This window comes from Scheffersomyces amazonensis, assembly GCF_036850825.1.
Source record: "Scheffersomyces amazonensis strain UFMG-HMD-26.3 chromosome Unknown RJT21scaffold_3, whole genome shotgun sequence".
In the NCBI taxonomy this organism is placed as follows: domain Eukaryota; kingdom Fungi; phylum Ascomycota; class Pichiomycetes; order Serinales; family Debaryomycetaceae; genus Scheffersomyces; species Scheffersomyces amazonensis.
Window position 1 is genome coordinate 560,246 of NW_027042743.1, and position 284,886 is coordinate 845,131.

General features: G+C 31.9%; 104 protein-coding genes and 2 non-coding genes across 106 annotated transcripts in view; 53 read left to right on the forward strand and 53 right to left on the reverse strand. All coding sequences in view use genetic code 12, as the record gives it.

The window, feature by feature from the left end:
• The first annotated feature begins 504 nt into the window (after positions 1-504).
• Positions 505-3,509, forward strand: RJT21DRAFT_120086 (putative ATP-dependent RNA helicase). Its single transcript, XM_064881631.1, has one exon. It carries the CDS (start codon positions 670-672, stop codon positions 3,487-3,489), a length of 2,820 nt encoding a protein of 939 aa, XP_064738365.1. The 5' UTR covers positions 505-669; the 3' UTR covers positions 3,490-3,509.
• On the reverse strand, positions 3,325-5,277 carry RJT21DRAFT_31672 (uncharacterized protein). The gene has a single exon (XM_064884139.1). The coding sequence runs from the start codon at positions 5,039-5,041 to the stop codon at positions 3,578-3,580; it is 1,464 nt and encodes a 487-aa protein (XP_064738366.1). The 5' UTR covers positions 5,042-5,277; the 3' UTR covers positions 3,325-3,577.
• Positions 5,278-5,821: 544 nt separating this feature from the next.
• RJT21DRAFT_31670 (tRNA (guanine-N2-)-methyltransferase) lies at positions 5,822-7,549 on the forward strand. Its single transcript, XM_064884138.1, has one exon. The coding sequence runs from the start codon at positions 5,929-5,931 to the stop codon at positions 7,240-7,242; it is 1,314 nt and encodes a 437-aa protein (XP_064738367.1). The 5' UTR covers positions 5,822-5,928; the 3' UTR covers positions 7,243-7,549.
• On the forward strand, positions 7,550-8,928 carry THI4 (thiamine thiazole synthase). The gene has a single exon (XM_064884136.1). It carries the CDS (start codon positions 7,857-7,859, stop codon positions 8,907-8,909), a length of 1,053 nt encoding a protein of 350 aa, XP_064738368.1. The 5' UTR covers positions 7,550-7,856; the 3' UTR covers positions 8,910-8,928.
• Positions 8,929-9,094: 166 nt separating this feature from the next.
• On the forward strand, positions 9,095-9,763 carry RJT21DRAFT_1070 (tubulin-binding prefolding complex subunit; the record flags this gene model as incomplete). The annotated part of the gene is made up of 2 exons (XM_064879844.1): positions 9,095-9,111; positions 9,184-9,763. 2 exons carry the CDS (start codon positions 9,095-9,097, stop codon positions 9,761-9,763), a joined length of 597 nt encoding a protein of 198 aa, XP_064738369.1.
• Positions 9,764-9,790: 27 nt separating this feature from the next.
• RJT21DRAFT_31705 (uncharacterized protein) lies at positions 9,791-10,985 on the reverse strand. The gene has a single exon (XM_064884140.1). The coding sequence runs from the start codon at positions 10,853-10,855 to the stop codon at positions 9,818-9,820; it is 1,038 nt and encodes a 345-aa protein (XP_064738370.1). The 5' UTR covers positions 10,856-10,985; the 3' UTR covers positions 9,791-9,817.
• A 274-nt stretch (positions 10,986-11,259) lies between these two features.
• Positions 11,260-12,415, forward strand: RPL18 (60S ribosomal protein eL18; the record flags this gene model as incomplete). Its single annotated transcript, XM_064885434.1, has 2 exons — positions 11,260-11,371; positions 11,967-12,415. The coding sequence occupies 2 exons, from the start codon at positions 11,260-11,262 to the stop codon at positions 12,413-12,415; spliced, it is 561 nt and encodes a 186-aa protein (XP_064738371.1).
• Positions 12,416-12,511: 96 nt separating this feature from the next.
• On the forward strand, positions 12,512-14,685 carry RJT21DRAFT_31723 (uncharacterized protein). Its single transcript, XM_064884141.1, has one exon. It carries the CDS (start codon positions 12,804-12,806, stop codon positions 14,577-14,579), a length of 1,776 nt encoding a protein of 591 aa, XP_064738372.1. The 5' UTR covers positions 12,512-12,803; the 3' UTR covers positions 14,580-14,685.
• Positions 14,686-14,760: 75 nt separating this feature from the next.
• RPS19A (40S ribosomal protein eS19) lies at positions 14,761-15,906 on the forward strand. Its single transcript, XM_064881632.1, has 2 exons — positions 14,761-14,909; positions 15,310-15,906. The coding sequence occupies exons 1-2, from the start codon at positions 14,890-14,892 to the stop codon at positions 15,722-15,724; spliced, it is 435 nt and encodes a 144-aa protein (XP_064738373.1). The 5' UTR covers positions 14,761-14,889; the 3' UTR covers positions 15,725-15,906.
• DYN1 (dynein heavy chain) lies at positions 15,900-28,685 on the reverse strand (the record flags this gene model as incomplete). The annotated part of the gene is made up of 1 exon (XM_064883158.1): positions 15,900-28,685. The coding sequence occupies exon 1, from the start codon at positions 28,332-28,334 to the stop codon at positions 15,900-15,902; it is 12,435 nt and encodes a 4,144-aa protein (XP_064738374.1). The 5' UTR covers positions 28,335-28,685.
• A 1,453-nt stretch (positions 28,686-30,138) lies between these two features.
• On the forward strand, positions 30,139-35,172 carry RJT21DRAFT_120101 (pleiotropic drug resistance family ABC transporter). Its single transcript, XM_064881633.1, has one exon. The coding sequence runs from the start codon at positions 30,243-30,245 to the stop codon at positions 34,830-34,832; it is 4,590 nt and encodes a 1,529-aa protein (XP_064738375.1). The 5' UTR covers positions 30,139-30,242; the 3' UTR covers positions 34,833-35,172.
• Positions 35,173-35,320: 148 nt separating this feature from the next.
• Positions 35,321-36,292, forward strand: HEM13 (coproporphyrinogen oxidase; the record flags this gene model as incomplete). The annotated part of the gene is made up of 1 exon (XM_064880198.1): positions 35,321-36,292. One exon carries the CDS (start codon positions 35,321-35,323, stop codon positions 36,290-36,292), a length of 972 nt encoding a protein of 323 aa, XP_064738376.1.
• Positions 36,293-36,387: 95 nt separating this feature from the next.
• On the reverse strand, positions 36,388-38,913 carry RJT21DRAFT_31824 (uncharacterized protein). Its single transcript, XM_064884143.1, has one exon. The coding sequence runs from the start codon at positions 38,812-38,814 to the stop codon at positions 36,535-36,537; it is 2,280 nt and encodes a 759-aa protein (XP_064738377.1). The 5' UTR covers positions 38,815-38,913; the 3' UTR covers positions 36,388-36,534.
• Position 38,914: 1 nt separating this feature from the next.
• PEX8 (Pex8p) lies at positions 38,915-41,476 on the forward strand. The gene has a single exon (XM_064884142.1). The coding sequence runs from the start codon at positions 39,102-39,104 to the stop codon at positions 41,376-41,378; it is 2,277 nt and encodes a 758-aa protein (XP_064738378.1). The 5' UTR covers positions 38,915-39,101; the 3' UTR covers positions 41,379-41,476.
• Positions 41,477-41,932: 456 nt separating this feature from the next.
• Positions 41,933-43,699, forward strand: RJT21DRAFT_31835 (uncharacterized protein). The gene has a single exon (XM_064884144.1). It carries the CDS (start codon positions 41,961-41,963, stop codon positions 43,674-43,676), a length of 1,716 nt encoding a protein of 571 aa, XP_064738379.1. The 5' UTR covers positions 41,933-41,960; the 3' UTR covers positions 43,677-43,699.
• RJT21DRAFT_31851 (uncharacterized protein) lies at positions 43,558-45,678 on the reverse strand. The gene has a single exon (XM_064884145.1). It carries the CDS (start codon positions 45,414-45,416, stop codon positions 43,722-43,724), a length of 1,695 nt encoding a protein of 564 aa, XP_064738380.1. The 5' UTR covers positions 45,417-45,678; the 3' UTR covers positions 43,558-43,721.
• Positions 45,679-45,742: 64 nt separating this feature from the next.
• Positions 45,743-48,061, forward strand: RJT21DRAFT_113770 (uncharacterized protein; the record flags this gene model as incomplete). The annotated part of the gene is made up of 1 exon (XM_064880199.1): positions 45,743-48,061. One exon carries the CDS (start codon positions 45,743-45,745, stop codon positions 48,059-48,061), a length of 2,319 nt encoding a protein of 772 aa, XP_064738381.1.
• A 1,254-nt stretch (positions 48,062-49,315) lies between these two features.
• Positions 49,316-50,949, forward strand: RJT21DRAFT_126313 (major facilitator superfamily domain-containing protein). The gene has a single exon (XM_064882856.1). The coding sequence runs from the start codon at positions 49,394-49,396 to the stop codon at positions 50,888-50,890; it is 1,497 nt and encodes a 498-aa protein (XP_064738382.1). The 5' UTR covers positions 49,316-49,393; the 3' UTR covers positions 50,891-50,949.
• Positions 50,934-53,657, reverse strand: RJT21DRAFT_120107 (magnesium transporter CorA family protein). The gene has a single exon (XM_064881634.1). The coding sequence runs from the start codon at positions 53,252-53,254 to the stop codon at positions 51,026-51,028; it is 2,229 nt and encodes a 742-aa protein (XP_064738383.1). The 5' UTR covers positions 53,255-53,657; the 3' UTR covers positions 50,934-51,025.
• Positions 53,658-53,971: 314 nt separating this feature from the next.
• On the reverse strand, positions 53,972-55,920 carry RJT21DRAFT_31868 (magnesium transporter CorA family protein). The gene has a single exon (XM_064884146.1). It carries the CDS (start codon positions 55,434-55,436, stop codon positions 54,042-54,044), a length of 1,395 nt encoding a protein of 464 aa, XP_064738384.1. The 5' UTR covers positions 55,437-55,920; the 3' UTR covers positions 53,972-54,041.
• Positions 55,921-56,213: 293 nt separating this feature from the next.
• Positions 56,214-58,847, reverse strand: RJT21DRAFT_84571 (magnesium transporter CorA family protein; the record flags this gene model as incomplete). The annotated part of the gene is made up of 3 exons (XM_064885402.1): positions 56,214-57,664; positions 57,761-58,357; positions 58,505-58,847. The coding sequence occupies 3 exons, from the start codon at positions 58,845-58,847 to the stop codon at positions 56,214-56,216; spliced, it is 2,391 nt and encodes a 796-aa protein (XP_064738385.1).
• Positions 58,848-59,960: 1,113 nt separating this feature from the next.
• On the forward strand, positions 59,961-62,882 carry RJT21DRAFT_120114 (uncharacterized protein). The gene has a single exon (XM_064881635.1). It carries the CDS (start codon positions 60,231-60,233, stop codon positions 62,658-62,660), a length of 2,430 nt encoding a protein of 809 aa, XP_064738386.1. The 5' UTR covers positions 59,961-60,230; the 3' UTR covers positions 62,661-62,882.
• An 858-nt stretch (positions 62,883-63,740) lies between these two features.
• On the forward strand, positions 63,741-65,841 carry RJT21DRAFT_132847 (uncharacterized protein; the record flags this gene model as incomplete). Its single annotated transcript, XM_064883159.1, has 1 exon — positions 63,741-65,841. The coding sequence occupies one exon, from the start codon at positions 63,741-63,743 to the stop codon at positions 65,430-65,432; it is 1,692 nt and encodes a 563-aa protein (XP_064738387.1). The 3' UTR covers positions 65,433-65,841.
• Positions 65,842-65,873: 32 nt separating this feature from the next.
• RJT21DRAFT_120117 (ubiquitin-protein ligase) lies at positions 65,874-67,446 on the forward strand. The gene is made up of 2 exons (XM_064881636.1): positions 65,874-66,127; positions 66,208-67,446. The coding sequence occupies exons 1-2, from the start codon at positions 66,095-66,097 to the stop codon at positions 67,330-67,332; spliced, it is 1,158 nt and encodes a 385-aa protein (XP_064738388.1). The 5' UTR covers positions 65,874-66,094; the 3' UTR covers positions 67,333-67,446.
• A 125-nt stretch (positions 67,447-67,571) lies between these two features.
• Positions 67,572-68,003, forward strand: COX7 (cytochrome c oxidase subunit VII; the record flags this gene model as incomplete). The annotated part of the gene is made up of 2 exons (XM_064882857.1): positions 67,572-67,791; positions 67,959-68,003. Exons 1-2 carry the CDS (start codon positions 67,636-67,638, stop codon positions 68,001-68,003), a joined length of 201 nt encoding a protein of 66 aa, XP_064738389.1. The 5' UTR covers positions 67,572-67,635.
• RJT21DRAFT_31911 (uncharacterized protein) lies at positions 67,982-70,418 on the reverse strand. Its single transcript, XM_064884149.1, has one exon. The coding sequence runs from the start codon at positions 70,359-70,361 to the stop codon at positions 68,145-68,147; it is 2,217 nt and encodes a 738-aa protein (XP_064738390.1). The 5' UTR covers positions 70,362-70,418; the 3' UTR covers positions 67,982-68,144.
• Positions 70,419-70,428: 10 nt separating this feature from the next.
• Positions 70,429-73,072, forward strand: APL2 (Apl2p). Its single transcript, XM_064881637.1, has one exon. It carries the CDS (start codon positions 70,616-70,618, stop codon positions 72,884-72,886), a length of 2,271 nt encoding a protein of 756 aa, XP_064738391.1. The 5' UTR covers positions 70,429-70,615; the 3' UTR covers positions 72,887-73,072.
• On the reverse strand, positions 72,893-73,985 carry MED7 (mediator complex subunit). Its single transcript, XM_064881638.1, has one exon. The coding sequence runs from the start codon at positions 73,766-73,768 to the stop codon at positions 72,983-72,985; it is 786 nt and encodes a 261-aa protein (XP_064738392.1). The 5' UTR covers positions 73,769-73,985; the 3' UTR covers positions 72,893-72,982.
• On the forward strand, positions 73,905-74,759 carry HRT1 (SCF ubiquitin ligase complex subunit). The gene is made up of 3 exons (XM_064884150.1): positions 73,905-74,088; positions 74,217-74,336; positions 74,430-74,759. Exons 1-3 carry the CDS (start codon positions 74,040-74,042, stop codon positions 74,648-74,650), a joined length of 390 nt encoding a protein of 129 aa, XP_064738393.1. The 5' UTR covers positions 73,905-74,039; the 3' UTR covers positions 74,651-74,759.
• On the reverse strand, positions 74,719-75,920 carry PHA2 (prephenate dehydratase). The gene is made up of 2 exons (XM_064884151.1): positions 75,800-75,920; positions 74,719-75,732 (listed from the first exon to the last, which is right to left on the reverse strand). The coding sequence occupies exons 1-2, from the start codon at positions 75,848-75,850 to the stop codon at positions 74,869-74,871; spliced, it is 915 nt and encodes a 304-aa protein (XP_064738394.1). The 5' UTR covers positions 75,851-75,920; the 3' UTR covers positions 74,719-74,868.
• Positions 75,921-76,035: 115 nt separating this feature from the next.
• Positions 76,036-77,167, reverse strand: RPL9B (60S ribosomal protein uL6). Its single transcript, XM_064881639.1, has one exon. The coding sequence runs from the start codon at positions 77,054-77,056 to the stop codon at positions 76,481-76,483; it is 576 nt and encodes a 191-aa protein (XP_064738395.1). The 5' UTR covers positions 77,057-77,167; the 3' UTR covers positions 76,036-76,480.
• Positions 77,168-77,224: 57 nt separating this feature from the next.
• On the reverse strand, positions 77,225-78,666 carry CCP1 (cytochrome-c peroxidase). The gene has a single exon (XM_064884153.1). The coding sequence runs from the start codon at positions 78,501-78,503 to the stop codon at positions 77,412-77,414; it is 1,092 nt and encodes a 363-aa protein (XP_064738396.1). The 5' UTR covers positions 78,504-78,666; the 3' UTR covers positions 77,225-77,411.
• A 706-nt stretch (positions 78,667-79,372) lies between these two features.
• On the reverse strand, positions 79,373-81,955 carry RJT21DRAFT_120129 (RSC chromatin remodeling complex ATPase subunit; the record flags this gene model as incomplete). The annotated part of the gene is made up of 1 exon (XM_064881640.1): positions 79,373-81,955. A coding segment is annotated over one exon (2,370 nt), but the record flags the coding sequence as incomplete, so codon positions are not given.
• Positions 81,956-84,589: 2,634 nt separating this feature from the next.
• Positions 84,590-85,876, forward strand: PAM17 (Pam17p). The gene has a single exon (XM_064884152.1). The coding sequence runs from the start codon at positions 85,038-85,040 to the stop codon at positions 85,596-85,598; it is 561 nt and encodes a 186-aa protein (XP_064738398.1). The 5' UTR covers positions 84,590-85,037; the 3' UTR covers positions 85,599-85,876.
• Positions 85,877-87,216: 1,340 nt separating this feature from the next.
• KGD1 (alpha-ketoglutarate dehydrogenase) lies at positions 87,217-90,240 on the forward strand (the record flags this gene model as incomplete). Its single annotated transcript, XM_064879908.1, has 1 exon — positions 87,217-90,240. The coding sequence occupies one exon, from the start codon at positions 87,217-87,219 to the stop codon at positions 90,238-90,240; it is 3,024 nt and encodes a 1,007-aa protein (XP_064738399.1).
• Positions 90,241-90,945: 705 nt separating this feature from the next.
• Positions 90,946-92,603, forward strand: RJT21DRAFT_105533 (salicylate hydroxylase; the record flags this gene model as incomplete). The annotated part of the gene is made up of 1 exon (XM_064879804.1): positions 90,946-92,603. Exon 1 carries the CDS (start codon positions 91,206-91,208, stop codon positions 92,601-92,603), a length of 1,398 nt encoding a protein of 465 aa, XP_064738400.1. The 5' UTR covers positions 90,946-91,205.
• A 38-nt stretch (positions 92,604-92,641) lies between these two features.
• RJT21DRAFT_120133 (Gfo/Idh/MocA family protein) lies at positions 92,642-94,383 on the reverse strand. Its single transcript, XM_064881641.1, has one exon. The coding sequence runs from the start codon at positions 94,319-94,321 to the stop codon at positions 92,864-92,866; it is 1,458 nt and encodes a 485-aa protein (XP_064738401.1). The 5' UTR covers positions 94,322-94,383; the 3' UTR covers positions 92,642-92,863.
• An 886-nt stretch (positions 94,384-95,269) lies between these two features.
• On the reverse strand, positions 95,270-97,231 carry RJT21DRAFT_120135 (uncharacterized protein). The gene has a single exon (XM_064881642.1). The coding sequence runs from the start codon at positions 97,095-97,097 to the stop codon at positions 95,352-95,354; it is 1,746 nt and encodes a 581-aa protein (XP_064738402.1). The 5' UTR covers positions 97,098-97,231; the 3' UTR covers positions 95,270-95,351.
• A 1,265-nt stretch (positions 97,232-98,496) lies between these two features.
• Positions 98,497-101,103, forward strand: RJT21DRAFT_130410 (uncharacterized protein; the record flags this gene model as incomplete). Its single annotated transcript, XM_064883002.1, has 1 exon — positions 98,497-101,103. The coding sequence occupies one exon, from the start codon at positions 98,497-98,499 to the stop codon at positions 101,101-101,103; it is 2,607 nt and encodes an 868-aa protein (XP_064738403.1).
• AYR1 (acylglycerone-phosphate reductase) lies at positions 101,047-101,838 on the reverse strand (the record flags this gene model as incomplete). The annotated part of the gene is made up of 1 exon (XM_064881643.1): positions 101,047-101,838. A coding segment is annotated over one exon (698 nt), but the record flags the coding sequence as incomplete, so codon positions are not given.
• A 955-nt stretch (positions 101,839-102,793) lies between these two features.
• Positions 102,794-103,670, reverse strand: RJT21DRAFT_32028 (uncharacterized protein). Its single transcript, XM_064884154.1, has one exon. The coding sequence runs from the start codon at positions 103,483-103,485 to the stop codon at positions 103,132-103,134; it is 354 nt and encodes a 117-aa protein (XP_064738405.1). The 5' UTR covers positions 103,486-103,670; the 3' UTR covers positions 102,794-103,131.
• RJT21DRAFT_t91 lies at positions 103,593-103,666 on the reverse strand. The gene has a single exon. It is a non-coding gene; the product is annotated as a tRNA-Val (tRNA).
• Positions 103,671-106,067: 2,397 nt separating the features above from the next.
• Positions 106,068-107,472, forward strand: RJT21DRAFT_32035 (acetate uptake transporter family protein). The gene has a single exon (XM_064884155.1). The coding sequence runs from the start codon at positions 106,309-106,311 to the stop codon at positions 107,101-107,103; it is 795 nt and encodes a 264-aa protein (XP_064738406.1). The 5' UTR covers positions 106,068-106,308; the 3' UTR covers positions 107,104-107,472.
• Positions 107,473-114,911: 7,439 nt separating this feature from the next.
• On the reverse strand, positions 114,912-117,650 carry RJT21DRAFT_1106 (uncharacterized protein; the record flags this gene model as incomplete). The annotated part of the gene is made up of 1 exon (XM_064879922.1): positions 114,912-117,650. One exon carries the CDS (start codon positions 117,648-117,650, stop codon positions 114,912-114,914), a length of 2,739 nt encoding a protein of 912 aa, XP_064738407.1.
• A 1,234-nt stretch (positions 117,651-118,884) lies between these two features.
• RJT21DRAFT_32055 (uncharacterized protein) lies at positions 118,885-120,105 on the forward strand. The gene has a single exon (XM_064884156.1). The coding sequence runs from the start codon at positions 118,935-118,937 to the stop codon at positions 120,093-120,095; it is 1,161 nt and encodes a 386-aa protein (XP_064738408.1). The 5' UTR covers positions 118,885-118,934; the 3' UTR covers positions 120,096-120,105.
• On the reverse strand, positions 120,106-121,438 carry RJT21DRAFT_32056 (uncharacterized protein). Its single transcript, XM_064884157.1, has one exon. It carries the CDS (start codon positions 121,030-121,032, stop codon positions 120,115-120,117), a length of 918 nt encoding a protein of 305 aa, XP_064738409.1. The 5' UTR covers positions 121,033-121,438; the 3' UTR covers positions 120,106-120,114.
• Positions 121,439-122,077: 639 nt separating this feature from the next.
• RJT21DRAFT_113796 (monocarboxylate transporter) lies at positions 122,078-123,490 on the forward strand (the record flags this gene model as incomplete). The annotated part of the gene is made up of 1 exon (XM_064880200.1): positions 122,078-123,490. One exon carries the CDS (start codon positions 122,078-122,080, stop codon positions 123,488-123,490), a length of 1,413 nt encoding a protein of 470 aa, XP_064738410.1.
• An 851-nt stretch (positions 123,491-124,341) lies between these two features.
• On the forward strand, positions 124,342-126,501 carry MSS4 (1-phosphatidylinositol-4-phosphate 5-kinase; the record flags this gene model as incomplete). The annotated part of the gene is made up of 1 exon (XM_064879951.1): positions 124,342-126,501. One exon carries the CDS (start codon positions 124,342-124,344, stop codon positions 126,499-126,501), a length of 2,160 nt encoding a protein of 719 aa, XP_064738411.1.
• A 385-nt stretch (positions 126,502-126,886) lies between these two features.
• Positions 126,887-127,008, reverse strand: RJT21DRAFT_t90. Its single transcript has one exon. It is a non-coding gene; the product is annotated as a tRNA-Ile (tRNA).
• A 499-nt stretch (positions 127,009-127,507) lies between these two features.
• RJT21DRAFT_120148 (uncharacterized protein) lies at positions 127,508-129,144 on the forward strand. The gene has a single exon (XM_064881644.1). It carries the CDS (start codon positions 127,615-127,617, stop codon positions 128,887-128,889), a length of 1,275 nt encoding a protein of 424 aa, XP_064738412.1. The 5' UTR covers positions 127,508-127,614; the 3' UTR covers positions 128,890-129,144.
• Positions 129,145-129,453: 309 nt separating this feature from the next.
• RJT21DRAFT_113799 (uncharacterized protein) lies at positions 129,454-129,984 on the reverse strand (the record flags this gene model as incomplete). Its single annotated transcript, XM_064880201.1, has 1 exon — positions 129,454-129,984. The coding sequence occupies one exon, from the start codon at positions 129,982-129,984 to the stop codon at positions 129,454-129,456; it is 531 nt and encodes a 176-aa protein (XP_064738413.1).
• Positions 129,985-131,403: 1,419 nt separating this feature from the next.
• Positions 131,404-132,222, forward strand: RJT21DRAFT_120149 (uncharacterized protein; the record flags this gene model as incomplete). Its single annotated transcript, XM_064881645.1, has 1 exon — positions 131,404-132,222. A coding segment is annotated over one exon (819 nt), but the record flags the coding sequence as incomplete, so codon positions are not given.
• Positions 132,223-133,914: 1,692 nt separating this feature from the next.
• RJT21DRAFT_113801 (uncharacterized protein) lies at positions 133,915-135,171 on the forward strand (the record flags this gene model as incomplete). The annotated part of the gene is made up of 1 exon (XM_064880202.1): positions 133,915-135,171. One exon carries the CDS (start codon positions 133,915-133,917, stop codon positions 135,169-135,171), a length of 1,257 nt encoding a protein of 418 aa, XP_064738415.1.
• Positions 135,172-135,320: 149 nt separating this feature from the next.
• On the forward strand, positions 135,321-136,500 carry RJT21DRAFT_32069 (carbon-nitrogen hydrolase family protein). Its single transcript, XM_064884159.1, has one exon. The coding sequence runs from the start codon at positions 135,471-135,473 to the stop codon at positions 136,464-136,466; it is 996 nt and encodes a 331-aa protein (XP_064738416.1). The 5' UTR covers positions 135,321-135,470; the 3' UTR covers positions 136,467-136,500.
• Positions 136,501-137,893, reverse strand: RJT21DRAFT_32068 (uncharacterized protein). The gene has a single exon (XM_064884158.1). It carries the CDS (start codon positions 137,856-137,858, stop codon positions 136,536-136,538), a length of 1,323 nt encoding a protein of 440 aa, XP_064738417.1. The 5' UTR covers positions 137,859-137,893; the 3' UTR covers positions 136,501-136,535.
• A 510-nt stretch (positions 137,894-138,403) lies between these two features.
• Positions 138,404-139,660, reverse strand: RJT21DRAFT_113804 (uncharacterized protein; the record flags this gene model as incomplete). Its single annotated transcript, XM_064880203.1, has 1 exon — positions 138,404-139,660. One exon carries the CDS (start codon positions 139,658-139,660, stop codon positions 138,404-138,406), a length of 1,257 nt encoding a protein of 418 aa, XP_064738418.1.
• Positions 139,661-140,598: 938 nt separating this feature from the next.
• UTP20 (Utp20p) lies at positions 140,599-148,470 on the forward strand. Its single transcript, XM_064883245.1, has 2 exons — positions 140,599-147,861; positions 147,925-148,470. The coding sequence occupies exons 1-2, from the start codon at positions 140,754-140,756 to the stop codon at positions 148,416-148,418; spliced, it is 7,602 nt and encodes a 2,533-aa protein (XP_064738419.1). The 5' UTR covers positions 140,599-140,753; the 3' UTR covers positions 148,419-148,470.
• Positions 148,471-149,615, reverse strand: RJT21DRAFT_139637 (uncharacterized protein). Its single transcript, XM_064883350.1, has 2 exons — positions 149,463-149,615; positions 148,471-149,404 (listed from the first exon to the last, which is right to left on the reverse strand). The coding sequence occupies exons 1-2, from the start codon at positions 149,500-149,502 to the stop codon at positions 148,485-148,487; spliced, it is 960 nt and encodes a 319-aa protein (XP_064738420.1). The 5' UTR covers positions 149,503-149,615; the 3' UTR covers positions 148,471-148,484.
• A 3,005-nt stretch (positions 149,616-152,620) lies between these two features.
• Positions 152,621-152,903, reverse strand: RJT21DRAFT_1118 (uncharacterized protein; the record flags this gene model as incomplete). The annotated part of the gene is made up of 2 exons (XM_064880028.1): positions 152,621-152,771; positions 152,887-152,903. The coding sequence occupies 2 exons, from the start codon at positions 152,901-152,903 to the stop codon at positions 152,621-152,623; spliced, it is 168 nt and encodes a 55-aa protein (XP_064738421.1).
• Positions 152,904-160,329: 7,426 nt separating this feature from the next.
• RJT21DRAFT_1119 (uncharacterized protein) lies at positions 160,330-160,612 on the forward strand (the record flags this gene model as incomplete). Its single annotated transcript, XM_064880042.1, has 2 exons — positions 160,330-160,346; positions 160,462-160,612. 2 exons carry the CDS (start codon positions 160,330-160,332, stop codon positions 160,610-160,612), a joined length of 168 nt encoding a protein of 55 aa, XP_064738422.1.
• Positions 160,613-173,127: 12,515 nt separating this feature from the next.
• Positions 173,128-173,340, reverse strand: RJT21DRAFT_120199 (uncharacterized protein; the record flags this gene model as incomplete). Its single annotated transcript, XM_064881648.1, has 1 exon — positions 173,128-173,340. The coding sequence occupies one exon, from the start codon at positions 173,338-173,340 to the stop codon at positions 173,128-173,130; it is 213 nt and encodes a 70-aa protein (XP_064738423.1).
• Positions 173,341-188,119: 14,779 nt separating this feature from the next.
• Positions 188,120-189,229, reverse strand: RJT21DRAFT_120218 (SDR family oxidoreductase). The gene has a single exon (XM_064881649.1). It carries the CDS (start codon positions 189,221-189,223, stop codon positions 188,219-188,221), a length of 1,005 nt encoding a protein of 334 aa, XP_064738424.1. The 5' UTR covers positions 189,224-189,229; the 3' UTR covers positions 188,120-188,218.
• A 1,447-nt stretch (positions 189,230-190,676) lies between these two features.
• RJT21DRAFT_105568 (uncharacterized protein) lies at positions 190,677-193,447 on the reverse strand (the record flags this gene model as incomplete). Its single annotated transcript, XM_064879805.1, has 3 exons — positions 190,677-192,101; positions 192,201-192,444; positions 192,565-193,447. The coding sequence occupies 3 exons, from the start codon at positions 193,445-193,447 to the stop codon at positions 190,937-190,939; spliced, it is 2,292 nt and encodes a 763-aa protein (XP_064738425.1). The 3' UTR covers positions 190,677-190,936.
• A 446-nt stretch (positions 193,448-193,893) lies between these two features.
• RJT21DRAFT_33096 (uncharacterized protein) lies at positions 193,894-194,912 on the reverse strand. Its single transcript, XM_064884173.1, has 2 exons — positions 194,305-194,912; positions 193,894-194,246 (listed from the first exon to the last, which is right to left on the reverse strand). The coding sequence occupies exons 1-2, from the start codon at positions 194,686-194,688 to the stop codon at positions 194,085-194,087; spliced, it is 546 nt and encodes a 181-aa protein (XP_064738426.1). The 5' UTR covers positions 194,689-194,912; the 3' UTR covers positions 193,894-194,084.
• Positions 194,913-195,842, reverse strand: HTA1 (Hta1p). Its single transcript, XM_064884170.1, has one exon. The coding sequence runs from the start codon at positions 195,530-195,532 to the stop codon at positions 195,137-195,139; it is 396 nt and encodes a 131-aa protein (XP_064738427.1). The 5' UTR covers positions 195,533-195,842; the 3' UTR covers positions 194,913-195,136.
• A 97-nt stretch (positions 195,843-195,939) lies between these two features.
• Positions 195,940-196,673, forward strand: HTB1 (histone H2B). Its single transcript, XM_064881650.1, has one exon. The coding sequence runs from the start codon at positions 196,116-196,118 to the stop codon at positions 196,506-196,508; it is 393 nt and encodes a 130-aa protein (XP_064738428.1). The 5' UTR covers positions 195,940-196,115; the 3' UTR covers positions 196,509-196,673.
• A 3,519-nt stretch (positions 196,674-200,192) lies between these two features.
• On the forward strand, positions 200,193-201,935 carry SGA1 (glucan 1,4-alpha-glucosidase; the record flags this gene model as incomplete). Its single annotated transcript, XM_064883003.1, has 2 exons — positions 200,193-200,426; positions 200,466-201,935. 2 exons carry the CDS (start codon positions 200,193-200,195, stop codon positions 201,933-201,935), a joined length of 1,704 nt encoding a protein of 567 aa, XP_064738429.1.
• A 453-nt stretch (positions 201,936-202,388) lies between these two features.
• Positions 202,389-205,035, reverse strand: RJT21DRAFT_120225 (putative ATPase). Its single transcript, XM_064881651.1, has one exon. The coding sequence runs from the start codon at positions 204,999-205,001 to the stop codon at positions 202,452-202,454; it is 2,550 nt and encodes an 849-aa protein (XP_064738430.1). The 5' UTR covers positions 205,002-205,035; the 3' UTR covers positions 202,389-202,451.
• A 207-nt stretch (positions 205,036-205,242) lies between these two features.
• On the forward strand, positions 205,243-206,544 carry RJT21DRAFT_120226 (uncharacterized protein). The gene has a single exon (XM_064881652.1). It carries the CDS (start codon positions 205,378-205,380, stop codon positions 206,065-206,067), a length of 690 nt encoding a protein of 229 aa, XP_064738431.1. The 5' UTR covers positions 205,243-205,377; the 3' UTR covers positions 206,068-206,544.
• Positions 206,545-207,069: 525 nt separating this feature from the next.
• NCE103 (carbonate dehydratase) lies at positions 207,070-207,885 on the forward strand (the record flags this gene model as incomplete). The annotated part of the gene is made up of 1 exon (XM_064880204.1): positions 207,070-207,885. One exon carries the CDS (start codon positions 207,070-207,072, stop codon positions 207,883-207,885), a length of 816 nt encoding a protein of 271 aa, XP_064738432.1.
• A 506-nt stretch (positions 207,886-208,391) lies between these two features.
• On the reverse strand, positions 208,392-209,555 carry RJT21DRAFT_120228 (uncharacterized protein). The gene has a single exon (XM_064881653.1). It carries the CDS (start codon positions 209,352-209,354, stop codon positions 208,674-208,676), a length of 681 nt encoding a protein of 226 aa, XP_064738433.1. The 5' UTR covers positions 209,355-209,555; the 3' UTR covers positions 208,392-208,673.
• Positions 209,556-210,352: 797 nt separating this feature from the next.
• On the forward strand, positions 210,353-211,257 carry RJT21DRAFT_33348 (uncharacterized protein). Its single transcript, XM_064884175.1, has one exon. It carries the CDS (start codon positions 210,582-210,584, stop codon positions 211,191-211,193), a length of 612 nt encoding a protein of 203 aa, XP_064738434.1. The 5' UTR covers positions 210,353-210,581; the 3' UTR covers positions 211,194-211,257.
• Positions 211,258-211,322: 65 nt separating this feature from the next.
• On the reverse strand, positions 211,323-215,510 carry CSC25 (Ras family guanine nucleotide exchange factor; the record flags this gene model as incomplete). Its single annotated transcript, XM_064885428.1, has 2 exons — positions 211,323-213,297; positions 213,373-215,510. 2 exons carry the CDS (start codon positions 215,508-215,510, stop codon positions 211,323-211,325), a joined length of 4,113 nt encoding a protein of 1,370 aa, XP_064738435.1.
• Positions 215,511-217,152: 1,642 nt separating this feature from the next.
• On the reverse strand, positions 217,153-217,449 carry RJT21DRAFT_33353 (uncharacterized protein). The gene has a single exon (XM_064884177.1). The coding sequence runs from the start codon at positions 217,413-217,415 to the stop codon at positions 217,239-217,241; it is 177 nt and encodes a 58-aa protein (XP_064738436.1). The 5' UTR covers positions 217,416-217,449; the 3' UTR covers positions 217,153-217,238.
• Positions 217,450-218,135: 686 nt separating this feature from the next.
• On the forward strand, positions 218,136-219,374 carry RJT21DRAFT_120235 (type I glyceraldehyde-3-phosphate dehydrogenase). The gene has a single exon (XM_064881654.1). It carries the CDS (start codon positions 218,234-218,236, stop codon positions 219,230-219,232), a length of 999 nt encoding a protein of 332 aa, XP_064738437.1. The 5' UTR covers positions 218,136-218,233; the 3' UTR covers positions 219,233-219,374.
• Positions 219,288-220,943, forward strand: PEP8 (retromer subunit). The gene has a single exon (XM_064881655.1). The coding sequence runs from the start codon at positions 219,604-219,606 to the stop codon at positions 220,612-220,614; it is 1,011 nt and encodes a 336-aa protein (XP_064738438.1). The 5' UTR covers positions 219,288-219,603; the 3' UTR covers positions 220,615-220,943.
• A 127-nt stretch (positions 220,944-221,070) lies between these two features.
• Positions 221,071-222,273, forward strand: RJT21DRAFT_130428 (uncharacterized protein; the record flags this gene model as incomplete). The annotated part of the gene is made up of 1 exon (XM_064883004.1): positions 221,071-222,273. The coding sequence occupies one exon, from the start codon at positions 221,071-221,073 to the stop codon at positions 222,271-222,273; it is 1,203 nt and encodes a 400-aa protein (XP_064738439.1).
• URA3 (orotidine-5'-phosphate decarboxylase) lies at positions 222,175-223,177 on the reverse strand. Its single transcript, XM_064881656.1, has one exon. The coding sequence runs from the start codon at positions 223,163-223,165 to the stop codon at positions 222,362-222,364; it is 804 nt and encodes a 267-aa protein (XP_064738440.1). The 5' UTR covers positions 223,166-223,177; the 3' UTR covers positions 222,175-222,361.
• Positions 223,178-224,034: 857 nt separating this feature from the next.
• Positions 224,035-228,576, reverse strand: GEA2 (Arf family guanine nucleotide exchange factor; the record flags this gene model as incomplete). The annotated part of the gene is made up of 4 exons (XM_064885403.1): positions 224,035-227,537; positions 227,685-227,718; positions 227,758-228,392; positions 228,435-228,576. The coding sequence occupies 4 exons, from the start codon at positions 228,574-228,576 to the stop codon at positions 224,035-224,037; spliced, it is 4,314 nt and encodes a 1,437-aa protein (XP_064738441.1).
• A 524-nt stretch (positions 228,577-229,100) lies between these two features.
• RJT21DRAFT_120240 (uncharacterized protein) lies at positions 229,101-230,376 on the reverse strand. The gene has a single exon (XM_064881657.1). It carries the CDS (start codon positions 230,360-230,362, stop codon positions 229,202-229,204), a length of 1,161 nt encoding a protein of 386 aa, XP_064738442.1. The 5' UTR covers positions 230,363-230,376; the 3' UTR covers positions 229,101-229,201.
• A 549-nt stretch (positions 230,377-230,925) lies between these two features.
• Positions 230,926-232,195, forward strand: RJT21DRAFT_120241 (peptidylprolyl isomerase). Its single transcript, XM_064881658.1, has one exon. It carries the CDS (start codon positions 230,948-230,950, stop codon positions 232,130-232,132), a length of 1,185 nt encoding a protein of 394 aa, XP_064738443.1. The 5' UTR covers positions 230,926-230,947; the 3' UTR covers positions 232,133-232,195.
• On the reverse strand, positions 232,196-234,353 carry RJT21DRAFT_120242 (ubiquitin-protein ligase). Its single transcript, XM_064881659.1, has one exon. It carries the CDS (start codon positions 233,893-233,895, stop codon positions 232,222-232,224), a length of 1,674 nt encoding a protein of 557 aa, XP_064738444.1. The 5' UTR covers positions 233,896-234,353; the 3' UTR covers positions 232,196-232,221.
• Positions 234,315-236,939, reverse strand: RJT21DRAFT_120244 (pepsin-like aspartic protease). Its single transcript, XM_064881660.1, has one exon. The coding sequence runs from the start codon at positions 236,644-236,646 to the stop codon at positions 234,688-234,690; it is 1,959 nt and encodes a 652-aa protein (XP_064738445.1). The 5' UTR covers positions 236,647-236,939; the 3' UTR covers positions 234,315-234,687.
• Positions 236,940-236,947: 8 nt separating this feature from the next.
• On the reverse strand, positions 236,948-239,192 carry RJT21DRAFT_33541 (pepsin-like aspartic protease). The gene has a single exon (XM_064884179.1). The coding sequence runs from the start codon at positions 239,021-239,023 to the stop codon at positions 237,410-237,412; it is 1,614 nt and encodes a 537-aa protein (XP_064738446.1). The 5' UTR covers positions 239,024-239,192; the 3' UTR covers positions 236,948-237,409.
• A 760-nt stretch (positions 239,193-239,952) lies between these two features.
• RJT21DRAFT_33543 (uncharacterized protein) lies at positions 239,953-242,652 on the forward strand. Its single transcript, XM_064884180.1, has one exon. The coding sequence runs from the start codon at positions 240,276-240,278 to the stop codon at positions 242,502-242,504; it is 2,229 nt and encodes a 742-aa protein (XP_064738447.1). The 5' UTR covers positions 239,953-240,275; the 3' UTR covers positions 242,505-242,652.
• RJT21DRAFT_33544 (uncharacterized protein) lies at positions 242,651-244,233 on the forward strand. Its single transcript, XM_064884181.1, has one exon. The coding sequence runs from the start codon at positions 242,759-242,761 to the stop codon at positions 244,049-244,051; it is 1,293 nt and encodes a 430-aa protein (XP_064738448.1). The 5' UTR covers positions 242,651-242,758; the 3' UTR covers positions 244,052-244,233.
• Positions 244,234-245,670, forward strand: RJT21DRAFT_33545 (uncharacterized protein). The gene has a single exon (XM_064884182.1). It carries the CDS (start codon positions 244,416-244,418, stop codon positions 245,592-245,594), a length of 1,179 nt encoding a protein of 392 aa, XP_064738449.1. The 5' UTR covers positions 244,234-244,415; the 3' UTR covers positions 245,595-245,670.
• Positions 245,671-245,858: 188 nt separating this feature from the next.
• Positions 245,859-248,359, forward strand: YPS7 (putative aspartic endopeptidase). Its single transcript, XM_064884183.1, has 2 exons — positions 245,859-246,301; positions 246,590-248,359. The coding sequence occupies exons 1-2, from the start codon at positions 246,142-246,144 to the stop codon at positions 248,317-248,319; spliced, it is 1,890 nt and encodes a 629-aa protein (XP_064738450.1). The 5' UTR covers positions 245,859-246,141; the 3' UTR covers positions 248,320-248,359.
• Positions 248,360-248,398: 39 nt separating this feature from the next.
• RJT21DRAFT_84613 (uncharacterized protein) lies at positions 248,399-249,733 on the reverse strand (the record flags this gene model as incomplete). The annotated part of the gene is made up of 1 exon (XM_064885405.1): positions 248,399-249,733. The coding sequence occupies one exon, from the start codon at positions 249,731-249,733 to the stop codon at positions 248,399-248,401; it is 1,335 nt and encodes a 444-aa protein (XP_064738451.1).
• Positions 249,734-250,155: 422 nt separating this feature from the next.
• Positions 250,156-252,829, forward strand: SEC1 (Sec1p). Its single transcript, XM_064881661.1, has one exon. The coding sequence runs from the start codon at positions 250,426-250,428 to the stop codon at positions 252,637-252,639; it is 2,214 nt and encodes a 737-aa protein (XP_064738452.1). The 5' UTR covers positions 250,156-250,425; the 3' UTR covers positions 252,640-252,829.
• Positions 252,830-253,421: 592 nt separating this feature from the next.
• Positions 253,422-258,274, reverse strand: YCF1 (ATP-binding cassette glutathione S-conjugate transporter; the record flags this gene model as incomplete). Its single annotated transcript, XM_064885705.1, has 2 exons — positions 253,422-255,559; positions 255,599-258,274. The coding sequence occupies 2 exons, from the start codon at positions 258,272-258,274 to the stop codon at positions 253,568-253,570; spliced, it is 4,668 nt and encodes a 1,555-aa protein (XP_064738453.1). The 3' UTR covers positions 253,422-253,567.
• A 993-nt stretch (positions 258,275-259,267) lies between these two features.
• RJT21DRAFT_95274 (U6 snRNA complex subunit) lies at positions 259,268-260,338 on the forward strand. Its single transcript, XM_064885706.1, has 2 exons — positions 259,268-259,311; positions 259,384-260,338. Exons 1-2 carry the CDS (start codon positions 259,309-259,311, stop codon positions 259,888-259,890), a joined length of 510 nt encoding a protein of 169 aa, XP_064738454.1. The 5' UTR covers positions 259,268-259,308; the 3' UTR covers positions 259,891-260,338.
• Positions 260,339-260,354: 16 nt separating this feature from the next.
• Positions 260,355-261,572, forward strand: RJT21DRAFT_1153 (uncharacterized protein; the record flags this gene model as incomplete). Its single annotated transcript, XM_064880332.1, has 1 exon — positions 260,355-261,572. The coding sequence occupies one exon, from the start codon at positions 260,355-260,357 to the stop codon at positions 261,570-261,572; it is 1,218 nt and encodes a 405-aa protein (XP_064738455.1).
• Positions 261,267-263,589, reverse strand: RJT21DRAFT_33588 (uncharacterized protein). Its single transcript, XM_064884187.1, has one exon. The coding sequence runs from the start codon at positions 263,135-263,137 to the stop codon at positions 261,590-261,592; it is 1,548 nt and encodes a 515-aa protein (XP_064738456.1). The 5' UTR covers positions 263,138-263,589; the 3' UTR covers positions 261,267-261,589.
• A 120-nt stretch (positions 263,590-263,709) lies between these two features.
• RJT21DRAFT_120254 (uncharacterized protein) lies at positions 263,710-265,081 on the forward strand (the record flags this gene model as incomplete). The annotated part of the gene is made up of 1 exon (XM_064881662.1): positions 263,710-265,081. A coding segment is annotated over exon 1 (1,040 nt), but the record flags the coding sequence as incomplete, so codon positions are not given.
• A 182-nt stretch (positions 265,082-265,263) lies between these two features.
• Positions 265,264-266,435, reverse strand: RJT21DRAFT_95277 (iron-sulfur cluster assembly protein). The gene has a single exon (XM_064885707.1). The coding sequence runs from the start codon at positions 266,411-266,413 to the stop codon at positions 265,760-265,762; it is 654 nt and encodes a 217-aa protein (XP_064738458.1). The 5' UTR covers positions 266,414-266,435; the 3' UTR covers positions 265,264-265,759.
• Positions 266,436-266,526: 91 nt separating this feature from the next.
• RJT21DRAFT_33591 (uncharacterized protein) lies at positions 266,527-270,343 on the forward strand. The gene has a single exon (XM_064884188.1). It carries the CDS (start codon positions 266,639-266,641, stop codon positions 270,308-270,310), a length of 3,672 nt encoding a protein of 1,223 aa, XP_064738459.1. The 5' UTR covers positions 266,527-266,638; the 3' UTR covers positions 270,311-270,343.
• Positions 270,343-271,166, reverse strand: RBP1 (peptidylprolyl isomerase). The gene has a single exon (XM_064884190.1). It carries the CDS (start codon positions 270,793-270,795, stop codon positions 270,376-270,378), a length of 420 nt encoding a protein of 139 aa, XP_064738460.1. The 5' UTR covers positions 270,796-271,166; the 3' UTR covers positions 270,343-270,375.
• RJT21DRAFT_33583 (uncharacterized protein) lies at positions 271,167-273,781 on the forward strand. Its single transcript, XM_064884184.1, has one exon. It carries the CDS (start codon positions 271,538-271,540, stop codon positions 273,497-273,499), a length of 1,962 nt encoding a protein of 653 aa, XP_064738461.1. The 5' UTR covers positions 271,167-271,537; the 3' UTR covers positions 273,500-273,781.
• Positions 273,782-274,886, forward strand: RJT21DRAFT_33584 (uncharacterized protein). Its single transcript, XM_064884185.1, has one exon. It carries the CDS (start codon positions 274,064-274,066, stop codon positions 274,856-274,858), a length of 795 nt encoding a protein of 264 aa, XP_064738462.1. The 5' UTR covers positions 273,782-274,063; the 3' UTR covers positions 274,859-274,886.
• Positions 274,886-276,169, reverse strand: TEP1 (putative phosphatidylinositol-3,4,5-trisphosphate 3-phosphatase). The gene has a single exon (XM_064884189.1). It carries the CDS (start codon positions 275,949-275,951, stop codon positions 274,914-274,916), a length of 1,038 nt encoding a protein of 345 aa, XP_064738463.1. The 5' UTR covers positions 275,952-276,169; the 3' UTR covers positions 274,886-274,913.
• Position 276,170: 1 nt separating this feature from the next.
• TOM70 (protein channel) lies at positions 276,171-278,338 on the reverse strand. The gene has a single exon (XM_064884186.1). The coding sequence runs from the start codon at positions 278,237-278,239 to the stop codon at positions 276,389-276,391; it is 1,851 nt and encodes a 616-aa protein (XP_064738464.1). The 5' UTR covers positions 278,240-278,338; the 3' UTR covers positions 276,171-276,388.
• A 966-nt stretch (positions 278,339-279,304) lies between these two features.
• HSP90 (Hsp90 family chaperone) lies at positions 279,305-281,868 on the reverse strand. Its single transcript, XM_064879806.1, has one exon. The coding sequence runs from the start codon at positions 281,752-281,754 to the stop codon at positions 279,634-279,636; it is 2,121 nt and encodes a 706-aa protein (XP_064738465.1). The 5' UTR covers positions 281,755-281,868; the 3' UTR covers positions 279,305-279,633.
• Positions 281,869-281,968: 100 nt separating this feature from the next.
• On the reverse strand, positions 281,969-283,438 carry RAD14 (Rad14p). Its single transcript, XM_064885708.1, has 2 exons — positions 283,314-283,438; positions 281,969-283,247 (listed from the first exon to the last, which is right to left on the reverse strand). Exons 1-2 carry the CDS (start codon positions 283,359-283,361, stop codon positions 282,051-282,053), a joined length of 1,245 nt encoding a protein of 414 aa, XP_064738466.1. The 5' UTR covers positions 283,362-283,438; the 3' UTR covers positions 281,969-282,050.
• Positions 283,225-284,110, reverse strand: RJT21DRAFT_33647 (uncharacterized protein). The gene has a single exon (XM_064884191.1). It carries the CDS (start codon positions 284,043-284,045, stop codon positions 283,581-283,583), a length of 465 nt encoding a protein of 154 aa, XP_064738467.1. The 5' UTR covers positions 284,046-284,110; the 3' UTR covers positions 283,225-283,580.
• A 127-nt stretch (positions 284,111-284,237) lies between these two features.
• The window catches only part of RJT21DRAFT_85356 (uncharacterized protein), a gene marked incomplete at both ends in the record, with an annotated part of 2,961 nt that continues 2,312 nt past the window's right edge, over positions 284,238-284,886 (reverse strand). Inside the window, one exon of the mRNA XM_064885437.1 lies at positions 284,238-284,886. This exon is cut by the window's right edge and continues 2,312 nt beyond it. Coding sequence (XP_064738468.1) covers positions 284,238-284,886 — 649 coding nt within the window.

Here is a 284,886-nt window from a genome sequence, read left to right on the forward strand (position 1 = left end):
AGTGTATTGTTTAGGGATCGCTGGATCTTCAACCGATCTCTATTTCAGTGTAACAATTTCAAAACGGGAGATTTCTAAAACAAGCAATGCAACAGTATATAGTATACCAAGCAGACAGTTTATTATTAAACCATACTTATTTTTATTTTTATTGTTATTATTATTATTCTTAAGATTAAGTTTATTATTTCTTAACACAATGTAGGGAGATTTCGTGCTATGATTATCTTTCTCCATGTAGAACTATTAAAGCGCCTACATAACAATGATTATGTTCGATTCCTTTTCTTTCGGATATATACTTGCACGTTCATGTGATATGTTCAACTAAATTATAGCTATAGAAACTTGCTGGAAGGTAGATGAGAAATTGCATACACAATTCATTTTCTTTTGCTTGAACTCCATAATAAAACTCCATTTATACATTTCCATATTTCCATATTTCCATCAGTCCTTTAATCCCCCCAATTTGGTAAACTGGGATGTTGTATCAATTAAACTTATTAATGTACTGAACTTTTTGCAGCTTAGACCCTCCTGCACACAACCTAGATTATGTGCCGGAATATCTCTACCCATGATGAGCATCGTATAAAAAAATTTATTGTATGGGAATACAGGTAATTTGCAAGGGCATTATAAGATAAATATCACCCAAAATTAGAGATGTCGGATAATGAAGAAGAGTATGATATTGCTGGGGCCTTGGTAAATGCTGAAGACTCAGATTCAGACTCTGGTTCAGACTTTTCTCTGGACGAAGGCGGTGAAGATGTCCAAGATATAATAAGTTCAGATGATGAAGAAGAAGAGCAGCAACCAAAGCAAAAGAAACAAAAAGTGCAGAAGGAAACCACTGCATTTCCTTCATTGGAGTTGTCGGACAATGAAGATGAGTCTTCTCAGAATAAAGAATACGATGATACCAAAGATATTTCTTCATACTTTATAGCTAATAATCCTCAAGTTAAAAAAGCCAAAGCAGGATCATTTCAATCGTTTGGGTTCTCTAAATTCTTAATGAGTAATATTATTAAGAAAGGTTATAGACAACCTACTCCTATCCAAAGAAAAACCATTCCTTTAATTATGGAAGGAAGAGATGTAGTTGGTATGGCTAGAACTGGTAGTGGTAAGACTGCAGCTTTTACCTTACCAGTCATTGAAAAGTTAAAAACTCATAGTGCAAGAGTTGGTGCTAGAGCAGTTATTTTGTCACCATCAAGAGAGTTGGCCTTACAAACTCATAAACAAGTAAGAGAATTCACAAAGACTACTGATTTGAAATCCATTGTATTAATTGGAGGAGATTCATTAGAAGATCAATTCACTTCAGTATTATCTAATCCAGATATTATAGTTGCTACTCCTGGTAGATTTTTGCATTTAAAAGTTGAAATGGATTTGGATTTAAAATCAATTGAATACATCATTTTTGATGAAGCTGATAGATTATTTGAAATGGGGTTTGCCGAACAATTGAATGAATTATTAGCTAGTTTACCATCTTCCAGACAATCACTTTTATTCTCAGCCACATTACCTCGTTCTTTAGTAGATTTTGCCAAGGCTGGTTTAACTAATCCAGTATTGGTTAGATTAGATGCTGATTCCAAGATAAGTGATAATTTACAAATGGGATTCTTCACCACCAAGAGATCAGAAAGAGAAGCAAATTTATTATATGTATTACAAGAAGTTATTAAATTACCTTTAGGAACCCCTGAACAAATTAAGAAATTGAAAGATATGAATCAAAGATCTAATGATAGTGCCGAAGAGGATGAAGAAGAAGAATCACGGAAGAATAAAAAGAGAAAATTCAAAAAGGAAAGATTACCACCAGCCAACCAATTACCATCTGAACATTCCACCATTGTATTCGTACCTACCAAACATCATGTAGAATATATTTCACAACTTTTGAAGGATGCTGGTTATTTAGTATCATACATTTATGGTACATTGGATCAACATGCTAGAAAGAACCAATTATATCAATTCAGAATTGGGTTAACCAACATTTTGGTAGTTACTGATGTTGCAGCTAGAGGTATTGATATTCCTGTATTGGCCAATGTAGTAAATTTTACATTCCCTGCTTCTTCAAAAATTTTCATTCATAGAGTTGGTAGAACTGCAAGAGCTGGTAATAAGGGATGGGCATATTCTATTATTAGTGAGAAGGAATTACCATATTTATTGGATTTAGAATTATTCTTAGGAAAGAAGATTTTATTGACTAATATGTATGAAGAAAGAGCCAAAATTCTTGGAACTAATCCTCCAATATCTTATACTGATAGATTAGTTCTTGGAGCTATACCCAGATTATCAATGGAAACTTTTCAAGAATTATATGATAACTTATTAAAGAATAATTATGATTTACAAACCATCAGAGATGTGACTATTAAAGCAGAAAAGTTATACTATAGAACAAGACAAGCTGCATCTTCTGAATCAATTAAAAGATCTAAAGAAATTCTTGAAACAGATAATTTTGATGATCAACATTTACTCTTTGGACCAGATTTGGAAAAGGAAAAGCAAGATTTTTTAAATAAATTATTAAATAGAAATGTCAAAGAAACTGTATTTGAATTCAGTAAGAAAAATAATGCTAAAGGAGGATCTAAAGTAGTAGATGATGATAATAATTTGGTTGATTTTATGAATAAGAGAAGAAGACAACTTGCACCTATACAAAGAAAAGCACAAGAAAGAAGAGATTTATTACAGAAAGAAAGAATAGCTGGTTTGAGTCATGGATTAGAAGAAGAAGTGTTAAAAACTGAAGGAGAAAATGGTTATAATGTCAATGAAGATGAACTTAAATCTGCTTTTGAAGATGCTGATGAAATCTTGGAAGAGAGAAGAAAGGAAAAGAAGAAATCCTATAAAGATCCTAATTTCTATATGAGTCATTATGCTCCAACCTCATTAATTCAAGATCAACAATTACAATTATCTTCATCTTTTGCAAATGATGCTGCCAAGGCAACATTTGATCTTAACAATGATGATACTGATAATAAAAAGAATCAGCAGGTGATGAAATGGGATAGAAAGAAAGGTAAATATATTAATTCTACTTCAGTTGAAGGTAAGAAATACATTATTGGAGAGAGTGGTCAAAAGATTCCTGCCTCCTATAGATCAGGAAGATTCGATGATTGGAAGAAACAAAGAAACTTACAACCTGCTAGAGTGGGAAGTCTTGAATCGTCTGGTCCAAACAGTAATGATAAGAGATTCAAACATAAGAAAACAGCTGCTCCTAAGTTACCAGATAAATTCAGAGACGATTACCATAAACAAAAGAAGAAGGTTGAAAAGGCTATTGAATCTGGTATTTCAGTTAAGGGTTATAATAAAGCAGGTCAACAACAAGAGATAAAGACTACTGAACAAATTAGAAAGGCTAGACAATTGAAAGATCAAAAGAGAGCCAAGAATGCTCGTCCTAGTAGAAAGCGTAAATAGAATCATAAATAACTTTTATTAATGGTTAATATATATAAAGTAAAATATCATTATAGTATGTTTAATAGCATGTTTTCTATTTTATCTTTTATCTTCTACCTCCTCGGTATGGATGATAACCTCTACTTCTCTTCTGGAAACCTCCACGACCTCTACTTCCACCTGATCCACCTCTACCTCCTGATGGTCCAGTAGGTGGAGCTCTCTTTGGACCCTTTGGTAAATTAAGTCTTCTTTGATCTCTATGAGGATTTTCATTATAACCTTCACCACTACTACTTCTTCTTTCACTTTCATAATTAGACTCGGTTTCAGCTTCAGCTTCAGGTTCATCACTTTGGGCTTGAGGGTTTAAAGGTTGAGATGGTTGACCATCAGAAGGAGTTTGTGAACCTTCAGATCCTGGAACAGCCGGAGGTTGACCAGCAAATGGTTGACCGGCAGCTTGAGCGGCAGCGGCTTGTTGTTGGTACATATACCATTGTTGCATTCTTTGATAATATTGAACCATTTCTGGAGTCATTTGAGCAGCTCCAGGATATTGTTGACCATATTGTCCTGAACCATAGGCGTAATTATATTGTTGCTGTTGCTGTTGTTGTTGTTGAGCAGCAAGTTGGTTTTGTTGATGTTGACCTCTTGGTTCGGCTCTCTTAACTTCCATTGCTTTACCCTTTAAAGTTAAATATTTATTAACAGTAACTCTATCTACTGCGTCGGGTGAATCATAAGTAATAAATCCAAACCCTCTAGATCTACCAGTATCTTTATCAATCATTAATTGAGCATCGATAATACTACCGAATTGAGAGAAGAAATCATTAAATTCCTTTTCATTAACCATAGGATCAATACCTCCTACGAAAATTTTACCAACTTTATCTTGTTCTTCTCTAGCTATAGCACGCTTAGGATCGATTAATTTCCCATCTAAAATATGGTCAGTTTTTATAACTTCATCTACTGAGGATGGTTCCTTAAATGTTAAGAATCCAAACCCTCTTGATCTACCAGTATTACTATCTTTCATTATAGTATAATCTATAACTTCACCATATTTAGAGAAATACTCAACTAACCCTTCTTCAGTAGTATCCCAGTTAAGACCACCAATAAACATCTTACCACTTTCTTTACCGACATTTGATGGTTGATGTTGAGGAATAGTTGGTGGTAAAGGTGGTGGAGGTAATGGTTGACCCGTAGAAGGATCAAACTGTGGAACTGGAGGGAAACCAGGAATACTTTGAGGAGGTGGTACAGGCAATTGAGAAGGATCAAAAGCAGGAGTTGATTGACTACTACCTACTGAAGGTTGAGCTTGCGGAACAGGTGGTTGAGGAGGTAATTGAAATTGACCTCCTACTGCCTGTTGTTCTGCAGGAGCATCATTTACAGATGGAGTAGTTTCAGGAACTGAAGAATAGCTAGCAGAAGTAGCATCTACTTGTGCTTCTTCTTTAGGCTTTTCTTCAGTTGGCTTTTGTTCGGTGGTATCATCTTCACCATAAATGTCTTCGAAAAGAGCTTCGTCGTCTTCGTAAGTGGACATATTTAAATTTATATGGTTGGAACGATGGATTTATGGACTCTAAACTAAGATAACTATATTATTATACGTAATACGTTGATGATATAATCTTTTGCTAGAACTAATTTTTTAGTTTATTATTGAACTATACGTCGAGATTGCTAAACAAAAAAAGCTATGTATGTATGAAATACTAACTCTAAAACAATATGTAACGATATAGACTAACTTAACTGATACTTAAGTTCTTTTTACGATTTTTTTATCAATTTTTTTCAATTTTTTTTAAATCTTTAAACCTTTTTTTTAAATCGATTTACTTATTATCTGAATTCTTTAACTATACTATAACTAACCTTCACTGGAATGGACTATTACACGAACTGAACAATTGCTTAAACAAAGTAATAAATCAACTCGTATACTAATCGCGGCACGTGAGATTCAAAGCAGATATTCGGATGAATTCTGGTCTATACAAATGAGCTGATGCTTAAAAGGACAAATGGATAATGGGAGAAAGGGGCCACTTCATAAAGGGCTGGTTCGTCAGTTTTATAGCATTTTTTTCCATGCCATTGATGATCCTGAATGCTGGTCCGGGCACGACCATTCCCCATTGGGAAGGACCCATTTGATCAGGGCTATAAGAATTGAATGTATAGGCAATGTGTAAGCAATATCTATGTATCATATTGTGTCTTATTGCATTGCACTATAATAATATCATGTAGTATGATAAAACACTTTTATATATTGTATCTAATAATGACTAGTAATAATTATAAGTCTCGAATAGGAAGTGAAAAATATGAGCCGCATCATAATGAAAAATCTCAATTTTATATAGAGATGAGTTAGAACTCTATCTGTTTTACCACTAAGAACAAGAAATAAAGTAGTACCTAATGAAGGAATATTTGATATATTTTGCTCAGGCATATCCAAACTTTAGACGAGCTGAGCTTGAGTCATTAGCGGATTTGTACAACATACCGTTGGATTTACAACATCACGATGAGACATCTCCATTTCTTATAGTCAAGTTAGAAAACGATGAACAAGCTCGTAACATTATGCAAAGATCGGTTTTAAGTAAGGGAATTTATGAATTATGGGGCCACGGAAAGAGTGTAGAAGAATTACATGCTGATATAAAAGCTAGAAGTACAGACAAATTTGAAATATTTAAAGAAAGATCATTCCGATTTAATTTCATAGGTTATAAAGGTAGTAGAAGTAATAGACAAAGAGTAAAATTAATAGAATCCTTTTCATATATGGCATTCACAGGTCGAGTTAGTATGGATAATCCTCAAGAAATTTATACTGTGTTAGAAGAATACGAAGTCACAGGTATGGCAAAGGCAACTACTCCAATTAACTTATGGTTAGGAAGACAAATCCAATTAAGTGCAAGATCAGAAAACATATTGGATAAATATGACTTAAGAACAAGAAAGTATATTGGGACTACTTCATTTGATGCAGAATTATCATTAGTATCTTGTAACATAGCACAAGTTGCACCTGGAAAGATTACTTATGATCCATTTACTGGTACAGGATCCTTTTTGGTCGCGGCTGCCAATTATGGTGGATTACCAATAGGTTCTGACATTGACGTAAGAATGCTTAAAGGTAAGGGGGATGATTGCAATATACAGTCCAACTTCAAACAATACAATACTTCATTATATTTCCTAGACACTATGACAATGGATTTTACCAATAATGCTTTGAGAACAGATTTTGTCATAGACACTATCGTTTGTGATCCACCTTATGGAGTGAGAGAAGGCTTAAGGGTATGTGGGGCTAAGAATCCTGAAAAGGCAGCTGGAAGAGAGAATGTAGTTATTGATGGAGAAAAGGCTCATCTTAGAAGAGACTTTATCCCTCCTAAAAAGCCCTACGAGTTATCAAATTTGCTTGATGATCTCTTAACTTTTGCTGCCAACAGATTACCTGTCCATGGTAGACTAGCATTCTGGATGCCCACCGCCAATGATGACTTTGAAATAAATCAAATTCCTCAACATGAAAATTTGGAATTACTTTACAACTTAGAACAAGAATTTAATAAATGGTCTAGAAGGTTGCTTGTATATGTCAAGCGTGATGACAAATATAAAGGGGAAACTACTAATGGTTTGAAGAGTCAAAATATTAAGAATTTTAGAGATAGATATTTCAACGGTTTCAATGAAAAGAGCAGATGAATACGGCCCAAATTGTCCCGGTCTTGTATATATAATTTAGGCATACTTTAGTTTATAGTCCCAATTCAATAAATGCTCTTAATTGCTGTGGGGTTATAAAATTATTCGCATATGGGTCTTAAAGTTGAGTTGTATTTCTAATTCATTGATACGCCCTAGAATATTATGCACTTACAGTTCTAGTCGCTGCGATAATTTTGCAGCCGAGCAACACAAGATATGCGCATAGTGGGAATTTTTCTCCTGGATCCAATACTAAGATCAATATATTTTAATACTACCTACAGCTTACAGTCTCCTATAATTGACCAATTTAGTGGGTCCATTGTTAGAAAGATACGTTGCAGGGCTTTAAAGTTTTAGAATGGCCTGTTTAATTGCTGGAGATATCAATTGGGTGGTATTGATCCGATATCCCCTATTCTCATATACTATGCCATTAAGTATTGTCCAACAAAATAAGGTAAAATCGGAATTTTAATTCCTAGGGTGGTTAAGAATTTTTGTTGCCAGATTATCCTTATTGGCAAATATTATATAAAGGTAGAAAGTTTTGCTTGTGAAATTTATTTAATAATAGTTCTATAATTTAATTCAAAAATACATATTATAAAATGGTTCCTCCAACTATGATCCAAACTGCTCCTGTAAGTACTTCTTTCTCACCAATTGTTACTAAAGATGTTCAAATTAAATTGAAATCTGATGCCAAAAATGGTGATGTTAAGTTTGCTGACTGGGATAATTTCAAGTTTGCTCCAATAAGAGAATCAACTGTTTCTAGAGCTATGACTAAACGTTATTTTGCTGACTTAGACAAATATACTGAATCAGATGTTGTTATTGTTGGTGCCGGTTCTGCAGGTTTATCAGCTGCTTATATCTTAGGTAAAAATAGACCAGACTTGAAGATTGCTATCATTGAAGCTTCAGTTAGTCCAGGAGGTGGATGTTGGTTAGGTGGTCAATTATTTTCCGCTATGGTATTAAGAAAGCCAGCTGATGTTTTCTTAAATGAAATAGGAATTGAATACGATGATGAAGGTGATTATGTTGTTGTTAAACATGCTGCTTTATTCATGTCAACCTTACTTTCCAAAGTTTTGCAATTTCCAAATATTAAATTATTCAATGCTACTGCAGTTGAAGATTTGATTACTCGTCGTGATGAATCCACTGGTGAATTGAGAATTGCCGGTGTTGTCACTAATTGGACTTTGGTTGCTTTAAACCATGATACTCAATCATGTATGGATCCTAACACTATCAATTGTAATGTTGTTTTATCAACTACTGGTCATGATGGTCCTTTCGGTGCTTTCTCTGCTAAAAGATTAGAGAAGTTGGGTAAAGCTCCAAAAGATATTACTCAAGGTTTCAAGCCTCAAGCCGAACAGCAACAACAACCATCTGCCGCCAGTGCCGATGGATTCCAATTAGGTGGTATGAGAGGTTTAGATATGAACAAAGCTGAAGATGCTATTGTTAAAGGTACTAGAGAAGTTGTTCCTGGTTTAGTTATTGCTGGTATGGAATTATCAGAAGTTGATGGTAGTAACAGAATGGGACCAACTTTTGGTGCCATGGCTTTATCAGGAGTTAAGGCAGCCGAAGCAGTCCTTAATGCCTTTGAAGTCAGAAAGAAGCAAAATGAAAATGGTTATTAGGTACTTGTATAACACCACCTCTTTATATAGTTAGAGTTTATCAAAATAAATTTGCAATATAACGACATTTGAAGATGTCTCATAGTGGAGGAAAGCGCGACATGCTGAAATTTTGACCGAAATTAAATTGAGTTGATCTTTGGAAACACCACAGAAATTCACCAGTCTTAACTACTACAGCAGCCATGGCAGACATATTGAAGTAAGTAAACTCATACATAGTATGCCAATTCTTCAGACATTTTTACTAACATTTTTGCTTGCAATTTTATAGGCCTAAAAACACAAATCCACGAGGAATTCCCGAAGCACCATTCATAGATAAAGTCGAAAATGTCATAAAGAATCCCGACAAGGACTTTGAATCGGTTATGCAAATGTTTCAAGAAAGATTACAACAGTACAAGTATATGGAATTATCCAAGCAACAACAATTGAAAGATTTGAACATAAAAATACCAGACATTGAAAAGAACTTAGATATCATAAACTATATCAAAGAAAAGAAGGAAGAAGAAGAAGAAGACGATGAAGATGAAGATGAAGAAGGAGACGGTAAAGTTATAGAGACTAATTATGAATTGAACGATACATTATATACAAAGGCCAGCATAGATGTTGAGAACTTGAATTCTGTATATTTATGGTTGGGAGCTGAAGTGATGTTAGAATATCCTTTAGATGAAGCAGTTGAATTATTAAATGAGAGATTGGTTAAGAACAATGAGCAATTAACAATTATAAAGGAAGACTTGGAATTCTTAAAGGAAAACATCACTACTATGGAGGTTAACACTGCCAGATTATACAATTGGGATGTTGAGAGAAGAAAGAAACTTAGACCTACATCATAAATTTACCTAAACTAATGATTCTGTACATAAGTATTTAATATATTAATTTTGAGTTCATGACCTGAAAGTATCTAGGAATTGACTACCTAAAGGTCTGACCGGTGTTTCCGCTCTTATTTCATGAGCTTCGTTTCTATTTTCATCCAATACCTCTTCTGCATCATCAATTTGTTCTGTTGAATTTGGTGATAATGTATCATTCTCTAATGGCAAATTCTCGTTAGATCCAAGGGATATGTAGCCATTATTTCCAAATCTCCTGTAGATGGAATCAATGATATGATTAATTGATTTATTAGGACTTATAAAGAATCGGAATATGATATTAGATAATAACCAATTCTTACTTCCAGGTAGCAATTCATATATATATATTTTACCTATGAATAAACCAACTAAACAAGGAATTATGGATCTAGTTCCATTATTTAATATGAGTAATGTGTAGATAATATGAATTGGGAAATGATTTGTTAAAGTCAACTCCTTGCTTGAAGTGGTTGACTCAGATGACGGAGTAACTACATCATCATTAGTAGTGTTATCACTTTCTGGTGTTGGATTTGATAACAAGACTTTGAAATGGTAAGAAACAGGAACGTATGTTCCATAACATATATATAATGATGATAGTATACCCAATGGACCTGGTATAATTTCATTAAATATGAGTGATTGATATTGATCGTCCTTTGGAGGAATATTAAATATGATTGATTTTACTATATATACAATATAATACAAACTTAATTGACCCAAACTCATAAAGATGAAACAAAATGCAGCATTATATAATGCAAATAACGTTATTATTGAAAAGTATTTCCTGGATCCATAGAATCTCTCCAAATTTTTGAAATGAAACCAAAGTAAAATCACTAATAGATAATCTGATTCATTAATAACTGAGATTTGATATGTAAGGATTCTCCAATATTGTAAATATTCAATTACATAAGGATCTATGGCTAATTTTATATATGGTTTTAATTGTAGTATTGATAATGTTAATGCCAATATAGTTGTTATTATACAGATTGCCTTTGTTACAGGAGTATTGGTAAACCCTCTGATCGGAGATATCTGTCCCATAACTGTTTCACTAGTTAATAAGTTTGTTATATATAAATCAAGCCTATATAATTAACTTTATTCCTACCTATTAGTACTGATGGCAACTCTTATAACTCCACACTGTTACCTGTTATCGGATTATAGTTACAATTACACTAAAAAAATCTGGCACGTGTACAGTCATGTGCAATTGTTCACGAGAAAACACATTTAGGGCTCTATCCCGCACTCTGAAAGAGTTTCTCGTGATCTCCACAACTCTCTAAAACTTTTTCCTCACTACGCAATTTTCCCTTTTGGGCACTCGGCTCAGAAGAGCTAACAAAAATTTTTTCAAAGTGAAATATCTACAAATTTAGTTTTAAGAGCTTTTCATTTAGTTCGTTTCTTTTCTTACTAGTTCAGATTCAAATCAAGTCAAGATGGGTAAAGATCACACTACCAAGCAACACGCTAGATCTGGTCACAGAGAAGCTCCAAAGTCAGACAACGTCTACTTGAAATTATTAGTTAAGTTATACTCCTTCTTAGCTCGTATGTAATAATTCCCACCCAGAAAATGTCCCAAGAAGATGTCATAGTTATTCATTAGAATATTTCAACATTGAGTGAATCATCGTAATAATAATATAATACTACTACCTCCATAATGTGGTCAGTCAATACTGGATTTAGGTTCTTGAGTAAAATGTTTGAGGTTAGTAATTGGATAGAGAAACTTGTCGAGTAGAATAAACCTTCTAGTAACACTTGAATTTCGTTTTAATATAGACTCCTTACCAGTTGGTAGAAAGATCAACGAAAAGCTTAAGGATTGTCTGAAGTTCAAGAGGCATTGGCATAATGTCTAGGTGAAAAATTGTTTTCTTACTCGATGACTGGACTCTGTCTACTAATTGATAATATTTATTCTCAGAACTCATGAACATTCCTTTCTTGAAGTCGGTGATTCGACATTCAAAAGCAAGGGTTCTATTTGTAAATCTCAGTTATTTCTGCGAGTGCTTCACCTTTTAATTCATTTGTATATTAATTTATATTGGATGATTAAATAACTGGTGTTTAACGTGCGTCTTCTGAGCAGAAATGTATTCGAAACCATTTTTGATACTAACCAATTTATTTATAGGTCGTACTGATGCTCCATTCAACAAGGTTATCTTAAAATCTTTATTCTTATCTAAGATTAACAGACCACCTGTTTCTGTCTCTAGAATTGCTAGAGCCTTAAACCAAAAGGGTGCTGCTGATAAGACCATTGTTGTTGTTGGTACCGTTACTGATGACAACAGATTATTAGAATTCCCAAAGGCCACTGTTGCCGCTTTAAGATTCACTGCTGGTGCTAAAGCCACCATCTTAAAGGCTGGTGGTGAAGTCATCACTTTAGATCAATTAGCCTTAAGAGCTCCAAAGGGTCAAAACACTTTAATCGTCAGAGGTCCAAGAAACGCCAGAGAAGCCGTCAGACACTTTGGTTTCGGTCCTCACAAGAACAAGGCTCCAAGAATCTTATCTAAGGGTAGAAAATTCGAAAGAGCTAGAGGTAGAAGAAGATCAAGAGGTTTCAAGGTCTAAGTTAGATAATTATAATTATAATTATTATTACAACTTTTACTTTGTCTCCCTCATTGTTTATTTCATTCATAGTTTATACGATCTCTTTAATTTGTATCTAATGTATAATATATAATATAGGTTAAAAAGACGGTTTCCCTATCAATTAGTTAGTACTATAGTTTGATATTTGTAGCAATAAAAAATGTAAAATGATTCATAGTCATCATTTATATTGTTGGGTACTGCACACAGTCTCCCAAGCCAAGTCATTATTCCTTATCTAACATACTGATTAGTTGCTCCACATTTAGTAAGTTATGATTAACTAATTAGATGGAGTTAGTTATATCATTAAGTATTAGTTAAGTAGTGTGGGTAGTAATACTTTAGTAAGTTGTAATATACCATGGAGTTTGAAGGGCTATTCCCAACATCCAGATGTCGAATTACCGAATTCGGACATACTGTGGAGATGCTGTTAGCAGACTTTCCTATTGAGATCCTTCAATTAATTATTGGTTGGTTAACTCAGGGGAATGTTGATATATATAATAAAGAAGGTGTAGTATATAGGGATGGATTATATCCCCTATTTGTTTATAATTTAAATCAGATTCGTTGTGTAGGTCACTATCAAGATTTAATATCCTTATCATCAACTTGCACAAAATTTAGAAGGTTATTAGGACCATTTATATTTAAAAATTTTAGTTTAATTAGATTAAATAATGTTGATGTAATATTAGGAAGTCATTGGGGTCAAAGTGAACTCTTTTCTGATAAGAAGAAGTATAATCGGGAATTTATGAAAGAATTATTAGCTATCAATAGCGAAAATTGCTTAATATCAGATTTAGCAAGAACAAGTTTTAAACAAGGGATAATCGGAGATCTGAGCCAACAAAGTAGATATAACCGAGAATTTAGTATCAATAACTTTATAACTTATCTTGAAGTTGATTCTACGATGCTTGTGGGATCTAATTTACTGCAATTTCATAATCTAACTTCATTGAAGATACTTGATACGGCATACTTTGACTTTTATACATATACACTTCCTCCACTTGAAAATTTAACTGAATTATCTATACGAGGTGATATCTTAAGTACATTACAATACATTCCTCCCTCATTGAAGCGATTGGATGTGATGTTGGTGTTATTACAGAAAGAATGTTTAGATGCAATTGAGACATTACACGATACTTTCGAAACCAAATTACTTAATTTGGTCGAGTTGAATATGTTTTTCGATACAAGGGAAGCATTAAATTATGATGAGATTCTAAACTTATTGGAAATAGTGGCAGATAATTGCTTGAAATTAGAGAATATAAACTTTAGGAAACTTAGAAGAAACGTTAATATTGATTCAGAATTCTCAAATCTGATATATAATAGTTTGAATTTTTATAAGATTGTAAAGAAATTTGAAAATATCCGACATATTGGTATTGATGTGAAGATTTTAAATACTATAATGGATGATACATTATTTGTTGATCGATTAAAATTAACAAATAGGGCCAACTTACCATTAGCAAATATGGGACTTCAAAGGAGTATGACGGTGTTTGATTATTCTACCACAAGTCCGATATTGACTACCAATGCCATTAAATTATTAAGTGATATTATACGATGTATTGGTATTACTGAATTTAATTTTCAATTTAATGAGTCTCATAATCGAAGTAGAGATAATGCCATTAATTTAGTACTTAGTGTTGTATCATTTCAAACACAAATTTATTCCAAGCAACTTGAGAAAGTGTCTATCATGCCTTGCTGGTCATTAACTGATGGACATCTTAAAAGAAGTTTTTATAGAGATTGTATTATTAAGAATAATGAACTTCCTAATAAAGTATGGCAACAATCATTAGCATCAGCATTAATTGGAGATAAGATATCATGTACCAACTCATCTAAATTTAAAGATAAAGAAATATTTGATGTTATTTATTTGGAGCATATTCTTGATGGATATTTAGGGTTTCCACCTTCTCCTGTAATATTTCAAGCTAAATTGCAACCATGTGAAGATAATGAGGAAAATAATCTAAATCAAAATCAATATAGCACTAGTCGAAGTTTCTGGAGTGTCGAAACATCTTTATCGGAAATGGAGCATTATTCAGCAGTAGTTAAGAGGCCACCAACACCACCCTATAATTGATTAATAAGAGGTATAAAGAGGTATAAAGAGGTATAATAGAGTAATGTATGTAAGTATAATATATAATATATATTAAGTGCATTATAATATATTTTGCAACCAAAAAAAGACACACGTGACCTCAGTGACTGTTTTTCCGTGAGCCTCACATTCCCCAAATAGGAACACTACCCATCATAAAAAAAATCTACTGTTTTCCTGCACACACTCCCTCTCACCTCCCACTACAACAAAAAAAATTTCAGTAATATTTCACTACACGAACACCTTTTACAACTCTACCTTTAATAACTAATAAAGCAAAGACAATATGCCAGGTGTTTCCGTCAGGTAAGTGATAGATAGCACATGGGATGTAGTGAAGAGTGGAAAGAAAACTGTCGTGGTGGATAGAGAGAGTTGTACAATGGGATTGTTACTCTTAGATCAAACTAGTGGAGTAGAGGAGAGACTGTGTGCTTATACTAGTTTACTAGTGTGCTTCTACAAGTATATTAGTGTGCTAGTGTAGTGTACTAGTGTGCTAGTGTAGTATACTAGTGTGCTTCTGTATACTAGTATGCTTCTGTATACTAGTGTGCTTCTGTTCAGACTACAACTTGTCATAACATTGTTATTCAAGGGGTAAGTACTATCCATTACCATCAGTTTTCAACCAAATCTCAATATTTCATAGTCATCCACCCCTAATAATTACAAGAACCATTATACTAACAAATATTTCTTATAGAGACGTTCCAGCTCAAGAATTTATTAACGCTTACGCTCAATTCTTACAAAGACAAGGTAAATTGGAAGTTCCAGGTTACGTTGATCTTGTTAAGACTTCTGCCGGTAATGAATTACCACCTCAAGAAGCTGAAACTTGGTTCTACAAGAGAGCTGCTTCTGTTGCTAGACACATTTACTTGAGAAAACAAGTTGGTGTTGGTGCCTTAAACAAATTATACGGTGGTGCCATTAACAGAGGTTTCAGACCTCACAAGCATGTTGATGCTTCTGGTTCTATTAACAGAAAAGTTGTTCAAGCTTTACAAAAGATTGGTGTTTTAGAAATCTCTCCAAAAGGTGGTAGAAGAATCTCTGAAAATGGTCAAAGAGATTTAGATCGTATTGCTGCTCAAACTTTAGAAGATGACGAATAAATTATTTAGCTTCAATCCATCCATTATTGTTGTAAATTATTATTCTATACGTGCATGTATAAATCCAACCCTAATACATATATTTAGCTGACATGTAATATAAATTGTAATTATAACTGACTGAACTATATAGTATTAATTAGTATTAATTAGTATTAATTAGTATTAATTAGTATTAATTATTCACTAGTTGCAAGTACTTAGCAGCTACATTCTGTCCCTGCTTGTTTCTATATAAAACATCAACTTCTTCTTCAAGATCCACCCATGTTAAGGATGCTTGATCAGGTAAACTATCGATCCATTGTTGATAATTACCAGTAGGTATCTGTAGTGTTTGGCTCATGTGCTCATGTCTAATGAGATTGAATGATTTATTGGTGGATTCCACCAGGAATAAATACTGTGAACATTGTCTAATATAATTACAATCTTCCTCTATATCAATCTTACCTCCATAGATAATATCTCCTATAAGATAACTAAGATTCTTCCAAGCAATATCCTTAACTGAGATATCTTGTAGAACACTTAGTGCTGATCGGAAGTCACTATCATTTATATCATATTGCTTCTTAAATGACATTGGCACATAGTTTAATCGTATCAGTACGACACTATGGAACCAACAAAGGAGAAAGTAAATATGACAGAACTCTCTGCTTTCATTCTCAATGTTATATGAATTGAATGTTTCCAGTAATACAGATTTAAAGCTGGGTTGAATCTCAAACGATAAGATCTTACATTTGGCTATTAATCCTGCCGGTATAGATGAGTTAAAGTTGGCAGTTAAGAAAAGCATAAAGTCTTCATGACATTTATCCATACTATCCAACTTTTTCTCTAATCGACTGAGCCATTCAACAGACATCTGAACATTCTGAATAGTTATCCATGTTCCATCTTTAGCAGCTTGAGTTATAGCCACATCTGCTAAATCGTGACTCTCTTTGGATCCCATCGATACAATGACCAACTGCTTATTCAACTCACTTGCCAAATCCTGAACTTTGAACGAAGCATCATAACCTTCTGGTGATAGAAATAAGATAGGATACTTATTGTTAGTATTGTTGCCGACCCATTGTTTCAAATCATAGTAAGAACTGAAAGGTCCATGGCCACTGAATAACGATGTAGCACATGTAGATATACCTTCAATAAACCCTACACCCTTATTAGGACACTGTAAGCTAGAGATTAATGGCTCCACTTTATCCATAGCATTATCCAATTCCAATTCCAATTCCAATTCCACCACCTTCTCTTGTACTTCTCCCATCACTCTCTGAGCAATAGTCACTATAGTCTTCTCGTACGTTTCACCAATATCCAACCTATAGAATGTCAGCATTAGTCCCAACGCAAAGGCCATCTTATCATTGGCTTTCAACGATACAGACACTGCAGCAAATACCTCTCTATACACGGCCTCAATAAACTGATTGGGTTCAAAACTAGTCCCCTTAGATTGGAGTAGATTAACAAATGTGGCCATGAAATCTTCAAGAGAAAACTTATAAAGTTTATGTAAATGAACCAATCTTTCGACTAATCCATATAAGTACGCCGCATGGGTTCCTAACTGAGCATATTCTATTCGACTAGTCTCTACCAATTGAACTACTTTAGCTGCTTCACTAAGTTTAACATCGATTTCATGAGCCTCTTCTTTAATAGATTCTAATTTATCCACTACATCTCCATTATCCAATAAATTCCCTTGAGCACTATTCAATGACACAAGTAAATCTTCTTCTAAGGAATGAAGTTTACTTTGATAATCTCCTTGAAGTTTCATAATGTCTATACGTTTTTGAGCTATCTCCGGTTTAATGGCTTGTAAAGTAAGATTCAATACGGCATTCTCTAATGATCCACTGGTAACGGTAAAGTTTACCATGGTGGTTCGAGAAGCTACAAATGGTAATACTCTAATCAGTGAATCCTTCGTATGTAAGTAAAGTTTGAATTTATTAGAATAGTCAATCAATTGATCTCTCAATCGTATAACCATTCGACTACCACTCCGTTGAATCTCATGTTTTAAGATACTGTCGATAGCAGGATCATAATATTCGGCATCCTGAACTATTACTTGACCTCCGAATCGTAACCCATTCTCAATTTGTTTCAAATAGTCGGCATTTAAGAAACTAGTAATGATAATCTTAGGATGACTTAGACGTACTAATTCTAATGATTTCATCGTGGGATCTATGATGAGAGGTACGCCACTAGACTGTAAGATACGCATATTCTCTTGATGAGTTTCATCAGTACTCACACTCAAACTATTCATATTATTAATACTAACATCCTCACCAAGAAAGGCCCACGCTGAAAAACCTTCATCATACACTATCCCGGCGTCTGTCAATCGAAGTTTCCATAACTTCATAAGTTGTTGACGTCCCTTCTCATCATAAACTCCTGCGTACACTACAAAGGCCGCCGCCAAGACTGAATCTCCTACAAGTCGATGTCTAATCTCCACAAACTTTTGTATACTACTCTTCCATCTCTCTCTCTCTCCGGTTAAACTTCCCACCAACTTAAGACTTCGTTCAATCTTCTTCTCGACTATTCTCATCTCTTGTTTAATATTCTCCAGTTCTCGAATAAGCGTACTATAATCTTCTTTATACTTTTCAATTCCAGCCTGTAATTCTTGAATCATTTGTTCAATGGCTATCAATTGCACTTTAGTCTGTTTGGTTTGAGCTTCTAGTTGTTCAACTTCTTCTCGTAAGGGTCCTACCTTGACAAGAATCTCCGAATAAGCCAATTGAGCAACCACCCATTGTAATAATGGTCCACAAGCTTTACTGGCACGATACAGGGCTTCATAAGTATAATCTTTACGATTAAGATATGTCTTATTCATATGAGCTCTTAATTGATCAGTCATATGACGTTCACAATTGAAATTCACAATGTTGGGAATGAAATCTTCTCGTCTAATCACCAATAAAACATCTCTCCAACTACTTACTTGATATCCCAATAATACACATACTGATTCCATCGTGAGCTTGACTGCATCGGGTGGACTAGACATACTTCTAATCTCAGTAAGATGTTGTTTCTTAATGTTTTGAACTCCTCGTTGAGCTTCAAGAACTGCCGGTTCAGCTCTTTCCAAATCTCCCATTACCACTGTCTTCCGCTTTTGAATTTCCAATTCTTGTTTGGCCAATTCCTCTTGAGTCACAATGGAAAATTCATGCTTTCTCTCAGCTTCATTCTGTTCAGTAAGCATCTTATTCAAGACTATTTTAGCCTGTTTATCCTTAGCCACAAGAAATGCTTTCTTCTCAGAAAGAGCTGCCTTCAAATTATTCACTACAAGCACTGTCTCCTTTAATTTATCTAATCCACAAGTGGTATGACCCTGCAGTTCTTCAAGCGTATGCAGTTTATGATCAAATAATCGAATGAATTGACTTACCATCTCCATGAAATCATGAGGAGATTGATGGATATGAACTGACACTTGATAATCCAAATGAAGTCGATGCATATATACTAAAGTATCCACAAGAACATCTCTAAAAGTAGATTCTTGTCCATCGACAAATGGAACAAACAGTACAGGTACCGTATACTCGGCTACATCCAAAGGCACTTCGGCTATAAGCTTAGTTCCCACAGTAATCAATGTCTCATTAGACCAATCTCCCATCCAACTCAATACACATCGATTGAATAAAGCCGGTGATGATATAATGGCAGGACTGAATCCATCCAGAGTATCACTAACATTAAATACCACATGAAGATTACGAGATATTTGACTTACAAACCAACTATACAATTCATCCTTAGAATCTAACAGTAATCCTTGTTGATGAGATTGTTCTACACACACATTCATCAAAGTATCATACTCTTCACCTTCGTATAATCCCGGAATCTCGGCATTAGCCAATAAAGTATTCATTCTCTCCACAAACGCAGTCTCAAGGATATTGGATTCATCAATCATGAAACAGATTCGATCTCCTTGCGCACACTTCAAGAGGATCCGACGAAGTGTACTGTCAAAGTCTTGAAGCAGATACTGACGATGGACATTCAACAGAATATACTCAAGACCATTCATCCATGCCATGAATCGTGTCAATGTAGACTTACCACTACTACTGGGTCCGACAAGAATCATATGCCCCTGAGGTTGACGAAGAACTCTGTCGATTCTCAAACAGTGATCAAGAAGATCCTGATGAAGAACCAACTCCACTTCACACACCTCTTCTTTGAATATGTGAAGCTTATCCACCACAAAGGTTCGTAACTCCAGCTCATCCACTGGCTCATAGATACCTGTGAGCCAATGAGAGAACAACACAGGTGTATGGTGATTATTAGTATGATCAAATGATGGAAAGTGATTGGTACTGACCTCTTCAAAGAGTTTCATGGTCCAGGATCTTTCCCATGTCCCTACCAATCTATCGTAGAATAAGCGTAAACCTTCATGATACCATAGATACACCAAATCATTCACATCATCATACAGTCGTTGTTTGAGTCCCTCTAACATTCCTCTTGTCCATCGAGTCAATTCTCGAGGTGAGTAGATGTAATGACTATGAAGTTGACATGTCAAAGTCTTCTTGGATTGAGTATACACTTCAATCATGGCTTCAGTAATGGCTCCAGCATATCCTCGAAGATTAGGAGCAAACTTCAAGATAGCTCGAGTGAATGTATGATAGATCTGATACAATGAAGTAGATCCAGGATAGTCTACCATAAGTAGAGTTGAATGACGTAAGAATCGATCACTCAAGACATTCCGACCTGGATCCTGTGGAGAGTTACAAGCTCCAACAAATTGTATATTCTCAAGAGTAATCCATTGATTATCATTACATCTCCAGAATCCCTGTTGTTCCATAAGTTGTCTTATGAATGAAATCACCGCTTGAGTATCATATTTATCCTTAGCTGGTAAGTTAATCTCATCACAGAATACAACTAACCATTTCCCAGTAAGTTTAGGACAAAGGACAGGTCCAGTAGATGTTTGTCTATAAGTACAAGCTTGTTCTAATGATTGTAATAATGCCTTAGGAGTCATATCCTTCGAGAAGTTAAGGGAAAGTAGATCGAGTTGTGGTGATTTCCGTAAGGCTTCAAGTAATGACATGGTCTTACCCGATCCTGGAGGTCCACATAATAAGAGAGATCGATGTTCATTGATGATGGAATAGATGAGACTCTCATGTTTGACTGTATCATCAGTAGGAATAATGGTCGATGGGTTTATGACATGATGAGGTTCTAAATCAACCACTGCTACTTGAGAGTTCCACAAGATCCAATCTCCATCAGGAAGTTGGATATCCACATCAAAGTAAGTTCCTTTTGTTAGTCGATAGTCATTGAAACAGGCCATGGAATTAGTCACTTCCGAAAGAACTCGTCTATCATCACTAGAGCAATCTCCAGCCAATGCCCAATTGACACTAACCAATACTGCTCGATGGAGATAGACCAGTTTCTGTTGGGAAGTAAGTGACTCATGCTGCTCTGTATACCTCACCAATCGACGACAGTATGACTTGAGCAACGACGTCAATGACTCAACCGCTCGATGAACGGTAAAGTTCATAATATGATTGAGTTTCTGAGCTGCCTCTACTAAGTTAGATACTAATTCTGGACTAAGTATACTATGCAAGCCATTAGCAAATTCCGTTTGAACTTCAACCACAAGTGTCTCATCTCCATCCGCCACGGCATCTCCATCAATGGCTATATGCTCTAAATCAAATAAGAACTTACTAACTATGCCAGCTACCGATACAAGAGTTGGTTCAAAGTAGACTATCCCACATCGAGAGACGGTGGCTAGTGTGGCATGTCTTATGGAATCCACTTCAAATAAGATCCGAACATTGGCTGGAAGTCCTAACCGTTCACCATTAGAAAGAGTAAGGACTCGATTATCATCAAGTACACTATTGAGGTTCTCGGCCCATTCCGGATCAACGTCTCCATCAAAGACAATCCATACCATCTTCAGTAATTCTCCCTTGAGATTATCAATGATCTTTCGAAGAATCTGTGTGAATAGACCATCGGTCCATTCGCGAGTTACTGGATCTAACCATCCATAGAGCTGATCTTTAGTCAATACTTTACTATCTATTACATATGATAAGTAATCCATATGTTCATACTGAGCTACTGAATCCAAGACCAGTCGCCAAGTAACCGATTTACCTGATCCTGATTGGCCTACCAACATGATTCCATGATGGGCTTGTTGGATTTGATAGAGTTGGAGAGTCTTGGCTTTCCATTTATTATCATATACTAATCCATGACTAGTATAGTACTGATCAACTCGAGTCAAGAATGCCATAGATTCCGACTCATCATAGTGAATATTCTTAAAGTACTTATTCTGTAACTCATGAAAGATGGGCATATCCTGCTCCACCAATTTAGGAGCTATAGTCTCATTGATACTCTGAAGAACTAATCGATGTTCCTCATGTTCTGAACTATTAATCTGTCCAAGAATCCGTTTCAAGGCTCCACATCGTACAAGAGCCGTCTTGATGGATCTTAATCCAAAATCATAATGTTGTTGATCAGTCGTGAGTTGTTGTAACTGTAAGAAGAAGGGTACTAGAACTTTAGCAATCGATGCTGCATGGGCAAATGTTTGAGCAGTAAGTAACACTTCTACAATGACTTCTCGATCAGGTTCATTCATGGCAATGGTTCTAAATTGTTTCTTAAGGTTTTCAGGTAATTCAGACCGACCTTCATAGCCTGGATTCATGGTAACAAAGAGTCCTACTTCACTATGAACAGTAATAGATTTACCTGATATTGATACAGACTGTCCATTCAGTCCGAGTCCTGTTTCAACGGCCTTGATTTGAGATGAAATAGAACTAAGTACCCCTTCATCCAATCGATTAAACTCATCGAAACATCCCCAACATCCAATTCCACAGAGTCCCAAAAGGAGTCTTCCCATGGCAGTAAAATCAAATGTTTCATCACAACAAAACACGATAACCATCTTACCTAAATTATGACCTAATGCCTTAATAGATTCTGTCTTACCTGTACCGGCCGGTCCATAAGGTGACCCACCTAATTTCTGATTAAGAGCTTGAGTCATAGTTAAATAACACTTTTCAACTAATGGAGTATACGCAAGCTTTTCTGGTATACCCAAGTATTCAAACCCATAAGTAAATGATGCTCCTGCTTGAGTAATGGTAATGGATTTAGTTACATCTGATGAAGTATGATGATGGAAGAGTTGTTGAGTGCCTGTGATGAACCGCACATCTTCTGGTGTCTTACAGGCCATGAGTCGACTAAAGATATCTCGATGATGAAGGAGTTCTATGAGGATATACTCCACCTGATGACGGAGGAGTTCTGCAGTAGAATCTCTAGTCATGAGAGTAGTCAAGTGACTAATGATATTGGTGAATAATGTATGATGGTGTTGGTACTTGTGAGTACTGAGATACTTACTGAATACCACTTGTGCTGCTACCGTCACTACTTGTGCAGGATACCGTACCATGAGCTGTTCAAGTGCTTCGGTACTGACCGCTTCATATACAGTCTGTACTTCAGTAATGGCATCCTTAACCAATAGGGCGAGCGAGTGTTTGATCTCTGTATCCAACTCAGAAAGCCATTCGTGAAGGGTCTTGAGTTTGACGGAAACAGGCCGGTTCAATTCAAGATACTCATGTTGAGGACTGTATACTCCGACCACAGAAGAACTATCTTCATCCACCTTAAGTTGAGCAACTCCAGTAAACATCTTAGCCACATGCCGATTGATACGGGCCATATCGGCCGATCCTCCAATGAGATCTAAGAGATCTTCATTCCCAATAAAGTAGAATCGAGGAAAGAGTTCTCGTTGTTTCTCAAGGTAGTCTGCTAAGGATTTCCGAAGCTTGGTAAGACTATGAAGAAAGTTGGAGAAGGTCAGTTCCATATCCTTAAGTCCCACTACATCCATTACTAATGAATGTTTATGAATGCGTTTCAATACATTGAAGAACTCATAGGTGAAATTAACAAATCGATTCAGTTCAATAGGCAATAAACTAGCAATATCGGCCTTATCATTACCAAACACTCCATCGAGATAAAGCCATTGCCGTTGCACTTCCATCCACTTCTCCCATACCACCAAAAGTCCAATTAATTTATCTTCTAATCGGGTAATTTCTGCTTCAAAACTACTGTAATAAGCAGAATTCTTCATACTGGCTAAGGAACTTATATCACTATTGGCTTGTTCAAACACTCGATCCCAATGTCGAACAAGTTTGACTTTATTATCATAATGGAACCATTCCAAATGAATATCATTCCACTCTTTGGTAATACTCTCAAGTTTACTTTCAATGATTTCTTCTTCACTGGCTTGATCAAGTACGGCTTTAACAATGGCTCTATTTAAGTTCAAGTTAAACCCCCATACATCACCCAAGGTTAATCTATCTGGATCAAGTTGAATCTTATTCAATTGTCCAAGTAAACTAGTCCAATGACGTGGTTTCATACTACTACTCTGTAACTCTTGGACGGTCACAAACGTATTCAAATATTGTTTAATGACATTATGAATCTCATCAAATGATGCATATTGTCGAACACGACCAGGAAGGGATCGAGCATTATTGAGAAGATCATCCAATTGCCTTTGAACTTGTCCAACATCCATTTGTTTCCATACCGTCAGCTTGATTTGATCAAGATCTTCCCATAATGCATTAAGAGCAATCCATACCGACCGAAGATCGGTGATTTCATGGGATATGGATTCAAGAGATTGTGGAGGGATGGTGGCAATATTTAACAGTCTTGAGATATTGGCCACTGCATCTGAATTCTTGGCTAAGATCCCACATAAATGTTGAAAGTTATTGATCTCCACTATGGCCAACGATGGAACTAAATGTCCAGCAATTGGTTTCTTTAATTCCCAATCTGATACTAATGATACTACTGATGCATTGATTCGAACTGCTTCTGATTGAATCTTAGGGGCCAATATATCGAAATTATCTTCTAATGTCTTCTCCTTGGCCGTTAATAATGATCGAATAATAGCCATATCATTATCTAATTGCTCGGTATATATCCAATCAGAGGCAAACCTAAACCGATGCTTGAAAAGGAAGGTCTGGCCGGCCTTGAATGAGGTTAAAGTATCATTATATCTATCCATATCCTGCTTGATGGTTAAGTAGTTGTTGATATTGGTGATTAACTCTGCTACAGCTGCTGCCACATTAAGTTTAGCTTCAAGTCGATTGATTGAGTCAGTCAATTCTCGACTAAATTGATTAAACTCTTGACTGTATCGTGAAGCAAATTTACTAATCAATTCTCCTTGGAACGTATCAAATTTGAGGGTCACTCGTGATTGAACTCCAATACTATTAATGGCCATAAGATTTTGGAATATCACCGTACTATCAGGGTTATCAAACAAGCTTCTGATCCTGAGAATCGTATCCAAATGAGTGATTAATTGCGGGAATGAAAGATCAGATGGAAGGGCCTGTTGAAGATCTTCATCGACATTTAAATCCAATTCCCATATCCGTTGAAGTGAATGCCATTGCTCTAAATATGACTGTGCTTCATCTATCACTGAATCTATCAATCCATAGGTGGTTGAAAGTGGTTGATGAAGTTGGATATTGATGGAAAATGTCTGTTTGGTTTCATAATCAGCATATATCTGTGGTTGTCCTTCAATAATGGCAATGAGTTCATTAACAAGTTCAAACATATGAGTTTTGGTCACACTTAACAGGGGAGATAACGTGAACAGTTGATCGGAAAATACAAGATCATGATGGATAGGTTGACTCACCAATGGATCTTCAAGTCGATCAAGACATTTCTCAGTAAGTACGCCTTGAACTTGATCATTTATCAACTGACATAATCGATCCACTTGTTGTTCCAGAATGTTTAATGATACTTGATTTACTTTCTGCTGTACTGCAACTAAGATCTCTTCAATGGCCTTACTGGTATACAGACATACCTTCAAATTATACACTTGAGTTTGAAGAAACTCTACGAATTGGTTGAGTTCTTCCACGGCTACTACTGCCTCCTTAACCACATTTTGGAATCGGCTAAGACTTCGAAGTGATCTTATCTCCGACAAGTTGTCATTATCGAAATCGAAATCAAAATCAAAATCAATCTCGTAGTCGATGGAACTCAATTCCAATGCTTGTACAATATCATGCCATTGCACTTTCAACATGTCCTTGACTGCTATACCAATAGCCTGTTTATGATGATCAAGCATGAATCCCCATTGGGTAATAATGTCCTGATTAAATATGCTCTTGATACTCGTAATGGTTTGAGATACATCGATCATAAATGGATAGAGTTTCATAACTTTCTTAAATGTCATCTGTAAGTCTACGGGTATTTTAAAGTAAGTAGATGATTTGGTTTGGGAAAGATAAGTATAATCCACACATAACTCCAACACTCTCATGTCGATGTTAATGTGAATATCTTCTTCAATCATCTGAATGACCGGCAGATTGACCGCGGGGAAGGGGTCTAGTGTTGTACTAGCACCAGAAATCCATAAGTCCATGAGGGAATTTATAGTGGATTTCTCTAATAAATTGGTAATATTGGCATGAATCTTAGTCCCCAAGGAGTACTGATTCCAATTGGAGCCCAATACCCTTTCGAGCTTATGTAAATAAAAGTGAAATTTAGTTAGTAGACTGAGATTCCACATGATTTCTCCTACTAATGGAGATGGACTAACTACTGATCGTTTACTATATAAGTCTTGGAATGTACTAATGTAGTATGATTTGGAATGAAGATTCAATAACATTAATTGTTCGACTTCATCATTGACTATACCCAATAATTTAAGTTTATACTCATCATTAATTAACGTACAAATCTCATGGCCAAACTTATCTATAACCGTTAGAAAATCATGAAAGCATATACAATGACTGAAATATGCATTGATATGAAGGGAGATTTGCGTATATAAATCATGATAAATGGTAAGATAATTCTTTTCATTAATCGACCAGATCAATTGTCCCTGTTTAGATAAATCAAACGGTTTGGCGGGGATTATGTAGCGTGAATAAGTATCAACAAGTTGAGTTTGTAAGTGGGGTTGAATCACCAGTAAGAGACTCAATAAATTACTATGATTTAATCGGAATGCCTTGAGGGATTCAAATCTTTCTTTAAACATTGTATAGGATATCAGTTCAAGTTTAATCATCATGAATTTATCTTGTCTTTTCCGTAAGAGTTCTCTTATAAGATTAATCAAATACTTTAGATTATGATCTATAACTGATATTATTGAATTGGTTTGAGTATAAGTATCTAAATATTTCGATAATTCTATAGATAATACATTAATTTCTATAATAATAGTCATTAATTTATGAGTAATATCATTAAGGATTAATTCAATATATTCAATTAATCGCAGTAATGCAAAGGATCCATTTAAATTCCGAACTTTACCCTTTAAATAATTGAATAAATCGACTATTACCAGTTCAAATTTAGATAAATCATGCGATGAAGATATCACATCTTCAATAGGTAATTCTTTAAGTAAAGAATTATATAATTTGGCAGTAGAAAGTTTATCATTAATGCCTGTATCCTTTTGGAAACTAATTGTAATTTGAAATCGTTTATTACTATTTAAAATTTCAATAGTTTTAGTGATTGCTGGAGTATTGGAAATTTGATTAACAATGGAAATAAGGGCGGATTCCATTGATTCCCAAAACGCCTTTTCATCTACAATGAATTCATCATCACTAGGTTCATGATTCAAATTAGTCACCATCTGGATTTGTTTAGTCCAATTATTAACTATAGTAGTTAATTCATTTAATAATCCACTATCTACTGTAACTTCTGAATCATCATTAGCCAATAATTCATAGATTTGTGGATGAATAGATTGGGTAAGATCAGGAATTTGTATTTGTCGTTGAATGTTTTGTAAAGAAAGACTCAATTCATTGAATTTCCTCTTGGTTCTAGTAAATTTATCGGAATCTTCAGTACCTATAACAAGATCAAAGTATGGAGTTAACCCTAAATTGACTACTGATCTCAATTTATCAAACATAGCATTACGACTAGTATCTGAAGAAATATTGATAATGTTAAGTTGATGAGATAACGGTATACCATTAATCAATCTACCTTTAGATTTAATGAATGCCAATACTAATACTGCTTGACTACTCTTCCATTCATTAGCATTAGAATTGTTACTGAGTTCTCCATACACATGGAAATCTCCACTTCCATACGGCACCACCACATACAATGTATCTTCATTATAGTTATTTACAAATGCTTTGTATGTATCGTGATTGAGATCGTGATCTGGTTTTGGTTCTGGTACTGGTACTGGTTCTGGTTCTTCTCGTTCAACATCGTCTTCTGTCTGCGTAAGTGTCGCCACATACTGGTGCACAAATGCTGCAAATCGGCTCGGCTCAAGCTGGATGCTTTCATCCGCGGCTCCGATGCTGTGACTGGATACATCCATAGTGTTAGTGATGGAATTGTAGTATTACTGGATGCTAATGGTGTAGATTGTCAGTTGTAACTGATTTGGTAAACAAACACGCGTTTGTATGCAGGAGAGTACCCACAAGGAACGCTACTGCCAGCCAGTACATAGTTGTATTACTGTAAGTTTGAGCTTATGTACCTGAAAAAGAATAGTGGCAAGTAATTGATCGCTGTGAGTTACTGGTTTAAGTTAATAGGTATTGATACTGAGTCGGTGTGAGTTCATGGCTGATTAATGAGAGCTCTTAATGTTCAATGGATATATGTATTCCATGTTCAGTATCATATACAATGGTTTACTCATGTACTTCTATACCAATTCAGCTTATCCAGCATATATTGTACGTACTTAATTTTATTCTATAGTTTCTACAATTTACGATAAATTTGTCAGTGAATCTTCATAAATTCAGCCCAGACTCGCATAACCGAACATAACTCCGTTTACTCGGAAAAAGCAGCATTATTGCCACCAATTAATTCATTACGCCTTACATAGTCTATTTTAAAGACTCAATACATTAACCCAAGACAATTCTAGAAATTTCCTAGATAAACCGTTACCTTAGGGGACAGTTACGGATTACTTATATTGAACAAAGCCTCGTTTATTAATGGGTACTAACGGAATCGGATCAACTTGTCTCTGACACATTGCAACAAACCTTCCTTATTCAGCACCGAATACGATTAATCACCGAAAGAAAAAGCCGCTCCTGCACATGGTGCTCGACACAGGGCTTTATTATTATTATTTTGTTCGGCACGGAAAAAGGATGTTTGACACTTTTGTTGCCAAAAGATGCCGAAAAACATTAACAATAGAGCATTACAAAGCATAATTGAAAATGGTAGGGCTTAACCTTGCTCAACTAGGCAGTATTCAAGGCTGTGCTATACGAAATCCATTAATAGCTAATTTTGATTTAATAACTAACTACTTTATGAATTTACCATACTTGATAGTACGCTTCGGGACGGAACAACATTCGCAGCATGTCATATAACCATAGAATCATTGAGCCCATTGAGTCACTAACCTAGGTGCTTCACTGGAGTCACCAGCTCAATGGGATAGTCGATACGCATAACATAACACTACATAGAGAACATTCGGTGTTAACGATATAGTTATATAGTTATTAGAGTTATCAAGTACGTCAGCACCGAGTTTCGGAAAGATCAATATTGTAGGAATTTTATGTTTTCCGAGTAAAAGTTCCTGAATATAAGCCCAGAATTAATTCCGTATGCTATCTATGACCATCTAAAAGTTAAAGGTAGAGGAGGGGGTTATAGAGGATGAGGTAATGCCATTGGCGTGACATGGTTGGAACGGTTACAGAAGTAGAGCATAATATGTAACAATAAAGTTAATAGTAACTATTAATAAAGTGGAGATAGAAGGGGGTCATCGCATCAGTTGAAGAAGATCTACAGCCCTGCGAACAACGATAATAAACTGTAGTAGTAGTAGTAGTAGTAGTAGTAGTAGAAACTATACTAGTGCAATATAAGTAGAGTTATCACCATTACTGTAAACTGTATATCTATACTATAACTGTAGATTCCACATACACTTGGCAATGATAATTGTAAGCAACCAAAGCCAACACGGATAGAATCTAAACTTGAAAGTATCCTTTCCGGGTTAATTCCGTATATTATTCCACTTTTTTTCTTTTTTTTCTTAATTTCTTATTTATTTCTTAGTATTATTGTTTATTTATTTTTTATTTTTATTATTATTTTTTTCAATTTCGGCCTTGTGCCAATGAAGAAACTCATCAGTATATATATCCTGGAAAATATGCATTACTTAGTAGATCACTTTGTATATAATTTATAGATAAAGTATATAGAAAACTATTCTGAATTAAGCATGTCTTCATATAATTCATTGGGGAAAAATTCCCATGATGAAGAAGAAGAAGATGCTACTAATAATAATAATTTTGTAGATAATGATGAAGTTGATCAAAGTTCTTCAACAAATTCAGTTAATGAATATCAAGGATTTAATGATGAAGCTGCAAGAAATGTTCAAGAATTAGCAAGAACCATTACTCATGATTCTATACTTTCAAATGGTGGAGATTTTAATGATGATAAATCTTCAGTAGCTTTAATTAAATATTTATCTCATATGTCTCAAGTACCAGGTATATCTCCATATAATGTTGATGAAGAAACTAATCCAAAATTAGATCCTGATAGTGATAATTTTGATGCTAAACATTGGGTTAAAAATTTAAGAAAATTATATGATTCTGATCCTGAATATTATAAACCATCAAAATTAGGAATTGCTTATCGTGATTTAAGAGCATTTGGAGTGGCTCAAGATTCTGATTATCAAGCAACTGTTACTAATGCAATTTGGAAAATTGCCGTTGAAACTTTAAGATCAACTCGTAAAATGGATGAATCTCGTTATTTTGATATTTTAAAACCTATGGATGGTATAATGAAACCTGGTGAAGTTACAGTTGTATTGGGTCGTCCTGGTTCTGGTTGTTCAACTTTATTAAAAACTATTGCTTGTAATACTTATGGTTTCCATGTTGGTAAAGAATCGAGAATTACTTATGATGGTTTAAGTCCAGAAGATATTCATAAACATCATCGTGGTGATGTTGTATATTCAGCAGAAACTGATGTTCATTTCCCTCATTTAACAGTAGGTGATACATTAGAATTTGCTTCAAGATTAAGAACTCCTCAAAATAGAGGTTTAGGTGTAGATAGAGAAACTTATGCTAAACATATGGCATCAGTTTATATGGCAACTTATGGATTATCTCATACAAGAAATACAAATGTTGGTAATGATTTTGTAAGAGGTGTATCTGGTGGTGAACGTAAAAGAGTTTCAATTGCTGAAGTATCACTTTGTGGAGCTAATTTACAATGTTGGGATAATGCAACAAGAGGTTTAGATGCTGCTACTGCTTTAGAATTTATTAGAGCTTTAAAAACTTCGGCTTCTATTTTAGAAGCTACTCCATTAATTGCTATTTATCAATGTTCTCAAGATGCTTATGATTTATTTGATAATGTCATTGTTTTATATGAAGGTTATCAAATTTTTTTTGGTAAAGCTGATGCTGCTAGAGATTATTTTGTTAATATGGGTTGGGAATGTCCTCAAAGACAAACTACTGCTGATTTCTTAACTTCATTAACTAATCCAAGTGAAAGAATTGCTAGACCAGGTTATGAATCCATTGTTCCAAGAACTGCAGCTCAATTTGAAGAATATTGGAAGAAATCTCCCGAATATAAACAATTAATAACTGAAATTGATCAACATTTTATTGATGTGGAAAAAAATAATACTAAAGAAAGTTATCAATTGGCTCATAATGCTAGACAAGCTAAACATGTTAATCCAAGATCATCTTATACTGTTAGTTTTGGTATGCAAGTAAGATATATTATGGGTAGAAATATTCTTCGAGTTCGAGGTGATCCATCTATTTCACTTATGTCTATTTTTGGGAATTTTATTATGGGATTAATTTTATCATCAGTATTTTATAATTTATCTCAAACTACTTCTTCCTTTTATTATAGAGGTGCTTCAATGTTTTTTGCAGTGTTGTTTAATGCTTTTTCTTCATTATTAGAAATTATGGCTCTTTTTGAAGCCAGACCTATTGTGGAAAAGCATAAGAAATATGCCCTTTATCGACCTTCTGCTGATGCTTTAGCAGGTATTATTACTGAACTTCCAACTAAATTACTTACATCTGTTTCTTTTAATCTTGTATTTTATTTTATGGTTAATTTTAGACGTGAACCAGGAAGATTTTTCTTTTACTTTTTAATGTGTTTCAGTGCAACTTTAGTTATGTCTCATCTTTTTAGATCTATTGGATCAGTATCAACTTCATTACCTGGAGCTATGACTCCTGCAACGGTTTTATTATTAGCTATGGTTATTTATACTGGGTTTGTAATTCCAACTCCAAAAATGTTGGGTTGGTCAAGATGGATTAATTATATTAATCCCGTGGGTTATGTTTTTGAATCTTTAATGGTTAATGAATTCCATAATCGAGAATTTGAATGTTCTACATTTGTTCCAACTGGTCCAGGTTATGAAAATATTGCTCTGAACGAAAGAGTTTGTAATACTGTTGGATCTGTAGCTGGTTCAACTATTGTTCAAGGTACAACTTATTTAGCTGAAAGTTATCAATATTATAATTCTCATAAATGGAGAAATTGGGGGATTGTTATTGCTTATGCCGTATTTTTCCTTTTCATTTATGTATTTTTAACTGAATTTAATAAAGGTGCTATGCAAAAGGGTGAAATTGTTTTATTCCTTAGAGGTGCTTTAAAGAAACATAAAAAGGTTTCTCAAGAAAGAAAAATTAATCAAGAAGATGAAGAAAATAAATTACCATCTTCAACTTCAGAAAAGATTCCAATTAAAGATGAATTTGAAGCCATTAAAAATGGATCTGAATCAGAAACTACAAATAAAATTAATGATAATAGTTTACCTTCATCTAAAGATATTTTCCATTGGAGAGATTTAACTTATCAAGTTAAAATTAAATCAGAAGATCGAGTTATTTTAAATCAAGTTGATGGTTGGGTTAAACCAGGTCAAATTACGGCTTTAATGGGTGCATCTGGAGCTGGTAAAACAACTTTATTAAATTGTTTATCAGAAAGAGTTACATCGGGTGTTATTACTGATGGAGTTCGTATGGTTAATGGTCATTCATTAGATTCTTCATTTCAAAGATCTATTGGTTATGTTCAACAACAAGATTTACATTTATCAACTTCAACTGTTCGAGAAGCTTTAAGATTTTCTGCTTATCTTAGACAACCAGATTCTGTTCCAAAGAAGGAAAAGGATGATTATGTTGAATATATTATTGATTTATTAGAAATGAGTGATTATGCTGATGCCTTAGTTGGTGTTGCAGGTGAAGGTTTAAATGTTGAACAAAGAAAAAGATTAACTATTGGAGTTGAATTAGTTTCAAAACCAAAATTATTATTATTCTTGGATGAACCAACTTCGGGTTTAGATTCTCAAACTGCTTGGTCTATTTGTAAATTGATGAGAAAATTGGCTGATCATGGTCAAGCTATTTTATGTACTATTCATCAACCTTCAGCTTTATTATTAAAGGAATTTGATAGATTATTATTTTTACAAAAGGGTGGGAAAACAGTTTATTTTGGACCTTTAGGTAATGAATGTAAATCTTTAATTAATTATTTTGAAAAATATGGTGCTGATCCTTGTCCTCCTGCTGCTAATCCTGCTGAATGGATGTTGGAAGTTGTTGGTGCTGCTCCTGGTTCTCATGCAAAACAAGATTATTTTGAAGTTTGGAGAAATTCTGATGAATATAGAGAAGTTCAAGGAGAATTAAATAATATGGAACAAGAATTAGTACTTTTAGAAAGAGATACATCTCCTGAAGCTCATTTAAAATATGCTGCTCCTATTTGGAAACAATACCTTATTGTTACTTGGAGAGTTCTTCAACAAAATTGGAGATCTCCTGGTTATATCTATTCTAAATTATTCTTGGTTGTATCGGCTGCTTTATTTAATGGATTTTCATTCTTTAAGGCCAATAATTCTATGCAAGGTTTACAAAATCAAATGTTTGCTATCTTTATGTATTTCATTGTATTCAATACTTTAGTTCAACAAATGTTACCATACTTTGTTAAACAAAGAGATCTTTATGAAGTTAGAGAAGCTCCTTCTAGAACATATAGTTGGATGGCATTTATTCTTGGACAAATTACTGCAGAAATTCCATTCCAAATTGCTGTCGGTACTATTTCTTTCTTTTGTTGGTATTATCCAGTTGGTTTATATAGAAATGCTGTACCAACCGATGCTGTTAATCAACGTGGGGTTTTAATGTGGTTATTATTAACCGCTTTCTTTGTTTATACTTCTACTATGGGTCAATTATGTATGTCATTCAATGAATTGGCTGATAATGCTGCTAATTTGGCTACTTTATTATTCACTATGTGTTTGAATTTCTGTGGTGTTTTAGCAGGTCCTGACGTTTTACCAAGATTCTGGATTTTCATGTACAGATGTAATCCATTCACTTATTTAATTCAAGCAATTTTATCTACTGGTTTAGCTAATACTAATGTTATTTGTGCGCCTGAAGAATATTTAGTATTTGATGCTCCAAGTGGTCAAACTTGTGGTACATTTATGCAAAGCTATATGTCAATGGCAGGAGGTTATTTGACTGATGCAAATGCTACTTCTGGATGTAGATATTGTCAAATGGCTTCTACTAATGCTTTCTTAAGCAGTGTTAATGCTATTTATTCTGAAAGATGGAGAAATTATGGTATTTTCATTGCTTTTATTTTCTTCAACATTATCTTGACAGTTATATTCTTCTATTTAGCCAGAGTTCCAAAGGGTAATAGAGAAAAGAAGAAGGCTGCTAAGAATTAGATATCCCAAACACTTTTATTTAATATTATTTATACTAGACTAATACACACTATGCGTTATTAATTTTATTATTGTAGTTAATGATTAAGAATTCTAGTTTAGTTTATTCGCATAAGTAACCAACTGATAACAAGCAAGTAATTAAACGATTTAAGTATTGCAACCATTCGTATTACATCGTACATCGTTTAGAACCCAACTAAAAGATTTAAACCCCAAACCATCACCAAATCTAGTAAAATCATCCCACCCATGGATGGTGCCTCAAATAGGTAATGAGCCGTATAGCTCTGTGCAGTCCCACGCATATAAAAAAAAAAGTGGTACGGTGAAAAGTTTGGCTCTCAAAATCGGATCACAAACGACGACTGATTCAGAATAAAACTTAACTGCAATTGGGGTATATAAAGTAGTAAATTTCGAGGTTATAATTCTTATTTGAAGTTTTAAATTTATATATTAAGAAACAACTATAAATTATAACAACAATGGTTACTGCCGAACAAATTCATGATAAATCATTTCCGATAAGAGAACGGATAGAAGCTCTTATCAGATTAAAGCAAGCTGAAATTACTAAAGGATTGGCTGCTTTAGATACTGTACAATTTCTCACTGATAAATGGGAAAGAGGTAATGATGGAGGTGGTGGTGAATCTATGGTAATACAAAATGGTACTACTTTTGAAAAAGGTGGTGTTAATATCTCCATTGTTCATGGAAAATTACCACCTCAAGCTGTTCAAAGAATGAGAGCAGATCATGCTAATTTAAAGGGTTCATCTGATGGTAGTGTAAATTTCTTTGCTTGTGGATTATCTATGGTTATTCATCCTATAAATCCTCATGCACCAACTACACATGCTAATTACAGATATTTCGAAACTACAGATCCTGAAACAAATGAAGTTCAAGCTTGGTGGTTTGGTGGTGGAGCAGATTTAACTCCATCTTACCTTTACGAAGAAGATGCCATTTTATTTCATCAACAACACAAGGATGCCTTAGATAAGCACGATAAAGAATTATATCCAAAATATAAGAAATGGTGTGATGAATATTTCTATATTAAACATAGAAATGAATCAAGAGGTATTGGTGGTATTTTCTTTGATGATTTTGATTCTAAACCGGCTGATGATATCTTGTATATAATTGAAGACTGCTTTGATGCCTTTTTACCATCATATGTACCAACTATTTTGAAAAGAAAAGATACGCCATATACGAAAGAGCAAAAGGAATGGCAACAATTAAGAAGAGGAAGGTACGTAGAATTTAATTTGGTATTAGATAGAGGTACTCAATTTGGCTTACAAACTCCTGGTTCAAGAGTAGAGAGTATTTTAATGTCTTTGCCAAAGACAGCTTCTTGGTATTACGATCATCACCCTGTCCTGGGATCTGAAGAAGACCGCTTGCTCCAAGTATTACAAAATCCAAGAGAATGGGCCGTTTAGTATAGCCTATAAATAGTTATAAACAAAAGTTGTATATAAAGTATGAATACATTGTCTTAAGTTGATTCACAAGGTAAAGCTTTAGCAGTTTTAGATTAAGCTATGAATAAATACTAGTAATGTTCGATTTAGAGCTTAATAGTTCAAATTCTTTTTGTACGATAACTTTCACGATCTACAACTATTTATTCACTAAACACAGTAAAACATATACAATCAAACCAAGAGAGGGCCCAACAGATCTACTCTTCAAACTCATCTTCAAACTCATCTTCAAACTCATCTGCAGAATCATCTGCAGACTCATATTCAGACTCAACGTCATCACTCCACAACATTAGAGCATTCTTCCGTCTGCTTTCCCTTAAAAATGTACTAATGTCTGAACGGAAACATTGTACGACAGTTCGATTATCAATTCGCTGTCTGTACTCAATTGTAGCATCACGAGGTAGATGTCTTCTACTATTGATTCTCCCTGTTTCTTTAAAAGTCTCCTTCCTTTGCTTAGACATAAACAGAAAACCAAAGTCTGTAATAAATACTGATCTCGAATTCACGTTGACTAGTATATTATGAGGTGTTAGGTCTAAATGGGCCAATCCCTGTTGATGCATATAATCAACAGCATCTAATGTTTTAGACTTGAATCTTAACCTTTGTCGATGTGTTAATGTAGACAATGGAACAGCATCAATGTATTTATAAATGAAAAATAATCCACTGACTGAGTTGTCATATACTGCAAGCTCATGGTTGTAAGTTGCAGTATTGCTTCTGATGAAGCCTATTGTATTGATTTTTGGAAAAGCATCATTATCCAAAATACTTAGGCAAGCCACTTCTAGACAGAAGGATCTGAAAAGATCAAGAAAACTTTTTATGCCGTCTCCATTAGTAGCACTAAGTTGTGCGGACCTAATGGGATCGTACACTTTGACAGTCTGGAATTCCCCATCCATAGTTTCACATCTATAGAGAATTCCATTTGTCGAGCCGAATGTGGAACCCGATATGATTTCAACGAAGTCCATTCTTCCTCTTAGTTCTTCCATTGTTACTTCTTGGAAATCAAAAAGCTTCATTAATTTACGCATAATAGCGACATCACTAGATTTGATATTCAATTCGTGATTTGATAATGCTACTGAGTCTTGCTCAAAGTTTGTATACAGCAGAAGCATTGGCAGACTTGTCACATCATCATATACAGGTGGACGCAAATCATATTGATGGTTATCAGCTCTTAATCTATTGATGAACCTTACCATATATTCTTGGCAACTTGTATTTAAGCTTCTTACAATCAATTCCCTTTTAGATCCTTCAATGTTTAAATCGGGGAAGTTATCAAATGGAGTTTTGAAAGTATTGTATAATATCATGCAAAACTTACAAACTCTATTGAAGTTCGTGTCCGAGTTTATGATCAATGGGTTGCTACTGATCTGTCTTAATATTTTACAACGATTCAATCCAGCATATTCTTCGGAAACTCCAGCATTCTGTAAGTCAAAAACTATGAAGTCTTTATAATTGCTTAAGATAGATATTGGAGAACGACATGTCCTAGAATAACGAATACATTGAGAGTAGTATTCCACAAATATTTTACTGTCTTCACTTTCAGGTCTGGTGATATCAAAATTTGACATCGCTAATGATATATCGAATCTTTTGACCTCAATAGGGATTCTTATATTGTATGCACCGCAAGATAAAATGATATCTGGATAAGCTGTTGCACCTTCATTCCTAGGTCCTTCGTTGATTGGCTGTTGAGGTACCATCTGAATGTCGACATTTAATAAGATACTTAATACTTCAATACAATTCTCAATCAAATTACGTTCTAACAACTTTTGAACTGGCATCTCGTGTGTGTTTGGGATAATGAGATTATAATTGTATCTGAATGAAGGGATGCGAGGAATTAATTCTGATCTCACAGTCCAAGAAATAAAGTCATCTAATTGATAATCGATTGGAGGCATGGAAGGGTAAAAGTTTCCGATCAATTTCTTTATCGTATGGTTACGTGGTTCATATCTTGGACGCATCAAAACACCATCATCTGGAATATTTGGTAAATCTAAGCGAAGAAAGCAGGATAATCGAAAGTACCCAGAGAAGTGGTCAGATAAAGGCTTCAAAAGTTTCGAGTTTGAACAGAATGTAAAAAGTAACAGTCCAACTTTTAACAGCACCAATGAAAGGAGATTCAGATTTGGATACCTGATTGGACACAAGACATGGAAGTTGAATAAATCCAACATTAAATGAAGTAAGTCTCCTTGATTCTCCGAAGTAATCTCAACTCCCCATGGCAACAACTCAGATAAAAACTCTTTAATTTCATTTTGATTAGGGTTCTTCAAATATTCATCTAATTTTTCTACTAAAGTGTTGTAGGATTTTAAACCTCTTGAATGAATCTTAAAGATATCGAACTCAACGGATTTGAGAGCTGCAACCAATCTATTGGTACTATTTGTAAAGTTTATTATATCTTGTAAGGACATGACTGTATTGATCTTAGTAGAAGTAATCAATTGGATTAGTATATAGTTCTATACAAGGGAAATATATTATGCACATTAGATTACTCGAATAAGCGTTAGAAAATAATGTGATGTGTAACCTAAAGCTTTTGGCAGCCCATTACATAAGCCAAGGGGAGGCACACACAATATAGCGCGTGCCTGCATATAACAATATAATGTCGGCCTCGGTAAAAGCTTGCCCCGCCATTTAAATCATAAATTTACAAGCTGGAGAATATATCGCCAAGTCTACTACTAGCTATTCAATGTCAGATCTTGCAAGAAGACTAGGGCCGCAAGGTCGACAACTCTTGTATAGCCAGCAAGGGTTTACCGGGGTGGGTCCACAAGAGCTCGATTTTGTTGTTCATGAACTAAGAAATCCCCGTCCAGATACGAATGTTAGAAAGGTGTTGGGATATATGTACAACTACTTGCCATATGTTAAACACGAACATAACTTGAGGGTATTAGTTGCTAGTTTTCTTAATAATCCTGTATGTTTTGGATCGAATACAGTCCCGTTTGAATCAAATTATCTTATAATTGAAGTGTTTAAATTAATTACTGATAAAAAGTTGAAGATTAGTATTCCTACTTTATCATTGAAGAGTTTTTATTCAGTAATTTTAACGGAATTGACCAATTTTGCTGCGTTTAATCCCGTAGTAAATAGTTGGAAAGTGTTACCAATAATAACTGGTTTATTATTATCGAATACTTTAAGAGATGAATTATACGTATTTCCTAATGTAATTGAGTATAGATGGTTCTTCCTGGATTGGGATACGAAAATTTTGGAACTTTTCTACAATAGTCTTAACTATAGTGTTTCTGCAGCTCAACCAGATGATGTGGTGAATTTAAGTCTTGTGAGTTATGCTTTAATATTCAAAAAGGATCAAGATATCAAAACCAAAGTGTCATCAAGTTTCATAATTCAAAAGCTTGCTTATTTATTATTTTCTCATCCTGATAGTTCAACCCTAAGTTATCGAAGGTTGTTCGAGTTGGATCCAAACTCCCAAGATAGCGAGCAAATAATTCAGGAGCATATATTACAAAAGCCTACTATTAAACACCTCAACAAAATTTCATTCCTTTTACAAGCTTATTTCAAAGTCCTTCCATTGGGTACACAGTCCTATAATGTAATAAACAACGTAGTTGATACTATTGTTTATTTCAATCGTCAATTGAATCATACTAGTTCCTCTTCAGAATTTAATAATGCCAAAAGCTCAATCAGTACCAATCATTTACATCAACAATACTGGTTCATAATGAAGAACATATTATTTTCTCAAACTATTATTATCCAAGGAATTTTAACTAGATGCTTAATAAATACTTCACAATCTGGCTATACTTTCAGTCTATTTGGAAGAAGAAACCAAGTTAATAAGATAGAACATGAATATCATCAAATTTCATTAAAGATATTATCAATTCTCTATTACGCCAATTTCATATTACTTTCTATCGGTCAGGGAGGGTTTGACAATTATAATTTTGTTTACTATTTAACACTAGAATTATCAATATCATCAAATGGTACTGATTTTGAAAATTTGACTAAATATTTGATATCGAATTATCAGGAAATCAATTTTTTTCCTCAAGAATTGAATAATAACTATATAATGAGATCAAAAGTTTTATTTGTCCTTGGGTTATGGGAAAATTACTTACAAAAAGCAAGTACAAATTTAGAAAAGAATGAAAGATTTATTGACAATTCCATTTTTCAACTTAGTTTTGATCTTGTAGATGATACAAAATACATCGAGGATGACTTAATAGAAGCATCTCATTCGGTGCTATTGTTTTGTTTCTCATCCCTTAATTCAAACTCAGATTTATCCAGATTCATAAACTATGGAAAATTATTATTCAACCAGTTTCCTAGACGGATTTCATCTCAACAATTGAATATTGCTGTTGAAACTATTGGTAAGAAGGTATTATCTAATCCATTTGGAGATGGACTTGCAGTAGAAAACTTTTTAAATTTTGTTTCTGATGAGTGTGCAATCATAAGACCAGGTATAAAGATCCCATCAGTTGGAACTAATGGGAATGCTAATAATTTTGGATTTGCATCTGCACAACCCATACAAGAAATTGCCGCCGAATCAGTGTTGGCCAATTTAGATGAGAAGGATGGTGATGTGATTGCAGGAAATAGAGTCAAACCTCCTAAGGACGTATCATTATTCCCTGATATTACGAAGAATCCACTAATGAAAGATTATGAATTTGAGAATCGTCTAGTTCCTGAAACATCTCGAGAAGCTGCCATAGTATCGTTCATTACATTACTACCTTATTTACCCTTATCAATATTTCTAAAATGGACTGATAGAATTTGGTCTCTTATTACTTCAAGTAATCCCAAGGAAAGAATATTTTTGATAAATATGTTATGGAAACTGTTGAGTGAAAATTTGGATCTTAACAGAGTAGAGCTTGCTATCAGATGGTGGTATAATATTAAGAGATTACCAGAAATTGCTATAGTGAACCATCAGTCTAGATTGTGATTATTATATATTATATATTATATTACTTATATTACTTAGGACACCCGCTAACCAAGTATGGTATATGCAGTCACCAAAATATAGAAAAAGTTTTGCAACCTCTCACATAGAAATGTATTCAGTAGAGAATCACACAACTATAAAAATATACCCCTTATCTCATTTGTAGGAAGCTATTATGGTAGTCTGTATAGAAATATCTTTATATACCCTCTTGTCAATTTGCTTATTGATTTCAGTATAGTATGGCCTAAAGAGTATAGTTAATAACCAAAAGAATAATAGTTAATACCCAAAAGTAGTATATGAAGGATGTAATCAACGGAATCCAAAGAATCTTTTCTCTATCAATTAAACGACTCTAGAATACTAACTTACCTAGTTGTAATCCCTAGCTATGAATATCAATTACACTATGAATAGTATAAGCTACATAATGTATATTTAGGGTCCCAGACGCTATCAGATTGATTATATGCAGACAGGCGCACAAAACCTGATAGGCCCATCTCAAAAATTTTAAAGATCTAGAGAGTAAGACGAAGATTAAGAATAAAGAATAAAGTATAAAGATTCAACACAATGGCTAGAAAGAAGTCGGCCGCCAAGAAGGCAAGAGAGGAAGCTGCCAAACTTGCAGTTTCATCAGAAACCAAAGTCGAAAATGCAACTGAACCCACTCAGACAATCGATGAATCAGACGAACACGAAGAATCGGAAGAAGAATCAGAAGAAAGTGAAGATGAGTTCGGAGATTTATTGACTGAAGATGTTGAAAAAGGGATTAACGAAGTTTTAGAAATTATTAAGAAAGATCCAAAGAAGTTGTTAGATCCAAATACCAAGTTTTTTGAAGATCCTGATAAAGTTGTATATGATACTAATAATGATAATAAAGAAAAACCAATGTATTTGCAAGAATTTCAAAGAAAGAATTTATTAGCTGGAAGTTATAAAGATGAAGACAATGAATATGGAACTGTAGATGGTGAAAAACCATTTATTGTTCAAGAAAGAGAAGAAAGAGATCAAATTCTTGAAGATATTAAGAATGCATTTGATGAAGATGTTGATGAAGAAGAAGATGATGAAGATGATGGATTCCTTAAGAAGAAAGAACCCAACACTCAAAGAAGGATAGAAGTAGATACAAACGTCTTACCAGATCCAGAAAAGAATGAAGAAGAGTTTTTGAAAGCGTTTTTAGATAATAAGGCATGGATTCCTAAAAAGGAAGATAAAACTTTAAATTTAGATAAAATTGAAAGAGAAGCCGAGGGAGAATTTGAGGAGGCAGTTGAACAGTTTGAGCATGTATATAATTTCAGATATGAAGATCCAACAGCTGCAGAAATTGTCTCCTATGCCCGTAATCAAGCAACTCTAAGAAGATCAGCTACCAATGCTCGTCAAAGACAAAGAGAGAGAAAGAAAGAAGAGAAATTGAAAGAACAAAAGGAAAAGGAAGATCTTTTGAAGAAAAAGAAAACTTCTAAAGTTAATAAAGTCATGGATAGATTGGAAAAGATCAAGCAAGCTGTAGGAGAAGAAGTTAGTGATGATGTCATACAAAAGGTATTTGGTAACTCCTTACTTCAAGATGACTTTGATGATGCCGATTGGGATAATAAGATGGCGGAAATATTTAACCAGCAATATGGCGATGAAGGTGATGATAGTTTAAAGAAACCAGAATGGGATGAAGATGATGATATAATGGGTGACTTCTACGCTGAAAAGAAGAACGGAAAACATGAGGATGAAGATGTCGAAGTGAACGAAGATGAAGATGAAGATGAAGATGAAGAAGACGAAGAAGAGGAGGATGATGAAGAGGATAAAAAGGTCTCTAAGAAAGACAAACTCAAGAAAAAGAAGTCTGCTAAGAAAGAAAAGCAGTCATTAAGAGAAAAGGCTCAACAGATTGTTGACTCAAAGACATATCTTCTTCTTGACGAAATTGACGAAGAGAGGGGCAACAATAATGATAAAGAAGATGTACAATTCAAGTATAGAGAAGTTTCACCTGAAAGTTTTGGTTTAACTACTCGTGACATATTAATAGCCGACGACAAACAATTGAATACATTCATTGGAATGAAGAAATTGGCTCCATATATACCCAAAGAAGATGCCATCAAAGATAAAAGAAAGTATGGTAAGAAAAAGAGATTACAACAATGGAGAAGAGAAGTGTTTAATGACAAAAATGGGCCAACAACTCCTCAAGATGATAGATATGATATTTGGATACCAGCAGAGGAACCAAAACATAAGAAGAGAAAAATCAAAAGTTAATCATGTATAATGTGTAAATTAGAATGTATAGAAATAAATTAATATCTAATTATCTACAATTGTTCTATAAACAAGTTCATTATCTTCACCTTCAAGCTTTTCTTTTTCGAAAAAGTCACTTCCAAATTCAATTAAACCAGTTTCAGCTGCATATACTGCCCAATGATCAACAAGGGAAGATAATACTTTAGGTTCAATTTTAGCTAAATCTCTAGTTTCTCCAGGATCCTTTTTTATATTGAACAATTGCCATTTTTCAGGTCCAAAAGGAGCAGGAATGTAAATTGCTTTATACTCTCCTTGTCTAATAGCTTGTTGACCAAATAATTCCCAACCAGTAACAGTAGTTTCCGAGTGAATTTCATCAGATTCACCACCCAAATATAATTTCCAAGATTTACCTCTTGGGATGGCAACTTTTCGACCTTTCCATTCAGATCCTGGATGTTCTAATCCTGCTAAATCTAAGATTGTTGGTAAAATATCCATTACAGTTGCAAAACCATCTAAAATTTTACCTTGTCTGGACTCATTAATAACAGGAGGGTAATGAACAATTAATGGACATACAATTGCTCCTTCAGTAGACCACATCTTATACATTGAATGAGGAGAAGTAGCAGCTTGAGCCCATTGATCTCCATAAAATACAAATGAATCTCCTTTACCAATATTCTCTAAAGAATTATTATAGTACTTTTCAATAAAAGTATTAAATCTTAAGTTAGTTAAAGGAAGAGCTTCCATTAACATTCCTTCAGCACCATTATCCGACATAAATACAATAAATGTATTTTCTAATTCTCCAGATTCTTCAAGAGCATCAAGAACTCTGCCGATGTTGTAATCTAATATTTCAACCATAGCAGCATATGTCTCCATAATTCTAGATTCAATTTCCTTTTCATGATCAGTTAATTCATCCCATGTTTTTCTGACGGTCTTGATAGGATGAGGTGTTATGCCTTCAGGAATAATCCCTTGCCTTACAGCAGCAGCTAATCTTTGCTTCCTTAATTCTTGTGGACCACCATTATATTTTCCCTTATATTTAGCAATAATTTCTGGTGGAGCTTGGTATGGCCAATGGGGAGCAGTGTACGTTAAAAGGCCCAAAAATGGTCTATCATCTCTTTGTGGATGATTAATGAATTCTAATGCTTTATCAGTAAAATAGTTGGTTGAATAAAAGTCTTGAGGTAATTCCTTTTCTGCATCAACTGATTGACCATCTTTTTCATAAATATTTGGTAAGAACTTAATTTCTTCACCATTTTCATCTTTGATGATTCTTTTATAGTGATTCCCAGCACCAGGTAAAAGAGTGAATGATTTTTCAAAACCTCTTTTAATTGGCCAATAATCAGGCAAAAGACCAAGATGCCATTTCCCAGAAATAAAAGTATAATAATCACCTTTTTCTTTAACTATTTCTGCCAAACTTACAACATTATCATTAAGATATCCTTCATATCCCTTTTTCCCACCAAATTTTTCAGGATGTCTAGCAGCAAATTCTGCCATTTGACCTAAACCAGCAATATGGTTATCAGTACCAGATAAGAGCATAGATCTAGTAGGTGAACATGCTGAAGCTGTATGAAAATCAGTTAATCTAACACCTCTTTTAGCTAATTTATCCAAATTTGGGGTATGAATCTCTCCCCCAAAAGGACTAGTATCAGTAAATCCTAAATCATCAGCAACAATGATAAGAAAATTAGGCTTTTTACCAGTCATATTTGCTTTAATGATTCCTGTTAACTAGTTTTGATTTCTTTAGTATAATTCTTCATTATATTTATAGAGATAGCAAATTTCTTGGAGGTTATATCATTTTGCAATAAAATTATCAATTACAAAACGCCACACTTGAAGCATTGTGTAACTTATTTTGTTGCTGTGCGGCTCACATTGACACTAACTTTTAGCTTATGTAATGTGCTGCCAAATTTTTATGTGTAGTCCAGTATATTATTATGCTTATTCGAGTCATCTTATGTACATAATATATTAAAATTCTAATTGTAGTTAGCAATATTTAATAGAGCATTATACTGACCCCAATGACTACATCCAGAACTGTCATGTCCTTACAAGATATAATAAACTTTACAAATAGTACCAATAGATTGGTTGCAGCTCTCAAATCCGTTGAGTTCGATATCTTTAAGATTCATTCAAGAGGTTTAAAATCCTACAACACTTTAGTAGAAAAATTAGATGAATATTTGAAGAACCCTAATCAAAATGAAATTAAAGAGTTTTTATCTAGGTTGTTGCCATGGGAAGTTGAGATTACTTTGGAGAATCAAGGAGACTTACTTCATTTAATGTTGGATTTATTCAACTTCCATGTATTGTGTCCGATCAGGCATCCAAATCTGAATCTTCTTTCATCCGTACAATCAAGGATGGAAAGAAAACTAGATGCCTTTTGTACAAATTCAAAACTTTTGGACCCATTATTGGAACACTTCATTGGCTACTTTCGATTATCCTGCTTTCTTAGGTTAGATTTACCAAATATTCCAGATGATAGTGTTTTGATGCGTCCAAAATATGAACCACGTAACCATACGATGAAGAAATTGATCGGAAACTTTTATCCTTCAATGCCTCCAATCGATTATCAATTAGATGACTTTATTTCTTGGACTGTGAGATCAGAATTAATTCCTCACATCCCTTCATTAAGCTACGATTATCATCTCATTATCCCAAACACACACGATATGCCAGTGCAAAATTTGTTAGAACGTAATTTGATTGAAAACTGTACTAAAGTATTAAGTATCTTATTAAATGTCGACATTCACATGGAGCCTCAACAGCCACTCATCCAAAGGTCAAAGTATAGAGATACAACAGCTTATCCAGGTATCATTTTAACCTCCTCAGGTGCAAACAGTATAAGAATCCCTATTGAGGTCAAAAGATTCGATATATCATTAGCGATGTCAAAATTTGATAGAACCAGACCTGAAAGTGAAGACAGTAAAATATTTGTGGAATACTACTCTCAATGTATTCGTTATTCTAGGACATGTGGTTCTCCAATATCTATCTTAAGCAATTATAAAGACTTCATAGTTTTTGACTTACAGAATGCTGCAGTTTCCCAAGAATATGCTGGATTGAATCGTTGTAAAATATTAAGACAGATCAGTACTAACCCATTGATCATAAACTCGGACACGAACTTCAATAGAGTTTGTAAGTTTTGCATGATATTATACAATACTTTCAAAACTCCATTTGATAACTTCCCCGATTTAAACATTGAAGGATCTAAAAGGGAATTGATTGTAAGAAGCTTAAATACAAGTTGCCAAGAATATATGGTAAGTTTCATCAATAGATTAAGAGCTGATAACGATCAATATGATTTGCGTCCACCTGTATATGATGATGTGACAAGTCTGCCAATTCTTCAGCAGAATAGAATCTTTGAGCAAGACTCAGTAGCATTATCAAATCACGAATTGAATATCAAATCTAGTGATGTCGCTATTATGCGTAAATTAATGAAGCTTTTTTATTTCCAAGAAGTAACAATGGAAGAACTAAGAGGAAGAATGGACTTCGTTGAAATCATATCGGGTTCCACATTCGGCTCGACAAATGGAATTCTCTATAGATGTGAAACTATGGATGGGGAATTCCAGACTGTCAAAGTGTACGATCCCATTAGGTCCGCACAACTTAGTGCTACTAATGGAGACGGCATAAAAAGTTTTCTTGATCTTTTCAGATCCTTCTGTCTAGAAGTGGCTTGCCTAAGTATTTTGGATAATGATTCATTCCCCAAAATAACAGAAATTGGCTTCCTCAGAAGCAATACTGCAACTTACAACCATGAGCTTGCAGTATATGACAACTCAGTCAGTGGATTATTTTTCATTTATAAATACATTGATGCTATTCCATTGTCTACATTAACACATCGAGAAAGGTTAAGATTCAAGTCTAAAACATTAGATGCTGTTGATTATATGCATCAACAGGGATTGGCCCATTTAGACCTAACACCTCATAATATACTAGTCAACGTGAATTCGAGATCAGTATTTATTACAGACTTTGGATTTCTGTTTATGTCTAAGCAAAGGAAGGAGACTTTTAAAGAAACAGGAAGAATCAATAGAAAAAGACATCTACGTCGTGATGCTACAATTGAGCACCTACAGCGAATTGATAATCGAACCGTAGAAAAATGTTTCCGTTCAGACATTAGTCCATTTTTAAGGGAAAGCAGACGGAAGAATACCATAATGTCATGGATGCATGGAATTGAGCTGAAAGACGAGTCTATGTCAGAGCTGCAAGATGAATCTCCGTCAGAGCTGGAAGATGAGTCTCTGTCAGACCCATGCTCGGATTGATTGCATGTGCTTTACTCTATTTTCTGTTCGGGGAAAAAATAGTTGCAAATCGTAAATATTTTAGCACAAAAGGAACAGTTAAGGGTTCAAATCAAACATTATAAATAGTTCAACTTTGAGCAGAATGAATTTTGCTTATTCAATTAGATTTGAACCAGTGCCTAAACGTGCTAATATAATTCGGTTAATAATATTCTTTGTATACACAATTTAAATATCAGCTATGTTTTTTAGAGGCTATACTAAACGGACCATTTCCAGGGAATTGTAAAAACTTGTTTCTTCAGATCCCAGGATAGGGAGGTGAAAGAAATACTAAGAAGCTATCTCTATCTTTGGCAAATATATTAACATATTCTCCACCCTTTAATCAAGAGTTTGCAACTCAAACTGAGTACCTCTAAATTTCCGGGGTTATTTTTGGTGATCACAATTCAGAAGTTAATTATGTTAGATCAATCAAATACCATTGAAGCCGGGTCATACCGCGTAATTTCCTGCCCCACATTCGGAATATTGGGCCGTTGAAGATGGTTATAACCACTTTAGCCACATAAATGCCTCTTTGACGTGAATTATATCGTAAGAAGGATACCGAAGTGGTGGAGAATTGTGGGGTAGTTTCGATAGATCCGAGCCCTATTATGAGTAAGCATCATCTATATAAAATTTATTTTATAGATTGATCTAATTTAGATTGTATTTTTAATATTTTTTGTGCTTGTATTACATATTATTATGTAATTGTGTTGATATCGGACTGTTTTACAGTAACTTGAAATTATTTTGAATATAAATGTCGAAAAACGACATTGTTTTGAAAAGTTATGCTGGAACCTCCCCCACTCTCACTGGAAATAAGTTTTTCCTGATCTCCATAATTAACTCGTTAATTTTAAAAGGAGGCTTTTCTGTTTGTAAATTTTTTCAACAATGTCTTACATGCACTGAATTTGCAGTACATTATTGATTGAGGATCAAATGTGGGGCAGGCAAATTGTATTAGAGCGACCCCAACATTGTATTTGTCAAAAACATTTTCTGACACTTCAAAATCTCATTTAATCTTTGGGGATTGCTTTTATTATTAACCGGCCATACAATATACTGATAAAAATACTAGTTCTATAAAACTACTCTTGATTAGCTCGCTAGAAATGCAGGTGTAGATATTGCAGTATGTGAACATTTTTGCAATAATCAACTGCAAAATAACACTTATAAATAGAATACCAAGTGTTCAAAAAGTATTTGTGCTTAATAAAAATTGAATATAGGTCAAGTATTAATCATACTATTTCGCCTTATATATTATAATCAGACTTTAGTAATATGTCGTTTGTCACCGATATCGAAAAAGCATCTCATGAGCACAGAGAGCTTCCAGAGGGGTCGAGTGCTTCCTTAGATGAAACTGTGAAATTAGAACCTCAACATTATGATTATCTCATAAAGAGACATGGAACAATCGTGTTAGATCCTCTTCCTTCAGATGACCCCTTGCAGCCAATCAATTGGCCAGATAAGAAAAAGAATTTTGAGATTCTTTTAATAGCATTCCAAACTTTCAGTTCAACATTTATGGCAGGTGGTCTTACCCCAGCCTTTGAACCAATGGCTATAGCTTATGGAATTTCGACACCTACCGCTGCATATTTAACATCTGCTCAAATTGCTGTCTTGGGTGGTATGCCTTTATTCTGGCTTCCTTTAATGAATGCTTATGGTAGAAATGGTTTCTTATGTCTTGCCTCTTTATTATGTGGAGCTTTAAATGTTGGTGGTGCTTATTGTAAAACTTACGGTCAACAAATGGCTACTAGAGTTTTAGTAGCCTTTTTCATTTCTACTGGATATTCTGCAGGTAGTCCTATAGTTGCAGATCTAGCATTTGCACACGAAAGAGGTAAAAAGAATGGATGGTGGTCAGTAGGTATGGTACTTGGAACAACAGCAGGTCCTTTCTTCTGTGGGTTTATCCAACAGCATGCTGGTACAAAATGGATATACTTAGTATTTGCAATAATGAATTTCGTTCAATTTTTTCTTTGGATAATAGTTGATGAGACTGTCTATATAAAAGGTCAGTCAACATCCACCAAGAATATTTTCAAAAGAATCTTTAGATTCAAGAGAAATCCAAATCAAGAATTGTCATTCAGAGTATTGGTTAGTCCTTTCTTAATATCTAAAAACTTTAATATAATGATGGCTGTTATTTCTATGTCAATTATTTTTGCCTATGCAAATATTGTTTTGATTGTTGAACTCCCTCAAGCAATGGGTATCTTATTCCAATTAGATGCTCAACAAATTTCTTATCAATTTATAGCACTTATTATTGGTTCGACTATTGGTGAATTCTTAGCGGGACCTCTTTCAGATTGGTGGATGAAAAAGAGTATTGCAAGAAGGGGTGGTAAAAGAGTTATTGTCGATAGAATTTGGGTTTCATATAATGGATTCATTTGTGTTATAGTAGGGTTGATTGTCTGGGGTGTGTATCTTAGTAGGGCTACACCTGGACATTGGATTATAGCTCCTATCATTGGAGCTGCTATTGCTGCTGCTGGTAATAATATCTGTATGACGGTTTTGGTAACATTTGCTCTTGATAATGATCCAGTTCATGCTACTGAAATTGGATTATTTTTGACATTTGTAAGACAAATGTTTGCCTTTATTGGACCATTCTACTTCCCCTATATGTTTGATAATTTAAATTTTGGAGGTTCAGCTGGATTAATGTGTGCGTTGGTAGCAGCATTTGGTGCGGGCCCTATGGTGCTTACGCACATATTGGGCTTAAGAAACTTAAACCAAACATAAATAAGCTCATTTTTTCGCAGCCAATAATTTCGATTTTGTTTAGCTTAGCTTAGACAGTAATGCTATATTTGAGTTTAAATAATACAAATATAAATATGTAAATAATTAAAGAGAAAAAAAGGCAAGAATTCTAATCTATTCGTATCTATTGGGGAAACTGATAATTGACTTTGCTCCAGCATTTCTTCTCAAGCCAAAACTCTTGATAGACCTGACTGTACCTTGAACTGGTACTCTTCTTTCATCTACCAAAACTCTATTAACCCAGGCTCTACCTAAAAAGTAACAACAACTGGCTACAATAACCATGAAACCAACTATACCGAAAAACCAACCAAGTTTTCCAGTTTGCTCGCCAGGAACAGTTACATTCATCCCAAATAAACCTGTTATAATATTCAAAGGGATCAAAACAGTACCAATTAATGAAACTCTTGATAACATATCAGTAATCCGATTATTTGATTTAACGGATTCAACTTGTAATTGAGCTAAATAGTTTGCATGACTTCTAGAGAAAATCTTTTCATATGCTGCTAAATTTTGGAACATGGTAACCACATGATCTTGAATATCACCTAAATATAATGCGATATCAGCCCTTGGTTGTGTTCTATTACCTTGGGTTTGGAATTGCCATTGATTAACTGGTTCCAACACAGCAGCAGATGCTCCAGGTGCGGGTCCAAAACTAACACCACCTGATGTAGGAGATGGTGACTCGTTAGTCATCCCTTGATCTTTTCTAATTCCTGTTAATTCTCCAATATCCATGCTTTCGCTATGATTAACAAAAGATGATGCTTCGTCTTGACATCTCTTAGCGAACATCTTAATGACATCTGCTTTACCAGATAATAATCTCATAAGTGTCATGACTTTTCTTCTAGATTCTCCAATTCTGGATAACATTATTTCGAAGTCTGCTTCTCTGGCAAGAAAAACCGAGTCCTCTATAGCGTCAGCTTCATACTCAATACCCGTGATGACTGGTGCGAAGGAATCGGTAATGTCATCGATTAAGGCATAACATAACCAATCAGCTGTGACTTCAACATAGTCTCTCAATTGACGAACTCTTCTTCTAACATTGGCTGGATGTGTGATTGGAGAGAAATGAAATGTTAAGATCCCTTCTCTAAATACAACCATATAAACATTGATTGGTTCTAAGTAATCTTCAGATTCCTTGTCTGCTTCAAAAGTATGGAAACAAACAAAATAATAGTTTCTGAATAGTTCGACCTTTTCACGAGCTTCTTGCATTCTAATATCTTCAGCTGTCAAAGGATGGATTCCAAACGCCTTAGCCAACACTTTCATTTCAACATCTGTTGGACAAGTACAATCTAACCACCAAGTTGGTTCTCCATTTCTAAACAACTCTCTAACTGTTTGACCCCGTTTCACTAAAGAAGGAATATCTGCAACATGGACTGTTTCGTCAGAATCGGATGTGAAGAATGAAAATCTGTCAATATTAACATGCGCATCAACTGCTCCTTCGATTTTGACACCATCAGAAACTTCAGCAAACTCGTGTTCGATTCTTCCTTTATGGTGATCATCCACCTTATAATGGAACTTTTCTAATTCAATAGGAGAATCATTTCCAGAATGAAGAGATTGTAAAGAACTGATTTCCTCATTATCAACACCAGTTAATCTTGACTTTAACTTAGTCAAAGCTGTATTTGTATTCTTCAAAATATTCTTGGGTGTGTATTTCAACGCAGAAGAACTTGGTTTGTTTATGCTTGTGCCAGTAGATCTAGCATCAGAACTCGAACCTTGATCGTTTAAATACTGTTGATCTCTCAATAAATTCTGTTGATCTCTTTCTTCTTTAATGAATTCTTCAATTTCATCAAAATCAATACCATTAATTCTGATATGTTCTCTTGACATTGGGAAACAAACATCTTCTTCAGTTTCCTGAGAAGATCTAGATGCATGAGAATCTGCTTCACTATCGATAGATACTCTAGACATTGTTCTATCCTTTTTAAAAGCATCTGAACCTACACTATCATTGGTACTAATATTTGAAATAGAATTGCTCCTCGGCTTTCTTTTAGGAATAGCATTAATTGGTACAGAAGAATCTAAGCCAATGGTAGATCCAGACCCGGATCTTGATCTTGAATTCGAACTAGCTTTTCTTGAAGATTTACCAATGGTAACTGGATTATTTTCAACGGTAACATCATCAACATCGTGAGAAGTAGGAGCTGCAGGTTTTACAAGTTCATGATTAGGATTCAACTGACCTCTATGATCGTACAAATTTTTAGGTTGACTTTCTTCATCCTGATTAGCTCCATTAATGAGACCAGTTTGATAGTAACTTTCTGAATCTGACATATTATTATAATCTAAATATTATTTAATAGGGTCTTCATTTGCAATTGCTGATGCTTTGGCTTAATTATAATTCAATAATTACCAATCACTCATCAGGGAATATAATATTATATTCAATAGATCTCTTTTTGTTGATATAATTCTGAGCTATTTAATAATTTAAATGAATCATATCATTAGTTCAAATGTATGTCAGTAGTGGAAGCTATTTGAACTTTTATATTTTCAAATTAAATAGAGCTAGTGAAAAGTTATTCTTACTACAAGAGATGAGGTCTCTATAAATAACCTTCCAAGTTACAATTAAGAAATTTCCTTTTTGTTTGTGTTCTAAACCATTTTATTAAAAGGCGTTTATCGACTCATATGTGGGCCAAGATTCTCACTAGGTAAGGAATTCGATATTCACCGGAAATAATGCGCCTACGCCAAGAAAACGGCGTTCAAAGTCTCATAACCAGCCGCTCTTAAGAATGGACTAGAGGTTAGTGATACTACCTATTATTAACAGTTATTCTGCTTTTACATAGAGATATATTTAGTATATTATTGTAGTAGCAGTAAAATGTAACTTGAAATAAAATGCCTCATTATAGAGCATATGGATTATACGGCCAAGAATAAGGATAATTTTAGACCAATTCAAACTTTTGCTTAGTTGCTTACAGAGAGGCTTTGCAATCCCGAGCCCCCGCAAAATAAATTATTACCGCATAGTTAAGAAAAATTGGTGTATATTAAACTAAACAAAAAAAATAAAAATAATAATAATTTTTAGGGTGCAAATTCACTTACTTTTGAGATCTGTATCTTTAACTTTATCGATCAAAATCTTACCTAAGTAGTAACATGCTACAGTAGCAACAATCATGATTGCAAAAATAGTGAAGAACCAGATTAAATCACCAGTATGTTCACCGGGGACAGTAACATTCATGGCAAACAACCCGGTAACAATATTTGTAGTGACCATAACTGTACCAATCAATGAAACTCTTGATATCATATCTGTAATTCGATTGTTGGATTTTATTGATTGTAATTGTAATTGAGCTAAATAATTAGCATGACTTCTTGAGAAAATCTTTTCATATCCTTTTAAATTTTGGAACATAGTAACCACATGATCTTGAATATCACTTAAATATAATGCAATATCGGCTCCTGGATGAACTATATTGTCATTTTCATTTTCAATAGGAATTTCTTTAGATGCAGTAGAAGACTGACATCTATTCCCAAACATTTTAATTACATCTGCCTTGGCTGATAATAATCTCATAAGCTTCATTACCTTTCTTCTTGACATACCGACCTTCAAGAGCATATTTCCATAATCTAAAGGACTCACAAAGACAGAGTGCTCAATATTGTCAGCTTCTTTCTCGACAGATGATATGGCTGGAGCAAACGAATCGGTAATGTCATCGATTAACGCATAACATAACCAATCAGCTGTGACTTCAACATAGTCTCTCAATTGACGAACTCTTCTTCTAACATTGGCTGGATGTGTGATTGGAGAGAAATGAAATGTTAAGATCCCTTCTCTAAACACAACCATATAAACATTGATTGGTTCTAAGTAATCTTCAGATTCTTTGTCTGCTTCAAAAGTATGGAAACAAACAAAATAGTAGTTTCTGAATAGTTCGACCTTTTCACGAGCTTCTTGCATTCTAATATCTTCAGCTGTCAAAGGATGGATTCCAAACGCCTTAGCCAACACTTTCATTTCAACATCTGTTGGGCAACTACAATCTAACCACCAAGTTGGGTTTTTAAATAGTTTTGAAATACTTTGTTCAGAATCAACCAAACCAGAAAGGGATGGGGAATGGATTATTTCGTTAGAATCGGTGGTGAAAAATGAAAATCTCTGAGACACATTTTGCAGCGATTTGGTGAGCTTTTTCATTAATAAAGTACTTTCAGGAATATACTTTGAGTTGAAGTCTGTTCTTCTTCCTTCCTTATTTGATGAACTGTTGATTTTATCTTGTTTCTCCTTTTCTACGAACTCTTCAAGGAACCCTAAGTTAACTTCATCAACTGGATTAATTGAACTCTGACAATAAGGATTTTGTTCAACAAAGGAATATCTCCTACTGGTATTAATTTCTTTTGATCTAATTTTAACCATTGGAGAAATCAAATCACTTTCAAGATTATAGGAAATCATTATTGAAAATTTGCTTTTAACTTTGTTATTTATGAATGTGTTTTAATCATCAGAAACACCAAATCGTCTAAATGTCTCTTAATATATTTACCATGAGTTTCAGATACTTATTTAATATTGAATATAAATTTTATCTCAAAGTAAACGAAGATTTTAATAAAGTCTTCTTAGCCATAATCTAGGATTGATTGGTTGCAAAATCATTCGGGTCTAAAATTCAATTATTTATTGATATTTATACAACCAACTAAACTAAGTTTTATAAAACTTTTCGCCAAGAGATGAGAAAATAATATATAACAATTGTGAGGTATGATATTAAGCTCATTGTTAATAGGAGTAAAATAATGGCTCACTTCTTGGAATCCTAATTATAGAATAGGTAGAGTTTTGCGAAAGAAAAATAGTCCCATACATATACGGGAACTTTTCGCCAAGGTTAACTAAGTAAAGCACATTATCAGGAAGCGCTTTCAAAAATACCAATTAAGGAAATTATGTCAAAGAAATAATTTCAAATAGAACTACAAATCGAATGCATTCGCCAAGGAGGATCTTGATCGAACATTCATAGCAGAGAGAACCAAAGTTAGCCGAAGTTACTTCCAAAATGAGATTTGAAATTTTCTAGTTTATGATCAATCTTAACTTATTACCGAATTAAAATGTATTAAAAATGACTAATCTAACAATAATCTACAATAGAAACTAAAAATAAATGAAATAAATAAACTTAAATAAACAATTAAGACAAACCTCAGAGAATGCCGTCTTCTATTATTCATATTTATTTGGGAAACTAATTATTGATTTTGCTCCATTATTTCTTCTTAATCCCAAACTTTTAATGGATCTTCTTGAGCTATTTGCTGTTGGTCTAGTCTCTTCAACCAAGATTCTATCTAACCAAATCTTACCTAAATAGAAACAAACAATCACAACGGCAAACATAACCCCAACAATACCGAAAAACCAACCAAGCTTTCCAGTTTGCTCACCAGGAACAGTTACATTCATCCCAAATAAACCTGTTATAACATTTAAAGGAACCAACATAGTACCAATCAAGGTCACTTTAGACAACATATCAGTAACCCTGTTGTTAGAATTAACAGACTCAACTTGTAATTGAGCTAAATAGTTTGCATGACTTCTTGAGAAAATCTTTTCATATGCTGCTAAATTTTGGAACATGGTAACCACATGATCTTGAATATCACCTAAATATAATGCGATATCAGCCCTTGGTTGTGTTCTGTTACCTTGTGTTTGGAATTGCCATTGATTTATAGGCTCTAAATTGGCAGCCGAGGCACCAGGAGCAGGTCCAAAACTTACACCAGGTGTGTTAGAATTAGGAGGAGTGGGACTATTTAATCCATGTAAATTATTATGAGATTGGCGTATTCCAGTAATTCCACCTTCGTTAATTTGATGATGATTAACAAATGCAGCTTCATCTTGACATCTCTTAGCGAACATCTTAATGACATCTGCTTTGCCAGATAATAATCTCATAAGTGTCATGACTTTTCTTCTAGATTCTCCAATCCTTAATAACATACCACCAAAGTCCATTTCTCTGGCCACGAATACTGAGTCTTCTATAGCGTCAGCTTCATACTCAATGCCTGTGATGACTGGTGCGAAGGAATCGGTAATGTCATCGATTAACGCATAACATAACCAATCAGCTGTGACTTCAACATAGTCTCTCAATTGACGAACTCTTCTTCTAACATTGGCTGGATGTGTGATTGGAGAGAAATGAAATGTTAAGATCCCTTCTCTAAACACAACCATATAAACATTGATTGGTTCTAAGTAATCTTCAGATTCTTTGTCTGCTTCAAAAGTATGGAAACAAACAAAATAGTAGTTTCTGAATAGTTCGACCTTTTCACGAGCTTCTTGCATTCTAATATCTTCAGCTGTCAAAGGATGGATTCCAAACGCCTTAGCCAACACTTTCATTTCAACATCTGTTGGGCAACTACAATCTAACCACCAAGTTGGTTCTCCATTTCTAAACAATTTACGGACAGTCTGATCTGGTCCTACTAATGATGGAATATCGGGGGCATGAATAGTTTCATCTGATTCAGAAGAGAAATAAGCAAATCTGTCAATATTAACGGCTGATCCATCAGTGATTCTTGTACCTCCAAACTTTACTTGTTCTGATGCGCTATCAGTATCAGTATTCTGAGCATAACGAGATTGGGAATCTTCAGGATTAGAACTGGAAGCATTATTTTTATAGTTATCATCACTTGAAGAATCAGAAGGAAATTTTTCCTTTTCCAAGTTGAGGGGAGATCCACCAGAATGGAGTGACTGTAATGAGTCCATTTCATCAATTTCATCATTATTTCCAGCTATTCTTGTTCTGAATTTAGTTAATACAGTATTTGTTTTCTTTAAAATATTTTTAGGAGTATATTTCAATGCAGCTGAACTTGGTTTGGTAATACTTGTACCAGTTGATCTGGCATTTGATAATCTTGTGGCAGTTCTTTGAGCATGTAATAATTGTTGATTTCTAATTATATTTTGTTGATCTCTTTCTTCTTTAATAAATTCTTCAATTTCATCAAAATCAATACCATTAATTCTGATATGTTCTCTTGACATTGGGAAACAAACATCTTCTTCAGTTTCCTGAGAAGATCTAGATGCATGAGAATCTGCTTCACTATCAATAGATGATCTTGACATTCTTCTATCAAAAGTGCTGTCATTTGTTTTGATCTTTATCATAGGAGATACTAAGTCACTTTCAAGGTTATCAGCCATAGTAGAATTCTTTCTTCCCTTTGCTTTCTTTTTAGAACTTGAATTAATATTGGAACTAGTGTTTCCCTTCAATAAAATACCTTGTTGTAAAGGAGCAGAAGATGATGATGGAGAAGGCAATTCATCTTTATTAATATTGACAAAATGTTTAATTTGATCAGTGAATGATCTAGATCTGGATCTTGACCTAGAGTTTGAACTTGATGTTGAAGAACTTCTGGAATGACCTCTTCCACCACTAATTGCTGTTGGTACTTGAAGTTTGAAACCACTATCATCATTTTCATCATCTGATTTTAAATAATAATCCTTTCTTAATCCACCCATTACACCACTGGTAGCAGATTTTGATGCACCACGAGGAGAACTTGAAGCTTTTGAGTATTTTCTTGAACCTTCAGTATATTCGGTTTGAATAATAGGATGAGTAGTATCTTCAGAATCAGACACTGCAGATTCTTCAGTAGTAATATATCTATTACCAGATTGAAAAGTAGTCAATTGATTTCTATGATCATGCAAGTTTTGATCATGATTTTCATCATCTTGATTAGTTCTGGTAGTAGCTGCACTACTAGCAGCACCAGTTTGATAATAACTTTCAGTATCAGACATAGTGAGATTGAAAGTTTTGATACGCCAACTTTTTTAATTATTATACTATTAATATAATATTACTTAATTTATGGAAATTAAATTCAATCTAAATAGGAAGAGCTCTAAATGATCGATTAACTGCTTTCTAAACTTTATATCCAGAAAGCACTCATCAGGAATAATCAAAGGTTTGTATTGTGAATACTAACTTTTTAATATAGTTGAAAACTTTTCTATTTCAACTCACGTCTTGTTACGCTAATTCGTGTTGTAGTAGTACTTTCCTCAAGACAAATTTTGTAAATGTGCGATGAGAAATTTTGAACTTTTAATTTTTTTTTGACCAGGTGCGTAGATAGAGGTCTAGAGATAATTCTATACCAAAGGGGATAATTAATGAACAGAATTATCGGATGAATATGAATCTAATGATAGAAATTAATACGTAAGTAGTCCTCTCTCATATTCTATATATAAGAAAGAGCAAAATTTGATTCTCATATATATATATATATATATATATGATGATCCCACATGGAGAAAAATTTCTTTTTTTACTATGGTTCGGTGTATTACTTAATTTGGCAATAGGCATGGGGCTCACCATTATTGGCCATAAATGATTGCTGTGTGATGGATAAAGATCTTACAGCACAGCTCGGTTATTCTATCAGCTCATACTTGACACAGGTCATTAGATCAGTATCTGTGGATTGTCTAGTACATTATTTTCTATATCCTCCGTATTCTCAATGGAATTATCCATAGTTAAATATATAAGAGTTTAATAGCTGTTTATCAACTAATGCTATAAACTGATCATATCTAAAACCGCCTTAAATTTCATGGCGAATTACAGCATACAAATGAGATGGTTATTCACAACCAATTTGTAATAACAAACCTAACAATAAAAATGGAATTAAAGTCAGTTTGACATATTAATTGGGTTAAATGCTTGGCATTATTACTAGCGAGAGGCATGTGACTAGATACACATGATGCGGCACGAGACTACTTTCGTCACGACATTATTCTGTTTCCATTAAATGTCACCAGCCAAATGTCGTATCGAATCATACCATACACTTCCAACATCTGGAAAATCTTTAGACTGCTAAAAGATCTCCATAAAAATTATAATTAGTACATCTTATATAGAGTCTTAAAGTGTGTCTTGTTTTTAATTAATATTAGTATAGCAATACCTTTTTACGGCCCACAACTCGAACCATAATTCGCCCACTTGTATATAATTTTGCATTACTTTGTAAATAATATTTATACCCAAACGATATACATATGAATTCGAATTCACAATCACTGCAACTTAAAAAGTAAGAAATAGTATTTCACATATAAATAGCGAACCAATAACATTACAAACATCAACTATTCACTATGATACGACGATTTCCGTTTGTTAAGACATGTCAAAATGTCTACTTAAATCTTAAGAACTATAAACCATCGACTCAGAGACCTCTGTTTCATGCCACTAATCATGCATTTGTATCCAATATTCAATTGTTGGACCAGAATTACTTTAATTGGTTAAGATCTACATCAAAGGAATTACCTAGTCATATAATGCTGCTGTTACGGAAACTGCCAGGATCGAGAAATCTGATTGAACAACTTGATTTCAAGTATCTTAAAAAGGCTGCTCCTTCAAGTGTTGTATTCAAAGTTTCTTCCGCTACTAATCCTATTATTTCATCTAATGTTACATCCATTTCAACTACTATACAAGAAGATGAAGATGAAGAAGTTAATCATCAAGATTATTTACTTTCACTCTGTCAATCCACACTTGGGTTAGAAAATCTTGTTCAACAATTACCTTTACTTCAAATAGGTACAGACATGATAAATCAACTCATAGATAAAATACTTCTAAGTTTACCTACTCGTTCTATCTTTGTAAGTGACTGTTTAATTGAAGAAGCTAAATATTTTGGTGAAACTAATTTAGAATGCTTAGCTGCTGAATATTATCGTCAATTATATGAGAAATTACCTTATATACAACAAATATGTCAAATTCATAAAGCATCAATAAATTATGATAGTCTAAATCATCAATTTCAAGAACATTTAATATGGTTAGGATACCATTACAATGATTTAAAAACTTTAGAACTACTTATTCATCCATATATAACACTGAATCAACCAATGAATAGTAAGATTCTTTCATATTTCTTTGCTTCATTTATTAAAAATTATGAAATAGAATATGCCAGAGATATGTTAGATAAAGTTGTTCGAAGTTCCCATAAACTTGAAACCATTCTCATTGAAACAATAGTTCAAAAATTGATTAGCATTGATATCCTATTTGATAAACTAATTTTTATATTCTCAATATGGTTGAATAATAATGGTAATATTTCAGCCAAATTAATATCAATTCTTCTTGATCAATATTACGAATATGGAGAAGTACAAGAAATTACAAACTTTTTAAAAGTAGTTAATCTGTTCAAAATATCTAATTACATGATTGATTTCATCAACTTGAAATACAAGATTATTAATCGTGAACCTACTAAATTTAAAAAGCTCATTGTTGAAACAGATTTAAAAGCTATTGAAACCATAAAGCAGTCCATAACTACTGAAGAAGAATTATATGATTTTTATTATCAGATTTTGAAATTCCTTGTAAATTATTCTAATATGAATTATGTGAATCTTATTCTTATGAGTTTAAAGAATGATAACTTGATAGTATATCCTGAATTCTTTACCATAATTGCCAATTATTATCTGAAAAATCAACAATTCCTTCAATTATTCAGATTCTTAGAAAGTATCCATCCCAAGACTAAATTTAATAGTAAATTTATTGATAGTATATTTAAAGGGTTTATAAATACTTATCCTCATATGGCTATTGAATTCTATACTCAATTTCTAACTTGGTTAGCTTCATGTTCCTTACCAGAATCATTAAAACAAACTTTAAGAAATTCATTAAAAATAGTTAAATTAGAATCTCAATTAACACCTTACAATAATAAGAAAATTATTAATAATAAATTGAAATCTATTGGTTGGAAACCAATTTATTGGAGAAGACCAGGTAAAGTCGAACAAATTCAATTTCGTTTATCATCAGGTGGATTTCAACAACTTGTTGAGAGTGATAATATTCGTCCTGATTTTGATTTAATTAAATCTACATTCAGAGGTACATCCTCTTCCAATCATGCCAATATTATATATATTATGAAGAAAAGTAGATTATTAACTAATCTGAATAAGATACAAATGGAATTATATTCATTTCAAATGTATAATAGTGATAAACAAGAATTACTTTCTTTCTATAATGATGATGAATGGCGAGAAGAATTGAATAATCATCAAAAGATTTTCTTTGCCAGAATTTTAATGAATAAAAAATTAAATTATCAATCGCTTGAATTATTGGATTCAATTAAAGATATTAATACTGAATTAAATCCTCAATCCAAACAATTATGGATCAATTGGAAATTAAGAAACCTTATAAAATTAAATAGATTTGAAGATATTATTGAAGAAATTGACAAGTTCCCTATAAATGAGACTATATTTAGTCAATATTTAATAGATCAATGTGGATTCTTAGAGAAACAAATGCTTAAGAAAATAGATTACTTTAACAGAAAAAATGATACTTTAAGAATACAACAATGTACTAATACTTTAGAGAAGCTTCAAGGTTTAATAGGTGATATCTCCATAAGAATAGAACAAGATGAGCAAGATTTAAGAGTTATTCTTAATAAGACATTTATATTACTTAACGATTGGATAGATCGTGATTATAATTTACCATAATGACCTGTACATACTTACATACATATTAATATACACATCACAATTAGTATTCTTGTCACAGTGTAGAAATATGTTCATGTTAGAATCCCAAACCGTTTCAGAATCCCACTAGGAAAGGTATATATAAGAAACTACAATCCCCAACTAATTTTGTGTAGAACTTTTATTATCAAGAATAAAGTATATCAGTTCTTAAACTGTGCAGCAGATAATATTCGTTAGTTTTTGTGCGCAAAAAGTTGCAAATAAATCTCTTTTGCTGCAAAAATGATTTTATGTTTCAGACCTTAAAATTAACAAACCTCTATCTAACTCTGAATTTTCTAAAAATCTACCAATTCTTTACATTTAAAACATTATTATCGTTACATCAATTAGAAACTTGGAAAACAGTTCTCAAGAAATGGAAAACGACCCAGTAGAGCCACCTGAACAAGTCCTACAAGGAAGATGGAAACGCATCATTATTGGTCTCTTTACGAATGATGCTACTAATATATTGCTTGAAACAGTCCACTTTTTAGATAGAAGCAAAGGAATTATTAGATCTAACAACCCAAAACTGATAAACCGTTTGAAACGTTTGCTAAAAAGACGAACTGAGTCATTGTTAGACCAAAATATTCTCATATCTCTAACATTATATATACTAAATACTGCATTTGTCCACCACCATTTATGCAAGTAGAAAGAGTATTCAGTAATATCATTAACCACATATTTGCTAATACTCTCTAATTTATTTTGCTATGAGCTAGTCTACCTGTACTTTTATGCGGCAATATGCAGCCATACGTAGGAATTCAAAATTTCTAGTCATATTACTTTTCATCGCTGTTCCACCATTTACATCCACAGAACGACTTCATCATGATGATTCCTTGGCCCGAAGAACTTGAGATCAATCAAAATTTCATTAAAAAGTAGGTTGAATCCTTGATTATATATTACAACGACCCTACGTTTTTACTTTTAGACGAAAGACGAGACTATGAGGAAATTAAAAATTGGAAGGAAGAACTTGAAGAGCTAAAGAGAGAATTATATGCTTGCACATATGATGAGGTGTATAAAAAAAGAATGAAATTAGTATTCTTACTTTCTTGTTTCCCTTTCATAAGTTTGAAGAATAGGGAATTAACTTTAGATCGTTTGTATACTTCGTCGCCTCAATTTGCTGAAGATCTAAGAACTCTCAAGCTTAAAATTTTAGATCACTTATATCTTTATCGTCAACCAGAATCTTCTTCATTTATTATAAATATATTATTATTGTCAAGTTTTTTCAAATTTCCATTTCCCTCTCAACAGGTTGTTCCTTACTCAAAATACTTAGAATTCCCTGAACATTTTGGTATTACTGAAAGAGATAAAATCCATAATGAAGCATATTGTCCATCTACAGAATTCACAACTAGTTTTGATGAATTTTATCCTAAACTTCATATTCAAGCAGAAAAACTTGAAGTTTCTGATCTAAAACTGATGATTAAGGACCTTAAACTTGATGTGCGTGCAATAGTACGAACTGAAATATTGCTGGACATTGGAGTTGATGGGAGAGACATTACTTGGAATTACTATGTACCATTTAAATATTTAATTTTCGAGCCCATCGAAAAGCTCTTAGTCAATTACTATCCAACTTTTGAATATAAGGAAACTCACGGAATAGAATTATTTCCTACAGTTCGACCACCTACCTTCATTTTCACAGCCAATAACCATATTGTGCCTGTAATTGTGAGATACACAGGATTACATAAAAATTTCAATAAAGCTAAAAAGCATGAAGATGCATTTTCAGTGTCTGAAGATGTTAGACGACTTGTCAATGAACTTTTATATCTGATGATATACAGCCGGTCATTAATGGGATTTGCGCTCGATGTGGATTCCGTATTAGTGATAAGAATATTATCATCCAAAGTAGTTGATACCGTGGTGAACCCTAATGATGGAACTATTAGCAAGGAATTAGATTTCGAAATCTTTTTATTAGATCACAGCCTCCATTATCCAATGGTTGGTCTTATATTAAGTTCGTTCCTCGATAATTATTTCAAGACTGCTGCTCCCAACTCGGTTGAAATCACAAGACAGATTAGAAGAAATTTAAAAACTGAGTCTGAAGAACTTGAAGCTTCTAGACAAAGCAAAATAGAATTTGTTAAAAGGCAGTATCTACAACGGTTTGATGACTATGATACTGCAATTGGAGGAGGATATATCAATATAGAGTTCCCAGGCTTGTTTATTGAAGAAGAGTGCTATGACAAGGTATGGGCTCTTCGATTGATAAAGACTTTTACTTCTTCAGAATTTCAAATAATGGAACGTCTGTACTTGTCCAATAGAGAGGATATTGTACATGAATTCAAAGGAAAATTAGATGGTAGAAGTGGTACTTTATTTGTTTACAAAATATCGTATACCAATGGTGAAAATGAAGACTTTTACAAGTTGGTTTCAATATCTCTTAATCGCTTTTTAGGGCATATGGTGGAATGTATTTCCAAATTTGGGAAGTATAAGACAGATGCATATAACACTTTGAACTTGGATACTGTCAATGATAATTTCCAATGTGCTTATTATGAGAGAGAGGATATCAGTGGCTTTTCATTGCTATTATTTGACGATGCGCAGGAACTTGATGAAGCAGATAAAGTTGAGGAATATGAAGGTGACCCTCCAGTTTTATATGACTTCTATGGCAATCGGATCAAAAATGAAAAAAAAACGTCGAAGGCTCAAGTGAAGGTTTTGTAAGGGTTAATATTTAGTTTTGCTATGTATGTGCTGTCTTACTCCCTTAGGGAGTATAATAAGTAATACTTAGTAGTCATGTAATAGTTTTCATTCGTCCCCTCTATTACTAGGATTATACTTGCACAATGTAATCTATAACTCTAATGTATGGTTATTATTATCGTATGGAAATGCTCTGCCTTTTTGTATATTCAAATTTACCAGTATATGGAAAATAAGAAACTGTCATATAACAATGGTACGATACGATGTTAAGTTTATTGTTTAAAGGGAGTGAACTAACGATTCATTATTAGGAATCCTTAGTATAGACTAGCCAGAGTTTAAATAATCCGCCCATACTATTTCAATTTGCTAAAATTCAGACACACATAATAATCGCTCCCACCGAAAGGTTTTGGAAGGCATTAATAATAGCTACGTTATTGAAACTTGATACTACCACTTTAGAATTTTCAAGATAACGATATCTCTCTTGAATAACGTATCAAGTTTATATCCTGATAGGTCATGTGACATTCATTTTGGGAGTGCACATAGATACAAGATGGGGCCCGGAAACAATGCCTAATCGAATTGGAAGTCAGTCGTAAATAGAACAAACACCGTTATAAGTTCTTTAGTCATTGATATATTAAAAAAGCGTGTGTATATCTAACATAATGGAGGAGGAGCATCGGATATGGCATGATATTGTAAGTATAATTCAAAGTGGTGATGGAGAGGTATACCTAAATATTGAGAATGTTCGAAGACTAACGCATATGATTTATAGGATCATGAATTAACTTCTAATCTTCTATCGAAGATAAGTTTAAGTACAGAATGTTCAATATGTTCTGATACTATGAATATTCCATATACTTTGGAATGTGGGCATACATTTTGTTATGAATGTTTAAAGAATTGGTTTAAGAATAAATTGAATTGTCCTAGTTGTAGATTTGATATTATGCATAAACCAGTTTTAAATATATCATTAAAAGAAATTATAAAAAACATTCAAGATTTAAAATTAGACGTTCTAGTAAGTATTGATAATCCTAAAGTAATTGAAGAAAGAGCTCGAATATTACATCATCGAGAAGATCAATTAAAGAATTATGAATTAGATAAAGAACTGCAATCATTATTTGATAGCTTGTTTACCAATTCTTCAGTTACATTAATAGATAATTCAGATGGAGTACCGAGATGTGGTAATTGTCATTGGGAAGCTCATGGACCAATTTGTAATCATTGTGGATTTCGAATTAGAGGTAATAGAAATAATAGAGAATTATATTATGATTCAATGGAAGGGGAAGATTTTGATTTCGATGGTGATGATGATGGTGATAGAGATCTTGAAGATGATGATAGTATAGTACTTGATCATAATAATGAAGATTATGATAGTGATGATAGTTTTGTAGATACTAGACCTATAAGTGAAGTGATGCAAGATCAAAGATCTGATGATGGATTACTTTCAACGGATGATAGTAGTGATAATGATGAAGATACTGTACATACTGCCATGCTTCAAGATCATTCTCATCATCATCAAAATTCAGAAGATGATGATTGGCAAGGATTTGAGAGTCCTACAACCTCAGATGCAGATGTCGATCATGAACATCGGCATGTTGATCATGAGCATGAAGATGTTCATGAACATTCTATGCATAATACCCATGATGAACCAATTGAACTTAGTGACGATAATGATGATGTGCAACTGCGAGAATATTACGATAGTGAAGATTTACGAGATGCTCTTGATCAATTTCACGAGAGTGACTTACATACCATCAGTAGTGATGATGATGAGCCACGAATCGTTATACGAAGAACAAGAGCTAATCCTCGCGGGGTTCAACGGCCTCGTAGACGTGAAATAACATCTGATGATGATTAACAGTACATAGAATAATAGTATAGTACAGTATAGTACAGTATAGTATTATAGTACAGTATAATAGTATAGTACAGTAAAGTATAATAGTATAGTACTACATATATAGAGTAACCCATAGTTAAGCAATAAGTTACACAAACTCCCCCACCAATGAACACCGCCAAAAAAAAAATGAACTGATTATACACACACACTACAGAAAAAAAATCTCTTCACATATATACAGCTCTATACGCTTCAACTGTTTTAACATACAACTTAGCCAATTGAAGCTATAACTTATATACTACACAACACAACATAATGGATCCTCAAAGAATTATTGAATTACAAAGAAGATATCAAGCTTCTAATCAACCATTATGGTTAAGAGGTAAACAATCTAAACTTTTAGTATACCCATTCTATGCTTTATTCACTGTTGCTACAGTTGTCCCATTATTCTATGCTGGTAGAGCCGTTGCAGGTATTAAGGAGAGAGAATAGATAAGTTATTAAGTTAGTATAGTTACTATACTATACTATACTATACTATACTATACTATACTATACTATCATATCATATCATATCATATCATGCCATGCCATTTATTCATTCACCAACTCCTTTTTATTTCTCATCTGAGTTAATCCATCCTCAATTCCAATGCATATCAATTGACACTCAATAATGTGTAATGTGATTTTTTAATGATATTCAGCTTTCAAATAGTTCAACTACAATATACGTATTCAGTTTTTTTATTAATATACTTGTTCATGTAATCATTATAAACTATTACCTATACTATACTAGACCTATTTTTTTATTACTATGTTAATCTATCTAATTCTTCCGTGAGATAATCTATCTTGTGGATGATTCCCTCATTGGTTATACTCATTTTGAACTGTTTTAATCCAGATTGCAATTCGGAAATGCTTATTCCTAATTGCTTATGATAATGTTTCAACTGTAGATAACTTATGAACATACAATTGTATCCCATTAAATGAATGTATAACTCTTTCTTATTGTTATTACTGTTTGATACAGTTTTATTTAAATTAGTAAAATACTTAATATTATCGATAATATTTGAAGTTATCTCCACCGGGATTGAAGTTTCTATAAGATTTATTAAATATCCCCATATAAATAATACTAGATTTAAACAGGTATCAGTATCTTTCTCAAATAATTTGGGTATAGAACTTATTAGCAATGTTATATATTGTGATTGATATATATTTTGCAATTCAATTTCATGCTCATCATATGAATAATTAGTAGTTAAAATCACTAATACTTTAATAGTTTGTACATCAATTTCATTAATAACTTGACTATTATAAATATTCCGTATACTTTTAGTAAAGAGTTTAGATAGACTTGATAAATCAGTTATTTCACCACCATTGTCAAAATATGCTTCATAATAATTAAGCACATTCTTACTTTCTAATTCATACTTACAAATTAAATTAAATATTTCAACAGTTTGAAATTCAACACAATTGGTTAATAATCCTATAAGTTCTTCACCCATATCTTGACCATTCATATTTATTTGTAGAATTCTTTTACGATTGAATCCATTTAAATTATCGGTATTTATAGGTATTGAATTCAATAAATTATTAAGTAATATTGGTAATATATTATTAAAATAAGGGATAATTAATTCAGTCCCTCCTAAAATAATATACTGAATCAATATTTTACTAATTAAATTTATTATAATTTGTTTACCATTAGATAATGGTAAGGATTTTAATTGCTTAACTATGGTGGATAACTTTGGTATAACCAAATTAAAGTTATCCACTACAAATTCTTCACATCTTTTAGTTAATTGATCATATACTTGACTATATAAATCAAGTAAAGTAGATATAAGGAATGAATTAGCCGATTCCAATTTTATCTGAGATCCAGTCTTCAGTTGTAAGTATAATCCTTCAAGTAAATAATCCACACTATCTTTTACTTCATTAACTTTTCCTAATCTTCGTAAATCATTAATATTAATTGCACCTTTATTTTTATTATTATTATTATTATTATTATTATTATTAGTCTGATCTTCATCATCTCCATTATCATCAAGATAATCGTCTTGATAATCATGTTTATCACTTATCAATTTCGTGTATTCCTTGCTGGTAGATTCAAGATCTTTTTCAACATATAAATAAGTTCGTTCGTTACTATAGGTTTTCACACGTGTATAACTCTTAGGTTTAGAGACAGGTCGGTGATCTTCATTGAGTTGTTTGTCATTCTCATTCACATTCCCATTATCAAAGGAATTATAGATCTGTTGTAAATCAATAAGGCTCGACTCTAATTCGACCAGATTATGGATAAGATCAGAATCTGATTCCGACTCTGATTCAGACTCAGACTCAGACTCTGCCTCTGCCTCTGATTTGGGACTATCACTCAGTCTATGATTATGGGGTTGTCTAATTGACAGTGGTACTTGTATACTACTGCTGTTGTTGTCTATATTTTCAAATAAATCATCCCATGCATCTCTTTCCTTTGGAGTTACTTGAGGTGATACAGTTACCCCTTTAGGCTTGGATCGAGATATGGGTGTAGTAGTAATCAGTTTCAGTATCGGTTCCAGTTTAAGCTCAAGTAATTGAGATATCAACCTCTTTTGTGGTTTTGATACAACTGGACTTACAGATGTAGAATCAGCTCTTCTAGTAGGTGAGCTTTGAATTACATTAATTACTTTAGTATATTTAGTAGGAGATTTAGTTAATTCATCGACTATATCACTAGTGTCAGTATATGGAGTAGATCTCCTTTTATTAACTAATCTAACCGACGGTAATAATTCATCATTCATCAATTGAGTTCGAGAAGTATCATTAGTAGTTTTAGTTATGGCTATCATTAATTTTTCACTACTCGTAGTGATAGGATTTGTATCAGAATCAGGAAATTGTTCCTCATCACTAGAGAATATCAGTACCAGCGACAGTCTGAACCGTTTCCTTCGGTTCACTGGTCTACCACTCCCATATACTGCCATATAACTATGATATTCTTAGTATTACCCACTATATGATAAGAATTACCGTATAATTTTATTTACTGTAGCCTACAATTATTATGCTAGACTACCGCACTTACTCACTAAACAATCACAAACCCACCCGCGTTGGCCTGGCCAAAACAAAAGCTTGGGGGAAAAACAAAAATATAGCCTGGCAAAATTACCGTAGATAATTAGTGAGACTACCACCACGACTACCACCACGACTACCACAACTACCAAACTTTACTATGTCGAAGTTGTCTATGTCACTGGCCCTCGAGAAGAGAATCCGAGCATTTCTTCAAGGACCTCGGAAAGGTGAAACTTATGAATTAAGAAGTGGATTAGTATCTCAATATAAGCATGAAAGAAAAGATGCTATTCAACGAGTAATTCAAGCCATGACAATTGGTAAGGATGTTTCATCATTATTTCCTGATGTTTTAAAGAATATTGCTACTTATGATTTAGAACAAAAGAAATTGGTTTATTTATATCTTATGAATTATGCTAAAACTCATCCTGAATTATGTATTTTAGCCGTTAATACATTTGTTCAAGATACTGAAGATCCAAATCCTTTAATTAGAGCTTTAGCAATTAGAACTATGGGATGTATTAGAGTGGCAAGAATGGTAGATTATATTGAAATTCCATTACTGAGAACTTTAAAAGATGATAATCCTTATGTTCGTAAAACTGCTGCTATTTGTGTAGCTAAATTATTTGATCTTAATCCTGAAATTTGTATTGAATTAGGATTTTTAGATGAATTAAAATCTCTTATAAAAGATTCAAATCCAATGGTGGTTGCAAATGCTCTTAATGCTTTATATGAAATTAAAGATATGAATGATGATAATAATTTACAAATTTTTATTATAAATGAAGAAATTATTAAAAATTTATTATTATGTTTAAATGAATGTACTGAATGGGGTAGAATTACAATTTTAACTACATTAAATGATTATTCAACAAATGATATTGAAGAAGCTAATCATATTATTGAAAGAGTTATTCCTCAATTACAACATGCAAATCCATCAGTTGTATTAAGTTCAATTAAAGTTATTTTACATCATTTATCAATTATTCAAAATAATGATATTAAACAATCTATATTAAGAAAATTATCTGCACCATTAGTTTCATTAGTTAGTTCATCAATTCCTGAAGCTCAATATGTTGGATTAAAAAATATTAGAATTTTACTTGAAAAGTATCCTCAAATTTTATCAAAAGAATTAAGAGTTTTCTTTATAAAATATAGTGATCCATTATATTTAAAATTAGAAAAATTAGAAATTATGATTCGATTAGCTAATGATAATAATAGTGCATTATTATTAGGAGAATTAAAAGAATATGCTATGGAAATTGAACCTGTATTAGTTTCAAAAGCAATTAATTGTATTGGATCTGTAGCAATAACTTTAGCTGGTAGTGTTATAAAATCAATTAATTTATTAATTAATTTAATTGATGAAAGAGGTGGAGATTTAATAATAAATGAATCTATTATTGTATTAACTAATATATTAAGAAGATATCCTGGTAAAAATGATTTAATAACTTTAGTTATTCCTGTTATTGCTAATCATATTAATGAATTAAATTCAAATGATTCATTATCAGCTTATGTTTATTTATTAGGTGAATATCCAAAATATTTTTCTCATTTATCGGATAAATTAAAAATTCTTATTGATGGATTTTTAGAATTTGATTCTTCTTTACAATTATTAATTTTAACTACGATTGTTAAAATTAATTTAGTACTTTCAGATTCTCAATCTCAATATTCAAATTATTTACAAACTGTATTAGAATTAGCTACAAAAGATTGTGAAAATGCTGATGTTAGAGATAAAGCTTATATATATTGGAGATTATTATCTTCATCATCTTCATCAGATACTAAACATCAAATAATATTAAGTAAATTACCTCCTATTAAAACAACAATTTCTTCATTTAATCCTGTTGTTTTAGAAGCTTTGGTTAGTGAACTTTCAACATTATCTTCAGTATATCATAAACCATCATTTACATTTATTGATCCTCATGCTTATACTTCATTACAATCTGAATCATCAGATGGTGGTAAAAAACGGGTAAAAGCTAATAAATCTAATATTGAAGATTTAACTAAATTAGCTAAAGCAGAAATTATAAATAATTCTAAAAATGAGAATTTACTTGATTTTGATGATGATGATAATGGAATTTCTGATAATGGTAATGGAACTGGTTCTGCAAGTTTATTAGATGAATTAAATGATTTATTTAGTGCTCCACCTACTTCAACAAGTTCAATTCCATCATCAGCTGATTCAAATACTATTACTACTAATACAAATGGTGGTGAAGGTAGTATTAATGATATTTTAAATTTATTTAATACTTCTCAACCATCAGTAACTCAAGATTTTAATAATTTAAATCTTTCAAATTCTACTTCTTCATCGACTACAAAATCAACTAAACCATCACAAGATTTATTAGATCTATTTTGAATAAGAATCATACATTACACTTTTCTAAAACCTAGTAATTTTACATACATATATAATACATTATTATTAATATTATTAATATTATTATTATTATTATTAAACCTCAGCTAGTAGTTTCCTTATTATATCGTCTTTTAATTGAGTTTTCTTATCGGTATCTCCCTTTGTTATATTATGTTTGAATTGATCAAATTCAATGGCTTGTCGATCTTTTAATTCATCAAGTTGAACTAAATTTAATATTTTTGATTTAATTTCATTTGTTACTGTAGTTAATTGATTAATTTCCTTTTGTTTAACATCAATTTGTTTCTTTAATAACATAATTAAACTCTCTCGTGATTGATGAGGACGATAAGTATTTAATAAATGATTAATATTAATTAATATAAGTGAAATATCTTTAATTTTATTTTGATATTGTTGAGGATCTATACTGGCAATTCCAATTAATTCATAAAAATTTAATAATAAAGAATCCATTAATTTATGTAATTCTTTAATTTTTAATTCGGATGTTATGGTTTCATCATCATGACTATATAATTGTTCCCAATTTGCTTCTTTTAAACTAGGTAATTTATCTTCAAATGACCATAAATTTCCATACCCTCTATAATGAGTACCAGAAGGTGGTTTGGGAGGTATAAGAAATCTTAATTCACCAGGTGGTACTTGTTCATCTTCATCTTCATTTCCAGCTTTATTATCAACTTCCTTTTCATTTTCATTATCATTATCTTCATCATTCACATTCTCCTTCTCATGACTATGCTTCGTCGTCTTCCATTCCTCAAGTTGATTCAAATTCTCATCACTGAAAAATTTGACATAAGGAGGAGGTGGTGGATAAAGTGACGATATTAATTCCTCTTTAGACATCGTTACAAATTCAATCTTTCCATAGTTAGTGGTGTTTAACTATTCACAGTCACCCTCAGACTGTGTCTCTCTCTAGTAAAATTGTTACTAGCGATATTTGAGTTGGTTATCGCACGCGCTTTTCTTTGAGTTTGTTTGTTCTTTCCAGCGGTATGGATGTGGGCATTCGCAAGTCGGGTTAAATATCTTTTCGTTCTTTCCATATTGGGATCCATAACCATTTAGACTGAGTTGATTCACGTTAAAAGTTAATAAACTGTCTAATATCACAATGGCAGAAGAAACCGACCGTATGGACGTGGATAGTGGTATGTACCATAGTATGGATAAGAGTAGTACTATAAAGAATTAAAGATTAGAGTGCCAGTAAAACTTTGAAGCATTTATAGTACGAATGCGAAAAATACCATATACCCAATTGATTACTAACTAATTAATTAATATTTAGAAGCTGATGTTGTGGTAGCACCACCTGTAACATCCAATACTGATGATACAGTAAGGAGTAAGAGTTCCAAACCGAGATTTGAAGTTAAGAAATGGACCGCCGTTGGGTTCTGGTCTTGGGGTATGTATATTGATTAAATAAATACTATTGATAAAATTGATTTATATTTTAATTCAAAAAGAAATAATTATACTAACATTATAAATCTTATAGATATTCAAATTGAAAATTGTGCTATTTGCAGAAATCATTTGATGGAGCCATGTATTGAATGTCAACCAAATGCACCTGGTTCTGGTCAAGATGAATGTATCGCTGCTTGGGGTACTTGTAATCATGCTTTTCATATGCATTGTATTAAAAGATGGCTACAGACGAGAAATGCTTGTCCGTTAGATAATACTCCTTGGGAATATCAAAAATTTGGTAAATGAGTATTATTTATAATTGTTGCTATTCTTACTTTTCAATTCTTATGTTCGTGATGATATAATTATTTATATTGATTATCGATTATATCAAATATATCAAATATATATTTGTTTGATAATCATTCTTTTCTCATTGCATGATTTTCTTTTTACGATTAGGGTTTTTATTATATATATATAATATAATATATAAATGCATGTCTCTTATTTACAGTTTAAGTTTATGAGAAATATCTCCAACTTCTCTCAAATGTACCTAATACTACTAATGTTTGACAACTTTTACTAAGTTCTTCAAGTGATTGTTTTAAATTGGTATTAGTATTCAAATCTCCTGTTATTTCTAGAAAGAATACATAATGCCATTGTTTTAAATGTGAAGGTCTCGAATTAATCGATGATAAATTGATCTTATTATCTTTAAATTTTACTAATACATCACAAAGTGCACCAGGATCATCATGATTTAATGTAAATATAATTGATGTTATAAATTGATTAGGTTTTGTTGAAGGTTGTTCTGGTAATGGTGGAGGATTTTTATAACCTAATACTAAGAATCTAGTAGTATTCTTTGAATTATCTTCAATATTTGGATATACTATAGGTAATCTATATAATTCAGAACTCATATTGGATGCTATACATGCAGTAGTATTGGTTTTATCTTCATATACAAGTTCTGCAGCTTTTGAAGTAGATGTAGCATCTATTTTAGCTATTGATGAAAAATCTAATTTATTTGATTTAAAGAATTCTGTTACTTGAGTCCATACTTGTGGATGAGAATATATAGTCTTTATTTGTTTTAAATCTTTGGTTTTAGTCATAAAATTATGATGAATTGCAACGAATTGTTCAGCCACAATCTTAAACTTTGGTGCTGATGTATTTTGATTCGGTACAAGGTACCAATCTCTTAATAAATCATATGTAAAGACAACTTGTCCATTAGTAGAATTCTCAACTGGAACTACAGCATAATCTACTTCTTCTGCATCAATAGCATTAAAGCAATCACCTATAAGTTTCTTAGGATATATTTCAATTTCATTAGGATTATTTCCAAATTGTTGTAAAACAGCCTTGAAATTTACATCTGTTAGTATGAAAATTAAAAGTAAACTAAACTTAACATAAACTATTACATACCTGATGTGTATAGGTACCTTCTGGACCTAAGAATGCTACTTTAACTACCATTATTACTACTGTTTGTATGCCAAGTAGTTAATTACTCTGTAGTGTCTCAGCTGAAAAATCGTGTCTGAAAATATCTCCAACCTCAAAATGCGGACTACCTGTGCGTTACCGGGGCACCAAACCCAAATCTTAGTTAATATTAGTTAGTAATTGAATTGATTTCTTTAGTTAAAACCATTCAATTAAAGATATCAAACTCAATTACAACTTAAAATTTTAAATAGCTTAATAACAATGCAATAGTTCAAAAAGGTTCAACAATTTCTATAGCAAATACAAAATCTACTATTGAAATTATTGACAAATTAGAGTAAAATATTCTACGAATGGATCGTTGGTGGCTCTGCATTGTAATGAGCTCTATAACAAATCCAAAAATTCCAAAGTAATCAAAGTGGGTGTAACCAAAAGTGACTGTGAATCACAGCACAAAAAGATTCAACTATATAGAAGTAAAGAAAACAATTAAGAATAAAAAAACCCAAATTATGAAAACTCAAGACATAAATGAAATATAAAGAGTAAAATGTATTAATATTAAAAAGTCAATACATAAAAAAACTTTTTGATATGGTAGGTTGGTTGATGATATGAAACAAAATGATGCAAAAAGTGAATAATCTAATTAATTTAAAGATCTTCAACAATTAAACCTCTTTCGGAAACATAGATACCATCTAAGAACTTACGGATATCCTTGTTTCTGACACGACAGATTTGTTGGATATCAGCAGCATTTTGAGAAACAGCTTCTAAAGAGTTACCAGATAAGACTAATTCATCCTTTTGGTTGGTAGATTGTTCAACGGTAACACCATCGAAAATCTTAACTTCTCTGACTCTCTTTTCACCTAAGAAATTTCTAATTTCAACATATTTTTGACCATCCTTTTCAATCATGTTAACATTGATTGGGAAATGCGCATAAACATATCTCATCTTGTATTTGTAACCCTTGGTAACACCGGTGATCAAGTTAGCAATCAAAGACTTGACGGTTCTTAAAGCAGCAACATGCTTTCTGTCACCATTGTGAACAGTAATCTTGATAGCCCTTTCGTTAACCTTGGTGAAGGTAACATCAATATGTTTCAAGTCCTTGTTTAAAACACCTCTTGGACCAGTGACCTTGACACTTCTGGCTTTGATTTCAACGGTAACACCTTCTGGGATATCTAAAATTTGATCAGTTTGAATGTACTTCATTTTGAATTATGCTGTTGATGATGAAAAAGAAAAGAAAAAGAAGAAGAAGAATATGAAAATTAAAAGTGAAGAGTGAAAAATTTTATAATTTAATTTAAGTGTACTGAAAAATTTTTGAAAATGCGAAAGGTCGTGTGTTCTGATCAAGTTTTACTAAAATTTTTTATATGAGGGTGTGACTGTGACCGAAATTTCAGACCTAGTCTCATATTTACAATGCGTTGCGGTCGGGTAACTCCCATTGCCATCCTTAATTTGGAATTAGGTATGTACATGTCCCAATTAGGCAATAGATTAGTAGATTTTTCAGATAAAGTGATTTATTATTTATTTTTACATACACTAAACTAATAGTCTATTCTTCTTGTTCATCAACAGTTTTAAAAATAAATGGTTTAGAACCTCTTGGATAACTAATACCTAATTCCAATAAAGTACTATAAGCCTTTGAAAAATCTTTAAAGAATAAATCTTGATCTTTAGCATATTCTTTAACATATTTAATAAAATAAGATTCTTCCTTTAAGGCCATATCAGTTGGTAACATCATAAATGAATTTGTTTCATCATCTTCATATTGTTTCTTACCATCCCATTTTTTAACATGCCATCCACCTAATAATCTAACATAAAAATCATTAGTAAACATATTAAATGATGGACCCCATGGACCATCATAACCAGAATTATAAGTATGACATTTACCTAAACAATGAGCACCAATTAATGCGACAGTTTCTCTATCATTAAATCCCATTCTTTTAAATAAATCACGAACATATTTACCATCTTTTGAAGCATCAGGTAATTTACCAGGTTCTGGAACAGTTGCTCTATCATAAATATCTTTACGACCAGGTCTCCAAGGAATTTTTGGACCACCAGATTCTTGAACGGCAACAACACCACCTAAAGTCCATAAATCACCTCTTGAAATCCAAGGATATTTATCTTTAAATTCAATTAAAAAATCTCTACCAACAGCTAAACCAGCATTTTCACCATCAAATGATTCAGGTGAATAAATCATAGTACCACCATAAGAACCTCCAGTATTGTCTGATTTAGTGTAAGTACCAGATGTATGCCAAGATAATCTAACTAATTGACCGTAGTAACCTGCACCACCATCGAAATCAAGATTATCTTCAATTTTAGCTGCAATATCATTATAAACATTTTGATAATCTTCAAAACCTTTACCTTCTGGTACTTGAGCAATCTTAATAACTGCAGCAGCTCCTAATAAAGGCTTTACAAGATTATTTTTGTTATTGTTATTAGAATTATTATTATTATAATTGTTCTTATAATATAAATATGAAGCCAAAGCTCCTGAACCAACTAAGCCTGAAAATAAGTAAGCTGAAGATCTGGAACCAGAAGATTTTGCCCCACTTGATTTGGCGATTCTTAAAAAGGAAGATTTTAAAGCAATTGAAGACATATTAAAATATAATAAATATATAAATATATAGCAATATACTGCAATTGAACAGAGTAATAAAGAAATTAAAAGAAATTAAAAAAAAGATAGATTAAAACAATTGAAAATTACAAAAGTGGAGATATACCAAATTATATATCAATTGAGTTTTAATTGAATTGATATCCATCCATCCATCCCATAAGCGGGAGGGAGACACATTTTCATATTTCAGAATATTTCAGAAGTACAGTATAATAATGTACAAAACTAACTATAAATGCATGCATAACCACAAAAATATCCAGCGAAGCATAATTAGAAATCTCCCCTAAAGGTCTAGGAGATGAGATTGTGCCTAGCTAAAATTTGTTTTTTTCCCTTTCTACCAGCCTTCTCCCCAGCCAATGGAAGCTGGGGAAAATATAATACTGTAAGACACGACACGACACGACACGACACAGCACACCACACACAACAATACAATAGAATACCGTACAATACAATACAAAACTAAACTAAACAGTGCAACACACTTCCCCACTTACCCTTTAGTATATTAAGACATTGCCTTTGGCTTTTGATTTTGCTTTTGTTTAAGCTTCTGTAGAATGGCGTGATAGACTAACGTTAATAATCAATTGATGATTCATTGATTTGATTTGATTTGATTTAATTTAATTTGATTTGCTTGATTGTTAAGCAATGGGTGTGTCTAGCCAGTGCAATTAGTTGTACAGATATGTAAATAGTCTAAGTTTAATCGATTACAAATTACACTGAAGGTCGCGACTCTTTTCGGTAAGCGCATACTTTATCACAGATTAATTACGTAGTGCATGCGATAGCTGCTAAACCTCACCATTTCCATTTCCATTTCCATTTCCATCCATGGAAGTGGTCAGATTGGAGAATGTTCTCTGGGCTTAACTTGTATCTCCCCTCCTTGTCCTTTTGTGCCCAACCCCCCAGTTCCTATGCGATATATCCATATCCATATCCATATTCGGATTTAAGACATATTACTATTACTGTACAATAAATTACATATTACATATTACATATTATATATTATATATATAGGCTTTACTTTACTTTACTCGTTATAACTTTGTATCAAGTAATTTCTCAATGGTAACTGCATCACTATAAACAAAAGAATCTTCTTCATTGTAAGTTTTACCATTAAGACACATATGTCTTAATTCAGCAATGAATGATTCAAAATCTTCAAATTTCTCTTGTTGAACTTGTTTCTTAATTTGATTAATTGAAACAGGACGTTTAATAATTTTATAATAATCAGGAAAGATTTTTCTTGATGGTAATTTAAGAAAGATTTCTGCAACTGAATGTCCATCTTCAGCTACTAATTGTTCTATTTCTGCTAATACTGAATTACATTTTTGAGTTAATTCATCATCTCCATTAACCATATCTTCATCTTCTTCTACTTCATCATCTTCTAATTCTGGTTGTGGAGTACGTGAACGACTTTTACGTTGTCTTTTTCTACTGGCAGCTCTTCCTCCATAATCTTCATCTTCTTCTTCTTCACCAACTTCATCATCTTCTTCACCAACTTCATCATCACCAATTTCATCAATTAATAATCCTTCTCTAATAGCTTTATTTCTCTTTCTTTTAGCTATCCGAGATTCTTTACGTTTTATGGCATCTTCAATAGTATCATTATCATCATCCATAGCCATTAACCATTGTTCTTCAGTTAATCCATCATCATATTTAACCTTCTTTTTATCTCTCATTCTACCTAATTCTTTAACTTCACGTTCAAAATGTTTAGAAACATCTTCAGTAAACACTGGTGGTAATTCAGCTTGTTCAATTAATCTAGTTTTAAATAATTTTTTATCATGAATCTTTCTTTCATCATCAATTTGATTAAATAATTCAACTTCTGCATCACTTCTAGCTAAAATTTCATTTAATTCTTCATCATCTAATGAATCATTTTCTTCATTATCACCTTCACGTCCATCAGCTTCTAATAATCTCTTTAAAAATTCTTCTTGTTCTTCAGCGGTTGATTTATTATCAAATTTACCAGCTTGAATAACTTTACCATCAATATCTAATTTTTGTAAAGCTCTTTCTAAAATAACTTCTTCAACTGAATCATTAGTAATTAATCTTAAAATACGTACTTCATTCTTTTGACCAATTCTATGAGCTCTATCTTGAGCTTGTAAATCTTGATGAGGATTCCAATCAGTATCAAAAATAATAACTGTATCAGCAGTTTGTAAATTTAATCCTAAACCACCAGCTCTTGTTGATAAAAGGAAACAAAAATATTCAGAATTTGGTGCATTAAAAGCTTTTAACATATCTTGTCTATCTTCAGCTTTAGTTGAACCATCTAATCTTAAATATTTCATATCACACCATCTAAGAAAATCTTCCATAATATCCATAACTTGAGTCATTTGGAAAAACATTAATACACGATGTCCACTTGCTTTAAATTTAGGTAATATTCTATCAAGTAATTCGAATTTTCCTGATGTTCTCCAAATTAAATCATTTGTTAATCTTGAACTATTTAAAATTGATTCAACTTCTTCAAATACAAATGGATGATTACAAATTTTTCTTAATTGCATAATTTTATTATTTAAACCTTTAATACCGGATTTTGCTCCCGCAACATCAGCTCCAACAAATAATGCATTATGTTTTAACATTTGTTGATATAATACATATTGTAAACCTGATAAATTACATTTTAAAACTTTTTCAACTTTATCAGGTAAATCCTTTTCAACATCTTTCTTTAATCTTCTTAATAAGAAAGGTCTTAAAACTTTATGTAATCTTCGAATAATTAATAAAGATTCTTCTTCAGTTAATTCAATTTTTTCTTGAGTACCAGTATTTGAAAATGGTGTATTAAACCATTCATCAAATGATTTAACTGAATTAAAAATTCTTGGTAAAACAAAATTTAATAAAGCCCATAATTCTGGTAAATTATTTTGTAATGGAGTACCAGTTAAAATTAATCTATTTTTAGTTTTATAATATTGTTTTAAAGTAATTGATAATTTAGAACTAGCATTTTTCATTCTATGACCTTCATCAATAATCATATGAGAATAATGAAATTTACATAATAAAGGTCTTTCACGAATAATATATTCATAAGTTGTAAGCATAACTTGGAAATTTCCTAATCTTACTTCATGTTGTAAAGATCTTCTTTGTTGTGGAGATCCTTTATAAACAATAACTCGAACACTTGGTGCCCATTTTTCAAATTCCATTGTCCAATTTGTTATAGTTGATAATGGTACAATAACTAAAAATTTATCTTCATGTTTCCTTTCAATAAGATAAGTAATTAATGAAATAGATTGAATAGTTTTACCTAAACCCATTTCATCAGCTAAAATCCCATTTAATTTATTATTATATAATGAAACCATCCATTGTAAACCTTTCATTTGATATTCTTTTAATGTACCACCAACTAAAATTTTTGGTTGTTCAGTAACTTCTTCTTTAATACGATGAGCAACTTGATAATAATCAATTTTTTCACGTAAATCTTCAACAGTATCTTCCTTTTCAACAACTTCAGGAATTATTTCATCTTTAGTTTCAAATATAAAATCTTGTTCTGCTTGTTGAGCTTTAACTTGATTTGCTAAAGTATCTAAAAATTGATTAGTTTGTCTTAAAAGATGAGTAATTCTATGATCTTTTGTTTCATCTAATAATTTCATATAAGCTTCTTCATCATTAGCTTTTAAAGCTTGTAATCTTTGTTTTGCAGTCTTTTCTAATTTTTTAGATTCTTCCTTTTCAGTTGATTGATGAAATCCAATAATTTGTTTAACTAAAGTATTAGTTCTATAATTAATTTTATGAGATTTTTCATTAGCAAATTCAACAGAACTTTCTAAAACTTGATTAATTTTACTTATATGTAATTGACGTTTTAATTCTCGAGCTTCTTGCTTTTTAAGTTCTTCTAATTGAATAGCTAAATATTGAGGATTTGGTTGTTCAATTTTTGGTCTTAAATTAAATGATCTCTTTTCTTGTAAACATAATGGATGATTCATTAATGTTGGCAAATTATATTTAGCTTGATTTGCTTCATGAACAATAATACTACGTTTTAATTGTTTTTGTTTAGATAATAATCTTAAAGATTTTAATTCAATTAATGATTTGATTTTTAATTCATCAATTGAATTATCATGTTTAAGTTTAAAATCAAAAGTTCCTAAATTACCGGGTAAATTTTCAAGTTCTTTTAATCTATTGGCAATTTTATTAGAAATAATCTTTTCAGTATAAAATGATCCAACTGGTGAAGATACTGGATCTAGAGCTCCTAAAGTTGGAGGGATTTTAATTCCTAATAATTTAGCTCTTTCAATAAAATTAGCTGATTCAAATGATGATAATTTATTAATAATTTCTTCTGCTGTTATATTTGGTACTGTTGATGATGAATCTTTATTTACTTCTTGATTTTCTTCTTCATTATCTATATGTTTAATTAATGTAGTTTGAATCTTTTCTGGTAAATCATAATCTTTAGATAATAATTGTAAACCAGTAATTTGTTTACTAAAAAGATCAAAATCAAATGATTCTTCATCTTTAATCAGTACTTCTTCTTTTAATAATTCATTATAAAACTCTTCTTCTTGTTTTATAAATTCATCTTGAATTGAAGATACTTTATATAATATATGTTCAATTCTTAATCTTTCCTTTTCATTTGGATCTATGAATTGAGGATAATCAATAGAAGAATTTGGAGTTGAAATTGATTCCGCATTAGAATTAGAATTAGAATTAGAATGATGTTTAATTGGTGATGAGGAAGATAATTCATCACTACCAGAATCTCCAGCACTAAATGAATCTCCATTACCATTTACATGATCATGATGATTAATTCCATTAGATGATGGAGGAGGAGGAGTTGAATGAATACCTTCACCAATCTCATGAGATTCCCTTAAGGAATCTATTTTTGATTCATAATCCTTTTTATATTGTTGAGATGATTTTAATAATTTATAATATCTACCTAATAATTCATTTAATTCATCTTTATTCTTTGGAAATTCAATGGCTGGTGCCGAAATTGTTGATACTGGTGGATAATTTAATATACCATTAGTAACAACAATCCCGCCATTTCCATTGGCTAAAGTTGTTGTTCCTCCGTTCATAACTTCTTAGTTAGTATAGTACACGTGATTGTTTTCGAATGGTTAATATATAAATCAATATGATTGATTGATTAATTATTTATTTATTTGTTTGATTGTTTGCTTGATTGGCTGCCTTTTTGGGTCAGGGGTTATTTATGAAATGTGTGTGTAGAATAGTATACCTGAGTCTGGAAAAGTAGTTACAGTATTATAAACTTTGTATACACTTCACAAGACGTTGTTTATGTCTTATCGAAAGTATTGCGGTACAGTTGTTTACGATAATGAAATTGAAAGTTTTGATGCTTTATAGTGTTGTAGTATTTGGTACCGAAATTCTCTGTCAGTTTTTTTCTGTTGGTGGATGGAAGTAATGTGTAAAAATTTGTCGCGTTGTAACCTGTAAATGGAGTCTGTGCGCTTATTTTGCAGTAGTATACTTTGCAGTAGTATAGACATTTATTGGTTATGTATAAGACTTATGTACATGACTTATGTATATCATTTATATTATGAGTCAGTGTCATTACTTGTTTCTTGTCATTGCCTGTTTTATAGGACTTTGTAATTGTACATGTTATGTACTTGTTTGTCATCATTGGCTCTGTTGTAATGTGTAAGTAATTACTGTATAGTGTGAGTTTTACTTATCAGAGTTAAGTTACTATATATAGAACAACTACTACGAATTTACCAGCTACCTAATCCAACTGGTTAGTCTACTGGTTAGTCGCTTACATGTTCACTCCAATACTATTTCCCATATGACCAATACATCACCTGCACGCGCGTTGATATTTATTTATATAATCACCGCTTTGGGTATTTTGCAACACTTGTCACTGTGATAACCTACAAACACTATATGGGGATTGAAAATCAAATCTCAACCTCACTCTAATATCATCATCTCTCCTGAACGTATTATCTATATATTAACGAAATAGGTGTGTGTAGTAAATCAAGTAACAGTAAATCAGTATAACCTTACCTACCCTTAAGGTAGTATAGTAATGAACTGTTATGAAAGTAAAATTATAGGAGTTATAAGAGCACATGGTTATCTCCCGATTACATACGATGGTTAGTCTGTCTGATTATTTACTATGACAAGTCAATAATTACAACACCACCTGACTATCCTTCCTAATGTGAGAGACCAGCCAACCGGTTATATACAGTCACATACAAAACTTTTTAATATGGTAAAATTTTTCGTTGGAGAGCAATTCCATAATCATAAGATTTACACTTGTTCAACGGGTAGTCTTCAAATAAATCTATAATACTAATACCGTAATTTCATTAATAACTTCGACTTTTATATTTGTCATTTATATAATCTAATTTAATCATGTTAACCAATAATATAGGTATATTCTCTCGAGTCATAACCAAGAGATCATCTAATTACTTAAGAAGTAATATAATTCATAGATTTAATTCATCTAGTGCTAGTAAACCTCAGTTAAGTTGGCAAGAATATTTTAAATTAAAGAAACAAAGAAATACTATCAATCTTGGAGCATCAGTATTAACTGGACTTGGAGGTGCTGCTATTACTTTAGTATCAATTTCTAATATTGAATTCGATGAAAAACCAATATTTGGTTTTGATCCTGTTATTGTTTTAAGTTCATTTGTTATCTTAGGTGGTGGTGTTGGTTATTTAGTAGGTCCAGCCATTGGATCATCATTATTTAAACTTAGTAATAAAAAGGCTTTACAACAATTCACATTCAGAGATCAACAATTCTTATCAAAAATTAAAGTTAAAAGAGTAGATCCATCTTCTCAATCTTTTTCTAATCCTGTTCCTGATTACTATGGTGAAAAAATTTACTCCTTAAAGGATTATAAACAATGGTTAAGAGACTGTAATGCCTTCAGAAGAAAATCAAAGGAATTCCTTTGATTTCAATTATAATAAAGTTTAATTTGAATCATTAATCAAATTATGTATAATGCGAATTATGCAAAATACATTAAAATCTACCGGTAAGTCTCGTTAATTTGCTATCAGATAAATAGATAAATGTTCTGTTATCATAATTTACTGGTTCATTCTGTATATATTTATTCATTCACCTGCACTGCTTGGTTGTGCTTTAATATAAGTCATCGGATTGTATTTGATATCGATTTAAAATTAATTTGTAAACGGTAAAACTATAGTAAATATATATATATATATATATATGTTTAATTTGCTGCGCTACCATATATATAATAATCAGCGGCACGTGACTGACTTTCCTATAATCTCCGAGTTTATTAGATTACAGTCAATTTTTAAAGAGTTAGTCATTTATTTAACTTACTTGATCATTGTTTTAATCACTATTATATTCCAGACATTTATACTATACCTTAATAGAAATAAAAGTTAGTAAGTTAATATGTGGAGGCACTGGAGTTCCTTCAGCCAATAGAAGCACTGGAAATATCGTACATGACATTTTTCGGCCGGCCCCCGGGGCTAATCTGTTTCGCGCGTACAAAGAAACGATGGGACTGAAAAATTCATGGGGTAAAGTTTGTAGAGCAGAGTATGTTTCGAACCAGAGAGGATCCTTAATCGATATTTTAACCAATCAAAATAGATGTACTCGGACCTAACAGTAAGATCTGGTATGTTTTTGATTAAGTATTATCTGAAGAGTTAAGTTATAGGATTAACAAAGAACACGTAAACGGAAATGCTTTCGTCGGACTTTTAAATAGACTTTGCCGTATCCTGTACATTAGCCCCCGATGAGGTCTCACTAATTTTCCTCCTTCCCATGCCGGGCAGGCATAATTTTTCAGCCTAGAAATGGCCGCAAGGCGTTCCGACAGACAAATCAGACACACAGACATAATGATGTAGTCAGACTTAAAAACACGTTGTAAAGAATGTATCTCGACTTGTCAACCTTGTCGCTAACCATTGCAACAAAATTTGTTCCATTGATCTTTTTTAAGTTTAGAATCCAAATACTGTTACTTTCTAATTGCCGCAATATCCTGTTGGTCGTGCAACATACCGACTTACTGACTCCACTACACTATAGTGGTTGTAGTTGTAGTTATGTTTCCTCTATTTATTCTATATCATTCAGTATTAAATATTCAGTACGTACGAATAGTAGTCATACATTCTAGAAGTAACTGTCTGCTTTATCTAAATCAATGTAAACCGTAACTTCCATATATTTGTACTACCCTCCCCCCGGAACTCCCTACCATTGAGTCTATTTTTTTTTTGTCTGTCGGACAAACCGACTCTAAAAATTCGCTGTCCGGCGAGCGTCGCTTCTCCTCCAACCAGAGCCAACATCAAAATTTGTGAAAATACTGAAAAGCAATGTTTGATTTAATTCTCTTTTTTTTAGTTCTAAAGCTATCATTGACTTAGGATTACATGGTAATCTCTATTGCTAGTGACTAATTCAAACCTCCCCCAATTCCCCCCTCTCCAAAATTTATACAATTCATTCATCATCAACGATACCCATTTCCATTATTAAATTGTATAACCATTTTAAATCATCATGCTTAGAGCTTTAAGAAGTGCAACCCCTCGCACTCAATTATTAAGAAAAGTTCAATTAAATGTACAACCAAATCTTTTAAGACAATGTCGTCGTAGTTTAGCAACTGGATCAGACACTTTTTTACAAGGTAATAATTCAAATTATGTTGATGAAATGTATGAAGCTTGGAGACAAGATCCTTCAAGTGTTCATGTTTCATGGAATGCATATTTTAAAAATATTGAATCTAATAATATTCCACCATCTCAAGCTTTTCAAGCTCCTCCAACCATTGTACCAACAGTTACTGGAGGTACTGCTGGATTTTTCAGTCCTGGTCAAAGTTCTAATATTTCTGAAGATGTTGTAACTCATTTAAAAGTTCAATTATTAGTTAGAGCTTATCAAGTTAGAGGTCATCAAAAGGCAAAAATTGATCCTTTAGGAATTTCATTTGGTGAAAATATTGATATTCCAAAAGAATTAACTTTAGATCATTATGGATTTACTGAAGCTGATTTAAATAAACAAATTACTTTAGGTCCAGGAATTTTACCAAGATTTGCTGATAGTGGTAAAAAGACTTTATCATTAAAAGAAATTGTTGAAAATTGTGAAAAATTATATTGTCAATCTTATGGTATAGAATATGTTCATATTCCTTCAAAAGAACAATGTGATTGGTTAAGAGAAAGAATTGAAATTCCTCAACCATTTAAATATTCAACTGATCAAAAGAGACAAATTTTAGATAGATTAATTTGGTCATGTTCTTTTGAATCATTTTTAGCTACTAAATTTCCAAATGATAAAAGATTTGGTTTAGAAGGTGCTGAAGCTGTTGTTCCAGGTATGAAAGCTTTAATTGATACATCAGTTGAATATGGTGTTGAAGATATTGTTATTGGTATGCCACATAGAGGTAGATTAAATATGTTATCAAATGTGGTTAGAAAACCCAATGAATCAATTTTTTCTGAATTTACTGGTTCAAAAGAATTTGATGAAGGTTCAGGAGATGTTAAATATCATTTAGGTATGAATTATGCTAGACCAACTACTTCTGGTAAACATGTTAATTTATCTATTGTTGCTAATCCATCCCATTTAGAAGCTGAAGATGGAGTTGTTTTAGGTAAAACAAGAGCTATTCAACAATATAAACAAGATGTTGGAGAATATAAAAAGGCTATGCCAATTTTATTACATGGTGATGCAGCATTTGCTGGTCAAGGTGTAGTTTATGAAACTATGGGATTTGCTAATTTACCAGCTTATTCAACTGGTGGTACTATTCATATTATTGTTAATAATCAAATTGGTTTTACAACTGATCCAAGATTTGCTAGATCAACTTTATATCCATCTGATATAGCTAAAGCATCAAATTCTCCAATTTTCCATGTTAATGCTGATGATGTTGAAGCATGTATTTTTGTATTTAATTTAGCTGCCGAATGGAGATCAACTTTCCATTCTGATGTTATTATTGATGTTGTTGGTTATAGAAAGCATGGTCATAATGAAACTGATCAACCAGCTTTTACTCAACCTTTAATGTATAAAAAAATTGCTGAAAAGAAATCAGTATTAGAATATTATACTCATCAATTAGAACAAGAAGGTACTTTTACAAAGGAAGATATTGATGAACATAAAAAATGGGTGTGGAATACTTTAGAAGAATCATTTTCTAAATCAAAAGATTATCAATCAACTTCAAGAGAATGGTTAACAACTCCTTGGGAAGATTTTAAATCTCCAAAAGAATTAGCTACTGAAGTTTTACCTCATTTACCAACTGCTGTTGATGAAGAAATTTTAAAGAAGATTGGTTCTGCAATTTCTGAAGCTCCAAAAGGATTTGAAATTCATAGAAATTTAAAGAGAATTTTAAATACTAGAAAGAAAACTGTTGAAACTGGTGAAGGAATTGATTGGGCTACTGGTGAAGCTTTAGCCTTTGGATCTTTAGCATTAGAAGGTTATCATGTTAGAATTTCTGGTCAAGATGTTGAAAGAGGTACATTTTCTCAACGTCATGCTGTTTTACATGATCAAACTTCTGAACAAACTTATACTCCATTAAAACATTTATCAGAAAATCAAGGAATTTTTGATATTTCTAATTCTTCATTATCTGAATATGGTGTTTTAGGTTTTGAATATGGTTATTCTTTAACATCTCCTGATGCTTTAGTTCAATGGGAAGCTCAATTTGGTGATTTTGCTAATACTGGTCAAGTTGTTATTGATCAATTTATTGCTGGTGCTGAATCTAAATGGAAACAAAGATCTGGTTTAGTATTATCTTTACCTCATGGTTATGATGGTCAAGGTCCAGAACATTCATCGGGTAGAATTGAAAGATATTTACAAATGTGTAATGAAGATCAAAGATATTTCCCAGCTCCTGAAAAATTAGAAAGACAACATCAAGATGCCAATATGCAAATTGCTTATCCAACAACTCCATCTAATATTTTCCATTTATTGAGAAGACAAATGCATAGACAATTTAGAAAACCTTTAGTATTATTCTTTTCTAAATCTTTATTAAGACATCCATTAGCTAGATCAAGTTTAAGTGAATTTACTGGAGAATCACATTTCCAATGGATTATTGATGATGTTGAATTAGGTAAATCAATTCATGGTAAAGAAGGAATTAAAAGATTAGTATTTTCAACTGGTCAAGTTTATGCTGCTTTACATAAAAAGAGAGCTACAATTGAAGATAAAGATACTGCATTAATTAGAGTTGAACAATTACATCCATTCCCATTTGCTCAATTAAGAGATTTAATTGATTCTTATCCAAATGTTGAAGATTTAGTTTGGTGTCAAGAAGAACCATTAAATATGGGTGCTTATTCTTTTGTTGCTCCAAGATTTGCTACTACTTTGAAAGAAACTACTACTCAAACTAATTCTTCTATTAGATATGCTGGTAGAGATCCTTCTGCTTCTGTTGCTGCTGGTTCTAAGGCTATGCATATTGCTGAAGAAGACTCTTTCTTGAATGAAGTCTATCAAATTTAATTGATTTAATTACTTATACATACTATCTACTTTTCATCCATCCATCCAACCAACCAAAACAAAAGTGCATGACTTGCTCATTCTTGCTTGATTTCTATTTAAATCGTTTGTTTCTTTTTTGTCTATTATAAAATTTAGAGCTTCTATATGTCAATATCGTTTTTCAATTATTCTATTGATATTTCCATTTCTCTAACCCCCATTGTTATATTAATATTATGAGTAAATCTATTCTATATTCGTATTAGCATCGATAATATATTGTTATTATTTATTAGTATTATTTATTAGTATTATTATTATTGTTATTATTGTTATTATTATTATTTATAATTGTTACTCATTAAGGAGGTGGGTGTGGAGTTTGACTTATTCCGAAGTGGAACTCGGAACGGAAGGCCGAATTTTGTCAGAGACAAAAATAAAGCCCAGTTCAACGGATTTGGTCGTCTACTTCCATCAGTAACCTCGTGTAAATGGCCATTGGAGGAATCCGTTGATGACTAATTGGTCTTGATACATCATAGGCATAGAAGCTTAATCCTCACTATCCTTTCAATTGCATGACTACTATACTTATTAGAGCTATTCTATCGGTAACTTATATAGTATTAAAGTTCATCTATTAAGTTCCCCACATGACAAAATTATTTTTTTTTTCTTTTTTTCCTCCTTCTCACTTTTTGCAACCTCAAGCTGGGTCCGGTAATACATTTATGCGCCAGAATGTTTATCCGATACTCGAGCTTTAAACTTGTTCGGACCTGGGTAAATGAACTAATTCTGAGCTTATTACTAAGTGATAAGGCATTATTGGTTTTACATCATGACAGGAGTCGCTACTGATTTAAAGTAGTCTGTTCGGAAAAGGTTATATCAGTTAGTGTATATATATATTTACATACATCCATTTGAATCTTCATTAAAATATAATACTTTTTATCTTAAGTTTATATTCTACAATCATGTCTCCCTCAAAGACCAATACCAATACTACAATTTATTCCGAAACTGATACATCATACTCTATCATTGAGAAAGCTCCAATATCACTAGATGTTATAATAGTAGGAGCAGGTTTAGGTGGATTGACCGCAGCCATTGGATTAACTATGGCTGGTCATAATGTTACCGTTTTAGAACAAGCTCCTCAATTAGGTGAAGTAGGAGCTGGAATTCAAATCCCTCCTCCATCTCTGAAAATCTTAAATTCAGTTGGATGTCTTGATAAAGTATTATCCAAATCCATTTTACCTCATGACTTTAAGATTTTTGGTTGGAAAGATGGTAAATGTCTTTCTCAACAGAATTTAATTCCTTTTGTAATGGATGAATATCATGGTCAATATATTCATATTCATAGAGCTGATTATCATCGTTCATTAGTTGAACGTGCTCAAGAATTAAATATTGATATTATATTAAGTGCTAAAGTTAATCATATTGATTTTAAAACTAATACTGTTGGTACAACCAATGGTAATACATATAAGGGAGATCTTGTTGTTGGATATGATGGAATTAAATCTCAACTTCGATCCTTTATTCTTGGATATGAAGATTTACCTTATAATACTGGAGATTTAGCATATAGAGCATTAATTGATGTTGAAGAAATGAAAAAATATCCAGAATTATTATCTTTTCTTTATGAAACTCCTAATATAAACTTTTGGTGGGGTCCAAAATGTCATATTGCTGTATACTTCTTACAAGGAGGGAAAACATGTAATGTTGTTGTATTAAGTCCTGATACTATGCAAGAAGGTGTCTTTGTAGAAGAAGCTACCAAGGATGAATTAATTGAATTATTTGAAGGATGGGATCCAAGACTCCTTAAATTATTTGAATTAATTCATCATACTTCTAAATGGAAATTACAAAACCTGAGAGAATTGGCAACTTGGACTCATCCTGAAAGTAATTGTATTATATTAGGTGATGCTCTGCATGCTACATTACCATATTTAGCTAGTGGGGCATCTTCAGCTTTAGAAGATGCGGCAGTATTATCAGGATTATTTAGTCATATTGAATCTAAACTGCAAATTCATGATTTATTAGAATTAACTGAATCATTAAGGAAATGGAGATCAACTCAAATTGTTCAAGGGTCAACACAATGTCAAAGAATATATCATTTACAAGATGGTGAAGATCAATTAAAGAGAGATTCTAAATTAGCAGATTTACCACCAAAGATTGGATACCCCAATAGATGGGCAGATCCAGTATTTCAAAAATTTCTTTGGGGTTATGAAGCATTTAATGAAGCAGAAAGAGGTTGGAAGGAATATAAATCTAGGGGTAATAAAGCTGTTAAGTATTTTGTTGATAATTTATATGATGATGCTCATTTATAAATTATTCATTTCATTTAATTTATTTATATAATTTTATCCATATATTTAGTTAAATAATATATAATATAATATGATGAACTAAACATAAAAAGCCGATATCCTGTAGCACAATAGTAAAAGTAATAGTAGAAATAATAATAGTAATAATAAGAAGAAGAAGAACATTAACAACAATTAATAAATAAAATAGTTGCAAAATATTTTGCATTTTTTTTAGCCATTTTTTGGAATTTTAGGAATTAAACAGTTTTAGAGATTTTTCAATTTTTATATTCATTCAATAATTCATTATTGGGTTGGACTTGATCAATATTCTTGACAAATTGTGGTAAACCAGATTGGATTGATTTCATAACTGCTTCAATACAAAGTAAAGCTTGTAATGCATCTTCACCGGTACATTTAACATAGGATTCTTTACCTGTGATAATGTTTACAAAATGATCAAGTTGTAAGTCAAATGGTTTGGGTTTTTCCTTTGTTTTGGTGGTGGTTGATGATGATTCAGTAGGACGAGTCGAATTATGTATTGGACTATACTCTTTATAATTTGGTGATGGAGATGGAGTTGGTAATAATGTATTTTCCATATCAATATCAAGTTCATTATCTTCATCTTCTTCTTCATGATCCATTTTTAATTGTTCAGTAACAATGGGCTTCAACCAAGATCTGGCATCATCAAAATTATTACTCATTGAATTATTAATCAATTCATAATCATCTTCAAATTCATTATCCTTTTGATGATATAATTTCATATCAGGTACTGATATTGTACCATGAGATCCAAATATTCTATAAAATCCATGAACTTCTTCATTAAATGGTACAGTTGGATTTTCACCTGTTCCAACTTCAAAAGAAAATGGTGAAGTTACATTATCTGAACAAATAAAAGTTCCACAACATCCATTAGCAAATTTTAAAGTTAATGCTGCACCTTCATCAACAAGATTAGAATTTTCAATTGAATTAGGTGAAATATTATTATTATGATTATCAAATCTATCAATTCTTTGTTTAGATAATAATTCAGCATATACTTTTTCAATGGGACCTAATAAATATTGTAATAAATCTAAATCATGAATAAGATTAATTAATAATGTACCACCACCTAATTCAAGTGAAGATCTCCAAGGTTTTTCAAGAAAATATGAAGGAGGTTTACATAATGTCCAAGTACCTTGAATAGCAACCAAATGACCTAATTTCTTTAAATTCTTTTTAGTAGTAATAATATAAGGATTAAATCTTCTATGATGACCAATTAAAAGATGAATATTTTTGGAATGACAATAATCAACAAGAGTTTTACAATCTTCAGCAGTTGGTGCTAAAGGTTTTTCAACTAATAAATGAATACCTTTTGAAGCCAATTGTAATCCTAAATCAACATGAGTATGATTTGGAGTTGCAATAATGGCTGCATCAGGATAAGTTACACCTTCATTATTAAATTCACAAAATTCAAATAATTCAGTTAAATTTTTAAATAGACGAGTATTAAATTGTTTAGATACTAATGGACCCTTTGCTGAATGATCTACAATAGCTAGTAATTGACAATCAGGTCTTGATACTATATGATCCGCATGTCTTGGACCAATTAAACCAGCTCCAATTACAATAAATTGAAGTTTCTTATTACCACCATTATTATTTGAATTGTTAGAATTGTATGTCACATCATTAAAAGAAGGGATTGAGCCCATAGTACGATATTATTTAGATAGTTAAATGAATGAATAATACTAATAAGATCAAAAAAAAAAAATGGAAAACATATATAGAAGTATAAACAAGAGGATACACAAATCTATTTATAATTACAAAAGAAAATACTACTAATGTAGCCGATAAAATTTCAACGCATGTTACCAACCCTACTGAATTCCAACAAGTGATCAGTTACTTTTAGTTAACAGTGAATTTGCCCCTAACTAGTTAAAATTTTGGTGAGATTTATTTATGAATGTGGCTTTGTGTAACTAGCTTATCTATGGTTATTTATTTTCAAAAACCTTATGGACCGGCAATTCAGTACAGGACCATTGTATGAGCAGATGTCTCGTGTGGTGATCATTACTAATTTCTGGGTACCACGCTAGTGACGAAGTTAGTTACGGGGGGGTAAGGAAAGGAGTGGGTGTGTTATGCCAATTGATCCCTAATTAGACTTATTCGTATACTAACTTACAGATTCTAGATTATATAGTAAACCGACTGTTATTTCTTAATTATTCTATACGAGCAGAGATTGGAGCCATAAGGAATCACCTATCAATGTTACCCTAATTGATTATGGAACGTATATGTACATAACGTCTGCTCCCTCCATTGTTTTCTCCAATTGTACCTCTTACTCCTTCCTTAACATTCTCTTTGCTTTAGCTGTGTCAACCATGTTACACAAACTACATTGTATACTTAAGGTTGAAATCCGCACTTTTTGTGAGCCCCTTTTGTTCATCTTATCTATATCTCCAGCTAATTCCTTATCGCCATCGCCGTTTTTGTTGTTCTCGGCCGGAAGTACGAATGCGAACAATTACGTCATGGTTTTCTCGTACTGTAAACTATTATCCTTTACGAACTAACTACGATTGATGCCGTAGATGTTTACGGATCGTCAAATTGCAAAACATACAGGTTTATTACTGGCGGCTTATGACTTTTGCATCCAATTCTTAATAATCATACATTTATTTTGAATATATATTACAGTAATCATTTCTATGTAATTTACATCTTAGCTTTAACAACTTCATTATCTTGTGGTTTATCATGAAGCTTTCCATGACCATTCTGCAGTAACCGATCACTCATAAATAAATTCTCACAAACGTGATCAATAACTCCCCACCCATATCCATTAGCAAATCTTCTTCTAACAATTATGTTATTGTGTGCATCTGGTGGCAAGTGAACTAAAATCTTTCTCCAATTTAATTCTCCCGTATGATATTTTCTGGCAATCCTAACTTGTTTCTTTAGTTTCCAATCATGTTTTAAAGTCCAAGTAAACAAAAATTTATGCTCTTCATCTTTTTCATTCTCAGGTTTGGGTAAGTTCTCAAATTTATAATATTTATCATGAAATATAACTGCATTTCGACTTTCTGGATTCATGATAAAATTAGTTGAAGGTACTGGACATATTATAGCATTAAGAGCTGATTCAACAACATTTGCTCTTGGAGGAATATTAAGTGCTGGTTCAGTATTAGTGGTAGTAGATGCAGTACCATCAGATACAATTGTAGTATTTCCTATATCATCCTCTTCGTAATCATCATCATTTTCATATTGTCTAATACTATCAGAATCGATCCCTTTCGCTGATATTCTTAAGAATTTTCTTTCTCTACTTGTTAACTTACGTGAAGCTGTTGATGAATGACTTGGTTTCCAACCCAAATTTAAATTTAATATATCACCAATAGCTCTAATCTTATTAACCAGTTGATTCTTTAGCTTTTTACCTTCACCTTCACCATTAGTATCATCATCTTCTGGAACTTCAGTTATTGTATTTGTAGATGTATTTGTTTGAATTGATGCATTCAGCGAAGAAGAATGCGTATTAACTGGATGATGTTTCTTAATTTCATTTACATCACCCAAGGCCTCATAATCAAGATATAATAATGCTGCAGTTCTCAATGGAACAATTCCATCATTCACAGCATTAGCATAAATCGTTAATTTTTTAAATTTACCTAGAAATTCTTGTAATGGTGAATCAGGAAGGATTTCTAAAATTGGTTTCAAAGACATATCATCACTTGTCTCTCGTTTACTCTTTAATGATAAAAATCTTTTTGAAAGTGTTAAATCACGACCGGTCTTACCTAATGTTCCAAGATCTAAAAACCATGATAAAAAGAAACTTATTTCATTCAATATACCAAGTAATGGACTTGCTAAAAATATAAGATTTTGAGGTTGAATCTTATGATCATTAAACCATGTTATACCTTTAGTTAATAAGATATATCGTATTGCATATAATTGAACTAATCCACCTAAAGAATGTCCCAAAAATGAAATTTTCTCAATCTTATAAGGACATTCATGTTCAATATATTCAATTAAATATTTACCCATATTCTTTCCTAATTTTTTAACACCTCTTTCTGTTTTACCTGCGTTACCGGCATAACCTCTAATTAATACATTCTCAGAACTATTATTCATTAAAGTATCTCGAACATAAAGTAAATCAGCCGTCAAATTTGAAAATATCCCATGAGTCACTATAATTAAATGGATTGGATGAGTTGGATCTCGTGGTGGTTCATTCCATATTTCATCGGTAGATTTCTTCTCAACGACAAGTTGTGGATTTATTGAATGATTTAATTCTCTCTCTTTAAGTTTATCAATTTCAATAGCACTTGCTCCACCAGTTGATAAACTTGTTAAGGTATATTGAAGACTATTCATATGACTTAATTTTTTTAATTTTTGCATATCATCACCAATCATAAAATCATAATTAATTTCACCTTTTCTATTAATGACTATTTGACTTATTATATCAATTTCCCATTCAAAACTTTCTGGTTCTGATTCTGTTTCTGTTTCTGTTTCTGACTCTGTTCCATTTTGTTCATCTGTCACTCTTGAATTCTCATTGAGATTCAATATCACTTTGAAGGACTCACCTGGCTTGATATCATTATTGAATCTAACTTCCTTATTGAATTCGAGATTATCTGGGTGAAACTTTTTCCTCGCATTATAATTTCTCGGAATAACATGACAATATAATATAAATGGACCATTTATTAAATGTATAGCACGAATTGGAGGTCTTTCAATATTTTTCAATCGGAAGTATATTTGATTTATACTTGAGTCTAACCTTGTATATCTCACACGATATCGATTTACTTGGCCTATCTTTAGTACATCCTTGTCACGATACCAAAGATATGGTGCGGCCGTTGGCATTCTATTTAATTACAGTTATTATATATACGTCTATATGAATTATATGTGAAATAGTAGAGATTTTTAACTATTTAGTATACTGTACTAGCCATCATCACTATGGGAAGACGCGGGGCAGAGATTGAAAAATCACGTGCTAGTTTAGCCTAGCCTAGCCTAGCCTTTGAGTTTATATTGTTTATGTTATTACAATATATACCGTATACCTCACCAGTAACTATTCCATAGTTAATTGATCAATAAGTAGGTGATTGATATTGAGTATTCGAAGTAATGTAATGCTTCATAGATATTAACTATTTGGTTTTACTGGGTGTGTTGTGGCTCAGTTAGTTTAGATGAGCCTGCATTATCAGGATCAATGTTTACTAGCGCTAATAGTTTCATATATATTAATAATATAGTAACCTTATAATTAGCTTTCGGTAATATATAATTTATAAACCTCTTTAAATACATAATTATTAAAACTACGAAACATCTAATCGCACTTAACTTCGATATCGGATAAATACTATTCCTGGGATAGGCAAAATAAACCTCCATATACCTAATTTGGAATTAGTGAGTGAGTGGCCGCTAAATCTTTTTTCATCTCACTATGGGGTAGCAAAAAATTCTAACGAACCGGTAAGATTTACTGTTATGAACTAAATTAACTAAACAATTACAACTAATTATGAAGTTTTGATGAATTTATTTCTAAGGTTTGTAACTTGTACTTTTTTCCGTTGATCTAGCTTAAGTCATTTGTATTATTTTTCATTATCTTGTATCTTTTATGAGATATTCACAATCATTAGATCAAATGGATAAGCAAACCCCAGTTATAATCACATCTACTCAACCTTCTATTAGTACTAGTAGTTTACATCGAAGAGTTTCTTCTGGTTTCAATGATTTGATTCCATCAAATCCTATTGTAGGATCAATGACAGAGAATTCCATCTCATCCACAACTAATACTAATACTAATACTAATAATACATCAACAAAAGTTAATCAAGGTAATCGTTCAAGAGAAGTATCGGTCACTTCATTACTGGATAGTGCATCATATGATTCTGAACCTCATTCTTTTTCAAGTGTCACCTCAATCGTATTGATAGGTTTACGAGGAGTTGGGAAACTGACATTATCATTAATGGCACTGGCTGCTTTAAAATTTAAACATATCGATGTAGAAAATTGTGTTCTGGAATATACAGGTATACCTGAAGCTATATTCATTAATAGAGTAACACTTGAAGAATATCGAGATATTCAATATAAATTAATAAGTCAATCTTTGAAAGAAAATGAACATGATAATTGTATTTTTGTATTACCTTCATCATCAATTGATAATTTTAAAGTCATTGAATATTTGAAAAAAAATTCGAAAATTTATTGTATTGTAAATATTGAATGTGAAGAATTAAGAATTCTTAATTATTTAGATTATTCAAATGATATTGAAAAGGGAATTCAAATCATTCAATCAAAAGTTTTGAAATATAGATCAGTTTCTGATTTCAATTTCTTTAATCTTCATTCTGATTCAGATTTAAATATAATTAAAAGAAATATGATATCTATAGGAGGATCTAATGGTTCTGTTTCTCAATATAAATCTGAATCTGATTATGATCATAATTATTTACTTTTAAAACCATTAGAAAAGGAATTTGTACAATTCTTAACTTTTATTATAAAAGGTTCAAATTCAGCTTCTACTATATCTGGAGATTTACATTTAAAACTTTCATTAAATAAAAAGTTTTCTCTGTGTCTCCAAATTATTTATCCGGAAATATTAAATTTAAAATTATGGGATAATATAGATGAATTTATTTATGGAGTTGATGCTATTGAAATTAAAATTGATATCCTTGAATTAAAAAGAAAATCAGTGAGTCCTTATTCTATTGTTAATTTTGAAGAATTTATAGCTCAATTAAAGAGATATACTAATTGTTCATTACCATTATTATTAAGTATTAATAATCCAATTATTGAAATCAATAGATTTATGAATTCAAGTAATAATTCCGATATAAGAGCCGAAATTTATAATTCATATTTCAATACTCTTTATTCAATTGCAAAAGTTGCTGTGGATTATATACTGGTAGATCTTAGTATTTTCTTGTATGATGATTCTATAAGTAATCAAGATTCTTCATTAATAATTGATCATTTAAATCAAATTAGAGGAAATACTCAAATTATAGGTTCATTTGTTTCTCAAGATCTGGAATTTTGGGATCTTGATAATAATCATTTAAAAGGTATTACTACTGGTCTTGATATAGTTAAATTATGTGAAAAATTAAAAATTAATCATTTAAGATTAACATCAATTGCTACAACAGTTTCTGATAATTTTAAAGTATTTGAATTTACAGAATATTTAAGAATTAAATTTCCAAATTTAAAAGTTTCTGCTTTTAATGATAATGCTTTAGGTAAAGTTTCTAAAGTTTTTAATAATTTCTTAACTCCTGTTGATATTCCTATTAATAATCCATCATTAACTGCATTTCAAATTCATGAAGCCTTATATTCATCATTTTTATTACCTGATTTAAATTTTTATATAATGGGAAGTGATGTATCACAATCATTATCACCTGCCATTCATAATGCTGCTTATAAAGCATTAGGTTTACCTCATACTTATAGTGTATTTGAATGTTCTACATTAATGCCATATCTTGCACAATTAGTTAAATCTCCAAATTTTGGAGGTACAGCAATTATTATGCCATTTAAATTAGAAGCTTTAAAATATGTTGATACAATGTCAAATCATGTTAAAATTATTGGAGCTTTAAATTCAATTGTTGCTGAAAGAAGTCTTGAAAATCCAAATGAAATTATAGGTATAAGAGGTGAAAATACTGATTGGTTAGGAGTAAGATTATCATTAATGGATAATATATCTCCAATTAATGCTGTTAGTAAAAATAAAACTGCTTTAGTTATAGGAGCTGGAGGTATGAGTAGATCTGCTATGTATGCATTAATTCAATTAGGTTATCAAAAGATTTTATTATATAATCGAACATATACAAAAGCTCAAGATTTAGCAAATTATTTTAATTCATTATCACCTATAAGACCTTCATCTTCTTTATCAACTGGAGAATATGATTCTAAAATAGATGATTTAAAATATTTTGAAATAATTTTATTAAATGATGATGAATTTAATGGAGGAATAATTCCTAATAATTTTAATTATCCAACAATTATTATAAGTTGTGTACCAAGTTCAGATAGAATTACTGGGAAACCAACTAATATTCAATTATCAATTAATTGGTTTAAAAGTCCTTCTGGAGGAGTTGTTCTTGAAACTGGTTATGATCCTTTAATGACTCCAATTTTAGAAAGAGCAACTGAATTTAAAGATAAAGGTTGGGTAGCAGTTAATGGTTTAAATTATCTTTATGCTCAAGCATTAGCTCAATTTGAAATGTTTACAAATAAACCAGCACCTCGAGCATTAATGAAATCCATTGTTATTGAACACTATAAAAGAAATTATAATTAGTTTATTTAGTTAGTTAGTTAAATGTACATTTATTTAATTAATCAATCTTTTCCTTTGAATATTTGGCCCTTAAAACTTTGTATACAGCAGTCATCTTAAATTTCTTAAGTAAAATATTTTCAAGAATAAATCTTGGACACCAATATAAAATATAACCTAATAAACTTGCCATTGTTCCACGATAATAGTTTAAAGTACCTTGTACTTTAGATCTTTCAAAATCATTAGCAACTCTTCTAGCATATTCTTCTGCTGACATTGGATTATTTCTAGCAGCCATTTCTTGTCTTTCCTTAAGAGCTCCAACCATTTCAGGAATATTATAAATTGAATTTGGTGGTAAAGATCTTTTATCTGCAATATCAGTTTTAACACCTCCAGTAATAAAATTAAGTACTCTAACATCGAATCCTAACATTTCAATTCTTAAAGTTGCAGCATATTGATGAATAGCAGCTTTAGTTGCTGAATAAGTACAACTAAATGGGAATGGAACAACTCCACTTACAGAACCAGTAAATCCAATAGCTCCTTTGGCATTAATAACTAATGAACCCAATTCTCTAACTATTCTCATTGGTCCATAAACATTGACTTCAAAACATTGTTTAATATATTCATCACTAACATCTAATGCAGCAAATGTACAAGATTGTCCTGCATTATTAAAAAGAATATCTAAATATTTATCACCTGTTTCTTCAATAATAAATTTTTTGGCATTTTTAACACTTTCTAAATCAGTTACATCCAATTTAAAGATTATAATTCCATGATCCTTTAATGATTCCATTGGTTCTAATCTTCTAGCTCCAGCAAAGACTTTATAACCTCTTTTGGCAAACTCAATTGAGATTGCATATCCAATTCCTGATGATGCTCCAGTAATTAAGGCAACTTTTTGACGTTTTTCAGACATATTGTGATCTCTGGTCAATTCTGCTTCTAAGTCAATTACTATTATTTTCAAGTTATCTATTTCAAGTATCTGAACTTCTTTTTTTTTTTGTAGCGAGATCGTGGGGTGTTGATAAACCTAAATACCGAGGAGGAGTAAGAATCGAATGGTAAGCTTTGTTGTATAGTTTTTCTTAAAATCTTCAGAGTTTAATTTAAGTTTCACCCTATTCTGAATGCTACCTATTGGATAGTAGTACTATAATGAGTATCTCAACTAAATTTGTTAGTACTATCAGTATAAAATGTATAACAAATGTCCTCTTGGCTGTGAAAATCCGCATTTCACTCTTCCCCTCTGGATATAGGATAACAATTGGTGCGCAGATGTAGGTGGCGTAATATCGAGAGTTTGAAGAAATATATGACGTCTGAAAATGATCTAAAAATAGCATACTGATATCGGAAACGGTTTAAGGTGAAATAAATCGAGTATGCGGGAAATCAAATTCAAGAGAATATTGCTGCAAATAATGATTTTAGTTGAGTTATCACTAATAAGACTAAATAGTACTCCATAGTATTAATGGATTATAGAGCTATACATCAGCATTAAGTTCTAGTGACATATCAATCACATGAGTTTAACCAGGACAATAGTTTAAATAAATAGAATAAGCTCGTATAACCCGAATCCCGTAGTGAAACAGCCATTTTATTAGAATCTCAGTGATTGTAAGGGAAAAATAAGAGAGTAGTCAAACTCAGGTACTTAGAAAACTTAGCTTATGATAAAATGAAGAAAGTTTTTAGAAAGATTTCCCCTATCACATATTGAAAGAAAAGTGTTGGATTCACCAACAAGTGAATAAATAGGAAATTCAAAAAGTTAGAGATATTTTGAAAGATCAAAACTATTGAGTCTTATGAAAGTATTAGAAATTGAATAGTGAAACTTCCATGTTTGCAGTATCAAAGTCATTTGATCCAAATGCTTGGAGAATTAATGAAAAGTATCCATATATGATGATTTCTTACCACTGACATTTATGTGTTTAATCTGATTGTAAGTAGGAAATGATATATATTTACAAATGAATATAGTCTTAATATTTACAGGGGCTAATAGGTCTATTTGTTAAGTTCGTCTAATAATTTATCCTCATAAAAATAATGCATAAATTTTACTGGCTTCTTTTCATTGGGTCTAGTGATATGCAAAACAGGTACGTCATAACAATAAGCATCAAACCACTTCTGATTCTCTGGTTTCATGATATCAACAATCTCCAAATTGATTTCTTTGTATTTCAATGAATCATTCTCTAAAGTTCTTCTTAAAATCTCATGAGCATTGGTACATAACATACAAGTTTTCTTCGTGAAAAATGTTATTGATGGCTCTATATTTAAAGCAGTTGCAGTACTATTCAATCGTCTTATAACCAACGTATTACTTGGATGTATTTTCAATCGCGATATCATTATGTAGTCTGAATAAGCTTCAAATGTAATAGAAGTAAATTTAGGTATTAATCAGAAATTATGAGAAAAAAAATTTGGTTAATTAAATTCTGGCAAAAAAAAAGAAATGATTCTGCCCAGGATCGAACTGGGGACGTTCTGCGTGTTAAGCAGATGCCATAACCAACTAGACCACAGAACCTTTTCTTGTTTAAATTATTCTCACTTCTCGCTCTTGACATTTTAATTGTGATCACGTGATTTTCATACTTAACATAGTCGGATTTAGCCTCGAATATTTACTTCCGGTTACCGGTTTTCATCTTTCTTAGTTATAAAATTCACAATCTCTATAGTTTCAAATTGGTCCTATCTCCTCAACCCAAGTTATACAGTACTCTTGAGCAAAATTGAAGATTATACTCCAATGGATTAAATAATTTTAATATTTAATGGAATTAGTACAAATACTTTGCAGCTTTTTATGTGATTGAAAGCTTGTCAAGTGAATAAATGATTGCAAAAACTTGAGAGAAAGTTGTAACAAGCAGAAACTCCCATTTCATCAAAATTATTAGATGTAAAATGTAGAGATTAAGTTGGATTGTTTATGTAGATGAAGAATCGAGTGCATTGCCTCTGTAGACTGTACAACTGGTTTATGATGTATAGGTATCGATTAGCAAGAGAAGCTGGGTAAATATTAAGTGGGCAATTGTAGTAGTCCACAATTGAAAGAGGGAAATAAAGAGCTTCTGCCATATAACTCAACTAATTGAGGAATGTAGATAAAGGTGGTCGTGGCAGTCCACATATTCAGCCAGGGTGGTTGGTGCTGGGGGATGGGGCGCAATGGCGGCCATGTCCTAGCTGGTCCCAGTGCAATTCTTCCAAACGGTATGAGTGCTGCAGTTTTGCAGTGGATAGAACATGTAAAGGAGAGTAATCTAGACCGACCAAGTATTAGGATTGACTATTTCTGATTCCTAATGGGCTCGACTCCGACTTTTGAATGAGTGGTTGTCGACTAGAAGCATAAACTGTTGCCAATCTCTCCACCTCCTGAGGGTGGTATATTGATTATAGTAGTGATCTGACTCAGGTTGAGTGATGCTAACTAGAGAGGCACTATGGCTTGGCTGATGTAATTTCAAACCAAGCTTGAAAACGTAGGTGCTCCCTCTGTTGAGACCTCATCATGTTGAAGCTGGACTTTGATATGAAGAAGAGTCCCATTTGGAAATCATGTCAATACTTGATACCAAGGCACCGTTCCCAGAAGGGAGACGGTCCTCGTCTTGTCTGTAATGAATTTTTGGAAACGATCTCGACTGAAAGTGGTATTCATCTATAAGTAAATTGGGAATAGCTTTAGCCCACCGTCTTTTTAGCTGCCTTTCTAGGTCTGTCAAACCATAACCACTATGTTAGCTGGAGAATGAAAAGTTGAATTGTGAATGTATTTGAAGTGTGGCTTCACCAATGCATTACCCTTTCAATATCTCTTGGTTGCATCGGGGTATGATGTTCTCCAAAATTTATCTCACAGAATATATACAGATTCTAACCTTTAGCTTTAAGGTGATGCGGTAATTGAGTTAACATGTCATGACTTAACAGCTGTGTAAGTGTCACAATATATGTAGTTAAGGTTGTGGAGCAGTAGTCCTACGTAGATAATATCTTCTTCCATAGCATGTTTGTCTGGAAAACCAAAGGTTGGAACTCTTGGATCATTGAAATAATATAATTTAGATTATCTGTATTAAATGGGAGATGGAAGCTACTTCTAACTTCCTTATTTCCTCTTGTAAAATGTTGTTATCTTTCTTTTCATTAAGGAGTACACTAAGATCACCGGCAAAAGCTAAGCAGCATTGATGAGCTTTGTCGAGTCCCTCGCTGCAATGAATAGGGAGTAGATCAAGTATCATTTATGAAGATTTGAGTTTTCTTGGTGACTTTTTAAAACTTGGACTTTTCTAACCAATGAACTTTTCAATTATAACTTAAACCATCTTATAGTGGTGAATAGAGAAACTCTATTCATTCTATCAAAACTGAAAGAAGTTATTATTCCGGAGTTATAGTGCCGAAATTTGAAAAAAATATTAATATTTGTTAAAAAATAAACAAAATCCTAGTAGTAAATACATGTGTTTCTTTGAGTTATATTTAAACAAGCAACAAAATAAGGTCCAAATATAATGCACCGTTGCATATAAAGTGTCAAACTTCTATAATAATTTCTGTAGTAAAAAAAGAGGGGGTGGAGAAAAAAGAGACTCCGAAGTCGGAAATCTTTGAAGATATGTGTGCTGCAAACTTAACGGGTACAGCTCTAATGATCGATTTATTTTAGTTAATTTCATACTTTGTCAAGAATATTAAGAACAGAGCTATGATTTGGGTCGTCCAAGTATGTCAAAGTTATCTATACTAAATAGATCTTGGATACTGAAGAACCTCTTATTTGAATAGTCATTTTAAATATGATCATTTTCGGCTTGCCATAATCCGTTGCAGACTCCAAGAGAAATCACTCGTGATAAGTATGTATACTTACTTATTATAGAAGCTAAAGCATAAGGATCTGCACCTTATATTTTATTTTAAATTTTGTGTCTTCATTTTACTGCAACCTTTTTGGATCTGATGGAACAAGCATCAATGTTACATTCCAAAATAACGGCCAACATGGAAACACTAAATATCTGACTTAATCATGCCCAGTTATTATGATGCATGCATAATTATTTGATCTCATTATGTAAAGAAATTTATATAAATGAACGAAAAGCCATCTGTTGACTTAGCTCTTAGATAGGCATACTCAAAGAAAACATGCCTCTAATTTTAGAAAATGCTTCAATTTCTTCGGTGTCTTCCTCTTCAACTAATATCCAGGACCCAATATTAACTAGAATAAAATATTCTGGAGAATCAGGAGAATATGTGATAATTGGAGATAATAAATATCACAGGCATGAATTAATGCTTGCTCTAACACAAGTTCCTCAAATCAAATCTAGAAGTGATTCAAGGAAGATTCATTACAATGCAGTCCCTCTTGGTCTCTTTGCCCTTTCAACAACTATATTTGTTCTCTCTTTATTCAACTCCAATGCAATGGGAATTACTATTCCAAATGTTTTCATATCTTTAGCCTGTTTTTATGGAGGTGTAGTTCAATTCTTTGCTGGAATTTGGTCATTAATAGAAGGAGATACATTTTCTGGCACGGCTATGATCTCATATGGGGCATTTTTTGCAAGCTATGCTGTGATATTTATCGATTCTTTTGGAATTATTCAAGCATATTCAAACAGCAACCAGTTACACAATGCAATTGGTTTTATCTTCGTTGGATGGTCCATTTTTACATTTTTATTATTTATGTCCACCTTGAAATCATCATGGGAATTGACTTCTTTTTTTCTCCTATTGTTAGTCACTTTCATTCTCCTAGCCATCAGTCAATTTTTGGGTGAAGCTGTTGGCTTAACCAAAGCTTCTGGTATAGTGGGAGTCGTGACTTCAATTTCGGGATGGTACAATGCCTTTTTTGGAATGTCTACCAGTCAAATTTCTTATATTCTGCTTAAGAATAATCGAATGCCATCATTTTCTTTTTGGTAAGGTGGTATAGCACTGTGACGCGGCTGCAAAAAATTTCAAGCAACACAACTTCAAGATATATGTAAAAAATAGACAACCTTTATTGGTCGATGCAGGTAAGTTTAGCGAATGTCAGAATCATGTCAAGTTCTTCTGCTTTTGAAAACGTCTGATCCACAAACCAAATCAGCCTTATAGATTTAGAATTCTTCATATCTCGTTTTAATGCACGTTTCGAATACATCTAAGAAGGAAACAACTATCACGACAAGACTAGTAGTCCTCTATATCTCCAAACTTTAGGATATAACTAGTATTTTAAAGAATGGACATTGGTTCTGGTGGAAATAGCAATTCGGAAGATTTCTGCAATACCGGGTTTTTTCTAACATCATAAATTCTTGCCATTATTTAGATAAAACATCTCTGTTATAATTATGTCTCTCTTGGGACTTATTAAACAATTTCTAATCAATTATCCTGAATCAATATTTATCTACCCAATAGCCTGCAGAGACTATACAGTAGGTATTGACTGGTATGGTCATCCGGTGTCTTAACTTATGGGATCTTGAAATACAACTACAACTCTTATCAGCTGTCATACAGTCTCTTTACTAGTGGATAATTTGTCTAAATGGCTGATATTCGTTTGGTCCTAATTCAACAATATCAGGTAAATTGAAGTAACAGTAACAAGGAAATTTCTTGAGGATAGACTGGCTGTAATTATCTTGTGGTCTCAAGAAGTAAAGGTTCTTAACTGAAGTAAGTAACTATTTCAGGAACGAAGATAATAACTGGGCAAATAGTCACTGAATTATTCTATAAGCAACATACAATTTAGAATTGTCTAAATCACGAACAAATATAACTCTTACTCTCTTTTTCAATATGTTATATTTGAAGTATTTCTGTAGCTATTTTGGCCATGCAGCTTAGTAACAAGCAAGATTTCTACTGTCCAGGAATAGTTGGTCATAAGAAAATGATTCCCAATATCATTTCTTCTTCTCCCTTAAACATTTTTTAACATTTCAGATTTCCTATGCTACCTTTTTTGCTTTCATGCATCATAGGAGACTAATTAACAATACCTTTTTTTGTCAATCATCTTTTTCCAAGTGCATTCAGCCACTTACCCTTATTTTCTTAGGAATAAGTAGCTATGAATAGGAGTCTGAAAAAAAGGGTTAGTAAATTGATCAAAGCTCAGCCAGCACAGCATACTTCTGGCTCCAACTAATACTACCTACCTAAATTGTGATAAGTGATACTAACAGAGAAATGGATCTTACTTATAATCATAGCAGGATCAAAAAAGCTTTGTTTTTGAAATATAATCTGATTGGCCAAATTTGGTTCTTAAATTTTGACCAAACTATTGTTCTAAGCTATTTGGTTTTTCTTCAATCCAAGTTGCATATTTTGGAGATGATTTTGCACCCATTGTTCCTTTTTTCATTGACCTTCCTGGTCCAACCTCCAACAACAGTTCAACATTAACACCGTTATCTTATAAACATAAGGGCTAGCTCTCTCAACTAGCAATTGATTTTAGTTAAATAACCAAGGATATCTGTTGGTAAGAAAAAGTATGCCATTGGCTGAATTCATTTTTCCAGCATGATTATCATGTACTAAAATTTGATCAATTTAATGACGATATAGAAATTGTTCCAATAAATCAAAGTCAGCATGAAATCTTTTACCTTTTTGAATCTCTTCATTAATTTTAATTAAATAATTCTAATAAAGCATTAGAACAATACTATGAACAATCCTTAGGTATTTAGATAATAAAATATTTTCTTTATGACTTTTTCGCAAAGTATCGTGCTATACCATATTGGTCCATTCAAAAATCCATCAGTGCCTCTTCCATTGAGTAATCTATATCTTTGTTTTTTTTTGAATGATATTTATTTGGGATCGTGGGCATACTTCCTAATGAAGAAATATAATCTAGGGATATAATATTTCTTATCAGTCTTTTAACCATATTTTGAATATGAAATGGGCCCCGAATTAGATTATTAATTTCTGGTCCCAGTAGATTCAAGTTGAAAAGAAAACAATTCCTTATTTATATCAAGTGATAGAGTTTCCCTTTGATTCAGCTGCATCTATTAAGGAAAGGGTCCAGGCTTAACATTTGTTCACATGTTGAGCTTGACCCGGATTATCATACTTGCCTCACAAGTAACCAAGATATATATAGGGACTTATCACATAAGGTAGACTCCTTTCAATCATAATAAAGTGAAATAATAATTTTGTAATTTACCTTCCAAATCCTAGAAATTTTGAGCTATGGAAAATCAATGTACCAAAAGAAGGAGAGAAAAGTCAATAGAATAATTCTATCAAGCTTTTAGATAATAACTTTTCATCACACCTCCCTATTATTATCAGATAGATACCGTCTCCTTAGAATTATTACTTATAATCACAAATGCTCAGAATAAATCAGTCATCTAGATGTTTTTAATTAGGTAATGAATGTAGCCTAAGAAGGCACGAGTTAAATAATAAAATAGTTACTTTAAAATGACTTATGTCTAATAACTTATGATTTAATGATTTTAGGAACATTTGATGGAATATTTGATACCAATCAATGACCTCCAAGGAGTGTAAATACAACAAATTCAAATATCAACACATTCAAATCTTAATAATCAAATTTCAATGGTTTTCTTCTACTTTAACTTGAAGTAAACAGGCAGCAATTTTAAGTTGATTATATGTAGCAACGATTTTGTCAATCTCATAATTCAATCATATTGAACTATTATAGCCACTATAGGAGCCCCTCCAACTTATTGCCCCTCAAAAGAAACTTATTCCATATCTCATTTAAATTTAATGTCTAATAACTTTTATCCTTAGTGTAAACACAGTAGTTCAACAGTAGTATAACTAAAGATCATTTCAATTCTCTTGGATTTTTATGTCAGATCTTTTATATAGAAGACTAGTACCTTTATGTCCGTACCTGAATATAATGAAGCACTCATATCTTTGAAAACTCATGATTAGTAGCGTTGATTCTAAATTGATTTCCGTGGAAAGGGATTAAGCTATACCGAATTGAAGATTGGCATATGACTCTTATACACAACCTGAATACAATATTTTGTTTTTGATAATAAATCCAACTGAAGTATTGATATACTTGGTCAATGCCTTATTATTAGTTTCCACATCTTAATTATATAAATTATAGTGTTAAACAACTTCCTATTTTTATTTGAGGATTCCTTGCAAGGCTATCGTATCATCAATGTTCTTTTTTAATATTAGAATTATCATGATCATAAGAAAAGGCTTGATCAATACTTCTTGTGATCTTATTCTGAATTATAACCTCTTTCAGCATAATATACTCTTTGGCTAGTGGAGCCAAACTTCCAATCAACCATCTGTGGTAATCTCACACGACTACCTACTCTCCTATGAAATATTAATAATGGCAGCCTATTTGTACATAGGCAATATGAGCATTATTAATGATCATTAAATCCTTTGAGGATTAATACTTATTTTTAGATAGGAACATTCAATGCCTTGAATGCACTATTGTAACGGGTCCTATTTAAGCCAAACATCTTATTTAATTGATCTCATTTTAAATCTTAATCCATGACCTATCATTATACAATTCCCTAATTCATACAAGCTTATTCTCTGTTTGATTGTGACTGATATTTGCTGAACTTTAAATGATTTGGCAAATAATCATTTTGAGTCCAGAACAACAAAGTGAATGTAGCCAAGGAACCTTCACTTGTGAAAGTGACAAAACAACACCCGAATCAATAACAACAAAATAAGAATGAAGATGGTAGAAGTGGTATACCTCCAGATGAGGCCAATACTGAAACATAACGATTCCCGACATCTCCATATTATTCGAGAAGTAATACTCTCAATCTACTGTAACAAACAATCTAATAAAGAAATATCAACTTTGGAGGATGCAGTTGAGGGGATTTATCCTTAAAAGATGAAACTGCAATCAAAGAAGCAGTTTGAAAATATGAACTATGACACATTATATATAAAAATAACCATTCCATTCATGGCATTTAGATTATTTTGTTTAATAAAATGACCAAGTCTTAATACCACGGATTATAAATAAATGTCTCGAAGGAAATTGAAAGGTTATTATTTGTAGTTGATATTATGCCTCTCTCTAATTTTGTCAACTAGAAAGCTAATCTCGTTCAAATTTCAAGTGAAGAATCCACTAGAACTCGTAAACCAAGAAAGACTAGTGCTTGACTCTTCAGAATCTTCCGATAAAATCCCTCGTGGTAATTGTTCTCCAATCCACTAACCGCCATTTTCATTTCATTAGCAGTGATATATATAGCTTAGCCCATTGAATTTTAAACAATGCAAGCATATTGCACTAACTTTCAAGTTCATCTACACATGACAAAATGTATGTGAAATATATGATGATCTTCAATCTTGCGATATCTGGCTCTTGATATGCATTGAATAAATGTAAGACGAAAACGTCAATCAAACAGACTCAAAAAGAATTAACAAACATTTCTAGTAGCTTTATCCAAAAAGCTTATACTTTTCTGATATGGTAAATAAGAGTCATTAATAGCAAATAAACCTTTCATAATACAACACAGTTTGATTTCACCTTTTATAGTTCGACTAAATGATTGAAAATCAAGTATAGGAGACTCTAATAAAACTTCAGCTCACTTAAAAATATATGATTCGAATCTTCCCCAATTTTTCAAAATTTCTTAAGAAATTGAAATCATTAGTAAACCATAAAATTAATGTCTAAATCTTGGAGTTACCAATTTTTGAAGCTACTGTAGCTAAATTTTACTACATTATCTATAATCTAAGCAGCTTCTAACCTTTCAAAAAATACGGTGGATCCACAATAAAACTATATCAATACCGCTTTAAATGTCAATGCGTAATAAATAAACTACCAAGATAATAATTTTTCACCCTCTTACAGGTTCTTGAGCCTTATAACATTCTCTCTCACCAACAAATGAATTGACTTCCAATTTATTTAATTTAAACCACCAAAGTGACTTTTCACTTTCTTGACTTTTCACTTTCTTAACATCTTCCGAAACCAAAATAAATGAATATAACTATTTGAAATATGTACAAAAATCCCATTACCTCAGCAACCATATATAACTTGAATTCCAAAAGATTGTATAATTGTTTCCCACAGCTAAAGATATATCTTTTAAATCTAACTAACCCCACATTATTAAATACAACTTTCTCTAGATTTAGCCAACATCTTATTAGCAACTATTATTATTCTTAAATTCTAATTCCTTCAGGAAAGTTTGATTGAATATATTTTGATTAAAAAAACAATGAACCGCCCCCGCTCTTTCCATCACATTGAAATTAAATTTAAACCACTTTTTTGAGATTGATAACTTGAAGTAAAAACTTTTGAATAAATAAAAGATGAAATCCCTCCCCCCCCTTCCTCAGCTAAATATTTTAATCCTCCTCCTCCCTCTCTCTCTCTCTCCCTCTACTTCTCATTGATAACACTTTTGAAATATTCAACCATCTTGAAATCTAAATGATCCTTTTTCTAATTCTAATATTTTAATCAACTAAATGTAACAAAACAATAATGAAATCTAATTAAACTCCTTCAGAAGTTCACTATAATGTATTCAGTTAATGATTAAATAATGAATTGAAAGGTATATAATTACATTCAGAATAATGATCACAATAGATATTCACTTTCACAAATATTCTTCCAACTTCACAAGTCCAATTGTTATTGCCAGTATCATCTTAATTGAATTGGCAAGCCAGAGAAACCCTTCCCATTTCTAGTACTAAGTCGAGTGGTGTAGCCATCTCCTTAGAGGTTAGATGCTGGTAAACCCCAACAATCTAAACACCACCAGGGTGCCCAATAAACACTCAGAAGTATGAATATATTCTTATTTTATGTCGGACCAACAGACAATGAATAGCCTCCCCGCTAAACATGCCTAAATCAATCAAGGAGGACACTTAGGCTTCCCAGGGCTTCAGCAGTCCTTAATCCAAGAATAATCGGTTAAATCGACGGTCATACAACTTCGTGAATGGCCTCTAAATGACTACCCCTCGCCTTTCCTAGAATCTAGGTTAGATATTCTTCAACACTTACCGCATGAACTTCAGTATGATATTTAGACTAAGCGCCAACATAGGGCTGATCTATTATGGAATATTGTTGGGTAAATTGTCTATGGTATAGAAGAAGAATATGTTATATAATTTGTTTTTGAGGACGCTCATTTAGGCGCTCTTAATTGCTGCGAACTATCAACAAAGGGGTTTTTACACAAAACTCAAAACTGATATGTGACAATAATTGTGACATTCTTGTGATAGCCACTTAGTTTATATATGTATATACATATGTTTATTAATAAAAAGAATTTTTACCATATAAGATCTATTCAGATTAGTGAGCCGAGGATTGGGTATTAGTATAAGCTGGTAAACTTGACATTAAAAAATCACGAGAGCATGTCTCTAATTGGAAAAATACCAGTATACAAAAAACCCACTTAGTAATCGCAAATATTTCCTACTTGGTTAGAGATACGACAATTCAAGAGAAATATTAGTAGTACTACATTAATTATATTATAATAAAATATTGTATGGTGTTAAAAGAACTATAAACTAGCCTAAGAAACAGCAGTTAGAAGAGGACTTTTAAACTATACTAACAAAATGTTAGTAATAAGATACGTCGTAAACTTCAAATTCTGGAATCAATTTTTCAAAGTCATTTGTTTCAAAGGCCAAGACTCTCATCTATTTCCTGTGAATTGATTTGGGGAGAAATCAATCTACTTTCCACGTCAGACAAATCTTGGAACTAGAATTTTTACTTTGGGGGAATTTCAAAATTCTTGTATCTTCCATTTAAAAACAAAATCATCTTCAAAACGTCATACAGATTTTTCCATAAACTCAGTATCGCCAGTACTTTTTTTCTTTCTTTTTCTTTTTCTATTTTAACCTGGCTCTATAACTTAGTACCTCTTCTTCCCTTTGTCCCTTACACATCGTAGCAAAAAAATAAACTATTTCCATAAATAACTTTGCCTTGTAATCACAGGTAAATAATTTTGTGATTATAAATGAGAATGATTCCCTTGACCATAGCAAAATGTAGTATTAAAGGGTATCAAAAGACAAGTGGTAGCAGCTTTAATGAAATTACAAACTAATGTTATGTTATATGTTTGTTTCTTTCAATTACATTATTCACAATTAAAGCAAAGAGTTTTGAAATGGAATATCTCTTGCTTTTAAAAATTTAGATGTGAATAAAACCGCTATCAGTTATTTATGTGAAAATAGTTGCCAGTGAAGCAATGAACTATTGACTTTGAAGCAATGAACTATTGACTTTGAAGAAATCAAATTCATTCTTTTGCAAGATCCAGGGCCCTGGAAGAATCTTACTATTAAATTTAAAGAAATGAAATGTCAACCTTAAAGAATACTTCAACAACATAGCCTATAAAACTGTAGTACTATCAATAGTTACAACTGGACTTAAAATAACACCAAACAATGTTACCATCTAAGAGACTGCACTTAGATGTTTGCTATCTAACAAGGAATTTTGAACCAACTAGAGGATGGAAATACACTATATTGAAAACATTTGATTATTTTCAAATATCTGATTTAATATATCAGATAACAGTGAATGAGAAGATATACCATCGTAGTTGCAGAATGCTTTCAACTTGTTAAATAGCCATTAGAATACTATGAAAAATCTATTTCAGCTTAAAAAAGCCTCTGAATCCAGATTTGAGATTATTCATGATTCTATTACTGGAAGTTTTGGGAATTTCACCCTTGACAATATTAGAAACCTGAGGATTCTTATCAACATTTAATTGATCAAGTGAATCATTACCATTCATGGATGAACACTCCAAGAAATCATCAACATTGAATGAAGGAACTTCTACTTCAGATTCAAATTGATCTGATGGACTCTTTAACATGCCTGGAAGGTCCCCTCTTGAAGTATTTAATAAATCAACAAAATTAAATGGTAAAGTTTCAGAATCCTCGTAATCATCATAATAATTATCACTACCACTGGAACAATCAGAATAAATTGAATTATCAGGAGTAACTGGATCTTCTCCTTTCTTCTTAAATAAATTCAAAAATTTATTATTGTACCTGTTACCAGTGTGCTTTCTAAAGAAAGACTTAACTCTCTCGGTTTTAGATTCAGGAATTTCAACCAAGGATTTTTTGACTGGCTTTACTTTTAGAGGAAGTCTCCTAACTGCTGATGTACGGGCAGTATCAGCCATAATATTTATATGAGCAAAAGTATCATAAAGAGAAGAGAATGACTCCAGTTGTAATTCTTCATAAATATACTTCTCCAGCTCAATAACAGCATTAGCCTTTTTTGAATTTCCTTTAGTATTTTTGGAAGAAGAAAATCTATGGCTCTGCATCCAGATATAAACCAGTAATGGAACAAATTCACCAGCAAAATCTTTTAATTTATTTCTAAATCTATGGTCCCTGATAGCTTTTCTCCTCATAAAGGATTTGAAATTTCCTTTCTTAATAACTTTTTGAAAGCTCTTTCTATGTGACTTAGACGTACGAGCTTTTGAGGAGGACTTGGACTTATGAGAAATAGTTTTATTCTTTGAATTTGGATCCAATTTCTCAGAAGAATCTAAAGCTGCGGTAACAATGTTCTTCTGTGGTGACAGTACTTGACATTTCTTAAACCTCTGATCAGCTTGTGCAAATTCGGCTGCAAATTTCCTAACATTATATCTAAACCCATGACTTTTAATATTAACTCCATCACCAGTCTTTCTATTAAAAAAAGTTTTAAATTTTCCTTTTCTGTTAATAGCTTTGGGGGGTTCTAAGTCTTTAGGAGGGTCTAAGTCTTTAGGCAACTTCGGTTGTTCTACCTTTGGAGTGGCTTTAGAATCAGAGTCATCACCAGTGATGCACGACACATCACAAACAAAACCTTTAGAATGAATATTATTGTTATTATCATAAAAACTAGATAATTTTGATTGTTCTAGTTTTGGAGTGGTTTTAGAATCGGAGTCGACACTGATGGTTTGAGAACATGAAACATCACAAACAAAACCTTTAGAATGAATATTATTGTTATTTTCATAAAAACTAGATAATTTTGATTGTTCTAGTTTTGGAGTGGTTTTAGAATTAGAGTCGACATTTTTTGCTTGAGAATACGAAATCTCACCAACAAAATCTTTAGGTGGAATAAGATTAAGGTTATCGTAAAAACTAGCATCACCTTTACTGGATGACAAAGGTAACAATTGAGATTTCTCCAAAGAACCATTTTCTTTAGATAATGTTGAAAACTTACTTATTTGTTCATCCTTCAAATTATTCTTTCGTCTAAGAGGTATTCTTTTCTTAGATTGACCAATATAATTGGACTTTGTAAAGTCTCTTTCAGGAGAACCAGCAGATAATATTTTAGCTGGAGTTCTTCCAATTGAATCATCGAGAGCATAATTTTCTTGTGACAGTTGTTTCAAATTAATACTAGTGGAATTTATCTTACGAATACTCTTTGCCTTCTGTAACAGATTGATGGCTCTAATTCCTCTAAGTGAATCATCAAGAGAATAATCTTCTCGTGACAGTTGTTTCAAATTAATACTAGTGGAATTTATCTTACGAATACTCTTTGCCTTCTGTAACAGATTGATGGCTCTAATTCCTCTAAGTGAATCATCAAGAGAATAATCTTCTCGTGACAGTTGTTTCAAATTAATACTAGTGGAATTTATCTTACGAATACTCTTTGCCTTCTGTAACAGATTGATGGCTCTAATTCCTCTAAGTGAATCATCAAGAGAATAATCTTCTTGTGACAGTTGTTTCAAATTAATACCAATAGAAGTTATCTTACCTATACTCTTAACCTTTTGTAACAGAGGTGTTTTAACTGTAATTCCTCTAAGTGAATCGTCAAGAGTATACTCTTCTTCTAAAAGTTGTTCATATGATTCTAACTCAATTTCAGGTGAAGACGTATTGTTCACATCCTGTCCCATTTGGCACTGAGTTAATTTTTCAAGTAACTTCAATGATTTGTTGCTACTTGTAATGGCATTCTGCTTCAATAAATTATAAGAAGGTAAAGTAGTAACTTGGGAAATATCCTTCAAATGAGCGTTATTTATGACTTTGTGGTAACGCTTTGCAGACGACAAACTACCAGAACTTTCTTCAGAATAAAAAGAGGAACCAGATACTAAAGATGAGCCAGCTTCTAAATTAGACCCAAACAGGCCAGAACCAACAAATCTTGGTGATTTCATGCTCTCTAACTTAAGTAATCTTTCAGTTGCATCATACTTTGACGCTAAGGATTTGTGAGCGCCAGCGTCTGATCTATCAGGATTGAAGAAAGGGGAAACTGACGAAATTGACTTTGAACGAGTCAAGGCATTAATTTTAGTTGAATTTAACTTATACATCGTGACGTGAGAATTAATATATCAAATAATATCGTGACAACGTATGATTTGGGGTGTAATCTTATAAAAAGTAGGATAACCGCAAAAACATTATTGCAACTTTGGATCCAAATTTTTTTTATAGGATCTTTCGCAGTCAAAATTATGATCCAAAAAAAAAAAAGAAATATAATTTGTTTTTGAGTAACAAAAATTAGATATTATAGTACCTAACTTTATTAGGCGAATCCTTTCATTTTTAAGCCAATACGACAATTGATCCGTGTCATCTCACTATACTCTTACTTTATCAGCATAATAAGTAGTAGTATTCAATTATAGTGATCTTCAAAATTCGAATATACATTTTAACCTTATGTTGTAACAAAGTGGAGAATGATTGATCAACCAATCAATCAATCAATTAATCAATCATATAATTATTCTTCTCCCTTGGATAATAGCGACATCGACTTAAATACTAGTTGAACTTCAGCATAATTTGGAAGTAATATGTTATAGTAGTTTGTTCAAAACATAGCATCAAATAATGGTTGAATAATAAATCTTATTTAGATGAAGTTTAAATTCATTAGCTTTAGTTAGTTTGAAGTACTTAGCGACTTATCTTTAAACTGTTCGATTTACAGCGTTAGCTAGGAATACCATTATATATGAGCCTAACCGATATGATGGAACTTTTACCCCTTAAGCAGGATCAGTTATTATGTATATTCAGAACCATTATTCCACAACCATTTGATAGATTGATTCTGATTTCTTGAGTCTTGATATGTCGACGCTATGCCCTAAAAGAAAAAGATTATAATCAATTTACTAAAAATTTTTCAGTTTTCTTTATATAATTTCCCGCTATCTTAAAATATAAATAAAGCAATTTTTGACAAACCCCATTGTTTACATTATTAATTTTTTACACAAGAACTGATTAGATTTGTATGGTATTTCTTTAATCGGAAGTTTATTAGTATATAGGCTAATAATGTCGGTTTGAAAAATTACTTATTTAAGACTTTCCCTTAATAATTTCTAGGAAGATCTTAGTCAAACGAGTAGAGACTGTATAACACACTTGATAAAGGAGATAACTCTATTGCTTAAAACCGAAATAAATGATTAGTCAAAGTAAGGACGTAAATGTAATATGAGCGGACTTTGTGCGGGTCCGCTTTTAACAGAAAAAAAATCGGAGGCATGGCAAAATATATTTTATTGCTTATAAATCTATACTATTAACTACTTAGTACTTACTATTAGTATTCCATTCAACAGTATAGTGTTTAAATGAAGTGGTCATTAATATCGGGTCTAGTACTATCTGCTCTCATTGTAGTGGTAGATTGTTATAGTACCAGTTCCAATCTTATACAAGTTGATGATAAGACATTCAAATCGATCGTTATTGATTCTGGTAAATATGTATTCGTTGATTTCTATGCTGATTGGTGTAGACATTGTGCAAAATTAATGCCTACTATTGAAGAATTGGCTGATTTGTTTGAGCCATATCCAGAAATTCAAATTGTTAAAATCAATGGAGATAAAGATGGTAAGAAAATGGCTAAGAAACATGTAGATGTAGGATTTCCTACATTAAAATTGTTTCATGGAAGTGATCAACCAATTGAATTTGAAGGTAGTCGTGATTTAGTATCTTTAAGTAATTTTATTCAATTAGCTTCTGGAATAAGAATTGAACAGCATCAGGATATTAAGGATCAAAAACAACAAATTTTAAATAATTTGGAAAATGAAGAATCAGTAGACAATATAGTTAAGTTAAATGATTTTAATTTTGATGAAAAAGTGATCGAATCCAATATTCCTCACCATATTGTTGTTTATTCAGCTACATGGTGTAAATATTGTCAAGAAGTCAAACCAATTATAGAGGCTTTTGCCAATCGAGTTTTTGCCAATGATAAGGATATAGTTCAGTTTGGCATAATTGAGAAAGATATTGAACCAGCTGAAAAATTAGGTGATGATCTTAATATTGACTTGATGCCTACTATAATGCATTTTACTAAAGGTAATAGAACTCCAACATATATTAAAAGTAGAGATTATAATGGTTTATTGAAGACAGTCAATGAGTTGACTGGTATTTATAGAAATGATGATGGAAAATTATTGGAAAATGCTGGAAAGATTGAAGAATTAGATGAATTAATCCAAAAAAGGTTAGAAGGAGTCAAATATAAGACCACAGAAGCAGTTAATCTTTTGAGTGAATTAAAGAATTATCAAGATTTTAGTACGATAGATTACTATAAAAAATTGCTTAATAAAATAATTAATGGAGAAGAAGAATTCTTTAAGTTAGAGCTTTCAAGATTAAACAATATTTTAGAAAAAGACATAAGCAAGTTAAAAGGATCGACAATCGATTCTATGCAAAGAAGATCTAATATTTTAAAACAATTTATTAATAAAATTATTTAGGTATATATGAATTTAAGTATTACCAATCAATAGGATCAAGCTTTTGGAGTAATCTAATATTATTTGGCCAAACTTTCCCATCATTAACAATACATTCGTCTATAATTGGTACAACATTATTTGGTTTACATCTAGCTAACCATATAATTTTTCCCAGGCTTCTTAAATAAATAATAACATTGGCAGCGTATTTATGTCCACCAATATGATTTATGAATGCTACTCTAACTCCATTAGGTGTATTATCTCCAACATCTCTATAAAGGCCCAAATCTCTCAAATGGAGATCCATTTCCTTTTTCATGATAGGAGCAGTCACACCACATCTTTTATCTCTTGTTCTATGAGAGCAAAGGAATACATAAGATTTGGAAGTATCTATTTCAAATCTAACGGATGGAAATGATGTTGAATAAGTAGTTGGAATTTGTAAATCAGTTACTTTTTCATTTCTAAATTTTATTAAATCTGGTATCAAACTAGATAATACGGAACTGGTTTCTTTAATAGTAACACCTTTAACCCATACAAAGAAGGGTAAAATTAAAATATCACCTTTCTGTTCCTTTATATAATCATCATCAGTCAAGAATTCATCAGATGATAAAGATGAAGTCGATACTTTAATATTCCCTATTTGAGAATACTTTTGCGAATGGTCACTACCCCATTTTGCCACTGCATTCGATAAAGTATTAGATTCACCTGTTGCATCATGCGGCCAATCTGATTTTCCAGTAGATACCAAAAGATGTAAGCCAAATGGTTTGGTGGAATCCCATAACTCAGCCTCTTCATCAAATTTCAAAGAAGCAGGAAATTTTGATGTACAGCTGTCACATTCGAAAGAACACTCTGAGATTTCAAACCCTTTTGATTTAATTTCTTCTTCGTGGTTGCCACTAGAGTGGTGAAAAAATTTCCCAAGTAAGCCCATGCTAAACTAATTAATGAAAGGATGAACTGATAGTGAATAAATAAATGAATGAATGAACGAATAAAAAATAATAAACTTCCCGATCTTATAGATTTGACTTTAACAGTGAATGTAATGGTTTAAAACAAGTCTAGTTATGAGTGAAAATATAAGATTATTGAGTACTTATATAAATTAGTAATAATTAGTATTTAGGAATTTAGGAATTTAGGAATTATAGTCTATAAAAATAATTTTCCAACACGGCAAACTGTGGTTAAATTTTCACCTTCAAGCCAATCTAATGCGCCCTTCAGATATAACTTTTATCTAAAAGATCCTGGCGTAGGAAATAAGACGGAATCGGTTACAAGCTTCGCTAGTGCTTAATCTATGGCTGCATTATAAATTTTTTTTATCGGTCCGAAATCGCCATCTTCGCATCGAATATTACGTAAGGATGTAACAAAAAAAGTGGTTTAAAGAGCTGAAAATGGCTTGAGAATAAGGCTCTAACGAACTTTGCAATCTGGTATGATGATCAAATTGCAATAGTGCTGTTTAAATCTATATAAGTCCATTGTCTTCTAAGATATTTGTACGCTAATTGACCCTGATAATAATGTCTATACCACGGAATAATAATTTTCTTTCTATACTGCATTGGTTAAGTTAATGCCCTTTGGAAAGATTCTGATAGTCTCTCGTTTGCCGTAATTGTCACCATAGGCTTTTGAATTAAATTTTCCGAACAATTAGCCCTGCTTTGAGTTTTAAGCGTCTGTGTGTTCGCCTTTGTTGGAAAACTTTTGATCCCCTCAAAACTTCTTTGGTATTAATAAGCAAACGACATCTAACTCATGATTTTTTGCATGCGTGTTTGCGTTATACAGTTATAATTCTAAGCCTTACGCGGCTACCAATAGTACTGGATCTGTGTCCAACTTTCTTTATCTAATTATTAACTTCGAGTCATTGTAGTTCTAGTTGTAGATGAATGAAAAGGAGTTCTAAAGGAATAATGAAGGATAACAAAGAGGGCTCAGCGCCGACCTATTGTAATAAAATGGAGCTCGAAAAAGAGCTGCAAGCATTTGTAGAACCTGAATTTGATTCTGATATTAACGGTGGTTATGCTTGGATAATTCTAGTATGTACCTTCACTCTAGCGGTCTGTTCTTGGGGGAATAATTCAGGTTTTGCTGTATATTTTGCTTATTATAGTGAAAATAATTTGTATAGAGGAGCCACTGCAATTGATTATGCTGCAATTGGAGGTATTACTTTTGGGGTTGGAATAGGTACTGGTCCACTAATAAATTATTCAACCAGAACTCTTGGAACTAGAGGAACTTTAATTCTTGGTAATATTTGTCAATTTGTTTCCTTATTTTTAACAAGTTTCTCTTCTCATAATCAAATATGGCAACTTTATTTAACTCAAGGATTATTACAATCCTTTGGATTGGCATTTTTAGGAATGCCTGCTTTTATAATTTTGCCTCATTGGTTTAAAAATACTGGAGAAAAGGAGAATTATAATATTAGGAACAGAATGTTAACACTTTCTCAAGGGATAACAACCGCAGGAACTGGAGTTGGTGGTATATTATTTAATTTAGGAATGCAGAAATTATTAGAAACTCATGGAATTAGATGGGCATTAAGAGTTGAATCTTTTATTTCTGTATTTCTTGCTTCAATTGCGATTGCTTTTATAAGAGAAAAGAAATCAAGTATTCAAGATAAGAATGAATTCAAAGCCTATGATATATTAATATTATCATTTCCACCATTTTGGTTAATAATTTTATTCATCGTATTCTCTATGTTTGCTTATGTAGTCATCTTATATACACTTGCAGACTGGACTATTTCAATAGGATATTCACCATATCAAGGATCTATTGTTGCTGCAATGGTATCATTAGGAATTACAATAGGTAGACCAATTATGGGCATTCTAGCTGATAAATATGGAGCACTTACAGTCAGTGCTACTCTGCTTAGCATTAGTGGAATTTTATCTTTAGCAATGTGGATACCATCTAGAAACTATGCAAGTGCGCTTACCTTAGCATTGCTTATGGGTATATTTAGTGGAGCTATGTTTGTATGCATAGCTAGTATTAATTTAACAGTTTTGGGATATAGAATTCATAGATTAAGTACATTATTTGGAATGTTATGGGTGTTTTTAGGTACATCATCAATAATATCACCTATTATAGGTACAGCATTACAAATGAGAGGTCCAAAAAATAATCAATACTTGTATTGTTCTATATTTGTTGGATGTTCATTTTTGATACTGGCTATAATTATTATTATATTAAGAGGGTATATGTTATCAGTTCGACAAATTGAATCAGAAGCTGCAAATGCTGATTTAACGGATGAGCAATATTTTGCTATACGTCCTCGTTGGACTTTCGTGGTTAAGAATGCCTTTAATTATACTACAGATTATTGGTTATAGCACCTACATAGACAATAGAATAAACGGACATAGACTTAGATAAATAAAAAGTAGAGAAGAAAAAAAAATGTGCGCTACCATTCACATTCCATTACAGTATCATGCAATTTTTGTATGATTGTACACGACCTCTGACATATTTCCCTTTTGCCTGTTACGTGCGCAGCTAAGCAGCCATATTTTCAATTTCACCATGCAGAGGTAATTGACGACGTTTACTCATTTCGATCAATAACTTGACGAAGTATTCATTGATAAATAATAAGGTGCGAAATTTGGAACAAGGCACCTCATCACGAGATCTAAGATCACATTCACTATCAGTTTGAAACTCTATACATTTACGAGTTACTGTTCCCTTTCACCATCTCAGCCCCCTGTTATCTTACCAGAAAAAAAGAAAGAAAGGGTCAGGAACTAAGCTCATCTATCAGTTCTAATAGAATTGTAATACAGTTGTATTATACTTCAGTTCACTAATATCTATTCACGTGCCTCCCTAATTCGAATTTATTAGGTAAAATATTCACAATCACTTTGTCTTTGTTTCGTATATTACTAGGGCCAGCTATAAAGTTTTGAATTCCCCCATTGGAGTTAATAATTTCACTTTGAATTTTCCATCATCTATCTAATTCATTCACTTAATATAGTTTGTTTGTTATCACTGTTTTCATAGAAGTTGTATTCATTTCTTGTAATTATATTATTGAAGTTTGAATTTTGAATTTGTCCATTTCTGGTACACTTTACATGGAATAGCATAAATTAGTATAATTCCATATTGTAAAGATATCATCAATTATATTTACATTTATCGTGTATATTAAATGATACACATACACTCGTCGATGGTTGACCTATCTCGTGAGCCAGGTGGTGGTACTGACCATCATCAAATGGGATTGGCCCCTCCGATGACATTAAAGAATCATGATACAGCAAATATAAATTCAAGTACTTTATCAAATCATAGTCTAGATGACGATTTTGATGAAACAGGAAGTAACTTAACTACTGATAATGATGAAACTAAAGTTGAAGATTCCAATATTGAAGCAAATAATAATAATAATAATAATAATAATAATAATGACACCAGTGGAAATGTATCATCTCCAAATACTACAAATGGTCATAGAATCTTATCATCTTCATCATCATCGGCAAATGCTAATGTAGTTATTCCTTTATTATCTGAACACAATACAATACCTCCAAATCTTAATAGTTTAACTTCCAACAATAGTCCATCTACTCCAAACTCATTAAAAGGTTCTCGTTCAGAAGTATCAGATTTAACAAATGATACTTCCACTACTTCCATAGATGATGTTGATGATCCAAATAATGAACATGAAACTTTATTATTTCCTCAATCTCAATCCAGTAAAACCATTCAACAACTCACACTAGATTCACGAGATCCACTAGATACTCAGGATCAAGATCTTCAATTGCCGTTGACTTCAACTCCTTTAAACAATGTTAATAATACTGTAAATTCTACTGATTCAACAATTAGTAATTTCCCAATATCAACTCATCCCACAATAACAAATCATATTATTCCAACATTACCACCATCTCAAGAGAGTGATGATTTACCAGGAGAATTAGTAACTACAACTAGAGATTCAATTCTGAGAGCATCTATTAGTGCACGTCCGCCGAATTCAAGAAGTACTACTTTCTTAGGCAGATCACACCTTTTACAAAATGCTCAAGAACAAACTAAATCTGAAATTATAAAGACGAAGAAATTATTAACAGGGAATAGACATCCATATTATGGAACCCAAATAGATAAAAGTCATGTTAATTATGTATTGGCATATTGTATGTCTACAAGTATAAGACATGATACATCAGCCAATTCTGGTATAATGAGAAAGTTGGAAGATAAAGATTTTACAATCAATAAAAAATATACTTTTCAAATTGGTGGTACTGAATTAACTCCAGCAGCCGAATATGATTTTAAGTTTAAGGACTATTGTCCTGATGTATTTAGAAGTTTAAGATCAACGTTTGGTATTGATCCTGGTGAATATTTAAGTACATTTGGTGAATCATTTTTATTTTCTGATTTGGTAACCCCTCATAAAGCAGGTAAATCAGGAGCTATATTCTTTTATTCATCAGATTATAGATATTTAATTAAAACCATTCATCATTCAGAGCATCGTCAACTTCGAAGAATTTTAAAGCATTATTATCAATATGTTAAAGAAAATCCCAATACTTTAATTAGTCAATTTTATGGTTTACATAGAATTAAAATGCCATTTAGTGGTGGATTTGCTAAGCATCATTTTGTTGTTATGAATAATTTATTTCCTCCATTCAGAGATATTCATTTAAAGTATGATATTAAGGGTTCAACATTGGGTAGAATTACCAGAATTGATCCTAGATTAACTGATTTATCAAAATATACTTTAAAAGATTTAAATTTTTTAGAACAACATCAATTAATAAAGTTTGGACCAGAAAAGAGAAATATATTTCTTAAACAATTACAATCTGATGTTCAATTCTTGAAAGATGCAAATGCCATGGATTATTCATTATTAGTTGGTATTCATGATACAAAGAAAGGAAATAGTATTGAAACAAAGCAAAAATTATCAATTTTTGCACCAGAATTCAATCAAGTTCAATATGATAAGCGTAAATCTATTATTTTATCTACTATGCCGAGATATGTTGATCGTGAACATGATCTACCGACAGATGTCTTTAAAGGACGATCAACGTTTGTATTTTATGGTCATGATGGTGGTATACGATCTACAAATGAAGATAATGAACCTACCAGTGAGATTTATTATCTAGGTATAATTGATTGTTTGACTAATTATTCTCTACGAAAGCATTTGGAAACAATATGGAGATCTATGAGTCATTCAAGAAGTACCATTTCAGCGATACCTGCGGAGGAATACGGTAATAGATTTATAAAGTTTATTAAGAAGGGTACTGGGAACTTGAAGAAGAAACAAAGTTAAATGAAGGGATCATTTAACCCGGTTCTTAAGTACAAAATTAGTTTATTATTATTACTATTGCTACTGTTATTATTTTCAATTCTTTGCTATTCATATTTTTAATTTGCTATATATTTACTAGCATACTACAGATCAATTTATACAGTTAGCTTAGCCATCTATGGTATTCATTGTTGAGAGAGATTGTATCCTTATATAACTAATGAATATAGACAGCAGCTACTATCATCTTCTATAATTATTCATCAACATCTTATTATGGTTATTCTATTATATTTCAATAAAAGTTACCCCTTCTTCACTAACTGTAGCCTAATTTATCTTTATAGACTTCTTCCGAACTTAAAACTACAATGAATAGGATTCAAAAAAAGTAGTAGATAGATGCTCCAGGAGGGGTTTGAACCCACGACCGTCGCGTTCCTCACACGACCGTGACTTATGGCATAACCATATCGTCGTAACACGGCTATAAGCACGAAGCGCTAACCTCTGCGCCACTGGAGCCTCACAAAATTAATTGTGCGCTTTATCTATCTCCTCGGGATTCGAACTAACACCATAGCAGAAGAAACTCAACCACTATGCCAGAAACTCGATTCCAAAATTGGAAGTTAGAAACAGGGTTTATCCGGTGATACGACACCATATTAAAATTTTTTTTAAAAAAAATTGGGCCTTTTAACAGCATTTTTACCTTTTTATATACTTTCACTAATTCAGAGATATTTTTGGTATTATGTGAAGTCTCATGTATGTCATTTTTAAGTTAGAAGTAGTATTATTTGATTGTTTCGTTACTTGAATATTAATTTATAGAATTATTTTGCAAAATATGATAAAAATTAATTGAAAACAACTACAAACAACAAACTATTAAGTAGTTGGAAAAATAGCTCAATGACAGTTTCTACTTTCAATTAATATGCTCTAAATGAGCTCTATTAAGGAATTGTATGGTTAGCAAGCCATAGTTTGAAGAAAATAACTATTTGCAACTAAAAAAAAATCTCACCCAATCAAGCTGGAAAAAAAAGAGAGCCTTCACTAATAACAAACCAGCAGTTAAGTGAAGCAAACAGTTAACTATTCACTCGCAATATATAAGGACATATGATGATCCAATTGGGTACACATAGAATAATAGGAATACAAGTATTTTCTAAGCGGTGTATTTCAATATTGCAACCTCCTTCAACTGTTTCTGGATCTAAATTATCTAATACTACTACTGATAATTCAAACATTAAAGATGTCGAACAATTACAGAGTATAAAGACTCTAGAAACCGCCGAGTTTAAGGCTTTAGGTAGTCCTCAGTCGATTTTAAGCATCAATTCTCCACCTTCTGTACCAGTATTTGTAAGAAGAGGTTCATTACTATCAATTTATGGATTTAATAGTTCATCAAGTATTCTGACGGTTACTAGTAATTTAGAAATTATAGATCCAATTAAGAGATTATTTTATGGTGGATATGTTTCAAGTTATCAAAAATTAATATCTACCACCCCATTCTCATTATTGGTTTCATCAATATCGAGAAATTTCACTTTATTTAAAAAATCCGAAAACAAAACATTTGCTAGTTTATTGTTAGATGGTTCAAATGATTGGGCTATTTTAAGTAAGGATGCCTTACAAGTTTACACAGGTAATTCATTAAATATTGGTATGTATGTATTACCATCAATAATATCTAAAAGATTATCGAAAATTTTGAAAACAACCAGGACTTCAACAGGATTATGTAAATTTTCGAGATCAGGTTATACCCTATTAACTGGCAGAGGTCAAGTTGGTTTAGTTGGTAATGGTACAATTTATAATATAAATTTACAAGAGGATGAAGAATTATTAATTAATCAACAAAATTTATTGGGAATAACCGTCAACGGTCCTTATGATTTACAGAATTGCATTATCAAATATTCTTTCCCTACCAATGATATCTCAACAGTTGGAAAGACACAAGTAATTAAAAAAAAAGAATTATCTTTCGTGGGAACATTAAAATCTAATGCAACTGGTGCATCTAAATTAAGATTATTAGGATCATTATTTGGTAACTACTTTAAAACGATATCATCTTATTTTTCATATAGTAAAAAGTCAATTTACAATACCTTAGTTGGAAATCAAAATTTTGTAAAAGTGATTGGACCAAGAAACATCTTGGTTCAATCTAATACTTCAGAGAGTGCTTTTTTATCTCAATCAAAATCATCATTACCCCCACCATCAGTAGATGGAACTACCTTTCACAAAATCAAAAGAACATCTTCTGACTATTTAAGTTATGTAACAATCAAGCCAGATAGAAGTACATCTTTCAAGAGCACACCTGATTTTAAGGAATCAGTGGAACAGTTACAAAAAAAGAAATAGTAAGTATATACGATTTTATAGATATTTATTTTATTTATTAATCCTGGTATAACTATTTGTAAAAAAAATGAATTACCTATGGACTTATGAATTGTAATTAATACATTTCTTGTTGAATGCATTAACAGTGATAATCGAGAGAGTGAAAAGCCTTATTCAACATGCAAGGATATCCTGGGTCTGATTTACCCCACTATTTACTTCTGAATGCAACAAAAGAGGCATATTTTGGAAACGTTATCTATAGAAGAGACCAACCTTATACCATAATATCGAATTGATTATAAACTTGTAGCTAATTTAAGTAAACTGTTAGATGATTCCAAGACACGGGAAGTTAAAATAAATCTAGAATAGCGACATTTGATCTGATTTAAAACCTAAAAATTTTTCAATTAGTTGAATACGACTGGTATAACTTCTTCTTCTTCTTCTTCTTGATTCTTTTATGCCGCTCTGAATGACGAAATCCAGGTCTAAGAAGACTCTATTATCTCTTTTACTTTAAAAGTACCAATCCGTCAAATAAATTTGATTCTGCTTCAAATGAATTTAATAAAAATCTTACTCTTGATTATTATCATGGTTGATTTCATGTATATCATGTTCAATTTTAGCTAGCCTGTCTTCCATCGCGTAAGTGCTTAATATGTAAAGAAAACCACCTGCAAGAAGTGTAAATATAAATATTCCTCTCGTAATATAAAGACTAGTATCTGTTCCGATGAAGTGAGTCTTAGTTGCAACAATTGTTAAAATATAGGCAAAAACACACAAACCAACTATTAATAAATCTGCACTTATAAAATATCTATGAGCATTATTATCTCTATTTATAACTTCAATTAATTGTTTAAAACAGTTTCTATTGGGTCTGAGAGACTCTTGATCTTGAGCTTCTTCCATAATCCAATGACGAGTTGTTTGGTAATGAGTTGAAATGGTAGAATAAGTTGAAATGGTTGAATAAGTGAAATGGTTGACAAAAAAAGTTAAAACGGTTGACAGTATCAAGTTTAAGCGCTGTTGCAAAAATCTTTTCTTTTGAAAAAATTTAACATGAATAGGCTGAAACCTTAAAAATACGAAAGCCATTATATTATTAATTAAATATTCATTATTAGAAAATAGAGAAGCTGTAATACATTACTGATTATATATTGTTCACATTTACATCGCCACAAGTACAGATTGGAACATGAGTGAGTTTAGGAACAGCATCAAAACTGTTTTCAAAGATTTGGGCTTAGTTTTAAACCATTTCCTATTTTGAATGTGTATCAGATGATATGTCTTTATTAATAGTGGTTTCCTATTCTTGAAGTACAAAGTGATTTGGTTGCAAAACAATGAACAGAATCATATTAAAAAAAAAAGAGCAGGAATGGAGATGTCGTGGATAAACCGTAAACTTTGTTTTGCCCACGCGAGTTCAAGCAAAAGAGCCATTCTCTCGGGAAAAAAGACGTGGCCTGGTTCAAAAACTAAAAGAAATCAAAACATATACAACAAATGAAATATAATTTTGCAACTGGAAAACCAAACCAATCATCAAGCTTTTGATACGAGCCAATAATTGTTTAGTTGCAGAGAATACATTCAAACTCATTTTTGCGAGCTACTATCCAGTTAGCTCTTCATCTAATTTATTCTAAAATTTTTAAATTCCGAAAAGCACTAGAATCTCCAATTAATCTACAATCTACATTCTACTTTCTATTAGTTATTCAATGTTCAATCTTTTATTTGTTTCAATCTCAATCTACGTCTATTAGTTACTTAAATCTTCAATCCACATTATTTTAGTTGCTTCAATGTAGACCTAAATTCCATATTCTTTAAGTTACTTTAAGTTTACATCCTATCTTCTTTTTGTTATTCATTCATTCTTTCATTTATTTTTATTATTTAAATTACTTCTAGCTTCGAATTGTTATCGTAAATTAGAGGACACTTATCAATTTACTGTTGATACTACTATATTAACATTTTGTTGAGCCACTTCGTCTTAATAAGTGATATTGGTAGTATTTTTCAATTTGCTATCTTAAATTCAGTAATAATGACTCGAACCCCATTCATTTTTTCTTATAGTCGTGATCCTGCTAAAGCTGTTCCGGACGATGATGATGCTAATAATGATGATGTCAAATTTTTCAAAGTTGCGGAGCCCGACTGGCCGGTATGGTTAGACAACTAAAGAATTTACGCCAACTGGGTAAAGCATGATACCAAACCTGGTAATTCGAAACTGGAATGGACACAACTTTTTCGTTACAGTCTTCTGGTTAAACCAAAAGAAAAGTTGACATTAGAAATAAGACAGCGGCAACTTTTCTCTAAATTTGTTTCTGTAAAGCAAAGATAACAACCAGATTAAGTAAGACAGAAACGGTCATTAAAGATGGAAATATTATTTATTCGATGGACTTGGCGTCATAGTCATGATATTCAAGATCCTGAGAATATTGCACAATCAAGATTAACTTACAGATTAACCAAATATATTAAGGATGTTTTTTTGGGGGGGGGGGGGGAGACTTCCAGAAGTTAATAAAAGAATCAGAGTTGAACACATATGATAGGGTATACTATTATGGCAATAAAGTTTTCAAGATGTTGGCAAGATTAGGTGGTAACGTTTATGAATCATTAAATAATTGGGTTTCAAAAATAGAATCCGAAGGAGGCTGGGTTTCATATGACGAATTAGGCCATGGAGTGTCGTCGTTTTCAATGATGACCGCCTGGCAAATAAGTACTTTGATTCAGAATGCTCATGTACTTCAGGTCGATTCAACGCATAATACTTACCTGGGTAGGACTAAAGGGGAAAATGTATATTTAGTTTCTATTGTATGTAAAAATAAGATAACGGGCAGAGGACTACCTGTTTGTTTCATGCTTACCAATAGTGAAACGTATATATCTTTAAGAACAATGATTAAATTAATGAAAGCATTGTTCCCTGAGATCGTTGACACCATCGGTAAGAAAGTGGTATATAAAGTTAGTTCATTTACGGATAAACGAATATTCTATGAAGGTTTAGTGGACCTCCTTTCAAAGAAAGTTGATGCAATAAAGTCTTGGAGAAAACGTATATTTTTGCCGGTAAGAATTCAAATGAATTTAACCAATAGAGAAATTGAAGAGGTGCACGAATTTATGGCTCAAGGTATTGTCTATAACGAGGTTGAGGTAGATAATACGGAGATAGACTTTAGTTATGACGAGATCGAGCTGGATGTTAATGACAATCATGAGGAGGAATCTACCAAAATTGATGATACAGAGAAGACAACGGGATCGGATAAACAAGTAGATAAATAATGTACCTTTTCGAAAGGAAGATGAATTGAAACGCAGCATGAATGATATTGATGACTCGTCTGTCGTTGGAATCAAAGCAGGTTTTGGAGAACAGGTAGATTTTCTGTACACAGACAATCCAGATAATCCTCAGTTTCAAAAATTCAGAGTTTCCAGCTCAAAAGAAGAACAGCTCACCGAAAACGAACAGCAATTAAACAAGGTATTTTACATGGCAAATGCAAGTCATGAATTGGCAATCCATTGTGTTGATTATCTAGGTAATGAATACTATAAAGCTGATTTCAAAAACGCGTATACCACAGCCCAAATCAATATGATTACCTCAAAAATGGAAGAAGATATACAGCTAAAGAGACCAAGATTGGATGCAACACAACCTAAATATTAACTTCCACAATTATTAATACATCTTCATTTTATTATAAATTTCGTACAAATTAAGTACCAAAATCTATTGCATAGATTCAAATTTTTATGTATTGTGTAAAGTATATCTGTAATTGAAGAATGTACTTTGATTCAAATAAATCGTTTAACAATCTTGATTGATCTTAGTAGACATACTTGTTGAATTATTATATCATAATTCCAATAATTCCAGTAATGTAGTTTTTAATAAGTTCTTAATCTGAATCTAGATCTAGTAATTGATCATAAATAATAACTTTATATTAAGGAACTCTTCATGAATCTTTAGGAGGCTCTTTGAACGATTCTGAATCATTGGATAAAACTGCAGGTTATTCAACTTATCTAACTTAATGTGATATGATGCTGTGTGTTCATGAATATACTTTGATTGTAGTTTAAATAAAGATTCAGAACAACGTCAAGTAATCCTCGGTGGATATCTTTAATCACTAATAACTGATGATGAACGTTGAAAGAATAATGATTGATTTTACATGTAGATATTGCTATTTAATTTGATGAAATTTATTTTCTCTAAGTACAATAAAATGATTTGAATTTGAAAAGAAACACAAGCTATATATTTGATTTATCAAATGAATTAAGAAGATTTTACCAAAATTCTTTACGAATCACATCTTTAAAAGTATGCGGTCCGACAAATATGTCGCATTTTCTACAAAAAAGGTATGAAAGGAACGAATATAGTAATGAACGCCGTAGAAAGGAAATGAGTAAAAAATAATAATTAAGAAAGGCCGTCCAGGCTGAGGGCAAACGAGGCTGGCAAGGCGATAATGATGAATTCTTTAAGAAGAAAGGAGATGATAAAATATGAAGGATATGGAGGTTTTCCCTATATAATAAGTGAGAATAATACACACTAAGCGAGGCTGCACATAAATTACGCCCGTAACCCTCTTAAAACCGATTCTTCTACAATAGGGTCATTCTATGTCTATGCGACATCTTCTTATAATGTATATAACAAGTATTTTTAATTTGCAGATATTAAAGACTTTAGCAACCATGTAGAGCATTCAACTAAGACAATATATATTTTTAATCTGTTAGCGGAGAACCACTTTCTGAAATTTCAAATTGTATATACTACTCGAGTTATTTGGCTCGTAATATGAATAAATTATAATTTTATTATTTCCTTATCGTATTTCCTGCACCAATAGCTGCAAAAAAAAGGTAACAACTAACTCCTTATAAATATTAGCCAAACCGTATATTTCAGTAAAAATTTGATTGCCTCTAAACTATAAAATAATGTCTTGTTCAGTAATACATATATTTCGTAACTTCATATCCACTCCTCCAAACACCCAAACATGTATAGAGTCCTCAGTTCAGCCAACTAAAAAAGCCACAAGTTTGGAATCCTTGCCTGATGAAATTTTAGCTCGAATTATAGATCACTTGAATCAACTTGACTTGTTAGACTTATGCTTAGTAAACTCAAGAATTTACAAACTATGCATGAATAAACTATTTAGGGTAGCTTTTATTAAACCCTTGAATCACCGCACCTTCATTGTTCATCGAAAATTGAATTCACTTAAATATTCTCAATTCACAATTGTAAATCCTGTAAAGTGTCCCCGCAAGAAGAAATTTCAAAGATTAGTGTATTATCCAGGGCCCAATAAGCCCAATAAAAAATATTTTTATCTGATGAAATATGGCTCTCATGCTACAGTTTATGATATTTTGCACCTCAAGAATGTCGAGAAAATGATCAATCAAATATCAAGTCGAAAACTAATTGTACATCTATCAAATAGATCAAATGGATTAATTCAAGATTATTACATTAAAATAAAAATGTTGGCTAGTACTTTTGGTTTATTTAAGAGAATACATTTGTCAGTAAGAGATAATCTGGTTGAAACAATTAAAAAACTCGAAGGGATATTTGTTGGAGTCAATTGCTTGTCGATAACTATGTTCTCCAGACCCAGATATATCGATAATAGTGAATTAACTTTGTCCCTAGTCCGATGTGAAAATATTACAGAATTTGAAATTGAAACCGTTGTCCCTAGCCACGAGGATTCTTTCTTCTACAGAATGATAAAACATATGCCAAACATAAAGATACTTATTATACGAATCCGGATAAAACCTACATCTCTCCATAAAACTATAGAATTATTATCCAACTATCGCATTCAAAAGTTTTGCTTAGATGTCCTACAATCGCTGGCACATAAAAATGTTCGTCAAAACTGTGATATCATCAAGGCTTTGCTTAAAAGTTGTGGTTCCACTCTTGAACTTGTTAGGGTCAACTTATATGAGAATTACACACGTGTAAGATTATCAACAATCGACTTATTTTTCAGTGATGAGCCTGATATATGCGAAGAGCTTAAGGAAGAAGTTAGGAGCTTAGTGAGTTGGGTCAAAGATACTATTACTAATTATCCAAGATTAGAATATTTCATATTCTACAATTACCAATTTGTAATAGACAGGAAAGTAGAACCATGTAGGTGGATTGAAATACATAACAAAGAGTTGTGAACGGATTTTCCAGTTTTATCATTTTTCCACAGGGTCTGTTCTCTTTGGCAAAGGATATAAACAATGAATTCATAGATAAAATCAGAGAACAAAGCTGGTACCTTTTCTAACTTATATATCGTACTTATGCAATGGAAACTGTATTGTATTAAAAATTTGTGGTCAACTCTTGAATGACTTAAATTTCAAAAAATTGTAAATGCGATTTTTCAAAGCCCGATATGGAGAGGTATAAATAGCAAATGAAATTTCAGAATTGACTATCTTCAATTGATAAAAGAAATATTTACAGCTTACATATGAGTTTAGCAACAGTCTGTGTGGCAGCATGCCACTTATCTCCAGTTACTATGAATAAAAACGCTACCATGAAGAAAGTTATTGATAGTATTTATGAAGCGGCAGGCCTGGGTGCAAATTTAATTGTATTCCCGGAAACTTACGTTTCCGCTTTCCCACTTTGGGGAGCTTGTAAGGCACCAATTGATAATCATCATTTATTCAAAAGATTAGTTGAAAGTTCTATTTATGTTGATGGTCCTGAGATTTTGAATATACAAGCATTATGCAAGAAATTAGAAGTTGTAGTTTTATTGGGATTCAATGAAAGATCAAGAGTCAGTGTCGGATGTCTTTGGAATTCTTATGTATTGGTTGACGAGAATGGAAATATTGGTGCCCATCATAGAAAGCTCGTACCTACTTTCTTTGAAAAGCTTTCATGGGCGAATGGTGATGGATCTGGTCTAACTGTTATTGATTCAAAATATGGAAAGATTGGTGCGTTAATTTGTGGAGAGAATACAAATTCATTAGCAAGGTTTACATTATTAAGCCAAGGTGAACAGATTCATATTTCTATTTGGCCACCCGCAGCAGATATGCATCGTCCTTCTACTTCTAAAAAGAGTTTTGATAATTCGATTGCTAATAAAATTAGATGTGGAATTCAATGTATTGAAGGGAAATGTTTTGGAATACTTTGTTCTTCATTTGTTGATGAAGCTATGTTAAAATTCTTAATTGATGATGATCCAAGTAATGAAGAATTCTATCGGAATATGTCACAAGGAAGCACATGTTTTCTTGATCCAAGCGGTAATGAAATTGGTGATAATCTAAGATTTAAGGAAGGAATTGCTTATGCAGAATTCAATTTGAATGATACCATTGAACCAAAACAATTTCATGATTTAGTTGGAGGATATAATAGATTTGATGTTTTTAAATTACATGTTAATCGATCTCCAAATGTTCCAGTTTACTTTGATGAAGAAGAATCATTTACACAATAGGGAGAAAAAGTTTTGACATACTTAAAAGATTATTTATTCATGCAATCATTAATTAAAGAATTATATAATTTAGTAAGTCAATATATCTATAATGATGTTGATTACACTTACTAAAACTTCAACACCTACAAGGACTACCACTATAAATTCCAAATTTTCTTCATGAGAATGACCCAATTGCTCTTTCAACATTTGTAATAAATCAGAAATGACTTCTAATCTTTGATTCAACAATTCGACTCTTTGATTAATTTCCAAATATCCTCTAGTTGCTTGATATATAGGTTCTAGATGAGGTTCTGCCCACATTAATTCTGGGGAATCTAATACAGATCCATGCAAGTTAATATTGATTCTTAAAATAAACAATTCACCAATTGATTTCATTATTTCGTCTCTAGTCATTTCCACTTTACCCGTATGAGCAATTTGTTGTGGAATATCCTGAGTATCTTCAATAGTATTATCGACTAATTCTTCAAATAAAGATATTTTAACAGATTGAGCTAATGCATGAGAAATTGATAATTTTAACATATAATTATTATCATCTCTTAAAGTAATAAAATCATTATAAATTCTAGGTTGATATGACTTCGTTATATAATAATTAAATTGTTCAATTTGAATATCTTCAGCTGATAATTTTTCACTTTCAAATCGAGCTAAATCTTCTAAGAAATGAGCTTCTTCTTTGGCTGTATAACCCCAAAGAATAATTACACCATATTCAAAGATAAAAATATCATTTTTTCTACCAATATCGATTTCTCCACCTTCATCAGCTAATCTAATTAATTTATGACTATCATTATCATCTACATTACCATTATTTCCATTATCTGAATCATTTCTCCAATCTTTATAAACAAATGGAGTATAAAGACATTCATCAAATAATTTAGGACTTGTATTATGAATTCTTTTACGATCTTTTAACCATCTTAATAAATCTTTCATTTTATAAGAACCACAAGTACAATATGCTGTTACTCTTGGTAAGAGATCTCTATGCAGTTTACCCAATATTTCAGCATCTTTTCTAGCTGAAGTATCTGTAATTTTCTTGACTTGAGAGTATACTCTTGTCATTTGAGAATCATCATCATCATCATCAGTTGATGCTATTGGTTTATTATCTAAATCTGGAGGATCTTCAGGTAATAATTTAAGTTTCTGAGATGTTCTACTAGTTCTTTGTAAACCAATTTTAGATGATTGAGATATTTTAGATCCAATCTTATTAGCTTGAGGAATATGTTGAGTTTTATTATTTGAATTAGACGGTAGAACACCATCACTACTCTTACCATTTTCTGTACTTAAAACAATTGGATTCTCTGGAATCCTAGTGCTTAGCAAGGGTGTTCTATCCGAGCTGGCTACGTCCATTTTCAATGAATTATTATTATTTCTACTACTTAACTATATACTATTAAACTTAAATGGATTTGTCCCTTTCCATCAGAAATAATGTTACACCTATTTGTTATGTCGTGGATTAACCGTTACTTTGACTACGGTTCATCTCCGACATTCCAATAATGTCGTATCAACTTACACTACTACTTATTCTTATACCATTTATATTCCCTCATACCAATTATGTGTGTATCGTATCGATACACTACTCCTTGATTTCCGCTAACTATTTGAGTAAGGTGGATTCCTCCTGCTTTATGAAATAGTTAGGTTTTTGTACTCTATCAAATATATACGCTATCAATTATACTATTAATTCACTATCGATTCTAAAGCTCTATACTATTTGGTCAAATCAACTACCTTAACCAACCCCTTCCGTAGAGTAATTGCTAACTTGCTCAATCTCTGTCTTCACTCTTGTTACAAAACCAAAACCACATAAACTTCATTCTCACTATTAATATTAGTCTTCCCATTAGAGACATTAATACACCGAGTGCGACAAGATTCGTTCACAACTCTTTGTTATGTATTTCAATCCACCTACATGGTTCTACTTTCCTGTCTATTACAAATTGGTAATTGTAGAATATGAAATACTCTAATCTTGGATAATTAGTAATAGTATCTTTGACCCAACTCACTAAGCTCCTAACTTCTTCCTTAAGCTCTTCACATATATCAGGCTCATCACTGAAAAATAAGTCGATTGCTGATAATCTTACACGTGTGAAATCCTTAAGTAAGTTGACCCTAACAAGTTCAAGAGTGGAACCACAACTTTTAAGCAAAGTCTTGATGATATCACAGTTTTGACGAACATTTTTATGTGCCAGCGATTGTAGGACATCTAAGCAAAACTTTTGAATGCGATAGTTGGATAATAATTCTATAGTTTTATGGAGAGATGTAGGTTTTATCCGGACTCGTATAATAAGTATCTTTATGTTTGGCATATGTTTTATCATTCTGTAGAAGAAAGAATCCTCGTGGCTAGGAAATTCAGTTTCAATCTCAAATTCTGTGATATTTTCACATCGGACTAGGGACAAAGTTAATTCACTATTATCGATATATCCGGGTCTGAATAACATAGACATCGACAAGCAATTGACTCCAACAAATATCCCTTCAAGTTTTTTAATTGTTTCAACCAGATTATCACTTACTGACAAATGCATTCTCTTAAATAAACCAAAAGCACTAGCCAATATTTTCACTTCATTGTAATAACTCTGAGCTCCTATCTCTGATTGATGATATAGACATATAACTAGTATTCTGCTTGATCTTTGATTGATCATTTTCTCGGCATGCTTGCGGTACAAAAAATGAACCACATTAGCATAAGAACCATACTTAAACAGAAAATCATAGTCTCCATCGGGCAAATAGGGTCCTGGATAATACACTAATCTTTGAAATTTCTTCTTGCGGGGACACTTTACAGGATTTACAATTGTGAATTGAGAATATTTAAGTGAATTCAATTTTCGATGAACAATGAAGGTCCGCTGATTCAAGGGTTTCATAAAAGCTACCCTAAATAGTTTATTCATGCATAGTTTGTAAATTCTTGAGTTTACTAGGCATAAGTCTAACAAGTCAAGTTGATTCAAGTGATCTATAATTCGAGCTAAAATTTCATCAGGCAAGGATTCCAAACTTGTGGCTTTTTTAGTTGGCTGAACTGAGGACTCTATACATGTTTGGGTGTTTGGAGGAGTGGATATGAAGTTACGAAATATATGTATTACTGAACAAGACATTATTTTATAGTTTAGAGGCAATCAAATTTTTACTGAAATATAAAAGCGGTTTGGCTAATATTTATAAGGAGTTAGTTGTTACCTTTTTTTTGCAGCTATTGGTGCAGGAAATACGATAAGGAAATAATAAAATAATTTATTCATATTACGAGCCAAATAGCTGGAGTACTATATACAATTTGAAATTTCAGAAAGTGGTTCTCCGCTAACAGATTAAAAATATATATTGTCTTAGTTGAATGTTCTACGTGGTTGCTAAAGTCTTTGAAATTTCGAATATCTGCAAATTAAAAATACTTGTTATATTATAAGAAGTGTCGCACTCGGTGTATTAATGTCTCTAATGGGAAGACTAGTATAATACTGAGACTGTAGAATATGTGTTTTTGGTTTTGTAACAAGAGTGATGACAGAGGTTGAGTAAGTTAGCAATTACTCTACGGAAGGGGTTGGTTAAGGTAGTTGATTTGACCAAATAGTATAGAGCTTTAGAATCGATAGTGAATTAATAGTATAATTGATAGCGTATATATTTGATAGAGTATAACAACCTAACTATTTCATAAAGCAGGAGGAAACCAACTTACTTAAATAGTTAGCGTAAATCAAGGAGTAATGTATCGATACGATACACACATAATTGGTATGAGGGAATATAAATGGTATAAGAATAAGTAGTAGTGTAAGTTGATACGACATTATTGGAATGTCGGAGATGAACCGTATTGCGTGAAAGTAACGGTTAATCCACGACAAGATATTTATTGACGTGACTGATCATGTGATGCGATAAGTAAAACAGAGTAATATATCACTCTTTTTAATAAGTACACCTTATTGAATAAATGATTGGGTATAGCTGACTAACTTAATAACATTCTATAACTATATATCTATCCTCTATACCTACTTATTTGCATTCCACATTCACCAATATTAGTAGTTTGCAGCAATTTTCACTTTGCACCATCCATACCGCTAATGAAAAAAAAAATTAGCGATGGTCTTCCCAGCTCTAAAAAAAATATATAGACTATATAGGCGGTAATTTTCACTTTAACCTTTATATATATAGCATTGCACTCAGTAAACCATGTCCAGACCCATGGCAAAGCCCATGAGGGTTAAAACCACCGAGTCATCCAAAAAGCATACTTTCAGTTCATTTAGGGAGAGGGTGGACTCCATAAAGATTGAACCTAGTTTGAAATTAACCAAGAGAGCTTATGATGATGCCGACTCATCTCATTTTATATCTACTTTAGATCATTGGAGAGAAGTAAATTTGAGTGGTAACTTTACAGAATTGGTAGAGAAGATAGACAATTATTCACAATCCTTACCACAAATCATATATCATCAACAAATTATCTTTGATTCATTATATGATAGTATTCAAAAAAATGATATTCATTCTATTCAACCATTACTTGAATTATTATCTCAATTTATTCATGATTTAGGTCCTGATTTTATGCCATTTTATGAAAGATTTTTAAATTTATTAACAGAAATAGCTTTAAATACTGATCCTAATGAAGCTCAAAATAGTAGAAATTCTTCTAATTCATTAGAATGGATTTTTAATTGTTTAACATTTGCATTTAAATATTTATCAAGATCTTTAGTAGATGATTTGAAACCAACTTTTCAAGTACTTTTACCGATTTTGAAATTAGAAAAGAAGACTTATATCTCAAGATTTTGTGCAGAAGCATTATCATTCCTTGTAAGAAAACTGAAAATGGAGGCATTTACTGATATATTACAATTTACCTTTAATGAACAATCATCCACTATTCTTGATAATGAATCATATTGTGATTCATTAACCACACTTTTTAGTGAATCAATGAAAAACACTAAAGGAACCTTTCATTCAAAATCTTCCTCCATTTTATCTAAGATTGTTGAAAATGCTTTAAATAATCCTGACCTCGAAATTCAAGCCAAATATATTTCTATAGTTTCCGATATCTTATTGGAAGTAATTAATCATGGATCACCTGAAGCTTGTGAGAAATTTTATGAGTTAGTAGCTCAATTTCTTGAATCAGTTCTTATAGAAACAGACTCCTTAGATGCTGTTCTTTCGGTAGTTCTGTTGACAACTATCTTAACATTTGCTGAATCTGGTAAAAAGGTTAAGGATTGGAATATAATAATAAAAGTTATAACTAGTTTAATTGACAAATTAAATACTAAGTTGATCATTGATGATTCTGACCGTTCTATTGTACTAATGGAAGGTATCGTATATTTATTCACTATCTTATTCAGAAATGCATCCATATTATCATTAACTAAATCTCATAAGACAATACTTGACTTTATTTCAACCATAGGTAAGGGTCATTATTTTTTATTATTTTCACAAACATCATTATCTGTAAATGAAGAAAGAATGATCAATTTTGGTATAACCAATGCCATTCAAGATTTCATTAATAAAATCGATTTTAATGACATAATCTTATTACAGAAATTATCCCTATTCTTAACTTATTTGAAATCAAACAGAAATGGTAATATGGCATCCAATATTAATATTCCATTTGCATTAAAAGAGTATATCATGAAAGACCTTTCTGAATTTTCAAGTAACCCTCAAGAATTGTATTGGAGATTATTGATACTTAGACATAATGGAAATAATAAGGGATCTGATTCAAAGGTTCTCATCAATTTAATAACCGATTTACTTGCTGAGCATCAAGATAATTCCTTTGCTCATGATATTATTGCCATCACTTGTGATGCTATCTGTGAAATGTTGGATTCAGAAGATATTACTGTTCAAAAGGATATATTTAATCTTTTTGTTCAACATTTTGAAAGATTAAGTGAATCATCAGCTTTTATTGCAAGCTTTGATAAATTCTTAAGTACATTTTCAATCAATATCAGTGAATCCTTAAAGTCAAATTATACCTTTCTTGTTCTGAAAACTGCTGATAATGTGTGTTTACCAAGTAGTGTTTCTAGATTAGCCGCTAATGGACTTATACTGACTATTCAGTCAATTGCCGAGAAGGAAGAAGTTAAGTTTTTATCACAAATGAAACTTATTGATCAGATCCCTTTAACTATTTCAACCGCTAGAGATATATCACTTAGAATAAGAAATTTATCAAAGGAATTTAAAGGATATTCTGATCCTTCTGAATTTGATCGTAAGCTTATTACCAATTTCTACTTTGGTTTATTATCTAATAGATTCCAACCATGTTGGCAAGCAGTATATGAATCTTTACCTGAATTGGGTGAATCATGTTCCAAGAATATATGGGAATTATCTTATAAACTTATCACTCTTGATTATAAACAATCATTTATATATTATTCATCGATAGAAGAAGATTTCGGAATTGATAGTGATTTAATAAATTGGCAACCCCATAATTCTCGTCTTAAAGATAATTTCATTACGTTTGAAAACAGATATTTTGATAAGTTTAGAAATACTAAACGATCAATTTTAACGTATGCTGAAGATTCGAGAGAAAAGAATATCTATAGTTCATTAATGAGAAGTCAAGTTCTAGAAGGTCTTTCCCATATTGCCTATATTGCTGAACAACATTCAGAACCATTAATTAAATTATTATTGAACAATCAGGCTGAAGATGGAGAATCAGGTTCAACTTCTGAAGTATCATGGCCACTTAAGGATAGAAATGAACTTGTTAAATTATTCACAAAATTCAAGCGTCTTCGTAAGGTTAATAATAGTTCCCAAATTTATGATCATTTCATGAAATTACTTGCAAATAAACTGCCACCAGTTCAAAAGTTAGCATTAGAGGCTCTCTTTAGTTGGGGTATTCCTACTGTCAATAAATATAGAGATAACTTAAGGAACTTACTTGATGATTCTATTTTTAAAGATGAGCTTGCTAATTTCATTAAGAATGATGGATCAGATAGTTCAATTGAAGAAGCTGATATTGAGAAATTAATGCCCTTTGTGTTAAGAATTCTTTTTGGGAGAGTTCAAGGATCTCCTCGAAGTAATAGTAAAGCAGGAAAGAAATTTGCTGTTATATCTGTATTACCTAATTTTTCTAATGAATGGATTATAGAATTTATTAAACTAGGAGCTGATAAGATTGGCTATGAAAGTTACTTTACAGATGAAACTTTACCCGAGTTTAATAGTGCCAATATTAGAAGAATTAGTGGGTTTATTAACTTATTAACTGAGATATATGGTACTTTAGGATCTCAATATAATGAAGCTTTGAAGTTCTCAGTAGAACCTTTAGTATTTTCATTAGTTGTTGCTCAAAAGACAATTGATATAGAGAAAGATTCTGCAAAAGATACAGATACAGATACTGAAACTGAAACTGACATACAGATAGAATCAGTTGAAGTAAATGTTAATGATGACAAAGCTGCTCGTAATATTAGACAAATGGGTATGAGATGTTTAAATGATTTATTCAAATTAGTTGGAGAAAGATATGATTGGAATGAACAAATGCCTATTATCTATAATAATTTGATTAAACCAAGACTTTCACACTTTGCTCAAGAAAATTTACAACAAGTATCTTCATTAATGAAGATAATAGTTAATTGGATTGATAATGAGAATAGTATTCCATTCTTATATTTGGATAATCTTGCTCCAGTTAATGCTATTACTTCCTTATTTGGATCTAAGAAAGCTAAAGAAGTAGTAATATCAGAAGTATTAGAGTTTTCTATTAAAGCTCTTAAAAGGAAAGTTACTAATGATAATTATTTTACTTTATTGGCATTAATTGTGGATGCTTTATTAAAACATTTACCAATTATGATAGATAATGTATCTGATCGTGAGACTACTTCTAAAGTAGTAAATATCTTATTACTCTTAATAGATGGTGGATATATTGATGAATCTAATACAAAGGCTCAATTAATTAAATCATTAACTAAGGCTCTTGAAAAGCCTCAAGCACAAATCACTACTGAAGATAGAGCTAGTATTATAATTGCTATTTCATCATTGTTAAATGACTATGATTGTACTTTTGAAGATATTCAAGATTTATATACTTCATGTTCTAAACTTTTCAGATTACATCCAGAAAGAAAAATTAGAGAAACATTAGTAGGAGTATTTAAAAGTATTGCCATCAAGTTTGATGAGTATGAAGTAGTAGCTTCACTTCTTGAAGGATTAAATTCATATTCTCAAAAGAGAATGCAAGAGTTAGATTTTGAAAAGAGAATAGATAGCTTCAATAAGATTAATGAAGAATACTATAAGAACTTGACACCAACTCAATGGGTCCCACTTATTTCTTGTGCATTATTCTTTATTAATGATGCTTCAGAATTAGTCATAAGAACCAATGCTGCTTATCTCTTGAGAAGATTTATCGATTGCTATTCAGCTTTAGATGAACAAGAAAATGCTATGCCATATATTTCTATGCTTAAGAATTTTATTTTACCTCATATTAGAATTGGTCTTAGAAAGGAAAATGAAGATCTTCAAACTGAATATATATCTGTTTTAGAACATATTGTTGTTCATTCACAATATTTTGATGAATTACAAGATATGAAAATCCTTACATTCCATAATGATGATGAATCAAATTTCTTTAAAAATGTCAATCATATTCAACTTCATAGACGTCAAAGAGCTATTAAGAGACTTCAAGAATATGGTCATGAATTAAATGCAAGTTCTATATCTCATTATATCTTACCAATAATTGAAAGATATGCATTTTCAGAAGATGAAAAGTTTAAGAATATTGCTATTGAAACTATAGAAACTATTAATTATCTTATTCGTTCAGTAACCTGGAATCATTATAAGGCGGTATTTAAAAGATATATTAGTAATTTAAAGAATTCCAAACAATCTCAAATTAAAACTCATGTTAATATGATTGTTTCAGTTTCTAAGGGATTCTTAGCATCTATTAAAGCTAAAGAAGATCCTGATAAGATTGTAAGAAATCTTCCTGGACTGCAATTAGATATTGATGACTTTATATTAAAAGAAATATTTCCTTCAATTATTAAGATTTTGGTAATTAGAAATGATGAAACAATAGTGGCTAGATCTCCACTTGCTGAAGCTTTGGCTAGTTTAATTGTATGTGTTTCAGAAAATTTAATTGAATCTGAATTACCAGGTATTCTTACTAGTACTTGTCAAGTTATGAGATCTAGATCTGAAGAATTAAGAGATGCTGTTCGTAAAACTTTAGGAAATATTTTAAATTTATTAGGTCCAAAATATTTAAGATTTATCTTAAAAGAATTAAAGACAGCTTTATCAAGAGGATCTCAAATTCATGTATTAAGTTATACAGTTCATTATTTACTTGTATCAATTTCAAATTCTTTAAGTCATGGAGATTTAGATGATTCTGTTGATCTTATAGTTGAAGTTATTATGGAAGATATCTTTGGTGCTGCTGGTCAAGAAAAGGATGCTGAAGGTTATACCAGTAAAATGAAAGAAGTTAAATTCAAGAAAAGTTTTGATAGTGGAGAAATAATTAGTAGTAATATTCATATTACTTTATTTGGTGAACTTATTAATCCAATTAAATTACTTTTACGTGAAAATATCTCTCTTAAGACTCAAAATAAACTTGATGAATTATTAAGAAGATTTGCTTTAGGATTAAATCATAATGATGAAGCTAGTTCTAAGGATGTTCTTGTATTATGTTATGAGATTTATAAACAATCAATTCCATTAGATTCTTCAAAACAAGAAGTTAAAAGATCTGCATCAGAAAACCATTTCTTAGTCAATTTGAATGCTAAAACAAATAAATCACATCTTAATAGTCAACAATTAACTAATACATTACAAAAATTAAGTTTTGAATTATTAAGTACTGTCATATTAAGAACTGAATCACTTTTAGTACCAAACTTACTTGTGGGATTCATACCTTTATTAGATGAAGGACTTAAATCTGATAATGAAAGTGTAGTAATTGCTTGTTTAAAGGCATTAAATATCATTATTCGTCTTGAATTCTCTGATGAAGAGAATGCTATTTTCAAATCAGCGATAAGAAAATCATTAACAATCATTAAGGATACTCCATCAACAAATTCAGAAATATCACAAGCATCTCTTAAGTTTCTTGCAACAGCCCTTAGAAATAAATCAGATGTTGGATTAAAGGATTCAGCTTTTTCATATGTTCTTAGTCGAATTCTTCCTGATTTAGAAGAACCAAATAGACAAGGTTTGGCATTTAATTTTGTTAGAGCAATAGTTTCACAACATATAATGTTACCAGAAGTTTATGATACAATGGATAAAATTTCAAAAATTATGGTAGTAAATCATTCGAAAGAAATTAGAGATATGTCCAGAAGAATATATTTTCAATTTTTAATGGAATATGATCAAGGTAGAGGGAAATTAGAGAAACAATTTAAATTCTTAGTAAACAATTTAGGATATGCTACTGAAGCTGGTAGACTGTCAGTAATGGAATTAATTCATCTAATTGTATCCAAAGCAGGCTTGGAATTGTTACAGAAGATTTCCTCTTCTTTTTTTGTCGCCTTATCCAATGTGATTGTTTCTGATGAATCCCCAAGATGTAGAGAAATGGCAAATGCTTTAATTTCTACTATCATTTCCAAGTTAGGAGAGGAAAATTTATCTGGAATTGAAAAATACTGCTCAGGTTGGATGGTTCAATCGAATAATATGCTATTAAAAAGATGTGGGTTAATCATTTACAAACTTTACATAAATGCTATTGGATTTTCAACAAATGTCTCATTAGATAAGGTAGCTCTTGATAATGTGTATAAGATAATTGAAATGTCAAGTGGAGAGAATGATACTCAAATCGAATGGGAACTTGTTTATTCATCATTATCAGTATTTTCTGCAATTTGTGGGAAATTGAAAGATGATGTGTTTGGTAAAGAATATGAAAACATTTGGAAGTCAATCGTAAATGTATTATTGTTTCCACATGCTTGGGTTAGATTAATTTCTACTAGATTAATTGGAATTTTATTAACTGGAGTTGATAAATTATCGTTTGATTTATCTAGTTATACAATTCAAACCATTGCCTATAGATTACTAAGACAAATTGTTGCACCCACTATAACAGAAGATCTTGGATCACAAATTATCAAGAATTTGGTGGTGATTGCTTTGAAATGGGAGAATGATAAAACCAAATATGAAATAAAAGAGGATAGTAATAATAATAATAATAATAATAATAATAATAATAATAATAATAATAATAATAATGATGGAGATGATGATGAAAAGTTTGATTCAGCCAATGATTTCCTTTTAAGTAGAATTTGCTTTACATTAAGGCAAGAAAGAACATCATCGGTTGCTAAAAAATGTGGAATCAAGTTCTTGGCAATGTTTGCTCAAATAATAAGTGAAGAGAGACTATTGAAAACATCAGAAGAAATTTTATTGTCCTTATATAATTTTACAGAAATAAATTCATCCGAAGGAAGTGATGAAGAAGAGATCTCGAATTTAACATTAGAATGTATGAACTTAATTGAAGAAAAGTTGGGTGTATCTGCCTACACAAAAATATATTCACAAGTTAAACTGAAAGTCAATATTAGAAGACAAGAAAGAAAGACTAAACGAGCACAATTAGCTGTAAGTGCACCTGATGTTGCAGCTAAAAGAAAGCTAAGAAAGCATGAAAGAACAAGAGAAAAGAGAAAACACGAAAAGGATGAAAACGGTTACTACCGTAGCAAAAAGAAAAGATTTACATAGATAATTTTACTTCATATAATGTACATAACAAATAATAAATTTAATCTATTAATAATGCTAATAATTCTACTCAGTAGGTTCATCTTTAACTGACTTATCTTCATTTTCATGGTTCACTATGGTTGACGTATCATTGGTTTCAGCTACAGGCTCGGTTTCTGTTTCTGCTTCACCTTCTGCATCAACTTCAGCCTCAGCTTCGTCTTCTATTTCTTCCTCAACTTCTTCTTCTTCTTCAACTCCTCCGTCTTCTTCATGATCATTTTCAACTATCGATGAATCAAAATCATTAACGTTAGAATCCACAGGTTCTGGGGTATCTATTGGAGTGTCTGTATCCGTTATTTGAGCCTTTAATACGGGTTTTCCGTCCCCTTCATCTTTTTGTTTTTTCTGATTATATACTTCCATCTCTTTTTCGTACCTTACCTTATCATCAATATATAGCTTATAATATGGTTTCTTTTCTTCTTCATCTAAACTTTTCCATGCTTCCGTCATACTCTTTGAAAGATCACTGACAACACCAGGATTTTTCTCTTCATTTTCTTTCTTGATTTTCTCCTTCTCCATATCACAAAATATCAAATAAGCATTTGTTGGTCTCTTTGGCATGTCAGGATCTCGTATTTTTTGCTTAACAGTAGAAGAGCCATTAGTACTCTCCCCGGTATTTGAACTAACCAACTTGACTTTTTTGGTACCTTTCTTGGCTGGTCCACTTTTAGTACTGGTTGGAGCAACATTCAAAGATTCGTCCAATACACTGGGGGTTGGAGGAGAAGCCATTTCTTCAAAACCTCCAATCCCAGAAGGGATCTGCGTTGCTCTATCTTCCAATCTTTCTAACAAAATGGCATATTCTAATCGCAACCTCCTAGTGGCTGCTTTTGTTCTCATCAAGGCAATTGTTGCTATTTCATTGCTCTCTTCAACTTCGGTTATTCTCCTCTTCAATTCCTTGCATTTCTGCTTATATTTTTGCTCTGAATAAAGTTAGTCACAATTCAAATCACAAATTTATATCACATAGTAAACACATACCTTCACTTTCAGGAGCAGTTTCCTTTACCAGTTGCTTCATTGCACTCGTTAGCCATAGACTATTGAAATTCCAAGTGTGTGTCGTACAACTAAATCTTCAGTCGGGCTTTTTTGTTATAAATTATTTTGCAAAGTGGCACGACCATTTTGAACCTTTTTTGTAGCTGCAAAACTGCCTGGTTAGGGCCTACATGAACCTGTTATTCAAGAAGTGAAGTGAATATGCCTATACAAAAATATTTATTTACATAGGTCATTCGCCTCAAATATAAAGGTAAGAGACAAATTTAAAATTTTTATAATTATAGCCATCCAATTAACCACTATAGATACATGTGAACTGGAATTTCTCGTTCACAGGAATTACAAATCATAAGCTCCATCAAGATGCTTCAGAAGATGGAAATCATAAACCTCCAGCAACAATTATATAAACAACTCTGTCTACTTAACAACTTCATTCAAAAATATAAGATTATAAGCATGTAACTAACCGACAGCTTTTTTTCCAGCTCTCAACTAAATCAAAATTCCGTCCTGTCAGGAAACTAAATTCGAATTCACGGTGTCAAAAGCCGTCTTAATTATTAATTAATTCGTCATAGACCTCGCTGCCTCAAACGCACTATTTAACAATCCTACAAGAGTTAAGCAAATAAAAAATCCCAAATTGGCTTAATTCAGTGGACAGGACAGAAAACTCTATCACTGTTGGAATAGTTAGAATCCAATATGTAATTAAAAAGAGATCAAACAGAAATTAAATGGAAATTAAACAAAACAGAATCGAGATTGCCAGCGGTTTCTAATATCATGGATAAGTATATATTCCATATAATAAGCATGATAATATAAGCATTTTATTGACACTCAAGATAAAATCATTTACATTCAAACAAACAAAGAATTCGATGATCTTTCACAAATTGAAGTCCGCACGACAATCAGGCAAAACAACCGTCTTCATATTTATAACCAATACACAATTACATGTATAATAGTCAATTATTAAGCAAAATATGTATAATCTCTCAGAAATCCGTCTCTACACTTCAAATGAATAAAATGATAATAAAACTATCCTCTATTACGTGAAGTACTTAATTCTCTCTCACAAAAGAATTTTATATACATCAAATTTCAAATTAACCATAAATGAACGAAAATTGAAAGTGAGTAACACATCCGAACAAACAAAACAAGCAATCAGCAAACACTTCACTTATGTACCTAACTTAAGAGTAGAAGTCTACATAAAGAAGTTATAGAATACAAATCCTGGTTGGATTAAGAGATAAACCTTTGAAAAATTAAGCAGACCAAAGGGAAAACTTTCAGAATAAAACACCCATGACAACCCTAGGCCTATTCAAATTACTTAACAATCCTAATCAGCTCTATTCTCATCATTTCCTTCTTTCATCTCTGAACAACTAAACCTTCCTCAAATGACCTTCTAATGCTATACAAAATGCTTAAATTAATCATGGCTCATCATATTTTACCTTAATTATTATTCCAGATGATATACACCTCCAAAACCTCCGTTTTCATTAATACGAGCCTAGCATCACATCGTTGCAGAATCTGACCATTAGAAACAAAGGATGATCTTATCCTTAATAAACAAAGCCTACAGTACGAATTGGAACCACTTAGTTGTTCATTAAATTCAATTTCATACTCCCCAACGCTTTGCCATACTGAAACATTATATCACATCCTATAAACCCATCAAAACAATGTTTCTGGTATATTCTACCACTTATAACTAATTAACTAAGGAGCTATCGCTAAACAAATCCAAGTTGAACAAAGCAAAATATATGCTAAATTATGATTCAATATCTGGACTCCTTTCTAAACTTCCCAAACCACCAAAATATCAATCGAAAAACTTCATCGATTCTACCAGGGAATCAATTGAAATAATCCTTTGGTGATCTAGACGTTGTGGATTTGCGACGACCAATTAACGGTATCTTATGTTGAATAATTATATCACAATTTTCATTACTCCTTTCACATATTACACGAACTAGGTTATAGTTAAGTCCTCGATCTCATAACGACATCATCAATATCGTCATTCAATTTTCAATCACATAACCAGATCATCGATATATTAAATTAAGTAGAGTCTGAGGTCTTTAAAACAAACACTTATACCAATCATAGCTACTATACAAAACCTTTATACTTATATCATAGGCAATTGAGTTCTATTTATTCCTCTCAGCACAGGATATTCCTACGCTTTGTTTCGTATGATTACTGACCAGATACTATCCTAAAAGTCATCTGTCGTTCGTTCTTCAATCTCACAATCAGATCATCGATATCTTGTACATCTAGAGTTATTCCATAGTTGAATGTCTCTTAAACAAATACTTATATGTTGGATAGATATGTGTCTACAGGCCTACATTACTCTACAAGCTAGTAAATCTATACTTGGTAGTATATATTCATTTTATATCCATATTGCTTAACTTATAAAAAGAAGTTATATTTATTCTAAATCGCCTCACCTAGAAGGAGGTGACTTTTATATTCATGTCGATCCTGCATAGCACATGCATTCTTGGCATAACCTGCATATAGCATATGCGCTACCAATCACAACTAAATATGAAATACCAAACATATCAACATCCTCCCTTAATTCATATTTTGTTTGAATCTAATAAAGGTTAATTTCTCTATCCTTCAATCATACTGTGTCCTATCCCATCTGCATTAATATATGGTTTTGGATTCCATAACATCTGTTAATATTCTGGAGTAACATCCTCCCTGAATTTCATATTTCGGAAATTCTTCATCTTTTCCGTATTGTTGGATTTCATTCCAAAAGGCTGCTATTATATTCCTTTTTTTTTTTTTTTTTTTTTTTTTTTTAACCCTAGCTTCAAGTCATTGTGGTATTACCTATTGACTGTTTAATATTGATCTACTACAGACATTATTGTCAATCCTTTTTCACAGATCAAGTTACTCTGATTTAATCTCAATTCCTTTGACAGTTCTTTTCTATTTCAATATGTTATTTCAACCATCAGGTCATAAAAGACCACCGCCATTACTTATAAAAAGAGTATTGTAATCTTCCAAGGATCCTAATATTGTTTCTCATCTTTTATCCGGACTACACTAAATTAATCTCTTAGGCTTCCTATACTTCTTGTATTTCTTGTACCTCTTGTACTTCTTGTACTTCTTGTACCTCTTGTACCTCTTGTACCTCTTGTACCTCTTGTACCTCTTGTACCTCTTGTACCTCTTGTACCTCTTGTACCTCTTGTTCTGCTGTTACTAAAATTCTTATACACGTCCTGTATTTCTTATATCTCATCTTCAGATTAAATATACAGGGTATATTGTGCATATATTTGTTGAATTACGATTCTATGGTCTAGTTCACGTCCATGACCATTTCATGTTTTAAATTTCAAGTCTTCATTCATTCTTTGAAATTTGAATTTATACTTAATAGGCAATTTTAATTCTCGCTTGTTAATCTCACAATTTTAGTCGAGTTCCGCATCCATTAGTTCTTTAATGTTTCTATTGTCGATGATATAACCAATCACATTGTATATCCCATCGCACACTTATCCCTAATATCATCCTCCCTTAAGCTAAAGAAACCTTGAGAATGAAGCTTACCAGAAAACTATAATTAGGGTAGAAACATCGTTCTAATAATCACCCGCAGAGAAAATAGTAGGATTGCCAATATATTTATCATTGCAAGTAGGAAAAGCGAAAAAGCAATATAATACATCATGATGTCCATAATTGCCTACCTGCAGCTTTATAAATGGGTTGCTCGCCAAACACGACGAGAGTCATTTATATTCTGGTGCCAAATATACATCAAATACGTGCCAAACATGCACCAAACCTGTGCCAAATATGCACCAAACAGGCACCAAATATATGCCAAACATGTGCTAAATCAGCACCAAATATGTGCTAAATAAGCACCGCTACATTCTAAACAGTAGCAAATGATGACCTTATGTCAACAAATTGTAACCAACCACTAAGTGCTGTGCTGCCATACTACCCTCGAACATATGTAGTCAATGGCCGGAGATTCCATCACATGGAGAGCACCTCCTTCCAATGGAATAATCTCAAGTACACAAATAAACATGGTGTTACATTAGAAAAACACTGACTGAATAATCAAACCTTGCTACCAACAAAAGGTATATTCAGCCACAGGGTTGCCCAAATATCAGTTCAATATTGGTAATTGACAGCTGATCTGCTACTAGTCCTACAACATAGTACCCATCAACCACCCAGAGCCACATCTACAGTGCTGTTAAGTAGGGTGTCAAAATTTGATGGTACTATGACTAGCCAAAAAATTGAATCCTGAAGTATCTCTAGCCTACTTCTTAAGGGCATATTCTCTAATATCCCTATTCGTGAAGAGCAATCTTGTCTTCAGGCATTCCATAATAGGAGTCTGCAACCGTATAAATACTTCCTATTACATTGCACTAAGTCCATATAACAATGACTGAAAATGACTTTAAAAAACTGACAACCAAGCTAATGGTGTCCTGCTGGTAGCCTCCGTTCCTACGAACGTTGTACTGTAATTTCGAACAGTACCATATAACTGTTATTGATCTCCAACCCACAGGTAAATTAACGAAATAATGTATCAATCAAGCTTAACCTTTTCCTTATAATAATCGCACCAACATTTTAAAAAACTAAATTCCGTTGGTCTGCTGCTATCTAATACCTTATGAAACATAACCATATCTGTGTCGCAGCACATGGTATATCTAACTGTGACCATTGTCTTCTCAAGACTGTCGGATGAAGGTCCCACGGCATTCGCATAATACAATATGTACATATGCCGACTTCATCTGGTCATTTTCTTCAGCATATGCGTCTCACTTACCGTAACATATGCTGAAAACTCTATCAACCTTATTTGCCAAGATCTTCAATTCTTGTGCTTCTTCTAGGAGCAAATTAACAATATCGTCGTGAGCAACCTTCGGGCTTTGTATAATACACTTCCCGTTTTATAATGACGCATTCAATAATTGCAAATTGGGAACATTTCCAAGAGCGTCATCTAGAGGCAAATTAACTTGCCATATATATGAGCGTTCTTCGTTGAACCCAGTATCGTGAAACATAAAGTTATACAAACTTCAATCATGTTTCATTCTATTACTGCTGAGTCACGATTGTATAAAAAAAAAATAAATTCTTTTGCCAGACGTTGGTAAAATGTGTTATTAATCTCCAAGGGTTTAGTCCTCCTAAAGAGCTGTCTGATAATCGATCTCAAAATCGTTAACATATCGTGTAATAAAGATTTACCAGAACAAATACTAAAACCACTTCAAGAACTTAAGTAAAATGTCATACCAATACATGATAACATTACATGATTATTGCAACTCATTACTTTCTGAAGAAGGTGCTGTTGATAATTCAAGTGAATACCATAATTCATTTCAAGAACAATTCCAAAAACAAATCTATTCTAAAAGTAATTCCAAAATAATTTCAAAAATAATTATTCTACACTAGAGTAATCCTAACTCTAGATTTCCATTGTGAGCACCAAAGACTGTTTGTTAAAAAATGCCCGTAATGTACCTCTCAAGACTTAAAACACTACCCTCCGTGTTCATATTTAAAACAATAATATATCTCTTATCAAATTATTAGGGTACTATCATCGAGTGACGATTTTAATCAAATCAATCATATGTATTGCCACTTGCTTTCCATATAATCTAAGTTGTACATCCTTTCACGGCATATCATTCTTAACATCTTTCGCTATGCTCACATTAAATAACTTTCTCATCAGCCATTTCAAAAGATAATCGAATATCTCTAATTCTTTTGCTGATACATTCAAAAGGAGTCATGGATCTTTATTAAGAGTACACTGCTGTTTTGCCATCGATATTCGTATCTGACCAATCATGGTGTATCAAAACCAGCTTCAAACATAAAAGCATCCATGCTCAGCAATTCGACCAGTTCGTTACTTTATAAACGATCCCAAAAATACTAATCATGTAAATCAATGTTGATATGTTTGGTATTTCATATTTAGTTGTGATTGGTAGCGCATATGCTATATGCAGGTTATGCCAAGAATGCATGTGCTATGCAGGATCGACATGAATATAAAAGTCACCTCCTTCTAGGTGAGGCGATTTAGAATAAATATAACTTCTTTTTATAAGTTAAGCAATATGGATATAAAATGAATATATACTACCAAGTATAGATTTACTAGCTTGTAGAGTAATGTAGGCCTGTAGACACATATCTATCCAACAAGTTATGAGCCCTGATAAGTGTCTTGGTCTTATTCGTTCAAGTTCTAGTAAGAAAAGGCCAGTGAACGAGATAAGTTACAGTGAAGTTTGACGATTCTGATGAAAGTAGTAGGAATTTTGATGATGTTATTGTATTGAATAAGTTGTCGGTACTATTGTTAATGTTAGGTTATACATGATACGTTAAGTTGAGAGGTTGTTGAATGTGTACTTTGATGAAATATTAGTAATCAATTTTTGGTTTAAGTAACATGATCTTATCTAACTATATTAACAGAGAAATAGTCAAAAATTAAAGAAGTAACAATAGTTTGATTAAATTGTCTTAGGAAATGATTATATGACATCAGAAGCAAATAATTAGATGATTTGATTTACATGATTAGTATTTTTGGGATCGTTTATAAAGTAACGAACTGGTCGAATTGCTGAGCATGGATGCTTTTATGTTTGAAGCTGGTTTTGATACACCATGATTGGTCAGATACGAATATCGATGGCAAAACAGCAGTGTACTCTTAATAAAGATCCATGACTCCTTTTGAATGTATCAGCAAAAGAATTAGAGATATTCGATTATCTTTTGAAATGGCTGATGAGAAAGTTATTTAATGTGAGCATAGCGAAAGATGTTAAGAATGATATGCCGTGAAAGGATGTACAACTTAGATTATATGGAAAGCAAGTGGCAATACATATGATTGATTTGATTAAAATCGTCACTCGATGATAGTACCCTAATAATTTGATAAGAGATATATTATTGTTTTAAATATGAACACGGAGGGTAGTGTTTTAAGTCTTGAGAGGTACATTACGGGCATTTTTTAACAAACAGTCTTTGGTGCTCACAATGGAAATCTAGAGTTAGGATTACTCTAGTGTAGAATAATTATTTTTGAAATTATTTTGGAATTACTTTTAGAATAGATTTGTTTTTGGAATTGTTCTTGAAATGAATTATGGTATTCACTTGAATTATCAACAGCACCTTCTGTTGATATGTTTGGTATTTCATATTTAGTTGTGATTGGTAGCGCATATGCTATATGCAGGTTATGCCAAGAATGCATGTGCTATGCAGGATCGACATGAATATAAAAGTCACCTCCTTCTAGGTGAGGCGATTTAGAATAAATATAACTTCTTTTTATAAGTTAAGCAATATGGATATAAAATGAATATATACTACCAAGTATAGATTTACTAGCTTGTAGAGTAATGTAGGCCTGTAGACACATATCTATCCAACAAGTTATGAGCCCTGATAAGTGTCTTGGTCTTATTCGTTCAAGTTCTAGTAAGAAAAGGCCAGTGAACGAGATAAGTTACAGTGAAGTTTGACGATTCTGATGAAAGTAGTAGGAATTTTGATGATGTTATTGTATTGAATAAGTTGTCGGTACTATTGTTAATGTTAGGTTATACATGATACGTTAAGTTGAGAGGTTGTTGAATGTGTACTTTGATGAAATATTAGTAATCAATTTTTGGTTTAAGTAACATGATCTTATCTAACTATATTAACAGAGAAATAGTCAAAAATTAAAGAAGTAACAATAGTTTGATTAAATTGTCTTAGGAAATGATTATATGACATCAGAAGCAAATAATTAGATGATTTGATTTACATGATTAGTATTTTTGGGATCGTTTATAAAGTAACGAACTGGTCGAATTGCTGAGCATGGATGCTTTTATGTTTGAAGCTGGTTTTGATACACCATGATTGGTCAGATACGAATATCGATGGCAAAACAGCAGTGTACTCTTAATAAAGATCCATGACTCCTTTTGAATGTATCAGCAAAAGAATTAGAGATATTCGATTATCTTTTGAAATGGCTGATGAGAAAGTTATTTAATGTGAGCATAGCGAAAGATGTTAAGAATGATATGCCGTGAAAGGATGTACAACTTAGATTATATGGAAAGCAAGTGGCAATACATATGATTGATTTGATTAAAATCGTCACTCGATGATAGTACCCTAATAATTTGATAAGAGATATATTATTGTTTTAAATATGAACACGGAGGGTAGTGTTTTAAGTCTTGAGAGGTACATTACGGGCATTTTTTAACAAACAGTCTTTGGTGCTCACAATGGAAATCTAGAGTTAGGATTACTCTAGTGTAGAATAATTATTTTTGAAATTATTTTGGAATTACTTTTAGAATAGATTTGTTTTTGGAATTGTTCTTGAAATGAATTATGGTATTCACTTGAATTATCAACAGCACCTTCTTCAGAAAGTAATGAGTTGCAATAATCATGTAATGTTATCATGTATTGGTATGACATTTTACTTAAGTTCTTGAAGTGGTTTTAGTATTTGTTCTGGTAAATCTTTATTACACGATATGTTAACGATTTTGAGATCGATTATCAGACAGCTCTTTAGGAGGACTAAACCCTTGGAGATTAATAACACATTTTACCAACGTCTGGCAAAAGAATTTATTTTTTTTTTATACAATCGTGACTCAGCAGTAATAGAATGAAACATGATTGAAGTTTGTATAACTTTATGTTTCACGATACTGGGTTCAACGAAGAACGCTCATATATATGGCAAGTTAATTTGCCTCTAGATGACGCTCTTGGAAATGTTCCCAATTTGCAATTATTGAATGCGTCATTATAAAACGGGAAGTGTATTATACAAAGCCCGAAGGTTGCTCACGACGATATTGTTAATTTGCTCCTAGAAGAAGCACAAGAATTGAAGATCTTGGCAAATAAGGTTGATAGAGTTTTCAGCATATGTTACGGTAAGTGAGACGCATATGCTGAAGAAAATGACCAGATGAAGTCGGCATATGTACATATTGTATTATGCGAATGCCGTGGGACCTTCATCCGACAGTCTTGAGAAGACAATGGTCACAGTTAGATATACCATGTGCTGCGACACAGATATGGTTACATGTTTGAATTTGGTTTTTATTTTTGTCAAATTTGACACCCTTGCAGACGATTGCAGATGTTCAAGAGTTGGCAAAGAAACCGTTGAGAGTTATTGATATACGTATTTTGACGGACGTTTCCTTAGTCCGGAATTTTTGTTAGTGGTTATTTTATTATTTTTCGATCTATCTAATTTGAAGTACGCCGATCAAGTTCCTTTCGTGATTTTATCATTTGAATATCATCGCAAACCCTATTCTCGTTGCCTTCGTTATGTTTCATAAGGTATTAGATAGCAGCAGACCAACGGAATTTAGTTTTTTAAAATGTTGGTGCGATTATTATAAGGAAAAGGTTAAGCTTGATTGATACATTATTTCGTTAATTTACCTGTGGGTTGGAGATCAATAACAGTTATATGGTACTGTTCGAAATTACAGTACAACGTTCGTAGGAACGGAGGCTACCAGCAGGACACCATTAGCTTGGTTGTCAGTTTTTTAAAGTCATTTTCAGTCATTGTTATATGGACTTAGTGCAATGTAATAGGAAGTATTTATACGGTTGCAGACTCCTATTATGGAATGCCTGAAGACAAGATTGCTCTTCACGAATAGGGATATTAGAGAATATGCCCTTAAGAAGTAGGCTAGAGATACTTCAGGATTCAATTTTTTGGCTAGTCATAGTACCATCAAATTTTGACACCCTACTTAACAGCACTGTAGATGTGGCTCTGGGTGGTTGATGGGTACTATGTTGTAGGACTAGTAGCAGATCAGCTGTCAATTACCAATATTGAACTGATATTTGGGCAACCCTGTGGCTGAATATACCTTTTGTTGGTAGCAAGGTTTGATTATTCAGTCAGTGTTTTTCTAATGTAACACCATGTTTATTTGTGTACTTGAGATTATTCCATTGGAAGGAGGTGCTCTCCATGTGATGGAATCTCCGGCCATTGACTACATATGTTCGAGGGTAGTATGGCAGCACAGCACTTAGTGGTTGGTTACAATTTGTTGACATAAGGTCATCATTTGCTACTGTTTAGAATGTAGCGGTGCTTATTTAGCACATATTTGGTGCTGATTTAGCACATGTTTGGCATATATTTGGTGCCTGTTTGGTGCATATTTGGCACAGGTTTGGTGCATGTTTGGCACGTATTTGATGTATATTTGGCACCAGAATATAAATGACTCTCGTCGTGTTTGGCGAGCAACCCATTTATAAAGCTGCAGGTAGGCAATTATGGACATCATGATGTATTATATTGCTTTTTCGCTTTTCCTACTTGCAATGATAAATATATTGGCAATCCTACTATTTTCTCTGCGGGTGATTATTAGAACGATGTTTCTACCCTAATTATAGTTTTCTGGTAAGCTTCATTCTCAAGGTTTCTTTAGCTTAAGGGAGGATGATATTAGGGATAAGTGTGCGATGGGATATACAATGTGATTGGTTATATCATCGACAATAGAAACATTAAAGAACTAATGGATGCGGAACTCGACTAAAATTGTGAGATTAACAAGCGAGAATTAAAATTGCCTATTAAGTATAAATTCAAATTTCAAAGAATGAATGAAGACTTGAAATTTAAAACATGAAATGGTCATGGACGTGAACTAGACCATAGAATCGTAATTCAACAAATATATGCACAATATACCCTGTATATTTAATCTGAAGATGAGATATAAGAAATACAGGACGTGTATAAGAATTTTAGTAACAGCAGAACAAGAGGTACAAGAGGTACAAGAGGTACAAGAGGTACAAGAGGTACAAGAGGTACAAGAGGTACAAGAGGTACAAGAGGTACAAGAAGTACAAGAAGTACAAGAGGTACAAGAAATACAAGAAGTATAGGAAGCCTAAGAGATTAATTTAGTGTAGTCCGGATAAAAGATGAGAAACAATATTAGGATCCTTGGAAGATTACAATACTCTTTTTATAAGTAATGGCGGTGGTCTTTTATGACCTGATGGTTGAAATAACATATTGAAATAGAAAAGAACTGTCAAAGGAATTGAGATTAAATCAGAGTAACTTGATCTGTGAAAAAGGATTGACAATAATGTCTGTAGTAGATCAATATTAAACAGTCAATAGGTAATACCACAATGACTTGAAGCTAGGGTTAAAAAAAAAAAAAAAAAAAAAAAAAAAAGGAATATAATAGCAGCCTTTTGGAATGAAATCCAACAATACGGAAAAGATGAAGAATTTCCGAAATATGAAATTCAGGGAGGATGTTACTCCAGAATATTAACAGATGTTATGGAATCCAAAACCATATATTAATGCAGATGGGATAGGACACAGTATGATTGAAGGATAGAGAAATTAACCTTTATTAGATTCAAACAAAATATGAATTAAGGGAGGATGTTGATATGTTTGGTATTTCATATTTAGTTGTGATTGGTAGCGCATATGCTATATGCAGGTTATGCCAAGAATGCATGTGCTATGCAGGATCGACATGAATATAAAAGTCACCTCCTTCTAGGTGAGGCGATTTAGAATAAATATAACTTCTTTTTATAAGTTAAGCAATATGGATATAAAATGAATATATACTACCAAGTATAGATTTACTAGCTTGTAGAGTAATGTAGGCCTGTAGACACATATCTATCCAACACCTTCTTCAGAAAGTAATGAGTTGCAATAATCATGTAATGTTATCATGTATTGGTATGACATTTTACTTAAGTTCTTGAAGTGGTTTTAGTATTTGTTCTGGTAAATCTTTATTACACGATATGTTAACGATTTTGAGATCGATTATCAGACAGCTCTTTAGGAGGACTAAACCCTTGGAGATTAATAACACATTTTACCAACGTCTGGCAAAAGAATTTATTTTTTTTTTATACAATCGTGACTCAGCAGTAATAGAATGAAACATGATTGAAGTTTGTATAACTTTATGTTTCACGATACTGGGTTCAACGAAGAACGCTCATATATATGGCAAGTTAATTTGCCTCTAGATGACGCTCTTGGAAATGTTCCCAATTTGCAATTATTGAATGCGTCATTATAAAACGGGAAGTGTATTATACAAAGCCCGAAGGTTGCTGTTGATATGTTTGGTATTTCATATTTAGTTGTGATTGGTAGCGCATATGCTATATGCAGGTTATGCCAAGAATGCATGTGCTATGCAGGATCGACATGAATATAAAAGTCACCTCCTTCTAGGTGAGGCGATTTAGAATAAATATAACTTCTTTTTATAAGTTAAGCAATATGGATATAAAATGAATATATACTACCAAGTATAGATTTACTAGCTTGTAGAGTAATGTAGGCCTGTAGACACATATCTATCCAACAAGTTATGAGCCCTGATAAGTGTCTTGGTCTTATTCGTTCAAGTTCTAGTAAGAAAAGGCCAGTGAACGAGATAAGTTACAGTGAAGTTTGACGATTCTGATGAAAGTAGTAGGAATTTTGATGATGTTATTGTATTGAATAAGTTGTCGGTACTATTGTTAATGTTAGGTTATACATGATACGTTAAGTTGAGAGGTTGTTGAATGTGTACTTTGATGAAATATTAGTAATCAATTTTTGGTTTAAGTAACATGATCTTATCTAACTATATTAACAGAGAAATAGTCAAAAATTAAAGAAGTAACAATAGTTTGATTAAATTGTCTTAGGAAATGATTATATGACATCAGAAGCAAATAATTAGATGATTTGATTTACATGATTAGTATTTTTGGGATCGTTTATAAAGTAACGAACTGGTCGAATTGCTGAGCATGGATGCTTTTATGTTTGAAGCTGGTTTTGATACACCATGATTGGTCAGATACGAATATCGATGGCAAAACAGCAGTGTACTCTTAATAAAGATCCATGACTCCTTTTGAATGTATCAGCAAAAGAATTAGAGATATTCGATTATCTTTTGAAATGGCTGATGAGAAAGTTATTTAATGTGAGCATAGCGAAAGATGTTAAGAATGATATGCCGTGAAAGGATGTACAACTTAGATTATATGGAAAGCAAGTGGCAATACATATGATTGATTTGATTAAAATCGTCACTCGATGATAGTACCCTAATAATTTGATAAGAGATATATTATTGTTTTAAATATGAACACGGAGGGTAGTGTTTTAAGTCTTGAGAGGTACATTACGGGCATTTTTTAACAAACAGTCTTTGGTGCTCACAATGGAAATCTAGAGTTAGGATTACTCTAGTGTAGAATAATTATTTTTGAAATTATTTTGGAATTACTTTTAGAATAGATTTGTTTTTGGAATTGTTCTTGAAATGAATTATGGTATTCACTTGAATTATCAACAGCACCTTCTTCAGAAAGTAATGAGTTGCAATAATCATGTAATGTTATCATGTATTGGTATGACATTTTACTTAAGTTCTTGAAGTGGTTTTAGTATTTGTTCTGGTAAATCTTTATTACACGATATGTTAACGATTTTGAGATCGATTATCAGACAGCTCTTTAGGAGGACTAAACCCTTGGAGATTAATAACACATTTTACCAACGTCTGGCAAAAGAATTTATTTTTTTTTTATACAATCGTGACTCAGCAGTAATAGAATGAAACATGATTGAAGTTTGTATAACTTTATGTTTCACGATACTGGGTTCAACGAAGAACGCTCATATATATGGCAAGTTAATTTGCCTCTAGATGACGCTCTTGGAAATGTTCCCAATTTGCAATTATTGAATGCGTCATTATAAAACGGGAAGTGTATTATACAAAGCCCGAAGGTTGCTCACGACGATATTGTTAATTTGCTCCTAGAAGAAGCACAAGAATTGAAGATCTTGGCAAATAAGGTTGATAGAGTTTTCAGCATATGTTACGGTAAGTGAGACGCATATGCTGAAGAAAATGACCAGATGAAGTCGGCATATGTACATATTGTATTATGCGAATGCCGTGGGACCTTCATCCGACAGTCTTGAGAAGACAATGGTCACAGTTAGATATACCATGTGCTGCGACACAGATATGGTTACATGTTTGAATTTGGTTTTTATTTTTGTCAAATTTGACACCCTTGCAGACGATTGCAGATGTTCAAGAGTTGGCAAAGAAACCGTTGAGAGTTATTGATATACGTATTTTGACGGACGTTTCCTTAGTCCGGAATTTTTGTTAGTGGTTATTTTATTATTTTTCGATCTATCTAATTTGAAGTACGCCGATCAAGTTCCTTTCGTGATTTTATCATTTGAATATCATCGCAAACCCTATTCTCGTTGCCTTCGTTATGTTTCATAAGGTATTAGATAGCAGCAGACCAACGGAATTTAGTTTTTTAAAATGTTGGTGCGATTATTATAAGGAAAAGGTTAAGCTTGATTGATACATTATTTCGTTAATTTACCTGTGGGTTGGAGATCAATAACAGTTATATGGTACTGTTCGAAATTACAGTACAACGTTCGTAGGAACGGAGGCTACCAGCAGGACACCATTAGCTTGGTTGTCAGTTTTTTAAAGTCATTTTCAGTCATTGTTATATGGACTTAGTGCAATGTAATAGGAAGTATTTATACGGTTGCAGACTCCTATTATGGAATGCCTGAAGACAAGATTGCTCTTCACGAATAGGGATATTAGAGAATATGCCCTTAAGAAGTAGGCTAGAGATACTTCAGGATTCAATTTTTTGGCTAGTCATAGTACCATCAAATTTTGACACCCTACTTAACAGCACTGTAGATGTGGCTCTGGGTGGTTGATGGGTACTATGTTGTAGGACTAGTAGCAGATCAGCTGTCAATTACCAATATTGAACTGATATTTGGGCAACCCTGTGGCTGAATATACCTTTTGTTGGTAGCAAGGTTTGATTATTCAGTCAGTGTTTTTCTAATGTAACACCATGTTTATTTGTGTACTTGAGATTATTCCATTGGAAGGAGGTGCTCTCCATGTGATGGAATCTCCGGCCATTGACTACATATGTTCGAGGGTAGTATGGCAGCACAGCACTTAGTGGTTGGTTACAATTTGTTGACATAAGGTCATCATTTGCTACTGTTTAGAATGTAGCGGTGCTTATTTAGCACATATTTGGTGCTGATTTAGCACATGTTTGGCATATATTTGGTGCCTGTTTGGTGCATATTTGGCACAGGTTTGGTGCATGTTTGGCACGTATTTGATGTATATTTGGCACCAGAATATAAATGACTCTCGTCGTGTTTGGCGAGCAACCCATTTATAAAGCTGCAGGTAGGCAATTATGGACATCATGATGTATTATATTGCTTTTTCGCTTTTCCTACTTGCAATGATAAATATATTGGCAATCCTACTATTTTCTCTGCGGGTGATTATTAGAACGATGTTTCTACCCTAATTATAGTTTTCTGGTAAGCTTCATTCTCAAGGTTTCTTTAGCTTAAGGGAGGATGATATTAGGGATAAGTGTGCGATGGGATATACAATGTGATTGGTTATATCATCGACAATAGAAACATTAAAGAACTAATGGATGCGGAACTCGACTAAAATTGTGAGATTAACAAGCGAGAATTAAAATTGCCTATTAAGTATAAATTCAAATTTCAAAGAATGAATGAAGACTTGAAATTTAAAACATGAAATGGTCATGGACGTGAACTAGACCATAGAATCGTAATTCAACAAATATATGCACAATATACCCTGTATATTTAATCTGAAGATGAGATATAAGAAATACAGGACGTGTATAAGAATTTTAGTAACAGCAGAACAAGAGGTACAAGAGGTACAAGAGGTACAAGAGGTACAAGAGGTACAAGAGGTACAAGAGGTACAAGAGGTACAAGAGGTACAAGAAGTACAAGAAGTACAAGAGGTACAAGAAATACAAGAAGTATAGGAAGCCTAAGAGATTAATTTAGTGTAGTCCGGATAAAAGATGAGAAACAATATTAGGATCCTTGGAAGATTACAATACTCTTTTTATAAGTAATGGCGGTGGTCTTTTATGACCTGATGGTTGAAATAACATATTGAAATAGAAAAGAACTGTCAAAGGAATTGAGATTAAATCAGAGTAACTTGATCTGTGAAAAAGGATTGACAATAATGTCTGTAGTAGATCAATATTAAACAGTCAATAGGTAATACCACAATGACTTGAAGCTAGGGTTAAAAAAAAAAAAAAAAAAAAAAAAAAAGGAATATAATAGCAGCCTTTTGGAATGAAATCCAACAATACGGAAAAGATGAAGAATTTCCGAAATATGAAATTCAGGGAGGATGTTACTCCAGAATATTAACAGATGTTATGGAATCCAAAACCATATATTAATGCAGATGGGATAGGACACAGTATGATTGAAGGATAGAGAAATTAACCTTTATTAGATTCAAACAAAATATGAATTAAGGGAGGATGTTGATATGTTTGGTATTTCATATTTAGTTGTGATTGGTAGCGCATATGCTATATGCAGGTTATGCCAAGAATGCATGTGCTATGCAGGATCGACATGAATATAAAAGTCACCTCCTTCTAGGTGAGGCGATTTAGAATAAATATAACTTCTTTTTATAAGTTAAGCAATATGGATATAAAATGAATATATACTACCAAGTATAGATTTACTAGCTTGTAGAGTAATGTAGGCCTGTAGACACATATCTATCCAACAGTTGCTCACGACGATATTGTTAATTTGCTCCTAGAAGAAGCACAAGAATTGAAGATCTTGGCAAATAAGGTTGATAGAGTTTTCAGCATATGTTACGGTAAGTGAGACGCATATGCTGAAGAAAATGACCAGATGAAGTCGGCATATGTACATATTGTATTATGCGAATGCCGTGGGACCTTCATCCGACAGTCTTGAGAAGACAATGGTCACAGTTAGATATACCATGTGCTGCGACACAGATATGGTTACATGTTTGAATTTGGTTTTTATTTTTGTCAAATTTGACACCCTTGCAGACGATTGCAGATGTTCAAGAGTTGGCAAAGAAACCGTTGAGAGTTATTGATATACGTATTTTGACGGACGTTTCCTTAGTCCGGAATTTTTGTTAGTGGTTATTTTATTATTTTTCGATCTATCTAATTTGAAGTACGCCGATCAAGTTCCTTTCGTGATTTTATCATTTGAATATCATCGCAAACCCTATTCTCGTTGCCTTCGTTATGTTTCATAAGGTATTAGATAGCAGCAGACCAACGGAATTTAGTTTTTTAAAATGTTGGTGCGATTATTATAAGGAAAAGGTTAAGCTTGATTGATACATTATTTCGTTAATTTACCTGTGGGTTGGAGATCAATAACAGTTATATGGTACTGTTCGAAATTACAGTACAACGTTCGTAGGAACGGAGGCTACCAGCAGGACACCATTAGCTTGGTTGTCAGTTTTTTAAAGTCATTTTCAGTCATTGTTATATGGACTTAGTGCAATGTAATAGGAAGTATTTATACGGTTGCAGACTCCTATTATGGAATGCCTGAAGACAAGATTGCTCTTCACGAATAGGGATATTAGAGAATATGCCCTTAAGAAGTAGGCTAGAGATACTTCAGGATTCAATTTTTTGGCTAGTCATAGTACCATCAAATTTTGACACCCTACTTAACAGCACTGTAGATGTGGCTCTGGGTGGTTGATGGGTACTATGTTGTAGGACTAGTAGCAGATCAGCTGTCAATTACCAATATTGAACTGATATTTGGGCAACCCTGTGGCTGAATATACCTTTTGTTGGTAGCAAGGTTTGATTATTCAGTCAGTGTTTTTCTAATGTAACACCATGTTTATTTGTGTACTTGAGATTATTCCATTGGAAGGAGGTGCTCTCCATGTGATGGAATCTCCGGCCATTGACTACATATGTTCGAGGGTAGTATGGCAGCACAGCACTTAGTGGTTGGTTACAATTTGTTGACATAAGGTCATCATTTGCTACTGTTTAGAATGTAGCGGTGCTTATTTAGCACATATTTGGTGCTGATTTAGCACATGTTTGGCATATATTTGGTGCCTGTTTGGTGCATATTTGGCACAGGTTTGGTGCATGTTTGGCACGTATTTGATGTATATTTGGCACCAGAATATAAATGACTCTCGTCGTGTTTGGCGAGCAACCCATTTATAAAGCTGCAGGTAGGCAATTATGGACATCATGATGTATTATATTGCTTTTTCGCTTTTCCTACTTGCAATGATAAATATATTGGCAATCCTACTATTTTCTCTGCGGGTGATTATTAGAACGATGTTTCTACCCTAATTATAGTTTTCTGGTAAGCTTCATTCTCAAGGTTTCTTTAGCTTAAGGGAGGATGATATTAGGGATAAGTGTGCGATGGGATATACAATGTGATTGGTTATATCATCGACAATAGAAACATTAAAGAACTAATGGATGCGGAACTCGACTAAAATTGTGAGATTAACAAGCGAGAATTAAAATTGCCTATTAAGTATAAATTCAAATTTCAAAGAATGAATGAAGACTTGAAATTTAAAACATGAAATGGTCATGGACGTGAACTAGACCATAGAATCGTAATTCAACAAATATATGCACAATATACCCTGTATATTTAATCTGAAGATGAGATATAAGAAATACAGGACGTGTATAAGAATTTTAGTAACAGCAGAACAAGAGGTACAAGAGGTACAAGAGGTACAAGAGGTACAAGAGGTACAAGAGGTACAAGAGGTACAAGAGGTACAAGAGGTACAAGAAGTACAAGAAGTACAAGAGGTACAAGAAATACAAGAAGTATAGGAAGCCTAAGAGATTAATTTAGTGTAGTCCGGATAAAAGATGAGAAACAATATTAGGATCCTTGGAAGATTACAATACTCTTTTTATAAGTAATGGCGGTGGTCTTTTATGACCTGATGGTTGAAATAACATATTGAAATAGAAAAGAACTGTCAAAGGAATTGAGATTAAATCAGAGTAACTTGATCTGTGAAAAAGGATTGACAATAATGTCTGTAGTAGATCAATATTAAACAGTCAATAGGTAATACCACAATGACTTGAAGCTAGGGTTAAAAAAAAAAAAAAAAAAAAAAAAAAAGGAATATAATAGCAGCCTTTTGGAATGAAATCCAACAATACGGAAAAGATGAAGAATTTCCGAAATATGAAATTCAGGGAGGATGTTACTCCAGAATATTAACAGATGTTATGGAATCCAAAACCATATATTAATGCAGATGGGATAGGACACAGTATGATTGAAGGATAGAGAAATTAACCTTTATTAGATTCAAACAAAATATGAATTAAGGGAGGATGTTGATATGTTTGGTATTTCATATTTAGTTGTGATTGGTAGCGCATATGCTATATGCAGGTTATGCCAAGAATGCATGTGCTATGCAGGATCGACATGAATATAAAAGTCACCTCCTTCTAGGTGAGGCGATTTAGAATAAATATAACTTCTTTTTATAAGTTAAGCAATATGGATATAAAATGAATATATACTACCAAGTATAGATTTACTAGCTTGTAGAGTAATGTAGGCCTGTAGACACATATCTATCCAACAATCAAATCATCTAATTATTTGCTTCTGATGTCATATAATCATTTCCTAAGACAATTTAATCAAACTATTGTTACTTCTTTAATTTTTGACTATTTCTCTGTTAATATAGTTAGATAAGATCATGTTACTTAAACCAAAAATTGATTACTAATATTTCATCAAAGTACACATTCAACAACCTCTCAACTTAACGTATCATGTATAACCTAACATTAACAATAGTACCGACAACTTATTCAATACAATAACATCATCAAAATTCCTACTACTTTCATCAGAATCGTCAAACTTCACTGTAACTTATCTCGTTCACTGGCCTTTTCTTACTAGAACTTGAACGAATAAGACCAAGACACTTATCAGGGCTCATAACTTGTTGGATAGATATGTGTCTACAGGCCTACATTACTCTACAAGCTAGTAAATCTATACTTGGTAGTATATATTCATTTTATATCCATATTGCTTAACTTATAAAAAGAAGTTATATTTATTCTAAATCGCCTCACCTAGAAGGAGGTGACTTTTATATTCATGTCGATCCTGCATAGCACATGCATTCTTGGCATAACCTGCATATAGCATATGCGCTACCAATCACAACTAAATATGAAATACCAAACATATCAACATTATATTATCATAGTTACTATATAAATCCTACATAAATTATACATAGGGATATTAGAAGTCTACTTATACCTCTGAGTTCCACACACATGTGTTGTAACAACAACTCTAATAACAAATTATTAGAGTACCCCCTTTCTATTTTTACAACCCCTCCTTTTATTGATAAAACCATCTGTCTGTAACAAGTTACAACAATTTGTAGCAAGTCACAACCTTCTTTCTGTTTTTACAACCATTGTAGCTCACAAACATGTTGCAACATCATCTATAAATGACACTGAATGTCCTATTTTATCTGTATCAACAATAATGTCACACAACCATTGCATTATGCGTCTCCTTCAACTAATATCTTGTTTTCTTAATGCGATAGACTCCATGTCAGTGTCAAGATACTTCCATAGACTGAATAAATCTAAATAGCGCGATATTAAAGTCACCCACAAAACTTTCTTATAGTTTGGCCAATATTATCGCCAACTCAGACTTTGCTCATGAAAAACTCAGTTCCCTCAATCCAAAGCCTTCATCCTACATGCATTTTGCACCAAACGACGATATACAATCTAGACGCTGCTCCTGAACTGTTTCCTGGGAATAAAACAATTCAATAACTTATGGACAAGCTGTAGACTACTGTGTATTTATTCCTAATCAAATAATTCAATAATATATGCCATTCTCCTTTCATTATCACTTTGACCCTGTAAATGAAGTCTGATTCCTAACATTATCTTTTCATTTGTGTGTTTAAGTGTTTAGTGAAGCTAAAATGCAATGCTTGTTGATGAGAGAAATTTAGATTATATTACCACATTTACCCACAGGAGATTTCAATCATGCTTACATGTTTATGTTGATATGTTTGGTATTTCATATTTAGTTGTGATTGGTAGCGCATATGCTATATGCAGGTTATGCCAAGAATGCATGTGCTATGCAGGATCGACATGAATATAAAAGTCACCTCCTTCTAGGTGAGGCGATTTAGAATAAATATAACTTCTTTTTATAAGTTAAGCAATATGGATATAAAATGAATATATACTACCAAGTATAGATTTACTAGCTTGTAGAGTAATGTAGGCCTGTAGACACATATCTATCCAACAAGTTATGAGCCCTGATAAGTGTCTTGGTCTTATTCGTTCAAGTTCTAGTAAGAAAAGGCCAGTGAACGAGATAAGTTACAGTGAAGTTTGACGATTCTGATGAAAGTAGTAGGAATTTTGATGATGTTATTGTATTGAATAAGTTGTCGGTACTATTGTTAATGTTAGGTTATACATGATACGTTAAGTTGAGAGGTTGTTGAATGTGTACTTTGATGAAATATTAGTAATCAATTTTTGGTTTAAGTAACATGATCTTATCTAACTATATTAACAGAGAAATAGTCAAAAATTAAAGAAGTAACAATAGTTTGATTAAATTGTCTTAGGAAATGATTATATGACATCAGAAGCAAATAATTAGATGATTTGATTTACATGATTAGTATTTTTGGGATCGTTTATAAAGTAACGAACTGGTCGAATTGCTGAGCATGGATGCTTTTATGTTTGAAGCTGGTTTTGATACACCATGATTGGTCAGATACGAATATCGATGGCAAAACAGCAGTGTACTCTTAATAAAGATCCATGACTCCTTTTGAATGTATCAGTGTTGCAACATGTTTGTAAGCTACAATGGTTGTGAAGACAGGTAGAGTGTTGTAACTTGCTACAAATGGTTGTAACAATAAAAGGGGGGTTGTAACAATAGAAAGGGGGTACTCTAATAATGTGTTATTAGAGTTGTTGTTACAACACATGTGTGTGAACTCAGAGGTATAAATAGACCTCTAATATCCCTATAGATAATTATATAGGTTTTATATAGTAACTATGATAATATAAGTATTTTGTTTAAGAAACATTAACTATGGAATCTTTAACTCTAAATGTACAAGACATTGATGATCTCATTGTAAGATTGAGGACCGAACGACAAGTTATGAGCCCTGCTTCTGCCAGCGTGCAAGTCAAGTTGAAAGGACTTGAAAACTTCTACACCTGGAAGAGCAGTTTCGTTGACGTCTTCAATCAACTTGGGATCTCAGGTTTCTTAATTCATGGAAATGACTTTTTTCAATTTACTGAAGAAGTTGGTCCTACGGATGTTAATAGATTGAAGAGTAGTGTTGTAGGAATGCTTAATCATGTTCTATCCTTGACCATATCTGACACCATTTGGAAGGAATACAGAGGTTATTCAGGTGATACCGCTTACCTTTCAATTTGTGAGGAGTATGGTAACATTGATTTTACAGCTGCTGCTAGACTCATTAGAAAGTACGGTTTTGGTTCTCCCACTGCTGACGATTGGGAAATGCTTGGAGAAAATGTTTTCTGCCGTTTTAATGGCCAAGAAACTAGTGGACTTATATACTTTGCAACTGTTGGATAGATATGTGTCTACAGGCCTACATTACTCTACAAGCTAGTAAATCTATACTTGGTAGTATATATTCATTTTATATCCATATTGCTTAACTTATAAAAAGAAGTTATATTTATTCTAAATCGCCTCACCTAGAAGGAGGTGACTTTTATATTCATGTCGATCCTGCATAGCACATGCATTCTTGGCATAACCTGCATATAGCATATGCGCTACCAATCACAACTAAATATGAAATACCAAACATATCAACATCCTCCCTTAATTCATATTTTGTTTGAATCTAATAAAGGTTAATTTCTCTATCCTTCAATCATACTGTGTCCTATCCCATCTGCATTAATATATGGTTTTGGATTCCATAACATCTGTTAATATTCTGGAGTAACATCCTCCCTGAATTTCATATTTCGGAAATTCTTCATCTTTTCCGTATTGTTGGATTTCATTCCAAAAGGCTGCTATTATATTCCTTTTTTTTTTTTTTTTTTTTTTTTTTTAACCCTAGCTTCAAGTCATTGTGGTATTACCTATTGACTGTTTAATATTGATCTACTACAGACATTATTGTCAATCCTTTTTCACAGATCAAGTTACTCTGATTTAATCTCAATTCCTTTGACAGTTCTTTTCTATTTCAATATGTTATTTCAACCATCAGGTCATAAAAGACCACCGCCATTACTTATAAAAAGAGTATTGTAATCTTCCAAGGATCCTAATATTGTTTCTCATCTTTTATCCGGACTACACTAAATTAATCTCTTAGGCTTCCTATACTTCTTGTATTTCTTGTACCTCTTGTACTTCTTGTACTTCTTGTACCTCTTGTACCTCTTGTACCTCTTGTACCTCTTGTACCTCTTGTACCTCTTGTACCTCTTGTACCTCTTGTACCTCTTGTTCTGCTGTTACTAAAATTCTTATACACGTCCTGTATTTCTTATATCTCATCTTCAGATTAAATATACAGGGTATATTGTGCATATATTTGTTGAATTACGATTCTATGGTCTAGTTCACGTCCATGACCATTTCATGTTTTAAATTTCAAGTCTTCATTCATTCTTTGAAATTTGAATTTATACTTAATAGGCAATTTTAATTCTCGCTTGTTAATCTCACAATTTTAGTCGAGTTCCGCATCCATTAGTTCTTTAATGTTTCTATTGTCGATGATATAACCAATCACATTGTATATCCCATCGCACACTTATCCCTAATATCATCCTCCCTTAAGCTAAAGAAACCTTGAGAATGAAGCTTACCAGAAAACTATAATTAGGGTAGAAACATCGTTCTAATAATCACCCGCAGAGAAAATAGTAGGATTGCCAATATATTTATCATTGCAAGTAGGAAAAGCGAAAAAGCAATATAATACATCATGATGTCCATAATTGCCTACCTGCAGCTTTATAAATGGGTTGCTCGCCAAACACGACGAGAGTCATTTATATTCTGGTGCCAAATATACATCAAATACGTGCCAAACATGCACCAAACCTGTGCCAAATATGCACCAAACAGGCACCAAATATATGCCAAACATGTGCTAAATCAGCACCAAATATGTGCTAAATAAGCACCGCTACATTCTAAACAGTAGCAAATGATGACCTTATGTCAACAAATTGTAACCAACCACTAAGTGCTGTGCTGCCATACTACCCTCGAACATATGTAGTCAATGGCCGGAGATTCCATCACATGGAGAGCACCTCCTTCCAATGGAATAATCTCAAGTACACAAATAAACATGGTGTTACATTAGAAAAACACTGACTGAATAATCAAACCTTGCTACCAACAAAAGGTATATTCAGCCACAGGGTTGCCCAAATATCAGTTCAATATTGGTAATTGACAGCTGATCTGCTACTAGTCCTACAACATAGTACCCATCAACCACCCAGAGCCACATCTACAGTGCTGTTAAGTAGGGTGTCAAAATTTGATGGTACTATGACTAGCCAAAAAATTGAATCCTGAAGTATCTCTAGCCTACTTCTTAAGGGCATATTCTCTAATATCCCTATTCGTGAAGAGCAATCTTGTCTTCAGGCATTCCATAATAGGAGTCTGCAACCGTATAAATACTTCCTATTACATTGCACTAAGTCCATATAACAATGACTGAAAATGACTTTAAAAAACTGACAACCAAGCTAATGGTGTCCTGCTGGTAGCCTCCGTTCCTACGAACGTTGTACTGTAATTTCGAACAGTACCATATAACTGTTATTGATCTCCAACCCACAGGTAAATTAACGAAATAATGTATCAATCAAGCTTAACCTTTTCCTTATAATAATCGCACCAACATTTTAAAAAACTAAATTCCGTTGGTCTGCTGCTATCTAATACCTTATGAAACATAACGAAGGCAACGAGAATAGGGTTTGCGATGATATTCAAATGATAAAATCACGAAAGGAACTTGATCGGCGTACTTCAAATTAGATAGATCGAAAAATAATAAAATAACCACTAACAAAAATTCCGGACTAAGGAAACGTCCGTCAAAATACGTATATCAATAACTCTCAACGGTTTCTTTGCCAACTCTTGAACATCTGCAATCGTCTGCAAGGGTGTCAAATTTGACAAAAATAAAAACCAAATTCAAACATGTAACCATATCTGTGTCGCAGCACATGGTATATCTAACTGTGACCATTGTCTTCTCAAGACTGTCGGATGAAGGTCCCACGGCATTCGCATAATACAATATGTACATATGCCGACTTCATCTGGTCATTTTCTTCAGCATATGCGTCTCACTTACCGTAACATATGCTGAAAACTCTATCAACCTTATTTGCCAAGATCTTCAATTCTTGTGCTTCTTCTAGGAGCAAATTAACAATATCGTCGTGAGCAACCTTCGGGCTTTGTATAATACACTTCCCGTTTTATAATGACGCATTCAATAATTGCAAATTGGGAACATTTCCAAGAGCGTCATCTAGAGGCAAATTAACTTGCCATATATATGAGCGTTCTTCGTTGAACCCAGTATCGTGAAACATAAAGTTATACAAACTTCAATCATGTTTCATTCTATTACTGCTGAGTCACGATTGTATAAAAAAAAAATAAATTCTTTTGCCAGACGTTGGTAAAATGTGTTATTAATCTCCAAGGGTTTAGTCCTCCTAAAGAGCTGTCTGATAATCGATCTCAAAATCGTTAACATATCGTGTAATAAAGATTTACCAGAACAAATACTAAAACCACTTCAAGAACTTAAGTAAAATGTCATACCAATACATGATAACATTACATGATTATTGCAACTCATTACTTTCTGAAGAAGGTGCTGTTGATAATTCAAGTGAATACCATAATTCATTTCAAGAACAATTCCAAAAACAAATCTATTCTAAAAGTAATTCCAAAATAATTTCAAAAATAATTATTCTACACTAGAGTAATCCTAACTCTAGATTTCCATTGTGAGCACCAAAGACTGTTTGTTAAAAAATGCCCGTAATGTACCTCTCAAGACTTAAAACACTACCCTCCGTGTTCATATTTAAAACAATAATATATCTCTTATCAAATTATTAGGGTACTATCATCGAGTGACGATTTTAATCAAATCAATCATATGTATTGCCACTTGCTTTCCATATAATCTAAGTTGTACATCCTTTCACGGCATATCATTCTTAACATCTTTCGCTATGCTCACATTAAATAACTTTCTCATCAGCCATTTCAAAAGATAATCGAATATCTCTAATTCTTTTGCTGATACATTCAAAAGGAGTCATGGATCTTTATTAAGAGTACACTGCTGTTTTGCCATCGATATTCGTATCTGACCAATCATGGTGTATCAAAACCAGCTTCAAACATAAAAGCATCCATGCTCAGCAATTCGACCAGTTCGTTACTTTATAAACGATCCCAAAAATACTAATCATGTAAATCAAATCATCTAATTATTTGCTTCTGATGTCATATAATCATTTCCTAAGACAATTTAATCAAACTATTGTTACTTCTTTAATTTTTGACTATTTCTCTGTTAATATAGTTAGATAAGATCATGTTACTTAAACCAAAAATTGATTACTAATATTTCATCAAAGTACACATTCAACAACCTCTCAACTTAACGTATCATGTATAACCTAACATTAACAATAGTACCGACAACTTATTCAATACAATAACATCATCAAAATTCCTACTACTTTCATCAGAATCGTCAAACTTCACTGTAACTTATCTCGTTCACTGGCCTTTTCTTACTAGAACTTGAACGAATAAGACCAAGACACTTATCAGGGCTCATAACTTGTTGGATAGATATGTGTCTACAGGCCTACATTACTCTACAAGCTAGTAAATCTATACTTGGTAGTATATATTCATTTTATATCCATATTGCTTAACTTATAAAAAGAAGTTATATTTATTCTAAATCGCCTCACCTAGAAGGAGGTGACTTTTATATTCATGTCGATCCTGCATAGCACATGCATTCTTGGCATAACCTGCATATAGCATATGCGCTACCAATCACAACTAAATATGAAATACCAAACATATCAACAGCAACTATTCCTGATACTAAATGGGGACAAATTGAAAGGGCTTTTCACTCCCTTAAAGAAAGAAAAATCAATGCTATTTTTGATGTTGCTACTATTCGGAAATTAGCTTTACGTATTGGTACAAATCCTCCTGATAATTTAGACTTTACCATTAACCTGGATACCGCTTTAGTTGTTAATCGTAGTAAAAAGGTTATTTGCTATCATTGTAAGAAGGAAGGCCATAAGAAGAATAAGTGTCCAGAACTCAAAAATGAACAATCCAGAAATGAATCGACCAATGGTACAAACACGAGCAAGTCTACATCAAGAAGTAGTTTCTACGTTGGTGATCTGGCTTTTCAAGTTTCTGAAAAACCCAGAAATGCTGTTTTTCATTTTGATTCTGGTGCTTCAAGCCATATTGTTAAGGATATTAGATTATTTTCTGAAATTGACACTAATTTTAAGCATAATGTTGATTGTGCTAATGGATCAACCATGCAAGTTGAAGGTATTGGTAAAGTAAGTCTTCCAGATTTTGATCTTACTAACGTCTACTATATTCCCAAATCGGCGGTTAATCTCATTAGCATCCCTGCAGCAGCCCGTAGGGGTGCTACCTTCGTCTTTGACTCAACTGGAGTCTATGCAGGTTTTGCATCTATTGATCTTGCTGCGAATAAATTATCGCACCATGGTAGTTTACGGGCAAATTTGTATACTATTGAAATTGATACTATGAAAAATGAGGGGGTTGGAAATGCATTTATTGGTAATGTTGCTAGAACTCCTCAGGAAATTTTACACAAGAGACTTGGTCACCCAGGTCGTGGTATTCAGGATAATTTTAGAAAACTCGGAATTCAGTGTCACCTGAAGAATTGCCGTAGTTGTATGAAGTCAAAGATGACTTTCAAATTTCCAAAGTATTCCACTCGGAGAGCTACAACACTTGGAGGAATCCTTCATATGGATGTCTGTGGTCCATTTCCACCAGCCTATAATGGTTGCAAATACTTTCTCACTATTGTTGATGATAAATCAAGATTCATTACAACTTTTCCAATGACTTCTACTGCTGAAGTTGGTCAACTTATTATCAACTTCATTAGATCCTGTGATCGTCAGAATTCTGCAAAGGTTCAAATAGTTAGAACAGATAATGGTTCTGAATTCAATAATGTCAAACTTACTAATTTCTTTCATGAAACCGGAATTCGTCACGAATTGACAGTACCATATCACAGTTATCAGAATGGAGTTGTTGAACGTTCCCACAGAACAATTCAAGAATTTGCTAGATCTTTACTTCGTGATGGATCACTTCCAGATCACTTTTGGCCAGAGGCTGTACTCACTGCTACGTACTTGCTTAACTTAATGCCTCGTCATGCTCCCAAGCATCAGTTGGTCGTTCCATATGAGAAATGGACTGGGAATCCTCCCAATTATGACCAATTACGAGTTTTTGGGTGTTTGTGTTATGCTTTGGTTCCCCCAAAATTAAGAGTGTCCAAATTTGACTCTACATCAAGGGAGGCTATTATGTTGGGATTTGACCCAAACAGAAAAGCCTATCGATTATATGATTTGGTCACTCGGAAAATCTTTTCTGCCAGTCAAGTTAGATTCATAGAAGATGAATTTCCTTTTGAAAAGTTAGCCTACCAAGGTGAAATTAATGTTCATTCTAATACCACATTGGGGATTAGTGGTGGAATTTCCTCTCTTAGATATTATAATTCTTCCGACCGCTCGCCACCTCCTGTTAGAGTTACCAATGATGATCACTACCGATCTGATGCAAGTATGAATGAACTCGATGCAACTAAGTCAGAAAATGTTAGGGATACCGACCCTATTGATTATGAAGTTAATATCACCCACGCAGATGATTATAATGGAAATGATTATAATGGAGATGATTATAATGGAGATGATTATAATGGAGATGTTTATGATGGAGATGTTTATGATGGTGATGATGATAGTATGACTTCCCACGAAGAAGATGTCGCTGAACCTACTTCCATTATCGAAGTACCCGATACCATTAAACCTGCTGTTTCGCCGGATGCTGAAGAAAATCTCGTATCTCCATCACCTTTAGAATTTTTAACTGTTCTGCGTTCACAACAGAAACGGAAGAGACGTGAAGCTGATCCGTCCAGTAACATTATATTACATTCCACTGCTTTAATTCCATATCAGCCTGAAATGACAGCTACTTCAGACTATGGTTATACTGACTCCGACTCTTATGCTCCAGACTCCAAGAAACTCCGTCGTACGACAGAACAACCCCAAATCATGTATTATGATTCCGATCATCCACCACCCAGTAGTTCTTCAATTGCCGATGATACTAGTGATGATCCAGAATATGCTGTTTATGTTGATGCCTTTCCTGTGGATTATATTTACCATGTCCAACTGCCCATTAAGGTTCCAAATACGTTTCAACAAGCAATGAAATCCCAGGATCATGATAAGTGGAAATCCGCCATGGATGATGAATATCTGTCTTTAATTGCCAATCATACGTGGACGTTGTCTGGGCTTCCTGAAGGTCGTCAAGCCATTAGCTGTAGGTGGGTTTATTCCATAAAAGGTGATGGAAGTTATAAAGCCCGCCTAGTCGCTAGAGGCTTTTCACAAATACCTTCTGTGGACTACCACGACACATTCGCGCCTGTTATTAGGTACGAATCCGTCCGACTTTTATTGGCTATTCTGGCTCAACTACACCTTATTATTCACCAAATGGATGTTAAGACTGCCTTTCTTAATGCAGATCTCCATGAAGAATTATATTTACGTCAACCACCAGGATATGAAGTCGATGACCACAAGGTTCTCAGATTGCATAAAGCCCTTTACGGGTTAAAACAATCTGCGGCCCAGTGGAATCTTAAATTTGATGCTACATTAAAGGAACTTCAGTTTAAGCGTTTGGAATCTGAATATGGTCTATATATTAGACATCGTTCATCAGGAATCATAATTATTGCTTTATATGTTGACGACTTGCTTATAAGTGGTTCCAATTTAGCTGAAATACTCGAACTCAAGACAACTTTACTGGCATACTACAAGATGAAAGATCTCGGCCAATGCCACAAGTTCCTAGGCCTTAACATTCAGCAATTCCATGATGGAACTAAAGGAATCACTGCTGAAGATTATTGTAAGTCCATTTTTACATCTTATGGAATTGAACTGAATTCCTTAAATCCAGTTCGGACCCCCTTATTAGCCAATCAGCACTTAGAGGATGTGCCTGCTGACGCCAGTCCTGCTGATGCTACGGAATTTCGCAGTCTCGTTGGAAAATTGTTATTCTTAGCAAACACTGTCAGGCTCGATATCAGCTTTGCTGTTTCAAGCTTATCACAATTCCTTCAATCTCCTACCACCTACCATTTAAAAGCTGCTAAGCGCATGCTTCGTTATATTAGTGGTTCTATGGAGTTTGGTATTAGATATCAGAAAACAGATACATCTTCAATTATTGGTTTCTGTGACGCCGACTGGTGTGGAGATACCACCAATAGCAGATCAACCTCCGGATACATTGTTAAATATGCTGATGGCCCAGTTATCTGGAAAAGTAAGAAGCAAAAAGTCGTTGCTATGTCTAGTGCTGAATCTGAATACTATAGTTTAGCTCTGGTCAGTAAGGAGCTCTTATGGTTAAAAGAAATCTTTGAGGAATTGGAGTTAGACTTACCAGCCATCAAACTTAATTGTGATAGTCAGAGTGCAATGAAAATCGCTACCAACCCCGTTTTCCACAGTCGAACCAAACATATCAAGAGATGCTACCATTTTATTCGCCACCACATTAATAAGGACTTTACTGTTCATTACCTTAATACTAAGCATATGCCCGCTGATGTCTTAACTAAATCATTGCCAGCCGATCCTCATGCACATCTTTGCACACTTGCTGGAATAGGTAATCTTCCTAAATTACAGCTTTTATCAGATTAAGGGAGGCATACCGTCTCACAACCATTCCACCTTAAGGGAGGCTGTTGCAACATGTTTGTAAGCTACAATGGTTGTGAAGACAGGTAGAGTGTTGTAACTTGCTACAAATGGTTGTAACAATAAAAGGGGGGTTGTAACAATAGAAAGGGGGTACTCTAATAATGTGTTATTAGAGTTGTTGTTACAACACATGTGTGTGAACTCAGAGGTATAAATAGACCTCTAATATCCCTATAGATAATTATATAGGTTTTATATAGTAACTATGATAATATAAGTATTTTGTTTAAGAAACATTAACTATGGAATCTTTAACTCTAAATGTACAAGACATTGATGATCTCATTGTAAGATTGAGGACCGAACGACAATCAGCAAAAGAATTAGAGATATTCGATTATCTTTTGAAATGGCTGATGAGAAAGTTATTTAATGTGAGCATAGCGAAAGATGTTAAGAATGATATGCCGTGAAAGGATGTACAACTTAGATTATATGGAAAGCAAGTGGCAATACATATGATTGATTTGATTAAAATCGTCACTCGATGATAGTACCCTAATAATTTGATAAGAGATATATTATTGTTTTAAATATGAACACGGAGGGTAGTGTTTTAAGTCTTGAGAGGTACATTACGGGCATTTTTTAACAAACAGTCTTTGGTGCTCACAATGGAAATCTAGAGTTAGGATTACTCTAGTGTAGAATAATTATTTTTGAAATTATTTTGGAATTACTTTTAGAATAGATTTGTTTTTGGAATTGTTCTTGAAATGAATTATGGTATTCACTTGAATTATCAACAGCACCTTCTTCAGAAAGTAATGAGTTGCAATAATCATGTAATGTTATCATGTATTGGTATGACATTTTACTTAAGTTCTTGAAGTGGTTTTAGTATTTGTTCTGGTAAATCTTTATTACACGATATGTTAACGATTTTGAGATCGATTATCAGACAGCTCTTTAGGAGGACTAAACCCTTGGAGATTAATAACACATTTTACCAACGTCTGGCAAAAGAATTTATTTTTTTTTTATACAATCGTGACTCAGCAGTAATAGAATGAAACATGATTGAAGTTTGTATAACTTTATGTTTCACGATACTGGGTTCAACGAAGAACGCTCATATATATGGCAAGTTAATTTGCCTCTAGATGACGCTCTTGGAAATGTTCCCAATTTGCAATTATTGAATGCGTCATTATAAAACGGGAAGTGTATTATACAAAGCCCGAAGGTTGCTCACGACGATATTGTTAATTTGCTCCTAGAAGAAGCACAAGAATTGAAGATCTTGGCAAATAAGGTTGATAGAGTTTTCAGCATATGTTACGGTAAGTGAGACGCATATGCTGAAGAAAATGACCAGATGAAGTCGGCATATGTACATATTGTATTATGCGAATGCCGTGGGACCTTCATCCGACAGTCTTGAGAAGACAATGGTCACAGTTAGATATACCATGTGCTGCGACACAGATATGGTTACATGTTTGAATTTGGTTTTTATTTTTGTCAAATTTGACACCCTTGCAGACGATTGCAGATGTTCAAGAGTTGGCAAAGAAACCGTTGAGAGTTATTGATATACGTATTTTGACGGACGTTTCCTTAGTCCGGAATTTTTGTTAGTGGTTATTTTATTATTTTTCGATCTATCTAATTTGAAGTACGCCGATCAAGTTCCTTTCGTGATTTTATCATTTGAATATCATCGCAAACCCTATTCTCGTTGCCTTCGTTATGTTTCATAAGGTATTAGATAGCAGCAGACCAACGGAATTTAGTTTTTTAAAATGTTGGTGCGATTATTATAAGGAAAAGGTTAAGCTTGATTGATACATTATTTCGTTAATTTACCTGTGGGTTGGAGATCAATAACAGTTATATGGTACTGTTCGAAATTACAGTACAACGTTCGTAGGAACGGAGGCTACCAGCAGGACACCATTAGCTTGGTTGTCAGTTTTTTAAAGTCATTTTCAGTCATTGTTATATGGACTTAGTGCAATGTAATAGGAAGTATTTATACGGTTGCAGACTCCTATTATGGAATGCCTGAAGACAAGATTGCTCTTCACGAATAGGGATATTAGAGAATATGCCCTTAAGAAGTAGGCTAGAGATACTTCAGGATTCAATTTTTTGGCTAGTCATAGTACCATCAAATTTTGACACCCTACTTAACAGCACTGTAGATGTGGCTCTGGGTGGTTGATGGGTACTATGTTGTAGGACTAGTAGCAGATCAGCTGTCAATTACCAATATTGAACTGATATTTGGGCAACCCTGTGGCTGAATATACCTTTTGTTGGTAGCAAGGTTTGATTATTCAGTCAGTGTTTTTCTAATGTAACACCATGTTTATTTGTGTACTTGAGATTATTCCATTGGAAGGAGGTGCTCTCCATGTGATGGAATCTCCGGCCATTGACTACATATGTTCGAGGGTAGTATGGCAGCACAGCACTTAGTGGTTGGTTACAATTTGTTGACATAAGGTCATCATTTGCTACTGTTTAGAATGTAGCGGTGCTTATTTAGCACATATTTGGTGCTGATTTAGCACATGTTTGGCATATATTTGGTGCCTGTTTGGTGCATATTTGGCACAGGTTTGGTGCATGTTTGGCACGTATTTGATGTATATTTGGCACCAGAATATAAATGACTCTCGTCGTGTTTGGCGAGCAACCCATTTATAAAGCTGCAGGTAGGCAATTATGGACATCATGATGTATTATATTGCTTTTTCGCTTTTCCTACTTGCAATGATAAATATATTGGCAATCCTACTATTTTCTCTGCGGGTGATTATTAGAACGATGTTTCTACCCTAATTATAGTTTTCTGGTAAGCTTCATTCTCAAGGTTTCTTTAGCTTAAGGGAGGATGATATTAGGGATAAGTGTGCGATGGGATATACAATGTGATTGGTTATATCATCGACAATAGAAACATTAAAGAACTAATGGATGCGGAACTCGACTAAAATTGTGAGATTAACAAGCGAGAATTAAAATTGCCTATTAAGTATAAATTCAAATTTCAAAGAATGAATGAAGACTTGAAATTTAAAACATGAAATGGTCATGGACGTGAACTAGACCATAGAATCGTAATTCAACAAATATATGCACAATATACCCTGTATATTTAATCTGAAGATGAGATATAAGAAATACAGGACGTGTATAAGAATTTTAGTAACAGCAGAACAAGAGGTACAAGAGGTACAAGAGGTACAAGAGGTACAAGAGGTACAAGAGGTACAAGAGGTACAAGAGGTACAAGAGGTACAAGAGGTACAAGAAGTACAAGAAGTACAAGAGGTACAAGAAATACAAGAAGTATAGGAAGCCTAAGAGATTAATTTAGTGTAGTCCGGATAAAAGATGAGAAACAATATTAGGATCCTTGGAAGATTACAATACTCTTTTTATAAGTAATGGCGGTGGTCTTTTATGACCTGATGGTTGAAATAACATATTGAAATAGAAAAGAACTGTCAAAGGAATTGAGATTAAATCAGAGTAACTTGATCTGTGAAAAAGGATTGACAATAATGTCTGTAGTAGATCAATATTAAACAGTCAATAGGTAATACCACAATGACTTGAAGCTAGGGTTAAAAAAAAAAAAAAAAAAAAAAAAAAAGGAATATAATAGCAGCCTTTTGGAATGAAATCCAACAATACGGAAAAGATGAAGAATTTCCGAAATATGAAATTCAGGGAGGATGTTACTCCAGAATATTAACAGATGTTATGGAATCCAAAACCATATATTAATGCAGATGGGATAGGACACAGTATGATTGAAGGATAGAGAAATTAACCTTTATTAGATTCAAACAAAATATGAATTAAGGGAGGATGTTGATATGTTTGGTATTTCATATTTAGTTGTGATTGGTAGCGCATATGCTATATGCAGGTTATGCCAAGAATGCATGTGCTATGCAGGATCGACATGAATATAAAAGTCACCTCCTTCTAGGTGAGGCGATTTAGAATAAATATAACTTCTTTTTATAAGTTAAGCAATATGGATATAAAATGAATATATACTACCAAGTATAGATTTACTAGCTTGTAGAGTAATGTAGGCCTGTAGACACATATCTATCCAACAGTTTAGAAAACTCTCCATTCTAATTGAACTAGGTCTTCTTGCTCTAATATTTCAGTTAAAACACCCATTACATCTAGATGATGACCCTTAGAATCATTCTCGTCAGCAATCATGCGAAACAGGCGTAGGAATAGCCTAAGCAAGATATCGATGATGTCGTTCTGAGATTCAAAAGCCAAACGATGTGTTGTTGGGCTTCCTTCAATCAGTTCTACATGCTGTTCTCTTCGTTGGTTATGAACATCTTATGTCCTTGAAGTGTGCTCGTTTACTTATTTTTTAATCCAATCTCATGTTTTAGAAACATCACACCTTGTAAATTATTATATTCGAAGAACCTTTATCGTATTTCTCTCCGTATTCAACCTGTATTTTGCATTCGCTATTAAATGTTTATTTAAGAATAATATATGACAATAGGCATACCATTAATGCTCTAAGCAAGATTTTAACAATCAGTCGGTGGCCTACTCTTTTTAATGAAGTAAGAGGGGTAAGCAAAGCTTGCAGATTGTAGAACTTAAATATCGTAGATGAGGAGCAACAATTATTAAGAATAATTCGGGATTATTTTCAATAAAAGGATAATTACAGAAGTTCAAAACTCATCCCAGACCATTGTAATTAATTGAATCCCTTAATTTATACTTTCAACGCATAGAATACGTCTCGTGGAACAATTGGAAATATACAAAACAGAAAGTACTGCGCTATCAAATATTTGTTGTTATGGTTATAGCTATACGCTAGGGTATCTTCAACTACTCCTATCAAGGCTCTCTATTGTTGAATATCTTCTTGTATCTTCTTCTCAAGTTTAAGGTACATAGATAAATAGATTACATCTTGTTTGTGATCGATGATTATGATCAATTATCATTGATTCTCAATATAAGCACATATTTTGGTCACCAGCACTACACGTTCAATTTTTGATTAAATACAACAATTCATACAACAACGAGTAGTCTAAACCTTTTATTTGTTCCTTCTACAAGTCTTTTCCTTTGAATATGCCTTACAAAAACAATAAAATGGCAATATAAGTTATAAAATTGTGATTTTCCTATCTTAATAAGACATATACTTCAATAATTCGCTGACCTTGTGGGTTTGTGAATTTAGAAATATTGAAGTGGTTTTCAGACTGTTTTGGTGATGTTTTTCTGAGATATCTGAACTAATTGCTAATGTTTCTTCTTCCATTCTTTTGCAATTTCTACGTGGCTAAATATTGGCTTGTTTTATGTAGCCTTTGTAAGTTGGAGAGTTATATTTTGACTTTTCCTGCTTGTTGGCATGACTGGTAAATTTGTTTTCCAGGGGTGATATGTATTCTCTATAACTAGAATCTAAAGAAGCTATCTATAGAGGATACAAATCCAGATTGGATAGGGAAGAAGAAAGCCTTGACATAAGATTTATGGCAAAGAAAATAAACTCTCGGAAATGCTTAAATATGAGACTTAGATATTATGTCCAAACCATTCTTCAAACGAATCGTATATGAACCACAAGTATGCGCAGCACAATTACATACAGCAGATTGTTTTATCTTTTATTTACTATGGTATTTCTTAGGTGGTTTGTTTCGGCTTCTCCTAACGTGTTTGTAAAATCGATATCTTGAGGGTACATGCGTTTTTCATGCATTTTACTCTGTTTACTTGTTTTCCGGGTATGTCGGCGGTAAATACCAAATTGTGAAAATCGCCTATAGCTGTTTGGCTTATCTTTTGAGCTATTCTTCTCAGTGAATTTTATTTCGATTAATTTCTTGAAGTGTTACTTGTACTCAGAATGGCTTACACTTTTAAAATCAACATTTGTTTGTTCCACTCCCTCCAAGTAAGCAGTTTTCAAACTAATAATTTTTGTGTTGGTAGCTTTACATGCTGAGCAGCAACCATCCTTAGATGTCAAAATCTCTCTTTTCTTGTCTCCGAGTAAAATTTGTAAGTTACGGTTTCAAAGCTCTATCTACATCTTTTGTAACTAGTGCTACCTTTTTTAGAGATGCGAGAGTTTTACCTTTCGGTATACTTGGTTTCTCTCCCTATCCAACCTGGGTATTCTCTAAAGATATCTTCGTAGGTTAGAAAAGAAATATATATCAATCCCGGAAAGAAAAACTCATCTACATAGAGTTGAACAACTTCTATATCGTCCTTAATACCATTAGAATCACTATAATTAAGACAATTTTCTATAAAGTAATCTACAGACATCTCTCATTCGTTTCCAAGTGGAGCCTACTCCCTAGTTGATCTACATATTCCTGAACTAATTTTCTGCTTTGAAGTTCATTTAGCATTTATTCCTTTATCAGAAATTAATCACAGGTCAAATAATTGGTATAAGAACCAGTAATAAATATCTGTGATCAATATAGTATGCACTTCACTCGGAAAGATAGACTGCTGAGAATAATTTGACATGATTCTACATTTGATGTAATCTTGTTTAATCTTTCTTTCTATTTCTAGCAGATTCAGAATAGCCGCTGTCTGGTGCTGGTAAATTGAACTCGAATAGGGAATCAAAATCATAAGCTACACTTCGATAAGGCTCAAATTCCATGTTGCTGACGAGCCGTCATTAGTTTAAATTTGAATTGCTAGCCTCGGTGCTCTAGTCTTGACAACTGGTAGCAAATTTGCTATATCGTTATCGGTAACTATGGAAATAGCTCTGACATCCACCAGAAGTATCTTTTCCCTGATGTTCGTTCTACTTCAGAAACAGAACTACTGTTGAAGTTCGGATATGACATTCGTAGCATTTTCTTATTTGCCACATGTGCCCCTCATTCTTATATAAATGGCTATAACTGTAAATAAGCATGAAACGGACTGTCAACCTGCTTAAGATTTACTATATTTATAATCCACAGCTTTTTATTTCTATTACTATATGCGTAATGATAAGAACAATTAAACTCTTATATCCACTAAAATAATCAGAAAATTCATATGAAGCTCAATATTGCCGAGTTTAAAAATAAAAATGTTTACTACATAATATTTCTCGAAAGCGATTACAACATGACCTCGTAAACAAAACTCTATCCTTTACTAAGAAGTTCAAATGTATGAAACCATAAATTCAATTGATGTCTCTACTTTTTGAATTCCAATTCAAATACACCTCAACCTATATACCCAACAACTCTACTATACTAAAGGCCTTGCTCTTCAAAAATACTATTGGCTGATGCTAATACTACTTCTTTTGTTGGAATTGGAGTCCAATTGAAAGTCTCCTTTGCCTTTTGACTGGAAGCTGGCCTGGGATAATCCTTAGGAGATTCTACTTCTTTAGTAGGAATCTTGGATGCCTTGTCCGCAGGCAAGTTCTCACGAAGAATATTTGCAAGCTGTAAGTATGGAGTACTTTCACCTGTAGTAAGAACATATCTTTGTCCCCCAGCTTTTGGATTAGTAGCGGCTTCGATATGAAGCTTTGCAACATCTCTAACATCAATCAAGGACATGAACATAGAAGGAATTTCCTTTAATGATCCGTTTAATAAGTTGACAATAAGGGCAATTGAGGTCGAATCAGCAGTACCTTCCTTCAATGTTGGTCCAAGGATGTAAGCAGGATTTAAGACTGTTAAATCGAAATGAGGCTTTTCTTTATCTATAAATTTCCAAGCTGCACGTTCAGCTAAAACTTTCAGATGTATATATGGATTATCAACTCCATTAATATCAGTCCAATCATTTTCAGTAAAAGGCTCAGTTCTGGTAGGAGATTGTCCGAAAGCAACAGTTACTAAAGATGAGGTAATAACAACACGTTTGACAGTTGGAGTAGCTTTAGCCCATTTTAAAATTCTTAAAGTTCCTTCTACAGCAGGTTTAATTAATTCTTGAGGATCTTTTGGTGCAGCTGGAGGGAAAGGAGATGCCACATGAAGAACACAAGTCACTTCTTTGAAATTTTCTTCCCAACCATCATCGGAAGTTAAATTAGCAACAAATAATGATAAATTAGCATCAACAGTCGCTTTAGTTAAGCCTTTTTCAGATGATAAAACAAGTGACTTGCGTAATTGATCTTCTTTAGATAAACTTCTGACAGAAGTCTTGACTTTAAAACCTTGTTCTAATAATTGAAGAAGGATTCTAGATCCTAAAAATCCAGTACCACCAGTGACAAGATAAGTTGCAGCAGTCATATTTTTTTTATAAGTGAAATTGAAGTGATTAATCAGTATTATTAGCAAAAGAAATTCCGTACAAGGATAGTAGACAAACGGGTAACCTTTTATACTGGTGATCAATTGATAATTAGAATAACAATAGTTATTAGGAGACCGAGTTCTTTATGCGGAGTTACCTAATTGGGCCGAATTCTTCGGAATAGCTGGAATATCTAATGTCAAACGTACAGTACATGTAAGTGAATAGTGCCACATATAGTTTTGAGATTATATCTTAAAATACTATATACACTTGTTAGTGGCTTAATTAATATATCAATTATAGTACTGCAACGTAATTACTATAAACTGTATATGAAAATTACATAACATAACAAAATATAAAATAATAATCTATTATACGCGGCACATTTGTCCTTCTCTCAACTCAACCATATTAATTTGATAGTGAACATATCCAACTACATCAATCTGCAAGTGAAGAGTATTCAGGAGTATGTTGCTAATCGGGCCAAGTTGTTGTCAAGCCAATGTCAAGCTGATTAGCTGTAGTAGTGTTGGAGCGGATCTGAAATTTATCTAACAGTTTTGTTTTTGGAGTAAGTCGAGTCCCAAAACACGAGAAAATTAAGTTTCAGACCCATTTTTAATTGCATAGATGGTTTGTAAGTCTCCGGGTACATAAAAGATGCGAGAGCCCTTAACCTATATTTTATAACCACTTTAAATAGTATCTTTGGTTAGCCAACTAAGACGAGGCGTGACTAAGTTTCAGTCCTAGCAAAAGTATTGTATCAATCAGTTTCGGATTCATCATTGTCGTTTTCACTAAAGACGCCTATACAATTTTCTAGTTTCTTAATTATGGATGATTTATCGTCAATCTATCTAGTTTGATGGTTGTTGTAACTGCCAATTATATGAAACAATCAAACAATGTAGTGTAATAGTTGCCGTTTAAATTTAACTTTTGATTCTTTTTTGTTTAATTGAACGATATTTAACTTTTTTACATATTGAATAGCAGTAAAGAAGGCGCATATATACCTCCCATTGGGTGGAGAATTAACAATATGATATATATTATCCAAATAATTTTAGTGTGAAACTATACTGAGGGGTCAACATTGCTTGAAACCGATTTTCAATATCATTTTACGTCCTCTTGTTTAAGTGAACTGAAATGTAGGAAATTTCTAGCATTGAAAATCTACTTGTGGAAGTCCTGAATAATGGCGACCAGAAATTGTATCAATGATCTTCACTCCTTTTATAGCTACTCAAATATGCACGTATAGCTATATAATAGGGAAATTATCTATAGAGACACGGTTGGTTAGGACTTCCAAAACTTATTCGAAATAGAGTATAAATAGAGAAAGCTTTTTTTTTGCTAAATTCTGCGAATTTGGTTGCAAATTCCTAGCAAAATTTGACCGCGACTTTATCTAATACTACACTATATAACTAACAATAGTAAAAACATTTATTAACTTATTCTTGGTAGAGATTTAAAATAATTTAAGTGTAGATTACTAAACAATAAAACAATAAATATTAATGAAAAATTTGGACCACCCAGTATGCCGTCAATTTATGAAACCCTCCATCCAGCGTGCTAACCAAAACATTTGTAAAAGTAATTAGAGTAGATAAAATAAAACAAAACCTATTAAAAAAAAGAATGAATCAAAATAAAAAATATAAAATAAATTTCAAATAATAAAACTAAACCAGGTTGCTAGCTACTGGAGACAAGATTTCATAATCAGATCCGACATCATTTTCACCATCACTGATCAAATCGTAATCTTCAACAGGTTCATCCTCTTCATCTGCCTTTGATTGTTGGTGTTCTTCACCTTCAGCCATATTTTCTCTTGCATCCAAATACTCAGAACCAGACAATGCTGCCTCCCTTGGTAAAGAAGGTAAGATAATAGAATGGGTCGAACCACTAATGCTAGAAGATTGTTCCAATTCAGAAGAGTCTTTTTCGTTATCATCTTCTACTACTTCGATTTCAACATCACCAACATCTTTCTCATCAACAATTGATTCAGTACCTGAAGTTTGAGCATCTTCCTCATCTTCCATTCTAACATCATCTTCTACTTCTGGAGTTTGTTCAAGGTTTATTAAATCTGGCTCATCAGCTTCATTATGTACTGGAAGAGGATCAAAATTGAAATTACCACTTAAATTCTTTATGTTTAATTCACAATAACCAGTATTGAAATCATTTTTCATAATCAATTTGAATGGGAATTTCATATGTGCGTTAATAAGGCCAATATTAAATTTTCCAATCTTTCCTGGAAAGATACCATGACGCTTTCTGACCATTACCGCAACAACAGATTTACCAAAACAGTTGACAATTTCTAATTTCAAATCAGAACAGTCAACAGTTTTTTTGGACTTATTATAAATAATGATTTGTGCTAAGGAAGAAGACTTTGGAACTAAAGTGACATTGATTTCATCTTCATTATTTAAAGTCAAATCAGTTTGTGTATCTTCATTTGAATCTTCGTCATCAATCCTAGAGAAAGTCATTAAAGAATCTTCATTCTCGTTGTAAATACCTTCCAAAAGTCCATTCGAAGTAGTAATCTTCAAGTTCATACCTGATAATCTACTGAAGATTTCGTGTAATCCTCCCAAATTATAAAATCTAGTTTGTCCTGGTTTGATGCTATTTGCATTCTTAACAATGACAATTTCGTTATGATTAAGGTTATAGAATTCAAACTTCAAGTCTCCACCAGTTATAGTATGTTTAGAGTTATTTGTCAACATTAAGGAGATGACTCTGGAATTATTACCAATCTTCTTAGTGTTAATAACAATCTTATCAATAGAATCAACTTTTGGAACTAAAACGGTAGAGCTTTCTTCCGAAACAGTAGTAACTGGTAATTCATTAGTAGCTTCTGGAGTAGTAGACTTTACTACTGAAGAGGTGGATTCAGCTTCAGAAAAGGACGACTGAGAAGCAGCAGGGCTTCCAGAGGAGTATGGAGGTACAGGAGCCAAATTATCCTCCAAAACACTTTTCAAAAGAGTGAATTTGATGTCATCATCCAATGCATCAGCTTCAAGATGTGCGGTTGATTCTAATAACTTAATTAATGATTCATATCTATTGGCATTCTCAACAATTTTTTCAAAACCTCCGTTAGCAAATAATGATTTGGCTGTGGTAGAAGAAATTTCAACTGGAATATCATATACTAATTCACCATTATCAAGAAATTGTCCACGGAATGGCATTTGTGTTTCAGGGACAGGAGGTGATCTATAATTATTCGATGCACCATGACGTTCACGAGAATACCAAGCGTGGTCTGAACCGCTATGACCATGGCGACCATGGTGACCATGTCCATGATGACCATGAGATTGACCTTGAGTTTGACCGAAGCATCTTCTACCAAATCTTTTTCTATCAAATTCAGAATCAAGATATGAAATTTTAGCCATTGGATGCTTATAAGAATGGGAACCTATATTAGTTTGGTTCAGATGTTGATTAGCTTCACAAGACTCACATAAATCAAAATTTGGACAAACTAAACAAGCATATCTGGTACCTTTAATAGGAACAAAAGTATCTGGAGAACATGAGTCACAAGCAATATTGGTATGAACAATTTCGTCAAGGTGATTCTTAGTCTTGGCATCTTTTTCAGAGCTAGGTTCAGAAGCTTTTGCATCAGTGGTAGAAGTGGTAGTGGTAGTGGAGGTTGAAGCAGAATTTGAATTTGATGCGGTGGCGTTAGTTGATGAGTCATCATTAAACAAATCTTTGAAATGTTCAAAAGCTGCCTCAAGCAAAGCATCTCCCAAGCTTGAAAAGTCCATAGTTTGAATCTTTCTCTTCTTAGAGCTTGATTCGGTTGATTCAGGTACTGGAGCAGTTGTATCATTGATTACCAACTTAATATGATTTTTAACCTTCAAACTTCTAGCCAAGGCTTTAAAATCATCAGTAGATTCCAATGCAACATAATCCTTTTGTTTCTTTGATTTTCTAAATAATTTCAATTGATTAACATCTTCAACATTTAACTTCAATGGACCTGCTAAATGCTTCAATAAGTCCGATTTAGACCTAATCTTATCAAATTGAGGACGTTCAATGGCTAAGGATTTTTCAACAGATGGTTTGGATGGATACATCAACTTAGTATGAGTTACCTTAATGGTAATTCTATTAGTCTTTGCATCACTCATGACGATTGACTAATTAGTTAGTGTTATAGGATAACGATAGTTAAGAAAGATTAGATGAATTTCAATTATCTATCCACACAAAAAAGGGGGGGCGAGATGGTGTGAGCACAAAAAATTAATCTGAATATGCGGGGGATGCAATGACGATAGTGCAATAGAGACTTAAGGTATTGCGATAGGTTGCAATAGTATAAGTAATTGGTTTAATGATAAATAAATTTAGACTTAATTGAAAAAAAATCAAATCAGAGCTAAATCTTTTAGTTATAAATGCCTTGAAACGAAATTCAACTTTCTTACTTTGCCTTCCGTTAGTTCAGAATTTGTATGATCATCCCCTAAAAATTTCCCCTTCTTTTGTAAATTTGCCATTGGATTCTTTTTATTCTATGTGCGATAGCATATATGCAGGAAATAACTATACTTAGTAGCTACACAGTTGTTGCACTGCTGTACAGCTGCAATAAAGATTAAGTAAATAAATTAAATAAATAAATATTAAATAAATAAGTACATTAAATAGAGAAGAGGCAATACATAAGAATTAAACAGTATAAAAAGCTTTCATGAAGGCATTAATTAAATATTAAGTATGATAGGTAGTTGTCGTTGAAAATTCAGATAATTATTCAGATAATCAATCTAATAAATATTTTCTTATTGCCATGATTAAAGCCATAAGGATCTGAGATAGACTGAAATTAAATATTAATAAATTATAATTGGATAGTACTCTCCTGAATTGACTTAACAAGGGATACAAGGTTATCATGATTAGTATTCGCTGGAAAATTAATTTCTTTCTAGATGTGGTTAGTATTGTATTTTTAGCATTAAATATAAAAAAAATTACTTACTTCTTGTAACCAACTCTTTAAATTATCATTAGACCATTCATTGATATCAACTATGCTTTGATCAAGTGATTCATATAGTTTTTTACTATTTCTTAAACTATCTGTACTATCATGCAATTCGATAGGTTCGTTCTCAGTACTGAACTTTGCAGATTTCTTTGATTTATGTGGCGATTCATTTTCTTCTTGTTCTTTCTCTCTTTCTTCTTGATTATCTTCTTCAACTTCCCCACTTATCCCATTGATGTAATTATAGATTGAAGTTTTTAAATGAGGAAATGTACTCAAAATTAGATAAGAAGATCCAATTAATGCTAAGCCACCCAAACCAATGTATTTAAGATTCCTATTCCTATTACTAGGAGGCTTGAATTGAAGAGACATTATCCTTCAATCAATTATATTGTTTAGTTATTGTATATTTTTGAAAGGGCAGCTATTATACTTTTTATAGTAATCGTTCAACTTTTTTGGTATTGGGAAAGAACCGATGATATTGCGTGCAAACATCCATACATCAGGGAGGGGCGATCAGTTGATTTTTTTAGTTACGGTAGCAGATTTTGCAACTACACATAAATTATAATTATTACAATTTGTTATATAGTATAGTTGATATAACCATACTATTCAGATTAAATTACCAATTAAACAATATACAGTAAATTGATGTTACCCAAATTTAAATTAATAGATACACTTTTATATAGAAGTATATCAAATCCTAGCATTAATAATACACATTACTTAAAGAAATTAAAGAATACCATACAAAACAAAACAAAATAAATACCACCAAACTTTTCCTTTTTAAATATCAGATATTACTGATTTATAATTCTTGAGAAGCTTTTGAAGATTTACCTGATTTCTTTGGTAATAAATTTTGATGAATATTTGGTAATACACCACCTTTAGCAATAGTTACATGACCTAATAATTTATTTAATTCTTCATCATTTCTAATAGCTAAAGATAAATGTCTTGGAATAATTCTGGATTTCTTATTATCTCTAGCAGCATTACCAGCTAATTCTAAAATTTCAGCTGATAAGTATTCTAAAACTGATGTTAAATAAACTGGAGCTCCACTACCAATTCTTTGACCATAATTACCTTTTCTTAATAATCTATGAACTCTACCAACTGGGAAAGTTAAACCAGCTTTAGCTGATCTTGAAGTAGAAGCTTTTTCTGAAGTTGAGGCTTTACCTTTACCACCGGACATTATTATATGTTATATGTTATATGTTATATAGTATATATTTTATTTTATATATATTTAAACAAATTAATTAAATTTAAAAGTTAAACATTTAGTGAATTTGGAAGTTATTTATATATTACTCACTAATTAGCAGTGACGTTCTCCATCATTGATTCACTACCGCTATTGCCTAATTAGGCTACATTATACCTAACATGATCTTATAATTTCAAGTACTGTATGTACACTTTTACTATGTATAGTTAAGTATTGTAATGGGCTACTTAATCAGGAGTAGTGAAGCAGTCTCATATTTACACAGTTGTACCTGTAAATTTCAGTACTTATATAGATACGGGTAAATTTTATCCTGCGCGAGTAAATTAACAGTGGCGAGCACACATTATGAAAAAAATCTAGAGGAGCGTGACAAGTATCCCATCATAGAGGAGCGCTTAATCAACAAGGGAACAAATACAAAATCGCATTTCGGACAAATATATAAACAATTCCTAATCCTGTCTAAACAATTTGTCAGTTTTATACTTTTTGTTCTTTTTCTTTTCTTCTACATAATTAGTAACATAATAATCAATTAATCATAATGGCCCCACCAAAAGCTGAAAAGAAACCTGCTTCAAAAGCTCCAGCTGAAAAGAAACCAGCTGCCAAGAAGACTGCTTCTACTGAAGGTAAGAAGAGAAGTAAAACCAGAAAGGAAACTTATTCTTCATACATTTACAAGGTTTTAAAACAAACCCATCCAGATACTGGTATTTCTCAACAAGCTATGTCTATTATGAATTCATTTGTTAATGATATCTTTGAAAGAATTGCTTCTGAAGCTTCTAAATTAGCTGCTTACAATAAGAAATCAACTATTTCTGCAAGAGAAATTCAAACCGCTGTTAGATTAATTTTACCAGGTGAATTAGCTAAACATGCTGTTTCTGAAGGTACCAGAGCTGTTACTAAATACTCTTCATCTTCTGCTTAAATTTAATAATAATAAATTAACAGTAGAAAGTTGAGTAAACAATACAATTATTAATTAGTCACAGTTTTCTTTCTTCTCACGTCTAAGTTTAGTTTTAATTTGTATTTTCATTTGGGGTTAAATTCTTTAAGTATTTGTATATTAGAAATATAAGTTTTAGTTTAATATTTTTGTAAATTGCAATCGAATTCATTTGATATTCAAAGCTTCTTTAAAAGAAAAAGGGGTTAATATTGTAGTATAATAGATAATATGGTCAGTTTACATGGAAGACGAAAAACGAGGTAATTAAATAAGTTCGACGATTATAATGAAACATTGTTGTCATTAGCTCAGCGTTATGGAGAAGGCAATGGTGATTAATGTTTAATTGATCACGATTTGATCCGTCATTGATACAAACATCAGAATCGAGGCTCTACAGTTAATTACAAGTATCAGCAAGCTAAAGGACGCTGCCGGGTTCTACTTCAGACAATGAATTGGGCGACAGTTCATCTTACATTCCATTTCTTATGAGAAATACTCCGATATTAAGAATACCCATTAGTATCATAATACTTACAGTATTAAGATTTCCGATCAAAATCCGGCCAAATTCTTTTTCCGGTATTAGAATTTCCGGTCACTGTAACATAAATCATAATACAGTGTCTTTACTTTTATCATACTCCAATTTTTTTTCTTTAGACCAACCGGGGAAATGATTTTCAAATCGCTGGTACTTCCGAGGTCATATTTATTCGTACTAAATATAGTACAGCATTATTTCTACGATTCATTTGGGAACCTAATTTAGGTCAATTTGATCCAGCACAACAGGTAGGTGAAATTTAATAACGATGAACTGTGATTTATTTGATATGAATCTGTTTTCTAATTGCTATGAAAATAACATGTGTGATATATTCTAATCTGTATTACGAAAATTTCCGGTCTCTGATACGAACAGTGCAAATCCGGTCCGAGGTAAAAAGCAAAACACTGTAATTACTGCAGTTAAGCGCGCACAAGATCAGAAGTGAGCCTAGCCACTTCCTGCGTTTCTTTTTTAGCTTCTACTAGCTAGCTTTGGGGGAAACGAATTTCAAAGCTGAAACTGGGGAAATGGCTGGCTATTTGGATTGTTTGAATAATCCATTACATTATGATTGGTGTTTTGTTTTGTTATAATTTTCGTCAGATTGTCATTGCACATGTGCTAGCTTCTTTTAGTTCATTGTTAGTTCTGACATTTGGCGTTTTATTTTTTTTTAACATGGGACGACTCCGCAATTTCGATAATTAAGCATCAACTCCTACTTAATGACACGAAATGTGTATAGAAGTGTACGTTTATTTAAATAATTACGAGATTTCTAGCGCTGTGGCCAAAACAAAATGCGGAGAAATATTACATGATGAAGCAGTACACTATGTTTAGACTTGAATCAGGTATAATGTTGTCAAGAAGAATTTGTAGAAGAAATGTATTATGAAATGAAATAATATTAATGAAAGTTTATCCGTTTCTCATCATCTCTTATGTGACATAGTTTCTATACCAAAAAGAATCATGACGAGTAGTGACGGAGTCGTAACGCTACGAACCGATTCCGGAACATATTCTAGAGTACTAAGAATAATCGGATTATTAATGGCTCATATCCATTAAGTATTATTAGTCCATCACAATCATAACATGTAATGGAAAAGTAATATTAACTGCACACCCCTATAATAAAAAAAATTTTCGCCATTATTACATAAAGTATTATTATTTTATTATTTTATAGTTATTATGGAATTGTTAACATGTTACGGATCTGCTCTAAAGGCCATACTAGAAAACCGTCATCATCAGAAAAATTTTTTCGCTGACTACTCAGCTAATAAACGAAAGCTGGGGCAGATGACTTTAAAAATGCGATACTATGAGAAAGATGTTAATTAATATAGATATCTCATTTGTAATATATAGAGAATTAGAGGTATAAGAGGATAAAGTATACGAGGCCTCCTATTAGTGGTTAACTTATACATTCGAAATGTAAGTATAAGCTAAAAGAAAGATATGCATAATAACTTAATTTGGAGCGCCTAGAAATTAGTGAGGCACCAAGTAATTTCACTTTTACACACTTTACTTTACTCGGAACACTGTAAATAACTTGAAACATTCTAAATACCGAATAATTCATTTGAATATATGTTTTTTGGTATTTTATTATTACTAATAATCAATATTCAAGTTGTCAACCGGTAGTTGCGAAAATAACTTGACGAAGTGATCAAATTACTGAATGCTCAGTAAAATGATCATGTTGAATGAAAAATTATTCTTTGTCATCGTTTGCATCTGCTACTATGGTTATTGAATCAAGATTATTTTACACTTAGTAAATTAGTTTAACTGTAGCGGTAAATTAAATGACGAGGTTACTAGGTAGTGCTACCAAACAAATCCACACAAAAAAAACTACTTCTTCTTCTTGCTATTATTATTGGCGTTACTCTTGTTGTCAATTTCAATTTAGTAAAGGTTTATTTAACCCCGACTAATTAGGCAAATTTCTGTTTACACCCCATATTTCAAAGAACTTCAAGAGTATATGATCACGCTTTTTTAATATGTTCAAGCGGGGCGGACCTGTATAGATCATCGTCTCATCACAAAATCAAAATCTCAAACTGTCAACAAAAAAAAGTTGTCTAATATATAAAGTCTATACATTATTCCCCAGATTTTAAACTTTATCATATGACAAAAGTTTTAGTTTTAAATCTTTTGATTTATATATAAATAGTTATATTTACTGGTTATTTATTATTTCTTTTTGTTTGAAATATAAGAACCCTTTACTACATTAATTCAACTACTACATACTTATTGATTATTTCTTTCATTGCAAAAGTTTTATCACGTGAGAAAGAAAAAAAATTTAACCGAATATTTAAGGCAGAGAACATTCAAGAACAGCCTTACTTAATCCTGGTCACGCTCACTTTAGCACCGTTTTTTTCCATACATTTTGTGTCACGTAAAACCGGATAAACTGCTTTAGTAAATATATTAGCAATTAATAAATAGCAAGCAATAAGTCAGCCAGCAACCACGAACCACGACTTTCATATCATCATCAATAATATACAACCTAGCCCATTGCATTTTGAATATCGCAAACAATTTTAAAATCATATAAAAGCATTTAAGTTTCGTTTTCCTTCTCATTTCTTATTAAAAAAGTACTATTATCGTTAGATTTAACTAGTTGATCATTCAAAAAGTTATTCATTCTGTATTATACTTTGAAATTTAAGTCATTCCTATTATCTATTATAATCAAGTCAGTTTATCTTGTTTATTAATTAGATCATTATTCCTAAATTTCATTCAATATATCACTACAGCTCTGTACTTACAACTTGTTAACTTACACAGTATAACAAAATAACTGATTAGATAGTCAGTTGAAAATTTTTAAAGGAATAGCTGTGTGTGTGTATCTATAGATTTGTTCTAGAATCACTAAAAATATTTTGCATATAATTTCCCAGCTTGAATCATCTTTAAAGTACTGAAACTTTTTTTTGATTCATTTTTCCCCCTCCCCCACAAAATCCACAAAGCAACAAGTGAAGAAATTGAAAATTTTATTTCACATCTAATTTAATCAAAATTTAAATAATTCATATATAAACAAGATGAAGTTAATATCTGCATCACAATTAGCCATTTCCCTCGCTTGGATATCTTGTGCTTCAAGTTTAGTCATCCCCGATTATAATGATTTAATAATTAGCGCTGAATCCACAAAATCATCATTATCATCATCATTATTATTATTGAATCAAAGACAACAATCACTTTCTTACTATGAAATCTTGAGCAATTATTTACCAAGTTTTCTTTTCCAATCAAAAGATGAAGGTGATGAAGTTAATAATGACTTTGAATCATGGATTCATCGTCAAAAGGAAATATCATTCCAAGGTATTCTTAATAATATTGGAGGTATAAGTTCAACATTATCAGAAACTGAAGTCAGTAAAGGTGCTGTTATTGCTTCTCCTTCAAAATCAAAACCAGATTATTTTTATCAATGGACAAGAGATGCTGCTTTAACCATTAAATCTTTAATTCATTATCTTGATGATGAACAATTTAATTCCAATGATGAATCAACTTATTCAATTAAATCAATTATAGAAAGTTATATTGAAAATAATTATTACATTCAAAGATTAGATAACTTGTCAGGAAAGTTTAATGATGATTCAAAATCTGGTTTAGGAGAACCAAAATTTTATCCAAATAATAAACCATTTGAAAGAAATTGGGGTAGACCACAAAGAGATGGTCCAGGTTTAAGAGCTATCACTATAATGAGTTATATTTCTGCTTTAAATAAATATAGCCAACCATTTTCAAATCAATTTTTAAATAATCAAACATTTGTTTATGAGGAAATTATTAAACCAGATTTAATTTATATCATTAAAAATTGGTATAAGGAAGGATTTGATTTATGGGAAGAAATTAATAGTCATCATTTCTATACTTCAATTACTCAATTAAGTGCTTTGAAGTCTGCTATTAATTTTATTGAATTAAACAATTATCCTGAATCTAGTGAATTTTTAAATCAATTAAATGAAACTTATAGAAATTTAAAACAATTTATTTTATTTGATTCAGGTTATAAATCAAATACTTTACCTTATATTGTTGAAACTCCTTCATTATTGAAATCCGGTAAACGTTGTGGTCTAGATGCTGGAACTTTATTAGGTGTTTTACATGCTCATAATCTTGAATTTGGTGATTATGATGATATTCCATTTGATATTGATAGTTCATATTTAATTAATACTCTTAGTGCTATGATTGCTGATATGAAATATAGATATCCAATTAATCATTCAAAAATTGGATTTGATAAGGCTATTGGAGTTGCATTAGGTAGATATCCTGAAGATATTTATGATGGTTATGATACTTCTGAAGGTAATCCTTGGTTTATTTCAACCGCTTCTGGTTCAGAAATTATCTATAAATTTATTCATAAATTGATTTCAAATAAGCAAGATATTATTATTAATCAACAAAATAGAGAATTCTTTAGACAATTTATTGATTTTGATAAGGTTCCAGCTCAAGATTTAGTAACTTTTATTAAAGAAGATTCCAATACAAATACTGATGTAATAATTAGATTTGGATCTCCAACATATAAAACCTTATCATATAATTTATCATCATTTTCTGATTCATTTTTAGAAATTGTTAAAGATCATGTTGATAACAATGGTAGTATGTCTGAACAATTTAATAAATATCATGGTTTTATGCAAGGAGCAAGAGATTTAACTTGGAGTTATAGTGCAGTTTGGAATGCATTTAGATGGAGAGAAAAGACTTTACAACTTTTAGATTCAACTTTTTAAGTTGAAATATAATGGATGCGAAAAGAAGAAAAATGATTGCAAAAATCAACCACACGCAAATACTTAAGGAAGGGGTACAGAAAGGTTGAACTTTAATAACCTAAACTATCCTAACTTATGAATTGAATGCTTTATGAATTTTTCTAATTACTTTATTTTATTATTAAGGGTACTATTACGGGTTTTACTATGACGCTATATGAATGATGGTTTATATTTCCTTTCCACGGTATTTTTGAATTATTTTAACATTTTCTTTCTTATCTAATTTTTAACTCTATTTTCTTTATTCTTATCTTATCTTATCTTTGTTTATATTTTGGCTGCCCCTGTTCGTGATGATTGTTTGGTATTAATTACCGTTTGTTATGTTATATCATTTTAGATTTTTATCTCATTCTACATTTTTATTTTATTATTAGTTTTATTTTATATACTTTGCATGTAATAGAAGTTTATTATAGCTATTATTATTATTATTATTAGTTTTGTAGTATAATACAATTAATTAAGTAATCAATCTTTATCCATATTATTAATAGTTTCAAATATTGAAATATGATTAAATTGTGAATCATCTCCTGATTTATAACAATCCATTGATCTATCCATCAATTCATTCATTTCTTCAATACTTAATAATTTATTGATTTGATTTTGTTTTTTATTAAGTGCCAGTTTAGAAAATTCATAATTGAAACCTTCTTCATTTATAGATTCTTCTTCACTTTCATTCTTAAAATTAGTCTTTGAAAACTCTAATAAATCTTTAACATTAATATTATCATTAGTTGAACCATTTGATCCATCAATCATTGATTTTAATTTATTAAATCGAAATTCTCCAAGGGTTATAACTAATTTCTCTAAAAATCTCTTGGATGAACTTTTAGTTATTAAAATTTCTTCAATTGAATTAGATACAAGAAATCTAAAAATCTTTACTGGTTTGGTTTGTCCAAGTCTATGAACTCTATCAATAGCTTGTAAATCCATTTGAGGATTCCAATCATTATCAAATAAGATAACTGTATCAGCAGCGGCAAGATTTATACCTAATCCACCAGCTCGAGTACTTAAAAGAAATACTTTATATTTATTATCATTATTAAAATTCTTAATTTCGATATCTCGAACAGTTTGTGAAGTTGAACCATCTAATCGACATAATTGAATTCCTTTAAAATTTAACCAATCTTGTACTAAATCTAATAATTTTGTGAATTGACTAAATATTAGAATTTTATGATTATCATTAAGTAATGAATCAATTAATTGATCTAATACTTGAAATTTACAAGAATTCTTAATTAAAATATCCATAAATCTGGCTTCTGATTTGGTAGAATTATTTCCATCAATTAAGAACGGTTCATAATACATATATGGTGAATTACAAATGTTTCTTAATTGCATAGTAAGATTCTGTAATGATAAATTTCGAACATCTTTATTTATCTTTTTGAATAAGGAACTAAGTATTAATCTTTGCTTCTCTTTCTTAGGTAATCTCTTATTGATAATAGATTCATATTTTTCTTCACCTTCAATGGGCAGTGGACTAATTTCAATATTAAATTCATCATCTGATTCGGATTCTTTATAATTTTTAATATCTTTATTCTTATTAGTTTGTCCGGAAAATATTTCTTGTAAAAATTCATCAATCATATTAAAATCATTTTTAAATAAATCATAATGATTATAATTAATGAAATCCTTTAAATAAATCTCTACTAAACTGTAATATAATCTATTATTCATACAATCATAATATAATTTATTTTGAAGTCCACTCAATGGAATATGAATAATATATTCTTTCTTAGGTGGTAAATCTTTAACCACGTCACGCTTTAATCTTCTTAAAAGGAAAGGTTTTAAAATTGTATGTAAATTTTTTACTAAACTTTGTTGAACCTCTAATTTAATTAATCTTTTAGTTTCATTATCATCCTCAATATCATTAGCTAAATTGGTTAATTCATCAAAATTAAACCATTGTTGAAATAATTCTAAATCATGGAAAATATCAGGTAAAATAAAATTTAATAATGACCATAATTCATTTAAATTATTTTGTAATGGTGTTCCAGTTAATAGTAATCGATTATTAGTATTTAATTTCTTTAGGAATTTAATTAAAACACAATTATTATTCTTTAACCTATGACCTTCATCAACTATTAAATAATTCCAATTAATTATATTCAACTTATTATAATCTTTAATTGATATTTCATAAGAAGTTAAAACTACATTCAATTTTTTTTGATTAACTTGTGATGATAAATTAATCTTTGCTCTTTCAGATTTTGATCCATTATATTTAAAAACCTTTATCTTAGGAGCAAATTTTTGTAATTCATTATACCAATTTGATAATGTAGATAATGGAACTACAATTAAAAATGGTCCTGTAATACCATGTTCAATTAAAAATCCAAGAAAAGAAATGCATTGTAAGGTCTTACCTAAACCCATTTCATCAGCTAAAATCCCATTTAATCCATTTTCATATAATGTAACCAACCATTCTAATCCATCTAATTGATAATCCTTTAATTTTCCTCCAGTAATTAATTTAGGTTGAATCATAGTGGCAGTAGTAGCTTGTGATTGTTCAATAGCTTGCTTAGCAGACTTGGTTGAATCAGAAATCTTAGTTGTAAGCATACTAGTAATATCTCGTTGAGCACTACTTTTCTTAGCTCCTCTACCTAATTTTCTTCTCTTCTTAGTGGGTGTTATCTCTGGAGTTGGTTGTTGCTTAGTTTCATGTTCTTGTTGTTCTTGTTCTTGACGTTGCTGCCTTTTCGCTAAACTACTTTGTAAGATATTGTCGGCTATAATTTGAGAATATAATTGTGATCTCAGAATTAAATTATTCAATCTATCCAATTTGTGATCTTTAGATAATCTATTAAAATCGGTTTGCTTATCATCCTGATCTATCTCATTGACTGTAACTTGTTCTTCAATCAATTCTTTTAAATGTTGTTCACTCTCATCAGGTCTTTCATCAACACTTCCCAGTGGTGTTAGTTCTGTTGTCTTCAATATCATTCTATAGGGGGTTTGGTTACGACTATTAACCGTGTCTTTGATCTTATAGATAATGATTTTTCACTTCTTAGTAGGACGCGTTAGATCTATAGCATTTTTTTTGTTGTACGATTACTGGCATTTGCACATTATACTACCAAATGCGGAAGTCTACATTTTTTTACAGCCAAATGGTAATCGAGAATTATGTATATAATACAATTATGACGGTCATATCAATATACATAACTTTCTTCTTCCTCTTATTTACATACGAAAAGTTATAATTTATATTATTGAGTCTAAAGCATGTGAGATATACCGATCATTATAGTAATCCATCTTTTGAGGATTGAATTTACTAACTATCAGCTGTCAACAGAAGCTGTATCAGAGTATGACTAGAAAGAAAAGACAACAAAAGAAAGTTAATAAAAACGACAAGAAAGTGAAAGATTTAGAGGAAGAGCAAACCGCTAACAATAGTATGACAGAAGATTCATTCAATCAAGATTTGTTCACTGACGCTATTGAAGAAATTGTTCCAGAAGTTGATGAAGAAGTGATTAATGATAGATCACATTTACTTCAAGAGTTAGAGCATTATCCGACATTGAAATTTGATAGTTATGAGCAAGCAGATCATGAAAATTATGCTGATAATGATAACGGTTATAGAGTTGAAGGAAATTCCAATTCTACTCATGGGGAAAAGTTAGACTCCTTTTACCGATTAGAACACCATAATCGACGCAGGCACTTTAATTCAAGGAATGCATTTGGAAGAAGATATGAAAAACTTGGAAATGAATGGAAATATCCTTCGAATAGTGAGGAAATACATTCTTCATTTTATGGAGCCTTCAATAATTATGCCGCTTCCAAAATTGAAGAATGCGAAAAGTTAATGCAATTATTACCTCGACTTGATGTGAATTTACAAGATGTTCCTAAATATAAGTTGAATTGGTTAATTAATATTTACAACCAAGACCCTAAATGTTTTGGATCACATTTCGAAAATAGCTATCTTAGAAAATTTATTCAAGAAACATATATGAAAAATGGCGACCATCCCTTGCTTTAATTCCTAATTTTTATAAAAAGTATGTTAAAAAAATTCATAAAATTTGCCAAATATTTGCTAAATTATAATACTACTCCTAATCCATCTTAATGCAAAATTAATATGTAATACTTATTTCTATGCTTGTAATTGAATTTAACATTGCATATCTGGCCACAACCATTTCAGGTACCGATTGTTAGATTAATTTAACCTCGACTGATTTATAGTTAAATATTTAGTAATATTATTGTTTAAGTAATATAATTAGCCGTTTAAAATCTAATTACATTTAGTTGTCAGTACTACTGTTTAAGAATCACGAGAGTCATATTATCGATTTACCGGGTTTAAGAGGGGGGCAAAGCGCTAGATACAGCACCGCGCTTAACTCAATGACTCTTTACCTAATTAGGATCGAGGGGCCAACAAAAGGAAAGTAAAAATAATCATAACCGCAAAAAAGTTGGGTCTAATTTGCAGTTTCCTGTTGACCTCACCACTAACATGTAAATAATTTTACAGATTAAATATGATGTCAATAAATGAGCTTAAAAATTGATTACGACTCCCCTAAAGATGATTCAATGAATTCGAAAATTTTTCACATCGTGTTTATAAAATATAAATACTTTACAATGTGTAGACCGTAATTAAACCTTTAATCACCTCATTCTTATCTTCGTCTTAATTATATTAAGTATCGTCATTACAATTAAAATTGGCTTGTCAATTGATCGTTCGGAGTTGCCATTAATTGCAGACACAAAATATCGTTTTTTTGCACTAATTCCAGCTAACTAATATTACACGTTGTACCACGCCAGATTAGAATAGTAAGGTCCCTTTTTGATATAAAGATATAAATAGGCTAAGAATTGCCACCTATACTTCATCATATACTTCACTGTGTTACCGCACGTACTCAATACTAGAATCAGTCATTCTATACGACTGAGCACTTACCTTAATTACAACTTACTGTTGTCTTTTGCTAGATATATACGAACATCTTATTACAATATGGGAAGAGAAAATATTTTAAAATACCAACTTGAACATGATAATGAAACTGACTTAAAAATCAGCTCAAGTGAAGAATCAAAACTTGAAAAACCGATTAAGGAACCTCCTGTTAAGAAGGTAAAATCTCATTCAAATTTTCCTTTCTCTCTCTCAAGAGAATCAACAATTGAAGATTTTTTACATAATAATCAATATTATGTTGAAAATATGAAACATAATCATTCGGATCTAGTTTTTGATTTGAATTCAAAGGGTCAATCTCCCCATACATTATGGATTGGTTGTAGTGATTCAAGAGCAGGTGACCAATGTTTAGCCACTTTACCCGGTGAAATATTTGTTCATAGAAACATTGCTAATATTGTTAATGCAAATGATATTAGTAGTCAAGGAGTTATACAATTTGCAATTGATGTTCTTAAAGTTAGAAAGATTATAGTTTGTGGACATACTGATTGTGGTGGGATTTGGGCATCTCTTAGTTCAAAGAAAATTGGGGGAGTTTTAGATTTATGGTTAAATCCAATAAGGCATATACGTGCGGCAAATTTGAAAACATTGAATGAATTTAATCATGATCCTAAATTGAAAGCCAAAAAATTGGCAGAATTGAATATTATTTCTAGTGTTATTGCCCTCAAGAGACACCCAAGTGCTTCTCAAGCATTAAAGAATGGAGAAATAGAGGTATGGGGTTTAATTTATGACGTGTCAACTGGGTTACTTAATGAAGTGGAAATTCCACAAGATGAATTTGAAGATTTGTTCCATATTCATGATGAACATAATGACGATGAGTTTAATCCTCATTAATGATATAATTACGTTTTTGAGATCTTGATATAATTTCTTCTAATATACTTAATTTGCATTTAACTCCACATTCACATAGCATAAATAGATATATAGAGGATGTTTATAGAAGCAAGCATTATTACAGCATCAAATTTATGACGTATGATATTTTCTTAACCAAAGTATAAGCATTTGTCACTGGTGACAATAAAAGAAGGTAATACAAACTTAGTCTTATTAATAGACACAAGAATAATATCTTGATATGATTTGACTTGTCGTATATTCGGGTACCATGAAGTATACTGAAAGAACGTTGAGCCGCTCTACAATTATATGCTGCAAAATTTATTGGTACTGCACATAATATGACATATAGAAGACTTATAAGGAGATTTACAGTCCCCAAATATTCCCAGAAATATTGATAAATATTTTGCCGTAGATACGATTTGTAATCAGAAAAAGTACCATTTAAGTTTGTTGTTCGTCAGATTTTCTTCTATGAAGACTGCTACAATACATGTGATTTATTAGAAATTATTTTATATTCACTGATGAGTAGTTCTAATAAGCCGACTAGGATCAGCAATCCGTATGTATATAGTATATAATATATATGTTATGTATAAATTTGATAACTTTCTTCTTAATTTTAATTAATACAAGAATTCAAGTTAGGTTACTTTTATGAGTGCAAATTGATTTGGTCACAATTAAACAGCCAAGATCTTTATAACGGTCTATAAAGGCACAAACGAAGCAAAAGAAAAGCTAACAAGGAAGCAAAATTGATTACGAAAATTTTAAGTAGAATCCCACTTCAAGTTGAAACGGCCTTCAGGGATCTTGTAATCTTCAATAGCAGCAAATACTTCATCAACAGTAGTAGCTACTTTAATAATTTCTCCATTTTTGACAGATACAAATTCATTGCTAATTGAATCTTCAATGAATTTCAAGAAGTTATCATAGAATCCATCAATATTGAAAATCACAATTGGTTTGTTATGAATATTAAGTTGGAACCAAGTAACTACTTCCATTAATTCTTCAAGAGTACCGTAACCACCAGGTAAAGCAACAAATGCATCTGCTTCTTCACCCATGAGCCTTTTACGGGTATGCATATCTTTAACCAAAGTTGTTTTACCATACTCCTTTGAATCTGGAATTGGAGTAGAGCCATCATGATTATCGATAGATTCCTTCAATTTAGAGTTTAAAGCCTTTTCATCAGTTCTTTCTCTAGAAATGAGAGCTTCTGGAATAATACCATGAACATATCCTCCATTAGTGGCGCAACCTCTAGCAACAGCACCCATAATACCGGTTGATCCACCACCATAAACCAAGCCCCAATTCTTTGAAGCTAATTGTGCTCCTAATTCAGTAGCTTGAGTAGCATATGAAGTTTTATTTCCAAAAGAAGATCCACAGAAGACACAGATGGTCTTTTCAGGGTTTAAGTTTGTCGAGCTTGTCATTATAATAAAAGTTGTAGTACGTTAAAATTGATAGTTAAATAGTTGAATTAATTTTTGTTAAGTCAAAGATATTGAAAAGTTTCCAACTGAATGAAATTTATAATAAAATAGTATAATTAATGAAAAACTTCAGCAGATTCAGGCAGTTTATATGTCGAATGTGGAGGAGGAGAGTGACCTGCATATAGAGCAAAATGCTGCCAATGCTCATAGTTAAGAGAGAAAAGCTGAATGACTCAAGCATTCTTACCGCGGGAGATCCGACAACTATTTATATTGGAATTCGTTCAAATGTTCCGTTGGAAATTACTTAAATAGGTATTAACAAATTTATTAAAATATTTCATTGGCTTAATGATATATAATTAATTGTTTACAATTATGTAAAAGAAATATATTTACAATTAAATTACTTACGTCGGAATGGAAAGAGGTTGCAATTAGAAAAACGTTTTCCCGAGCTTAAATTATTCAGTTTTAATGACATAATTTTTGATATCCGACCACACACGTGAAAACAAGCACGCCCCTCCTACCGGATTTCAAGGATTACATAATACAAATTAAGTTTTCGTTTTGCGTCTATTTTATGACGAAAATTAATTAATTCAGACGTGTCTCGTAAATGCCGAACAATGGTACCGATAATAGAATCTATTAATTTTGTGATTAACTCCTTAATTATATTACAGACATTGTCTATAAAGCAGCACATATAACCCATTGTTGTATACATTATAGACATTATGTAGAAGCATGTTTCAATCATTTTCTTTATAAAACTATTTACAAACAGTAGACGAAAAGCAAACACTGCACAATCTATAATTGATGGTTCGTTTAATCTTGAATTGCCAATACATTCATTAAAATCACCAGATATCTTTTATATATGCAGCAACTAAAAGGACATTTATATAATATATTCGTTAATTTGCGCACCTTATTTGATAAATTTTTTTGACGCGTTTAGACTAATAGGATACCTCCCTTAAAGCTTGACCATAATTGAACAATTTGAACAATTTTGCCGTCTAATCTTAAACAGATTAACTTTTATTCTGTTCAAGATACAAGTTTTCGCTGTGCAGAATATATAATCTTATTAGTTATTTCACTTTTTTTGGTTCTTTTCATTCTTTCATTCTTTTCTTTATAAAGTTTTGCTAACCACTGGACTTGACAGTATCGTAAAGAGCACAAGATCGCTAAGTATAAAAAGCCACCATGGGGAAAATCAATAGACAAAGCCTATTCGATCAACTAGATAGTATAGCACTAGATATGACTGATGAAGTCGAACAAGATGATATTATAGAGTCTACTTCTACCATACTGTCATATCATCATCATAGCAATCACAGTAGTAATCATCATAACAATCATCATAACAAGCACAATCACAATAATAACAATAATAATAACCGAAATGAGTCAGTGTCAAGATCTATGTCTACAAGCTCTACTTCATCATATAATACTGTCAATTCAGTCAATTCCACTACGTCAACCACTTCAACCATAACAGCACACACATCATCATCTATTCGACCTGAACTACAAAAACAATCAACCCAAGATTCAAAATTCCTAGTACGAAAATTTTCCCTTAAACAACATTCAAAAGCTCGTAATGAGCAACATAAGAATCTACTTTTACAACAACAAAATATGGTTAATATACTAGATTATCTTATTGATATACTTGATATGGAAAATAATCAAATACTAGAGGCTTTAAGTGAATCTGTTGATAAATTATCCAAATTAGTACCGTATAATACTTATAGAATAGAGAATTTCAATGTTAAATTTAATCAAGAGACCAAGCACATATGATGCATAAGATTACGATTACTTAATAAATTATATTATATTATATTATATTATATATGTATATAGATAGATGTATATATAGATAGATGTATATACTTATATATACTCATATAGAATACACGTTAATGTCCCTCATGATAATCCCTTAAATGCAAAACTACTCAAGTTTTGTACAGGACCCCCACCCTTAGAAGAGCGATAATCTCGAGTTGTAGTTGGAGTTGCAGTTTGTTGAGTTGATAATACTGATGAAGATGTACTATTTTTACCTCCCGCACTACCAGAAGTTGATTCACGAGGTTCTAATTCTAAAGATATTTGATATTGTTCTTCCACACTTGGACATTTATCAAACCATCCATCTAAATATTTTTGAATTTCTACTACACTTTGAAAATTATAACCAGTAGTTTTAAATCGATCAATTCCACTAACAATTTCAAAAGTTTTAGCACGTTTAGCAAAATTAATCATTCTAGTACGATTTAATAAATTATCTGGATTACCATGATAAACAAATGTTAAATCACTTAAAAAGACTCCAAAAAATGGTACACAAGGTTCACTACCAATAAATTTTAAAACATCACGATATTCATTAAAATTTCTCAGAGAATTCATTAATTTATTCATATTTTGTAAATGACTTAATGAATCAGTATTAACATATTTCCAAGTTTTCTTTAATCTATGAATTGGTGATGAATATAATGCTGATATAATAGCTGTCATTGAAGAAAAATTATTATATTGACGACACTTTTCTGCTACTTGAACAAAATATCGAATAATTTGTACTCTTCTTTTGGCATCATTCTTTCTTAAAATCATATAAGCGACATAATTAGTTAATTGATTTGATGCTTTAATAAAACTTTGAATATTTTGAATAGTTTCAGTTAATCCTGATTTATTCCCCCAAACTTTAGTTAAACATGCAAATTTAGTTATTTTAGAATATAAACTAAATTCTCGTATAGTTAATTGTCGAGCTAATTCAACATAATCAATATCTAATAATTTCATCTTTTTAGAAATTAATGATCCTTTAACTAATGGAGCTGGAGCTTTGGTAGTAGGTATAACTGGTTGTCTTTCAATATAAACCATTTCTCCTCGAAGTAATCTAACTAAATCATTAGTTAATTGTTTCCCAATTGAATAACTTTGAACTACTGGAGTTTGACTAAAGCCTAACCATTTTCTTAATATAGTTTCATTATAATAAGATCTTGACCAATGCTTTTCAATTAATAATTTCATTATATTCATAACTCGAATTCTTATAGGATTTTGCTTTTTAGTAATCCATGTATTATATTCTTCATAACTTAAACCTTCTGGAGCTTCAATATTAAATCGATTAATTAATAATCCAATTAATTCTCCTAATGACATCATCGTGGGGAAAGTAAATAAAAATGCTGAATTAAAATTACTATCAAATAAATCATGATGAGTTAAATGAGCAATTAGTGCTTCTTTTGTTCCACCTTTAATATTCCCCTTTAAATCTAATAATAAATCAAATTCTTCATCACCTTCAAGATACCATGGTAAATCTTTTGCCTTTTTATGACCTCCACTATAATAAGAATGATCATCTGATTTATCACTTAAGATAGTATTATTTCTTTCAATTACTAATAATTGAACATTAAAATCATCATGCATAACTCGAGTAGCATAATTTAAAATAGTTTCTCTTTCATCAATTAATTGTTGAACAAGAGTTAATAATGATTGAAAAAATTTACTACCATCAGATAAATATGATAACATTAAAGTATCAGGATTTACTGAGATTGCATCACCTTTAGTTTGATTAATTTTATTTAATAATACATTAGTTAATAATAATGAAGCCTTTTCTGTGGGATGTTTTAAAATTTCTCGATCATAAAATAATGGATCTTCATTTCTTAAACCTTTAAATACTTCAGGATCTTCTAAAGTTAAAGTTTGAGTAGCCATAATAATCTTTAAGATTAAATTATGAAATTCTTGTTTTAATTGAAAGAATTCTAATACTACCGGATAATCAAAAGTTAAATTAGATGATGATTCAATTTCTAATTTCTTTTGGGTTTGGGTTTGGTTTTCATTACTATTACCATCTTTAGTATTAGTATTAGTATTAGTATTAGTATTACTATTAATACTAGAAGATTTATTTATTAACTCTTCATTAATCTTTTCAATATCATTTTCTTCATTAGATGAATACCTTTTGATTAAACAAAACACAGTAAAATCAAATGATTCAATTAAATCAATCATTGAACTAGCATAATATAAATATTTATAAATTAATCTTAAAATTTGAGTATTTCTATCATTTTTTAAGATAGTATTATAATATAAATTTTGAGTTTCAGGATTTAAAAATTGACAAGTTTCTTGACTTAATTTATTCATTTCTTCCAGATAATGATATAATGAATCATAAGCTTGATGATCAATTATTACTTTAGAATGATATTTATTCTTTAAATCATCTCCACTAACATTTAATATAGGATTATTAGTTGTAAAAAATGGATTACACCAATTACCTCCATTAAATTCATCAGTTATAAATCTGGGATAAGTTTGAGGTAAAATATCATATCTATCTTCACCTTCATCTTCTGAAGCATCTGATGAATCATAATCTGATCTTCGAATTACTTTATCTTTACTTAATTTAATCATAATCTTAATTAATCCATTCATATTTAATCGTAAATTTTCAATTTCATATTCAATATGTTGAAAATATCCAATAAATTCTCGAGGACTAGTACTACTATTATTATTATCAAATGAAATTCCTGGAGACATGGAATTAACGGTATCTTGAGACAGTTGACGTATAGTTGATACTGAAGAAACATTTGATTGATAAGAATTCCCCGGCTTTGTACTAGTAGACTTATTTAATTTAAAAATATCAAAACTAAATAATTGACCTTCAGATGTGGCTTGCGAATGATGCATAACACTTAAATGTAATATACCATTAATATAAATTTGAGCAAATGAACTAGCAATTCTTTTTAATTTCCGTCTAGCTGATTTTTCATATTTTGTATCCATAAAATCTTCTTGATTTAATCTTGAAGCTGCAAAAACAATGGATATAATTTTATTTAATCGAGAGAAATGAGTACTGAATAATTGCTTATTATGATCTTTTAAAGATTTTAAAGATAAATCCAATAAATAATTAAATTGTTGTTTTAAATCACTCCATTTTGATAAATCTTGAGGATGCAGATAAAATAAATGTTCAACCGCAAAGAATGGTTTAGAAAAATGATGATATGATGAAGCTCCTGAACTTTGAGACATTGATGATGCATTAGAATCTCTCTTTAATGGATCAAAACTTGTAGTTGAATCACCTCTAGAATCTAATATTCCTGTCAGAGTATCTGAATTCCGATGATCTGATTCAACTGGAATTATCAGATTATTTGTTAATGATTCTTCACTTGGAATAGCAATTTTAGGGGGGAAATCTCCTACTTCAAAGGGGACTTGAGGTATAGATTCACAATAAATATCTAATTGTTCACAATAAAATACATAATCTCCATTAGTTGTACATCTTGGAATCCATAATAATAATTTCTTATTATCTTGTTTATATTTCTTTGATAAATTCTCGGCTTCTTCAATATCAGTTAATACTATAGATCCATCTATTAAATCTCCTGGTGTAATAGTATTTGAAATTGAAGGATGTTGATGAATTGATGAAGATATAGTACTTACAGATGCTTGATGTTGAGGACTTTGAGGAGTATTTGTATTTGTATTTGTATTTGTATTATTAGTATTGGATAATAATTTAGAATCTGATGGAATACTAGTTTCAGAACTAGCAAAACTAACTACCGAATTCTTTCTAGTACTATTTGTTGGAGTATTCTTTTCTGAATCTATAAGATTCTTTTGTAATAAATTTGCAAAAGTTGGTATTAATACATTAGCTGCCGTATTTGCAGCCGTTATTGAATCCAATTCTTTATTACTTTTTAATTTATTTAATACCGGTTGAACATAATTAACCGATCTTACATAATTATGAGGAAACCAGCCTCTTTGTAATTCTCCAGTATTGGTAATTATAACTCCATCCCACCATCCACTATCAGATTTTGATAATACATAAATTGTATCACCTAAATTTAATGGTAAATGTGAAGGTTGAGTTCCAGGAAATTCATATAATGCTATAACTGTATCTAAATGTTTTATTGGTTGATCAACTCGAACTTTATTATCTTGAGGTGATATAACATCGGGAGCAATTTCATCCATATACTGCGACATTATTTATTTTAAACTACACACACCTCTCTAATTTGGTTACGCAATTGATTTGAAACCGGTTCAATTCTCTGATAACGTGACTCACAAACAACTCTCACGTACACTCACACTGATTTGTACGAATTGAGTTGTGGTTTAACTGGTGTTGTTATAGAGGGTTGACTCAATAAAGTAAAAATAAAAAAAAATGAGTATGAGTATCTTCTCGGGCCAACCTGTAAAAATGTAGGATCGGGACCGAAAACTTACAGTTTACGAGATTACGGTTTATGTATGGAAGCTGTCATTACTATCTTTAGTAATGAGTGTGGAATGTGGAGAATGGAGAAATACTACTAAAGTAGTAAAGTAAAGTAGTATAATAACACAGTAGTGTAGTATTACAATAGAGTACGATTTAGGTACAAATAGTGAACAATGAATAGTGTGCTAAAGTAGATGGTTAACTAATAGGTAGTAGATACAGTTAGCAGTAAATTGAAGTTTAAATTATCTAATAAACCAGAACAGAATATTGTAATGTTACAACAGGTTACATCACTAGCCTCGATTTAGTGGGTCAGAAGACTACTTTGATACACTTTGTGTTTGTAAGTGCCTTTTACACTTTAAAGAATCAAATGGGGCAAGTCCTTGCAACTGGGTGCCTTTGTGTCACCAATCAAATGGTCTCGCCTGCTGTAGTTCATTAACACTGAATAGTATGTTAACCATTAACCATTAACAATTAACAATTAACCATTAACAGTTGACAATTAACTATTAGATCTAATAATCTAATACTGTCACTTATATTACATACATAATATTCAATTGAATTGACCCACTGATATCCCCATTCTGATAATAGTTCATTAATTTAGACGGAGTTCGCAAGTCAACTCCGAGTTATTACAGTGACAATTATCCGAAGTTTAATACCTCAGTAAATCACCTGCTCTAAATCACATCATATTTTTGATCAACGATTCTGACCTGTTCTCGAAGGCTTACGTAACTTTAAAGCTTTCGGTTACAACGGGCAAATAACTCCTTGACATCCCCTCCTCCTTTCCAATTAGTCACGTGCGCGATTCTCTCCACGTCACCGCAACTCTTTAGGGTAGGCTGTATGCAGCACGCTTGCCTAATTGGGAGGTGAGAATAACCATCACCAGATGAGCTTGGGAGATTAATAATAATCTTTGTCCTTACTGTGGTACAGTATTTCCCAGACGAATGTCGCACCTGTGGTATCCGAAAGACATTCTATTGGTAAGTATTTCTTCCCGAAGGCAAATTTCTTTCGCAAGTTATTTCTAACATACTTTAAAGCTAAATAAATCTTACTACACAAATCAATTGAAAATGAATTCAGCAATTGGCTGAAACGAGAATTCAAAATCGCCGTTTAAACAATTTCGGACTACCTCAGTATGAAAATACTCTATACATTTCACTCTCTGATGGTAAGAATTACCACCAATGAGGCAAAAGTCCAAGAATATAGATTTGCTATTGTGTCGCTTATTATGCTCGCAAAAGCCCCAAATAGCCTTTAAGAAGTAACAAATCATAAACCATATTTTTAAGCATTGTTCTACTCTTTGTGAATTGAAGAATTTACGTGAAAAGCTTAGTACTAGTAAAATGTCAGCAACTTTATATTATTGGTGAATTATATAAGATGGATATAATTATATATTGGTAGCGCGCAAGTATCCTGTTTTTTTATGGTTCAAGAAGATTTTATTTATTCGAAGGGCTTAAGCCTAACATAATAGCCCCAGTCCGAATGAATCTAGCTTGAATCACTAGATAAATAATACTTAAACCCTTCTTATATGGAGCAAATCTATAGATGAAGATGTAAGGAATGAAAGTTAAAAGTGAAACTAAGACGAAGAATTGTAGATCGGATCCCATAGTTAATATTGCTTATGTTGTGAGAGATATTTAAGATATAGTAAGGGAAAATATGTTGGATTAAGTATCATTTTAAATAAGTTATAAAAGCGCAATAATTTCTTTAAGGTTCACTTCAATGTTTCACTGATAGTGTCTAAGTTTTGTGTAAAGTGAAGTTAAATATAGTATTAGGGTATTCCTTCTATTGGAACAGTACCGTGCCCTTTAATTCCAGTTTCAGCTAATTTATGGATTTACATTAGACGCATTTATTTCTATTCATGATTGCTTAGTTTGGGGTAATTACACATATGTAGTATGATTTATTCAACTTACATAGTATAAAAATAGTAAATTTAGTTTGTCGCTAACGCTTGCGAAAAGTAATCTGTAAGGAAGAAATATACGCCTGTAACTTAGGGGTCATTCGGATATCACAGGTGCGACATTTAATATTGCAAATACTGAAGTAAATATTTTTAGTGGCATGATCAAAGTTATTAGACAGATGGTATTCTGCACACTTTTTTAAAATAATTGCTATGTAGGGGACTTGGAAATTTAAAGAGGGGAGCCATGTGGTTATGGGAGAATTTATTTGTTAGTGTGTGGGTGCAATTTTTCTAACTGGTGATGGTCCATCACCTAATGTCCATCACTAGCATATTCCAACAAAGGATTAATGTGTTGATATAAATATTTGTAGATATTTCTCTTAAATAGATTTTAATAATACTTTTCAATTCTTTTATTTCTTTCTTTCTTTTATTATTCATTAAGTATTCATATACAATTGAATATATATTATAAGTAATATCCCTTAAAAATCCCTCATAATGGTTAAAGTCGCTATCAATGGTTTCGGTCGTATTGGTCGTTTAGTTTTAAGAATTGCCTTAGAAAGACCAGACATTCAAGTTGTTGCTGTCAATGATCCTTTCATTGCTGCTGATTATGCTGCTTATATGTTTAAATATGATTCTACTCATGGTAGATATAAGGGTACTGTTGAAGCTGAAGGTGAATATTTAGTCATTAATGGTAAGAAAATTAAAGTTTTCCAATTTAAGGACCCATCTGAAATTCCATGGGGTGCCAATGGTGTTGAATACGTTATTGAATCAACTGGTATTTTCACTAAATTAGCTGGTGCTCAAAAGCATATTGATGCTGGTGCAAAGAAGGTTATCATTACTGCTCCATCTGCTGATGCTCCAATGTTTGTTGTTGGTGTTAATGAAACAAAGATTACTCCAGATTTAACTATTATCTCAAATGCTTCTTGTACTACTAATTGTTTAGCTCCATTAGCTAAAGTTATTAACGATGAATTTGGTATTAAAGAAGGTTTAATGACAACTGTTCACTCTATTACTGCTACTCAAAAGACTGTTGATGGTCCATCCCACAAGGATTGGAGAGGAGGTAGAACTGCTTCTGGTAACATTATTCCATCCTCTACTGGTGCTGCCAAGGCTGTTGGTAAAGTTATTCCAGAATTGAATGGTAAATTAACTGGTTTATCTTTAAGAGTTCCAACCACCGATGTCTCTGTTGTTGACTTGACTGTTAACTTAGGTAGAGCCACTTCTTATGAAGAAATTAAGGCTGTTGTGAAAAAGGCAGCTGAAGGTCCATTAAAGGGTGTTTTAGGTTACACTGAAGATGATGTTGTATCAACTGATTTCTTATCTTCTACTTACTCCTCAGTCTTTGATGCCAAAGCCGGTATCTTATTATCTCCAACTTTTGTTAAGTTGATCTCCTGGTATGATAATGAATATGGTTACTCCACCAGAGTTGTAGACTTAGTGGAATATGTTGCTAAATTATAAATGTAACAAATAGGATCCTTTTCTATAGTACATATGATTTGATGTTTCAAAGTTTCTTCTCTATTTTTTATCTAATTAAAATCTATAAATTTATACCACTTTTGTGAGTGATTAACGACAATAAACTAATTGACTATCTACAGCTTTTGTGAATTATGTAGTTAAGCTGTTGTTTAGTGTTTTGCAACTATTATACTAAAAGTAAAAGTATATGCTCTAATAGGAAAGTCCTGCACAACATCTACACACAAAAATCAAAAACATCCAAACATCCAAAATTACCTAAACTATCACCAATTACATGACGACCGTCAGACTATTAGCATTCACATCAATTGTATCCACATCCATAGTGGATTATTTATACAAACATGTCCATATTCTTTAAGGCTCCTCTAGATATAGATATAAGACTAGATAATGAAGATTCTCGAAAACATGTAGAAGTAAAGACTCCTCATGGTAGAATGGAGAAATTACCAATTTATAAAGATGGAGAATCGGTTAAGGGTCAAGTAACTATTCGTACAAAAGAAGGTAGAAAAATTGAACATTTAGGGGTTAAAGTTCAATTATTTGGATCTATAGAAACTAATATTGATGGATTAATAACTTCAGAATTCTTATCAATGGCTACGGAATTAGCATCACCATCTATTTTAACTCATCCTGAAACTTATCCATTTGAATTTAAGAATGTTGAAAAACAATATGAAAGTTATCGGGGAAAGAATGCTAGATTACGATATTATTTGAAGGTAGTAGTTTCTAGAAAGTCTTCATCCGAAATCACTCGAGAAAAGGAATTGTGGGTATTCCAATATATAACACCACCTTCAACTCCAAATGCCACTTCTACTACAACAAATGTAATTTCCAATAAAGCTCATACTCATCATCATAATACTAGAGGTGCCGATTCTAATTCCAATTCATCACCTCCCGCTACTCCATCTAAGGAAGGACATCAGACGGTTAAAATGGATGTAGGGATTGAAGATTGTTTACATATTGAATTTGAATATCTGAAATCGCGGTTTTCTTTAAAAGATGTGATTATAGGTCGTATATACTTTTTATTAGTAAGACTTAAGATCAAACATATGGAATTATCTTTAATTAGAAGAGAAACAGTTGGATCAGCTCCAAATCAAATAACAGATAGTGAAACAGTAGTAAGATTTGAAATTATGGATGGAGCTCCTGTAAAAGGTGAAACAATTCCTATAAGATTATTTTTAGGTGGTTATGATTTAACTCCAACTTATAGAGATGTCAATAAGAAATTTTCAACTAGAACTTATCTTTCATTGGTTCTAATAGATGAAGATGCCAGACGATACTTTAAACAATCAGAAATAATTCTTTATAGAGATCAATAACTTAACTTAACTTAACTTAGCTGGTATAGTAGTTCTCTCATTTTAAATAATATACAAAAGTGTTGTCGCGGCGCTATCAGTGGGTATTCTCGGCTAGAAAAAAACTATTAGATCCCCCATATCAAAAGTGCCCTTCGCTAACTCTTACTAGGACTTAAACCACTCCCACTATTGACTAGGTGACTAGTAATTTGGACTTGTATACATTGCTGATGATATAGCAGAAAATTAAAATTGTTATCTCACTAAATTTCCTTCTGTCTGATAACATATATAATGAATCTGTCAAGACTGCAAGCGATAGCGAATTCGAATTCGAATTCGAATTCGAATTCGCCATCAGCAATGAATTCGAGTTTAAGTTTAACTAACCCTTCACCTTCATCTTCACCTACACCTCCACTAGTAGGATTAGTATATAAACGACTGATAATATATAGTGAACTGGGAATTCTGATGATTAGTGATGAAGAATCTAAACTACTGTCATCTAGTAATATAAGTAGTCATAAAGCTACATCATTATCAGCCGCCGGTATACGAGCCTTAATATATCAATTACAAGCATTATATCTTCGAACTCCAGTAAAATTATTTCGACCTTCACGATTTGATTATTTAGCTTATGTAAGAGAATTAGCTCATAAACATAATAATATTAAAGAAAAACCTTATAGATTTAGTACTCATTCATCATTAGGAATGTTAATTACTGTAGCTAAAAAGGAAGGATTTAGATTTATACCAGATCAAGTTTTACCTCCATTAATAGCAAATTCACTTACCGGATTAATATTATATGGAACTTATTTAACAGCTTTAGATCATTATAATGGATCACATTTTCAAACTAATAAACGTCATGATTTTAATTATTATTCTCCAATTGATACTTGGAAAGCAGGATTTTTAGCTGGTTCTATTCAATCTTTAGCAGCTGCACCAGTTGATGCAATTTATACGAGACTGAATGTGGCAGAATTATTAAATGGTAAAAATCAAAACCTTTGGGTTTATGGTATAAATAAATTAAAAGAAGTTGGATTAGTTGGAGTATTTGCTGGTTATTCATTTTCATTTATTAAAGAAAGTTTAGGATTTGCCTTTTATTTTTCAACTTTTGAAATAGTTAAAACTCAAGGTTATAATTGGACTTATAAAGCCGTTGTTGCTTATAGAAGATCTAAAGAAAAAATTGTTGAAAAAATTGCAACCATTACAAAAATGGATGAAGAAAAAGTTGATGAAAAGTTATTACAATTTGAAAGGAATAGAACGGCTAAAATATTAAAATCTTCATTTATATTATTAGCAGGAGCATCGGCTGCATTTTCTTTATTAGCTATACAATATCCAATTACAAAAATTCAAAAACTTCATCTTTCTCGATTAGAAGCTTTAGATATTTATAATCAAGCTGCTAATATAAGTAGAAGACCTTTAATTAAATTATATTATCATTCATATATTGATACTTATCATCAAATACTTAAAATCAAGTATAAATCCAAATCATCATATTTCAATCTTGCTTATAAAGGATTTGTAAGAAATGCTCTTAGTACAATCCCAGCAACTTCTATAGGATTGTTGGTATTTGAAATTATGAGAACTAGATTATCTGATAATTTCGAAGATTATACAGTACTAGAGCCATAGAAATCATTATCATGTAAATAGTCTATTTATTATTTATTTATTTATTTATTATTTCTTTCTTTTAGGTGTGTGTATATAGAAACTCAATTTATAATTGGCCAGTCTTTTTTAAGTAAGCATTCCATCCAGCTTCTCTATATCTTTGCCCTTCAACATCAGGATCTCTACCTTTACCAAATAAACCTCTACCAACAATAATTATATCAGTACCAGTTGAAATAACTTCATCAACGGTTCTATATTGTTGACCTAATGCATCACCTTTATCATCTAATCCAACACCAGGAGTCATAACAATCCAATCAAATCCTTCATCAGCACCTCCCATATCTCTTTGAGCAATAAATCCAATAACAAATTCTTTATCAGTCTTGGCAATTTCAATAGTCTTTTCAGTATATTCACCATAAGCTAAAGAACCCTTTGAAGATAATTCTGCCAACATTAATAAACCTCTTGGTTCATTAGTAGTTTCTTTAGCAGCCTCTTTTAATCCTTTAACTATCCCAGCTCCAGTTATACCATGAGCATTAGTAATATCTGACCATTGAGCTATTTTATATACTCCACTAGAATATTGAGATTTAACAGTATTACCAATATCAGCGAATTTTCGATCTTCAAAAATCATAAAATTATGTTTTTTAGATAATTCTAATAATGGTTGAATGGTTCCTTCATATGAGAAATCATCTATTATATCAATATGAGTTTTAACTAAACAAATATATGGACCTAATTTATCAATTAAGGTAAGAAATTCATTGGTAGTATTAACATCGACTGAAGCACATAAGTTGGTCTTTTTAGTGTCCATTAATTTGAAAAGACGTTGTGCGACTGGAGAGGCGTGTGCATGAGCTCTGGCGGTATAAGTTTGAGTATTAACCATATTGGTGGTGGAGGTAGTGGTGGTGGTGGTGGTGGTGGTGGTGAATTTTTCACTAGTGGTAATTTTTTGCGATGAGAGTAGACAGATAGTGGAGAGCAGAGAGAGTAGAGAGTAGAGAGTAGACAATTAGTGGATATATGCGAGTGTAGGAAAAGACAGTAGACAGCAGAGTAGACAGCAGAGTAGAGATATAGTAGAGATAGCGACAGTATATAGTGACAGTAGATAGAGAGTCTTACGAGTAGATAACGTACAAGATACAGTAGCAGACATGCATCTACGATAGTATACAGTGTTTTCACTTTTTATTCATACCTCGGACCGGAATTGCTAAAAAAAAGTGGCATATATAATACAGTGATTTCTCTAATTGAATTGATCAATATACTTTACCTCTAGTGTGATATACATGGTGTTGTTATTTCAGTTTTACTGAGCGCAAATGCGACGATTATTCCTACGGACTATCTGGATCGATTTTCTCCAGTTCTTTCACAAGTGCAGCAGTTGTCCTACCAGCATGACCAAAGACAAGGTCGCCATTATAATATAATATGATAATTGCCACTATTCCTAGAAATGATATGAATCTAGGGTCGGCGTAACTAGTGGGATCTGTCATCTTCTGCGTTTGAAATCTCTATTTTGGAATTTGCATTAGCTCACTTATAACTGATGTCGAAAAAGAATTATAAAGCGCGAAGTAGTATTATTTATAGAAATGTAGAAACAAGTGATAATAGTACTGCAAAGTAAACCACTTTGTCATGCTGATTAGAACATAGACACGAGAAAAATAGTCTGAGTGCGCACTTGTACGAACACTACTACACTATGCGAATATATTATAATATGTATTGTCTATATGCTCAAGCAGACGATTCTGAAACTTCAGCTACTGGTTCACCAACTACACCTTCACCAACTTCAACAACTGGCTCTGGCTCAACTGGCTCAACTGGCTCAGTATGGCCTCGAGGTTCAAGTTCTGCCCTCAATTGCGGATATAACGTATCAATCTTATCCCATGATGCATTCCAAATACTACTATCTTCTACAAGCACTCCATTCGTTTGTAATACAAGAATCATATTCTTAAGTAATTCAGATCCGGATTCTTTAAATGATTGTTCAACTTTATGTTTACCTCCAAGATTATCAAAAGTTATAAAATGATCTAAGATACCTAACCAAACTCTTTCAGTTTCTTCATCATTAAATTGATCACAATAATTTAAAAATACTTTACTAATTAATGTTAAAGTTTCAACTTGAGTTTTGGAGAATCCATGAATATCAGTTTGTAAAACTTCTACTTTAGATAATTCTGATAATAATGGGAAAAGTCCATATTCAAAGATTCCAAATGCTGACAGTTCATTTGATAATTCAAATGATAAAACGGTAGTTTGTAAAGAATTAAGAGCAAAACTTCGAACTTCTCGACATGGATTAAAACATTGATGAGCTAAAGCTTGAATTAATGAATAAGAAAGATCTTTACCTTTAAATTCATTATGATTAAGTATATCTGATAATTCTGTAGTTAAAGTAATTGATCGTTTAGATACTTCTACAATATCTTTAAAATATAAACTATCAGCTTCTGAACCTAATGAAGCATTTTCTTGTTCATATTGAGATCCAATGGCTCCTAATGAAGATATTTCATCTAATAATCCAAGAAATAACATATAATTATTAGGATTTAATTCATGATTGGAACTTTTTATAATTCCTTCTTGAAATTCAAGTAATTCAGGAGCATATACTTGAAATGATCCAAAGAATCTAAGAAGTTTCCAATATGATTCATCATTTAATAATTGTTTACAACACCATGAATCATCATCAACTAAAGAAAATAATGGTTGTAATACTTGTCCTCCTTGTTTATTTAATACTTCTTTATCAAATTCCATTAATTCTTTAATAGTATCATTAATATTACAACTTTCATCACTAAGTCGAGTTAATAATAATTTATAAGTAATTAATCTTAATTGATTCTTTTTAGAAATTTCTAGAGGATTTAATCGTTTAATAACTTGACTAATTATGGTTTGATCTTTTAATAATAAACAAAAACAAACCGATATTTCTAATAAGAAAAGTGTTTCACTTTCATAATATCGTTTAGTTTCTTCCTTATATTCTGGAAGTGAATCTAATAAGATTTCAATAAATTTAATTAAATCGGTAGAAGAACCTCGAGATACCATTTCAAATACATTAGCAATCTTAATAGATTTAACACAATCAATAGTAGATAATGTCGATTCAATTTCTTGATCAGAAGGTTCAGGAGGTTCATCAGAATATCCCTTTAAAAAGGAAGAAAATGTCGATAAAATCCCCGAATTATTTAATGGTTTAACTCGCTTGATAATATATCGAGGTTTAACTTTGGCTAATGGAGCCAAATGAATTTTCAGTTGAAAATCATTAAATAAATTAGGATTAATTAAACAATTTTCAAATAAGGTTAGAATAATTCGAATTATTTTATTCCAGGCATTGGAAACTTTACCATCAATTTTTTTAATTAATCGAAATAATACTACGGTTGATAATTGAGCTTTAAAATCTCTACCAAACCATACGGCCATTTCACTAACCGTTATAGCTTCTTCTTTCTTTTCAATTTTAATTTGAGTTATGGGGATTTCATCACGTAAATTATCATCTTGATTAAGAATTCGATATTTCTTTGTAGTTAATCCCGTTAAATCAGCTAAAAGATCAATTAATTTATCTATTGGATTAGTTAAATTATAATATAAACAAATATTAGCACATTTATCAATTGATGACATTAATCGAGTTATAACATGATCATCACTGGCTTCTTTAAAGACTTGAATTAAAGTATCAATTAATGTATCAACAATGGATTCAAATAATACTTTATCAAATTGACATATTTCAATCCATGATAAATTAGCAGGATTATGAGTTGAATTCACTTGAGATGAAACTAAATTATGCCAAACATCATCAAACCATTTATCAGTTCCATGATGTTCTTCAGGCATAATAATTTCTCGATCCTTTATAGAATTATAGATCTTCAGTAAATACCATTCGGGGAAATCTTTACCATTATAAACTCCTCGTAAATTTCGTTTATAATCATCTAAAATCATTTGCTTTTTAACTTGAGGATTATGTAAATCAGTATTTAATAAAATTATTGAATATGATAATATAAATACTGAATCTCGATCAGGTTTAACGATTTCTTCTTCTCCATCTATTGAAGTTCCATTATTGGAATTAGCATATTTCTCAGCAAATGTTTCAACCACTCTTTCAATTTGTTGAGCTTCTCCTGGTAATCTAAAAGATTTTAATAATAATCTTAAAGCTTCATCAACTCTTAAACCATCAAAATCAAATAAATTCATAAAATGTTTAAGTAATTCAATATTATCAGGTTTAGCTAAGAATTCTCCCAACACTTTTTTATTTAATCTACCAGCTTTTGTAAAGAAAAATTTAGCAATTTCTTCGGCATCTTCACTAGATTTTATAAATCCTCCATCTTGTAATGCTTTAAGTCCCTTTTTAGGTTTTTCATTTAAAAGTTCTGTACATTTTATAAAAGTTGTTTTCTTAGTTCGATCTTTAATTAATTCCGGTAATGGTAATTCATTTATATCATTACCATTACCATTTGCAATTCCATTTCCAATTCCAATACTTTTAATTCGATCATTAATTCCACTAATAAATGATAAAATCCCTTCAAGACATATTGGTGGAACATTATCAGTTGTATTTATGGCTGATTCAGGTAATGAAAATATACATAAAGATTGTAAAACTTTTGTAGATAAATCAGAATTATCAAAATTACAATCATAATCAATAAATAAATGAGTGAAAAACACTGGAGATCTTGTCCATAATAATGATAAAGATTCTATTAACATTTCCTTGGAAGCCGCATTTCTTCGAGATACATTAGCAGTATTAACATCCTTTTGATTTTGATTAGGTTTATCTCCATCAGGTAATATGGATTTAAATATTAAACTTAATGTTAATTCAAATTGTGGTCTTAATTGTCGACCCAATACAATGGCTACAGTCGAAAATAATTGTAAAGCAGCCAGTAATAAAGCTGGAGAATCAGTAGTAGTTATAATTTGTAAGATATGTCTTGAAATTGGATCGGATACTAATGCTAATAAAGATGGATGATTCAATACTTCTAAACCTGAAACTTCAATGGCAGTATTAATTAATGATAATGCAAATACTCGAGTACTTTCCATATGTTGATATTGATTGGATGGAGAGATCATGGAGATTAAGATTCCAAGGAATTCATTAATACATAAGATTCCAAATGGTTCTTCAGTATCATCTGGTTTAGCAGTGGTAGTGGAAGTGGTAGTGGAAGTAGCAGTAGCAGTAGCAGTAGAAGCAGTAGCAGTAGCAGTAGCAGTAGAAGCAGGAGCAGTAGAAGCAGTTCCTGAAGATGATTGAATACTTTCTTCAGCATCAGTTTTACTAGTGTCTGAATCAGATTTATCCACTTTCACAACCTTATCATCATCCGATAACAGATCCTTAGGAGTTCCTACATTAGAAGGTTTTAAATCCGTTCCTCCAATAAGATCTTCAGGCAATTGAGTCTCCTGAAATTTAGTTTGTAAATCTTCTAATTTATCATTTTCTGGTTCAATCTCCTTCAATTGTTTAAATATTCTAACGGTAATTGATACCATAGCCATTTCTGCAGCTTTACGTAACACTTCACTTCTCTTTTTATTACAAGCCAATGATAAACAAGTTTGTACTACTTCAGATATAACTTCATTAGGTAATAAATTCGATAAAGGACTTTCAATTAATGATTCTAATAATCGTAAAACTTTTAATAATACTGCATCATCCGAATTTTGATCAGCTGCTTCAAATCGACAATGAGTTAATGAAGATATAATTTGAATTATAGTGATTTTTAAATTCTTTGATCTATGAGATATAATACCATAATTTAAAAATTTAGTTATTGAAGTTAAGGCAAGACTAGTAATATTGCCTGTAGTTGAAGAAGATTTAATAACTAATAAAAATGGTTGTAATAAAGTTAAACTATCAATTTCATATAAATCATTAGCATCCATTAAGATTGATCTTAATTGTAAAAAACTCGATAATAAAGGATTATGAGTGATTTGTCTATGATTACCAGGATTATTATTACTACCACTACCTCCTCCACTACTATTACTATTAGAATTATTTGAACTTAAACTGCCTAATCCTAAATTATGAGCCAAAGAATCATCATCATTTGAAAATAAATCTCCTCCTCCTAAGATGGCTGCTACACCACTTTGAGACCATCTTGTCATTTTTCTCATGGCTGATGATATAATCATACACTCATTAATCATAAGAGTTATAGGATCAATGGCTACTTCGTCTCCAGGACTAGGCCCTAAACCATAAGAATTAGTATTAGAATTAGAATTAGAATTAGCATTTGTATTAGTATTAGTATTGTAATTGGTAGAGTCTAATGTGGCATGAAGACTCATCTTACCAAAGGCAAGATTAGGAGTGGGCGATTTGGATAAGGGATGAAGCATAGTAAAATATTTGTCGGTATATACTTAGTTAGTGGTACTGTACGCTACGCTATGAACACCGTAGGAGTAATCAGTAACTATCCCTCGCTAATTTAGTGGTAGTACAACTAATCAGAACAAATACTCACAACAAATACCGAGCAATTGTCAATAATTTCTGATCCTCTCACTAAATTTGCCAGGCTGGTGGGTGAAAAGTTAAGCAGTTAGCGGAAATTTGTTCAACGTTTAGGGAATCGCGGTATGGATGTATGTTGATAGTGGGACGCGACATAGACGGTACGAGAAAGTGTATATACTACAAGAAAGTGTATATACTACGGTTATTACTATGATATATATATATATATATATATATAGTTATAGTCTATATAGTTATAGTCTATACACGCTATATAGTTATAGTCTATATACTTGTTACTATGAACACTCATATTCTTCTCATATAATAGTTCTTAAATGATGTCCACGCTAATCTCCATTCTTTCTGCTGTAACTGAGAACTAAAGAGATCAAAGTTATTTCTCTCTAATTTACGTAAATAAAGTGAGGTAGGGATGGATACCATAAATGGGGTGAAAATAGCATCCGGTATACCTTTTCTCCAACGTTTATAATTTCTTTGAAGTAATTCATCTTGTTGATTTTCACTAATAACTTGTTTAATCTCTAATTGTGTCTTAGTTAAAAGATCTCGTGCACTAAGTATATGATCATTAGCTCTTACGGAAGTTTCATAAATTATATTAATTAATTTTTCTTTAATTTCTTTTACTTCAGAACTATCACGTTCATAATGTCCTTGCATTAATCTTAAGAAAGTTTCTTGAGATAATTCAAATTTTGTCATAGTATCAATTGGTAATGTAATTTGATTTCTTGATGTAGCATAATATTGAAGTCCAAGTATCATTGAACTAATAGCAGTTGCTTGACCTATATGAGCAGATATATCACTTATTTTAGATTGTAAAGAAGGAGAATATTCTAAGAGTCGAATAGTAGATGGAGAAATCGAAGGTGATAATAACAATGCTTGAGTTAAATAATTCAATTGAGAATAAGTTCCTTCTCCATATGAACAAATATCATCAATATTATTAAATTGTTTATTCTTTAAGAAATGTCTTCTCGTTTGTAAAAATCGATGGAAATATGTAATATCCAAATTAAAATCATTTCTTAATCCATCTCGAAGTAAAAATGCTATTGGTTCTCCTAAATCATTATTTTCAAATGGATCTCTAGTAAATACTTTAGTAATTACATCATTCCAAAATTGAAATTTTATATCAGAAGTAGTTACTCCCATAGTCAGTTTCAATTGTGATGAAGCTTTGGATGATATAGATCCATAATTACTACCTCCATCATTTATTTTATTCACTTCTAAATTAAATGCTCGTATAGCTAAAAAGGTATTTCTTACTGGTTCTGGTATATATTGAGCTAAGAGATATGATGATCTATCTTGAGTCTCTAATAGTTTATTAACATCTTCAGCCGCTTTATATAGTTGAAGCTTATAAGTATCGGTAGATGATACAGAGTAGTATCGTCTTAAACCTAATCTACATCCATACTTCAACATAACAAATATTTATAGTACTTTTAGTTTAAATAACTAGAAAGATGTCTTAGCAATTAACTGAAAAATTGCTATATCCATAGATCCAAAAAGCGAAATGTCGCGCCGACATTATATGTTCCAACTTGCCAGATCTAGTCAATTACGGTTAGATAGTACTATTGTGGGATCAATAAGGAGTCAGAAAGGTTCTATTATTATTGTAGATAATGATCATACTGAGAGATAGATCTGAACAGTGATATTATAAGTTTTCCAAAGGGAAGGAGTTGACCCTACATATATATGATGAGCGATGGTATCAGTTGCACCGAACCACTAGCAAATAGATCCTAGCTCATTGGAAAGAAACAGAGTCAGTTAGCTACTAGTCTTACAAATAGTACTGAATTAGTATTGAAAGCGTATTGAAAGAGCAATGACCTCCATCGCTAACTCTTATTACATTATAGAGGTTAGCTCCGTAATTGAGCATCTCACTGTTAGTGACATCTCCACAAATCACTGCGAAATATTTCTAGTATGGCTAAAAATTTTTCAGTATCTCCATACAAACTAATACCAACAATAACCTCAAGAATTACCACTATGAAAGTAGAAGAAGTTAGACCACATGCATATTTGGATGTGTCAATAGGCGACAAACCTGTAGGAAGAATAGTTGTTGAATTATATGAAGATTTAGCTCCTGAATCTTCAAAGAACTTTCTAGAATTAGTTAAAGGTACTAAGAAAGTAGAAGATAAGCAGGGGAATATAAATTATTATAGTTATAAAAATAATATCTTTCATAGAGCCATAAAGAACTTTGTTATCCAAGCAGGAGATCTCATCTATGGAAGTATAAAAGATAATAAAGAATCTAGTATAGATGAAGAAAATTTAGGTAAGGGAAGTCTTGCTATGGTAGGAGATAACCTAATTGAAGATGAAAACTTAGATGAACCAATAGATAGTTCATTTAAATTATGTATGGCACATGAACCGGATGTTAAAGATTGTAATAATTCTCAATTCTTTATAACATGTTCACCACAACCTCATCTTAATGGTCATCATAGTGTATTTGGACAAGTTAAGTATGGGAAATCAGTTGTAAGAGAAATAGAACGAGTTAGTACAATACAAAAATCTCATATACCTAAACAATTAGTAATTATTACTGATTGTGGAGAATGGGATGAAAGTATGGAAATCCCAATTTTCAATGCTTGTTATGATACAATTGGAGGAGATATCTATGAAGAATATCCTGATGATGATCAACATATAGATAAAGATTCTAGTGAATCAGTATATAATGCATCAGTAAAAGTAAAGGAAAGTGGAACGCTTTTATTTAAAAATGGTAAGAAACAAGAAGCATATCTTAAATGGAAGAAATGTATTCGATATATTATGGAATACATTCCCGATGAAGATCAAGAACCCGAATGGAATCAAAAGTATATGGAATTAAAAAAGAAGGTGTATTTAAATTTAAGTCTTGTATGTTTCCAATTAAACCAATACCATCAATCGGTGGATTATTGTGATTTCTTATTGGATATTAAGTCTCGTTTAACTAGTCAAGAATTGGCTAAGATTAACTATAGAAAGGGGTTAAACTTAATTCAATTTAAAAAGTATAAGGAAGCTTTAAAATCCTTAAAGACTGCTCATGAATTATTACCTAATGATGAATTAATATCACGAGAAGTTGATAAATGTCAAGGATTAATTGATGAAGCCAAATTGGCCGAAAAGGTTAAATATGCAAAATTCTTTAAATGATATATATTTATTTATAGAGATGGAAGGGTATCAAATTTAAAATATACATATATATAGAGAAGTAAACCCACAATCCTAAACCCTAAACCTTAATGAGATGATTCAGTATCACCATTAGTTTCATTATCCATAGTACCGTTGTTATTGTGATTGTTATTGTTATTGTTATCGTTGTCATCATTACTGTTATTAATCATGGAAGTTAAATTCAAGAAATCAGCAATATCTTCACTAGAGTCACTAGGAAAGGTTTCAATTCCATTGGCAGTTCTTCTACTAGCAATTCCAGTAGGAAATAATGGTTCTGGTACTGTTTGTGAATTATTACTTCTTGGTCTACGAAGACAACGTAACAAATTGGCAAGTGGTTGTCCAAGACTAGAACCACTTGAAGTACTTTGTGATGCACTGGTGGATGGTGAAGAACGACTTGGAGATCTTCTATGGGATCTGGTTTGTCTTGCTCTTTCAAATATCAGAGGTCGTCCCTCTCTTTGACGATTAGTTGAATCAGTATCTGAATTAGAAATGCCAAAGTAATGAAATCTATCACCAGATGCAGTAGCACCTGGACTAGTAGCTGAAGCAGTTGGTGTTGGTTCAGGAATTGGTGCTGGAATCAGGGCTGAAGAAGGTGCTAATGGAACAGTTGAACTTGAAGTAGTAGTACTAGTAGAAGTAGATGTGGCAGTAGCTGTTGCAGCTGGAGTACCAGTTTCTTCATCATCTCTATTTAATGGAATATTAAATACGGTGAAATTATTTCCAAAACTGTCTTGTTGCTGTTGTTCATCAGCTACCGATGATCTACACAAGGGACATGTGGTATGACCCTTTAACCATTCACTTAAACATTCCTTACCGAATATATGACCACAAGGCATTTTAATAGCGGAATGATCAAACTGACCTACATAATCACATAAGTATTGAGGTTGAGATGATTGAGATGGGTGAGATTCTTGTTCAGGTACAGGGGTTTGAGGACGAGAAGGTACTTGACTAGAATTACCATTTCTACTATTACTTCTACTATCAGTTGCAGTTGAATTATCTGTTCCATCATGTAATTTTCTCTTTTTAACATCAACAACTTCATCATCTTCAATCTTAGATAATTCTTTATTTATATTATCAAAATCTTCAAAACAAATTGAACAAGTTTGATCATGCTTTCTATTAGTTTCATCATTACCATTTGAGAAATCTATTACAGTAGGAAATGAATTAAATTTATCAACAGTAATACCTTTTTCCTTATGTAAACCATTTATTATTGATGAATAAGCCATTTGAGTTGCTAATCTTATAAATTCTTGAATAGCTCTAGGGTCTCGATTAGATGAATTATTAGGTAATGATAAGATTAATGAACCAGCACGATTAGGGAATCGAGGATTGTTTTCATCAGAGAATACATAATTAACTGTTATAACTATTGAACGAGAATCATCACTTTCTGGTGAAGTATTACTTGTATTTGTGGTAGATGATGTATTAGTTGGATTAGCTCCTGGATAAGGAGTATCAGTTGCTGTAGTACTTCTAGTAGTAGAATTTCTATGACTTCTATCAAGTAAATTATCCATAAACCTATCAAATAAGTTCAAATGGGTTCTATGACTTCTATTAGGATTTGATTCAGAATTAGTACTTGTAGTATTAGAATTACTATTTTGATCTGAATTACTCAGACCATCAGTAGAAGATCCTGACCTCCCATCTGAACCTCTACCTTCATTATTTTGTTGGTTATTGTCCATGGTGGAGATAATGTCGTGGACTCCTTGATTTGTAATCTATCGGTTATTGGATAAGTATTAATGCGTATGACTTGGAAATTGACTATATATTATTTAGATATACTTTAACCACAAAGGTCTCACTATTAATGAGACTAATTAACTATTGCACTATTTATAGTATGTGTTACCACAGTGGTACGACAAGTGTTTATGGGTTCGTAATTACGAATGATCTTACCGGTTATTATATAGAGTGCGGAATTAAGGAATGTCACAAGATCAAGTGGTGGGAAAATAAATGGGAAATGGGAAATGGGGAATGTGATCCGAGTCATGTGTCGGAATGAGTAATGAGTAATAAAGATGAACGCGTAGGTAAGATATTATGTAATGGAGTAGTATAATAATATATAAGTAATAGATGTTATATAATATAATATAATAAATAATAAGTAATATAATAATAATATAGATAAGTGATATATAAAATAAAAAATATAAAATATAAAATATAAAATATAAAATATAATAATATAAGTAATATATAATAATAATGTGTAATAAATAATAATATAAAGTATATAAAACAGTGTAACAATGATGTATCACATAACCTGTATCACATACAGTATAAGGCATATATAATACATATACAGATAAGATCTCTAATATACAAGACACATATCTGACAGTCAACACACATCTGACAGTTAACACATATGTAACACGCATAATGCATACGTATTTATGATGTATAATAGTATATAAATAATATATAAATATAAATAACAAAAACGTTTTAATATCCATCTAGACCAATGTAAAGAAAAGTCCACCAAGTAAAAGAATTACAACATAAGAAACTCCTGAAGTCTTGGCTCCTGAACTTGAATGCCCACTTGAACCAGTTGAAGTAGAACTAGAAGATGTCGATGTACTTGATCCGGAAGTAGCATGAGTAGTTGGTGAATTATTAGCATTACCATTATTAGTAACTCCAATACCAGTAAAACTACCAGTAGGAGTGGTGGCAGCTCCAGTATTAACATTAACTCCAGTTAATGCACCAGTAGCAAAAGATAAAGCTGTAGGATTTGGCAGACCAATGGTATTTCCAACACTAGTAGCACTATAACCAGCAGCTTTAATGGCTCCAGGAATAGTCAGAGTAATAACTTCGATATCTTCATCATCAGTGAAAATAACATCGGCAACACTAATTTGCAAATTATCTAAATCATAAACCCAATAAGCATTTCTTAATACAATATCTCCTAATAATAAATATGTTTCTTGTTGAGGTAAAATTCCCAAAATACAAACTGATGATGTACCAGGAAGTAATAAATTACCTAATGGAATATTTAATACAAATCCTCCAAAATTAAATGATACAACGGCGTTTGGATCTGTAGTACATGGAACAACATAACCTCCAAGTGAATTACTATAACTACCTCCTAATGCTGCAGCCAAATTTTGTAATAAACTAGTTGGGAAATATGATAAAGTAGTACCAGTATCTAAAATAGCGGCATAAGTATTGGCATTAAGAGTTTCATTTGTTTGACCATTAGAGAAAGAAACAGAATTAAGTACAACTTGTGATCTAACAGCTTGATTAAATCCTGAAGTATTAATAATTGGTAAAGTAGTCAAATTACCAGAAATTTTGGCTCTATCAATAGCTCCAAATAATACATTACCTCCTGCATCATTAGCTCTTCCTAAATAAATTGAATAAAGATTAATATTAGTAATACCTAAATTTTTTAATCTTAAAGGTAAATTGGAATAAGTATATCCACTAGTTCCTACACTATTGGCATAAGTTACTTCCAAAGCTGGTAAACCAATACCTAAAACTCCAACATCAGAACTAGTAGTATTAACAACTGCTAATGATAAACCAGTAACATTCGTACTACCAACCAATACATTATCAGTACCCCAAACTCCAAAGGCTTCCGAATTATCAGCATATTGAATTTCAAAATCAACAGTATTATTTTTTTGCCAAGTATCTGAATTTCCAGTATTAAATGAACCATATTGAGTACATGTATTAGTAGTAGGAGCTTGACCTTGAGTTCCAAGTCCTTGAGTTTGAGTTGGATATCCACCTCCAACTCCAGGATTACCACCTCCGCCAGTATAGTAAATTGTATAAACTGATACACCGGAAGGAATAGCAGAACCACCAATACCTCCAAATGGCCACCAATTATTAGTATCTCTTTTGTTTATATCTTCAATTTCATCGTTTATAATTTCAGGCTCTTCAACTTCTATAATATCATTAACATTATTACTTTTATCATTTTCAATTTCAATTTCAAAATCTTTTGAAAAGAGACAATTCACATCAATATTTTCACCTTCATCTAATTCTTCGAATATAGTTTGTCTCTTTGAGTTTCCTGATTGATCCAATTGTACACATGTTAAATCATGAGACATAACCCATAAATCAGAAGAACCAGTATCGACCAATACACCTACAGGATCTTGATTAGATCCAACTTTTAAACTTGCCAAATAAAAGGTTTGTTGATTCAGAATTTCCATATTAACATAACCATTACCATCTCTTTTTGCTAATAATCGAGGTGAATGATCATAATTTTCATCTTGTAATCTTAATTCCCGTTTGGAATTAGCTCTTTTAACTTCAAATTCCAATTTAAACGGAGCAGTATCACCTGCCAAAACTACATTACTTAAGCACACAATGGTTGCTAAAACATTTTGAAAAGAATAGACCTTCATATTATTGATACTACTGATCTACTACAAGACAAATGAACAGTATACTTTTCAAAAACTTGAGAAATAACTGTTTGAATATATTGCCCTTTCCTCCCCACAGCCCATTGCATCACTGTTTTTATTATTATGCTAGGAAATTGCGAAACAATCGGGAAGGAAGCGCGACATTTCCTGTTTCGGGTGAAGTTTTGAGTTATGAGGATTAGTTATGAGTTTTTAAGTTTCCGGCATCTCAGGTCGCATGTCGTCGGTCGTCGTTTCGTTTCGTTTCGTCTTTAGTCGGTAGTCGTGTTTCAAGCCTATTTTTAGATGCAAAATTAATTAGTAACGGTCCGAGATTTTGTTTCTATGCGAATGTAATGACGTTGACGAGGGTATGACCTTTTCCGATGTCATATACATATTAAATGTCTAAATGTCGTAGTAAAGATCAACTTGTCTGTCAGTATTACTATTATTATTATTGCGGCAATTTTAAAAATTCTTAAATTGATAACGTACGAATATGTCTAGGCGAGAATGAGATACCGCATACACCTCACACAAATTCGCTGCCAAGTAATACAAAGCAAGTCAAGAAATTCTTGACCCCTTGAAATGAGACCTCAGTAGTCAGGGAAGCATAGAATGTGTCACAGAGAGAACTAACTGGTCACTAAACTCATTATCGTGTAAATATTGAAATCTGGGCGCCTGGCATAGCCCTAGACTTTGAATATGGTAAACAACAAACAAATTTACATTACAAATTGACTAGACTAGACTATAAAAAACAAAACAAGAGCATTAATAAACCAACCAGAGCTTTATATGTAGCGGCGTTATTTTCAGCAATAGTAACTGCTGGGGTAGTGCCATTGGTGCCATTGACTGCTGATGAAGGTTCAACAGTGGTACCATTGTAGACAGCAGTTGGTTCAACAGGCGTTGGTGCTTCTGATTCTTCTTCAGCAGCTAAGTCTTCAATTAAGATATCTTCTTCAGTAAGATCACCTGTAGGATAACTCAAAGAAGTAGGAGTAGGTTCATCAGTAGCTTCAGATGTACTTGTGGAACTATACGATTCGGCTTCCAGAGCTTTTGGAATCTGTTCATCCTTCTTGACGACTTGGATATCTTGAGTATCACTATGAACAACATTTCCAATACTGATTTGACGATTATCAAGATCGAAAACCCAATAAGCATGACGAATAATATTATCTCCGAATAACGACAGCTCTGATTTACCAATTTGAAGAGCACAACGACCATTGTCATCGGAATTTAAGATGTTTCCTAAAGGAACTCTTAATTCGAAACCACTAAAATTGAAAATAATAAGAGTATCTGGATCACTTGTACATGGTACAATAAAGTCACCATTCTCTAAAGATGCACCTAAAGCAGCAGCTAACCTATTGTAAGCATCTTCAGCCAAATAAGAGTATGTTGAACCAGAATCAATGGTAACTGGGAATAAGCTAGAGTCTACCTTGACCGTATCATGTCCATTAGTGAAAGATACTCCCAGAAGCATGATATTAAGTCTAGCTACTGTTCCATCTTCTGGACCAACATCATAGGATGCAACAACAGGAACTGTTGTTAACTGGTTAAATTTGTGAGCATCAACTGCTCCAAATAATAACTGACCATATTCGTCAGTTTTTTGTCCAAGGTAAAGTGAATAAAGTGTTCTATCAATAAGACCTTGATCCTTTAATGTCATTGGGAAATTGTTGTAAGATACAGAAGCAGTATCCTTTGCTGGTGAAAAATTATCCTGTTCAAGTTCAGGGAAACCAATACCGAAAACTCCCATATCTGATGAAGTTTTATCTACTACTGCAAAAATAACATCATTAACTTCAACATCACCAACGTTTAAAACATCTGAACCCCAATTACCTGTAGCAGTCGTTCCATCTGCATAAAGGATATTTAATGGAGGGATATCATCTTTGGAAGCAAAAGAGTTAGAACTATTAGGATCAAAAGATCCATATCGAGTACATAAATTGTCGTCCCTCTTATTATTAAATGGTTGTAAATTAGAGAACAAAGGATATTTTAAAGAACCCAATGAGTGCCTTTGACCAATAAAGTGTCTTTTCTTTACTTCTTCTTTTGCATAACATTGAACATTCAGATCTATGACAAATAAATCAGAAGATCCCGTATCAATTATTACGCCAATTTCATCTTTTTCTGAACCAAGCTCAAACTTGACCATATAGAAATCATCCATATTTTGCAAAGGGACATCTACGTACCCGGGAGTGTCTCTTTTAGCCAAGACTTCTGGTTCAGACCACTCCAGATTGAACCGAATATCAGCATTAATTCCTACAAGTTTGCATGCAACTGCAATCAAATATAATGGTAATAATTTCATATTGTGAATGTATTTAATCCAAAGATTACTTAGGGTCTAAATGTACCATAACCTATTGATAGTTCCATTGACCCACATATATATATATATTTACATACATAATACTATCTACACAAAATGTATCCACCCCATTTACGAATAGGAATGATTGTATGCTCATCTTGAGATCAACACCAAAGCGATATGTTCAAAAAGAAATTATACAAGTAAGATCCATTACCCATTGTTGTGGGCAGACTGTCAAATCTATGATGCAAACATATAAACAGAAAGAAAAAAACAATGATGCGCCATCGCGGGAGTTGCAGCCATTCACGCCAGAAATAAAAGTTGTCCCACTACGAGAAGATTAGTTCATTTTTCTGTAGATCAAAATGCTTAGGGATATATGTAATGCTTAGGGATATATGTAAATGATTTACCGATATACATACAAATATGTCACGTTGACATAACTCACTAAATATGTTTATATCACATAACGCTGTTACGTTACTATTACCATTGTTATTTTTATTAGGAGATGATGAACTGAATGATTGTGGTTTCTTGTCCCATACGACGAGCAAACCGCTGACACCCACCCACAAGATTCTAGAACCCATTCTATTAGGTGTCTGAACTTTTAAACAGTGCGAGCTGCGAGCTGCGAGCTGTACCGAACTCTGAGAACTCTGATTACGCTATGGTATAAGTATCTAGTATTACTAAATTCTGCTGAATCAATATTCAGGAAGACCCTAATTTTGAAAAGCACTGCACATAAAAGTATTGACCCAACCTAATTATGTGAACTTATACCAATATATGATAGCGATAGCCTTATCTACCTATCTTATTTCTATATATGTTACAGATATAAACTCCTAGAAAAATAGCTTTATGTTTTCATAATTCAGTAGAAAAATCACTCCTCTTTAAAAATGCCATACAAATAACAGTTAGATCCATCTATTGAAAGTCCCCTTAGCCAACTTTATGGTCAAAGTGTGTAATCTACTTCCTTAGATTTTGAACAAATTGCAAACTGACTCCACTATTACCATCACATTATGAAATTGAAAGTTCTAGACAAATATTTCAATTAATTAATTAATGATATCATACCATATAGTAACCCTAGATATTTGAGAGTGAGTTGGACACAAGGACACGACCAGATGACGTTTTTCTCCAATACTGAACTTGGCAATAGATAGTAGTAGTACCAATTATTTGCTATAGCTAATGAAGTAGTGTCTAATTGGTGGTAATGAATGAAGATCATAAACGTCAGGATAAAGCCATTGGCTTAGGAATTGAAACACATGAAGACCATGGAAAAAAATCTCCTGAATTGAGACCTATACGATTAGCAAAGAGAAGTTCAGAACATCATCAAGAGTCAACATCTCATATTCATAATTCTAGAAGAAGTTCGACTTCAAGTTCGGGTGCTACTGAAGAATTCCATTGTCGTCCTATACGATTAGGAAGTAGTAGTATAGTTAGCCGGTCAAGTTCATCGGTTAATACTCCAACATCTCCAACACTTAAACGAAAATCAATTCAAATTAAAGCCCTTCCAATATCATCCGATCCTGAAGTTAATAATTATGATAAAAATCATGAATTTCAATTCTCTCAAGTAGATCCTAATATTGATGATATAGTGTTTGCTATTTGTATTGTGGATTTCCATCATCAACGAGGTCCAGAAATTCAATGGTGGAAATCAAACTATTATCCAGAATATAAACCATCATTATTTAAAAACTTACCATTTCAAGCTTTACCTGATGGATCACATTTATTTGAAGAGACATTTTCAAATTTTAATCTTGTTTATGATTTTAAAAATAGTATTTCAATCGATAATGGTGAAGATATTAATAGTTATCAAGGTGATCCTAGATATCTTAAAACATTGTTTGGTTGTTCATGTGTTCGACAATTAAAAACCACCGATATATCACCAGAAGAAAGAGAACGTCATAAAGATATAACTCGATCAATTGTTCAGAAATCAGTAGTGATTATTGTTAGAAATAAACCAATCTTTAGTAAAATAAAAGAAAAATTATCTATTTGTACTCATAGTTATTTTCAACAGAATAATTTTAATAATTATGAAATATTGGAAAATTTATTTGATAGTTTGAATAGTACATTAAAGCAAGAATTGATTGAAGAAAGAGATGATGCTATACAACCAGCATTTAAATTACAATCAAGTCCTCTATTAAATCAACAACAAAATGATGATGAGAACTTTATAAATTTGAATTTAAAGAATCTTATACTTAAATTTAAATCCAATTTCTTAATAATCTTTAAGAGTTTATTCTTAGAAAAGAAAATCCTTATATTCTCTAATAATAATTTAGAAGTTTTAACTCAATTTCAAAATAATTTAATTAGTTTAATACCTGAATTAATTAATAATTTAGATAATTCAGGTTGTCCTTTAATAGATTATATTGAAACTCATAAAGGTTCATTAATTAAACCAACATCACTTAATTTAATGAATAGAAAATCAAAACTTCGATTCTTTGGTTTACCTTTACAAATATTTAATACAAAGAATAGTTATTGGAATCCTTATTTACCTTTACAACAATTAAATGAGTTAACATTTATAGATAATTTTATGATTGGATGTTCAAATTTCTTATTTGTTAATCAATTAAATAATTTTAAAGTTGATGTATTTATTAATTTAGATACTAATGAAGTTAAATATCCTCATCATGGGACTAAACCTGAAGATTTAACCTTAACTGATAAAGATAAGAAATTTATTAATTCTATAATTAATAATATAACAAATGCTACTGATACTGATTCTTATTATGGTAATGATGATTATATTCGAAATCAATTCGAAGATTATTTATTATCATTATTATCAACGACTCGATTCTTTCAATATCAAGAAAAATTTAATCAATTTCCTCCTGGTTTTGATATTAATGGTCCAACAGTTTCCGTGAAACATACGGGGAATTTATCATATTTTAATGATAAATTTATTGAACATTGGAAAAAGACTCAAAACTTTAAGATCTGGAATCTTATGGCGGATGAATTTATCTTTAATTTCATTAATCCTAATCATATAGCTTTTGATATTGTTGATGTTAATGCATCATCGAATACCAATCAGATTACTCAATTTTTTAATAATTTTAAATTCAAACAAACTGATTTGGCAACTAGTTCTACCACATCGTCCAGTAATATTATAGATCATGAATTGAAACCGCAAAAGTTCATAGTGGAAGATAATACTAATACTAATACTAATACTAATACTAATACTAATACTAATACTAATACTAATAATACGACTTCTAACGATCATAGTAATGAAATTAAAGGTAATGGTAATGATAATGACAATGATGATGAATTTGTAAATGTAAACAATGCCCCTCAGGAGCCAATAGGAAAGCGCATAGCCAGCTGGACTTCCGGGTGGGGTCTTAAGAAGAAATAGTTTATAGTGTAGACATATTTTATAATACATTCATTAACTTTGCATTAGACTGCAAAAAAAAATCCATCCCATCGCAGCAGCCCTGCGAGATGGAAAAAATACCAAAAATAAAATATACTAAAAAAAAATTAAAAAAAAATTAAAAAATTAAAAAATTGAAAAATTAAAAAAACCAGTAAAATTTTTATCAACGCTTTACATAAACTGGACATATATTGCCTAGTACTATTACCCATATAACTGTAAGTGTATCAATGAAGCATCCATTCCAAATTGTGCTTGCTAATGAAGCAGGTACACACCTTTTCAGTTCTGTGAAAAATCAAATTTTGGTGTTTGGATTGACAGGAGCATCGCAAGGTAAGTTAATAGGATCATGGATTGATCCTGTTGATAATTTACAACCATTACAGAAACAACAACAAGAAAAAATAAAGAAGCTTGTAACCGAAGTTGAAGATGGTGATAAAAAAGTTAAAGTTCCAAAGATTCCAACTCCTGGACCTGGAGCTCCACCAATTTATAATTATATTCGTTCATTATATTTAAGTCATCAAGATAAATATTTAATTGGTATAAGTGATAGTGATAAATCTGTACTTGTATTTGAAATAGATTATCAAAATAATGAGAATTGTATTAATCTTATAAAACGTCAAATATTTCCTAAAAGACCAAGTTCTATTACGGTTGATGAAGAAGATGATACAATTATAGTTGCTGATAAATTTGGTGATGTATATTCTATGGATATTAAAGGTCCAGTCATTGATGATGAAAAGAAATTGGCTCCTATATTGGGTCATGTATCTATGCTTAGTGAAGTATTAATTGTTAAACGTAATGCTAAGAAATTTATCATTACTGGTGATAGAGATGAACATATTAGAATTACTAATTATCCTAAAACTTATGTTGTAAAAGATTGGTTATTTGGTGCTGATCATAAAGAATTCATTAGTGTATTGAATATTCCTAAATTTGATGATTCATTATTAATCAGTGGTGGAGGTGATGATTTCATAAGTTTATGGAATTGGCATGAATCTAAATTCATTACTAAATTTAGTATAAAAGATTATGTCACTCAATTCTTAACTGATAGTCATTTACCACCTGAAAGATTCTTAACTGAAGAATCAGAAAGAGAAATGTGTATTTCTGAGTTAATTGTATTAACTTCTGATTCAAAACATTACATTGTTATATTATGTGAAAATATTCCTGCATTAATATTACTTGAATTAACTTCCGATTTAACTTTTAACTATGTACAAACTTTTACCACTACATTCTCCATTGTTGATATAACTGCCATTGAAGAATCTGGTACTATCATTGCTTCAGTTGATAATGAACAAGATGGTGAAGACAAGAACTTGATACAATTCTATAAACTTTCCAATGGTAAATTGCAAGATGCTTCTATAAGTAATGCATCAATCTCTACTAGCATTACCGAATTAAATCCTGAAATTGTTGAATCAAGACATGATTTCTATCCTTTATATAGTGTCAACACCTTGAGAAAGAGAAGTGAACACTAATTGTATATAGTTTACTCAATGATAATAATGGATATATAGTCAAGAAGTTTGTAGAAGCTTAAAGCCGACCCCACGCGCGGATGTCTCACTCTCACCAAAACAATACAATCAGATAAGGAAAACGACAAAGCCGTTTGCGCATTATCGCAGAGACATTTTTAGGGGATTAATAATAAAGGGGGAGAGGAGACAAACACCCACCAAGTGAGACCAAGATCCTTATATTAATACTGGGGTATAAACGAGTAATAGACAGGAAAAATATTACAATTACCGATCTTAAACTCAGAACTTAATTGAGTTAAGTTTTAACTTTATAGTGGTTAATAAAAAATAGAAAAGTATAAATCAGGGGGTATACAATATGGTTGCCTCATTGGTAAATTTACCAGATGATATACTATATAATATTTATGAATATCTTGAAATATCAGATTTGAAAAATTTGGCGTCAACCAATAGTGTATTCAAATTGGGTGTATACGATCGGCTATATAGATATAGTAAATATGTGATTACATTTGATGATGCGACTGATGATACAAGAGAAAGTAGTGCTAACGGACAAGAACAAAGAGATCTTGAAGATCTTGAAGATGATGAGGATGATGAAGAATATATTTTGTCTGATGATGATGATGATGATGAGTTGGATGTAGAGGATGACGATGACGATGATAATAATGACTTTGACGATGCAGACGAAGAGGATCCTTCTGATTTAGAAATGTATTTTGATGACTTTGATGTTTACTTTGATGGATACTTTGCTGACGTACTTTGGAATGAACTTGAAGATGATGAAGATGCCGATTATGAGTATGAATCTGATTTTGAATATGATCAACAATTTCAGTTTGATAATGTTCTTAATGAAGATGAAGATGGTGATGAATCTGAAGAAGATATTGATAATGGTCAAGATGAAATAGTAATAATCAGGAATTCTGCTCGTTGGTTCCCCCCATCGAATTATTGTTGTGGAAGGAAAGTAACTACTAAAAATCCACCAGAGGGGTTACCTATTGAATTTGTCAGTAATGATGAACGATTAATTGCACATATTAAACAGTTCAAATATTTTAATATCAATATGTCGATTAATAGTTTTAATGAAATTATTGATCGCCTTAATAAATACGAAGACTTATTGAAAAAGTTGTTTTCCAATGATGAAGGAAACAAGACTAAGAAAGAGATTAAGATATTTATCAAGCTCAACTATACATTTCAACTGTTTAATGACGTGAAGGATTGCTTAACCAATGTTAATAGATTGATCTATTACTTTGATCCACTGAAGCAAGAGGAAGGTGGTGATAATGTATTAGCCGCTTCTTCTTCTGTAGTCAAGAGCAAAGCCGAAGCCGATACCCGAAAAGAAACAGAAACCAAGACTGGAACTGGAGCAGTACAGTCTCTTCATAATCATAATCATAGACTTAAAGATTTGGAAGATAACTACTATCCGAAGGAAATGGTCAACAAGATACAGATTGATTTAGCTATTAATCACTATAATTCTTCAGCTTATAAATGGTAGTAAATAATATAAAAATAGTAATAGTAATAGTAAGTATAAAATAATGAAAATAAAAATCATATAATTAATACATTACACGTACATAATTTTTAATTTTTCTACAATACATATTTGTACATAACGTATACATAATATACGTAATATACATAATATACATTATTTTACATATAACTATTTTTATGATAAATAACACATAATACATATAATTATATATTATGCATATTTAATTTATATATATTAGATATAATTTATTACATACTAACTGGGCTTTTCGCTACTATCCACAATAATTAACTGTTACTATTTTTATCGTAATTGCGCAAAATTGTAAGGCATCAACTAACCAAAAAAAAACGGTGCAACATATGCTCGGATAACTTTTCAACTGCAACTAATACTAAAACGTCCCGGTTATATGGTACGATATTCAAGTACACAAATTTGTACACCTTAATTATAAATATTCACCAGCATATAAACATACAAATACAAATACACATACACACATACCGACAAAAGCGCAAACAAATACTGAGTACTACCAAGTATGATAAATATCATAAATATCCTATTGACTATCTTATGGGTGATACCCCTATGCTTAGCCGGGATAAATGTAAAAGCTGATACAGATACAGTGGATCCCAGTATACTTCTAGCCACAACAACTCCAAAGGCAGTCACTACTACCGGGTCGAATTCCAATTCAAATTCCAATAACAATAATAATAACAATAACAATAATAATAATAATGAAGATTCAGATACTACCGACATTTTAAAATTAACCATAATAAACCCCACTGCTCCTTCAAATCCTATACCTACAAGTATATCCACTAGTACGCCTACTACTAAAGCAACCTCAGTATATCATCCAACTGGAGATATAACCACGACAATATCAGAAGATAGTAATGATATAAATTTATTTAAATTAGCATTAACTATACAAGAAGGAGATTCATATTTCAATGCGGGATTTCAAATCGGAACTAATTCTTCATCAGGTAAGAATTTAGTGGATTTAAGATTGGATTTGATTCAACCAGAATTATGGGTAATGAATGGAGATTCATTCTTTGGATGTGATTTTCTTGATGCTTGGTGGTCTTCTGATGAAGCCAAATATCACACTACATCAGTATATCCTGCACAAGTCACTACACAACCAGAGTATGAAGCTTCAGTATGTGGACAAGGAGGATTATATTTCTCTACTGATGCATATCCTTCGGGTACTTCATCATTACCTACCCCTACCGCCACTGTACCTGGAGTTATAAATGGTGATCCATATGTATTACCATATATGAATGTAATAGATGCATCTGGAGTATTTGAAACAAATAATATTTACTTTAATACAACCACCAATAAGCAAGTAGTATTATCCAATTTTACATTTCTTAATGTTAATAATACTAATATGTATTTTGGAGGTTTAGGATTAGCTGGTCCACCACTGGGATCAGGATTTCTTGATTCTTTAACATCTTTAGGGATAATTAAATCTCCATCTTATTCATTATGGTTTAATAATTATTCCGATATAAGTAATGCATTAGGAGAATTAATTCCAGGAATAATAGATAAAAAATATTATAGTGGAAATCTTTACTCTTATGATATTCCACCTCATTCAGGTATAAGATTCCCTAATGATAATAATCTCGATGAATATTCTAATAATGCCTTAAAGGATTTAGTATTACCTATTTTACAATTAGATGATTTAAGAGTTCAAAATCAAATTAATGGACAATCTATAAGTTTACAATCAAGTTCAGATGAATCATTTGCATTATTATTGGATTCTAGATCATCATATAATTATATTCCATTGGATATGATAGTTAATTTAGCCATTCAAACCAATGCTTATTATAGTAATGAAGCTGAAAGATGGTTAGTTGAATGTGATGTAATAACTGATTCAAAGGCAACATTAAATTTTGTATTTGGAGCATTAGAAATTCAAATCCCCTTACAAGATTTTGTAGTTGATGCAATTTATATTGGGAAGAATTTAAAATTTAGTAATGGAGAGAAGGCATGTTATTTAACTTTCTTACCTGCATCATTAAAGGGTTATAATTCTTTAGGGTTACCATTTATAACTAACATTTATCTTGCCGTTGATAATGCTGGGAAATCTATTGCGCTTGCTAATTCCAATAGAAATCTTAAAGTTAATAAACAAGCTATTATTCCTACTGGAGAAGTTGATCCATTCAGCTTTGTTACTTCTTCTTCTTCTGCTGCTGCTACATCTACAGCTTCAGGATCACTTGCTTCATCTAATCAGAGTACCAGTTACATTCTAATTGATAGTTCAATCGGATATATTCAATCAGGTAAGATTCCATTTGCTACTCCTAATACTGTATCTCAAGATGCAGTACTTTCTTATAGTACAATAGATGGAGCTGAAGCATCAGGAGCAGGAGCTAATTTAGATATACCTGCCCGATTCTCAGGAGCAGTAATAAAGAGTGGAGAAATTATTATTACTGGAGTAACGGCCTTCCCTATGAGTACATCAACTGTATTACCAGGAGTTGCTAGTGCAGCCAGTGAACGTGCAACTACAACAAGAAAGAGTGAAGCCAATTCTAAATTTATTAATTTCTTATCTACTAGTCTGGATAAATTTAAAATTAAAATTGTTAACATATTTGTAATACTATTTGGTTTCATGGTAACGATTTGTTTATTGTTATAAAAAGATTTTATAGATAAGTTAAGTAAACTCAAGTTAAATAAATAAATAAATAAGAACGTGTATTATTAAAGACATCTATCTATAGTTTCCTTAACTCTATATTGGACCGATTATGTTGTTGTTCCAAGTCTTGACTAGTTTGATATTGGCTTAATTTCAAATAATGTTGTTTCTGTTCTTTACCTTCATAATATCGATAATAATTATACCATCCAATATCTAATATAGTAATTATTAATCCTAATATATTTATAAAATTTAATGTATCACCAAATATAAATGAACTTAATACAATAGTTAATAATTCTTTAAATATACCTGCAATTGATAATGTGGTAACTTGAGCTACTGTTAATAATTTAAATTCACTTAATGTCATCATAAATGCTAAAATCCCGGGAATAATCATTAAAGAAATAGTTTTAAATAATCCTACGGTATCCCAAACCGTTGAATCAGTAAAATTATCCCAACCTTCAAAGATTAATCCAATAATAAATAAAATTATACACATGGATGGAGATATATAAAAGATAGTTGAAATCGAATTAGGAGTATAAGGATTCTTTTTTAATAATAATTGAGTGAAAGACCATCTTAACCCACTCATCATTGAAGCTCCAATAACTAAAATAACTCCAAGATCTGAATCTTCATCATTGGAATTGGAATTTATATCTGTATCATTATTATCATTATAAACTTCTGGTGAATCCTTTTTAACCATCATTATAACTGAGATAGTCATAACAAAGACTATAACCACCAATCTCCAATTAAATTTTTCTAATCTAAATAATAATCCAAACATTAATACAAACATTAAAGATGAAGTCTTTAACATGGTATATAAACTTAAAGAAATGAATTTAAATGATACATTAGATAATCCAATATCTCCAGCAGATGCAATTGCACATGGAAGTATTTGTTTAGTATAAGTTAATATACTTATTTCAAAGATTTTAAGGAATTGAAAGAAATTTCTTGTATGACTAAATTTATTTTGTTGTTGATTATAATAGTCATTAACGGTTGGACGTAAAGTTGGATTAAAATATAATACCAAACTACTTAAAACCATTAAACAAAATTGATGAAATGATGTAATTAATATGGGGAATTTAAAATCTAACCCATCCTTACCAAACATCCACTTATTATAGATAGAAATTGATAAGGAAAAGAGGTACCATCCCAATATGTATATTATAGCTTCAAAAGTTCGCCTTGATATTTGAATAGTTCCGAATTTTATGTCTGTATTAGTGGAATTATTATTATTATTATTGTCATTATGAGCATTAGTATTAGTAGTAGAAGTAGAATTATCACCACTACTAGAGGTAGACGGGGATGGAGGTACGGAATTTGTCGGGGTTGTTTTCCCGGAAGAACTATTGGTAGTGGTCATAGAAAGATTATGTTGTACAAATGACAGAGTTCGTGATTTACCTTTATCAGATGACGAATTGTGAATATTGTGAGACGGACTGTCCATTATGACTCGGCTAACTGGAGCCCTGGAAAACCAAAAACCAAAAACTTGACGAGGTTTGTTCCACTAATTTATTAAGTACACTTATACTCAATTAACAACACAGCACAATTAGTATCTCTATAACAATACTTAAGTATTTAATTAGTATATGTAAATGTAGACGGTTGGCAATTTCACCGTCCTCCGCACGATTTGAAAATAAATAATATAATATGAAAATATAAAAAAGAAAAAGCCCATAAAATAATTTAATATATAAAAAAAAATTGAATCACTTTGTTAAAAAAAATAATATATGTGCAGAGACAATGTCGAAACGCGCACTTGCCTAATCGGGGAATTCCTCTACGACATGTCAGAAGAAAAGCAAATATGTCTAGACAGATATTGTGGAAAGTCGGGAATGGTCAATGGCCATTTGAAACTTTAACTTGTCCAACATACTTTTAGCAGCTAAACCTTACTACCTGTAGTTTAGTAACTTATAACTAGTGACTACAAACTAGTATAGGGGAAAAGAAAGAAAAAAAAAAAAGCCCAACTAAAATTAATCTAAAAAGACCATAGACATACATTTTGATAGACTACCTGGATCACCCTACCAAATGCAGAAAAGTACGGATCCTAACTCATTATTGACGCTACAGGCTGACTATATTATTAAAGAAATTAAACTGGTTCAAATCGAGAATCCCGGAGGTTTATACTCATTAATCATTGATGAAAAAGTCGAATCCATACTATTCCGAGTGCTTAGTAAAGAGCAATTATTAAGAATTGTAACATCTATAGAAAAGATTGATGAACCAAGACGACAAAATTCATATTTACAAGCCATTTATCTTTTGGATTTATCGGTATATAATTTAAAATGTATATTAACCGATATTCAAACTCATAGATATAAAAATGGTATAGCCATGTTCATCCCTAGTTATGATAATCATAGTATGAACTTTTTCAATTCGACTAAATTCTTAGGCAACCCCACCGTCACTCAGTACTTAATTCAGGTGAAGAATTGTTATTTGGATTTGTATCCTCAGGAATCTCGAGTGTTTTTAACTGATAATAAGACTCCTAATTCTATGCCTATCTACTTTAATGAGAATTGCGCTCAATTAGTTATGCCACAAATTAAATTGGCTGCTAAGGCATTAGTTAATTTAATGATAATTACCGGTGAGTATCCATTAATTCGATTTTATAATCCAAATGAATTGAATCCTAATTCGTATACGGCATCTCGATTATCGGAATTAATTGCTCATGAAGTTCAACAACAAATTGATAATTATGCTCGAGAGAATCTTGATTTCCCTCCTCCTTCCGATGGTAAACCAAGATCAATTCTACTTATAGTGGATAGAACTATTGATTTATATTCTCCTTTATTACATGAATTCACTTATCAAGCCATGGCCATGGATATAGTTCCTAGTTTAGAAAGAAAGGGCATTTATGAATATAATTTTGAAGATGAAACAGGTAAAGTTAATCAAAATAAAGCCATATTGGAAAATGAACATGATCAAACTTGGATAAGTCTTAGACATTATCATATTATAGAGAGTTCTGAATTAATGACAAAGATATTTAATGATTTTGTTCAGAATAATCTGTTATTAGTGGATAGATCTAAAGTATCTACTACTAGTGATATTCTGTATGTTATGGCTCATTTAAAGGGATTTGATGAAGAAAGAAGATTTATGGTATTACATAAGACATTAATTGAAGAATGTCTTGATTTAAATACTAAGCGCAAATTAGCCGAATTTGCGGCGGATTTCGAACAAACTTGCGCTTCTGAAGGGGTAACATTTGAAGGAGAAAGAAATAAAACTTTACATAATGATTTAATTATCTTATTGGCTCGAGATGATTTAACTGTGAATGATAAAATGAGATTAGTATTAATCTATGGATTATATAGAGGAGGATTAATTGAATCTGATTTTAAGAAATTAGTTAAATTCATTGGAGTTAATGATCGACAAATCATTAGTCTTATCTCTCGATGCTTTGAGAATTTACATAAGTTAGGATTTCCTGTAATAAAGGCTAATGTGAAGGATAAGCGCGTGGTTAAGAAGATGTTTCATACTATAAATAATGAGGGAACGTATAATACTTCCCGATTCGGTCCGGCCTTAAAGTCCTTAACGCAGAGTCTTATTAAATACAATTTGGATGAAGATTGGTTTCCGTATTTCAGAGATAAACCACTTCAGGAGGACTTACCAGCTAGTGCTCAGCTCCAGAACCAACACCAACAACCATCAGACAATGGGAATGGAACGTTGAGGAATGCTCGAGTTCGTCCAGTGTGGGCTCAGTCCTTAAACTCCACCAATTCCATTAGAAGTAGCCATTCTCTCTATCAACAACAGCATCAATCTAAACAAAAAGTCTTTTGTTATGTGGCAGGAGGTATAACCTATTCGGAAATGAGATCCATCTATGAATTGTCTACGTCCTTAAATAAGGATATCTATATTGGATCGGAATCCATCTTAAAGCCTCGGGATTTCTTAATTGGATTGCAAACCATCGATACAGCCAAGAGCTTAATGGATTTGGATTTGAATCTTATGAAACAAATGCATAAGTCCAGTGAACCACCTGCTTTCTTGTTGGATGATGGAAGACCCAAGGCACCTCCAGCACAAGCTCAAAGACAGTCATTACCCAATACTTCAGGGACTTCTACTCCACAGCAGTATCCTAAGAGATCATCATCAGTTAGTGTGACATCGTCACCGGAGAAGAAGGAGAAGGAGAAGACTCGGTCTCGATTAAAGAAGCTCTTTAAGTAGAGACTCGATAGAGACGAGGAGACTGTTAAGTAGACACTTGAGCTTTAGACTGAACTGAAGACTCTAACAGTTTCACACTGTAACACTCTGTACAATCTATTGTTTATACTATAAATACTATAAGTACTAATACTATATATACTATAAATACTATAAATACTAATACTATACATACTAATACTATACATACTATAAATACTAATACTATAAATACTAATACTGTACATACTACTAGTACTGTACATACTATAAGTACTACTAATACTATACATACTCTACACTTAATTCTCTAAATATACTAAGGAAATCGAAAGGCACCTTAAGCATCCACAAACACAAATACGAAGAACTAAATCCAAACTAACCACAGCTCCACTTCTCATTAGTCCTCTTGTAGAGCATACTTATATTGTTACTGTAGAGTGATAATTGGTTGGCCACTACCATAGAGATGGCTGCGAAAAGTAACAAACAAGTCGACTGAAGTAGACGCTTAGAGAGACTGTTGAGGAATGTTAAAGAGACCGTAAGTAGACCCTTGGAGAGACGCTCAGATAGACTAAATAACTACTTGCAAGTACACACTTAAAGAAACCATTAAGTACTGAAGAGACTGTGAAACTCAGTAGACTCTTAACTCTGAACTCTTAAGTAGACTCTTAACTCTTAACTCTTAACTATTGAGGTACTTTATGAACATTCTTCATATTCATACTACTCTAATGCTACACTAGCTACACCAAGTAGACTCTTAAGTAGACTAAAGAGACTCAAGCAGACTAGACACTTAAGAAACCTAAGCACACATCTACTCTTACAGACTCTAAGACTCATGTACACTTAGAAACACTAGACTTTATGAATATTCTTTTATTGTTTACTATTCTAAATACTAATAATATTACTATGACTATTCTAATACATCCACCTACTCATTAACGAATCCTCCTTGTTTACACAAGGAATAAAACAACGACTCCTTATTCTTCAATAAGTTCTCAGGACTATCAAACTCAGCCACTTGACCCTTTTCCAATACAATGATTCGATCAGAATCTAAAATAGTATTTAATCTATGAGCAATGGTAATAATGGTCTTATCCTTAAATTCACTTCTAATGGTTTGTTGAAGGATTTGATCAGTCTCTACATCTACTGCTGCAGTAGCTTCATCAAGCACTAAGATATTGGATGTAGTCATCTTTAACAACACTCTACCAAGACACATTAATTGTCTTTGACCAATCGATAAGTTCAGACCTCCTTCACTGACCTTAACATCCAAAGGAGTTTCAATATCAATGGATTTATCTCTTTCATCATACATCTTATGGACATGATCCTTTAAATGAGATAATTCAAGAGCTTTCCATATTTGTTCATCATTATACTCATTGGTTGGATCTAAATTAGATCTAATAGTCCCTTCAAATACTTGAGAATCTTGAGGAATAATCGATAATTTATGTCTTAAATCGGCCAATCCAATACTACTGGTTTGAACAGAATCAATATCGATTTCTCCACTAAATGCTTCAATAATTCTAAATAATGATAAAGTAATTGAAGACTTACCAGCTCCAGTTCTTCCAACAATTCCAATCTTTTCTCGAGGTTTAATATTTAAATTAATATCCTTTAATACTAAATCTAATTCCGGTCTATACTTGGTGGAATAATTCTTAAATACAATCTCTCCATTAGCTGGCCATTCCTTAGATGGTCTATTACTTTCAATAATCTCCGGAGCTTCCAGAACTAAACGAGAGTATTCCATAATTCTTTCGACTGAAACAATATTGGTTTCTACTTCAACTGTCATTCTTACAATCCAATTTAATGATTGAGTGATTTGTAAAGCATACGAGACTGATAACCCTACTAAACCAGCTGTTAATTTACCTGATTGTAAAGTTAAAATTGATAATCCAGCGGCTCCTAAAATAATGATAGATCCTAAGAATTCTAATCTAACTGCTAACCATCTATTGGCATTAATAGCAGGATGATAAGCGGCCATATTTCTATCAACTCTTGTCTCATTTAAAAACTTGAAACGATCTTCTTGTCCATAAGCTCTAATGATAGACACTCCAATAAGTGATTCTTGGAAATTGGCAAAGATAGGAGATCTGGACACTGAATCCAACCGTCTTAATTCTCGAGAAGTCTTTAAATAGTACTGTTGATAGTACACATAAAGAATTCCAATGGGTCCCACAATAAAGATGAATTGCCAAGTCGAGAAACAAATGACTCCAATGGTAAGTAACACCTTAATGGAATTATTGAAGAACATAGAGAACACCCGTCCTAACACTTCATCAATCTTATACACATCATTAGAGAAACGATTTAAGATTCTTCCAATGGGGGTAGTTTCAAAGAATGACATTGGAGCTCGCAAGACACTAACAGCCATTTGATTATGTAACTTCTTGGATCCTTCAATAGTACAGAAGATCCATAAGAAACAATTCTGAATTAACGAAGAGGCCGAGAATCCTACTCCCAATAAGAAATAGATTCCCAAGTACTTGGCAATATCGGGATTATAACCATATTCAGTATTGACTTCCGACCAATGTTTTAACCAGACATTGGAGCCGACATTAATACTGAAGGACACTACGGCAGTAACCAAAAAGATAACCACATTGAGAGGGTTACAGGCATCGGCATATTCCTTATACACGGCCCATTTGACTTTCCCCTGTTCAAGATGTTCCTTACGAGCTTTAGATTCTTCATCTTCGACTTCTTCTGGTTCATTGGCTACATCACGTTCTTCGTCGGGGATAAGCGAAGCATCGGATGCTCTTCTTAAAGAGCCGACTTCATAATCAGAATCAGAATCCAAATTGGCCAAGTCCACATCCACATCGTCCTTAACTTCTTCTTCTCCTTCTCCATCTTCCTTCTTAGCTTTATCTTTATCTTGATCGTCTCCTCCTTCCACAGTCGAAGAGGATGAACTGGACGTATCCTTCTTCTTTCCAAACTCTTCAATCAATTGACGGATCTTGGATGTCTCCTGTTTGAAGATCTCATCATACGTACCTTGTTCAATGATTCTTCCGTCACTTACTAGATGAATATTATCAGCAATACTTAACACTTTAATGGAATTAGTAGCCAACACTCTACACTTGGTCTTTAATAATCCATTAGGTCCTAACACATGATCAGTTAAATGTTTACCCACATGTTCATCGACGGCACTTAAGGGATCATCTAATAAATAAACATCGGCTCGTGCATACACGGCTCTGGCCAATGATAACCGAGCCTTCTGACCTCCACTTAAGGAGATCCCCTTTTCTCCGACTTCCGTCTTATCTCCCTTGGGTAAGATCTTTAAATCAACAGTTAACGCACAAGCTTTAAGTACATGTTGATAGAATTCCGCATCGTACTTATGACCAAAAAGGATATTATCCTTAACGGTTCCATTCATAATCCAAGGAACTTGTGATACATAAGCAATCTTGCCGTGTAACGTGACTTCCCCATCCAATTTATATAAATCTCCTAAGATGGCTTGAACTATAGACGATTTACCCGATCCTACTTTACCAACAATACAATCCAAATGACCCTTTTTGGCAGTTAAATTGATATTAGAAAGAGCCACTTTATAGTTCTGTTCACCTTTAGCTTTGGACCATAAGAAAGTTCCATTTTTAATTTCAACTGCTACATCTCCTACTTTAGAAGCTCTTGGAGCTTTAATGACAGCATCTCTTTGTAATTCAGCACCCGATAAGAAATTAGTTAATCGAGTAATGGCTACTTGAGCCTCTACAATATTAGTTATAACCATTGGAACCACAGCCAATGGGAAAGATAAAAGATTAAATAATGATAAGGCAGGAAATACTAAATCAGTTGATAAACTCTTATCCTTTTGAGTCAATACAAATAAGGCAAAAGTTGAACAAGACACTAAGAATGGAGCCAAAGACCAAGTGAAATTACTAAAGGCACTAAAGATCCCCATTCTCTTTAAATTCTTTAATTCCTTTTCATTTCTTACATGATTTAATCTATCCAAATATGGATGTTCCCAACCATACAATTTCAATGATTTAATGTTATTTAAAATCTCACTAATTAATCTGGATCTTTCATCTTTATTCTTCATTTGAGTCTTTTGTAATTTCTTTTGATATCTTGCAATTACGGCATTTAATGGAATCATAATTATCATAATTAATACTCCAGCCCACATGGAATTACCAATTAATCCATGTAAAGAATATAAACATAAAAAGATTTGGAAAGGTCCCGACCAAATGATTTGTAAATTTTGAACTAAATCTTGTAATCTTTGAACATCTACTGACATTAAATTAACAATATCTCCTGTAGTTGATTCTTGTTTAGTTTCATTAGATAATACTAAGGCTTTATTATAAATAACTGCCGTTAAAGAAGATTTAATTTTCATTCCTAAATCAAAGGCACGTTGGAAATATTGATGTAAACAAGCAGTTTGTACTACTGAAACAATAAACATTGACACAGCAATTAAAAACCCTCTGGTTAATGGAATAGGTTCACCTTGTTTGACTGATTCAGAATAATCATTAACAAACTTAATTAATAATCTTAATAATTGAGGTTGAACAAACGCCAATGCATCTTGTAATCCTTTAAACACTCCTCCTAACATGAATTGAGCTCCAAAGGCTTTAGCAATAGCAAAGAATAATGAAGGATTCACTTGATTAGTCCAATACTTATAAAACTCTTCTGAAGACGCAGTGGCCTTTAATTCTTTAGGTAATGGAGGTAAATCCCTTTCAGTTAAATATTGAATATATCCCTTTTTCATTAAACCTCCCATCCAATCAAAAGTAATTCTAGAGAATACATTAGCCAGATCATAAGGAGAAGTTTTAACAAGACTAACATAGATTGGTTTCATAGGTAAAGTAATTTCAATTACTAATATGAAGAAAGCATTAACGGTTGATAATATAACAAACGTACCAAATTGAGATTCAAGACCATTTCTTAAATTAAGATTAACTATTCTTCCAAGATTAAGGATAACTTGAAATAACCAATAGAATAATAACACTCCATTAGGAATAGTTGCTTTATATTGTTCAATATAATGAATACCTAATGCAATGGTAGTAGCCAATATATTAGTTGCTAAAGAAGTTTTAATAATTCCATCATTGGAATGAATACTGAAAAGGATAATTTGAAATATCAATTGTATACTAACTAATAATAATTTAACATAAAATGACCAAGATTTTCTATTACTAATAGATACTTTTTTATTTCTTAAATGAATAATTTGATAAGTACCAACAGTAATCATTAATATAGCTGATAATCCAAATAGTATACCTTGTAAAAAGCATGGAGTTAAATCATTATAAGTTGAAGATACTGGACCCCAATTTTCTCCAATACTATTACATCCATACCATAATTGAGAAACTTCCGTATGATTTTTCTTTAATAAAGAAATAGTGTCATCATTAAATGATTTAGACGTGGAAGTAGACGTATAATTTCTCGTCAAGTACAATACAGGAAGATTACTTAGTAAACTCCATCCATTAGGAAAATGTAAATGTCCTAAACCCACACTAAGTGGTTCTATTTGTTCCATTTTCTACTGAAGAAACCAAAAAGAAAAGTGTAAAAGAATTTCCTATTAATAGTTTAGAAAATTTTTTTATCAAATAGCCGTTTACTCACAAACCAACGATAACTTGTCGGAGTTGGGCTATCTGGTGGGATTATTGCAAGCATGGGGCCTCCAATTTTTCACCTAAAATTATTTTTTATATGCAGTGCTGATTACAAATAGATAAACGGTCAATACCTGATGCGGTACTTTGTCCGATGGTGTCAAATGGGTTAGTATTGCGGCATGGATGTATTCGCTGGTTAAAATTGAAATTGTTTTGTGATGCAGCGGCTTTAGAACCCAATGGAATTTGGAGGCTATAGATAGACGGACACGAAGAATGGTAACTAGAGATATAGATATTATTTAGAGATATTAGTAGAGACATTAGAGATATTATTTAGAGATATTAGTATAAATTATATTTAGAGACATTACTTAGTGTTAGTTAGAGACTTATAGATTACTTAGTGTAGACATTACTTATAATTTCTTAGTGTTAGTTAGAGACATTACTTATAGATTACTTAGTGCTATTGAGTACTCTATTCTTACTGTAGTCTCATTAAATGATATTAGTATATTTATCACTACTAGACTATGTTGACGCGTAATTGCCGTACTCTATTGTGAAATGTTAACTAAAGCATTATGCTTCCCTCCACTTACTACTAATCATCTTACGCTAAACAATTCCAGATTTTGTTGCGAAAATGTCTAAAATCTCCTCAACTCTCGTATACCAACCCTTATTTATTCATCTTTTCACTATACACCCATAAGCTCACTATGCCAGTTGATTCACTAGCAAATTCTCTAACTTCACTTCTACAAGTCTAATATCCCCTTGGCTGCTAAAAGGGTCTTAACCTTATATTAACGCTGGTCGTGCGCAACTTCCCAAAAAATTCCCACGACCAACAAAGAATCAAGGAGGAAAAATTTTGTTGATTGATAGATACTAAAGGAGGTGTAATTGGATAAGAAATATAGTAAAGTTTCAACAACGTACAATGGTAAGTAAATTCTTAAAGAAGTAAAAATCATACATTATGAAATATAATACTAACAATCTTATTTTTAATCAGTTACCGTTATATTTATTGACATCAGCCAAGAGTAAAGAGATCTTGATAGAATTAAAGAATGGAGAGAATTTAACTGGTGAATTAGTCAATTGTGATTCATGGATGAATTTAACTTTAAAGAATGTTATACAAACAAGTCCAAATGGTGAAGAATTCTTAAAGATTCCGGAAATTTATGTTAGAGGAAATCATATCAAATATTTAAGATTACCAGAAGAAATTATGGATCATGCCAAAGAACAAAATATCTTAAATATGGAACAAAGAAATAGAAATCAAAAGAGAAGAGGTGGAAATCAAGGAGGAAATTACAATAATTATGGTAATAATAACAATAATAATAGAGACAGAGATAATTCAGGTAGATTTGGTGGTGGAAGAGATAGAGGACACTTCAGAAATGATCAACAACAACATAGAAATGGTGGTGGACGTAATCGTTATAACAATAATAATAATAACAATAATAACAATAATAATAACTCCCAAAATCAAAATCAAAATTAAAATCAATAAACTTTCAATTCCCTCATCATTGTTTTATTTCACCCATCACTTTTTAACGTCAAAGGTTTTAATGAGTCTGTATAATTTATTTGCATAGTATTTCACTTCATTCTTTTCTTTTCTTTTCTTTTCTTTTTTGTAAATAGGAACATTTCATATAAGAATCGCTATTCCGTACATTCAGCTAAACTAAGCTAAACTAGCCTAGACTAATCTAATCTAAGCTAAGCTAATCAGTTACAGTAACTCTTTTGGGCTGATAGTGCGAATCCACAAATTGCAAAAAATGTCATTTTGGGGCAATTTGATCTTACGCTACTAATCTTCTCTCCATAAACCTCATTCACTGCTAACTTCAATTAGCTTACGTCATAGCTTATTAGTTTATCACATTAATTTCTATATCTATCCCATTGCTCCTATAATAATAGTTTTCTTTATTAGTATTTTATTCTCTTGCCGCTATGGCGTCGAGTCGATACCAAGCTGATCAGAATGAAGATGATGAACAAACCCCAACCCCATTATGGAAGCCATTAAGATTAACTTCATTACTTTATCCCTTACCACCAGTTTCTTGTTCGAAAATCAATAATGATCCTGTAAATGGAAAAGTTGATATGTCTCTGATGGATTCTGAAGAATTAGTTGAGTCTTTATTTATAATTGAAAGAGGACAAGGGGAAGGAAATTATGATCATGAAGAAGACGATGATGATGAAGAAAATGCTAATTTAGAAGAAGAGATTTCAGAAACCACTACAGAATTGGCCATTAGTGATGATCCTATGAATGGCATTGGCCAAATTAGGCCAAGACTAATTGAAATTCCCTTAATACGATTCGGAAAATTTAGCGGGAATATTGATTCAAGAGGTAGTAGATGCAGCAATAGCATTCATCACTCGAATCAAACCCAATTCAAACCATGTCGAATTTGTCAATATTATCCATATGTTCTGTCTAAATTATCCAAATATCCAAATGGATGGAGAATTGAAGATCTTAGTAATTATGACAATGATGATAATGAAGATATACATTCAGGTTCAGCTTCTAGTGGTGATTCTCAAAGGGGTCAATATGGAGATGACAATAATGATTTTGATTTCCCTCATGAAACAATTAACTTTGATTTCTTAGGAGATTATCAATTAGACAACTATGAAAATATTACTGATTATTTTAGTAGTATGAACATAAATAATCTTACCTTTAAGATGCCCAAGTCCAATAATAATTTAACATCTAAAGAGATTGAAATTGCATTACTCAGTTTATTGAAGGACCTTTCATATGAGATTGCACTTATGGAAAGTGGTACATCCAATTCAGTAGATACAGGTGCTTGTGCAAAGATAAATGAAATCAAAAGTCATGATAATAATGATGATAATGATAATAGAGGATACAATAAAAGATTACGGACTTTAAGTGGATTTTATAATTACTATGTTAAGAGCAATGATGATATTAATAATAGTAGTATCAATATCAGTAATAATGAAAATGAAACAGAAATAGAGAAAGAAACTGAAACAGAAACAGAAAGAGAAACAGAAACAGATAATGATAATGATGATACTATTACAATAACATCAAAGAGTATCTATAATCGAAGTTACATTCTTAATCCCTTAAGTAAATTAGGTTATAAAATTAGAAGCTTTTCCTTAAATTAAAAATAGTATATAATTATTTAGCTCTCTACTTTAATATTCCAACTTTTTAGATCGTCCCTAAACTTTATTTCATTAATTAAACCATTCAATTCTCTAAACCCCGATTCATCGAATTCATCATCGAATTCATCATTTATATGCTTTGCCTTTTCAATTAATTTAGGATTATTACCTAATGGATTTGCTGGATCATCAAATATATCATTTACACACTTTTCAGGACCATAATCTAATAAATTCGATAATTCTGGATCCCATGTATTTTCAAGAATTTTCGAATATAATCCATTAATGAGAGGATCCATTATTATAGATGACTTTTGATTAAGAGCATCATTATTACTTTTAGAAGATGATTGGTTTGAATGACTCATAGAAGATACTGCATTTGTACCAGAAGAATTATTAAGATTGCCATTTGAATTTGAAGCTGAATTACCTGATTTTTTAGAACTATTATTCCTTTTTAATTTATGTTTGAGGAATGTACCAGAATTTGATGAATGTGGATTTGAAGTATGTGAATGAGCTGATGTTGTTGGACTTTCGTCTTCAGAAGATATATTAGTTGAAGATAAATTACTATGAGAACCAGTAGGTGAACTACGATCATTATAGAATACATTATTGATACCTCCAAAGACATTCTTTCTTTCAAATTGAGGAACTATGAATCCGGAATTAGATATGGTGGTACCATTATTGGATGTAGAAGTAGCAGTCGATGTTTTACTTGGTTTATCATTCTTAATATTAGTAGTTTTGTTTGTGATAGTAGAACCCTTCACAGCTGAACCATCATTTATTTGTAATTGAGTATGAAAATCATAATCAGTAGGTAATTCTGTTAATGAAATTGTTAAACTTAAAATTGAATTAACTTTTGATTCTTTAAGTAAATATTTTGAAGTAATTGCTGTATCATTAAAGTTCAAATATTCAGAAAGATTTATATCGACTTTACCTAAATCAAGTATAGTTTCATGATTATTATGAGAATTATCATTTGATTCATCTTTATGACTATGAGACTTTTCTGTTACATAATAAATTCTTAATAATAGATATTTATTACCAATTAAATTCTCATTCTTCTTTAAGGGGAATTTTAAATTACAAGATAATTTATAGTTAAATACACATTTGAAGTTATGAATTCGTTTAGGAGATGTTGTAGCTGATATATGATTTGAAGATGCCGATGCACTATTCTTTGCCGTTGGTTTGGCTAATGATATTGAAGATGAATTACTAGTAGTGGTGGTACCACTGCCAGTACCAGTACCAGTACCAGTAGCATTACTATTGCTATTGCTATTGATAGTGGTAGTGGATGCTCCAGCAGTGCTACTTGTCGAATTGGCCTTAGATCGAGATTCTGTACGTTTAAGTTGTTGAATATGATGATGACGATGACCGGGTAACTTCTCCACCAATTTGTTATTAGTCCTCTTCGTATCTCTAATAGATAACTCTAAGAAGCATGACCCATTTATCTGAGGGATATTCGATAACTCATTGATGGTTAATTCAAATGCGAATTTGGGTCGTTTAGATGAAAACATGGCGGTATGGATCTTACTATAATTATTATATTATTATTAATATTATTATTACTACTTTACTACTATTATTATAAGTATACTATAAGCACTATTATTAGTAGTACTGTTTTAGTGCTGGTAGATAAGAGAGATGGAGTGGTCGGGTCGCACACAGTTTTGCAATATTTATTTTTCGGGAGTGCCCCATACCAAATTTCAATTTCAATTTCAATAATACGGATAGAGAAATAGGATGTAGGAATTCCTAAAATGGAATTAATGATGTGTCATAAATAAATTAATTACAGGAAACTGATCTGCAAGCATTACGCCTTACGCCTCGTTTGAGCTAACCAGTAAGTAATTACTGGGCCCTGTAAACCATGTGAAATGTGAAATAGCTAGTTGTTCTTATGCAGTGCGCCCGCCTTCGGTGCAGATCATTAGCTGGCAAGGATAAATTAATTGATGTGAGTATATAAGGGATGGTATCACCAGTAATGGAGGTAACAATTAAATATTACTAGTTACGAGTTACGAGTTACGAGTTACAACTTATTTATAACTTAAAGCTTACTGGTTCTTTTAGTGTTAGTGTTAGTGTTAGTGTTAGTGTTAGTGTTAGTGTTAGTGTTAGTGTTAGTGTCATTGTTATTGTCAGACAATTGTCGTGTCATTTCTCATTCTCATTTCCATTTCCATTTCCATTTCTCGTGTCTCGTGTCTCAGTCTCGCCTTTTTTCTCAGTCGTTTCTCTCGCCGTTTATCGCTTCTTGTGTCTTTCCTCCGCCGCACTGGCCAATTTGCCTAATTGAGTAAAACTTCACTTACACGACAAAAAGATCAGAAACATCCCAGACAAATCAAAACAACATCCAACACTACACCCTTCCCCCGTATCACGAGTATCACAATCACAGCCCTCATGACTACTGTACATCTGGTAGATACTCCAACACAGCTACTTCAGCCATTCCATAAATTATCCTTATCTCCTGTTGAAGATGATCAATTATCATTACCATCATCTCCACCATCTATACCTACCATTAGTAGTACTAGTAGTATCAATAATACCAATACCCATCATGTAATTGCACCATCCAAGCCAAGAAAGGAAAAGACAAGGGAAAGAAGTCGTATCAATCCAAAAGTTAATCAATATGAAATCATTACCACTTTCTTAACTCAAATTCTTAATCTTGATGATCCTAAGGCAATTCTGGGATCATTCACTTCTCGATCAATTACAACGGATATTTTACCAACCATTAGATTTCCTAATAATGTATGGTTAATTGATGATATTTCAGTTAAAGATGTAAAGATTAAAAACAATTTACTTCAAGAAATTAATATTATGTTTGAACAACAATTAGTTAAACATCCAAATAATTCAAGTACTAGTACTAGTACTAATACAAATAAAAATATTAATATTGATACCCAAATTAATTATTATGAAAAATTGTTGGGAGCTTATAAAGTATATAATTTACCTTCACAACCACCTCCTACATCTACTTCAACCATTAGATACTCGGGAGAAAATTATGCTCCTCCTATGTTGAGTTTACATGAATTGGATGAATCTCCATATGAACCTCCTCATACACCATCATCAACTCATTCCCATTCTTTCCCATCTCCTTCCACTCTCGATGAATCTGTATCTAAAACTAAAAAGAGATTCTCTGTATTATTGAATCATTCCAATCCAAATAGTCCTGAATTAAATTCAACGGAAACTTTAACTACCAGTCAATCAAATTCGAATAATAATAGCTCCACTTCCACCACTTCCACCACTTCTAATAATAATTTTAATTCAATTCTTTCTAAATCCAAATTGTATAATAAATTAAAGAAACATCGTGAATCCTCATCTCCTGTTTTACCTTCAAATCCTGTCATTGCTTCTCATTCAAATGGGAATGGGAATGGGAATGGGAATGGGAATGGGAATGGTACTACTAACGGTCTTAATATTAATTTAAATGGTAATACATCACAATTACCCAATAACAGAAATAGTATAACCAGCACAATAACTTCCAATTCAACTACAACCCCAAGATCATCAGTTATTGCGCGTCGTAGAATTAGTAATGGATCAGATATAACTAATGAATCTTCAAGAATTCCCTATCAACAACAACAACAACAACAACTACAACTACAACAACAAACTCCTAATAGTTTACAAGTCCCTCAATTAACTTATCAACAAAAATTAGAGAATAAAAAGGATAAGTACGAATATTACGTTCATTTAATTAGATTATATACCATTAGTCAACGATTAATTAAACAGTTGGGACAATCAAAAGATGATGATAATAACCATATCATTTATATTAAATATCTTGAATTTATAAAGGGTAAACTATTGAAATTTATTATGGTTGATGTATTAAAAATGATATTGGAGTATGGATCTTTACAATGTATTGGATCTATTAAAAATGGATATTGATTTGATTTGATTTGTTATCATTATCCATAATGTATATTTATTAAAATTATTTATTTCTTGCTGCTGGTCACCTTTGCTTTAGATTACTTTAGATTATATTACTTTACTTTACTTACTTTAGTTGATTGCTATTCTTAGATTGCATTAATATAACATACTAATTCCAATTATTTACAGGTACTTAACATCTGACTTATAACTCCTAATAATTGATCATTCTCACAAGCAGCAGCCACTCGTTCTTTATCATTTAATTGTTTATTGACTTGATTTTCAGATTGATGAGTTCCTTCTTTAATTAGAATCTTAATTCGATATCTGGCCGGCAAACATCTTTCAAGTCTTACTCGTATACCTAAACCAATTAATGTGGCTAATGAACAATGAGTTATTGTGGGAGTTATTCTTATGAGGATTTCTGAGATTTGTGACTTTGTAGGGGCATTGGTTATAGATATATCGACAAGATTAACTACTGCCAATTGTGCTAAAGTTAATGGATGTTCAGGATCAGATATACTGGAGATTAAATCAAATACTTCTTGTTCATCTATATCATCACTGACTCCTTCTTCTTCTTCCTCCTCAAGTTCCTCATCTGTACTACTCATCTCTACATCAGACACAAGACCTGGAACTTGTTCGTCCACTACGTTTCCTACTCTGATCTTTGGTAGTAATGATAATGATACGATCTTATCGACCAACTCATGATGACGTTGGTTATACTTTGATTCCGACAGTTGTGGCTGCTGGGTGAGTCTGGTGGGCAAAGACGACACGTCGACGATGGTGGGGTTTGCATTTATAGGATCAGACATTTTGGCAGTGTCTGTTATAGTTAGTTGTAGTTGTAGTTGTAGTTGTCACTTATCAGTCATTAGTAATTGAGATTTAATTTTTCAGTGTCTGTCTGTCTGTCTGTCTGTGTGTCGCATCTTGGCTCTGCATCCACACCGCAACCAAAACGACATTTGTTAACCGATACCAAAGTGCTATCAACCAGTTGCAGTGGAGGAGTACCAGTCAGTTGAGGAGTACCAGTCATGGATAACTATAAGGACGCCTATCTCCAGCAATTGGCTCCGTATGTGCGAGTCCACTTTAATGAGTACGAGTCACATGAGGTGAGTCAGGTGCTATGGGCCCAATTTGTTCATTACAGTATCTATGGTAAAGTATGGGATAATGGGATAATTAAGAATCGACTTACGAGTGTTCGATATATCATTGAGAGAATTGCTGATCCGGAAATAGAAATACCGGTTCGAGAAGTCACTAGCGAGGATAAGCATTCGATCTTATCTCCGTTCAACAGTGAGTCTGACTTATTTCCTAATGGGATCTTAGACGATAAATGGTTTAGTAAGTATATAAATGGCTTACCATTTGCTATAATAATCAGCTTTAAATTAAGTAGTGAACTTGAGCAATTGAGTGAAAGGATTAGCCAATTCAAACGGCAATGTCAAACTCAACATATAACGTTTATTGCCTTAATTATATCGGACAATGATGCAGTCAATGATGAAGAAGCAATTAATCAATTACGTATATTAACTGGTTTACCTCGATTAACAGGATTACTCTACTTAAATATTAGTAATCCAAACACTATAAAACGAGATTGTGAAGTGCTAGTACAATCCTTACTAACGAATTTAAAACCAATTGGTCATGAATTCTATACCAATATTGAATATAAGATTAAACAACGAAATAAGAAGTATTATACTATACCTTCAACCAGTCATTTATCTATGAAAGTTCAATTACAACCGAAATTCTTAGCTACGAGGAATTTAATTAAGCAATGTATAATAAATCAATTCATTAATTATTATAATCTTGATATAACTTTAAAATTATTAGAACAAGCTTATCAAAATCTAATTGAAATCTTAAGTGATGTACAAATTAAACTTGAAATTACAACCGAGAATCTTTCACAATATGATGGTAAATTATATAATCAAGTCCGTACCTTAATTGATGTTTTAGCACTTCATATAGTAAGAATATGCTTTTCAATTGAAGATCCTATACAAGCATTAAGAAGACATGAAATTCATGTATTAAATGTTAATACAATCATTGAAAAGGAGAACCACTGTAAATGGACTTCAATTCAATATGAATGGTTAGGACAATTGATGAAATTAATTCCTTCATCAATACTTAATAGTTTAACCACCAATTCAATTCGAAAGAAATCTCGATTAAATCGAAATATTCTTGGATATTTCGGAGGAATCCGATTCGATGATGATGATTATGAAATCATAACTAATCCTGGTTTAGTATTTATTACAGCATATACTTATCTCCAAGATTTCATATCTATACCTACTAAATTAAATTACTTGACTAATTATAATAATGAATCTGAATTAAGTAATCATAAATTAGATTTATTAAATAATGCTTGTCGATTAATTGCTAAGGATTTAAATTCGAATTTCATATCATCTCAAGAAGATTCTTATGAACTTTATACTTCATTAATTAATTGGTTATTAGGGGAAGAATATCTTAAAATTAAACATTATAGAAATGCAACGGAGAATTATTTAGCTTGTTTATCTAAGAATACTCGAAAATGGCCTCATATTTCAAAACTTATTATGATGAAATTATTATTGTGTTATTCATATCTTGAAGATCAACGCTTACAATTATGTACTATCTTGAAATTACTGTCATATAACTTTAGTGTACCTTCAACTAGTAAGATATCTCAATTAAAATTTGATTCAGATGCAGAGTATGATGTTTCAGAATTACCTAATTTATTCAAAGTAGATGTGTTTATGGCCAATGAGAATTTCAGTCCAGAAACGTCAGTATATGATGCAGTATTAATTCAATTTATACTTAAATCGACCATTAAACATCAATCAATTTATAAGCTTTTACCTGAATCCACTGAGGTTGACTTGTGTATCAAATCAGTCGAGGTAAAAGTTGATAAATTGGATGGAAAGAGAGCTAAAGGTATAAAGAGTATACTTATCAATAATAATAATCCCAGTAACAAAGATAAAGATGTCATGGATCAATCATTGAGTATTGTTGATTTAAAGGATATATCCAATGGAAATGGAAGTGAACTCATAACTGAGACTAATCTAAATTATTCAGAAGGGATAGATAATGTAGTACAAATCTTACAAACAGCCAATCATTCAGGAGTATATGAAATCCAATCAATTATCCTTAATTATACCATTACCCTAACTCATAATCAACAAGTAATCCATCTTGATAAGATTGAGAAATTCATTATTGCCGATTCCATCAAACTGAGTTTCCCAACTCATCATTTAACTTATTATACTGTCAAGGGACCCATACAAATGAGATCACATTTAATGGGATCTGCCACCTCAATTAAAGTGAATGCTTTAAAACCAAACTTATCAATAAGTTTACAAGATGCATCATTACTTAATTGTGTAATTCTTGGAGAAAAGTTAACTATCCCATTTAAACTTAATTTCCAACATCCTATACAAAAGAAAATCATTTATGATAAATTCCAATTATCTACCAATATCTCTGTATTAGATAAATCCAATCAAAAAGTTGATGAATTTAATATTCAATCGAATTGGAATGATTTAAAGGATGATGAAGTATTGGATTTATCTAATTTAGTTGACACTGGACAAGAGTATCATAAATTGAATGTTAATATATTTAAACCTCCTAATACCAATTATAAATCAGATGAAGGATTTAATATTTGTATTGATATTAAAGCCATAATAATTGAGAATGAAGATGAACATGAACATGGTTCACCACCATTGGATCTTCAACCATCATTAATCTATGATGTTGGTAATTATAATTTACCCATTATAGTTAATCCATTTCTGTGTAGATATATCATTAGTCCTCGATTAAGAATGGATTCTAATGATATGCCATCACCATTTTTATTGAATTCAGAAACTCCTACGCCGGCTTCAATGCCTATAGCCACTAGAACTTGGTTAGGTAAAGTATCATTTATTGATAATTTCAAATTATTTGAACATGAACAACCACAAAATCTTCAAGTTGTTGATGTTGAATTCCATATTAAATCCAGTAATGGAGATTTAATTGTGGATATAATCAATGAACCAATAATTAACCATAACCATAAGGATAAGGATAAGGATAAGGAGGAATTAAAGTATCAACAATTATTTACTATAAGAAGTAAAAATGGATATTCACATCGAGACGTTCAAACTTTAACTTCAGTGATTATTAAATGGAAACGTTTAGATCAAGAATCAATTAATATATATAAGAGTGAAGAATGGAAAATTGTCCTTCCCTTATCAGATCCTCGAGTTTTATTAACTATAGTACCAGATAAATCAGACAGTCAAAAATGTATTCTTAGATATGTGTTAGAGAATCCTACTCCCAGAATATTTACTTTTACAACTCAATTATCTAATGAAGATAATCAAAATCAATGGGATTTTTCTTATGATGATAATATTGTCCCCCTTCGTCAAACTCCCTTCCCTGTTCTACCATTTACTCGACATATTATGGAATTTGTTAGTAAATTTACATCACCTGATAGTATGATTAAATTACCGTCATTTAAAGTATTTGATGTACAATATAAAATCTTATTACCAACTTTATCAGTTGATGATAATATTACTGTTTCCAAACAAGGATTATTTTGGAATAAACAATTATCAGTATAATATTAAGATTAATATTAATATTAATTACTATATAGTAATATATGTACATACACTACATATATACACTAATTAATACCTAATAATTCAACATCAAAAATTAATGTGGCATTTGGAGGAATTAAACCAGGAAATCCTCTTTCACCATAAGCTTCAAAACCAGGAATAATTAATTTAGATCTTTCACCTAATGATAATTTTGGAATAGCATAATCCCATCCCATAATAACTTGTCCTACACCAATAGTACATTGGAATGGCTTACCTCTATCTCTAGAGGAATCGAATTTTTTACCATTTTCTAAAGTACCAGTATAATGAATAGTAACTAAATCTCCAATCTTTGGAAAAGTTATACCATCACCCTTTTGAATGATTTCGATTTTAGTGGCACGACCATGCATTCTTGAAGCTTTAAATCTACGAGAATGGAATTGAAATTGAAATTGAATTGATTGCCTTGATTGTCTTGACAATGAACTTAACATCTACTTGCTCTTAGGTTAATATGAGCAATAGTAAATTACGGAAATTAGTCTTCTCCAACATGATTTTTACTCGACGGCCGACGACATTCACGACATCCGCAGACATTTTCTCTTTATGTTATTATTTTTTGTCATCCATTTAAGAACCTTACCAGGACCCTATTATAGATATAAATAACTTTGTATATATTATGTATATATTATGGTTATTTATATATTAGACAAAGTCAGATCCACCCCTACCATTTACTTTGCTCTTTGCTTTTCTAGTAATATTGTAGGATATTAGATTTGATTTAATTTCTTTATTAGACTAGTAATGCTCCAATTACGTCACAGGAACCCACCAAATACTTCCGAGATATGTCTGTCATGGTTTCCGGTAAAGATTGTCTGACCGGTTGTTAAAAGTGGGTAGAAATATATTGTAAATAATAAATGAATAATTTTCATTTCCGGATACAGGTCTGTCTTTTCCGACCTCAAAGAGATTTCCGGTCCGATGGGTGTGAAATTGGGGGCTGGAGAATCACAATTTGAACTAAAGCACACGAACAAAATGCTTAAAGGCTGAGGACATCCTTTAACTACAGTTAATGATTGAAAATTAATTACAACTCCACTACAAAGCCTCCTAAGAACTTTTATCATAGATCCATATATAGTCACTAAGAATAAAATTCATTTTATCAAGTTAACTATAGACTTATACTACTTTGCTTTAATGAACCATTAATTCACCATGGGATCTTGTGATGTAAAAATCGAAATCGATCGTAGTGCTAGTAATGGAACTTTTACTAATTATGATATTATAAGTGGTACAGTAACATTAATAGTAACTAATTCAATTTCACTTAACTATATTCAAGTTAAACTTGAAGGAATTTCTAAAACTGAACTAGTGATACCTCGGCAACATAGGAATAGAAATGATCGTAAGGAAAAGGATAAAATAATTCGAGATATTCATAAAGTATTATATGATACTCAACTAGTTTTCCCTCCAGATAATGTAAGGCTGGTATCTCAAGCCAAAGAATTTACTTTAACTCCTGGAAATTATTCTTATCCTTTTGAATTTAAATTACCTTTAAATAATTCTTGTATAAAATTACAAGGTATAACCAATAAAGTTCTGTTTAATAAAAAGACTTTAGATTTAGTAATTAATAATGGGAATTTCAATTCAAATGTATTAAGAAATAAAGCTAATCAATTCTTATCATCTAATGGTTCGAATGATGGTAATTTAAATCATTCACAAAATTATCATATAACAACTCAATTACCTCCTTCATTAAGTGGTATAGGAGAATTTGCTAATGTTAAATATTTCGTTAAAGTTACATGTAAACGTTCATCATTTTTAAAAACTAATTTACGAGCTTTTGATCCATTTATTTTCTTACCCCTTGATTTAAATATTAATGAAAATTCTTCTTTAGCAGATTATGAAGAATATAAAGAAGTATTTGTAAGGAAAGAATTAATTTTTAGAGATAGAATACCTGAAATTGTTGGAGTAAAAGTTCCACCTCAGGTATTTGAAAAGAAAAGTCTTCCAAAAGTTCCATATGTTGCTCCAAAGAAGCCTGGATTTTTTCAAAAGATATTTGATAGTCCAACTCCAACAAATTCTTTACCACCTCCACCAGTACATAAAAAGCAAGGAGCTCATAAATATTATTCAGAAATTGAATCAAAAGATGTTCCATTTTCTTTTGAAGTAAGATTTAGACATCCAGCATTTTTAATTCCTACTAAAAAACCATCATTTAAATTATATCTTGTTTCAAGTTTAAAACCTTCGAGGTATACTCTTAGTGAATATGGTAAACCTGATGAATCTAATGGATTAGGAATAGTTTATTTACAAAATTTAAGATTTGATTTAACTTCAATAACTCAAATTACTGTACTTGAAGATGATGGAGGAGTTGGTAGAGAAATTCATACAGGTAAACGAGAGGAAAATATTCAAATTTGTAATAATAATTTTAAGAATTTAAAATTTGATTTAATGCATTGTAAGAAATTAAAATCATCAACTTCAACATCAACTTCATCTACAGCTAATGATCTTTATGAATTAGAAATTCCCAAGAAATATTTTGAAAATTGTGTATTACCAGATTATTTATCACCATCATTTAAAACTTGTAATATCACTAGAAGATATAATCTTCGTATAAGTGCTGGATTTTCTAGTGAAAAAGTTATTGATTTTAGAAATCAATCTGAATCTAATAAAAAGATTAAAACAGTTGATTTACATTGTGCTAATATAAAAGTTCTCAGTGGATTAAATATGACAAGTTCTTTACATTCTAATGCATCTAAATCTTCATTACCTCGAAATTCAAGTATTTCAACTTCTAATGGAATTCCATTATCTCCTCCACCAATTATTTCAAATTCTTCATCTTCACCATTACCATCTCAACAAATTATTCCTAGACCTTTAGAAAAGAGAGGTAGTTCAATATCTTATGATCAACCTCAATTTCCTCCTAATTTACCTCAAAGACCATCATATGAAAATTCAGTTCATTCTAGTGAATTAGAAGATAGTGCAAGTCCATCGGAATTACCTACTTATGATGACGTCATATTAGAATCTTCTTATCAAGATAATTCAGAACATATACGAGCTCGAAGGAGATATCAACAACATGAGCAGTATTATAATAATTTGGAATAAGTATACTACATACATTTTATATATGTATATATAGTACGTACTTTTAATAATATACAGGCATTTTATTTTTATATATTTTGGTCCGACTACACGACAATAGATCAAGGAGGAGGTGGTGGTGGTGGAAATTTGTCACCACACGGCAACTACTCCAAATAAGCTCTTCTCTCATTGATCTTTAAACCAGTAATTGATATAGTTATAACAATTCGTTTAGTGGATTCAATCAATTCTCAGGCATCATATCATCTGATTTTTTTTTTATTTGAAAGTTTGACCCTCCCAACAAGATCAAGCGCAAAAAGTTCATCTCAAAAATTGCATCAATTATTTATCAGCATCTTTCATTTGATCATCATTTAACATTTGTTTATTGTACGACAATTCTTCATATCATATCTATAATAACCATTAACATTATCCATAACTAAATTAAATTGGTAGTGTTAACATCAAATTCATTTTATTCATTATCCCTTAATATATTTCATATTTCATATTTCATATTTCATATTATATTATTTTTCATTTTCATTATTATAGATCTGATTTGAAAAATTTAAAATGTCAATGTATTTCAACCTGTATGACCAAGTTATAAATCTTAAGGTAAAAATCACTACTTTACTAGATCAAAATATAACTGGATTGATTTACACCTACTCTACGTCAAACAATGTCCTCGTGCTTAAAATAACTGAAAATTCCCATAATAAAAATTCCCATAGTAATAATAATAATAATAATAATAACGAAAATACTACTAACGATAATAATAATAATAATAATAATAATAATAAGTCGTGCTATAGAATAATAAACACAGCATACATAAAAAAAATCCAAGTTGTTAGTTCCATTAAAAAGAACGCTCAACAACTCGTTCAACAGCATTTACAAAATGACCCCTCTAAAAGAGATCAAATAAAAATACATCCTATAGCTATAAATGATCTTGAAAATACCATAAAGGAAGCTATATCTAATCATAAGATATCAGCTCATAAATCATCTAATCAAGTTTCTGGTAATACAGCTAGTTCGAATGTTTCTCCTAATTCAGTAGCTCATTCTACTTCTGGATCTCCAACTAGAGAAAGACGTGCTTCAAAGACTTCTTCTATCGCTACAAAAGTTTACAACAAATTTGTAAAGAAATATGGTGAAGAAAATGTTACATGGTCTGGAGGATCCCATAACATCATTATATTCAATGAAGTGAAATTGACCAAACCATATACTTTAGGTAATAAGAGTATACATAAGTTAAGTAAATCGAATTCAAAGCATTTTGAAGAAATTCAAGATACATTAAAAGAATTCTGGTTAGAGGTCGATAATGAAAAGCGTGGTGGGTAAACTCATATATAATTATATAATTTACATTTAATAGTTATAAATCTATTGGCTAAAATTATTGTAGAGAATGGGGATTATCCCAATGAATCTCTAATGATTCGAATAATTTACTACCCTTTTGCATAGTACCTTTAAATCCATCGAAATCTTCCCAAGTTAGAATTTTATTATTTCCTTCTTCAAATAGTATATTAAACCAGCCATAGCACCATGATCGGAAATTAATTCTAATATCAAACAGAGGTAACACAAGCTTCTGTTTAAGTTCTAAAGAATAACCATCTTCATTTAGAATGGCAGTATTATTATCAATATGTGATAATCTTGCAATCTCATAATTAGAATTATAAGCTTCAATATTTAAATTTAAATCAAAGACATTATTTAATTCAGGCGATAAGCCATTTACTTTAATTTTAAAACTATAATTTCCTTTTGGTTTAGTAAATAGAAATTCGGTATTAATATTATCAAGAGACTGTAAATATTTATCCCAATAATAGAGATATCTTCTTTGAGATTTAATAGATATTCCATCACCTGCAAATTCTTTCATTCGCAATTTAGTATATAAATTAATAACCAGTTCTACTTTATCTTCATCTTTATCTTCATGGTGGATGGAATTAGATGAATTCTTTATAAAATGATTTGTATACATCTTATAAGCACAACATATGGTGCCTGATCTACCTTTGCCAGCTTTACAATGTAATACAGCTACATTATTCTTCAGAAGAGTTAGAAATGAATTAATAGATTCACAACTCTTAATTAAAATATCTAATGGAGGAGCTTGATGATCAGGAAATCCATAATGATAAACTTTCCCATATACATAAGAATCATCATATCCACCATTATCTTCACTCCTAAAATTCCATATTTTCCATTTATCTCCATGATTAAATTGGAGAAATTGTACTAAATCTCCTACTGGATATCTATAAAATGATTTCCAATAATTATCAGTGGGTCCAGAACATACAATTAATTGAGGGGTAATATATGATAAGTCCAATTGAATACCAAGCGTCAGATCATAATGACTATTTTTAGGTGATGCTACAATTGATCTAAGCAAGGACTTCATTGAACAAATCTTACCTTACCTTAACAATCTTACTATTACTCCTTTAACTATTACATGTTGCAACCATCCATATTAAGCGTACTTAATTTTTTTTTTCTCCTTCTCTAAGGTCCCCACTACGAACCCTGAGCGTACATAATTCAGAATTATTGGTATAGGCAAAAAAAGGACAATGATGTATGTATTTATATATACAAAGAGTAAGTTGATGAGATTATTCAACAATTTACGTAGATTTTTTAAAGTGAAAGGGGCGTTATCTTGATATCAAGATATGAAGGAAAGAGAATATACAAGAAAACAAATAATGGTTGTGCTCTAAACGGATATTGTTGATGATGATTGGTTAGATTCTGAAGATGTAAAACTAGTAATGTCAATTGGTTGACAGTTGCAAATGTGAAATGAATGTATCTATGAGTAAACTAATATATGGATTACATCATATTACTTCTCATAATTTCTTTGATCTTAGCAGATAATACTGGATCATTTTTAATTCTGAGTTGCATTTTACTGGCTTCGGCAAATGAAACAGCTTGAACTTTTTCATCAAATGATCTTGCCAAGTCAGAAGCTTCTTCAAATAATAAGATAGCTTGATCAACTTCTTCCTTTTGTAATTTAATTTGAGCTAATGAAATAGCAGCAACTTCGGATTTTGGATCTAATTCATAAGCCTTTAATAATAATTTTTCAGCATCATCAAACTTTTCGTAAGCTTCTCTTGAAATTAAAGAAGCTTCATTAATTAATGGTATAGCACCAACACTGTAAGTTGGTAAAGATTCTTGTAATCTAGCAGCAATTTGGAATTGTTTATAAGCTTCAGCAATATCACCTTTATCAGCTAAAATTTCTCCATAATAATTTGGAACTTCTGGAGATGTAGCAAATTTCAATTTAGCGGCAGTGAATCTTTCAGTAGCTTCATCTAATCTATTGCTTTTATAAGAAATACATGCTAATTGAATATGAGCATAAACATTTTCAGGATATAATTCTTTAGCCTTTTCGAAATTCTCTTCAGCTTTTTCAAGATCTGAACGTAAATAAAACAATTGACCTAATTGATAATAAACATCTGGACTTTCTGGTTCTAATTGAACAGCATATTCAAAATCTTCTATAGCTTCATTGAATGATTGAGTATCAGTAGAAATTAAGGCTCTGATTACATAAGTTCTACCTCTTGGTTTTAAATTAATAGCTTTACCAATACTGATAATAGCAGAAGCAGGATCATTCTTTAAGAATTGGAAACTAGCTAAATATTCTAATGCAATAGATGCATTAGCAGCCTTTGGAGATTCTGGAGTTAATTCTTCAACATTATAAGCTTCAACAACTTCATTAATTAAAGCATCAGCTTTATCATAACCAGAAACTGTATTGGCATTAACATGTTGTAAGAATTCCCAAAGTAATTTATCAGCAGAATCTTGAGATTCATCATTGCTTTCTTCAGGAACAACATCTGGACGGAAACCTCCAAAGAATGAACCAATAGTTGAAGCAGAAGGTAATTTAAATACTTGTTCTTTATTTTGAACAATCTTAATAGAATGTTTTTTTAATACTCTTTCTAATACAGCTTCAATAGATTTATTACTAAATCCACCATAAATAGTTAAAGCAGTTAAATCAAACATTGCATTTGGATAATCTTCAATAACTTCATAAGAAGTAGCTCTTCTTAAAACACATTTAGTATAATCTGGTTTTAATTTAATAGCTTCAGTTGTATCAGCAATTACATTTTTATGATCATTTAATGCAGCATAACAAGCAGATCTATTTGAATAAAAAATTGGATCAATTTTAACTTGTAAAGCAGCAGTATAAAATGCAATAGCACGTTCAAAATTTTTTGATTTAAATTCATTATTACCATCTTCCTTTAAAGCTAAAGCCCAATCTTCCTTTTCTTTACGAGATAATTTATCTATAGTTTCTTGACTAAAATTTGGTAAATTATTTGAATCAACTGGATAAATAAATTCATGACTTGTAGTTATAGTTGATTTTTCATTATTTGATCCATTACCAGTAGAAGATTCAGTTACACCACTTTCTTCTGAATTTTTACTTGCCTTCTTCTTCTTTTTAGATTTTTTAGATTTTTTCCCAACTTCAGTTGTTTCACTAGTTTCTTCCTTTTCTTGTTGGCTTTGAAATTGTGATTGATTATTCAAATAATAGTAGGCACCAACAGCAGAAATACTGGCCACAGCCGTAATGGCAATGGCAGTTCTATTTCTAGTAATAAAACTATCCAAATTGGACATGACTCACTGGTTACTACTTTTTTAAACAGGTAATCTGAACTATAGATAAACCTAACTATGGCTTGCCAATTCGAATCGATTTCTCCAACGGCAATTTTACTCCTTTAAAATTTTCGTCTTTGGAATTTTTTTCACTGGTTTAAAATTTGCGGGATACAATGCTGACATAAGCGCCGCTTTGCCTAATTAGGTGATGATCAATATATGTCAAAATTACACTACTACATAGAATAGAATGTTTAATTCTTTCTTTCTTTCTTTCTATACTGTATATATCTATGTATATATGTAGTTGTTTCTTATAGTGACCCCGTGATCTTAGTATATTACAATAATTAACAAGTATACCATATTGATTATTAAGGAAATAATCATACTTCTTTGAACATTAGAAATGTTAGATTACTCTTATGTATGATTCATCAATATTGTTTACATGCGTAGGAATACTACCTTCAATATATTGCTAATGGAATGGATATTCTGAATTCTGATTTTGAGTAACTATACATGCAAAAATTCATTAATATTAAACTAAAAGTAATACTAAAAGTAAACGTAAATAGACATGCATTAATCAAATGTTTAATGTAAACCTCCTTATACAGATTAATATTGAATATTAGAGATCAAACCCTAAGTGCCAATTGCAGATATTCAATATCAATGAGTGGTATGACTTCTGAAGTAAAATAATTATAAGATTCGTGCGAAAGTTTATTGTAACTAAAGGGCCCAAAGGCCAAAATCTAAAGACTGTAAACCTGATACAAAAGCTGTAAATCACTTCAATGTATGAAATTATAAGCAACATCCACTGAGCCAGCTTGAACAATGGACTTATAAACTGTAATATCTTGAAATAACCAGAAACTGCCGCTATTAGTAGAGACAACTTTTTGCGGCCTAAAAAAATTATTTTTGCAGATAACAACCTCTGATCAATTAGCAGTATAGTAATTGAATTATACAAGGATATTTCAATTGATATTAGTTTGTATTGTATATATGATCTACAATTTGTACTATAAATATGTTCTACAATTTGTACTATAGTATATATTAGTTGGTTTCTATACTTTATACTACATCACTCAAAATAAAACTAAAACGCACAATATGGCAATCTCGGATACCTTTAGATACTACACTTCTAACTCATATAAAGTATTCCTTTTCATTTTATGTTCCTATATATATATATAAAGCTGTACTATACCCCAAAACGAAAAAGGATTTAATATAAAATTATTTAGACTGACTAGATTGATAATAAATACAAATCAAAATAAATTAATAGAATTGTAGTTTGAGATTTATTTGATATTATTTCATAAACACATTAAATTTAAAGTTAAGCATTAGTTTCTCACTTTATTAGTATAACCCTAAATCTAATCAACTTCTTCCATAGCAGATTCAACAGCTGGTTCTTCAGTAGAAGCAGTTGTAGTACCAACTTCAGCTTCAACTTCTTCTTCATCTTCATCAATATTTAATCCTAAAGAGATTAATCTATTGATTCTACCAGCAAATGATGATGGTTCATCTAAGGAGAAACCAGAAGTTAATAAAGCAGTTTCATATAATAAGGTAGTTAAATCCTTAACAGTCTTATCTTCAACACCATCAGCATCAACCTTCTTCTTTAATTCCTTAATAATTGGAGATTTTGGAGAAATTTCAAAGGTCTTTTTAGAAGACATATAAGAAGACATGGTAGTATCTCTTAAAGCTTGAGCCTTCATAATTCTTTCCATATTAGCAGACCAACCAAATTGACCAGTTCTAATAGCAGCAGGAGCATCAACTAATTTGTGAGAAACAACAACCTTTTCAACTTGTTCACCTAAAATTTCCTTTAAGGCTTTGGTTAATGGTTCAAATTCTTTAATTTCCTTTTCTCTTTGTTCCTTTTCTTCTTCAGTTTCTTCTAATTCGAAATCCTTAGTAATATCAACTAATTTCTTGTCTTCAAATTCCTTTAATTGAGTCATAGCATATTCATCAATTGGATCAACCAAGAATAAAACTTCAAAGTTTTTAGCCTTTAAAGCATCTAAGAATGGAGATTTTTCAACAGCCTTTTGAGATTCACCAGTAATGTAGTAAATATTCTTTTGATGTTCTGGCATTCTAGTAACGTAATCACTTAAAGAAGTAAATTCTTCAGTAGATTTAGTAGAGTAGTATCTTAATAATTTAGATAAAGAAGCTCTGTTTTGTTGATCTTCATGAATACCTAATTTAATATTCTTTGAGAAAGCACTGTAGAATTTTTCAAATTGTTCTTGATCTTCAGCAATTTCATTGAAGGTTTCAATCAATTTCTTAACAATATTCTTTTTAATAACTTTCAAGATCTTATTTTGTTGTAACATTTCTCTTGATAAGTTTAATGGTAAATCTTCAGAATCAACTACACCCTTAACAAAACTTAACCATTCTGGAATTAATTCATCAGCATCATCAGTAATGAAAACTCTTCTAACATATAATTTAATGTTATTCTTCTTCTTCTTATTTTCAAAGGCATCGAATGGAGCTCTCTTTGGAACGAATAAAATAGCTCTGAATTCTAATTGACCTTCAACAGAAAAGTGCTTAACAGCTAATGGATCTTCCCAATCATTAGAAATTGACTTGTAGAATGCATTATATTCTTCTTGAGTAACATCAGATGGGTTTCTGGTCCATAAAGGTTTAGTCTTGTTTAATTCTTCAGTTTCAGTAACCTTTTCAGTGACCTTCTTGGTCTTCTTTTCCTTCTTTTCACCTTCTTCATCTTCAACTTCTTCTAATTTTGGTTTCTTGTCATCATCTTCTTCCTTCTTTTCTTCTTCTTCTTCTTCAGGAACTTCCTTTTCAACTTCCTTAGTAACAACTAATTGAACTGGATAAGAAACGAATTCAGAATGTTTTTTAACAACTTCTTTAATTCTCTTTTCTTCCAAGTATTCCAATTGATCTTCCTTTAAGAATAATCTTAAAACGGTACCACGACCTAATTTTTCATTGGTTTCATCCAAGGTAACAGTGAATTTACCACCAGCATTTGATTCCCAAATATATTGTTCATCATCATTATTTTTAGAAATAACTTGAACATGATCAGCAACCAAGAATAAAGAATAGAAACCAACACCAAATTGACCAATCATTGATACATCAGCACCAGCAGATAAAGCTTCCATAAAACTTTTAGTACCAGATTTAGCAATAGTACCTAAATTATTAACTAAATCAGCTTTAGTCATACCAATACCAGAATCTCTAATTTCCAAAACTTTTTCTTCTGGTCTTGGAGTAATTCTAATAAATAATTCTGGTTCAGTTTCTAATTTAGATGGATCACTTAAAGCTTCATATCTAATTTTATCTAAAGCATCAGAAGCATTAGAAATTAATTCTCTTAAAAAGATTTCTTTATTTGAATAAACAGTATTAATGATTAAAGACATTAACTGAGAAATCTCAGCAGTGAATTCATGAGTTTCAACTTTATTGTCAGACATAGTTACTTACTTTTCTTACTTAAAAGTTCCTTACTTATTATGGCAAAATCAATCAATTAATCAAATTTATGAAAGAATTGTCAAATTGATTAGGATTTTTCAAATTTAAAAATGTCCTCCTTATATAATTACCAAATTTTTTTTCTAGTGCTGTTGCAAATTTCGTCCACTATTTCTAAAAGAATTTTCCATGATGTTCTACAGTCTATGTGCAGGGACATACATAATACTAATTAGGAAAGTATATTTATATATTTTATATATTTTTATATATTTTATATATTTTATTACGTTTATTAAATTATAATTTCTTCAGTTTCCATTCCACATCCTATACAACGTCGTTTAATCATATTTTCATGTGGTCCCGATATTGATAATGGTGCAGACCAATCATGTATATGTCTTTCCCCAAGTTCATGCCCATTTCTTAATTTTCTAGTATATTCTTCAGCTCTAGTTCTCTTTCTCATTTCCTTTAATTGATCTTGATATTTTTTATCTCGTCTTTTTAATCGGTTAGTTTCTCGTCTTTCCCATTCTTTATCTAATCCTTCAGCTGATCCCCATTTTTTCCATGCAAATTCTTCAACTTGAAATCGAAGATATAATTGCATTCTACTATAACCATGAGGATTTGGCTTTTCAATTCTTGGTAATAAATTAACATCTCGTAATTCTGGATCAGTTAATAAATAATCTTCTCGACATTCTGTCTTTGTAAGTAATGAATATTTTTCTGGCTTTTCTTTCATACATTTTCTACAAGCTCTAACTTTAAAATTTGTAAATAAATTTGGATCAATTTCAATTGATCCACATTCAAAACATTTTGGTGCATCTTCTATATTTAATGGTGGAGGTAAATCTCTTATTTCTTGAAGTCTCTTTTGTTTTTCTTTCCATTCTTCAAGTGCCATTGCTTCCTTTTGTTGAGCTTCCGTTAAATTACTTTCATCTTGATCTGGTAAAAATCCTCCTCGACTATCTTTCATAGTTGAAAAATCATATTCAATATAATCTTTCTTTCGAATTGGAGGTGGTTCATATTTATAACTTTTCTTAGTAACTTTAAAATCTTCTTGATTATTACTACTTCCTAGTCGTATACCATCTCCTCCTGAATTATTTATTGTACCATCTCTATTTCCTTCTGCTAACCTTTTTCGTATTTGTAATGCTTTCTCACGATTTGCTTCAATAATTCTTTTCTGTTCAATAGTTAATTCTTTTCTAGTTGGATCTACAAATTTAGCCACAATAGGTGTATTTGAATCTCGTAGTTGGGACATGGTTGATGCTCTTTGAACAGCTAAAGATGAAGATCCATCACCATTAGAAGTTGAATTTATAGTTGATTTTCCATTGTTAGATGAACTACCTAAAGCATTTGTATTTATGGATGAAGTATGATTTGTTGAATCAGTATTGGAAGAAGTTCCACCTCCCTGACGTGCTTTTAGTCTCTCTAATGCACGCTTCCTGTTTGCTTCCTATTTCTCATAATTAGTATTTTGACGCGATTAAATATATACCTTGTAAATAAATCCTATACTTACTATTCGAGCTCGTTGCTCTTCTGTTAACGAACCTCTAGAGAATGCCATAATCCATTATATATTAAGTTGTGCAGAGTATATAAGAAGTTTACTAATCATCAAAGTCATCTTTATAACTATTTAAGATGCTCCAATTCCTGCACATACTTATTTTTGCCATTTACCCTTTTGGGCAATGTCTACAGTTATCTCCGAAGATTATTAGTTATAAACATTTCTGTAACTATATAACTACTTAATTACAGACATAATTAATCTAAAGCAAGATTACTCTAAGGCTTCTACTTGTTCTTTTAAAGCCTCATTAGAACTCTTAAACCCCGCTTCAGTCTTTTCTCCCAAAAAGTATAATAAAATTGGAACTAAGATTCCTGAAAATTGTTCGGATTGAATTAATTCTGTCTTATTTTCATCAATTGGTTTAAATTCAAATTTATGATATCCAACAAAGAGAAAGTCAAATAACAAAGCTCCCTTCCATTCAAATATATATTCTGATACTTGAGTTACTAAAGGATTAAAAACATTTTTAGAAGTTGAACCAGGTAATATAAGACCAACAGTTAAAGTATCACCTACCTTATTTTCACTTCTTGATGCCTTTTGAGCCGTATCATTCTTAATCTTTACAACAAATGGATCCCAATTCTTGTGATTTTCGAAATTGTAGAAATATTCACTAACTGTTTTAGCTGGCTTATTTATCACAATGGATGTATTGATTACTGCCATGATTTTAATTTTGTATAATTATTAAATTGTAGAATTATATATATATATAGTACAAAAGATTATTAATTATACAAAAATTTACTGCAGAGGCAACTGCATACATTTTATACATGAGCCAGACCGATTGTGTGGCAAAGCGTGGGGACGGGGGCGGGAGCAAAGGACAAAAGATTTATTTATAGTGCGCACTAATCAATCAGTCAATGAGAGTGAAGCTAACTCATGAATGGAATCTAAGACTTGTTGAGCATTTTCTCTTGTTAGTAAATCATTATCAGTTTGTGTGATATATCTTAATAAATTAATGACATTTTGTTGATATTTACGGGGAAAGGGAACATTATCAGTTAATGAAGTCCCCATAATCATATCATCAAGTAATACTATTGCAGCTCTTCTCATTATTGATTCATCTTTACTCTTTTCTAATTGTAAGATACCAATAGCACAATCAATAGCATCCTCTAAATATCCTATAATTCCTAAGGGATTGGTTTTACAGGTAGTCCCAAGAATTGACATACTTGACATACGTAATCTATTATCTTGATCTTCTTCTTTTATCAGTTTTCTTCTAATTATATTAAGACAACTTTCAACAAGTCGCTTAGCATTATCTCCAGTTAATAATTCTTTATATTTTTGAACGTATCGAAGTAAAACTTCACCTATCTTTAAACGATCATCTAAATCTTCTTCTGGAGATTCATATAATTTAGTCATAATTGTTAATACTTGATCTTCATCCCAATCAATTAAACTTTCCAAACCTTTAATGACATTTATATAAATGAAAGGATCATTATCCTTTAATTGAATTAAATGTAAATTAATAACAAAA